Source organism: Madurella fahalii (genome assembly GCF_045866475.1).
Source record: "Madurella fahalii IFM 68171 DNA, scaffold_6, whole genome shotgun sequence".
NCBI classification, from domain to species: domain Eukaryota; kingdom Fungi; phylum Ascomycota; class Sordariomycetes; order Sordariales; genus Madurella; species Madurella fahalii.
This window is the reverse complement of record NW_027263976.1, coordinates 3,927,103-4,191,405: the sequence shown is the minus strand read 5'-3', so window position 1 is coordinate 4,191,405 and position 264,303 is coordinate 3,927,103. Positions and strand designations below refer to the sequence as shown.

The window sequence follows — 264,303 nt, the reverse complement described above, 5'->3', positions numbered from 1 at the left end:
CGACGGCTTCGTGCCGGGCTTCCTGCACCTCCCGCCGGGCTTCACGACCTCCCCGTCGCAGCCCCTCCCGCCGCACCACCACCGCACCGCCGCGATCCTACTCTCGGGCGCCGGCGGCGGCGTCACGGGCCCAAGCTCGATCTACCTGTCGCTGGCGTGCAAGCTGGCGACGCTGGGCAGGGGGATCCCGACGCTGCGGCTGGACTACCGGTTCCCGTCGCGGACGGCGCCGTGCGTGGCGGACGCGCGGGCGGGGATGGGGTACCTGCGGGACATGTACGGGCTGGACCGGTTCGTGCTGGTGGGCTGGTCGTTCGGTGGGGCCGTGGTGTTCACGGCGGCCGGGGAGGACGAGCGCGTGATTGGGTGTGCCACGGTGGCGAGCCAGACGGCCGGCACCGACGGCATCAGAAAGGTTGCGCCCCGGCCGGTCCTGCTGATGCACGGCACCGCCGACCGCACCCTGAGCGATGGGTGCTCCAGGAGGTTGTACGAGATGTACGGGGAGCAAGGGGACAGGAGGTTGGAGTTGTTCGACGGGGACAATCACGCCCTGAGTATGAACGCGGAGAAGGCCGAGGAGATGCTTTGCGAGTTCGTGGCGCGTTGTGCTGGGGTGAGGATTGCGGAGAACGAGAGGGAGAAGGTGGTGGGCGTGGAGTTGATTGATGATGGGGAGAGGCATGAACTGATGGAACGGGGAGGCGATCTAAGGGAACCGGAGAGAGAGGATTGAGACCGCCTGGGAGACATGCTGCGCGTCACTGCATTTACAGGCAATATCGTATTGATTGATTGGCGTCTCTAGTCGCTCAGGGGTTCAAGGGATAACGGATTGTAACATCGGACTGTTTACACGCATTGAGGACTCTGCCTTTGGAGACACAAACATAGCGCAATATCGAAGAGTCAGTGTTATATTTCACATAACCGGCCTTGATCACTTATCGCAATGAGTAGGTAATCAAGTCTCGCAATCCACAAACGCCTCATTGTCAATGGGCTGGCTGGCCCGGCAGGTTGAGGGTGGAAGAAAGCCCACCACTTCCGAGATTTAAGCCGAAGGTGTTGTGGGGATGCGGGGAAATGCGTTAGGGGGGAGGTCAAGCTCCCCTAAGGTTCCACTTCTCTAGAGGCAACGGCGTCAACGCCGTCTCGCGGCCGATCCCGCTCGGAACAGGTCCGGCTACGCTCGGGGCCTACGCGGGTTGTCTGGATCGTCCGGCACTTGTTTTGACGGTTACGATAACTCCCAGAAACCTTGGATCTAGAATATAAAGTAGAGGGGCGCAACCAGGCTCTCCACTCTCCGTCTGGCATCATTAAGGTACCTTCACTGACATCACAATGGCCGCTGCCTCCGAAACAACCGATGTGCTCATCTGCGGCAGCGGCTCCGCCGGCCTCTGCGCAGCCGTGTGGCTCGCTCGCTTCGGTATTGACTACAAAATCGTCGAGCGACGTGACGGGCCACTCAAGATTGGCCAGGCCGATGGCGTGCAGACTCGCACAGTGGAAATTTTCGACAGCTTCGGTATTGCGGAGGACCTACTCAAGGAGGCGTACCATGTCCTGGAGCTCGCATTCTGGTCGCCCGATCCTGATGCAAAAGGCATCAAGAGAGACCGGTATGCTCCTGATAAGGAGACCGAGATCAGCCACCAGCCGCATGTTATCCTTAATCAGGCAAGACTGAACGCGTTAATGATGGGAGAGTTGAAAATGGGGGGAGCGCCGCCCCCTGTAGAGTACGGATGTGAGGTGAAGGGCGTCGAGGTGGATGAGACCAGCGTCACGGATCCCAATGCGTATTGCGTTAGAGTCAAAGCAATAAAGGACGGAGTGGAAAAGACATACCGGGCAAAGTATGTCTTGGTAAGCTTACCCTTTTCCCATTTACACTTCTCGGCAATGCACGCTAACTGAACTCGATGCCCAGGGCTGCGATGGCGCACATAGCGTCATTCGCAAGTCGCTCGGTTACAAAATGGTCGGCGACAGCTCCGACGCCGTCTGGGGTGTCATGGACATCTACCCACGCACCAACTTCCCCGATATCCGGAAGAAGTCCATCATCAACTCGCCTGTGGGCGGCATCCTCATCGTCCCGCGGGAGGGCGACTCTATGGTCCGCTTCTATACCGAGCTACCGGCCGGGACCAAGGTCAGCGACGTGACCCTCGAGAGCCTTCAGAACCACGCACGGTCGGTGTTCAAACCGTACACCATGGACTTTGCCGAAACGGCGTGGTGGTCCGCCTACTCGATCGGTCAGCGCCGCGCGGACTTCTTCCACCGCGACTTCCGCGTCTTCCTGACAGGCGACGCGTGCCACACGCACTCGCCCAAGGCGGGCCAGGGCATGAATGTCAGCCTGCAAGATGGCCACAACATTGGCTGGAAACTGGGCATGATTCTCAGGGGCTTGGCGAGGCCGGGACTGCTTGAGACGTATGTCCTTGAACGGGAGCGGACGGCCACAGAGCTGATCGAGTTTGACCGTTATTTCACAAAACTGTTCAACTCAAAATATCGCGAGGAGCATGGTGTTACCCCCGAGCACTTCGCTGAGCAGTTCGTCAAGGCCGGGAGGTACACGGCCGGGCAGGCCATACAGTACGATGTGTCGCCCATTACGGTCATTGGAGAGCATGACAAGGAGATTACGTCCAACATAACGGTTGGAATGCGATTTCCCACTGCACAGGTCGTGCGATATTCCGACGCTAAAGCCATGCAGTTGGTTAAGGCACTGCCGGCGGACGGGCAATGGTTTGTTGTGGTATTTGCGGGCGACATGTTGCAACCAGATGTTGCTTTGCAGTTGCAAAAGGTTTGGCAGTGATCATTATGGAGATAACAAACTTCAGCTGACAATCCCTCCCAGGTTTCTCAGTCACTCGAGCAGGTGGCCAGGCGATATACGCCGCTTGATGCTTACCCCGATAGTGTCATCGATCGCATATTGGTAATCGCGTCAGACAGGAAGAAGGTGGAACAGGAAGAAATCCCTCAGTTCTTTACCCCCGTAACGGGCCGGTGGAAGATGAAATGTGAGCGGTGCCTATGTCCTTACCCCTGACGGCAAGTTCATGTTGACCATTAATTCTTGGGCATAGGCCTAGCAAAAGTTTATGCCGATGACGAGAGCTATAACTCTGGTCATGGACACGCATACAAAGCCTATGGAATTGACCCTCAGAAAGGAGCATTGGTAGTTGTGCGACCAGATCATTGTAAGTAAGGCCCACGGCTGTTGACCATGAGATGCTGACTCCTCTCGAAAAGATGTGGCCAAGGTTGCTGCATTGGAAGATGTAAACTCCGTTAAGCAGTTATTTGAGGGCTTTCTCATTCCCGTGAGTCAAAATAACGACAGCTGAGGGAGACGTCTGCAGAGGCAACGCTTGGCTTTCTGGGAACTTCGACTACGACAGAAGCGAGGATCTGCGAATACGTGACCGGAGAGGCGTTCCCGTTTAATAGCAGGGAATTCCGAGCGGCATGTTGCTTATAACCAGCACTATACATTGTGGGGTCCCCAATTTACATTAGGGCCGGAGCTGAAATTTGTAATTTCGGAGCCTTCCAGAGGTACCGCGACTTCAAGTTCCCCTCAGATTACTACTTTCACTATTACTAGCAGCGAGTACTAGTACTTGGTACTAGTAGCAGTACGCCTCCTAGTTATAACACAATGCTGTGAACAAGAAGCTCGCTAAGTACCAGTACCAGCAGTAAAAACGTCAGTCAAAATACAGGATAGTAAGTGCCTCAGTTGCTGAACACAGTTTTGCATCTGGAACGGCGGTTTCCCGCGTTACCCCTGCTTGTTTCCACTTCCCTTCTTGCTTTCTACTCATTATCTTCGTGCCCTCTTGGCCATTCGCTTTCGTACGGCAAGGAAGTTTGATATTCAGGGAGAAATTAAACTAGCGTGATGCAGTCTATGTCTCGGAGGTTCGAGTATGATTGGTAGCCAAAATCCCGTCAACAAACTTAGATGAACAACGATCGTGGCTTCGAATCGTGTCCGCTGAAGGCCTCGGTGCCTCCTCTCGCCCACCAACACCGTATACACTAGGCCGCGTAACCTGGCCTCATTGGCCCGTGACGGGCTAGATGCGGTTTTGAAGAGCCACAGAGCTACGGCCGTGTGTCAACACAGGCTCTGACACGGCTGCTGTTCACGCATGACGGCCTAATTTCTCCGCTCAGGCCGCGCATGATGTGTACACAACAGCACTTTCGAGTATCGCTGGAAGGCTCACGCCTGCTTCCCAATCTGTGAACACCACCTTGTGAGGGCAAGTCACGTTCGCGGGAAGATAAGGGCGTACCGATTGGGGCTTGGCGATGGCTGAGTTGGCCCTGTCCGCCCGACCATCTTGCATAAGGCAAACCGCTGCGTCCAGTCGCAACAAACTCGGCCGGTTGGCCGCTAAAAGACGGGGCCCACCACAAGGCTGTCAAGGCAACTCTCAACAAATATACAAATGTGAACCGCATGCGCACCATGAAATGACACCCAGGGCTGGACTCCTGTAAGCACTTATACTCGATCCTATCCTTTGCTCCATTTGATCATTCATCTCGGTGACATGGATTAACCAGAGCTTGAATGAGAAGAACCAACATATTCCAGAACTGAAACAATGTCTTTCTCACGACAGCCATCTTGCCGACAGGCCAAGGCCCGTAAGGGGCCGTGTCCTCATCTCGTGAACGGCAGGCAATGCCACAGCACGAGCTGTAAGCAAAATTCCTACCACGACGCCCACCAGATCTCGTGGTGGAAACAGAATGCGGGAAAAAGCCGATGCCAAAAAGGGCCAAATTGCACACACCTCCAGACACGCACCTGCCTATGGACCCATCCGCCTGAAGAGCAAGCGCAGCTGGCCCTGCTCAAGGAGCTTATGACCTATGGCCTCCGCTACAAGGGGCATCTGAACCTACGGTCCCTGAAGCCCAGCCAAGCCTTCGTCGGTATTACGGACCATCAGGACCTTGCAAGCTTCAACAAAGTGTCCGGGACTGAAATTGCCGTCCCAGGTTCGTCTCTTTCCTGAGCCCGCGAACGTGATAAAGAGAGATGATTGACATGGCGGCCTGTAACAGGCAGCCCACCTCGCTTCACACCTTTGTCACAAACCCTCGATGTAGAGTGTGATGCAACCAACAAGTCTCTCTGTTTCAACTTCCCCCGGTACACGCACCCCTTTGAACCCTTGCTTCGATCCATCGAGATCATGGCACCGAATGTGGACATATTCGAGTCTGCCGAGGTCGTTAGCAACGCGAGCAATCTACGAAAACTCTTCCACATCTTGTCCCACAAGACGATGAGGGCGGAGCGGTACGATATTGAAATGAGGGGGAACACAATGTTGCTGTCGAGGTGGAACGAGGATCCGTCCCTGAACGACAGCCTCGGGCACGGCGCGGGGTTCGAGAGGCAGACATGCCGTTATACGCCTGACGACGACGCCGTTTTGCACCGAAGCATGAGCCATCACCGGGTTGTGTCGTACCGTTTTGCCGGTTTGCGGTGCGTCGTCCAGTCCGAGGTCGACGCTTACTACTGCGACTGCGACCACTCGGATGAAAGTCCCGCTCCGATCCCTATCCCGTCCGGAAAGAAGGGACGCAGCACGTTATCACCGCTTGCGGCCCCTTTCACTCCGGCTTCCTCCCCTCCCACCAGCGCGCCAACCCGAAAGCATTCCGTCTCGGGTTCCCCGCCGAAGAGACCCGAGCTCGCATTTGCAAGCCTCACTCTCGACGACCCCGGAGACAGCCCGACTTTTGCCGCGGCCCAGCTTGACGTCTTGCGGAAGCCCCCAACACCTCCCCCGGATAGCTCATCGCCCGTCGTTGTCCACCGCTGCGGACGCGACGTGCCCTCGACTTGCTTGCTAGAAGTCAAGACACACAAGGCGGGGGGCAATCCCATGTTCACGCCCGAAGCCCAGCTGTACTTTAGCCGTCGGACGAAGCTCTACAATGCCCGGTACTACGACAAGGGGCGGTTTGTTCCCGGACCAGATCTTAAGGTGCAGGATAGGACGGGGGCCTTGAGGGTATGGGAACGGGAGGAGCAGGCGACGCTGAGGAAGCTCGGGGCGCTGCTGCGGTTGGTGAGGGAGAAGGCCAAGGAGATGGCGGGGCGGGGGATCGGGAGAGTGAGCTTGGTGTGTCAGAGTGTGGACGAGGAGGTGAAGGTGGAGTTGTACGAGAGGGGAGGGGGACCGAGTTTAGTGCCGGACGACTTTGGCCGGAGTTCTATTGGTATGATGAGCTGGAGATTGTAGGGGGAAATCAACGAACTGATGTAACTCAAATGATTAACGACTGGATTATGACGTATGAACGCCCATTTCGTTAGATTACTAATTATCAGGCCAAAGCGAGCCGAATCAACCCAAATAATACTACACGAACTTAGCATCCTCAAAAACAACTCCAAAACACCAGCGCTATCCCTACAACCAAACCACCCTTTCCTCCCCGCCTCAATAAGTAACCGTCGCCACCTTCCTCACCCACTTCCCGCCCCCCTCCTCGTCACGGATCACGTTCTCAAAAATCCACTTCCCCACGTCCTCCCGGCTGATGGTATACCCGATGGCCAGGCTCTCCACCACGCCGCGCACGGGGTCCTCCACGCCGACGCGGACCGCGCCCTCCGTCTCGGCGCCGGCGGTGTAGAAGCTGCCCCTGACGATGGTCCACGCCTCGTCCTTCCCGGCCCCCCTCACCAGCGCGTCCTCCAGCGCCTTCTTATCCCGGTGCGCCGCCCCGAGTAAGAGCTTGTACATGGGCACCATCAGCAGCGGCAGGTCCCGGGCGAGTTCGCTGATGCCCGTCGAGCTGACCGCCACGATGCGCGGCCCCGCGGCGGCGGCGAATGTGCTGGTGCTGCTGCTGGTGCCCCTCTCGGCCCGGCAGCGCTGCAGCGCCGTGAGGAGCGCCGCCATGCCGTTCTCGCACACGTGCGGGTCGTCCATGCCCTTGAGCGTGGGCCGCGCGCCGATCGAGAAGACGATGGTGTCGACGAGACGGGCCGGGTCGGCCGGGTGGACGAGGCACCGCGCGAGGACCTCGGCGTCGTGGGCGTTGCCCTGGATGATGTGGAGGTTGGGGGGCTGGGTGTTGTTGGGGAGCTTGGAGGTGAGGTTGGAGGGCGTCCGGCAGAGGGCGATGCAGGTGTGGTTGGCGGAGAGGCTGCGTCGCAGGGCCGAGAGGCCGCACCCGCCGGTTGCGCCGAGGAAGAGGATGGCTTTGGGGGCGGACATGGTGTTCGGTGCAGAGCTGCGTATCACAAAGCGAAATGGTGTTCAAATTGGTGTTAGTCGGATGCTAGTGATGATGGAAGGGCCCTCTGACACGGGCTCCCCTCGGGAGTCAGCCTTTTTAATACTCATCGTGGACGCGTAACTGCGCCGGCCGCAGCATACGGTGGTGACGACACCCGGAGGAACACCTGAAGGAAAAGTCTGCGGCGCTATCCCGAACCGTCTCCCGGCCGGAATGGAGTGTGGCTTTCTGGCGCCGGCCTCGGGTCGCGAGCCGGCCGTCTCCCAAGAGTTCCTCCGGTTCTCCACTGTGGCTTTTTCCGGCGCTTCTCATTGGACGCCATTGTTCCTCCGCAGCCCGAGCTAGCAGCCACCTGCTGCACTTGTACCCTAACCCTGGCTCTACAGTGTAGAAGTCACTGAGTTCATCCGTTCCCCACTGTAAATCGAATCCCATGATGCGCCACGAATCCTCTGCTCTGCTGTGGGAGCGTTTCAGGAGACGTAGGCATTAATCGAAGATGACCGGCTCGGACTCCATTGAATGAAGCAAATCCGAGCGCCTTCTAATAGGGAGACACCTTTGTTGGTATTACGAATTACCACACATAATCATGGAGGGCTGATAGGTAAGGTAAGGTAGGTAAGGTAAGGGAATTAATTAACCTAGCGTAGTATACCGCAGCGTATTTACATGGGGGTGGGTTGCTGATGTACTTTGAGTAAGCCGTTGTACAGTTCAAGGTAAGGTAAAGTATTTGCTTCTCAGTGTCAAGGGTTGTACGACCATTGACCTCGGTATACGGCAAGACTCCTTTCTTGGCGTTCATGTGGTAATTGTCGAGGAGGGGTTGAACACCGCAGCATGAGAGGGCATGTCCATGCACGCTTTGATAGGCGAATTCGGACAGTGATTCTACATCCTCCACAACATAAATGACTCACCGCGGGGATGACGTCTGCATTGTAAATTGAGTCGCCGGGCTACGGACTTCCAACATTGTTCATCTATTTTGCGGCCAGACGATAGCCTCAACACTCCACCCCTCGTTCAACCCCGACGTTCTCTTAACCATCTCTACATCCATTTAGCTCCTTAATAATGGACTTGAGCAAATTTGGCATCCTTCCTGGCACCGCCCGGAAGGATATTGTATCACCATTTACGGTCAACATCCCAGATGCCGAGATCGAGCGGTTGAAGACGCTCATTACCCATTCGAAAGTCCCAAGTGCATGCTACGAGAACGCGCTCCCCGACGGCAGTCGCAAGCTGGGCCTCCGCCGCGCGTGGCTGGTCGAAGCACAACGTGTCTGGGAGACCGAGTTTAACTGGTAACTAGAGCAGTCCGCGCTGCCCAGGTTCCTGGCCGCCTCGCTGACTGTCCCAGGCGATCTCGCGAGGGACAGATCAACGCTCTCCCCAACTTCACAGCCCCCGTTCCCCTCCCCAACACCAGCCATGAAATCAACATCCACTTCCTCGCCCTCTTCTCCTCCAACCCCTCCGCCACCCCCGTCCTCCTCATGCACGGATGGCCCGGCTCCCCGCTCGAGTTCCTCCCGCTTCTCAAACATATTTTGTCAACATACCCAGACCCGTCCTCCCTCCCTTACCACTTGATCGTCCCGTCCCTGCCCGGCTTCGCTTTCTCGGACGCGTTCCCGGGCGATCAGCACTACGGCATGACCGATGTCGCGCACGCGATGGACCACCTCATGACGAGCGCGTTGGGGCTGAAGCAGTACGTCGTCCAGGGCGGGGATATAGGCTCCTACGTGGGGCGGATCATGACGGCCCGGTTCGATGGGTGCAAGGGGGCGTTGCTGAACTTCATCCCGCTGACGCCGCCGGAGGGGGCCGACGTTCTCAAGGACACGAACGAAACGGAGAAGAAGGGACTGCAGAGGACGGAGTGGTTCAGGTCGAATGCGATCGCGTACGCGATGATGCATTCCACGCGGCCGGCGACGGCGGGGCTCGTGTTGGGCTCGAGCCCCCTGGCGCTACTGGCGTGGGTGGCCGAGAAGTTTCTGGACTGGACGGATCCGAGGTCGTTCCTCGAGGACGGGGAGTTGGCCGATGGCGGGAAGTGCTCGAGGCGGCTGATGGACGAGGTTCTGGCCAGCGTCAGCCTGTACTGGCTCACTGGACGGGGCCACACATCTCTCTATGCCTACCGAGAATTGGTCCCGCCACCGGGTGAGTCATTTAAGGTCTTTTTCGGCCCAGAGTACCGCATACAGGAACCCAAGGTGCTGGGAATCTCCTATTTTCCGTTTGAGATTGCCCTTGTGCCGAGGAAGTGGGTTGAGGCGTCGGAGAACCTGGTGTTTTGGAGGGACCACTCGGTGGGCGGCCACTTTGCTGCACTGGAACAGCCGAGAGTATTACTTGAAGATTTGGAGGCCTTCGTGGCTGGGTTTGCTGCACAGAAGTGGTCTTGATGGGCGGTTACCGAAGCTACCACCCCCAATAGGAAAACCTGTTATCTACCATTCACTCCGCAGCGCTACTAGCAATGACGAAATGATTGTCATGACAACGTTTCTTATTCTTTATTCCATATATTACTCTCCAAGCACTGTGATACCATGCATGTTTATATTGCCAGTGACAGGAATGAACGTCAATGGTGGGGGTAATATCATGATAGGGGGAAGCTTGAAGCGCTGTAGTGGCATCTAACTACAACCCTTTAGCTGACTCGACTGTCTCGGACCTGAATACTGGCTGCGATAACGTATCCTTGGAGCTAACCGATGACTCGACTGTGCCGCTTGGATAAAATATTTTAGTTCCGTGTTTGGTTCTTGATGAGAATCATCCCTCGAGTGACTTCTCCCATGAGCCTTTCGAATGGTACTCACTGGTACATCAACGCTAACTTTGCTAATAACACCCCATGTCCAAAAGTTCATAGCTCAACGCCGAAACTTCCAGTCAGACTCTGATTCATGCGTTCCAAGTTACCGGGAGCGGTTTGCGTCGTAACCTCGAACCGGCCGTACGGATACTACTACGTTTACGGGAGGCTGAAATGGCGGTCTACTGAGCCGACCGGTGTACCGCGGATTGTGAATGCGAGGAGAAGGATCACGAGGCTGATAGAAGCATTAGCCCCGTGATGCTGACTGCAGATGGAGGCACAGCCGCCTAGCTGCGTCACTTATGGCCAGAAAACAAGTTGGAAGCTAGATAACTGAGCGCAGCCTGATTGAGGCTAACATCGGCATTGGTAAGTATGGCCAATGAACTGGGTCATCACAAGGTGACGGAATTGGAAGACTGTGCCAAAAACCTTACGTTGGGTTGTTATGCGCATGGATAACTCTCTCCTATTCCTTTCCTGGCAAAATTCCCGGTTAGTCCTAAGCTGAACTGGACTGGGCCCATGCAGGCCCTGCAAAAGACGCGGTCAACGCGCCACGTTCGTATTTAACATCCTTAGTGGAAGCGTAAACAATTGCTGGGCATGAGTTTTACAATCTGCGCTAACCCAGTAAAGCAGAGCCCCTCAAGACCCATGGACACCGTGAGTTGGACCCAGGGACTCTTCAACATGTCGGTGGTTGGATCTTTTCAGCGTGACAGGCCGTACCTATAGAGAGGATTGTTAAGGCCGTAATTGACCCGAAATGACGACGCTGACATGTGAAGCACTCCGCTGTACCACGCGAGGTACAGAGACAAATTTGTCGTGTACAGTTTGTTAAGAACGAGCGTGGGTCTCGCGGCTCAGGTAGGTCGTCCGCGAACTCTAGCTCCACTCAGAGATTGAAGGTGTGTGCATGGATGTTAATCGTTGAGACCTTCCACGTTTTGCCCGAGTCCGTTGTTTCGAAGCTTGAAGCGTCTGCTTCGTTTATTACCACCGTTCTCCCAAACGAGGGATCCGCAGTATTGAGGATGATGGTGGTCGCCAAGTATTCTAACAACTGAAATTAATTTCGTGTCATAGACGTACAGCTGATAGGGACGCCTACGGTGTGCGACCACAGTTCCCTGGCACGCCCAATCCTGGCATTCCACGGCAGTGCCCCAGCCGTCTGCGAAGCCGGATTTTGTGGACAAGACGGACACTATCGTACCGTTCACAGTGACAGTCTGGTCGTACTGTTGTGTAGTGTCGTTGTATTTATCTGAACGGCGGGTAAGTCCCTACTCAATCGAGGATGCAGGCACCCGAGGGAAACTAACAATGCATGGTCATATGAGTGCCCGGCGAAGCTGGCAATTGTCGTCCGTAGAGTTGATACCCTGAACAGCATGTTAGCACTGAACGCCCAGTTCCAGCCTTGGCAGTTCGTCGACCGGCTCACTCTGTAGCGTGCTAGCCCAGATGCACCATTGTCCCATACTGGCACCACAGTTTCTGCGAATATGTCAATACATTCAAACATGCAACCACACTACACTGGACTCTCCACTCACGCTCCTGGATTCGAGAAGGAGACTGCGAGAGCCTGGATAAGATCCTTGCTTGTTGTACCCATTCCCGCCCAAAGTGCCAGTCTATCCTTCTGTGGACTCGGTACAGGGGGAAGCACCAAAGTTGTCATTGATTCTCGAATCCATGCGTCCCCTTTTATCGGACCAGTAGAGAAGTACGGTCCGAAACCAATTTTGTTCTGACAGTCGACCGTGTCTAGGAAGGCCAGAGCGGCCAAGACAATGTAAACGTACATGCTGAGCTGATTTATGAAGCACAACCTAGGCAAGTCGTCGAAGAGCGAGATACGTAGGGCGCTTCTACCCCTTTTTGAACTCGCCACATGTTGTGTTGCTGATACATTATTACCAGGAAATGGGTTAACCCGGCATGGACGGGCGCTGATCAACTGTGGTTTTTAGCCGGTAACTCATTGGAGGAAATTTCAAACCACCCCCGCCGAAGTGCGAGAGAGCACCGAGAATGCAGGGCATGGCGGAAATTCTCCGTCAGAGTAGGGTATATAGAGGTAGGCGGCTCGTGGGGTATAGTAGCGGGATTTTTCCGAGAGGGCGAGGTGTACTGCTAGGTCGCCGGCGTACCCGTATGATTTGTTCCTCGCAGGATTTGTATTGTGTTGCCAACTCCTGGTCAACCTTTCCGGCTGGGCGGTTCAATTTGTGCCTTTTCTTTGGTGGCTTAAAGCAGCCGCGGGTGAGTAGGGTAAGGCTGATTATATACACAAGACGCAGGCTCCCCTCTTCGCGCCGGACAAACGGATCCCAGCAACCACGATGATTCCGGCAACACGGCTCCTGCTCCTGGCACTCTCCATTCCTTGGTTAGCTGTCGGGCAAGATAATCTAGGAGTCGGAAACGGGCATGTTAACCGCAGCATCAAGAACTTTGATGTGCAAATACTACGCGATGCCCAGACACTCGCCTCGCTGAGACCAGCGGACAGCACGTTCGACTTCCTGCCCCTAGATTATCTCTCGCGGAGAGCTCGAAATGGGCAGTATCATTGGGGCGATCTGACTCTCCGCTACCGCGAGCTCAACACGATAGACTGGGTTGATGTCAACTCGGCAACGGCGCGCAAGCCGGTCACGTCATTGCAAACTGATGCTTTGTCGGCTGCGAATTTGGCACCGAGCTTGCCGACATCGTTACCCTTGAACATAACTAGAGAGTGGATCGACGTGGGTGGCGATCTAGGGTTACGATTCACTCTCACCAACAGCGGGAAGGTGGCCGTGGAGATTGGCAGTCTCGGCTTGCCAGCCGTATTCAACAGCATTCTTACCGGTCGAACCGCCGAGCAGATCCAACAGAAATGCTCCCTCGCCGACCCTTACGTCGGGATGCACGGAGGCTATATCCGTGTAGTGCCTGTCCGTGGTGTCGGCGCCGCCCTGGTCGTCACGCCACTCGGCGACACGCCTTTTGAGGCTTGGCGCAACCTTGCAGAGACAAGCTACTCTGACACGGGGTATGGCAGCCAGACATTCGAAGGCTATTACGAATGGCAGGTGTTCAGCAAGGCATGGGCGACGAAAGAGTGGGCTTCTAGTGAGCCTTGGAATCCGCCGACCTCACGAGTGCTACAACCGGGGCAGTCTTTTACGGCCGGCGTCCGGTTCTCATTGGTCAAAGGCGGCGTTCGACATATTGACAAGACTCTCCTAAGCACCGGCACCCCCGTCGTTGTCGGCGTGCCTGGTTACATTGTGCCTCGCGGTTCCGTGGCCCAGCTCTCAATCCGACTTCCTACGAATTTGTCGGTGACCTCGATGAGCGTGAACCCGCCTACAGCGCTGCAAGTGACTGATGCAGCCGACGGTTTATACCAAGTTGTCCCAGACGGCCGTGCATGGGGCCGAGCCAGACTCTCCATAGCATACTCAGACGGGCGGGTGCAGACAATCCACTATTGGGTCACAAAGCCGGCCAACGAGGCGGTAGCAGACCTCGGCCAATTTCTCACGACCAAACAATGGTACAACGACACATCCGACCCCTTCGGCCGAGCCCCTTCCGTCATGAGCTACGACTACGAGAGCCGATCTATCGTTACACAGGACAACCGCGTCTGGATCGCCGGGCTGAGCGATGAAGGCGGCGCTGGTTCCTTCCTCGCCGCGGCCATGAAACAAGCCGTACAACCCCATGCGGACGAGGTAGCCCGGCTCGAGCAATTCGTCGACGGTGTCCTCTGGGGTAAACTTCAGAACAACGACTTCACGGTACGCAAGAGTCTGTTTTTCTACCAGCCATCGTTGGTCCCGGGCTTCAGCTATAATCGTGCATTCGACTGGTACGTCATACGTGAGCTCTTTCCCACCCTTTTCGGTTGTTTTCGGAGCCAAGCGAAAACAAAAGAAAAAAAAAATGAAAAAAAAAAAGACTTTCGAGATAAATCGCTCCCTCGCGAACCCTATCCCAAAACCACCTTTAAGAGAAACGCATGGCTGATATTGTTGGGCAGGAACACTTGGATGTCATGGGACAGATCGCACGCATATGCTACGGACCGCGCCTATAACTATGTCCACGTAGCGGCGGCGTACTGGGCGCTGTATCGAGCGGGCCGCGCGTATCCGGACCTGCTGGCGCGGCGAACGTGGGAGTGGTATCTTGACCAGGCCTATGAGACTGTGATGAAGTGCATGACGGGAAACGTGGGTTATTCACACGAAGGGTTGATGGGCGAGACGGTCTTTGGCGAAATTCTGGCCGATCTCAAGCGCGAGGGGTGTGCTACCCAGGTGACTGCCTTTGAGGCAAGTATGCGCGCGCGAGCGCGGCGTTGGGATGCGGCGGCCGTACCGTTTGGGAGTGAGATGGCGTGGGATTCGACAGGACAGGAGGGAGTCTATTACTGGTCAAGGTAAATCATTCGTCCCCGGAGTCTGAATTCAATTGCTCTTGTTCCGCTTACAAATGTTCCAGATATTTCGGCTACAACGCAACAGCGACCAAAACACTCAATACGGTTCTCGGCTACGACCCAACGGTCCCTCACTGGGGGTGGAACGGAAATGCCCGCCGGTACTGGGATAACGTGTACGGAGGGAAACTCCGGCGCATCGAGCGGCAGATCCACCATTACGGATCTGCTCTAAACGCGCTTGTTCTTCTGTCAGCTTTCCGCAGCGACCCGAGCGACAGCTACCTCCTCCGAGTCGGCTACGGCGGCATGACGGGAGCCCTATCCAACATCAACCAAGAGGGATTCGCCTCGGCATCATTCCACTCGTGGCCGGACACGCTCCGATGGGATGGATACAGCGGCGACTACGGGCCTGGCTTTGTGGGGCTCGCTCTCGGGTCGGGAACCTATCTGGTCGAGGACGTTGAGGCGGATGGGCTGTTAGTCTACGGAGGCAATCTCACCACGACGGGTGGCGTAAGCACGGTCTACACGCAAGACGCTTTCCGCAGGAGGGCATTTGTGGGCCCGTTGGGGTTATTGGTGACTATTGACGCAGGTGTCATTTTGGACTTCACCTACCGTGCGGCCGATAGAGCCGTGTCCCTGACACTGTCGCAGCTGGAAAGAGGCCCCAAAGCAGCGTCATCAGTGGTATGGCTGGAGACAACGGCCGGTACGGGCAAGTTCACCGTCACTACACCGGGGTTGGCGCAGACACGGCTTGGATGGCAGGTTCCTTTAGATACGGTGCCGGTGACTATAGACATCGGGCCGGCTTAGATGATGGATTCTCGTCTTGCATTCGCCCTCCCTATCTGCCTGATGCACAACGGGTTATGGGTCGACGGGGATGATCCAGCGGTTGGCGCGTACAATCACGTGGCCGTATGCATGGGTGTTGGGAGGTGGGGCTAGGGAGAAGAGTTAGATTACTGTATCATTGTGGGCGTGTTTCGGTTTGGTTGTAATTAGGGGATGGCAAAGGTGTAGGAATGGGTATATTCGTTGATCAGGGGTCCCCAAGTGGTACTTGACGCGTAAGACAACAGCAAAAGGATCCATCACAATGCAGAACTTATAAATCTTATCTAAGAGGAACCAGGAATTACATAGACAATTCCCCAATTTACTGGACGATCCAACCTCGTACAATTTCGGCATTAGACAGGGAATCAAAGAGCGTTTAGTTCTTAGACCACACCCGGGCCACAACACTTGTGGTCGGGATCCATGATAATCCGGTTTTCGCAGCCGGCTGCAGACTTGGGCCGTACTCCTCGATCTACCAAGGGGTACTTCCATGTTAACTCGGGAGCGTGGAACGTGGTGGGTTTTGCCTCAGCAGCCGGGCAACTTTTGACGAGTCCTCAGTCCGGAACTGACTTATCAGTTGCGATGAAGCGGGCAGCTGATCACGTCATCCTTGGCGACGGGAATAGCGGGCCTGCCGTGGATGTGACTGGGGATGCATATAGGTAACTGTTGTATAAGTGATGACCGATAGCGGTTCCACGAACGCAGGCGCGCGCGCACACACCCACAGCCCCGGGTGTGACGGAGACGGTTGGCTCGCCAGCCCTGACAAAAGCGGAATAAGCTTGGTCAGGCTGGAAATTGCAAGTCTGGCACGCTTTTGCCAATCAGGACTGCTACCCGAGGAAATTAGCAATTTTGCGCACGGGGATTGTCGTGATAGCGTACGGTACCACGGCCGCGGGTCAAGATGTACACAGCGCATGACTAGGTACGAGGGTGAGATGGCGCAGACCACGCTGGTTTTCCTGGCCAAACTTCCCTGGACTTGTACGACGGCCCATCCCGCCTTGGGCCAAGCTTGACTTTTGGACGGCTCCCACCACCCCATTGTGCCGCAAACACGCAGGCCGCAAACAGTCTTGTCCGGTCTCTTTGGGCACATGTCCCAACCAGAGGAGGAGCCAGAAGCCGGGAGCCGCAGCGCGGCTGGAGTTGATGCCGATGTTTTCCTATAATAATACCGGGAGCGCCTGGAACGGAGCAATTGCAAGGCAATGCACTCACCCAGTAAAAGCTGTCTCAACTGCCGAGCTAGTACATCCCAATCCGGCCTCCCCAAAAAAAACATGTCTGTGCCATTTGCCTGGACCGCCCAAGACGCCGGTATCAAGACATGCATTAGGGACACGTCGCCTCCACTACCGTCTGACGGCGCCGTGCGGCTGACCAAGCCCTGCAGAAGCCGCGACTTCGGGCGCCTGCACATTCATGAGGAAATCCGCGTGGTGGAGCTGGATGCCGGGGGATCCGCGCGTGGCGACGGCGACTCGCTGGCCGCCTCATTGGAGCGCCGTGCGCCGGCGAGAGGCCGAGCCGAGAGGGCCCAGAATAATAAGGGCGAGAGTGAGGCGGGTGAGACTGTGTGCTGTCCGCGAGAGCTCCTTCACCGTGTGCTGGAACAAATGGTCATTATCGTCCCCTGCAAGAACGAGGAAGTCGAGGTCATCAAGCACGTTATTACGGCGATTCCAGCGTCTTGCCTAGTTATCCTGGCCTCTAACTGTGAGCGGAGGGTCCATGACCGATACGTGCAGCAGGTAGAAATGCTCAAGACTTTTGACGGTTCCCCGAGACAGATCCTGGCCGTCCACCAGAAGGACATTGGAGCGGCCGCTGCGTTCAAAGAGGCCGGAATGCCCGAGCTGGTCGACCCGGTCGATGGGACGATCCGCAACGGCAAGGGTGAGGGCATGCTCCTTGGAATTGCCATTGCAGCTGCGTTCTTTCCCGAGCGCCGCTACGTTGGCTTTATCGACGCTGACAACTTTTACCCTAATTCGGTAAACGAGTACTGCAGGGCTTTTGCCGCCGGGCTCGCCTTGTCTCAGCCTCCGGAGCTGGAACATACCATGGTCCGGCTCCGCTGGTCGTCGAAACCAAAGTTCCAGGGCGGCCAGCTCGTCTTTGTCCGCGAGGGCAGATGCTCGAGAATTGTCAATTCATGGCTCAATAAGCTGCTCGTGTCCGTGGGGGCGGAATGCAGCCGCATGGATACGGGCAGGGTGCCGACCAACAAAACCGGGGAAGGGGCCGGCCTGGTGTCGACCGGGAACGCGGGTGAGCATGCCATGACTATGGAGCTGGCGAGCAAGCTGAGGATGGCAGCCGGCTATGCCATCGAGCCGTTTCATTTTACCGACCTCCTGGAGCGGTCGGGACACTGCGTCTCTTCGGGGAAGCAGAACGGCGTGGCTTACGGCACACCCAGCCACAGGGGTAATATCAACGGTGCCAGAAAGACGCCACAGCCCCTCCAGAAACCCGTCCGAGTTCTTCAGATCCGGACGCTCAGCCCGCATTTCCACCGCGCGTCCGATAAAGCCCACATTCGCAGTATGTGGGCAGCCGGGCTCGGTGCTGTTTACCACCACTTGTCCCATCTGTCTCCCGGCGAGGCAACATCGGGCTCGGAGGCCATTAAAACGCTGCGCAAGGAAATGCACTCGTTCGCCGCCGAGCACGGAGGAATCGACCCTAGAACGGGAGAGCTGCCGCGGCCGACCGTCTATCCCGCCCTGGATGGCATCGACATGGAGCGGTTTCGGAGGGTCTTGGGAATGAGTGGGCTGGCGGGATCTCTCAAGTGCTTCGGGTTGGCCAGAAATGGCAATCGCATCCATCCATGATGTCGAACTTTCCACCACCAACATGTTTTGATTTTTGATTTTTGATTTTTTGATATTTTGTTCATCTTTTATTTTCCCTATCGTTTTATGCCTTAACTTCACAGCGTTCTACAGAGAAAGACCGTCGTCGCAAGACACACTTAGCAGGTTACCCCGGGTAGGGAGGACTATTACGGCAGAATTCTCTACTGGAGTCATAGACTAGCGAATGTCATTCACAACTCAATCAATCAACCTTCCTGAATGCCTATTGGGCCTCCAATTTAGCCACAACAGCATTTTGCTACTCGATGCGAAGCCAAGTGCTGAGGCAAAACCCCCCCCCCAAGCGGCCGGTTATGCGACCAGGGGTCGTCCGGGCTCCCTCGTACATCCTCAAATCGCGGGCGCCGCTCTGGGTGCAACACTCGTCTTGTGATAACGTCTATGGCGTTGAGGCAGTGTGATATGACGGTGGAATTGGTCTCTCGGGATGTTGGAGGCTTCGTTCATTGTTCAGGGTGGGGTGCGTTCACCGAGGCAACAAACAAGCACGACTCAGGGCGGCTGTGATTTGCGCGACCAAATCTGTAGATTGCATCTACACCACTAAATAGGTACAGGTACCCCAGGCGGCAGGCAACGCCCTCTTCAACCAGAATTGGCGCCTCTGGTAGCCGCAAACTGATGCACATATCTCAATTCGCCCTGTACGACCCTCAACTCGAACACGGCCGGCGCGCCGCCGAGGCTCCCATCCTTCGCAATCACGCTCACCGAACCGACCGAGGCATCAATAACGTACCTCCTCTCCGTGATACCCTCTCCGCCTTCCGGCGGTAGGCTCAGCCCTTCGACGCAGCTCTCCCCGCCGGCCGTGTACACGCTCCCCTCGAGCCTCGCGCAGGGTCGGCCCCAGGGGACCGCCACCACTCCGGCCCCCGCAGTGCCGTTCCCTCCCGCCCCGGCAGCGCCACCCGCGGTGCCCCCAAGCAGATCGAGGTACGCCGCAGCCACCCCCTCCAGGGACTCGCGCGTGTCCTGCGCGGCCCGGCTGATGGCGCCCCAGTCCTCGCCCTCGACGTGGGCCAGCGCGGCCGTGAAGTTGTCCATCTGCCAGTCCCCCTCCCCCACGTACACCACGTCCATCCTCTGCACCCGCGTCAGACGCGCGTCCGTGGTGCTCATGTTGAAGTGGATCTGCGCCCCCAGCAGCAGCTTCTCCGCCTCGTTCTCGGGCCGCGCGAGGATCAGCTTGGTGAAGCTTGCGCAGGCGTCCTGGTCGATGAGCGTGTGCGAGTGCTGCACGGTGAGCGGGCTGGACAGGAGGCTGCTGGACGAGTTGATGGTCAGGGGCTCGCCGTTTTGCGTGTATTGGAGGTCGGGCGAGGAGAAGATGGGGTCTGAGCGCGTGCCCGCGGCTTGGGATTCGATGAAGATGTCTGTGGCGCTGCGCAACGAGGCCCATTGACACCGGAGGGCCTGCGACCGGGCCGCCGGTGTCAGGAGAAGGGTGGAGAGGAGGGTGAGAAGATGAGGGCGAGGCATGGTAAGTAAGGTAGTACGAGATTGGCAGGTTTAAATGAAGTTTGGCTCGGTCGGTTTGATGTCGAGACTCGACTCCTGTCCAAGGTAACTTCAAGACGACCGCAGTACCAGAAAGGGGCTGGTTCAGGTAATCGGTGATGACTGCGCTAGAAGTGGTCGCACCCGCAGACCTGAGACCCAAACCCCCCATGATGAGCTAGCCGGTCGTAAAAATACCGTGCCGGCGCGAACGCGTTTCCGGGATAACACGTTGCGGTTCATTTGCCGTCATCTCGATTCAGGTACCTGATATTACTCTTGCCCTTCGCACCCCGCCCAGACAGTACCCGAGACACAGTCTCATGCAGTGTCCCTCCCGGAACCGAACGCCACGAGAGGACAAGATTATCCAGGGAATCAGAGCCATCTGATGGCGGTTTAGCCAGATTCCGGCTTTGGTGGGGGGGTAATTACCAACCATGGCCAGGGTTGTAGAGGGTTACGGGCTTCTGAGGTTCTAGAAGCTACCCGACGTGCCTGGTCAAAGCCCACATTTTCCTCTTTAGGAGGATGCACACGGGGGTGGGCGAGAAGTGTCAAGGACGCCGCTGGCCATTCACGATTACGCTGTGCAAACTGGGACACTCCCCTTTTCCCCCTCACCCCACTTGTTCCCCGCTGCAAGCCACCGGCAGTTCGCTGTTCACCCTGCATCCGATTATTAGTATGCCTAGGCGGTAACTGGCCAATCCAGTGCCATCCACTGCCGTCCACTGCCATTGGATTATTGACTGTTGAATGTCGGCCGCTGAAGAGAGCCAACAACACCACAGCCCAATAAGCCGGGCTATCTTAATTAGTCATAGCTGCCATCTCACGACGTAAACCTTTTTTTCTTCTCCTATTTTCCTTCCACCCCTTTTCCTTCCCAGTTGCATGGGACAATCGCTGAGCAGTTGTTGGTTCACCCACGTTATTTCTGGTCCGACGCAAAACGGTGCAACGCCGCAGACAACCCGGCGTGGACGGAGGGTGCTCGAGGCACACAGCCACATCATCGATTGGCGTACATGTCTCGGCCATCTCCTGCGGCCAGAACGGCGACCCAGGCTAGTGCCCTTGTTCCATGTCCGGATTGGAAGGGAAACATAGCTCAAATCTCATATCGGAGGCCTTGATGAAAACCGGGCAGAGACGCAGGGCGACGGGTCGAGTCAAAGCGATCAACCGACCAATTTGCAGATGCCCGCAGGAGGCACCAACGGTATGATTGAATAGGTACAGTACCAGGTTTCTACAGTTGAGGCAGCGCAACCTGTCTGACTACCTACCGTCCCAGTCCCGTCTCGGTGACTCCATCGAGCGGGCCTTGATGGGGAGCCACTGAGCCGGACAAGCCAGTCACAAGATTCATCACTTGGCGTCATCCCCAACTTGCATCGGTCACCTCCGAATGCCTTGCTCGAAAGGTTTCATAGATGGGGACACGGTATCAGAGAGCCCTGGCGCATGGCTCTCAGACATGGTGATGTTTCGACGCCCGCCTAAGGTAAGGAGTAAGGCAACCGAGTAATTAGAAAACAATCATTGTCTCGTTGTAAGTGACGATTGAATAGGATCCACGGGAAAGTAGCGGCCGGATAGGTCTCACAAGATCTCTATTTGTTAATTAGCACAACCACACCTAGGTTAGACCGATGTCGGTGAAGGCGGGTGATGAGTCCTTCACGGCGAGGTAAGGTAGGTAGGCAGGTTATGTGCATTGGGGCCAGGCGATTGGTCGAGCCAGAGTCCGGCACGTCATGGAGAAGCACTTTCAAGGTCAAGGGATAAGTAACAACATCAATCAATGACCAGGCAGTCTACCTGGTGGCTGCGCTGTGTAAGGTACCTTAGGTACCTTTAGGTAGGCAGGCGCCTTGGCTGCTACCTCTGCAATAGCACCGGCTCGTTGGGGCCATACGCAGCCGCCTGGAGCAGAATTACGGCAGGGGAAAACCAAGACTCCAACATGCAAGCCATGATTGTTTATTGGTAATGTTGGTTGGTGACCGGGGAAGACACCCAGGAGTCTGCCACTGACGAGCGCTGTGTGTTCTGCAGATTTCCGAGTGTTAGCTGACCTTTTAGCGGGCCGCTAACCAGCCTGTTCGTCCCGTCTTTAGCGTCTGACCCTACATACTCCGCCCAGCTTCTCGAATTGCGCAATGCGTCCTCCACCAACGTGCAGGGCCAATCAGCGGCCGCTACGGTGGACGACAAGGGGCTCGGCGGCTAATCCCCTACCTTACACGCTTGCAGTCCCCAACTGCTGGGCGCCGCCGCCGCATCTACCTACCCTACTGTACAATACCTGGCCGGCAAGCCCGCGGCAGCGTCCTGCGGACAGCCTCCAAAAGTCAACCATCGGTTGGCACCTGGCAACATTCCCCTAAAAGCCAACAACCCGCACCGCCCCTCCACCGGCATCTGCTGTCATGGAGTCAGGGGGTTTCGAGGCAGACTCGGCCCCGTCCCGACGCCCTGGTTCCAGCATCTGCTGCAGGCACGGCTAGGCGAATGCGGCGCCGCATCCACAGTGCCGTGTAAGTCAAGCCCTGTACTTTGCTCGCCTCCTTTCTCCATCCTCGACCTGTATTCTCTGTGGCATCGACGTCCTCGCCGCTCCAGGAGGCCGTTGGTATGCCTTCTCCTGTTTATACTTATAAAAGGATGATCGCTCTCTGTTGACCACTTGTGCTTCGTCTCAACGCACAACATCGACCGAGCATCCAAATCAACCATCCAGTCGTCAGCAGCTTCTAGGGAGTCTTCCGTACCGCACTGCTACCTCATCACTCACATCTTACCATACCGACATCTAGTCCTCTGAACCAGTTTTCCGCCCTCTTAGCGCCCTAGTTCCATTCCATCATCCAGTGATATCCCGTCCAGCATGTGCAGTTGGGAGCGCACCGTATACGCCTGCCACTGCCGCAGTAAACCGACCAGAGTCCCGTACTCGTGCTCCGTCTACACACGCCACATCTACGGTTCATGCCGCTTCGATAGTGCTCACGACCAGGTCCACGAGGTCATCAGCTACGACTACTGCGAGGACTGCCGGAGATTATACGAATATGTCAACCTATAAGCCCTCATTCCCACCCTTCCTCTGGTCCCAATCACGGCTTAGTGGTTGGGATGCCAGCAGTCGAGGCAAATCCGCGGCATAACCGCAGAGGAGATCTAAGCCCCGGAGCACCATCACCACCTCGAATGGTATGAACATGCTGAGCTCCCCATGCCGCTTTCGGACGCGACTCACTGACTTCGGCTGCTAGAGCACCCGTACCATGATTTCATCATTAGATTTATGCGTTGAGCGCACTGGCATAGACAGCACGACTGGTTTCGGCGATCCATATCTCTTTTACTACGGCATTCCTTGTTTTTCCGATTTCGACTTGCATATACGAATGAGCACAACGGCAATATTAGACAGATAGATTCGGAACCAGCATCACTGCTGCATCAGGGGTTGGGACAAATCAGAGGGTCTGCATTGTGTTTTTCATACTTGTTTTTTCTTGTACTTAGCGTATCTCCCACATTCCACAGTTAGAGATAGTACCAGTAGTAGATACTTTGTTCTATACACCAGGTTCACCACAGCGCACACATCCCATCTCAGCCATCGACTTGCCCGTGCTTACCAACTGGGACATGTACTAGATACGGCGAGGTCCACTATCACCAGTGGGCAGTGCAAATCAAAACCAAAACGCTAGGCGGGCTGGTCCGATCCTGCGGGCCATAATACTTACTGGATCACCAGAGCGATAATATGAAGCTACCCCTAGTCTTCCCTCAGTAGCCGTCGTCCAACCGGCCCCATGTGCATTTCGGCCGTCGTCCAGGAAGTTTCTATTTTGGCGTGGCTTCGCTGACGCCGCCGGGCGGCCGAATGTGCACCAGCCCCCGATCCTCCCGTCGACGCCGCCGGTTGCCACCGATTTCAGATCGCGTTTTCACATCTGACGCAGTAGTCCAACAAGGTTTGCGGCAACACCCCGAAACGTTTTGGGCCCCCAGACCCGCCCCGCCCTGCCTCCATGAACTGGGCGGTGGAGCTGATCTGCTCCACGGCCGCAGAGCCGGGCCGAGGCGTGCTCAGCTCTCGGGTCCTTCGGAGCTCGTTGGTCCAAGTTTGTGTGCATATCGGCCGGTCTCTGAGCTCTGGACCAGTGGCTACCTTTTTTACCCCCTATGTAGGGCCCTGCGCCAACCGGCCTTCGATGACACCCCCAAATTTACTCATCCATGACAAAATCACGCCGACAACGCTAACGGCCGCGTTGGGCTCTGGTTGCAGGTGCACGGAGGCAAATCCCGTGGGGCGGGCCAATCAGCCACGTTTTCGACGAGCCAACGGCTTCTCCAGAAGAGGCCAACCGTGTCGTCGAAACTCCATGCAAAGAAGGGCTGTGCCTCATCCCCGCGTCGGCCCCATTCACCGCAGGATATCAGCCGCAGGACCCGGCCAGTGGGGGCCGAATTACCCTCCGCTGAATCACTCCCCCAATATTAACCCTAAGACACACGTACACCTCGTCTCCTCGAGCACCAGATAACTGGGACAGGCCGACGACCATGGCGTCTGGGATGCACTGTGATCCCGCATGCTTGCTCGTCTGTCTATCAAATAAATCGGACGTAGCCCAACTAGTTGATCCCTGAGCGCAGGGCCGTGATGCGCCCCACTTGAGTCTTCCCGTTCAAGGTGGACGATGGAGAAACCAATTGTAGGCGGCCAAAAAGGTGAGGCAGATAAGTAGCGGCCATGATGCAAACCACGGCATCTGTCGTCAGCGAGCCCGCAGTGATGACAACATCCCCGTACTGCAGTCATAGTCACCCAAAAACCCTTTGCGTTGCCAGACGCGGAATCATCCGGCTCCGCCACCACAAGGCCTGGCTGGACAGTTTCACCAGAGAGAAGCGCGGCTTGGCAGGGCTGAGATGCCCGGCATTTGACAAGGATGATTTGCTTCTAGATCCAATTTTGGTGCCTGGCGGCTTTCGCCGACCAGGGCCAACCGATCCTCCTATGTGGTAGACGAGACAATAGCTACCCTACTGGGCGATCCCTAACCCCGATCGACCTGGGTCGGCCTCTGCTCTGGCCAGTGATGTTCAGGGCATGCAGTGGCACATGGACTGATTCAGACGAAACCCGTCCCAACCCGCAGTCTACACATCATCTTGTTTCTGCTTGCGGGTATCCGCGCCAGAATACTGCGCCCCCCCAGCCCGGGCCGCTTGGATGCGGAATATTGGCATCTCAAGTTCGATTCTAGTCCCCTCCAACCAGCCCCCCAGGGCCCCAGCGCTAGGGCTCATCCAACCAGAAATGATACCGGAGCGGGCCAGGTGAGATATTCTCCGACTCCTGATGACAGGTTACACAAACTCCGTGCTACTCCTTGCTACGTGTACCGTAGTGGGAAGCCGAGTAATCCGAGCGTGGAGCTGTGCCATCTTTCTGCGCTTCGGTGCTTATCTTACGTGTTACCTCACTTTATGGTGCAGACACTTTCAAATGGGGTCGGTTACACTAGCCGTTGTGAAAGACGTCGTCACATCCTTGACCGAGCGGCCGCCCCACGGATCAACGCATGACGCCGCGACGATCCCGTATATAAGTGATCTACGGTTGGGTCGCATGGTCAGGCAACAGCGACTGCATACGATCACACGTATCCAACTATACATTGTACTGAGACTTTGGGGCTTTGCTGGCAGTCCCAAGAAATCCAAACCCCGAGCAGGTGCCTCCCACCACCCTCTCTAGGAGTTGGCACGAGCTGGCGAAGTGCTTTGTCGCAACTCAAAATAGAGATATAATAGAAAAGGAGCCCGGAAATGAAACACTGCGACAACAGTTATTCATCATTATTGCTAAGAATGTCAAGACTCAAGAGAAGAGAAGGAGAAGGTTAAGTAATCTACCGGACCACGATGGCCTAATCTACCAAAGCTATTAGTACTGACTATCCAATGCCGCGTCCGCTGTCTCCCTCCAACTTTGATGAAAGAAGTTCCACAACCCTTAAGATTAAATCCACACTCCAGATCTGCTCTCCTTTTGTTAGACTCCACAACAGCGCTCAACGAGAGCAAAATTTTCTCGCTCCTTACCCCACCTTCCCTTGTCTCTAATGACTCAGTCCTAACCCCCTGAAATACCGCAATATGTGCCATCCAAATCAACCATCCAACAAAGACAACGGGCGTGTAGCTCAGTTGGTAGAGCGTTCGCTTAGCATCCTGTACGGTTCTCTCTGCTCGAGTAGCCCAGGGTTCTGATTAAGGTGTATGCGAAAGGTCCTGGGTTCAATTCCCAGCCCTTCCATTTTGAGGATTCACGGAAAGAGCGCTCTCTCGCTCTCTGGCTCTCTCTCTCTCTCTCTCTCTCTTTTTTGCTGCTTTGGGATTTGAACCAAGCTTACCCAGATACCAAGTTGCACTTGGGTATATGTCGACGACAGACAACTTTGCGTGTAGATATACATTACGATCCAATTTATTATAATCATGCTCGACACGACGTTTGCATGTAGATAAATATATATGAAATATATATATATTTATATCTCCTTACTGAGAAGAATGGTTTCTCGAGTTGACTACGTACTTCGGCGGCGCATGATAAAACTTGGTGGTTCCGCCGGCCAACCTAGCGTCTTCTGCACGCGTACGGCTCGTCTCCCAACCTGCACAACACCGTACGCCTCCCTTTACACGCTGATGGTGACGGCAAACACGCCCTGGCCCGCGCCGACGTATGCGACGTTCTGGTCGGCCTCGGTCCGGCCGAACGCGCACGACGTCGACCCGGTGATGGTGCCGACGGTGGTGGGCCTGCCCACGGCCGGGTCGACCTCGACGAGCGAGTTCCTGCCGTTGGTCGTGACGTAGACCTTGCCGTTGGGGCCGAAGCACAGGTCGTCGCCCATCAGGTTGGTCCACAGCGTCTGCACGGCGCCTGTGGCCTTGGCCGTGGCCGGGTCGACGGCGATCTTGTGGAAGCTGTTGCGGAAGATGTTGGTGTACCACACGACGCCGTCCTTGTACTTGATGCCGTCGATGCCGAACGGGATGCCGCCCGTCGGCGCCATGGTCGGGTCCTGCAGCACCACCGCGTACTCGCCCGTGTTGACATCCATCTTGTACACGTTGCCCTTGCCCGCGTCCGCCACCAGCACGCTGCTGTTGTCAAAGGCGCACAGCCCGTTCAGGTTGCTGGCCTCGGTGATGGTCTTGATCAGCGACGCCCGCGGCGACCCGCCCGAAAAGTCCACCTTGTAGATGCCCTTGCCGCCGATGACGGCGAAGACATCGGGCGCATACTCGCCGATGCCGCTGAGTCCGGACGCGCCCGACACCACGACGGCCGTCGACGACGTCTTGGCGACCGGGTCGATGGAGTACAGGTTGGCGCTATTCATGTTGGTCGCCAGGATCTGGCCATTGGGGCGCACCGCGACGTTCTCGATGGATTGGAGCCGCACCACTTGGGTGGCGCTCTGCCGGGGCGAGATGGTCGCCGCGTTGGCGAGGGTGGCGAGGAGCGGGAGGAAGAAGAACATGGTGGCGGTTTTCTTTTCTTTGCTCTTTTTTATTACTCTTGTTCTTCTCGAAAAGCCGAGTTCAGGAAACGAAAACGAAGAGGACAAACCTCAGCCGTGATCTGCACTGCACAAGATAGAATTCTGTTTCTGGACCTCGAGATTGAAGACGCCGTCCCGAGAAGATATTCCCCCCGCCATGGGCCCTCCCCCATTTCTTCTTTTCCCCCACGATTCTGAGTGTCGTAACATGATGGCGGTATAAATAGGGCTTGGCGTTTTCAATTGGGAGAAATTGGGCGTAGCCGCAGCCTAAATACCGCGCTGGGGGTTGAGTGCTGATTATAGAGTTGTTTCCTGGGGCCAGCAATCTGGCTAATCCGGGGGAAGTCGTCGCCATTGCTCAAAGCGGCAACACCGCTCGGCTCTATCCGAGGAGCCTTGTGCCGGAATCCAGTTATGTAGTCCGATTGTAGCGGGGGAATTGTTTAATCCTCAGCGATATACCCCTGAGCTCTTAGGGGAAGATGGAAAGGAGGGGTTTAGTATTCCACACCCAGTCGGCATCAAGGCGGCATCGAATAGGGGAGACGTAACGTAAAATCGGGCTGGCTGTATGCCCGGCCCCGGGACGGGGATGCCTTATCCGTGACGTAGTCGGTGTAGATCTCGAAGGCCGGACACGGCTGCCCTAACCCAAGGTAGCGAACAATAACGGCGCTTACCCTACCTTAGACAATATTTCTTTGTGGAACTGCCTGGCCGTCGAGTTTGGCGTGTGACATCCCGTCCATCTTCTGAGGACCGCGATTAGCATGATAATACATGGTAGACGTAGGCACGGTCGGGGCCTGGTACACAATGTCGGACTGAACATCCACTGTATTCCCCTCCATCTCAACCCCGTTTGCCAGACCAACACTCCGTGCTCGAGCTTTGGGTGTTCTGCGCGTTGTCGTAAAAAGGAATACTGCTCGGAATATTTTCTTTGCCTCAGCTGCCATAGCCAGTCCTTCCGGAGAGGAGCTGAAATCCCCTCCTGCTCTCTTCTGATTCCACCGCCCCTCCCGGCCTCGGCATCCGCGCTCCCAACCAGAAACCCAGTGCGCCAATCACCGCAACACCTGCGAGCGTATCTATCACAACGCCGGCAATCCACGCTTCGGAACGCGAGGATGACTCGGATTCCTCTGCGGCATTGTCCGCAGAGTCTGTTGCGTCGGGAAGAATGGTGGAATCGCTCGTGGGGCTTGTGGTTGAGGGAGGAATTGTTCGATATATCGTGCTAGTCGACCATGCATTGGCGCAGTTGTGCACAATCTAGCTGTCTGTCGCCGATGGATAAGCTTCGTAGACAGTTATAGTATAGCAATCATGGTCCGGGCTGCTGTGAAAGGCGAATGTTGTGTGAGCCAAAGCCCCTGATATCTCGAATGCCTTGCGCTGTGTGCGGCTCGAAATTGGACTCACCATGTCCATGTACCGCCTCTTCTGTTGGTCGGAGTGCCCCGGGAACAGGCAGTGAGGATATTACAGTTGCCTCCAATGCTGCAGCATCCCCCAAAGGTGCTTGAGAGTGCAAATACCGAATCACTCCCGCAGTTCACGGTCTCAACTAGAAGTCTGAGATCAGGAGGGAAAGTTAACGGAAAGTGGTAACTGGACGCATCAACATACCGGCTCCGTTGGAGTTCATGTAAAGCCCCTGGAAATTCGCCCGGCCATCCGTTGCCGCTGTCTGCGAATAACGCCACGCCCGCAAGGCACTGGAGAGTCCAGAGAAGCCGACCCACGCGGAGGCAGGAGGGGCGAACCTTCGGCAGAAAGTCCATGGTTCCTGTCACGGTTCCGGCTTTTGATGGTCCACCAAGAACAATAATGACGACGGAGAAAATGGAATGGAGGGACAGGCTCCTGGAGTATTGTGGGATAAAGAAGAAATTTAAGCCACAAATAGAGGGGAAAGAGCTGAAGAGTTAGATCTCCGCTTACAATTTTCCGTGGGGTTCTTCTTGGAGAGTGTAAGTCGTTGATGCGCATAGAAGGACTCGGCTATCCCTCGAGGCTTTCCAACCGGAGACTTCCAGTCCAGTCAACTCGGCAGAGTTTTCGACTCAGGAGATGTGGCCAATGACACTTGCAAGTTTGTCATTGGGACACCTTCAATAAGTGGAGTAATTCCGCCATCAGGAACGCGGGATGCTCATTAGCTTCAACGTCCCGAGCCAACGAAGAGTTAAGCCGTCCCCACGGGTGCCCCAGCCCAATGGTGTGCAATGGGCAAAATGTAGCCCAATTGGACAATCTCATCTGAATCTCGCATCCGTGTGACGTGAACCGACCAACCGGTTCGCAGCCTTGGTTGGTGTTCATACGTGAGGGTTACTCTGGGGCTGACAGCCAAGATCGCTGTCCTCGATGCCCTCCACCTGGTGGACGATCGCCATTGGCCTGAACCCGCATCTTTGACCAAAACGAGTCATACAAGCGGTCGTCTGGACATATACAAACACGTGATAAACGCATTGCTCGAATGTGCTGATAGGTACCGTACATATGGGGCGCAGAGTGTGGGCTAGCTAATTACTACGTTAGAAATTCGAGGTAGATAGCATAGTAAGTGTAAATGGCGCCTTTTTCACTGTATTTTCTCCGGTCAACGTTCCGAGGAAAAATGTCAAGCGGCAATACCTGATTTTACGCAGACCTATTGTTGTCGGGGCACACCTGCTGGCACCTGCCGGACTATGGGGAATTAGCCCCTGGCTACATGACGTTCGTAGGGCCAACGGAAATGCATCACGATCCCTCGCAACGGCCCGGCTTGGATCTACACTACTCACAACGGTGCTGTAACCCACACGGATACCTTGCAGCTCTCCAAGAGAGAGAGGGGGCCCAGTAGCTTGTGCAGGCCATGACAATCTGACAGCTTTTGGTCAGCCCCTGCCCTGAGAATCATCGGAACCTTTGCCTCGGGGCCGCGGTTCTGGTGTTTGGGAACTGCTTGGGTTTCTTTTGGGGGCGCTGCCAAGAGTCCACTCTTCAAGCTCCACTACACTAGCGTCCTGTACATGTTGGATGCGACCTCGCAAGCTTGGTGCGTATAAGGTAAGATCCTCGCGTCACCAACAAGGGGTTGAACCCTAGTCGATATCCACAGCGAGTTGCATCCGAACCTGTCAGCTCGGGAAACCGTCCGAGCGCAATGTGTCCCCAGGCCCGGATAGACAACAGGGAAACACGCAGGGGCGTTTGAAAACGCGGACTGTAGTCCATGATTTATCATTGGCCAGTTCCTTTTTCTACCCAATGGCCCGGTCACCCCGCTTTGCGGGCCTCTCTTCTGGGCACCACGCAGGTTAAGCTGCAGCCGGCCACTGCCAGCTTCCGATGCCAGCCCGATTGCAGAAGACGTACACTCCAACACGTGGAGGAGAGATCAATTTGTGGGGAAACAACAGCAAGCTTTGGTGACGATCTTTTCGCGCGCTCCCCTGGCTGCCGAAAGCCCCGATTCCGCAGCTCCCGGCGACGCCCGTCGGCACCCTCCCTCCCCCACCACCGGGCCATACCAAACACGGAAATGAGCACCAGTGTCCACCGGATGAGCTGCCGAGGATTGTCCCACATTCCGTTTGTTTGGGACCCGTCAAGAGCTAGCCCAGGAGGGGAAAGGATGGACGAACATCGAATGATGTATGTGCAGTGGAAATATCGCGTGCGCCACGGATCCATTGCACCCCTTCAGGAGACTTGTAAGAGAGGGTACGTGGGCCGGGGGCGTGTACAGGATTCGGAACAGCGAGAACGTATCCACATGTCGTTGAAGGACAGCTTTACTATGTGTTGACGCCTAAAGAAGATACTGCAAAGTAGATAGCCAAACACGTAGTAACCACCCATTCCGAGGCGCCCGCTTCCCAACAATAGAGCAACTCCAAAGGGATATTTGACTTGACAGTCTGCCTCTCCGACAGATCTTCTCAACGCCTCGTCCGTAAACTCGGATGTAAAAAAGAAAAGCCCCCCATAGCTCCATGCACCGCCGCCACTTGAACAAAGAAAATATGATGGTTGTACACGAGAAACTCAAGCCTGCATTAGAGAACCGACGTCTGGAACGACAATGACGCCTGCTGTGATGGGCCAGGCTTGTGTTGGTGAAAGCCTTGTTCGGGTCCATCTAGGTAAGGCGCGTGGTGCTTGACCGACGAGGTCAGCAGGTGAAGACCCCTGCAGTGGGTGGCTACTCCTTGTTTGACCAAGTTGCTAATGGAACGCTCGCTGCCGTCAAATACGTCGTAGGGAAAAATGATGGATCGTTCGCTGACGAGCTTGCTCTGGTCGAAAGCCCCTTGCTCGAGCAAAAGAACGGCGCAGCGGAGATAACGCGCCTCCATGTGGATGTCGGAGCGGACGTCGGTGCGCTGGATGGCGTATTTGACCAGCTGGAGCGGCGTGTTGCCGCAGTTGTTGAACACGTTGACGCTGGCGGCCTTGGCGCACAGAAACTGCACCGCCGTGACGATACCGAACTCGGCCGCGTAGTGCAAGGCCGTGTTGCCCTCGGTATCGCGCTTCCCCAAGTAACTGTGGACGTCAAAATCCGACTGCTTCGAGGCCACTTCAAACATGCTCTCCAACTTGGCGCCCAGGTCCTTCTCCGAAAGGCCCCTACCCGAGGCAGCCCTGCGGAGCAGCTTCATCAGCGGTGTCCGTCTCACAGCCTGAGCGCTGCTGTCGTTGGGGTCTATGCTGGTGTCGGCTGGGTGAAGCGAGATCAGACTGTCGGATCCGCATGTCGATGTGTCACCGGTGCACGGTGCGTTGGACTCGGAAAACTCGGGAAGGTAGCGCCGGATGAATTCGACCTCGTCGCCAAAGATGCGATGCAGCTTCGGGGCCGTCTTCTCCAGGTTTTGGCGGATGCTGTGCCACAGCCGCTCACCATCGGCTGCCTTGTTCGCGACCAGGAACCGAGCGGCCCCATGACCAACCTCCCTAAAGACATAGTACAGAGTCTCAATGGGGAATTCTTTCTTGGCGACGAGGTGGTGCAGGAAGGTCTGCTTGTCGACATCGCGGTGGCAGAAATCGTACCCCCGAGACCGCAAGCTCCGAACGAGATTAAGGAACGAGACGGGCCGCACGCGCGGGTATTCCGGAGGGTGGTAGACATGGAGAAACGTCTCTCCACGGTGGTTGACCACTTGAACATCATCGGTGTGCCTGATAATCAGCAGCAAAAGCGAGACGCGCGCGCCCCATCGCGCAGCCACGTGAAGCAACGAGTTGCCAAACTTGTCCACCATGTTAGCCTCGTCATCGGTGATGGTAAAGTTGCGGAAATCGGGCCCTTCGACCCTTTGGGCGTCGATGGCTCTCGATAACCGTTCATGGACGCAGCCGGGGGAGGAGCCGACATAGGCAGAGCAGCACATGCGGACCAGGGCGGCGTTCAAGTCCTCGGTCGTGGGGTTGACGTTGGAGTACTTTGGCTTGAACAGACCGGTGGACGGTTTGGTGGTGCCTTTGAACGCCTTCCGCGGCTTCTCCTGGAGATGGGCGAGAAACTCTTCGCGGGTCATCTTGCTGAGCGCCGTGTTGGGGCCGGTGCCATTCAAGTTGATGCCCTTGGACGACGCCGACGAAGAGGACCGCGCCAAGCTGGATATTCCGGACGAGATACTCGAGAGAACTGAGGCCCATGATCTGCGCTTGGCGGACTTGGTGGATGGCGAAGTTGACGATGCTCGTGACGGAGACTTGTCTCTGAGATACGTGTCGGACGTGGCTGACGAGTCGGTGCTGATGCCCGGTGGTGTTGACTCGGGGGAATCGGGCTGCTTGATGGTTCGGGGGGTCTCGGCGAAATACACGGGGTGTGGTTGGTCGATGTGCATAGGGAGGCCGGGCGACTCGTCTGCATAGAAACCGTGTGATCGTGCTACCTCGAGCCGCCGACGGACCTTCCTAATCCTCATCCGCCGTTCCTCCCGGACCGACCTCAAGAAGCGCACACGGATGAGCATGGTGGCCAGATCTCTCGGTCTCCAGTCGTCGATCCTGCGATCGGGAAGGAGGCTCTTCAGATGCTTGTGCGTGTTACGCTGCCTGGACGCCGCCTCAAGTCAGTCAGTGCGACTTTTGCGCACGCACGCGGGGACTGGCAATCGGCGCAATTGCGGGACGGAGATGCGCACCTCGGATCAAACGTTCCGTCCTTCAAGAGTTCCAGAATCCGCACCAGCGGCAGTCGCTCGCTCTGGGTGCAAACATAAAGCCGCAAAAGCTTCTTCTGCTTCTCGGCCGGCCATGGCTTTTCGCGACGCCCTCGGCGGGCAGCCGGGGGCGAGACACGGTTGGTTGTCGCAACTTCCATCATCTCTTTCATTCTCCTTCTCTCTCCCTCTCTCTCTTACTTTTTTTCCCTTTCCCCCCCTTTTTTTTTAAAAAAAAAAAAAAAAAAAATCTTGTTTTTCCCTTCTCGCAATGTTTCGAATCCCCTCACTCACGGCCCAGATTCAGCGACGATCGGCGAACAACAACTTCGGAAGGCGAACTCGCGGTCGTCGACTTGAAAGACCTGGAGAAAAGCATTTGCTATTGCGGTGTCGCTCTGCGGTCATTCACGGGCTCGAATGCGAAGATATCGATTGACAGGACGATGGCGGCTGCGTGACATGGCTGCGAGTGACGATGAGGCTTCGGGAGCGTCCGCCGTTTTAAGATGTCAGCGACCGACCAAACACTGTCGTGTTCGCGGGGGCCATCGCCTTCCCCAATTGGTTCTAGAAGGTGTCGGCGGCCAATCGCTGGGCGCTGGCAACTCGCTAACCCCGGAACCAGTCCCCAGACCCTGGGTCGCAATTTCCACCACCGACCGGAGGCCTTGGATGGTGGACGGCTTGACCAGCTTTGAGCACCCCTCCCCTTCCTCCCCTCTCATTATTATTCCTTTCCCCGCTCGGAGACGCATTGTCACCGTCCGAGCGACTCAGCCATTGGGGCTCTTTCGGGCCAGGGCGAGGAGCAGGGCAATCGGCATCACGGTGGGGGGAAATTGCGGAGAGGGGGGGGGGGGGGGGGAGGGAAAGGGGACAAGACGCAGACCGTGTCTTGTCCCGATTGACAACCCAACTGCCGGGCCCCTCTCCAGAGTGCAGCCTGGAGGAGAGTTCCACGACCAACCCGGCCGAACACGCAAGAGGCAAGATGTGGGCTGGGCAGCGGAGCGGGAAGGATTGATGAGACAGGGCAGGCTTTCGGGAGATGGAGGAGGGAAAAAGTGGGAGGGGGGCCTGGCAGCCGGCTGGCACCTTGCGTCTTGGCTGCCCTGCCCGCCGTCAGGTTACACGGACAGCGAATCAGGCCTAGCGGATTGCATTCCTGCGCCCCACATTGCCCGAGCGCACAGGGCAGCTGGCGGCTGGCATTGGCCAGGCGGGCCAGCCAGGCCACTCGCAAGCCTGAACCAAGCCTGGAACCAAGCCTGAGCCACGCCTGGGCTGCCCCCTCGGCAGCCGCTGCCCTTCTGGTTCAGTCAGTCGCGGCTAGATTACCCGCATCGAGACAAGTGAATTAGCTCTCCCGACCGTCGCTCACTGCCAATTTGCAGTGTAGTCAAAGTTACCCTCATGCAGCGCTCGCCGCACACCAGTCGCCCGTCGCCCGTCGCCCGTCGCTCCACCGCTCCACCGCTCCACCGCTCCACCGCTCCCCAGCGACTCGGTGCCAACGCCGGTGGGATGGAATCACTCCGATCGGTGAGCAGTTCGCGTGTCGCTGCACGAACGGGGCGCTATGGGAATACCCCTGCTGCCCCTATCTGCACTCGGCACCCCTCGGCTTGCGGGCGCCGATAGGGCAAATTTGGAGGGGGGACGTGTCTGACGCAAATATTGGCTGTCAAGATGCAGAACGCGTACCAGGCGTCTGGTTCCGGGTCAGTGGCGTGCATACCGACTGCCATCCGAGAAACAGCGGGCCTCACTGATATTTCTCAGCCTGGTGCCACTCACCTCGACCGACGGCTGGGACGGTTGGGACGGCGAAACAACCGACGCTCTTCTCGCCATCCGTCTACACTGCGTATGGACACCGGATGCTCCTCTCTTCTGACGTCAAGTTACGGTATGAGGATCTGGACATGCAGGAGCCAAGACTGACTAAACTGGGATGTCTTGGATCTCCGGTCGCTCCAAGCTGTTGCTATCCGGCACCACGGGGACGTTTTGGTATTATTAGCACACTCTAGTCAAGTCAGCTGAGACAAACAAGCATCAGCCCATGCGGACTCACAGCTCACGGACCGGAAACTAGCCCCCCTGACTCGTGCTATCAGACGACACACCACCGTAAGCGCTACAGAATTTTTCCCGCCTACAAACGCCAAACACAAAGTGGCTGAGGAACAGAAAATTCAAACATCATGTCCTTGCGATGACCCTGCTGGAACTCGGTCATCCCATCTTGACTCGCCTTGACAGCATCCATTCGGCGCGAGGAAATGCCGCCTGTCTGGCCAGAACAACTCGCAGTGGATATTCTTCTCATGATCATCAGTGGAGTTTCAATGCTGCCCCGGGGCTGCCGGGAAACTGTCGTTCGTATCGGGCGTCACCTCTACTCTGTTAAAATCGCCCTTCACCTGCCGTTGTGATTGTGCCTGTTGTATTGCTTCAAGTTGCTTAACTGACAGAGATCTGTCGTGCCAACGTTCGCTTCATCAATTAGTATTAGTCATTCGCTCTCAAGGTCAACCTCAAGTCTCGTCTCACCCTTTAAACGAACGTTAAATTACAACTAAGCCAAAAACACTTGAACCATCAAGATGCGCTCCATCCGAGTCATCCTCCCCACCGCGCTCCTTGCGGCGTGCTGCGCTCGCGCCATCCAGATCACGTCGCCCGCCAAAGGTGACCTAGTCGACCCGTCCTCAGGCATCACCGTCTCCTGGTCAACCGTCAGCACCGACCCGTCCCGCGCCCATCTCTTCCTCGTCAACATGGCCGCCGGCCACAACCCCTTTAGCAAGGACCTCGGCGAGGTTGACCTCTCCAAGGGCAGCATTGTCGTCTCGGAAAAGGGTGTCCCCGATAACGAGGGATACCAGTTCAACTTCCAGAGCAACGCGGCCGGGAACACGGGCATCTTGGCCCAGTCGGAGCAGTTTGAGGTCAAGAATGGTGCGGATTCCGACGAGGACGGGGAGGATAAGCCGTCGACAACGTTGGCCGTGGATCGCACGACTGGCACTGGTGTCGTGAAGACCTCAACCGCTTCCGCCGTCACCGTTACTACCGATGCTGCCATCATCACCGTCCCGACTACACTCTCAACCGCCGCTTCGTCTGGGCTTGGCAACGCTAGCAACGCTGGCGGAGCCGCAAACGCCCCGTCTAGTCAAACTACAACTGCCAGTACTGGCGGTGCCCCCGGTGGCAACACCGTTCAGGGCGGTGGCGTCCTCGCTCTGGTGGCTGGCTTTTTTGGCTGTCATTGTTTAAGGGGCTCAGTCGTTTCGTCATCCGGGACAAAAAGGGGTAATTAGTTGCATGTGTGATATTTTTTCCCAGCTGTAATGGGGAAAGTACTAGCAGATGGAATGCATATAATGAAAATCTCAAAATTAACAAATATATCTAGCATTGCACTCGTCCCATCGCGCTGACCTGTCATCTCTTACTCCAGCTTTTCCAGCCAAATCCCGTACTTTCCAGAGAGAATAAGCTTACATGTCATGTTTCTTCTCGGACGTGAAAAAGAGCTTCTCGTACCACCCCCGCGCGTGCCAAGCGACCGAAGTCGCTCCCAAAGGGCTGCCGGTACCCCAAGTCGATCAAAACCGGCATTCCCTCCTTGACCATAAGGTAGTCCGGGTTGATCAAGCTGTGTGCCAAGCCCAGCGGATGCAGGTGATCCGTGGCCGATTCGAGGGCGGCGTGGAACTCGACCTTATCGAGCTGCCGAAGCTCGGACGTCGACGTGACGCGTATCTTATCAGACTCCTATCCAAGCGCTGCGACTATCGCTGTGATATGATAGTCGGTTTCCTTCATATCGTCGGGTTAGGGGTAGCTATGATTAGGGAGGGAACCACGACTACAGGCAGAATACAATATGAGATAGGCAGGGATAGGGATGAACTCAGGTGGGTATGAAGCACACCGGGAGTGGGATACAGGTTGGAACAGCTCAGCTTTAGCGCTTCAGAGCCTCATTCACGCTTTGATTTGTTTGTTGGCGCCCGATTACAGAAGTGCCTGTAAGCGCCCAACTTCTCTCTACGTATAATTAATTATTCCAAAGCGTACGGCAAAAGTCATTAATCCGGGACGTTTCCTTGACGGGATGCATCCTCCTATCGCAGAATCGGGTCTGTCCAAGCTGAGGAGATCCGAGAATGACTTTCTGCCTGGGCGGAAAGACCCCAACTTCCAACAAGAAATGTGAGTAATTAGAGTGAGTGGCTCAAAAAAGGCAGATAGGTTCAAGTATGATCGTTAGAACTCTGGACATTCTAGAGAATCTAGTAGTTAGAAGTGCGGGAGTGGTTCCATTGCATAGCGTGCATTTATTCCGGTTCAATGCAAATCGCCACTGAAAAGAAGTAGCTGCCATAGCAAAACTTTCTTCAGGTGACATGCTGTACAACCCAGGGACGTTCCGGCCATTGAGGTAAGGGTCTGCGCCGGGCTTGAGAACAGCGACTCGCACGAGGCTCCACCGTCATGTGATGGCCAACGGCTCTTGAGTCTATTGACAAATCGGGTTGGTAAGGTTACCAACAAGTTATAGTAGGTTACGAGTGTACAGGAGAGTTCAGCTCTACAGATAGGAAAGCGTAGATATAGTGACGAATTAACTTACAAGGAATCCTAAGCTATAAAACCATTGTTCCGAGCGCCCTCTTATACCATTTCAGCTCAGGTGACGCTTATTTCAAGTTCGTCAAACCCTCCACTGCAATATCTGTAACTTCTTATCCAGAGATGAGCGCTGTAATCCGTTCTCTTTAACCGCCAGCTCGGTCGCCGCAGCTTCTCCCTGTCAGCTGATAATTGGCGGGTGAGAAGCTGGGGCGGGAATTCGCAACGAAAATTAAGCAAGACCCGAAAGGCTAATGGCATTTTCGGTGACCCAGGAACCCTCCGCCTCGGAAGGAGAATCTGCGTCGTTCGATCCCGACTCTGATGATGTCGCTTCGGAAATGTTGCCTGGGAGATTGAACTTTCCGCGTGTAGCTTCGAAGCATCACGTTATAACGTCTGCCGCTCAATTCCGTTGCTTTCCACTCCTTCCGGATTTCCTCGTCGATTTCTGACTCCGCACCGCTCCTCTCCAACTAAAACTCGCTGTCTGGTATACTGGCCTACCTCAACGCTATGTAGGCACTATGTAAACTAAGACCCTCGAGCAAGCTTCTGGCGCGGCCACTGTTTCTCATTCTAGCTGGTAACAACTCCTTGACGACGAGTACATGTCAGTTTATTGTGGCGACGAGGATCGCCCTCAAGCTGACGGCAGCAACAGTTTGCGACTTGAGAAATTAGCGAACCACTCCGAGGTGACCTGCCTGCACCGCGATTGAGAGTAGTGAGTAGCCCCTCTTGTTTACAATGTCGCGGCGGTGTACTTTTTCAGAGTCGCTCGAGGAGTTTTTGGACATAAGAATCCAGGCCCAGGGCCGCCGCCCACCAAGGGGCCGACCTCCGGCGTCTGTCGTGTCTGCCCTGACTCTCTCCGAGCCCAGAATCTTGTCAAAAATCGTCTCCTTTCCGAGTTTGACGGCGCATACAAGAGGCGGGGCGTCGATGATGCTACTGTTCTGGTGGTTCGGGTCGACATCCTCAAACTCCAATAGCACATCCACTATTTCGCCCTTTGCTTCCTTGACGGCCCAATGAGCCGCGGGCTTTTCTGTCTGGTAGTGATTCGGATCAGCCGCCAGTCTTCCAGCATTTATAAGCGTTCGAACGGTAGGAGCGCTTCCAGATGCAATCGCCCATCTTAGACATGCCATGCGTTTGTGGTCTGGCCAGTCCCTGATACCATAGCGTTTCCATTTACGTACCATGTCCGCGACGAAGGTCGCATGGCCTTGTTTTCGCGGCATCGTGGCAGGGCTGCCGGCGGTCCTCGTAATCGCTGTTGCCCCGGTAAGGGAAAGAAAGTCGTGCTTTTTCCCGAGGGACGGTACAGCCGTCCTCATAGACTTTTAACACAATACGGACTTCTTCGACGATGGATATTGAGGCCAGGGAAAGGAAAAAGAAAGATAAAAAGACATGAGTATCAAGGGTGTAAGCTGGACAATGGATGGAATATTGTGGTCAGGCGTATCAGACCACGGAACCCTAGGAAGACCCAGGAATAACGTCTATATAATCAGCTATGATGGACCAGCGAAGCGTCCGTTGCGGTTGCCAAACCGCAGATCGAACCCCACATGGGCGTCAGAGTTGCAATTGTACGAAAGGGAGATTGCAACATGAGGAGTTATGGTGCGGATGATCTTCAACTTCCGCAATTGGACACTTTGGCGTTCGTTGGCTGCTCTTCACAGACTGACAATAAGGAGCAGTATTGATCGTATCCTCCCTATGGCCCGTAAGCCTAGTCATAGAAACACCGGACATCATCATCATAACTAAGCCTATACCAGTGAGACCGTAAGTGGCTGAACGAGACATAAGTTCCCCCTGCGTAATCTTCACTCACTTCTTTAGTGCCCAAACACTCAGCATGTCAGTTCCCCGCCCCATTTCATACGATCGAGGAGGTTTTATGTATTCCACCCTTTCAAATGAACCGTGCGCCTCGTCCATCTCCGTTGTCGGCCTGTCCATCTTACCGTCGCCACCTTCAGCCAGAAGATTCCAGTGGACACCTTGGAGGCCCCAAGGCGGCCCAGGTGCCTTCAGATCCTTATACAGGGGGAACTCTAAGCACACGAGAAGTCCCGTTGGCCGGAGGAGCTCTCGCATTCTTTGAGCCCAGTCCTTCCGCGTCTCGGGATGAAGGGCGCACAAGAACTATCTCGGGAGCCATACATCAAAACCCGTATCACTCAGAAAGGGGACTCTACTATCGAGTATAGAATTTTAACTTACGGTATAATCATAAATGAGATCAAAGCCCGCGTTGTCGCAAGTCGCGAAGTACTCGGCCTCCCAGTCTCTCTGGAAGAAGTCGCCGCACACAAAACTCACGGTTCCCGGCGGGCGGGCAGCCAGCCTCGTCTCGCTGTCCCCGTCGGCGAAGTTGTATGCCGACGGCTGAGAGAGCTCAGTCTCGACGTACGCTCTTGCTGTATCGACGGCCTTCTGTGAGACGTCGAGGCCAACGACGTCGAAGCCGTGAAGAGCAAGCATGGGAAGGTCATAGCCCCTTCCGCAACCCTGGAACGTGTCGCAGTGGTGAGCGCGGTGTTTTGGAACCAGAGGGGAGCGCTGGAGGGTGTAGTTAGAACGATAACCTACCGGCACAAGCGCTCTGGGCCGGCGACCGCCCCCAAGCTGGGCAATAATGTCTGGCCGGGAGGAGATGAAGTCGATCAAGGCGGGTGAAGGCTTCCCGCGGTCCCAGATATTGTTCTGGCCCGACTCCCACAGCTCGGACCATCCGGTGCTCTGAGAGTGTCGATCTCTGTCCGTTGTGTCAATAAGAGTCGTGGCACAATATCTGCAACGCGACCAAACGCTGACCGACCTTTGCGCGAAATAGGTTCCTAGGACCCCGGGAGGTTCATTATTCGAAGTCGCCATAGCGCATCAAAGCCGACCCGTATGATGCAAGATACTGCTAGGTTGCATGAATCTGTAGATTTGGAAGAATGGACTCGGGGTCCGAGGGAACAAGGTCGATACGCGGAAGACAACAACGGCCTTGTCATTGGCTCACCGCCCATGGCATTTCGCGGTTACCCCGCCAGACTTTGTTCCTTTCTCAGCTGCATGATAACCCCTTTAAAAAAATCGCCTGTCGCATTACAGCAGCTCGATTGGGGTAAGGTATACATACATCTTACTGTATTGCCGACTCTGGGTTGACGTTCAAGTTGTTTGAACAGGCTGAATTCGGGGCGTTGTGAGGCTCCATTCTCTGGTTAGTTCTGGGTGGCTGCCCCCGACAACGGAGCGCCGCTCGACATAGGGTTCCTATCAAAGTCACACTGTCCCGTCTGCGACCAGTACGGATCAAAATTGTCGCCGACCCAGAGGATACGGGGATAGGTGGCTGCTGAAGGATTTCCAGCAGAATGGGGGTTGCGGGAACTTACGGCAACAGGGCAAGTGTTAAAGACAGAGTACTGTACCTTACTAATTAGCGCTGGCTAGCGAGCGGGGTACTGTAGATACCTCAGGTCGCTTAAGGTACCACCTAATTATTTATGCGCGATTGACGGGTGTCTATAAAAATTAATGGTAATTAGCGTAACAGGAGATCTATCTTGGAAAAAGCAGTTACTCAGGTTCTATGTGCAATGCGATCAACCGACGCTCTCACAATTATTAGATTGAAGAGGACGGTTCTGCGAAAGTAATGCTGTATTAATTAGCTCCACCTCGGCCGCATTGTCTTTGAGCAGAAGGAAGAATAGGGGCAGTGGCGAAGCTGCCGGACAAACATTCTCGTGTCTTCCTGCAATCGGGCTAGGTGGCAGCTCTGCAGGAGAGTGCCTGGGGCCATATTCTCCCAGAGGCGGGGTCTACCCGGACATACCCGACTCGGGCATACCCAGCTCTAATTACCCCCCCGGGCCGGTGTACCCAGCGCAGTGGGACCTGCCACGGACATGCTTGACCGGGGCGTACCTGAGGTGGGTGACCAGTGACCACGGGACTGGGCACTGGACTGGTTAGTTGGCGTGCTAACGCAGTATCGGAAATGGTGGTCCGAGGGTCTTGTTTTGCGCCGAGGTCGCAGTTGATTGTAAGCTTTTCTGATAGGGATACGATCGGTGCTTGTAGACGCTGGATAACTCAAAGCGCCTTCACATGTAAGAGGGGTGGCACGGGGGGCGAACTTTGAATTCCAAGGCAACGACGAGCTAAATAAATTCGAATGATGGGAAAATTCCCTGCAGGAACTTGAGGGTTCAAGTTTAAACTCAGTACCACGGGTCCTCTCTCTCGACAGCAGTGTCTCGGAAAGCGCTAACCTGAGGGAGAGCTTCGAGTGGCCGTAGGACAAGTCCTGACTTCGCATTAGGTCCACCCAGCACAGTACGAAGGGAATCTCTCTGTAGGAATGCCTGCGTGCTCATCAAACCGGCGCTTTGGTCTCGGCTGGCAGCATCACAACGCACCTCATTTCCACACATGTCCTGCCTTATAGCCTCGTGCAATCTCTCCACAAGGGAGAGCTGGCCTCCAAGTTGCTAATAACATAGCACAAACCACGTTAACTTACTAAATATGAGATTAAATAGACAAGCTGCTTTCGTTCATAATAATATTCTCCCAACGCTCGGGTTGTTCCTAATTACCTAGCAGGAGAAACGGGGGTATCTGTCATTACATAGACCGTATGGCCCAGCCCTTGCAATTCCGAAATGCTGGCGACATCACGACACCCAGCCAGACACTATCATGACCTACTTAGGCCATTATTGTGTCTAACTGGGCGTCAGTATGTTACCAGTAGAGGTGCCATTGCCAGCGCTTGGCGATACGGTCAGGGTATAGCAACATCATGACCAAGACCCCCCTGCCCCCGGCTAGGTATTTATATAGCTGGTCACCTCATAGTTCCGCTAGGCAGCGACGCAGCAGCTCAAGTTCCCCCATCGCACAATCAAGGCCCGTTTAAAACCCCCCTTGTACTGTACGCATTAGATGACCAGACAATCCCAATCGCTGTCAGTACTACTCCGATCCTTCCACCCCTCGACTTCGACTAGTAACACCCCTTCCCTCCACAACGCGCCTATTCTGCTCCACTAGCCGCATCATCGCCAAGAGAGACGCCAGCAGCGAGCAAATCCGAGTCATCTCCCGTCTCATCGACGTTCATGACCCATCGCTCCACCATTCGCATGGTCTCCACGAGCTCAGTTTTCCAAAGATCGTCTGACTGGTCATCCTGTTGCGGGACACCGTTTCTTGGGTGGGAGGGGACGTGGTGGAAAGGGATCCACGGCTGGGACCGGTAGTTCTCGTAGTCCCCGGCCGTCTTGAGCGACGCCCTCGCCGCACCAACCTACTCGTTCGGCAACCGGTGAGATCAGCGGGCGTTGGGAGGGCACGGGGACTGTAGGTAAGGGTAATTGATGGGATTATTTTCCGGGCCATGCGTTCCTGCCTGGTCCCGAGGGGTCGTGGGCGCTTGAACGTCTTCACGGCTAGCCGGATTAGACTGCGGGATCGGCGGGGGCGTTTGGAACGGATGCTCTAGGCCCATCTGCGAGAGCCTGTGGAATGGGTCCTCACTTTCTTGGGTTCTAGCTTGGTTGGACGGACGCGAGACGCGGGGACCTACCTGAAAAAGGTTGTCCAGACCGAGCTGCTCGAGTCTCTGAATCGGGTTCTCGTCCACCTGAGTACTGGCGAGTGCCGAGGGCAGCGGGGCTCTAGAAGGGACCCGAAACATGAAAGGGCTCGGAGTTCTGGAAGGCATCCGCACCCGGATAATATTGTCTGGTGTTCTGGAGGAACTCCATGGCTTTGGTTCAGGGGAATGAACAGGGGTTTGAAATGGATTCCGATGTTTGATCGCACCTGGAAGGTATAAGTCAAGTTCACAGTTTTCGAACGGAAGGGCAATGATAATCGATGCCGATACCGAGTGGATTAAGCCCTGGCCTTGGGTGGAGGAGACTGCTGGTTCTTATATAAATACTATGGAAATTATTGGTTCACCGAAGAATCTCATTGTCTTTTATCTAAACCGAAACGGTATCCTCAACGTTGTTGTAAGATTCTGTTACCGCTCTGGGTGCAGGCTTTGAGTGGCGGTAGGTAAAAGGCGAAACGGTTGTAATAATGAGTGATAGAAACTAGGTACCTTACCTTAGATGGCTTTTTTTTTTTTTTTTTTCCCATAACTAACTTCGAGCCAGAAAAAATCACAGAGCAACAACCAGGAAATACCACCGATTTAAATCACAAAATGAGAAAGTCTTACTAGTCAACTGAAACTCGTGAACCATTCCGATTCTACCATAATAGTCTATCGTTCTAGAAAGCCAATGCTGCAGCTCATCCCTTCATGACTTCTAAGCTTGACAGGCCTTTCAAAAGGCCATAGAATACCAACTCCATGCCCTCCCACTCACCCGTGAAGCCCGCGTTGCGCATACTTCCACACATCCACCTCCCCAACCATCAGCCCCAGCAGGTACCTCTCCCAGTATCCCACCAGCGGCTCCTCAGGCAGCATCAGCGCCTGCGGCACCCTCGATAGGCCCTCCCCTTCCACTCGTCCCGTGTACACCCACCTCCACGCATGATCGTCCTCCCCGACAGGGTACAGGACGCCAGCCGGGTACTTGCCCTCTTTCAGGCTCATCTCGCGCCCCGCCAGCCCCCTCACCCTGCCCACAGCCTCCCACTCCTCCCTCTCCAAGAGCGCGCTCCCGCGTTCCAACCTCCACGCGCCCCTCCCTCTCTCGACCCGCTCCCCGCCAAGCAGAGCCCGGCACGTCCACACGCCCGCGTCGTCCAACCCCAGCCCTCCACAAGCCAGCCGCACCCTCACGCACGAGTGGATCCGCTCGTTGGTCCCCACAAGCGGCTCCCCTGTGTCCTCGTTGGTCGTCTCGTCCACTCGCAGCACCAGCCCTGGCCGCCGCACTGTCTTCCCTGCCATGGTGGTCACGACGCTCGTGGGGCCGCGGAGCATGCCAAGCCCCCAGGGACGGGCGCCCGCGCGGAGGAAGTGGGTGGGCGCGACGGAGGGCGGGGGGTGGGTGCACGGGATGACGGCCGGGTCTGGATCGGAGGCGCGAGGTGAGCGGTGGGTGCATTCGGAGGTGTCGCGGCGGGGGTGGTGGGGGTGGTGATAGGGAGGTTGGTAAACGGCAGGGTCAGCCCAGGGAAGGGGCCCGCTTGTGGAGTTGCTGGAGGTTCTGGTGCCATTGTGTTGGCGTTTTCGAGGGTCTCCGTTGTGACTGCGGACGAGCTTGCTTACAGAGCGCGGCAGGAGGGATTTCACCGAGTCGAGGTTTGGGATGGATACCGGGAAGAGGGATGAGGCTCTGCTTTGTGGGGCGAAGGGGAAGGGATGGGCTGCGGAGTAGCGGAGCGTGTCGAGGAAGAGGGAAGCCATGCGCTGGAAGCTGAACTCGACGCCGAGGGCCGAGAGTTGGTCGCACATCCCTAAAGGCATCATGTTTTATCAATATAGGCTTCGATGGGCAAGTCGAATTCGAAGAAACTCACAAGCCAGAGTGATGTCAGCTATCTGCTGGTCGTGCCAGCCCCCGCCGACGTTGCCGTGATTGCCCGGAAACCAGACCTGCTTGAGATGAGTAGTGCTCCCAGGTACGCGTTCCCACAGCGACGGCCGGAAGGCATAGCGTGGCTCGTCGAGGGCGAGCGCCTGGAAGGCGTTCTCTACTTTGTTGGAGATCTGGGTGTTGGTGAATCTCCACGTGCGGTGCTTGTTAGCCGAAGTGGCCTGGAGCTGGGGCCTAAAGGGTGACTTATTGATCGGCCGAACCGCGGACTCCGATCACGGGAGCCGGCGGTATCCCAAGCGTGCCCACTGTATCCCAGACGGCGATGGCCTTGATCTTGATCTCGGTAACGCCATCGTGATAAGTATCTCGAGTATATTTCATCTACAGGGTCATTAGCCAGTAGTAATAGAGATATGACTCAGACTGGAAAGAAGCCTGCCTCCCTCAAGCCATGCTTGTACCGAAGCATGCGGGCGCTTTCCCACTCAATCTTGGCTTGGCCATAGGAGCGGTCGTACTCGGGTAGGCCCGGCAGAAGGTAGTCGCGGGCGTTGCGGGTCGGGTTGCCCATGTTCTCGTAGTCGTCAAAGATGGCATGGAAGCGGTCCAAACCCTCAGGGGTCAGCAGGCCGACCGAAGCAATCATGTCGGCGACTGACCGAGCGGTGAAGGCGCCGCGGGAGAAGCCGACCAGAATGATGGAGTCACCATCAACGTAATTGGCGCAGACAAAGTTGTAGGCCTCGCGGATGTCCTGATCCAGGCCCATCCCAAAGGCGCCGCCGGTAAAGCGGTCGATGGCGTTTGCGGTGCCGACACCGGGGAAGTAGTTGATGACCTGGTGAGTGCCATCGCTACAGGTCCGACACAAGACACGGGATATGCGCGTTACGTTGGACGGAGGTGCACTGAATTGGCGTCAGAAACACAAATGTCAAGCGGACCTGCGCAGGGCGGCAGGGCCGCAGGCTGTGCACGGCACATACGCCTTTGTGCCTAATGAGTCCATCCATGTCCCATCGCAACAGACAATAAGGCGCTTGGGAGGACCAGGCCGGTTTGCGTGGGCACGTTCGAGATCCAGCGGGGACGCCATGGTCAAGCGTTGGGGTGTGCCGTGTGCGAAGTCGAACAGCAGACCTTGTCACCCTGGGAGTTTGCGCCTGAGCGGAGTGTGCTCTGCTAGTAACAAGGACCATAGGGAACGCGTGCGACGGGCACGAACCTGACAGCGAATAGAGTCGTCTAGGGAACGCCCACTGTCTTGTCGGGTGCAGAGTGGTGAGACTGGGACTTCGAGAGAGGCCAACTTTGCAAAGCGCTAGGCGCCGATCGGGCTTAGGCGCCCATGCTCAGCTCTTGGCACTGTTGGCAGGAAGGAGTCTCTACGTACGGCAGGGCAGGGCAGGGTAAGCTCTGTCCTGTACACAGGTAGCAAGCTGGCCTATTGGAGATTGGAGAATTCAAGGGTGCCGTGTGCGCTGTCACTGTGCGCTGGATCGAGGCTGCCTAGAGACAGGCATTTCCGCCTCGCACTCGATAGGTGAGTTTCAAATGCGCCCCGGCCTACTCTTCTCGAGCTCGCGTGCGCCACCTCAGTAAGGTACTTTAGTTCCGGGTGCTGATAGTCCGAGCCGATTTCCGGGCTCGATGCCGAAATGACTTCCACGTGGGAGTCGATGGGGTCGATGCCCGGTGCTTGAAGGAGCGGTCACCGGAAGTGTAACGAGCCGCCCATACGCGGTCTCCAACCAGTCACAGGGGGACATAGCACAAGACGTGCACGGCTTGGCCACTTCCTGTAGAGCCTCGCTCGAGCTCGCTCTGCTTCGATTCTCTTTCTCATTCGTTCCTTCTTACTTTCATTCCTCGATATGCATTTTCCCTTTTGGCAACTTAAACCGGGCTGTTCCAGATTCGAATGACCGCTCGGCGTATGTCTCGGTTGCCGATTTCCCCGACTTCCTTATTCCAACCTATCCACGGAAGCCGCCGCCAGGACATGAGCAAAACGTACATATTATTAGCTGCTCAATTAGCAACTGTACGAGCCGATTCCTTCACTCACAGGACTGGACTCGGACGGGACTCGGACGGGACTTGGACGGGACTCGGACAGGACTCGAACCGGATATTAATCAGTGACCGGAAAGCGTGCTGAGATGCTGCCGGTGTGGGGCTACCTTAGTTAGCCGACAGCAACCCCCCTTTCTTGCTTGGTTTCCCCATTGCTCACCACTTTTGCCTCATTTTTGCGCGTACCCGATTCTTTTGGGCTCGTTATGTTTACCAAATCTGAGCGCGCTACACCATCTCACCACAGCAGCAATGGCACCACCCGGAAAGCTCCCTACCCGCAAGCTGGGCAAGGACGGCCCTGAAATCACGGCGATAGGCTTTGGCTTGATGGGGCTGAGCACGGCCTACGGGTCCGTTGGGTGAGTTCCAAAACTCGTCCAAGACCTATCAAGACCTACCAAGGCCTATCAAGGCCTACCAAGGCCACCAAAGCCGGTGCTCACACGTGATTCGGCAGCCCCGACGAAGAACGGCTGAAAGTGCTTGACCGAGCCTGGGAGTTGGGCTGCACCAATTGGGACACGGCCGACCTGTACGCCGACAGTGAGGACCTGCTTGGCAAGTGGTTCGCGCTGCATCCCGAGCGCCGCGCCGATATCTTCCTGGCAACCAAGTTCGGTCTACGGCCAGGCATCAGGGAGGATGGTACCCGTGGGCTTGTTGTCAATAGCTCGCCCGAGTACTGCCGTCAGCAATGCGAGAACAGCCTCAGGCGCCTCGGTGTTGACAACATCGACCTGTACTACATCCATCGCGTTGATCAAAAGACCCCCATCGAGGAGACCATGGCCGAGCTGGTCAAATTGAAGCAGTGCGTTGCATTATGCAGTGTCCGAGCCGGCCAGCTGCATGACCGAATACTGACGGGGAGAAAGCAGGGAAGGGAAGATCAAGCATATCGGCATCTCAGCATCATCTGCCGACACCGTCCGCCGTGCCTGTGCCGTCCACCACATCGATGCCTACCAAGTTGAGTACAGCCCCTGGGCGCTCGACATTGAAGGCCCCGAGAGCGGCTTTCTCCTGCAGACATGCCGCGAGCTAGGCGTTTCCGTATTTGCGTACTCGCCACTTGGTAGGGGCATCATGACGGGTCAGATCAAGTCACCCGACGATTTCGAACCCGGAGATCTGCGACGGTTATACCCCCGCTTCAGCAAGGAGAATTTTCCCAAGAACCTGGCACTTGTCGACAAGTTCAAAGACTTGGCTGCAAAGAAGGGTTGCACACCGGGCCAGCTGACTATGGCTTGGCTGATGGCGCAGGGCGAGGATATCCTACCCATTCCCGGAACCAAGAATATCAAGTACCTCGAAGAAAACATTGGGACCGTGCGTGTGAGTGTCTCGGCGGAAGAGGACCGAGAAATCAGGAAATGGATTGGCAAGATTGGCTCCGCCGGCGTTCGAGTCCCACCTGGGCTACTGGACGAATTTAATGATACACCAGCACTATAATTAGGGCGTTTAGAAACGCGTCAAAACAGAACTGCAAGCACAACTGCTACCCCCAGTAGTGAGAAACCGTTGTTTTTGAAAGTTCCAAGCTCAGAGCATTGACGTTCGAGGTTTGTCATTGCTCTTGCCTTGCAAAGGACCAAGCACTCTCGGCTCAGCATAAATGCTCGTCACTCCCCCCCTTTTTTCCCTCATGCCGTGCCGAACTCGAGTATTTGTTGCCCGCACAACTCAAACAAATCAGCGTGACAGCTTCTCTCCATCTCCCCAAAAATCTTCAAGTCGTTGCCCAAAATCCAGTCCAACGCACAATAGCACACCCAAAGCACACCCAAAACACACCCAAAGCACACATAAAGCACACATAAAGCGCACATAAAGCGCACACATAGCACACACAAAGCACAAGATGCAATCCACCATGACACACGAGAAGAAGGAGAGCATTCTACATCGTGTGCGGCATGCCATCACCAGCAAGGTGCAATCAAAGTCTGCCAACAAAGTCACAGCCATCGCGGACACATTCCGACTGGACGTCCCCGGCGACAACACCTTCGACTGGGAGGAGTACTACATGATGCTGCGCCTGAATTTCCCCGAGCCCCTTGATGACGACTACAACCCCGCCACATTCCACCGTCCAACACCAACCGAGTGGATCCGCCATGTGAACGTCCCACCCGAGACGCGGGCCTACATGTTGTCGCGGCTTGCTGCCAACAGGACAGCCAAGGCTCTCATGGACACGAAGGACGAACGAAAGCGGAAATGGCCCTACCCCTGAGGCTTGTTGCGGTTCAGACGGGAAGGGGGAAATACCGACAAGGAAGAGGGACATGGGAAGACTCAAGCCTGTACATGATCACGAGGAGGGTGGGGCGTTGGGGCAGTGTACTGTACGATTGTTCTGGGTCGGACTCCAAGGGCTCCAAGGGACGGAGCTGGGCCATGGTCATGTCGGCCAGCGCGGTGCGTTCCTTCATATTCTGTTGTAATCATGTAATCATAATACGGAACACAAAGCGGCGGGGCGTCAACCGTGCCATTTGATCAATCTGGTTAATTCCATATCCAGTGCACTCCCCGATATTTCCGTCCCAGAAAACCCATGGTCTGTTTTCAAATACCGCCAACAATCCACACTCGTAAACAGCATACTCCTTCATCCGGCAGTCCCCGTGTTGCCAACACCATGTCGGTAAACAAACAGAAGTCTGGCTCGGTCAGCTAACGTGTTTCTCTCGCGACAACAGTTAATCGTTGACGCTGCTGCACATAGTGCGTTAATTTTATCGGGCATGAATAATTTCAATAGGGACATCATCGTGTAGGAGAGTAAACGAGGGTAAGGGGGTAAACGAGAGTGGGGGTAAAACGAGTGTAAATGAGTGTGGGAAGGAAACGCGTGCAGAAACTGCCTTGCCTTACCTACTGAGCAGTTCAGAACCCGCCAAAATGCTCGTGACCGGCGTCTTTGGTCATATCTCGGAAGGAGTCGGCATGCTAAACAGCTTTTTATCTTCCATTGATGTATATTGCGCTCTTGTCCCTATCCCCAAGAACACAGTAACCATGCCCGTTTAGCCTGCAGATGCCATTGCGGTAATTGCCATTTATGGAATCGCCGATGCTGAAGAGATTCTAACTAATCCGCGTTTGATGGGTGGTAGCATAGACACCTCGGCGAGCCACGAATGGTGTGTTCTGCTTCCATTCGGCCCGTAGGACATCGGCGTTGTCTCCAAATGTATCGGGCTGCTTACCAGCAATCACCACGATGTTCATGGCGGCGAGGCGGGGAGTCATACGAGCTGTTAGGCTGGACCAGTCGCTTATTGGCCAGCTAGTATCTAGAACGAGGATCCGGCTACTTTTTGATGGTTCTTTCCGGAGCCAAGGAAGTGGACATAGTGCTTGCACCTATTCATATCGTGAGGCTGATGGCAAGTGTGCTGCTTGTCACGAATCTCATAGGTCAAGGTACCTTAGACTCGGCTCACGTCAGCTGCCGGGCATCTCCGGATTTTGCCATCTGCTACTAGCAGTCATCGGCCATCGTATTTGACGAGAGTTTTACCTCCTAAAATATGCGCTTATTCGTGTTCCTAATTAGCTTTTGCCGGCGGGTTCTCCAGCCCACAGCGGTGCAGGTGTTTTCGGAAGCTGGGAACTCGGTATCATGAGTTGACGGGTCATGGTATTGTGATACGAGTATGAAGCAATTCGTATGCTGCGAAAGTAAAGGTATAAAAAGCAAGCGTCAGGCCTCTTTCAAACGAGACCACATGAACATCACAGCCATTTCACAACTCGAAACCAATACAGTCAACCCGCCGTTTTCTCAGACACTCGCAGATATCCGTTTGAATCGGCGTATGACGGATTTTGAACCCAAAATGCAGCGTCGTCTTCTCTCCAACCTCGTTTGGGCGTTTACGTGTCTCTCCTGGGCGGCCGCTTCCGGCCCCTATAGCGGATACGACGTCTCTGTGCTCATCCCTTTTAACGACCAGACCAACCCGACGTGGACGAGGCCGGTTCATGTGACAATGAGAGTCGGCAGCCCTTCTGGAGACAGATTCGAGCCCTGGATTGATACGGGGTCAACCGGCGTGGTTCTACCGGCCGTGGACATCACCGGGTTCAACCAGAACTCGTGCACATTGCTCAATCGTGGTTTTCATTATCTGACAAGCAGCAACATCTTGTATCTGGGATGCTGGATCACCAGGGACTTGTACTTCAACACAGAGACTGATGAGCATCCCGTGGTCCACTCCCAAGTCCCCGTTCTGGCGGTGTACAGGAGGATCGAGTGCGATCCAGGCACCGATGACCCCTACGTGTTCCGCAATGGAGACTGCACCACCAAAATTTCGGATCAGCAGGATCCCACTGGCTTCGGCTTTATCGGTATCGGTTGGGGTCGCATGGATGACGGAAAGCCAGATGGGACATCCGACAAGAACCCATTGATCAACGTGGTCGAAATCCCGGGCAGCCGCACTAGCAGGCTGTACAAGGGTTTCATCATCAAGAAGGAGGGCATCATCGTCGGGCTGACCGAGGGGAACAGGGTCGGCATCGACTTCGCCGACCTGCCGCTGCACAAGAACGACACTTCCGGGGGCGGTTCAGGCAGCGGCACCCCGAACTGGGGCCAGATCCCCGCCTGCATTTGGTTCGGCGCCGACGACCCAGACACCGACCCCTGTCAGGAGGTGTCCGCTCTGCTCGACACCGGTATCGATCAAAGCTATTTCCGGATTCCCACCACGAGCGGGAGTCTGCCGCCGCAGAACGACGGAGCCTCGACCGTTGTGGACGGGACGACCGTCACTGTCAGCTTCAAGCCCAGTTCTCGTGGCTGGCTGACTAGGACGTCCCCTCACGAATCCTTCAAGGTTGGTGTCTTCCCTGGAGGTCAGCACGACGTCACGCCGAGGGAGATGAGAGCTTACCGGAAGGATGGGTATGTGGTGACGACTTTTTTCAACTCGGGCATGCATATCTTCAGGAAATATGAGATCGCCCATGATGCGCAGCTAGGCCGAGTCGGCTTTAAAATGTGGACGTGAATGGCAATCCCAGAGATGCAGCTTGGAAGGTGTGTAAGGTCGGCTTCAAGAAGAAGAGGGCAAGGTTGCTGCAGAGCTGCGAACCGCGGACCGTTGCCGGGAGGATAGCGTGGGTACAGTCCGGAACTCCATAGAAATATGCGTTGTAAGCTAGAGTACCTTACTCATCACCCATTCCATTCTTGCATATCACCTACCTCAATATCTACCTCCGATACCAAAGTGCTCAGATTTGTTCCATTCAACAGCTATACCGACCACGTCCCCATTCACGAGAAGTGCTCGTAATGCAGAGTCGCATATTGACGGGATCGGACGCCCGAGGTCAATGTAGAGGTAGAGTGTCTGACATGGTATTTTACAGTCAAGACCCGGCAGCGACAACCCCCGTTGACATGATCTCGCCTTGCCCGTCTCGCACTCACTCCCTTCCCGAGCAGAAGAACAACCACCCTTTCCTATGCATTACGTTATGAAACAGAAGAAGTAAACAAGAGAGTGGCCGTGGAGCAAACGACAGATGACTCTATAGTAACTCCGCGCGACTCCCGGAACCTGGTAAGCAATTGGTGATCTACTAAGACTTCGACTCATTTCTCCTTGACTCGGGGGGAGAAGGGGGGGAGGGGGGGGGGGGGGGGCGGGGGTCCACCGTTGGGCATATGTGGTTGAAATAAGCCACGGGAGTAACGCTGGAGCTCGGTGCGGCCTGGCCTTCCAAGCTGCCCTCCGGGTTCTGGAAACAGCGCGTAGAGCGACCGGCGGCAGCCGTGACAGCTCTACGCTACACCTCGTTGGACTCACACGGGGCCGCCCCCACCCCCCTGCTTTTCGTCCCTACCCCCTGAAGTCCGCGACTACTTGCAGACCGTTGCTAGAATCGAAATGCTATGCCGCTTCGGGTTTCCGCCCGTAGACAAAGCGGAGCTTCAAGTAGGCATGGGTTCTTCTATCTCGCAGGGCTTTCCGAAACGCGTCGAGGAATGGTCGGTACTCATCCTGTGGCCATTGCAGGACATTGTACCATAACAGCATGGTGAAGCCTAAGCGAAACCGCGTCAGCAGGTCAGGGCACTTTTAGATTATTGAAACAGTTTGCATGGTTTCCGGCGAAACCCTGCGGTGTGGGCATACCGGTATCCTTGAAGGAGCGGTCCGATTTACCCGGGCCATCATGAGGACATGAATCAAGGAAAGCCTTACCCTCAACGTCAGTCTCGAGCGAAAGCAAACTGATGCGCCCGAGCTCGGCGAGCTTCGGATCCCGAGGCCATCCTCCCATCGGAACCTGTACACCCAGTTCAGTCTCAAAACCTGGGCCAATGTGTTATTAGCGAGGGACTTGCCTTAAGGTTTACCACCTTGTAGTCGGTGACCCCCGCCTCCTCTATGCTCCTTCTTTGTAAATCCTCGGCAACTACATTGAATGACTTGCCCATCTTTTCAGCCGCCCCCTTAAACAACCTATTCCATATCGCAATCGTAGGATTGTTTTCAACCGATCCGTCGTCACTGTACAGCGTCGTGTCTACTTCGATCGACTCGATCCAGCCGCCAGGTTTGCAGCATCGGTATGCCTGCCTGAACAGCGCGGCCCAATCTGTGATGCCACCGAGAAGGTATCGCATGTGTATGAAGTCGAAGTTGTTGTCCCGAAAGGTCCAGTCAGTGCCGGCATCCTCGATCTCGAATCTCACGTTGGCCGGTACCCAGGCCGGTTGAATGGGAGAGAGATCCGTACCGATGACTTCGGCTTCGGGGTGCTCACAGCCAAAATCGCTGCGACGTTAATGATAAATAATAGCTGGCAAGGAGGGGGAGGGGAGGGAGCGGGACGTCTTACATGCACCAGATTCCTTGAAGAGAAAGGGCTTGTGTAAGTCTGATGAAGCTGAGATGAGAGCTGTAGGAGATTGTGTGCCGACGCTTACCTGTACCGGTGCCAACATCAAGGACGGTCAGGCCTTCGGCATCTTCCTGAATCGGCGCAAGGAAGAGCTTGTCGTCCAGGAGTTTCGTGAGGTAGTGATGACTGTCCAACACGGTCAGCGAACCGTTGGCCGAGAACGCTGGAAGCCGGTTACTTGCGCGAAATCGAGGGACTCTTGCTGCCGCCCGTCGTTTGGCACGAAGTACTCAGTGGCGTGGCGAGAGCTGTGGAACGTTCTTCCTCTCATGGCCCTATATTCTAGGACGCTAGATGTAATGGATGTGGTCGAACTCAAACTTTATTTTTTTATCAAGAGGCGGGGGTCAGTTTGTGCCATCGAGTCCGTTGCCAGCAAACTGCGCCAGGGACGGCGTGCACCGGGAAACTAACGTGTCATCATCCTCGTCGCTTTCATCTGAATCCTTCATGTGTTCGCGTTAGTTGCCGTGACGGTGTCGATTCGCACGAGGGGTCTACTCTGCTCATACCACGGCCTCAATCATGGACGGCGCCGTGTCCGCCACCGGGACATCAGCAACCTGCCGTTTCGACATGAGTGTGTAATTCGTTTACGATGCTCGATGTGGTTTAGACTGACGACGAAGTCATGGAGGGGTTTGAGAGGAAAAGAAACGAAGCGCTCAGCGTGATACTCGGGGCTGCCTGTTAAACACCAACAAGGAAAAAACAGCAAGGCCAGACTCCACATCAGCTGTCCGTGTTTGTGGCGGCCGAGGAGGCTTGACATGTCACGCTCTAATCGGCGGTGAGACAGCTAAAACCGGATAAGGTCGCAACCAGGCTGGGTGGCGTCTGCGGGCGGCTACATAAAGACAAGACTGCCTTGAGCTACTGCAACGACACCAGACCGGCTTCAGAAACAAAAACCCCTTCCAGGAATCTAGATGGAACCGGCGGTGTGAAGGGAACCAGGCCGGGGCGTGCATCTGCCCTTTCCGTTTCTGTTACAACTGCCCTGTCCTACGGAGAAGAAACTATGCCAACGGCACTTGCCGTCTGCGGGAGGGAATCACCCCGGCGCACGAGTCAGGACCCACCACATGTACAGTACGCTACGTACGGCATGTCTCACCACAGCTTAGTGAGACTCCCCAAGCCCAGTGGCGATCGTGTTCGAATTGTTCGATTATTTTTTTTAACAACAAACCCCAGCAGCAATCATGAAGCCGCGGAACCCCCCGTGTATTCAAACCGGCGCTTCTTGTCCTCCCGTGAGATGTCATACATAGCAAGACATGCAGACGGCGAAATAGGTTAGCATGTGCCAATCCCAAAAATTGTAGTCGTGATCTGCAGGCCGTCCAGACTTGGCGCGTTCAAGATTCTGCGGCCCTACCCGATGCTTAGTATGGATTATGATCAATTACCCCAAAAAACTCTTAACTGAGAGCGGCACTTTACCGAACAGACCAAGACACGGCCAAGGAAAGAAGAGGAACGGAACCCCCTCCCGGGCCGCGATGGGGACTATTTGTCTCAAATTCTAGAAACGAATCCTTAGACAGTAAGTAGCCGTCACGTTGATCCTTTAAAATTTTCCATCCTCTCCCAGCCCACCTCAGCCACCAGCCGTGCGGTCATAGCCCGATTACGAATCCGAAAAACCGTGCGTGACTCAAAAGTGCTAAGGGCTAGATCCACTAGTGCCGTTAGGCCTCCAAAACCGTCTAATCCATTGTTGGAGGTAGCGAGGCTAGAGTTTGTCTCACCTCCTCACAGTCATTGGGATCTTCATAGCAGGTGGCACCCAAACTCTGCAAGATAGCGCAGTGCTCTTCCATGTCGGTCGTGGCCGGCAAAGTTCATGGTGCGGTGCTGCTTCGATTCGGCTGTTGTTGGCTTCAGCACCCACACTCGTCCCGACGCGGGCCAGCCAAGGATCGTTGCTGGCACTTCGTTCATGGGCTTCAGACTATCTGCCGTCTCAACTTGTGCTCTCTTGCAGTGGGATCATTTGACATTGTGGGTATTGTCTAAGGAGGCCATAGCTTGGCTGTTGGTTGTGTTGGGTTTTACCGGGACTAGGTTGCTAGTGGACTGAAGGGAGAATGACAGACGCGCTGAGATTGGGTGTCCAGGACTAGAGCGCCTTCTTATAGGTGGGTGGCAGTCACCCAATGTAACCTCGAAGGTTAGCTACCCAGTGAGACAACAGGCAGCACACGAATAAAGCGGCATTTTGACGACAAAATGTCCCACCTTTCAGAGCTGTGCCGGGACACCAGGCTGCATATAAATACAAGACGGATTCCTGCGACACATCTGAGCAACCAGAGTACTCTCGTACCCTTGTAGCCAATGTCCTACCCTTCTTCGCTAGTGGCTAACAGCCGTTATATTGATGAGTCACTAGGTACTTGGCCGATACATCTTGAGCCAGGCAGTACCGCTTCGAGTATACTTATATGCTCGCTGACCGAGTCGCTACTAGAAAAAGGCACTGCAGTGTCAACCTACGTTGTACGACGCGTGAGCAGGTCGCAGTATATCCAGCGATGAAGAATGTCTGTTGGTTACAATGCCGCAGATACGCAAAATTATGCCAGAATGAGAGGGTGGTATATATAATCATGTTGGACTGCAGGAAGGGGATAGATGGCGGTTACAATAGACCAATTGGGCCTTACAACAACACTAAGTCTCCTTTAACAGCACCTTGTACACCACATCCCTGCATTAGACGGACGCTTGTTGACTATGCAAGCATTATAATACGACTGATCGATATTAACAGCATTGAATCAAGGAAGTCTCGTCTGCCATCGGCCCGTTTTGGATAAAGGGAAATCAGTGAGACATAGGACTATTCGGCGCCAACTGCTTGGATAATTAACCGTAGCAGTCGTAGTACCAATTTTCATATCTAATTAGCATTCATATCTGGGCAGCAAGCTATTTCTAGGTAACTCTTCCCATCAAACCTAACCCATCTGTGTGTCTAGTGCGGAACGGCCAACATGATAAATGGGTATTACCCAAGCGCTGTCCGCCAGCCAAATGTTCGTGCGACTATTGTCACATAAACTTTTTTCAGATTCCACCGCCTAATAACACATACACAAAGCCACCCCTTCAGCTTTTCCCACCGGTGCCCCCGTCGGCCGCTTCTTCAGCCGACTTCCCCAGCAGCTTACGCGCCCGGTCGGCGGCGATATCGCACATGGCCTGTTGTTCCGCCGTGATCCAGTCAGTCAACCGTGTTACCGGAAACAAACGCAACCACGAGGTATACCAGAAAGCAGACGCCATCATCCGAAGGGGTGAAAGGATTATTAGGGAAGGGAAAAAAAAAAAAAAAAAAAAAAAAAAAAGAAAGGTAACTCACCCGTATCCCCTCCCTCTCCTCCTCCCTCAAATCCCCCCTCTCAATCCGCCTCCTCATATCCGCCATGACCTCCCCGCGCCCGCGCCCGTTGACGAACACGACGTAGCGCAAGCCGGGAAACCTGTCCTCGTATTCGCGATTCAGCCGGCCCAGCTCCTCCAGCTCCTCCGCCCCCGCCTCCGCCCCCGTGTCCCCCTGCCGCAAGTGCCTCTGCTCCTCGCGGCTCTGCTCGCTCAGCGCCTCCCGCCGGCGCTCCCCCAGCCTCGGGTGGCTGCCCAGCACGGCGTGCAGCCGGCGCCGGCCCTCCTCGTTGCCCTCGACGGCGGCGGCGATCTCGAGGAGCTGGTCGCGCAGCGTGGCGACCAGGTCGTCGTACGACGCGAACGAGAGGGTGCGCATCGTCGGGAGCGCCAGGGCGTGCAGCTCGGGCGACGGCTCGAAGAGCAGGTCGAGCGTCGCGCGGAGGGCCGTGTCAGATAGTGTGGGCAGGGAGGAGATGGCGGGCAGGAAGGGGGTTGCTGTTGGGTTGAGGGAGGAGGAGGTCGAGGTGGTGGTGATGGTTGCCATGGCGGGCAAAACCGAATTGGGTTGTCTTGATCTGCCAGAATACCAAATTTGCGACGTCTGAAACAAATGGACCGGGTAGAAGTTGAATGACCTGGTTCGGATGGTTGCCTTAGTTGCGGCTTGGTATCTGGGGATTAGATGGGAAGAAGCTCGTGTGGGGTTGACAGCCTGATCATGGTGGGGTTCATGCAGACACCCCGCGCTGTAACTTGGACGACGAAACGCTGGATGACGTCGAGCTCCCGAAACTCTGGGCAACACCAACACATCGGATGAACAGACGGCACAATCGGCGCTGGGAATAGTCTACTATTGAGACGTTTGTGCCATCTGGGATTCCTGTGAATTCCAGCAAACGATAGTATACTCTGGCTGAGATGCTAATTACGCTGCAGAAACTGAGGGAACGGATATGAAGAGGATGTCGACTGGAGCGCCCGCCTGTTCCAACTCGTCACCGGGCCTAGAAATTGCCTTCAATTGAGCACAATGATATTGTGTAGTCCTATATAGATACAATTCACAATCTTTCTCGTTCTCAACAGCACGTTTTGGTTTTCTCGCCGCTACTGATGCACCAACTCGGCTATGCAACGCTCCAGAATCCCAGGACTCGCTTGCAACGAACTACACCTGGTTCCCGCTAGACAACTCCTACAACGCATTAAAGAAAAACAAATGCCACGCAGAAAACATTTTGCGAACCAAAGATGCGGCGGTAAAACAGCAGTTGGCCTCCCATCCCGACGCTGAATCCCGTCAGATGTACCGAGCGTATTAATCCCAAAACTCCTGGCTTGATGTCCTTATCCCAAGCATCCAAAGGCAGAATATCCTCCCGAACGTAAATCGAAAACAGAGGCGCACCTCTCAGCACCTCACATTCCAAGGGATCCCATCCAAATCGTCCATGTAGTCTTCGTAATGGTCACCGGCGTCGGCCTCGGTCGACCCGCTCTCCCCACCACCAAAGATGACGCCAAAGTCGGCATAGACATCCTCCGGCTCGTCGTCGTACCGGCTCTCGTGTTCTGACGAAGGAAATGCCACGTCGTCGTCATCGAGATCCGTCAGATCCTCGAGCGCAATAGCCGGCCGCGTCACCCTGAGCTCCGGCGAGCGCATGGGCCGTAGCCGCGGACTCGGGATCCTCAACACAGTCGACGTCGGCCCCCCTGCTTGAGGGCCTGGCAAGCTCCTCGCCGTCGGTGGCCGGAATCCAGCACCTGGTGGTGGTGGCCACAGCTTTGGCTGCGGAGAGTTAATCCCCGGCGTTACCGCGCCCGACGGCCGACCTGCTGAATCCACGAGGTACCGCCCACCGAAAAACGCACTGCTTCCGTGACTCTGCTGAAACACGGCCGCTTTGGCCGCCAGCTCGGCAGCCTGAGCAATCCCCCGCTCCGCCGCCTCAGCACAAACCCGCAGTCGGAAGCTGTTGATCACCGCTGCCCGACGCAGCCACGTTGATGGGCTTGGTTGTAATGCTGGTGCTGGCGGTGCCTGACCGGCCCCGACGTTGTTGAGTCGGCGCGTGGACATGATCGCGGCGAGCTTTAGGAAGCGCTTGTCACCAGTCGCCACCGCCTCCCTATTCAGGATGTGGGTTGCCGGAAGTGAGAACGGCTCCGATAGGCGCGACGTGACGAGCTGCCGCAGAAGACGTCGCTTCTTACAGCCCGATGACGCAGTATTGGGTCCGTCAACATCCGTATCCGGCCGCCGACGCTTGAGACATGGCCTTTGGTACGCGTGGAGTTGTTGGAGCGGAAATGTTACCACTTGCTGGCCGGACGGGACTACTTTGGTAAAAACCAGGTCCGGATGCGCCGTTACAAGGCAAGTAGGGCGGTCAATCTTGCTATTCGTGGTCGTCGCAATGCGGGCCGACGGTGCTTTGTTGAGCTGCTGGACCTCAAGCTTTGTCGGCTTCGACACTGAGAGGGCAATCTCAGGAGGCTGAGCCTGATTGTGGCCGTCTGCTCTGCTGCCCTTTGAGATGTCGAGAAACCGATCGTTCAGCTCAGGGATCGTTGTTGTGTGGAATAGCGCCGTCTCAAGCTCGACACGCTTGTCCTGCTTGAACCGAACGTCACGGAAATGCCAGGGCCCGTGCTGTTCAAAGGAGTTCTGCTTGCTGGCTTCAAGCTGCAACCCCATTGTGTAAACTCTTGCTCCCCACAGTCCAGCGCTGACCAGACGACTCCTGTGGCTTGGCCGTAACTCCCTTGCTATCGCATGAGCAGCCCTAAGTCGACCGGACCGTCGCGGATTGGCTGTTGAAGGTGCAAGATCATCGATCCAAGTCGCGGCCGGCCAGACAGAAGAATGTCAGGGAAGCTGCTCCAGGAAGGCGAGGCTTCGAGTCGAGACACAAGTCATAAACTACCTCGTCAACGGCCTCCAAGCAGCGGGACACATTCGACCAACCACCAATAGTCCCCACAGGTAAACACTCAAGATCAAAGTCCAACTCGGACAGCCACCTCTGTCAACGCACAGGAATCAGGGACACGGCATCCTCCGGTAACTCTCTTAATAGAAGGCGTAGCGGTATCTGATGAGCCAACAAGTTCCACTTAACCGCTGAGGCGTAGGAAATAGGCTTAGTGCTTCCGGCAAGATACAGGAATGCGCCGTTCACGGGCCGAGTGGACTGTTGCGTGGTGACGGATTGGACGGGGGTGGCGTGCTTGATCGCTCGCTCGCTCGTCTCCGCGGGGGTCCCAGAGAGCCGGGAGCGTGGGAGGGAAAGAGACGACAGAGTGGGATGAAACGGCGTGTGCTCTCTTTATTAGGACGCAGGGATGAAAACAGAGCATCCAGCCAGGCGGTGTCGAGTGGAGAAGACGGAGATCTCGTTCCACGGTGCGGGACCTGGGGGAGATGTGCTCCTCCAGGGCGACTCGCAGGACGCTACTGTAAGAATACCCTAGTCGGAGGCAAGCATGGCATGGGGCTTCCGTGAGTGGAATTTCTGGGGAACCTCGTTGGGGCTGGGACCAAGACGGATCCTCACTGGCCGGGAGCTTTGGTGGTGGGAGACGCTGGGCCCGAGAGAACCACTAGCGTATTCGTGATGTGGTCAGGCTCAAGAAGCCTCCAAGTCCCCCCAAATGCAACTTGGTGCAAAGCTCCCAGGCGTCTGGTCCTGGATGGACGCCCATCGGCTGACAATGGCCTGGAGACGGGGGGCGAAATGCGGAGAGTGCAGGGGTAGGTTGAGTGCCAAGGTTGAGGTGCTGACATTATGGACGCCGGGGTTGGCTGGGCCTGGGAGGATTGGGGCGAGCCGCAAACCAGTAAACGGCCTCTCTCAATTTAGGGCCGGGACACTGTCCGAAGATGCAGAAAAACCGGTGACACGAACCGCCTCCTGACCGCTTGAGCAGCAGACTAAGGGCAGGAACAGGACGAATTGACGCATCTACACGTCTGCCGGTGGTGAAGCAGATTGGCCAGTGCTGGGTCGTCAACCTGCAGCCAGTTGTAGAGTTTCCATGGCGTAATTGGGCGGCAAGTTATTGCTTTTTCTTTTCAATTTTTCTGTGTTTTCTTTTTCACAGGGCAGGGAGCAAGTTGCTGGATGCAGCAGCGCCGTAGAGCGCCCAGGCGAGCCTGATCCCTGTAAGAATGTACATGGACAGTACCCCTCTCGTCTTCATCCAACCCCGGAAATCGGCGCAGTTGGTTTAAACAGCCTAACGTCAGTCCCTGCACCACGGCCTTGCCTGTCTTTCACTCAGTTCCCCACTCATTATACAGGTATACTCGCCGTGTACCTCGTATGTCGTTCGGAGCTAAACTGTTTGACCCTCCTGTCGGCGCATTCCCGCATATTACTCTAGGGCGATGCTCGAATCGTGAAATAATAATAATACGAGTAACAATAAGAATAAACAGGCTTGTTTAAGAAAACTCCCTACAACCCGCGGACGTTCGGTCCCCAGAATATCCCCGGCTGTGCGGTTGCGGGGAAGGAGGCCATTGAGCGACACGCGACCCACAGTCCAACAGCTACACAGTACGTGTAGTGTACACTGCAATACAGCAGACAGCAAGGACTCCAAACCAAGAAGACCCACCCATTGAGGGGGATCGTGTTCTGCCGTGCTTGCATGCATGTCGACCCTTGTTTCCTAAGCTTGCAATCTCGGGCATTGGCACTCAGCAGTCTGGCCAGGTCTTGCGCAGAAATTGTTGAGGCGTGTAAAAGTAAAATAAAACAAATAAAATATATCGCCTGCGGCGTGGCAAGAAATAAAGGGGCCAGTCCGCAGCGCAATTTGCCGTCAATGCCAGGTCATCAGCCCAGCGTTTGCCCATTCAGGCCAAACGTATCACACATAACCCCCCCAAATCAGCCACTGGCTCGACCTCATTTGAGGATTTGGGTCACGAGGCACACCAAAGCGAAGCAGCATACATACACAGTACATGCCTGCCGCCGAACACGGCTAGGACCAGCTGGGTCAAACCACTGAATTGGCAGCAGGTCGGAGGTACGGCCGAGGGGCTCACCGAGGCTCGGAAGAGAATCGGCGACTCCTAGTTCCTGTCAGAAACACAATTCGCACCTCAGTTGCAGAAGCAAAGCGCAGCGGTTCATCGCAATTTCTCAGCACTCGGAACTCGCCGCATTTGCCAACCGACACTGCCCGATTTAACCCGCCTGCGGCCCAACATCTGAATCGGATCAGGTGCAGGGAGCCATCCCGTAAGAACGATTTCCCATTCGCGTCATCTCCCGGCGGTTCATTTACATATCAATGGAGGCATGGATAACCCGAAAGCCCTCGACACGGGCAGTGCCTGGCGGGGGATAAAAGAAAGGGCCGGACACCACAGAAGGACAGAGGGTGGGTCTTAAGAAGTTGGGATCCTCAGTTTGCCGGATAACGTTACAACGGGCATTGCACGGCAGGGTCGACGACGCTAGCCTTGTGTTCTCTTGGCTGTCTGTGTACTGCTTCTCTTTAGCTACGCCCAGGTCCGAATACCTGCGATCGATGCTGCTTGACTTTGGTCTAGGGGTTACCGTTCCATCATCCATGCATTCTTCTTTGAACCAGGTTGGCTTGCGTGGCCGAGGCATTCCGCTGCAACCCTTTTCACGCCTTCCCGTCTGGGAAATCTACCCGCCGCCTTTGGCAGCCTCTGGTACACTGACTGATCCTTTTCAGATGTAAGTTATAATAAGATGACAACGCAGGAAACTTCTCGCTCTTCTTGGGGTAGGGAAATGTCGCAAGAACCCCGAAGTGAACGGACACATCTGTCAGCTACATGACACAAACCTCCACGTTGGCTTTAGTACCTCCACCGCGGCAGGCAGTAACCCCTTGTTACCAATTTTGAGCAACAAAGAGACAATATATTGTCCGGTGGGGCATGAATTCTAGCGGAACACTACCAGTTGTCCTTAGGATCTGCGTGTCCCAAAGGTAAGCGACTCTCAGGTTTTAAATAACCTCGGGCAAACAGCTGCCGAGCAGGCTGGTCGCTTGTGCCTAGAAGCTAAAGAGAGAGCAGCCAATAGCCCCGCGAATCAATGTCGTACCGTCCTACTCTCTGACGCAGTCGACACCGGCTACCGGAAACCCAAAGCTGTGGATCGGATGCGACCAGCCGCACACCGGTCCCGCTGGTGGTTGCAGATGGCATCCCGACTGAACTAAGAAAGGCCCTCGTTGGGACGAGAAAGGAACGCCGTGATGTCGTTTCCTGTGCAGCCAAATGTCACTCGAAACGCTTTTCGTTCGTTTCGTGGCTCTTTTCCACCACTCACACCTCCATACATCAGCCACTCGACTTCACACAGACACCATGGCCCAAGCAACTCCTTTGGTTCGTCTCGACCGCCGTACTACGTAGGCACACTTCCTTTTCGTCCGAACCCGGCGGCCCCTTCCCCAAAGCGGGATACCGAACGAACCCCTCCAAAACAGAGATCCTTTCCGAGCTCCATGGAGGGTGCCAACACCACTAGTGGGGGCAAGCGAGCCGCCCCAATTGATGAAAGGCGTTGTGAGAGGTGTGGTTGCAAATAAATGCACTTTTTTGGTCTCTTTTCGGCTTCGGCTCTCGGCTCATCAGCGGGCGAGTTCGACAGAGCAGAGGAGCACTGGCCAGACATCTCTAGCAGTGATTTAGGTAGAAAAGAACTGGCTGTCTCTTCTCCGGCACAGGACATGCTTCAGCGAAGACGGCTTGCCAACGCCCATGAAGAGTGTACAGTACATGGTGACCCATGTTTCAGCTTTTAACATTAAGCACTTGGCGTGGTGGGGGTCATTGGAAGTGATCTGCCAGCAGGGGAGAGCGCTGGAACGCTGGCGTGATGTGGGGACGTACTGACCCCCGCTTGTGACCCCACTGAATAAACATTTGCGGGGAAGAGAACAAATTTGGCTTGTTTGTGGTGTTTCTGTCTGGAATGTCTGGAAGAGCCTGCTTCGCGAAAGACAGCAGAAAAAAACATACGGCGTACTTGAACATTATGGACTGTTTCTTGAGGGGCGCACTTGTATACTCGGGCCTCCCGTCTCGGCCTCGTGGACGTCGGCCGGTGCCGCCAGAGCGGCGCCAGAGAACCTGCAGAAAGCTTCCCATCAACCATGGGAAACTGAGCGTTAACCGTGGTTAGCATGGCTTCATGTACGCCTATGGACTTATTTTACTGGCTCGCAAAATGCTTCAACAATCTCGAGTGAACTTGACGGACGATGCCTTTTTCTCCGGTTCCGCGCCCGTCGGCTGTCCGGTCCCCCGGTTGTATCATCACGTGGATACCTCGGCAACTATGGACCCCGGCCGCTCTCTCGGCCAGCCGAAAGGTCCATCCCGAATGACGACGACCTCAACCCAGCGTTGCCGTATTCTTCGTCGGCAGGATGAAGTGATCCGGACCGTCAACTTTATACCTTCCTTGTTGTTTGTCAGTTTCCATCCTTCGTTTCTCTTTACTTAGGTTCTTGTTCGCCTCAATCCAAAGTCGTTCATTTCAAGACGTTGTCCCAATAATAGACAGCAACCACGTCCCTCGGCGAGTGCTGAGGCCCCAGAAACGAGTGAACCGGACGGCTTACAAGAGACACACCAAAATTCGCTACATTATTTTCACTGTCTGCTATGAGGATGCCTTCCGAAGACGAACCCCCGCTATCCTTCCAGGAAGCCTTGGATCTGGTCAAGCTGCCTCGGCGGGGTGACGTGCGGCGTTTCATGGCAACGAGGGCCGCATACCTGCCCGGCTCCGACTTCACCAAGGATAAGGAGATGCCCATGGTCCACAGCGCCGCATTCGGTGGCCATGTGTACGCTCAATCCGCCTTGGCGGCGTACCGAGCATGGAGAGAGCTGGAGGATGAAAAGGGGGTGAAGCCGTCAGAGAGGCTCGATCTCCATGTAGGTGTGAACTCTGCCCAACAGCATACAAGGCCGCTCATCATCAACCCCCTATCATTGACCCGCTCTCTGATGTACTCAGAACCCCGCGTTTAACCCTCACCACACTGACAGACCATCCACGGCTACTTCACCCGCCGGGGCATCCCAGAGCGGCCGTTCATCTACGACGTCACGCCCCTGACAGCGTCCCGCACCTTCAGTACCCTCTCGGTTACCGTCTACCAGCCCTCGGAACCGAGCACCAGCCCGGACCCGCTGGGGGCCCGCTTCCCGCTCGCCGACGCCGCCCTCCCGCTGGACCCGCCGGCCTTCACGGCCATGTGCTCGCTCAAGCTCCCGGAGCCCGACAGCGTGGGAGTCTCGACGCAGGAGGACCCGCCGCAGAAGCGCTTCGCCGCCATCCTCGCCCGCCGCGCGCCCCACGAGTGGCCCCCGGCCCCGCCCGTCGACATCGCCGGCGTGGTGGCGCTCGTGGGCGCCGACCAGGCCGGCCGCTTCCCCGCCGTCGAGATGCGCAAGGTCGACATGGCCCCGCACAACGACGGCCGCCCCGTGCACGAGCGCCGCGAGCTGCTGCTGTACCGCCTCCTCAAGCCGCTGCCGCCCGCCGGCGGCGCTGGCGACGGCGCGGACGGGTGGGACGCCAACGCCCACGTGGTGGCGCACGCCTTCGTGGCGGACCGGAACGGCCTGCTCATGGCGGGGAACCACATCGGCTTCGGCTGGTCGCTGCGGCGGGCCGCCAGCCTGAGCTACACGTTCGTGATGCACGTGGGCGCCGAGCAGGCGGTCATAAGGCCCGAGGATAGCTGGTGGGTGCAGGAGGCCTGGTTCCCCCGGACCGGGGCTGGCAGGGGGATTGTGGAGAGCAAGATTTGGAGTCCGCGCGGGTTGCATGTGGCGACTGAGTACCAGGATGGGCTGATCCAGGGGTTGGAGGACGGGGAGAAAGGGGGGTATAGCAGGCTGTAGATGATAGAGTCCATTCTGCGGCCGGTGGTTGCCGCGGTGTCATGTGCCTAGCGCCGAATGTGTAAACTGATCTGTAGTATATACGGAAGAGCAGGTTTATAGATGGATACACCGGATTCGAGATGATACTTAGCACCGGGAGACGTGATTAGGCCGTTCATTATTCTTAACATGCCATGACTGTGTCTCTAGTAATTCACCTTGATTGATGGCTTGGAAGGAGGGATATCTCCTTCCCAGAAACCCTCACCCAAGAAGGTTCACCTTGCGCGAGAACGGGTTGTCTAAGGGTTAGGGTTCAGCTTACTTAGTTTCTGGTTTGATATGCTCACTGGCAGCCATCGACACTGCATCTGTTGATCAGGCAATTTTGCAAAGTCAATGGGAATGTGGAAATAGCGAGCTTTGTTTACCACAACTCTTGAAAACTGCTAATTCCGGTTGTAGGTTCCGACGGCTCATTCCTCAACACAAGAGAATCCACGTGCCAGGTCACATGCCCTGGCGCTATTCCCTAAACAGCAAGCACCTAGCACTGCTCGGCTACTCGTGCTCCAACCGGGCCAAATCAGACCATTTCTCAAATCCGAGAACAAGCTTCACCCTTCCACCACCCGCCCAATTGACCCGCTACCGCCTCGACGAACATGTTTCTGCAGCGCTCTGCCGTCGCCGTCGCGCGCCGCGCCGCGGCCGCTCCGATACTTCGTCGCAGCCTGGCCACCACTGCCGTTCGCCGTAAGTTGGAACTCCCAGGGCAGCCCAAAAAAACCCGAGCGAGCGAAGCTCCGGAATGTCGCGCACGGGGCCGACCCGAGCTTCCGCAGCCACCAATTGACCGCCGGCATAGATAGAAACTGACGCTTTTGGACCTCCAGGCAGTGCCACCCCCGATGCGCCCGCGCCCAAGTACAAGACTCTGAAGGGTATGGACATTTCTGTTTGGATTAGATTGTGGTTGCGTCATGGTCTCGGTGGGACGCCTGACGTCAGGCCATTGGGCTTGGAGCATGAAGCAGCATGAAGCTCGAGCCAAAACAGAGACGGCTGAGAGGGGTTTTTGATTGGACTGTGTGGGATGGATGCAGCAAGATGGCTGACGTCTAGTTCGTGATCAACAGAAGTCAAGACGGAGGACGACCTCTTCGGCCCCGGCGCCCCTCCCGGAACGGTCCCCACCGATCTGGAGCAGGCTACCGGTCTTGAGCGTCTCGAGATTCTCGGCAAGATGGAGGGTGTCGACGTCTTCGACATGCGGCCGCTGGACGCCTCGCGCAAGGGTAAGCAGGACGAGATCCGTGAGAGGTAGAGCGGGGCTGATTATGGAACAGGCACCCTCCAGGAACCCGTCATGGTCCGCTCCGCCGGCGTAGAGCAGTATGCTGGCTGCACCGGCGTTCCTGCCGACTCCCACAACGTCATTTGGCTCAGGGTTGGTGGACCCCCCCCCCCCCCCTCCCTCCCTCTAGTCCCTTGAGTCCGTAGTGACGACGCTGGCTGATGCTGCATTTTCCGCCTAGATGACCCGTGAGCGCCCGGTCGAGCGCTGCCCCGAGTGCGGCAGCGTCTACAAGATGGAGTATGTCGGGCCCCAGGATGACCACCACGACCACGGCCACCACCACGGCTTCGAGGAGCCCAAGACTTTCGCCGACTATGTCAAGCCGGAATACTGGTAAGCGTTGGACCGCAGTGAGACGGGGTGGCATTGAAGCAGGACGCAGTGTCAAGATCACGAGCACGATGACAAGGAGAGCCGCAGGTTACTAGGGAGACGGGCTTGTAGAATATCCAGACAGGCACATGAACTGTATAGAGTTTCCTATGTCTCTGACCGCGGGCGGTTGTGCTGCTTAGTCTGTCCTGTGTAAAGCTATAGGCTGAGTGGGCCATTTCACAAGGGTTTGTTATTGTGCACCCACTATGGCAAAGAAGCACGCCGCTCACTGAGCCAGTTTTGTGGTTGAATCTCCATGGCCGTCCACATTTCAACCGCCCTGTCCTTGCCGGCCTTAGATTAACTTCCCTTCCGTCCATACCATCCGCTGCCATTGAACACCAATGGGCTTTCCAAACGAGGATTTCAGTGAGTAGATATAGACGGCTCCAGGCATAGCCGGCCTTAGCCAGGTCAACCAAGCGCCACATCCGCATGCCCAGGCAAGAAATGGACCTTCGGTGTGGAGTGATACCTCGGATGATGGCACGTGTGCGAGGGCGTTCGAGCCTAGGAGGATAGCAGAAAGGCGGTAGGTCGTCACCCTAACAATGCGGTAACGGCCGATGGTATTCAGACACTCGAGCCCACATGTCTCCTACCTTGACGGCAGACTTGTGTGGGCAGAGGAATCATGGAAGCAGGCCAGGCGGAGAAGAGTAGTGATCTGTGGCGGCGGGAAGACGAGTTTCTCAGCCCTCGTCGTCGCCAAAACTAAGCTTGATCTTCTTTGCTTTTTTCTTCGTCTTAGCTTTTGTGGCGCGCGCCGAGTCGCCCTGGTCCTCGGTCTTAGCTGGGCCTGCACTCCCTCGCTTGCGGCTTTTGTCGCCTTGAGCTTCGGCGTCCTCCTCGTCGGCATCGGCACCAATGACCTTCCCCATCTTGCGCTTCTTCCGCTGGTTGGGGCCGTCGCCAATGCCGGCTAGTTTCTCGCCCGTCGCAGCATCCGTATCTGCTTGCTCGTCTCCGCCAGCTCTGCCGGCCCGTGCTTCTTCAGGCCCTTGCTCTTTTACGCTCCCGTCGGCGTTGATGGTGACGCTCACAGCGTTGCCCTGCTCGTCGACCACCAGGGGCGCATCCTCGGCTTCTGCGCTACCGGAACGGGCTTTGGCGGGCCGTCGCCTCGCGGCAAGGATCGGATCGAGAGCGCTAGAGTCGGCCTCGGAATCGGCTTGGCCGCGCAGGCGAGCGAGGAAGGGCGGCAGGGTGGAGCTGTAGTGCAGGTTTTTGGATGTGATTTTCTGGGACATGTTGGACAGCAGCCGAGGGGCAGGGTGCAGAAGAGGCGGGGCGCAAATAAACACCCCAAGATCGCCAGAGCGGTTGCGCTGTGCTACGACAGTTCCGCGCAGCGGAATCGGGCTTCTCCTCCCTGGTTCTGCCTATCCCACGAGCAGCTGCAAGAGGTATGTAGACATCTGCTGTCGGCGGCGGTCAATAGAAGATGGTTTGGGTTGCATACAATAGCTAGGCGGAGGCATGCACAGCTAGCCAGAGTTGGGAGAGTCAACGATGTTGACGATCGACCCAGAACGAGGTGGAAATTACAGGGCCGCTCATTACTGTACCATAAGAAATTAATTCCGCTTGCACACAGCGAGCGAGTCACGTTACATTGGACGCCAGTACACCACCTTCCTCGCAGTTCCTCCCACGCTTTTCTCCTGTGCGTCATCCACCGCCTCATTCTCTGAGCGTCCAATCTCGTTCGAGCGAAAATCCCGCGGAAGCGATCCCGACCCTAGCAAGACTCACAAGCTCGCGCAGCGGTCGGTCTTGTGTTGAAGCTTTGCCACTATTTCCAGCCCACGATGCAGCCGCGTTTTCCGCCTCTCAGCCTGAACAGCAGGGCAGCTGCTCCAGCGCTCCAACGCTCCAGCGGTCCAGCGCTCCAGCGGCCGAGCTGCTGCAGGACGGCCCTGTCGGAGGCCGTTCCGCCGGCCGCTCGTCCAAATCGGGCCAAAGCTGCAGTCGCAGCCTTACCTTTCGCCCACTTCTCCTGGTTCCCTCAGGCGGTGTTCAAAATCACAAGCGTCCCCATCTCGCTTTGAGCCTCAAGCGGGGACTTCTGCCCTCAAAAAACCCTGGGACCGGACAGCGACGATTGTCCGGAAGCGCTGCCGGCCTGGACGGCGTGGCACTCCCTAGACGAGGAGATCAGCCCGTCAAGTACTTTCGTCGCCGTGGCTTGAACATTCGCTAGAGAAGTAGGGGGTGGTGTGTAACCGGGTCACTTCCGCGGTGACTTAAATCTTCGTGCGACGTTCACGCCGAGGAGGTGAGCGTGGGCACGCGTGGGAAGCCCTTGCTGGCTCCCAGCCCGACGGGTCGTCAGCAAGCCGGGCGAGGGGAGCCCTGCTCGGATCAGCATGGTCGAGCTTGGCGCTGCCGCAATATCAGCAACATGGCAGGCCTGGCGACTGCCGATGATGGGCATCAATCTTGCGGTGTTCTTGCCGGCCAATCTCCCATGAGCTCGGCCTTGACATCTGACCGAACCCAATGCCCACGGCCCGAGCTGAGGAGGCGCAGAGACTGGCAAGCACGTCCAGTCCTTTTCCAGCAGCAACCCCCCCCCCCCCCTCCTTCACCCGCGCGGAACTCTTCCCCGCTGGGCCCCAACGATGCTGTAGCACCCCAAAGCCCGCCCGTTCTCCAAATCTCTGAAGGCGCGCCATGGCGGTGTAGACGAACGGCAGACGACGGTGCCAGGAACTGGCAAGACTATGACTATTGTTCTGGCGGATGTCGAGCCGCGCTCCCCGGCTCCGGCTTCCCAGCTTGCCGGCGCCAGCTTTGCCGCACCGTTACACAAACTCTTGAGACGCACGCTTCACTCTGATGTGAGTTGGCGGTCTCTCTGCTTCCCAATCGCAACGTTGCCCAGTTCTCCCCTGGCCCCCTTCCTGTCTGGTTTCACTCCCGATTGGACCCCCGTCAACCTCACCCTGCAAGAAGGCGCTTGGGGCCCGGTACACGTTTGTGCTGTCTATCATGGTGCCCGGCAGCGGTTAGCGAAGGCCCCGGCCATGGCGTCAGCCTCCCCGGCTCGTCGGTCTTTTATGAGTTGGCACACCGGCTTCTTGACCGAACTATCGACAGACAGGCCGCTCGAGTCTTCGCTACTTATTTTTTTAAGCTCGCCCAAACCCCCACCAGTGTTTGTCCTTATCTTTGTCTACCTTTCTTCAACCTATTCTCATGTCAACGCCTCCTGGAGCACCTTTGCAGCCCGCCGTGACCCGTCACATTCACAACCCGAGGACGGGCCGCGCTGCCTTGAAGCATCATGCCACCCACCTCCGATACTCGGCTTGACTGGGGAGCTTACCGAGAAAAGATCGAGGATCTCTACTGGCGTCAAAGGAAATTGCTTCCAGAAGTGATGAAGACCATGGAAGACGACCACGGCTTTGTAGCAACGTGCGGCTCCCCTCCCCCTTCCTCTCCCCCGCTCCTCGCTTTCGACCCCACTGCCACCCCCCGAGCTAACGCCTTCCGCCGGCAGGAAGAAGATGTACAAGAAGCATCTTAAATCATGGGGGCTTGAGAAGAACATCAAAGCTGTCGAGATGATAGCTATGCTTCATATTGCGGAACAACGCCGCCGTATCAACAAAGAGACACGCTTCATCCGGCGCGGTAGACCCGTGGAACCCGAGAAGCTTCGCCGGTTCGCCAAACGTTACAAGTTACCCGTCGGGGGAGGCCTACGACCATCCGATCAGCAAGGTACGTCTCATTCATCCGCCCCGACACCGGGCTGAGCGACTGACGTTTCATTAGTGGCGACTCCACCCGATATCACGTATACCACCCCCGAGCCAGATCCTCTGAACAGTTCTTTACCGCCGCCAGTGACCCAGCCTTCCGTGGATCCTGAACCGAGGGAGGCAGAAGAGGCAGCCGTGGAGAATCCTCCGGGACCCCACGGCTTCGAGTCGTGTGAAAGCCCGTCAACCAGAAACGTGCCCTGGACATCATCTGTGTCGATGTGTTGGCCCGCTGAGGATACCTGCACCGGTTCCCAGTCACCGCCCCCGCCCCCGCCCCCGCCCCCGCCCCAGCCTGCGGTCCCCGTCATGGATGAGCTCTTCATCTCTCAGGCGTTCTCGAGGCCCGAGATGCCTAGCCTATCGCACAGTCTCCCTCGCAGCACTATAGGCCCCCCGTTCTCTCCATCTCCATGGCCCGTGAACAGCCAAGATATTGGATATCACGGATACCAAGCCAGAACGGACGGCATCCCGCCTTGGATTTTCGTCTCGCAAGCGTCTCATCATGCAGTCCAGCCTATTGATTACGGTCTGGACCACGCCAACCCACCCTTTTCGAACGAGTACAACCCAGGCATGGCCATGTTCAGGATACCCATCGCACTCGGTGCCACGAGCCCGCCCCGTACCATCAACCCCGTCCTCGATGTCTCTAGATCTTCTCTGGACCACACGCAATTGCATGACACCTCTATGGGAGGCAACCTCGACTTGGCCACGGCCCTGTTGGAACAGGGCGCTAACGCCAATTGCGTGGCCCGTGGAGGAATGACTCCCCTTCATTACGCGGCTTCTCGAGGAGATGTCGGGTTTGTCAGGCTTTTGATGAGCTACGGAGCGAACCTCAACGCAGTAACGGACAAAGGCCAGTCTGTTCTTTTATTTGCCGTGGGAGGCACCGACATGGTGCCCTATGCCAACCAGAACCGTGGAGGCAGCGATTCCCACACCGACGATGCCACAATCAGGGTTATCAATGCGCTATATGACTCGCCAGTAGGATGGGCACGCCTCCGGCAAGCCCTTGCCCAGGCCGACAAGGACGGGGTGACGCCGCTGATGTTGGCTGCCAAGAACGGCTTCACGAATACCGTGATCATGTTCTTGCAACGAGGGGCGTTGCCAGACGTGAGAGACCACGCCGGCCACACGGCTCTCAAGTACGCAGCCAGCGGCAACCACCGACACTTGGTTCGCCTGCTACTTGAGGCGGACCCCCGCGTGCAAGCTCACGATGTCTCGCATCTGCTCAAACTGGCCAACAGGAACTTAGCAGGTTGCCCAACCACGAACGCCCTCCACGGAAAGGATAGCTGGTGGGACGTCCCCAACCATTCCAGCTCAGCCCTCGTCGCTGAAGAGATGGTGCGGTTGTGTCGAGAGATGGGCACACTGGACGGCCTACTCCGACTGACCGAGGAAAAGCGCAAGACCGGCGTCCTCGAGCTGCTCATGGCCGCGATGGGCCAGCTTGACATGGCAGAACGGGCATCGCAAGGAGCCAACGGCTCTTGAAGTCCACATTTTGATCGGAAGAACTCCGTTTCTGAGCACCACTCACTCAACAAGCGTTAGCCGACGTGCAGACGTAGATCATGCGAGGCCTTGGGCGGCCTCCGGCGCCCCATCATATCACGAGCCTCTCTAGGGAAGAGATTCAATATTCCACTTCTTTTTTCCTTCTCAGTTTGGTTCTTTGTTAAGAAGCCACGGAAACGCACTCGTCCAGGTAAATACCCCAGACCCTCTTGGCTCCTTCGCAACCGTAGCTGATCCTAGACAATACAGACCGGTTTACGTGCAAGCACCGTTTTTGCAACGACTTGGCTCTGAAATTAAGGATCCGATGGGGAGGACTACCAGCCCAGGGGGTGATGAAAAACAGAAGGTCAACTCGTGCAGCACAGCGCCATACAGGAAGAGCAATTCGCACACGCTGACCTGTATTTGAGCAGTGCAGGGACTGAAGAATAGAGTAATCGCCGTTATTATGGTCTCGTCCAGCCCCATAGGATTGCTCCTACTGAGTTGGGGAAAACGGTCACTGGGAAAAGGGAGTCCTCTGATCAGAGGGGCGCGCTTACTGGGATGGCTCCAGGGGCTGGAACTCGTTGGGGTAGGTACCCATTTTTAATTGCACCAATAAGAAGGACCGTCTCGGCATTGCTCCTGAGACAGGACACACAACTTAGCACTTCTTTTCCACACTCTGGTACAAGCTCAATTGGGGAGGGCTGTCTTCAAATGCAAAGCGGCTTTCCTCTGTTTAGAGAGAGCTCTATCTGCATATGTTGTTTTGACCTTGTCTGGGCTGCAGGAACCTGTGTTTTGAGATGCCCGCCTGGCCTGTCTTGTATATCTGGTCTGTCTCTCTCCCTTGTTTGATGACTATGTGGGTGTAGATGTATATGTCCGTACTATTTCACTACCTGCATTACTGATAGACAAATCAACAGACATAAAAGAAGAGTAGAAAGATAGTAAGGTTTTAAAGAGAGAAAAAGGGAGTGGTGAAGGGTAAAAAAACATACAACACCAGGGATTCGCTGGTCGTCACCGACCCAACTACTAGTCTGGCCCTCACAAGCTTAACTAAGGGAGAGCGGACGGGATCCCGTGCTTTCTTGTGGGTATGGTCGTATGTGGTAGACAGGAGGGAAAATAGCTGTATTTATGGTGCCAGCGTGGCGTTTGTGAGGCGCAACGAGTGAGCAGATATATAAATAAAACCAAAAAAGAAAAAAAAAAATAAAAATAAAAATAAACAAGAATAGGGGCAGGGCGCCGAAGCACAAAGTCAGATCGGGATTCACATGTCCACATCCCAGTTACTACTACTTATTAGAAGACGTATCAAAAGACCTCCGGTGGGCATACATTAAAATTTATCCATTCTATCCGTGGTCAAGCAAACGATTCCGTACCCTCACGGCACCTTCACCGTACCAGCTAATCTACTTTGGCGGTCAAACTGTCAAAAGCACATCGTTTTACGGGGCTATTATACGCCCCCCGTGAGTAAGTTGACAATGAGATTCAGCGCGTCCCGGGTCATCTGGGTCGCCCTAGGCCGATCAAACGTAGCCTCGTCCTCGTCGCAAGGCAGATAGAAGTCCACCCCCGGCGGACAGGGCGCGTCGGGGTCCTCGACGGCCCGCGCGGCGCCGCTGCGCCAGGCCGAGAGCATGCTCGTGCACTCCCACTTTAGCATCCTGTACCGGTCGGTGCGCTCGAGGGCGCGCAGGCGCGCCTTGAAGGCGGGGGTCTGCTCGAGCGCGGCCAGGACCGAGATCTCGTCCTCATGGGCGACCGCAGGCTCGGGCGCCCCGCGCGCCCGGCGCGTCCGGTGCTCCATGAGCGCCAGCCTGACGATCTCGGCGACGCCCCGGTCGAGGTAGCGGAGCCCGCTGGCGACGGCCTGGCGCGCCTGCCCGGCCACCTCCCCGCCGTGCGGGTACCCGTACGGGAGCTCCGGGAAGCACGGGCTCCGCCCCACGCCTCCCAACGAAACGGCCCAGCGCTCGCACGTCCGCCATCCCTCCTCATCGCCCCCCTCATCCCCGTCCTCCCCGGCATGCCACTGCTCCGCCAGCAGCGCGTTCAGCAGCGTCATGTGCGACCGCATGAACTCGGCCAGCGACCGCCCCCGCACGGCGTCCTGGACCGTGTAGCGGCCCTTGAGCGCGTGCCACAGCTTGCACTGGGCGAGGTTCCAGGCGTCGTCGCCGGGCTCGGACAGGGCGGCGACGGTGGCGTCGACCAAGTTGGCGTCCCAGTCCGGGCGGAGGAAGGCCTTGAGCTGGGCGCACGAGGCGAAGGGGACGGCCCGCGGGGCGAGGGTGGAGAAGAACTGCAGGACGCGGTCCGGGTCGCGCGAGATGCGGCGGATCTGCGATGGCGACGGCGCCACCAGCCCGGGCTCCCCGTCCAGCCGCCGCCCGAACGCCTTCCGGACGAGCCTGGACATGGCCCGCCTGCACCCGTCGCAGAGAAAGTTGCCCAGCTCGATGGCCGAGAGCGTGGCGTTGATGTCAAAGAAGACGGTGTCGACCGCCGGGTCGTACGAGCTGGCTTCGGTCTGCTGAGACATGTTTGCGGGCCCCAACTCGTTTTTACCCCGAACTACTAGTACTGATTTTACCTTGATGGAATGATTCCGTGTTAGTGTTGGATTAGCGTTTGACAAGACACCAGATATTTTACCGATTGAACATTCCCATGAGCTTGCTGTGAGTTGTTTATCGGCGCGGACAGTACGATGCTTATATATCTGCGTCGATGAACAACTCGATTGTTTCGGAGGTCGGCTAGTCATTGTTGGATTGTTCACTTCCACTAACGAAAAAAAAAGGGGGTAGTAGGCTCTTTTGTTTTACAACCCCTGAACAAGGGAACCCGGGGTCGCCAACTCCTCCCGGGACAAAGCAGCACCGTCGAGTCGCGAATAGTTCCCATGAGGGGCCCAGGTTGACAGGCCAGAGCCATGAAAGTTGAACCAAAAAAAAAAAGGCTAGTTTGGGGGGGGAAATGCTGCTGAATAGGAGGAAGAGATGTCAGGGAAGTGGGAATGGACGCTTCTTCATCCCAGAAACAGCATGGTTACCGGAGCTGGGTAGCTTGCCGCACGTGGTATTGGAAAGCCAGAGTCAGCGAAAGGGACTCGAATCCTGTGGTGCTAGGGTTGGAAGGGTGGTGTCTTGACCGCCCATGCATAGCTCCTAGCCCGATGTGTTATGGTAAGTGATGCGGTTTACTACGACTCATGGCAATCATCAAGACTTCAAAGCTGCTTTCCTATGCCGCTCATTTGGGTCTTATCTCTAATGTTGTGTCACTACGCACGCCCCTCGGATGCATGCATCATCTTCTCATGTACAAAATGTATGTACAAGCGTCTCGTCCCCTTGCCTCCCCACAAGCGACCCCTTTTGTCAAGGGAGCTTGGGACCGTCACGGAGCCAGACGAAACAAACCCCTCGTCCCATACAGAAGCTCCAGACCTGTCTCATCTCGATAATGTACAAGGAATGGACGGCACATATAGCCATTAAGCTTGGTAACTCCCCAACATGTAATACAATCGAGTCGGGCTCTCCCAATGGTAAAAAGTTTGGCAAGTTGGTATAGAGCGAAGAAAAAGAAAGAAGAAAAAAGACCATTGCCTGGTCATCCCGATGCCACTGCCTCCCACGGTACGCAAGATGGATAAAAAAAAAAAATAAGGAGGTATAGAAGCAGCGCGTATGGTATCGAAACCATACAAGAAGGCAGAAATTAGTTGAGTTTATTCGTACCGCGAGCGCCAGCTATGCAACCCATCGGGGACCTCTCCCAAAGGCGACAAGATCTGCCCGAAAGTCACCCTTTTGCGAGGGTGAGGCGTAGCTTAGAGGAAGAGCAGACCGGCAATGCCAATGATGACGGCAAAGGCACTGGCACCGAGCGTCCGCTCAGCACCACGGACGCCATTGTTGCTGTTGTTGCCACCACCGCCGTCAGTCTGGCCGCAACTCTGGGAGAACTCATTGGGCGAGCAGGCGGGATTGCCATTGCCGCCGGCGTCAGCGCCAGAACTGCCGCCGTTGGATCCGGAACCGCCGCCCGGAACATTTGGGGGAGCGGCGTTACCGCCCGGAATGGCGTGGACACCAGACGAGGTAGACGAGCCGCCAGATGTGCTGTCGCCCCTGTCCATGTCTGTGCCGGTGCCGAGGAGGCTCTTGAGCACGGTCGGCCTGTTGCTGTCGACAACCGTGTCGTTTGTGCCGGCGATGTCGTTGTAGTAGTACGAGACGCCCCTGTTGGTGCCGGGCGGGGTGTTCGTCTTGTAGCATTCAACCGTGACCTCAGCAAACGTGGCGAAGTAGTACCCGTAGTTCTGGATTTCGTCCGAGTTCCAGTCGATCTCGCCGCCGGCCCAGTCGATGGTGCCCTTGGCGTTGGTTGCAAGGCCGCCGGGCCAGATGGAAATCTGGACGCGAGACGGCGTCTGCGGAAACGCCCACTGGTTCGAGGTGGCGTTCCAGGTCTCGGACCTCTTCTTGGTGCGGCCCAACTTGCCGTCGATGAGCCACCTGATCTCGTCGGGCGTCCATTGGATCTCGTACTCGTGGAATTCATTGTACGTGTCAACCACGGTAATGTTGTCAGAATTGTCGTCTTGATACGAGGCAAAAGGTCAGCATCTACGGCGAGACGAACGAGGTTGGGGGGGGAGGGGGAGGGGGATGCTCACAGTTGGGAATACCCTGGAAGTAGTAGTTGGTCTGGGCAGCGTTCAGATCGACGCCGACCCACTCGTAGTCGATTTCATCTTTGACGTCGCTGAACAGGATGAAGGCCGTCACCACACCAGCGCCTCGGGACGTCTTCAGCCTCGCCTTGACATTGCCGTACCACATGTACGTCGTGGTGGCCAGGACGGTGCCGACGGTTCTGGGGGCCATGGTGAGCAACACATTGCCGTCGTAGAGTAGCGGCTCGCCTTGGCCAACCCAGTCAGCTTCGCTGGGGTCGCCCAGGTACTCGCTGATATCCCGATAGCGGTCCAGAGAGTCCATCCTGTACGTCTTGTCCTGGCATACCGGGGCCGGGACGCACGAATCGATCGAGAAGGACATGCGGGGGTCGCAACCACCAAGACAAAACGCGCCCACGCCGCATTGGTTGTACTCTACATGGAGGGGGTCCCGGATGTCAGTGTCTGCCGCTGAAGATAGATGGTTGTGTGGGATATTCGGGGCGACTCACGCGAACAACAGGGAGCCTCCTCGGGACACTTGTTATCCAGAGAGCAGGATGGAGGGTCTTGCGCCAGGACAGTGGTGGCGCCGAGGAGGGCAGCGCCCAAAGGCAGGAGAGGTCGGACCATGATGGTGGAGAGGGTTTGCTTGAGTATGCTAGATGCAGCCCGGGGGATATGGCGCGCAGGGAGAAGGTTCCCGGCGGCGTCGAAGCTGCGGAGAGGGAATCCGGTTTGGTTCGCCTTCCCGGATGCGGCTGCTTGGGCCCTGGCGTTTCGGCGTGCTCGAAACGGAAGACGCGGGCCGACAAGTGCTGGAATGGGGTTCGGCAAAAACGAAGACGTCGGCTCGAAAGCTCCTTTCGTGTTATATAATTAGAGCGATCGTGTTTATCATCCGGAGAGATGCTCCCTTAAAACGAATGGCGGGTCTCCCTCGGCGTGAAAACGAAAGGCACCAATTGGTGAGGACGGAGGGGAATGGGGAGGTAAAAACGAGAGGTCGCTCTCGGCGAGAGTGAGAGTGGGCTCCTTAGCTGTGTGCGAGATGAGGAGAAAAGCTCCAGAGTGAAAGGCGGGACTCGCGACGGCCCAAATCTATTTTAGCTGGGAGCGCACCCTCTCCCGCCGGCCCAGCCTGTCTAGCCTGGCCAGCCTGCCCAGGGGTGGGTGGAGAGACAATTCCAGGGTTGCAGCGAGCGCAGCTTTTTAGCAATCGCTCAAATAACGCTCCCCCTGGCCTTGGTCTCCACCCACCCACTCTCTCCCTCTTCCTGTCATTAGTTGTTTGGTCCTCGTGTTCGTGGGTGCGGTGCAGGTGCCGAGCAAAACGCCAGACCGTTGTGCCCCAGATTTTATACATATACATACGTCCCAGTAGCGTATGCTGACGCGATGGAGCACGCGTTGGACGAGATCGGACCAAAGAAATCTGCCCACTGCGCGCACCACAGTAGTGTGCAGCAGTCCCCTGTTCCGGGCTGTTTGGCTCAATCATGTCTCGGCTTTCCAACTGTCATGAAACCTCACATTCATGGGCCTTTGACAGCTGCAGCACCCAAGTCCCGCCAAGCAAGGAATTCAACATGGCCCCAGATCGAACGTCGGCTTTCCAGCGCCAGCTTGGTTCTGGGCCTTCTTGTCTCTTCCAGAACATGGATGACGACAGCCCCACCAATCGGGCGTGGCACGGCCACTTTCCAGCCCACATTCCCTCTCGTATTCCAAACAATTTGCTGGCATAAATCAGAGAGATACGCCCGACCCTCTCTACTTTACCCTTTTCTCCGCGTTTTTCTGTCCCGTGACTCCTGATGAAAGGCCTCTTTTTTCCTTTCTTTTTTTTTTTCTATTTTTTTTTTTCTTTCCACTCTTTCCACCCCCCCAAACCACCTCCCTCTTTTACAGGCATCTTTCAATCCTCGCCGCCGTGCTGGCCGCTGGTCCGCTTACTGATCCCACCTCGGGTAACGTAGCGTTTGTCGCTAGTCGCACAAGCCAGTTGCAAAGCCCAGCGATCGTAGCACATAGTGTAGATCTCACCCGTCAGTCCGAGGTCCGGATGATGCAAGTAAATCCGCTCCGGCTGCAACCCCCTTGTCGCTGAGCACGCATCTATTAGGACTTGTTACCGTCGGTTGCCGACAAGCTACGTACCGAGATGGAGGTCCGAGAATTAAATATATCCTCTTGATGCTTGCGAATTACACAACAGCTGCTAGATGCTATGCTCATTGCATTTGCCTAGAATTTCCTGTGAAAGCATCTTCGGCTGTGAGAACCATCTCCCTGGATTGTAGTCAAAATAGACCTGGTATCTCAAAGGCCCGGACAGTCATTACTTCGCTTATTCTATCGGACTATCGAGAGTAGAGGTCAACTCTCTTAGCGGTGGTCGGTTCAGCAACAACTAACGCAGATCCTAGTGACTAGCATCCCTACCCGAATCAATACACCTCATCATGCGCCAAGTCATTGCAATGTGCATCGTTCTACATCTTAGAGAGAGAGGAAACCGCGATGTTCTATGCCCGGGAGATAGTACCTTCGGCGAATGTTAACCAGTCTCCACAGCCAGTATCCCACAGTTACTTTAGAAGGCCCCTGCTATCCCTAACTAGGGAAGGGCAAATCCATACCCGGAAAAGAGAACTATACCCGTAGGGCCAAGCCCGGCGGCAATGCTCTCTGGTAGCGATTTCACCCGCCAGTCCAAACCCAGAAGGAAACGACAGTCCCATCATAAACAGGGCAACATCATCTCAGCTCCTAACCAGACACAGACCTTCCCGGAGTCAGCACAGGGTCGGATAAAACGGTGACGCCCAACGTGAACAGAACCAGGTAGAAGTGCAGGTCAATCTCTGTCCGGACGCTTTCCCCCAGCCCATTTGATCGCTGAATAAACCCCATCCGTCGTATTCGAAAGTTCCAAGCAAGAATCATACCAGTAAGGGAAGAAGAAAGAGGAAAAAAAGTATCCGTCCAGGGAAACCAAAGTTAGCGATAAGGACGACTATGAAACCGTAACCAGGCCATGGACCCGCAAAAGAAACGTGCCAGGACGCCGCAATGATCGATGACCATGGATCAATACAATGTTGCTTTTGTTTTCGCGCCAAACGCCTCCCTCAGAAGTGGTCTCACTCATGAGCAAAGGTCTTGTGGCTCGACGCAAATCCTGGCAGGTGAGCGCCGAAGAACTAGCAAGACGGCATCCGATGTCCTCGGTTTGGCTTGCCGTACGGTCTTGATCGATGCTGTGCAAGAGCCCCGGGGTGGAGGCACTTCATGCCGGCAAAGGGATCAACTGGCAAAAAGTGAAAAAAAGAGAAAAGAACGGAACACGGGATGCCTCATACACCAGACAGTCCGAGGCCCGATGGGGAAAGCCTGCGCCACCACTACCGACCCTTCTGTGAGGGGAACAGCTCTAGAGACATACGGTCAGTGTCGATGATCCAACCACAAAGATTAGACGTCAACTCCTAGGAGTTACTTACCAGGAAAATGTTCTTTGGCGTACTGTTCACAGGCTTTCGCTGGCTTGCCGACTTTCTGACCAATCACTTTCCACTTGTTGTTTTCATACTCCTTAATGGCGTTCGCCAAAGCTTGGCTCTGAAGGAAGTAAGTCAGCTCCCGAGCAGCACGAGAAAAACTTGGGGAGGGGGAGTATCAAGTACCTCGTCTTCAGCGAACTCGGCGTAATGCATATCCTGAGGCAAAGTTGTTAGCTCGACGCGGTAAAGGCAAACCCTGGGCTGATGGTCCACTAACCTTGTACCAATGCTTCTTAACACTTCCCTCTGTCCGCGTCGGAAATGTCTGTTTCGGTTAGCCTCACGTCTTCCGCGCCAACTTCAGGCCGCACCCACCTTGGCGATCTCGGCCCAGCTGTTGCCGGCATCACGCATTTGCTTCAACCGAAGCTCCTCAGCCGGCGTCCAGGGGGTATTTGTCCGACTCTTCTTTGCGGGCGGCGGAGCCGGTGCAGTGTTGGCGTCATCGCCGGGGACAACTTGGGCAGAAGCAGCCGACGCTTGAACCGGGGCGGGAGCGGCAGCGGGCGCCGGCACAGATTGCGGCTGGGGTTGCTGAGGATGGTGTGACTGCTGGGGATGATGCTGTGGGTGTTGTGGGTGTTGCGGGTGCTGCGGGTGCTGCGGGTGCTGCGGGTGCTGTGGATGATGAGGCTGTGGTTGTTGTTGCTGCTGTTGCTGCGGTTGTACAACCTGCTGGGGAGCGATGGGAGCAGCCTGGGCAGCTTGGGGGGGTTGCTGTTGTTGTTGTTGCTGCTGCTGCTGCTGCTGTTGCTGCTGAGTGGGAGGGGGGGCTGGAATATGCTGGGGAGCATGTTGAGGGGGGTGTTGCGGCGCGTGCTGAGGGGCGTGCTGAGGGGCATGCTGAGGAGCATGCTGAGGAGCATGCTGGGGTGTATGGGTAGGGCCGTGCTGGGCATGCTGGGAAGCGTGTTGGGGAGTGTGTTGCGGCGCGTGCTGAGGAGCATGGGCCGGCGGATGGGCGCCGGGGGCAGGCCGCTTCCGTCTCGGGGGGGCTTGGGCTGGGGCCGGTGTCTGCTGCTGGGGCGGTGTAGCCTGCGGCTGTTGACCGTGAGCCATGGGCTGCTGGGCCGGCTGGGCAGCATGGTGTTGGGTGTGCTGTGAGTGCTGCTGCTGGTGCGGGTGCTGTGGCTGCGCCGGCTGTGGCGCCTGTGTGGGGTACGCTCGATAATCCACAGGCTGGTCACGCCGGGTCATGTCGGGCTGCTGCTGAGCAGCATACGGGGGCTGACTGTACCAAGCGGCATGGTTAGCAAACGCGCTCGACTGCTGTTGATGCTGTTGCTGCGGCTGCAACGGCTGCTGGTGTTGCAATGATGACATGGACGTTGTCTGCATCGAACGCCATGATTGAACGTCGTTCGCCGTCCGCTGCTTCTTCATCACAGATGCGGCGGAAGACCGCGTCGGGGACGGCCTGGGGCACGAAGCGCCAGGTTGGACCACGGCGGCAGGGCGACCGCGACAGCGGCGGCGACAAAAAAAGACGCGACGTCAGGAGGGGAAAATAAAAAGAGAGGAAAAAAAAAAAAAAAGAAAAAGAAAAAAAGCGGTAGACAAGACGCAAGGCCGACCGAGGGAACGGGACGAAATGGGATTCTTCTGCTTGATGTTTTCCAGCGTCTCCCACGTGCGTGTGTCGGTCGGGTGCTCCGTGGTCTAGTACTTTGCTCCAACTGTTTGCAGAACAAGGCCCAGGAGGGGGAAGTAACTACATGGGGTACAAGAACGGGGGGCGGGGATGGTTTGGGACCTCTGCGTGCGGGTGCCCTTGAGATGGCGGAGGGGGATGGTGTCTCGAGGCCAGCAGCGAGATACCGAAAAGGTACAAGGAGACAAGGTACATACTGGAGGTCATTGGAGTGCCCGGTGGAGTTGGAGTAGAGGTACTCGGGCACAGGCGTAATTGTCCACTGATGCATGGTCTAGAGATGCGCCCAAAAAAAGGCACTGTCAGCGACGCTGCCCTTGACGAGGAAAATTTGGTGTCGAGCAAAGATGCGATGGAAAAAGAGAAACCAGAGGAGCGATAGCTGCGGCATTGTTGCTACCAATGCTGGCATTAGGCCTTGCACCGCGCCGACTAGCCCATCATCGACATTTTCATTTAGCGTGGCGATTGAAGTTTGGTACAGCCACGGACCAGCTTGGCCGCATTTGTGAGCGGTTTTGCTGCTCGCAACAAAGCAGCGCGGCCAGGATGGCTGCGTGTCCGGTGCAGCACGCGTCAAAGTGTCGCAAAAGAAATTTGGCGATTCGAGACTCGAGGCGAGGCCATCGAGACATGGTGATGCAAAGTGGAAGCAGTACTTACGGGCGAGCCAAGTCAAGGCCGGAGCTGCATAAATCCCAAACGATGGATTGAATCTCGGGTTCAGGTTGTTGGAGTTGAGGGAGTACTCGCAAGTGACTAGCAGTGCAAGGACTCGGGACACCGCTCAGGAATGCGGGCAGAAGTACCTTGGACCGGTGGAAATGTCGGGAATGGGGGGCTGGGGGGTGGAGAGAAGGATTCTGTGACCTCAGTGCGCGTGGTGCGAGCTTGGGGTGGATCGGGTTTTGTGGGAAGCGCGAGTTCTCTGGCTGATGAAGCGGGAGTCGGCTGCCGGGAAGAAATGGCTTTTGTGGTCTTGGCTGGAGCCCAAGCCACCTTACCCACCTCGCAGCCGCCAACATCTTACTTCTCGGGCCGTTGGCTGTCCTGCCGGACCGCCGAGTCAACGGGCTGAGGAGTACAGCATGGGGAGAAGCCAATCAGCGAGCGATACGGCCCCCGGGGTCGCGTTTGGCGGCTGACTGTGATGGCGCAGCCTTTTGAGCACGAGTGACTGCGCACTTTGCTTCTGGCGGCGCGGTGACGCTGATGTCGGAGCCGATGCAACAGAGTCGCTGACAGCTTCACTGGCTCAAAAGCGGCGCTAGTAAATAGCGTTTGTGCTTGCCTCTGCAGAGATTGGACGGCAGCAATCACGGATCCTGGCGGGGAGGCGTCATGCGTGCGCGTACCTCTCCAATAGCAATCGGCCTCTTGCAGATGACGGTAATTGTTCTCGGCGCGAATCGTCCAAGATGAACTCAAATACTACTATAATACGGGAAGAAAATCTAGTTTGTCGGGGGATGCTTCCCTGGGCTGGAAAGCAAGGATCATGTACTTTTGATGAAGTAGCATCAAAGTCATCAAGCTATCGGCCAACGTTGGCGTTATCCCAGGATCGGGAAGGAATGAGAGGGTGGGGAGGCTGTCGGGAGCACAGACCACCTCCCCTCCCCGGCAATCAAGGCCCGCTGGCGGCAACTTTTTCTTCACAACGGTTCAGGTTTTTCTCATGCTTCGCCCTCTTTCTCTCTCTTTGTGGAGGACGGGGTCCGACCAAAGTTCCTATCTGCTTTAGAATCCTGATACGGTGTCGCATGCCGATTCTTCTCGCTCTTGCCTCTCCTCGAGTATCATGACGGTGTACATCGTTTCGAAGTACCGATAGAGCGGGGCCTTCGCAGAGGATGTACAGTACCTTATAGTCCCATGTACTGTACCTCGCTAATGTATCTTCCCCGCAGTGAAGCGCTAACGCAGGAAAATGCTGATTTTTGGGTCCCATCACTCTCACACGCAACCCATTCTCGTGACATGCAATCACCATGGATAGCACATTCATGCTTCGGAGCCAGTTAACACTCCACAGGTTGAGTTCGTCTACTGTGCCCATCATGAAGATATGGATTGCAAGTTTGCAACCACGGTGAGGATGAGAATAGTCTGCTTTGTCCCTCCAAGCTCAGGTACCACTCCGGCAGCGCGGCCTGCTGCATGCACCGCCGGTAAATTCTTAGCTGATGCGTGTTGGTGGCAGAGTATATGCGAGGCCCAACAGGCAGGGGACCGAGGCATCAACAGTTAACACTTAGCATACCCTCGGCTTCTGCAGTGGGGTTTACTGCGCTTGGCGGCACAGCTCTGCTTAGGGTTGGTCGCTGGCCATTGCACTGCTGTCACAGAGGGCGCACCGTGATACAGGAATTCATCCATAGCACAACCGATCACGGCAATTGCATGTGATGGACTTGGCTCTGTCTTCACCCCAAGATTCAACACCCAAGTAATGGAGTTACATCTTCCAAAGTGGCCCAGCTTCAAGCTTATAGGTCCTGCTTCTATGTGCCGTTGGTACATGAATGTACAGTACTGTACATTACCTCTGCGCCGCCCCACATTTGGCTGTCAACGAACGTGACGCGCGCTGAGCTCTTGAAGCTGCGTTCGACTGGCTCGGTGACTCGGTTATTCCCGGCGCTCAGCTGCGAAAACCAACACTACACATGCTCCGATAAAAGCCACAGGCCGAAGGTTCCAGTTCGCAGATGTCAGTTAGAAACGATCCTTCTCATTTCCTCCGTGGCCACTATTCAATCGTAGGGACGATAGCGAACATCCTTGGGCCCGGATTTGGATGATGGAGGCAGATCTATCTGCAGCTCGCTCAAAGTGGCCGCGGCGACACCTCGACTCCGGTGCGCGAGACAAGACATCGCCGGATTCGAAAATGCCGCTCCTTAGTCCCCAGCCAAGCCACTACCGGGTGCGTCGGTAGGCCGAGCGCGGGCGTTCGTCCGAAGCAGGACCAGCGTCTGTGTCCAAGATCCGCTCGGACTGGGAATGGGCTCATCCGTCGCATCCAATTTCCATCAGGCTTCTTGCTTAACATCGGCTATCTGGCGACAACCGATTGTGAGCGATCCGGGGGTTTGCTGCCGCCAAATCTTACCAAAAAGATGAGATCCTGGCGGTCACAATCCCGGGCAAGATTGTAATTGCAGGGTTTGTGAGTGCAAAGAAACTCGATCCTCGATCCTCGCTCGATCCTTGATCCTCATCCTCTATTTCCGATCACCGAATTACCGCTCTCCTCGAATGAAGCCAATACACATGCTGCTTCGCGGCTCGACCTCGGCCCATTGAACAAACCGAGTTTGGTGTTTCCTGATCTGCGAGCTCGGATTCAACGACAACACAAACACCAAACAACGGGAGCGAGCCGTCTCGACAAAACCAGGTTTACGACGCCGTTTCCTTGGGCGGTGAACGATCTGCTGAAGAACAAAACAACAAAAGGCAGTTTGCGACTGCCTGGCAGACCCATCTCGACGTAAGGGACCATAGCACAGCGGGCACTTTTACTACAGCGAATGCAGACACAAATGACACGGCTTACATGGATGATAATCGTCCGCTAACAATGAATCTCGCGTGCTCCAGAGGATTTCCGCCAACCCCCCCCCCCCCCCCCCCCCCCAAAAAAAAAAAAAAAAAAAAAAAAAAAATATTGGCTCAGGTGTCAACTAGTGCGAGAGTCTGTTCTTGCGCCCACGATGGGATGATCCCCGGGCCGCAGATGGGATTAAGTGATGGTCACCGCCTAACAACCCGCTGGCGCCGCATCCCAAGACAAACAGGGCCTCGGATGTGCTTGAGAATTTCTTGCTCTCTCCACCGTGTGCTCAAGCCGACCGGAACACGCCAGTAACCGCTTGGGTGCACATCACACAGAAACCTGGCGTGTCCTCTGGAGCAGCTGGCTTTGGCGGGAGGGGAAGGTTGCTGAAACAACCCAAGTTCCAGCTTTGTCAACGTCGGGTTTGAGACGGTCGCGGCTCTGCACATAAGATGGTGTGGTCTGTGTCTGTGTGTCCTGTGGTAGGCTCGCCCGGGTCTTGGGACAGGTGGGACTCGCTTATCGAATCGGAACATGACCCCTGTCCTGGACCTTCCCCGGATCTGAGAATCTGGACCCCTGATCCTTCCCCCCTTCCCATTCTTGGCAACTTCCCGCTTCCACATCTGGGTTTGGATCGGTGATGATGCCATCCGAAAATACGTACAGAAAGTAAAGCAAGACGGAAAGGCAGTCGAGTGCTGTCCTTGCCTTGCCAATAATTCCATGACAAAGTACGTGTAGACACTGTAATGGACTGGAATGTGGGTTTCGGTGCACGGTTGCGCACCAACTGCGTCTACACGCACCTCGGTGAATACTCCACACGAATCTTCCTACCGCACCATGCCATCATCAGATGGAACATTCGTGGCGATCGTGACCTAGTCTAAACAGGAATGAACTGAATCCCATGGTGCGCGCTTTATGCAACGTCGACCAGAACCGCTAATGACGTGTTCATCATCTCGTATCCTGTTCCATTTCTTGTTCCCACCCGTCCCTGCTCACGGACATCCGCTGTCTGAGTTCTTCTAGAAGGCGTCTGAACCATTCCACAGCGGTGAAAGGATGGCCTCTCTTGTACGGTGACAATGGTTGAGACGGGTTTGGTCTGGCCGATCGTGGTGATCTGGCTTTCTTTGACTCCTCGGCATCTGCGGACGGCAAGTGTGGTGACCACAACATGTCCCCATAAACCTATCTGCGGCAAGGACAGGGATGGCCTCTCGCCGGGAGCTGCCTTACCCACTAAACGCATTGTCCTTACGTGCGTGTAAGCCACTGCCGAGATGACATTTTTGGTGGGCATGCTGTTGATGCAACACCAAAGCGGAGGTACATACAACCTCAAGAATCTTACGCGGTGCGTGCGCTCAAGGCCCTGAGGCACCCATTGGGTCAAGATACGACCCACTTCTTGCAGGAATGTTGTCCATTACTGTACGCAACTTGATTGACCACGGGGTCGCGGAAGTCGCGTTGCCCGCATGTAGCTGTTAGAAACGGGGAATAGCGAGGAAGTTTGTTGCAAGGATATGCAACTCGGCAGAGGGCCGCGGCAGTCGGCGACGACGCGAATCATCACTCTCATCAGCCAGTTCGCGGGTAAAGGATCCACAAAATCAGAGAAAGAGGAGCCAGATGGCGCCAACGCGGGCAAACAACACGGTTAGGCAAACGCACTAAGATGGAGGAGAGTCAACAAACTGTCGGGACGTGACGGGTTAGTACGCACCAGATGTTGTTGGTGCGTAGCGGATGTCCAAGCCGCCTAGGTGATCGAGATCGGACGACCAAGACGAAACGAGCAGTCGCCCGGATGTCTGGGCACATCTACATGACGGCCATTGCGAGAGAAGGCGCGTAGAACAAGCAAAGAATAACTCAATCATAAAATTGGCACAGGATCTGCCGCGAATGCGGCCATCGGCGAGGCCGAGTACCCGGCTCGTGGTTTCTCCAACCACCCTTGACAACCGGGAAGAAGAGCCATGTCGGTTTCCTCCCACAGAGAAATGATGAACTGAGAGTACCAGAAACCTGCATGCAGTGGGAGCAAAGCAAACCCCGTTCTCGAAGTCGGTGAGTGTCATGTCGAAGATCACCAGCGCTCAGTCCAGAGATCACAATCATGCTGGCGCGAATTCCTTCCTGCTACGACCCCTGATGCTCCACGGAAAGATCTTCCTCAGTCAAAGCGCGCAAGGGAAGCGCGGAAGTGATCTTGTTCAGATGATGACCCGAAAGCAAGAGGACGATCCTATGACAGTCGTCTAGAAGCCTTCTCCAGAGACGGGGGACGAGGGACGGGTTTTCCGGGAATGGCTGTTCCTCAGCGTCAAACTGGATCAGTCTCCATACCGGCGGCAGACTCGAGAGAGGCTTTTACTTTAGGGAAGCTCCTGTTAGGTTAGGTTTACGAGACGATTGACTCACCCTACATTCCGTAATCAGGGCTGGTTGCATTGCCGAAGTCGCATTCATCGCTAGGCGAATCCCAGTGACTACAAATCCTCACCGTCGGGTTGTGCGTGCCCGAACGTTGGCGCTCTGTGGGGTATCGTTAACCGCCGTGCTGTCGCAGCTTGTGGTCGAGTTGGCGCCACTTCGAGCCATTACGCGCCCTGAGACGGAAGGATTGGAGAGGACCTACACAGAGGGCTAAAAAAAAAAAAAAAAAAAAAAAAAAAAAAAAAAAAAAAAAAATTATTGAATGGGCCAGGCAGTTATTGAAACTGTAGTCCAGCCCGGGGATTCCTCTCCGGATCCGGGGAGACTGTTTTTGGAGCCAGCAAAGGTATCTCGAGACGAAGACGGGAGGAGAAACGGCTGAAGTTTTCCCGCCGTTTCTGATCGCTGTTTGGAGGTTTGCGCGGGAGCCGTCCTGCACCCATGATTCCCGTCTCTGTCGGACCCTTTCCCCAGGCCGTTTGGAGGAATTGATCCTATTCTTGGTGGATCGGACGGGGCAAATCTCCAAACCAAACAGATGCGGCGTCGGTGGAGGTGTAAAGTCCTGGGCTCGAGGTCCCCGGCTTCGCTGCCTCTTCAACAACCAGTTCCGACAATCAGGATTTCCGTTCTCTGGCGGACTGTCCAGCTGCGGGCTAGCGGTCGAAGATAAGGTTTGGTTGCATCAGCCTGGCGGGCCGGACGTCTTGCTCAATTGGAAAATGTTTCGACAATTGTTTGCTGGGCCGGCGACGGTAGGCCGGGGCCCCATCTCGATGGCTGCCCGGCGGGGACAGTGGCGAGATGCCCCATTGTGGTCGTGTTGTGGTCCTGCTGCGGCACAGCACTGCTCAGCGGTTGCGGTTGCGGGGCGGTCTGGCCTGTGTGGGGAGGCCCAATTCGGCAAGGCCTGACACACGGCTGAGATTGCGCCAACGGCTTAGCGAGTTTTAAGGATTCCTCACCCAGGGCCGGAACTGATCGGAGCCCTGCAGCAGGGGCAGCGCTGGCGCATGCTCCCTGCAATAGCAGTCTCGCATTATGGGAACATTTCCCAGATCGCATGCTGTCACTGCCACCACCCCGATCGATCGGAAACTCAGGAATGCGACGGGTCCGCGATGGTCCAGTTTTGGACTTCAACGGCAGCGTCCTGCGCGCGTTCTCTTCGGACTTGGGATGCACGCCCCAGGGAGGCCGTGGTGCGACATGCCCAACTCCTCCGGCTCGTTGCCCTGTTGTGCCCCTGAAGGTGCGCCCCTCTCGCCGTGTGCGTGGCCACTGGAGGAGCTCGTTGAACCGCCGGCCACCCCAGAGCGGCCGTCACTCTCTGCAGCAGAGTGCCAGGTCTCTGGGGCGGGCCGAGAGTTTGTGCAGACGCAGAGGGTCCTGGTGATGCTGTCGGTCTCGACGATTGGGTGGAAACAACACCGCGTTTCGACTGCGGACACTGTCAAACCAAACGAACGGATTGGGAACTCGACAGTGGGCCGCGATGCGCTGTTGCTTGGTGAAGGAATGCAAGCGCGGGGTAGCAGGGCCCCTTGCAAGAGCCTCAGAGGAGGCGCACCAGGATGCTGCAGCCAATGACAGCCGGCCTGCAGGGATCAGGCCAGTTTTGTGACACTCGGAGCGAGAACGACCAGCGACAAGACACCCGTGTCAAACGTCAGACACAGACCTCCTGTCCAAAAAAAAAAAAAAAAAAAAAAAAAAAAAAAGGGTACTTTCGAACTACCCTCATGCGACCCCTCTCCGGTTGCATTCCGCGCCCACGGCCCGCGATGCACCAGACCCGGCAAGCCGTAGTTCGAAGTCGCTCGATAGTCCCCTCTCGTCAGCCCCTCGATCCGGCGAATCCCCTCCAGTCTCTGGCCAACGCCCGATGGGCCCCAAGGCGGCAAACATCTCGCCCGACCCGGCGCACTCCTCGGATATGTTGAACAATCCCATCGCTTGCCCGAATCGGGTTCTGTGCAGCACACCCAGGGACGAACGGCGAGGGGGGACGACAGCGGATGCGCCTCTCCCCGCCGGCCCTCTGGATGCCCATGCCCTGGCCCAACCCAAGTCTGTGGGTTCCGTCTCCAAGTCGGCGCTTCGAGATACCAGACAAAACGTAAACGGGCAGGTGCAGGCTGCGGCTTGCGGACCGCTGATGCAGCGGGTGCAAGACCACCCAAGTGTCTCCACAGCCGTGGGTGTCCCGTTTTGTTTTTCTTCTGCCGCTTCTGGGCTCATGACTTATGCCAGACCCGTCATCTGGAGTTGTGCTGTCTTGGCTGTTGAGATGGTCCTTGGTTCCCGTGGCTCGATACATGCATGTCCGTTTCCCGCAGGTCCAGAACTCCCCTGATGGGACGGGGGTTGCGGGTTTCTGCTCCTCTCCGATTCATAACAACGGCCAAATACGACTGCGCGCGAGTGCGCGCAGATCAGTCCAGCATCATGCTTCTTGGGTTTCCCCAGGTCCGCCTCTCCATTATTTTCCTCGGCAGCGGCCCCAGTGCCTGCTTGCCTGAGTTGACGGGCCACATCCCGAGGACCCATGGCCGTTGACACCCCTGCGCGGTTATCCCCTACGGTGTAACCATCATCCTGGCCACCCTCCCCCCTCCCCCCAAAGCGTCTCCACATAGGTCTGTAACAGGCCTCAGAGCTTGTGGTGTGGCTGCACCCCGGTCAGCCTGCCGGGAATGGGACGAGCCTCCAGCCGGACGTCATGCAACAAATAGTGAGCATTATTATTATTCATTACCTTTCCCCTCTCCCCCACCTTGGGCCTTTTCGCCTCTTCTTCTTTTCTTATCTTCGTTACCCACTAAGGGCTACTTGTGGATATCTCATTCAGCCATCACTACGCTGTTGCGTGTGTGTCCCTTTCTTTTTCTTATTTCTCTTCTCGCAGCTAACATTGTCACTCTTTCGTTTTACCCAACTAGTTTGGCTGCCTACATTCATTTCTGGAGAGAGATAATTTCCATTCTAGGACGGTATAATCTGGTTTATTATACTTCTTCCCTTCGCACAGCCGAACTTTTGTCGATTCGTTTCTTGCGTATTTTGGTTCGTTGTTCGACGACCGGTCACTCGCTTCCCTTCAGCAAACGCTCAGGAGCAGCTCTGCCCCCGCCAGCACCCTTGAAGGGCTGTCAACTCCCGAGTTTCCGATCTCTTGCACGATCAAATACCGAAACGAACAGACTTCGATTCTTGAAGCAGCTAGCTCTGCCCTTTAGTTTTACGCACTACGTAACCTTTTTTGCACAACCTTTCGATTCTTGGGACATACCGCCTGGTAGGACAGCTGGACTGGACAGCAGCACTTTCGTGGCAAGTTGAGCAGTCGGGAAACAGAGACGCCTGGAAACCGGGCCACCATGTCTCCCGCTATGCAGATGACGCCGCAGCCCCTACCATACACGCCCACATCGGACGCCATGGACCGCCACGAATATGGTGTCACGAAGAACAGGAAGGCAACTTCGACTGGAGGAGGGCGGGCATGGAGTGAAGATGAGGTAGGGATATCTATGATCCATCTTTGGCAGATGCAACGGAATGTGAGTATTGACGGTCATGATTTCCAGGAAATCTACCTCCTCCAGACACGTCTTCAGAAAATGCCGTATAAGCATATCGCCGCGCATCTGAAGAAGACCGAGCTTGCATGTCGCCTACATTATCACCAGCTCAGCCACGGTAGCAACCGCCGCAAGCGCACGACTTCCATGTCATCCGGGTCCTCGAACAGCGGGCACTCGCCAATTCTCCAGGCCACGATACCCTCGCCGATTCACGAGCACGGTGACGCGCCGAGTCGGTCTGTCTCACCCCTTGGATCCGCGGGGTCGTATGGCTCGGCAAGTCCCGGTGGCATCCAGCTCCCCAGTATCATGTCAGCAACCGCTTCCACCAACACATCACCACGCCTGCCGACGATCCTGCCCAAGCCGACGTCGATGACTCTTGCTTTGGCCTCGATTGGTGCCTCGGGCTCAACCGGTACCGCTTCTCCAACAGCGTCCCGTGGCTACCCTACGCCTCTTCACGAGTCTCATCCCCATAGCGCGACATTGATGACGTCGGCGGCTCTCCGCGGTTCCATGACACCCACCAATGCCGCGACGTCACACTCGGCGCATGGCCCGGACGGCGGCCCGCACCACCATGGCCCTGGCCCGCTCCGCCTAGACTGCTCTGCGCTCCCGCCACCGCCGTCGTCCGGGGGCTTTCAAGCCCCTCCCGCCCCTAGCCACCCCGTCGACATGGGGCGCCTCACTGCCGTCTACAATGCCCATCGCGCATCCTTTTGGGCCGCGGTCGCCGCCGACTATGGTGCCGGCGCAAATCCACTCGTGCTAGAACAGGCATGGCGGGGAACCGGCACGAGCCCGACCACCAACCTCGGCATCGCAGCGCAGACTCCCATTACTCCCATTGGGAGCCCCGACGACCACGTCTACGGCGTCCAGGGCAAGCCGGACAAGACGAGGATCAGCGCTATCCTGGGGATCGACGCGAACCCGAGGAGCCCGAGGGAGAGGGAGATGGTGAGGCGCATGGAGGAGGAAAAATGCTCGGTCGGGGTCGGCGTCGTTGGCGCTTGACCGTGCTTTGCTGGCGAGCGGTGGCAGTGGCTTCTGACTGGTGCTGAAAAGAAGCGTCTCTCGCTTACGTCTTCTCTTCTCTTCTGACAATCCTTTTGGGGTGTCGATTTTTGCAGCCGGCTTGGCGCGGTATTTGGTTCGGATGGCCGGTGGAACGTGCAGATCCCCGGTGATGGTGGAATGATCAGAGGGGAAGGAGGAGGAGGAGTCAAATTTCCTATCTCTTTGATGTTGTTGATGCTTTTACGTGTTTTGTTGTGTTTCACTTCGAACTTTGTCGTATGCAGCTTGAGCCTTGTTGTTAACCTACCCCTTGTTGCTTTTGGTTGGTTGGTGGGATGGATGGGTGGATGGGTGGATGGATGTATGGATGAATGCATGGACGAATGCATGGATGGATGGATGCGCCGGAATCAGACGATGGATGAGTGACGACACCTACACCCAGCAATGACGAATTGCACGAACACGTTGGAACTCAGATGCGCACTGTTACCCTCTCTTCAATCGCAAAGACAAGTCACTTGGTTTTCCAGCAATGACGGAGAGCTGCAGGGTCCTGCCCACCCGAGTTGCTTTCGCTTTATTCCCGGGAGTTGGGGGGACGAGCCGAGGGTTGGGAAAGACACGGCGCGGACGGGACGAGCTGCTATCGGCGCGGATGTGGTGTACGATAGTTGGTCGAGTAGATAGGCGATGGGGGAAAAGAGGGAAATCGCAGGTCTTGAGATTCGTATGCGTTTCTGCTGTTCTGCTGTTCTGCTGTGACTCGAGATTGTACTGTACAGCCGGTGCTATCCGCAGCTCCTGCATGCCCCCCCAGGGGGGCAGGGCCAAGCTGCCTGTAAAAGACCTGTACTACTAGTACCACCCATTATTACATATCATATAGTCGGGCCGCTGCATTTCGGCTGCATACCACTTCGGGCCTGCTGCTGATCGAGACGGGGTACCTTTCTCTTTGGTCTCGTCAGCTCCGACCCCCCTTTTCTAAGCCAACGCAGAATTCAGATCTTCCTATCTCCGGTTCTAGTCTAGCTTGAGGGTTCCTTCTGCCAGATCAGACTATAAGCTGTGATATATTTGCCAGCAACGGTCCAGGTACCCCGTTGACGCAGATTTAAGAAAGAAAAAAAAAAAAGGAAAAAGATAAAGAGGGACATGAGAACGAGCGGTAGGGCACGGGTGCTTATCTGGAGCACCGAAGGTACAGTACCTTGGCTTATCTACGTTATTGCAGCGATACTCGGCACCGATAAAGTATGCAAGTACTCTTCCCGGTCATCCTGGAAACACAGGGCATGGCCGCAAACAGAAGTCGCATTGAGTGCGGATCGCCGGCAACGAACTGATCTGGACTCGATGGCCCCTGCACTGCACAGTCCTGTAAGCTAAGCTACGTACTGTACAGTACAGTACCTATCAAGTGATGCAGGCTAATTTAGGCCCTGTCAGCCCAGGCGGGATTCGCTCTGACGAGGACCAACCAGCACTCATCAGACCGAGTTCTCTTCTTTTTATCTTCTTTGCTGCCAAGCCCTTGTCCGGTGTCGTCATTTCCTCTAGCACAAGATGCACAGCGGCGCCGCTCGGCTCCTATCCCTCGGGCCCGCCGACTTTAATAGTGCAAATCGGACCCCTTCCCCGTGCCCCGTCTTATCAGGGTCCCCTGCAAGCCAGCGCTTGCGGCATTCCCGATCGCGCCAACCGGCAGCGCTGAACATTGCGGCTTGCAGAAAACCGAACTCGCGAAATCCCCTTGTCCAATCGGCAGGCACCAGTCGAGATGTGATGCTGCCGTAGCGCAGCATGCCATGCCGTGTCGGTCAAATCCGGTCGGCGCACTGGGCTGGCTGGTGGTGTTCGCCAACTGCGTATTGCCGTGTACAGTACATCCATACCTTGAGCGTCTGACCATTCCCACCAACGGCGGGTCGCTGCGGGTCGGCCTCTCCCTTCCATCCCTGCCTCCTACCACGTGTAACGAAGCAGCAGAGAGGGCGCAGAAGAAAGCAAAGCTCACATCCGTTCCTTCTCCCGTCTTCCGCCCCCATACTCTATCCGATCCTCGCTCCGTCCGTAGATGCTACTGTACGTCTGTTGGGAAGGAAGACATGGCGGTGGCAGACCGGCTCTCCGAGGCTGAAGCCGGCACAGCCCGTTTTCGTCCTTTGATCCGATGTCATGTTCCGCGCGGCTCATTCCCGGTCCTACTTCTAACCCCTGCAATTTTGCTCGTCGTCGATTCCCAGGTCGAGTGGGCAGCCGACGACGGGACGGACAGACGTTGCCTTGCAAGGAACCGTATCATCCAGCATTTCCTTCCTTCGCTCGCTCTCTGGTCGGACCTTCCCGTCGACCGGTCGCTGCGCAGACCCGAAGTGGGACTTCCAAGCATTGCGCAAGCGCAAACCTGAGGGCACCTCGAGGGCGCAGATTCTAGCCGACTCCACTGTCGGCAGCCAATCCTCGGCGGGTCAATTCGGGTAACAACGAGCAAGGTTTGGGTTTCGTCAGGACCTGCTCAGGATGACGGACCCAAGCGACTGAAGGCCAGCCCATCCCAGAGCTCGGTTGACTCGCAAAGGACCTGCTAGCGGCTCCTAGTCAGGGCTTCGCGCTCACCCCCCACCCGTCATGTGAAATAGCCGGTGTGATCTCAGACATGACGACCCTGAGTAAATTCCCCCAACGTGCTTCGCTATACCTTTCGCTCATAATACACTTAATCCCCGAAGAGCAGGCGCAAGCTTCCCGGGCACCACCGGCACGTCCCCTGCTTGGCAAATATTCTCTCATCACAGCAAGCTAGCACAGAGACGACGCCAGGAGACGTTTCGTATCAGCGCCCACAGAGTCGAGCAGTAATCCGGATTAACATCCAGCATGGCGCCCCACGCAGACGACCTGCCGGAGTGCCGAAATGGCCGTGAGAACGGCCACAGCGATCGCAACATGCCCAAGGCAGAAGACTACGTTCAGTTCGAGTGCCTCCCGCCTGGAGGCCCTCTCAACCGGTGGTCTCAGTTTATGACGCGAGAGCATGACTTCCCAGGCGCTCAGGTAAGCCGCTTCCCGATTCCTTTTTTTATTTTTGTTTAATTTTTCGAGAGATGGGCCTCTGTGCTTCGCGCCTGCCCGCGGCTCATGCGTCGGAGGCAATTCCGGAGCTTCTTGGTACCGGGGTGTAACCCTACGGGATTGAGTTGTAGATGTAGTGGAGGAATTCCCGGTGATGGTTGGTTTGGATGGAAATGACGGAGCTGACGAGCAAGTTATTCCCGCTATTAGGCTATGCTTTATGGCGCTGGTGTCCCGAACAGGGATATGATGAAGAACGCGCCCCATGTGGGCATTGCTACCGTGTGGTGGGAGGGGAACCCATGCAAGTGAGCGCTACGTGCTCCCTTCTGTTCCTGGATATTTGACGCTGACTGGACCTAGTACGCATTGTGAGTGATGACCTTGGTTCGGTGTAATCCTGGGGGAGCCTGTTGCTGAGACAGCAGGTCTGCAGTGCTTGACCTTGGAAATGTCGTCAAGAAGGCCGTTCAACAGCAGAAAATGCTGGCATGGCAGTACAATACGATTGGCGTCTCGGACGGGATTACGATGGGCGGAGAAGGTCAGTCTGAGCAGGGGCAACCGCTTGATCGATTACTGCTGCTTACACTTGACCAGGGATGAGATACTCGCTCCAGTCGAGAGAAATCATCGCCGACAGCATCGAGACGGTGACTTGTGCGCAACGCCATGACGCCAACATCAGCATACCCGGCTGCGACAAGAACATGCCCGGCGTCGTCATGGCGGCTGCTCGCCACAACCGGCCCTTCCTCATGGTCTATGGCGGCACCATCCGCAAAGGCCACTCGACGCTCCTGGACAAGGCGATCAACATCTCCACGTGCTACGAAGCCGCTGGCGCGTTCACCTATGGCCGGCTACAGGCAAACTGCAAGAACGCCACAGGCGCCGAGGCCACGCCCTCGGATGTCATGGAGGACATTGAACAGCACGCGTGCCCAGGCGCAGGGGCTTGCGGCGGCATGTATACTGCCAATACCATGGCAACCGCAATCGAGGCCATGGGCCTGAGCCTACCAGGCTCCTCGTCGTACCCGGCAACATCTCCCGAGAAGAGACGCGAGTGCGAGCGTGCCGCCGAAGCGATTCGCACATGCATGGAGAAGGACATCCGGCCTCGGGATCTCATGACGCGGGCGGCGTTTGAGAATGCCCTGGTGGTTACAATAGTGCTGGGCGGGAGCACCAACGCAGTGTTGCACTTCCTGGCAATGGCTAACTCTGCCGATGTGCCGCTCACCCTGGACGACATCGATCGGACATCCAACCGCACGCCATTCCTCGCTGACCTGGCGCCTTCGGGCCGCTATTACATGGAGGATCTGTACGAAATTGGCGGGACACCCTCGGTGCTCAAGATGCTCATTGCCAATGGCCTCATTGACGGCTCGATCATGACGGTGACTGGCAAGACCCTCGCAGAAAACGTCAGGGACTGGCCTGCTCTCCCGGCAGGCCAAAAGATTCTCCGTCCGCTGTCGGACCCGATCAAGGAGACGGGTCACATCCGTGTTCTCCACGGCAACCTATCTCCCGGCGGTGCGGTCGCCAAGATCACAGGCAAGGAAGGGCTCTCCTTCACTGGCGCCGCCCGCGTCTTTAACAAGGAGCATGAGCTCAATGACGCCCTCTCCCGCGGCGCCATCCGCGCCGACGAGGGCAACCTGGTGCTGATTGTGCGGTACGAGGGCCCCAAGGGCGGCCCTGGCATGCCGGAGCAGCTGCGCGCCAGTGCCGCGATTATGGGTGCCGGGCTGGCCAACGTGGCCCTCGTTACCGATGGACGATATAGCGGCGCCAGTCACGGATTCATTGTGGGACATGTCGTTCCCGAGGCAGCGGTTGGCGGGCCCATTGGTCTTGTCAAGAACGGGGACGTTATTACCATTGATGCCGTGGCGAACCGGATCGATGTTGTGGGCATCCCGGGAACCGACGGCCTTGAGGGGGTCGAGCGGGAGCTTGAGCGCCGCCGCCGAGAATGGACGCCGCCCAGGATGAAGCCCATGCGCGGTGCCCTGGCAAAATACGCCCGCCTTGTCGGGGATGCGAGCCACGGCGCTGTTACGGACATCGGAGGATCCGCTTGGTAGGCGTAATTCGCCACGGCCCCTAGTGTGGTTTTTATTTTATTTCATTTTTTTTTTATTTTAATTTTTGTTTCTCCCTTTGCCTTTTGCTAGTCTTTCCTATTTTCTCCCGACACAGCTCCGGCGCAAGGCGCTGCCTCTTCGCTCCTCTCCACACTTGAACGTCGGGTCAGGGAACGTAGACTAGGGCGGCCAGACGGTATAAACGGACTGAAACGGGTGCGGCAACGCATAATAGACGGGGATAGACGAGGCAAGGATCGGAAGAGGTGCAGGGCAACGTTTATTTGGTCGGTATTTGCCAGTACATAGACGGGGTTTGGCATGAGTAGGACGTTGGGTGCCGGGCTTTCTGAAGAATACATGCGTCAACACTGGTTTGGTGGATGATGTGGAGGGAATATCTGATCTCATTACTGCGCGCGGTAGTTTCTGATTCTCACGTACAGTGCCATCTCTCGATGCTTGGCAGGCTGTTAGCCAAGTACGGTCACCTTCCACTACACACAGCCATAGCAGCCCATGGGGCAGGCAGTGATCCTTGCGCGTGGCAAACAATAGGAATTCCCCCATGTCCCGAGTCGTAAAGCACGCAACAACTGTCAGCTCCTCGTCCAAAGCCGGTCCTGTAGTGTGAGTCAGATTGCCCAGCGAAGCGCAAAACCCCGGGAGGGGGGGGGGGGGGGGTGGGAATCTATCTCATCTGTCACACCACGTGGCAGGAGAAAGAAAGCCGGGGGCCGGAAATAGAAAACTAAGAAAAAGGGAGCAACCGAACAAGAAACAACAACTGCAGCAGCAGCAGCAGCAGCAGCAGCATTGGAATGATAGTCAAGTCTCTGGAGCGGGACGTGGTGATGCATCTGGAAAGGGGGGACTTTTTGATTGAGTATTCAACCTGTTTTCGCTACACGCCGACTCGGTTTCTCCGGCAAAGCCTTGCCTTCCCAATACCTTATCCTCAGTATCGCACGCCAACCCAACCCACCCCCGCCCCGCCCCACCTCCCGCTTCGCCATTCCTCAGTCTATCAAATTACTATATCGAATGTGTGTGTGATGTGTGGCTGTGATGTATATATGTGCGTGTGTGCGTGCGTGCGTGCGTGCGTGTGTGTTTGTGTGTGTGTCGCAGCAGCAGCAGCAGTAGTTCTGTGTCCCAAGCATCACCAGCGCTCCCCGACCGTTGGCGGGAAGAAGAAAACCACACAAACCCCACGATGAAGAGGGGAAAGAAAAGGGAAGAGGAAACAAAAAATTAACAATAAAACCAACATACAAAAGTGTTAACTCCATATATGTAACAATTCGTTTGGGTTCATGATCCCCATTGCCTCGCGTTCTCCAGACTGAACCAGACAGCCGATCGACAGAGTCACGCGTGGTGTCATTACAAATGGCCGGCTGGCGCTTTACGGGCTGGCCCATCCGCCAGCAACATCGACCCACTCGGCCAAGCAGCTGCCTTCTTTACCCTCGACGTCCACAATGTCCGTGTCGCAGCGGCAGCGACAGCCGACGCCGTTCTCCTTGGGCGGGTCATAATCCTCCCAGTACTTGTCCTCCTCGATGCGCTTGCGCTCGTCGAGCGTCGTCATCTCGAGGTAGGGCTCGCGCGGCAGCTGGCGGGACGGCGCGTTGGCGGGGCAGTGCTGGATGGTCGTGTGGCGGTAGCCAAAGTCGCGGAAGTAGTGGATGTCGCGGGGCGCGAGGAGGGCGCCGGCAGCGAGCGAGTGGATCGGGGCGTCTCCCCACTGTTCGATGGGTCAGTATAGGTGCGGAGAGGCCAAAGAGGCCAAGAAAAGGGGACCGGATGCAACTGAGAACAGACATACCCTCTCCATCCAGAAGCCACCGCTGCGGTCCATCATCTCGAAAAAGTCCTCGTACGCCTTGCTCCGGAAGAAATCGAGGCGGGCAATCTCAAAATTGGACCAGAAATGGCACATGTTGTACTTCTCGCCCTCCATGGCCTCGGGGTCTATCTCGGGCAGGCCGCGGCCGGGTTCGCTGCGCAGAATCTCTTCAGGCAGCGGGGGCTTGTAGTTGGGGTCGTCCTCAGGGAGATCGTGTTGCTTCTCCGGCTGCGGCTCGACAAACATTTCCCACAGGCCCTGCGACGTCAGATTGTTCAGACGCTTGTATGCCGAGGCATAACGGAAGATGTTAGGGACGGTCTCGCGCAATTCCTTGACGGCGATGGTGAAGCCGTATGTCTTGTTGTGCTCGATCATCTTGAGGAACGGATCACTGCGGCCTCGGTCAGCGAAATGGAGCTGCACGGAGAGAGCACCTGCGAGGTTCCAAACATACTAGGTGATGTCACAGAAGTACGAGATCTCAGGCTCCAGACGCCAGTACCACTCGTACTTTGCGAGAAGCGGGTGCTTGTAAAAGAAGCTGTGGCCCGAGTTAGTATGTCGTGCTGCACAACAGCGACGTCAGGGAACCGTACCCGGAGTAGAAGCGGCACATGAAATGGTAGCTCTCCAAGCCGCCGTACATGATAGCGTTGTCTCCCTGCTTATTGATGCCCTCCTTGGCAACCTTGGGGTCGACCCAGTCTGGGTAGCCCCACATGTCTCGTTCAACCTTGCCGAACTCGACAGTGCCCGACGTGTAGTTCTTGACCGTCTCCCGGAAAGTAGCGTTGAACTCGCCATCGTTGAGGAAGACATAGGGGTAGTGGTACCACCGGTTGAAGTGGCGTTCGATGGATTTGATGGACTGGATCACGCCGTCTAACTCCTTGTTTCTCGCGAGAACGACGAAGGCGGCGTTGGCGCGGGGTCTGCTGGTGTCCGGCTCGAGGCAGCCCTCGACAAACACCTTGTCGTGTTTTTCGCTGATTTTTCTGCAGGACGAGTCGTCAGCAACGAATGACGCATCGGCTATCAGAGGATCGGACGGGAACTGACCGTATTGCTGGCGGCGCGCCAGCCGGCATTAGTATTCTCCCCGTCGAGCTGGGGTGCCTGACAAACAGCACCAGGATGAGGATGACAACAATGCACGGGAAGAGAACGACGACTCCCAGGGGCACCGAGATGGTCGAGTTGCCTTTTAGCCTCATCGGCCTCCTGAGGTAGGCGAGGCGCGAGCCTAATGTCCTCGACCGCGCCTTGCCCTTCTCATCTGATAAGGGAAGCTGGGGGGAGCCCCCTGGTACAAACTTCCCAGCCCGGCGGAGGAGATCCATCGTGATGGATTCCAGAGGCGGGAAGCCAGCCGACGGCGGAGTGGCCTAATCGCCCAATGCACGTCTCGTCGGGCGCTCGGGGCGATGTGATGCAGGGACGACAGTATCGATGCAGAACGGAATCATTCGCCGTCCGAATCGCTGCTTGCTGCTGGGGGGGGGGATGACAGGTCTCTTGTGCTCGGACCGAAAAGATTAGAAGGTTTGTACGTCAAAAAAAGGCCGACGTTGATGCGAATGATCGGCCGCGAAACATCGATGCGAGAAGCGAGCGGCAGGGAAAGAAGGATTCCCCTCGGATCGAGGCCCGTGGCTGGGACCTCCTGTTACGCGTCTGGAGCTTGGGACTGGAGACAGCGGAGGCGACGCTGGGGCCAGGTCGAGACGGCCGCTAACGTTATCGAATCGTCCGTCACGTAAGGGGCGAGGCAGGGCGATTCCGACCAGCCGTCATTGGGTGATGGGGTTCGCCGTGGTGTGCAAAGTCTTCAATCGCCGGCGCGGTCCTCTCGCAGAAATCGGAAACGGCTTCGCCTCGAGGAAGAATCTGCAGGAATCTGCCGGGACCCAGCCAGTGCGTCTTTGGTTTGCTGTTCAGGAGAAATTGGGCGGGAAGCGTCTTGGATTGGTACGTATTTGCCCCGCCAAGCCCGGCAGCTGGCAGCAGAAAGGCCCACATCAAATGTCAGCTGCACAGCTCAGGCCTTGGAATCTCGACCCGGATCTTGTTTGCTTCTCCACAAATGCTCGAACACGAGCCCCGGCGGGTCAGCGCAGAGCGCAAACAAGCAGAGAGAAAGGGTTGGCTTGCAGACCGATTGGAGCGATTGCACGCTTCTCCTTCAGCCATTGTCCCCTCACTACAGTTCCACTGAAGTTGCCACCGGATGGAAATCCCAGCTCCGTCCGTTGAGCCACAACGCGCAAACGGGGGCAAAGCGTATGGGAGTCTCAGTTAATCCTATAACAACACTGCCACCTCATTCACCAAAAGGCTTCGCCAAGGCTAATAGATTATCTCGACTCAGTTCCACTTTGACATGAGGCGTGGTGGCAGAGTGGTCTAATGCGCAAGACTAGAAATCTTGTTCCTTCGGGAGCGTCTGTTCGAATCAGGCCCACGTCGAGGTTACTTTTTCTTCCTTTTACTAAATGTTTCTTTATACTCTGGTCATTAAATATGAGTCTCGGGATTCGCACGTGTCGTTTCTCCGGATTGATGGCTGGGATTGATAACGACATAGCGAATGCCTGGTGCCTTATCTCTCTTCTGTCCTTCTGGATGCCCTTGTCCTGTTCTTCTTTTAGTTACGGCGGCAATCGTGGAAGGTGGAGTTCACAGGTTTCGGATGGAAATGGGAGCAACTAGCTTTGTAGAGATGATCCGATAGACGCTAATGACATTTAACTGTGAGGATAATGCTTTACTAGCATGTGAAGCTATCTCATATAGATAACAATGTCCGGAGGCCGGTGTATGAAACTTGATGTAGGTGGGTAGCTACAGCTAGTACCAACCCCGATGCATCCACTGCCCGACAAAACCATGACGTATGCCAGTAGCCATGCTCCGCTGATACACTATTTCTGAAGGTTCACGCCGATATGGGCGGCGAGGTTGTAAACGGCCGGTGGCAGAGTTGACTCGCTAAAGCTCCTAACATGACCCCAGAGACTTGATGAATTGAAGAATGCGTCCCAGACTTGTAGGACTTTCTCTCTCTTTATGTCCTCGATGAATGTTTCAAGACTGCAGCTCTCCGGGACGCCGTACCAGTCGGCCATGCCGGTAAACCTATGATACATGCATCGCTGCAGCGGATCGGTTAGGACTTGATAGGAATTGTGAATACGGCTGACTCGAGTAAACAATAGGTTGACCAGCATGGAAGACACCTTGCTGCGACGGATTCCACACAGCGCCTGGGTATAGGCCTGGAAGATCTCCTCCCGGGACGAGGTTACGGTTACCCCGAGCACTGAGTACGGGGTAGTGTCTTCCTCGACCAAGGGCAGGAGCAGTAATATCACCAAGCTAAGGATCAGAACCCGCGTGGTCCTATTCCCTCGTTGGAATTGCATATTTTGAGCGCCGAAAAAGTTGACCCATGTGCTCCAGAGCGGTTGTTGCACGACCTTTGAGATGTACGTCCAAAACGATTCGGGTTTCAAGGCCAGCATGGCCTTCGCGAACTGCGGGATCTCGACGACGCAATCCATCGGGCTTGGTATTACTCACGTGTGCTGCGTTTGTGGTCCTCGTTTCACGAACCTCCCATACCAGCAGCATAGTTTATCGTTTAGTGTAGGGATGTCTAAGGAGAGAGCCATCCTGTATTAATAGTAAAACACTACCGCTGACACAAGAATAGAATTGTTGCCGCTCACGTTACCGAGGACAATAGGAAAGAGCCCTTTGCCTCCGTCAGCAGCCCCCTTTGTTGGCTTCTAGGACAGGAACAAAGAACTGCCATACCACTCCATTCCCGTTATCTCGTTCATTTACTATTACAACACGGGAATCTAAGTAGCAACTTACATCCGATGAGCTGCACGTATGTCATTTCCAACTTTACTTAGGCATGCTTGGGCGCTAATCGCCCTGTGCTCAACCCGGTAGGCCTGCTAGCACCGCCGTACCGCAATACTCCGCCCACGAAGGCTCTATGGCTTGCCTGTGTGCTGCGTAGGTCCGTTTGACTGCAACAGGCCCAACCAAATCTGGGTGGCTTCTCTAGTTGCAGAAACACGGTTTCTTGTACGGCCGTCTCGGGAATCTAGCAATGAAGCGACAGCCCCCAATGCACCGGTCTTTGCTCCAGGACTTCTTCCAAACTGTCCAGACGCAACACGGATTGACTGAAATTCTTGGGTTCAGCCCCTATTCCGCCCTGCGGCTGGCGATAAATGAGGACGGCCGCATCAAACTCCGTTCTCGAATCTCTCTCATCTTCTACCCAGCAGTCCAGTCAATGTCCTGCGCCAGCCAACGATTAGGATACGGATGAAGATAAGGGTGAGGCTAAGCCTACCCTACCTAGGGCTAGTGCTGCTAGGAACAGTGGTTAGTTGGGATTTCGTTATTTACGATGACAGTGAATGTGAGACTACCCAACGACAGTGTCATCACCCGCCGGCAATCGGGGTGCGTGCATGCCACACCATTCCTATTTGCACTACCCGCCTCGTGTCTAAGCATTGCTTGAAAAAACGGTGTAGATTACCTTCATATCAATATCTGTTAAGTACGTAAGGTTTGGTTTACATGCGCCTCGTGTACCTAGTTTGCTGTTTCGGAGCTCGGTTTACGCCTTATAGTGACGGTGCGTCATTTCCTTCCGTATGGTGAACGAGAAATTACGGAAGGGAAAAAATTGGAGCATAGTAATATCTCTGATCGAATCTTTCTAATCTTCCATATCTTAGTTATGATACCTGTAAAGTAATATATATGAAGGATGCTCTAGAGGTATTAGTGCACTCTTCTCCGTTACAGACTCCGTTTGTGCCGCTATGCAACTAGTAATGACGAGATTAGTCGAGCCCGCTGGTTAGAAAGGCTAGAGATCCTAAGCATGCTCGCTTGCCTGATACTCCGACCGAAAGAACGTATCCCCAACTTCAAACCTTCTATATATGGTGCGTGTGTGACGCTTGACTGTGATTAGTAGTCCCACAGTATCCCGATTGTGTGAGAGATGGACGATACATATCCTCTTTCTTTACTATATTGAGGGTCTGGCGAGATATGTTGTGGTTAACTAGCCATCCGTCAGCAGCGCGACATACATGGATTGAGGTAGCATCATGTCACGATTTTGAGTCTTTAGCCGCCGGATGGTACAAAGCGGCGTAAGCTGCCGTTCATTTGGTTAATCATCCAGTGTAGACAAGATTGGCGCTGCCTGCTCGAATACGAGCTCGGGAGCTTGCCTCATGAGATGGGATAAGTAATCCCCATGTTCACGGCCATGACGACTTACGCTTTCTTCATCTCCCTCCTCCCAAAGTTAACCACGCATCCATCCTTCCATCTACAGCATCTCCAGCCATGCTCCACCCCGTCACTCTCTTCCTCGCAACTCTCACCCCCCCTCCCTACCCTAACCGCCGCATCCCCCGATAGCGACGACCCCAAGCTCGAGCTCGACCTCGGCCTCGACCTCGGTGGCTCCCTGGCCCCCTGGCAGATCACGGGCCTCTCGACGCACTCGCCGTCGGGCTATCCCGCGAACCACCCGTACTCGCGGCTGTCCGTGTCGATCGGCGACCCCAACACCATCACGCTGGGGCCGACGCGCTTCGGCGACGCGGCCTTCCCCGCCACCAACGTCACCTGCACGGTCTGGTGGCTCGCCCACTCGGAGGACCCGCGCGACGGACCGTGGGTCAACACGTGCAGCGAGACGCGGTCGGGGAAGTGGACGGTGGAGATCCGGCGCGCGGCGGACGACGATGACAATGAGGACGACGACAACCACAACAACGACACGGGGTCCTCGGTGACGCGGGACTTTGTGCTGCGGTTCGGGCTGTCCGAGGCCGTAGTGCTGGGCAACGGCGCGGTGGTGAGCCTGCGGTTCCGCGGGGAGGCGGCGTTCGCGGTGGGGAGGGGCCCCGACAAGAACATGGAGGGAGCGTGCGGCGGGAGCGGCGTGTGTAATTGGGGGCTCAAGGACGGCGTGGCGCCCGTGCTGGTAAACCAGACGCTGGTGGAGACGAGGTGCGTGGTCGGCGATTGTAACTTGCGAGGGTTGTAGGTTCGGCGGGTTCTTCACCCCCCGTCGGGTCCGGCATACAATACATAGAAATCAAACTCTTCGAAGGTCTTGACGGCAATTGTTATGGGGAGCTTCTCTTCTCGAACTGATTACCTTGATCTACTGGAGACGGCCCTCTCATTCGGGTTCGGATTAGACCTAGTAGGTAATATCCCGACTCTCTATATGTTGATTAAGTTCTTGTTGTTTGCCGTTTCTTTTCGTTCTTCTTTCAAGATACAGGCTGGTCAGGGAAAATAAAGAGGTGCGTGAGTGGAGGTTTGTCTTCTTATAGTGGATGGAATCATAAGGCTTGCGGATATCAAGTGCGCCCTTCACTGAAGTTGACCCCGCCTCGCGGGAGCTGTCCCCGCCTGGCCAATGACTCAACGATGCTCCAAAGACACTTTTTTAGAGTGAAACATCCGAGGTCCCAAATCTATTCAATTTGCACAATTACCTGACTTTCTGCCTTTTATCTCCTGATCCTACTCTTAACTTGGGGAGGATATTGGATCTGACGGACTACCCTGTTTCCACAGACGGCCCCGAAACGAGAGCACCAGCATGGCCGGCCCGGACGCGTTCAAGCTCGACTTTGTTACCCTCGATGTCTTCACCGACACTCGTTTCTTGGGTAACCCGCTAGCGGTGGTTTTTGTTCCCGCCGCCCTGCGGGAGCGCCTTGATCAGGGGACCAAGCAGCGCATCGCGCGCGAGTTCAACCTCTCCGAGACGGTGTTCCTGCATACGCTGGACAGCGAGCCAACGACAGCTGTGACGACTAGAGAGATTGACATCTTCACTCCAGAGGAAGAGTTGCCTTTCGCCGGCCACCCAACCATTGGCTCAGCGTATCTAGTGCTACATCACCTAGGGTGGAGCCACATCGACGCGCTCCTGACCAAGTCTGGCCCGATCCCCATCCAGGCTCTCCCAGGAAACCGACGAGGCGTCAGGGCTGCGATCCCGCACGCGGTGCATATCCATCAACAGACGCTTGGGGGCATCCTTGAATCAGGAGCTGCGGCGGGTCCTGTCGCCGCTTCCATCAAGAATGGGCTCTCGGAGGACCCGGAAATTCGAGCCGCCGAGCTGGTCGCCCCGGTTGTTAGCATCGTCAGGGGAATGACCTTTGTGCTCGTCCGGCTGCCGAGTCTCGAGCATCTCGCGCGGGCTGCGCCGGTAAAGCGCCTCGACTTTGCCGGGATACCAGCCTTGCTGGATCAAGGCGAGTGGCACAAGAGCTTCGTCAGTCGGTACTACTATGTTCCATTGGCCGAGTCAGTTGCAAGCGATGGAAGCCAGAGCGTTACGATGCAGACGCGCATGGTGGAGCTAAGCTTCGAGGATCCTGCCACAGGCAGTGCGGCGTGCACGCTTGCCAGCTATCTGACCATCAAAGGAAAGGCGGATCGCGGTGCGCACTTTGACATTGCCCAGGGCGTGGAGATGGGTCGGCGGAGCGAGATCACTGTGGACGCGGTCGCCGACGTGGAGGACGGGCAAGAGGTGAAGATCAAGGAGCTCTATCTTGGCGGGACGGCTGTTGTGGTTATGGGTGGGAGTATATCCGTGTTGTAACTCTGGGGCTCAGTGCTGAGCTCTGCATCATGGGCCGAAACCTTGTCCCGTAAGGTATATATATATATATATATATATATATACGTGGTCACAATGGTCTTGCTCCATTGAAGCAACCGGACCTCGCCAAGTTGTTCTATTATAGCGTCAGAGTGTGTCGATTCAACCTTTTAATGAATTGTGTTTGCACAGCTTAACGGACGCGCAGCGAGGTAAAGGGGGATGGCCGACTAAGTCGAGGGATATGAAATGAATGGGGCGATAAGCGGGCTCGGAAAACGATTGGTCGTTTGAGCGATCGAGCAGGCGAGGCTAACGGAACTTGGGTAAAGGTAGTGACGGGGATGGCTCGTGCGCCTTGCCGTGGCCTTGCTTAGGTGCTCTGCTACCAGTGGCTGTCTCAAAAAGTTGAAGGGCTTGGAAGTCGCTTCGAACAAAGAAAAACAAAACGAGGATCAAGTAGGGCATTCCGCAAGACATCCACAATGCTCTGCGCACGTACGTTGTCGTTCTTCATTTGCATCGGATGCAACATGTGCTAACCAATGATGCAGTTTCGGGCGAGGTTCCCGAGGAACCTGTGGTGTCGAGGAAGACCGGTGCGTCGCAACACGCAAACCGCAAACTGCCAGTCGCAACCTGACGTGCGGGCGCAGCTAACTGGGTTCTCTTCTAGGAACCGTGTTCGAGAAGCGGCTGATCCTCAAGTACATCGAAGAGAATGGGAAAGAACCGGGGACGGATGAAGAGCTCGATGCCGAAGACCTGCTCCCCCTCAAGACAAGCCGTGTTGTTCGGCCGCGACCGCCCAATTTTACCTCGCTCCCATCGCTCCTCAAGGCCTTCCAGGATGAGTGGGATGCGCTGGTGCTAGAGGCATACAACACAAGGGAACAACTGGCGCGGACGCGGGAGGAGCTTGCGACTGCCCTGTACCAACACGACGCCGCCGTCCGTGTCATTGCGCGGCTGACCAAGGAGCGTGACGAGGCGCGCGAGGCTCTGTCCAAGGTCACGGTTGCGCCGACGTCTGGTGCCGCTACGAATGGCGACGCCATGGCGGTTGACAATGAGAGCCTTCCCGAGGCGCTGGTGGAGCATGTCCACGAGTTACAGCAGCAGTACGTCGCATTGGGGCTCGGTGTGTCATGGATCAGAACCCACACTAACAACGTGGCAGATTAATGAAAGGGCGCAAGAAGCGGCCCATCCCTCAGGGCTGGGCCAGCACAGACGAAGTGGCCGCTTTCGAGCAAGTAGCCTATACCGACCTGACCGTCTCCCAAGCCTCGTCTCTCGACGTCGAGTCGGGCTACGCGGCCATCGGCGGCTTGGACGGCAAGGCCGACATCTACTCAGTCCAGGCGAACAAGGTGGAGCGGTCGCTCGATATCGGCGAGCCGGTCACATCCACGGTCTGGACCGGCTCCAAGGTCATCCTGGCGACCTCCAAGGGAACGGTCAAGGTATTCGACAGCGGCACCGAGACGGCCTCCTTCCAAGCGCACGCGGGCGCTGTGACGGGGCTCTCGGTGCACCCCGGCGGGCGCATCCTCGCCTCCGTCGGCGTGGATAAGAGCTTTGCATTCTATGATCTCGACTCGCTGGAGCGGGTCTCGCGGGGCTACACGGATGCCGGTAAGTGTCTCGGTTCAGCTCGCAAGCGTCTTCGGCGTTCCCACTGACTTGACTTAGCACTGACTGCGTGTGCGTTCCACCCTGATGGCAACCTCTTCGGCGCCGGCACACAGGGCGGGGACATCAAAATCTTCAAAACCGACAGCGGGGAGCAAGCCGAGAGCTTCTCTCTCGGGACGCCGGTTCAGACGCTTGTGTTCTCAGAGAATGGTTTCTGGTTTGCCGCTGCCGGCAAGGGCCAGTCGACGGTTACCATCTTCGATCTACGCAAGTCGGGCCCGGCCGCGCAGGTCAAGGAGCTGCAAACGGGCGATGCCCAGTCTCTGGCATGGGATTACACGGGCCAGTACCTGGCAACGGCAGGATCGACGGGCGTCACGGTGCAGCTGTACCTGAAGAGCTCCAAGTCGTGGTCTGAACCGCTGAGAACCAGCTTGCCCGCGACCGCCATCCGGTGGGGTGCTGAGGCGAAGTCGCTGGTGACAGTGAGCAAGCAAGGCGTGGTGTCGGTGCTTGGGGCTAAGGCATGACGTGGAGACTGGGGATAACCTTCCGTCTATGTAGCATAGATCTTTCTTCTCGGTGCTCCCCCCTGCTTTTTACGTGGCGCTATTAAGAGAAAAAAGAATAAAATTGTGATACCTGCGGGATACCCAGCACAATAGGCCAGAATTCGGAAAGTTGGCTACAGATGAACAATAAGAGTTTGGGTGCCGTGGCAGGCGGAAACGGGCCAATTCATCAGCTGCACGGTTGCGCTGCTCGACCGTTCCCAAAGGTACACAGCAGTACCTACCTACAGTTCTGGCCGAGTCACCACAGGGAGTTGCCAGCCGGGGGCCGCGGTTTTTTGCCAGCCAAGCGTGCACCTACCAGGTGGCAAAGTGGGGGCGCTTGGCTACATTACTGTTGTGCTGCTGCTGCTGGTGTGAAGCAGCGATTTGCCAGGACGGCAAGCGGCAAATGGAGGCTCTTGGTACCTGCGAAGCGTCGGCCGAGATGACATTCCGATCTTATTCAACTTCACTCGACTCGCCCTTGCACGGCTCATTACACAAGTCGCTCTTTATCCATCACGAGACGTGCTAAATTCGCGCAGCCCTAATTTCTCGCTGTTGCAGCCGGATCACGCCTCTTCTTTTTTCTTTCTCCATTGTAGCGACGGCTTTCCTGGGGTTTGCTTGAGCGAGCAAACAACCCCCACCGGGTCGTGATCACCTGCTGCTCCTCCCGAATCGCAACAAACGCGGCTGCCCGCACTCTCCGACCGAGTCGTCCCTCCCTTCGACTACCCTGCGCACCGACGGCAACAGCGTTTGCAGAGGCGTGCGTTTTCTCGGGGGTCCCTCGATGCAGCGTTAGGGCAAGAGGAGAGGGGAGAGCAGAAAATGGAATACCACCATTCCGAGGCCGAATTTGATGAAGTCGGAGGCGATATCGATCGCGAGCACGAGAACGACTCGGAAGTGTATTCATCGCCCGACGCGTACTCGGATTCTCGTGTTTCGTCGCCTCCCGCAGCATCCGAGCTCGAGGAGGACCCCGACGAGGATATCGACGAGGATATCGACGAGGATATCGACGAGGAGGGCCTCGAATCGGATTACGACGCCCATCTCGAACTGGGTTTTGCCGACGAGTTTGGATTGGAAGACTACGAAATAGAGGACGACGAGCACTACGACGAGGACGAAGACGAACCCGGTTTTGAGTTTGTCTTTGAGGGCGGGGACGAAGAAGAAGGCGACGTTTCCGAGGGTAAGTCCTCTCCCACAGAGCATTAGGCGTCACCATGAGGCTCACTCCCCGCCAAATTCAGGCCGACGCTCCGAAGCACCGTCAGACTTGCTCTTCGTCCGGGGAGACGCAGGTTCTCTCCCGCCCATCGGATCCATATTAGACTTCGACAACTGGCCAGCACCGCGTCCGCACTTCCCATTATCGTCTCGCCACGACTTGACCAGGGAGGAACCCGGGTCGAGACCTTGGGGGAGCCAGCGCCAACATTCTCGTCATCACCCATACCATCTCCCGCCGCCTTCTCGAGAGCGGGTTCGCATGGCTGACATGGCTGACCGTGATGAGCTGGTGGCCATGGAAGTGCGCCCGGCTCGCTCTCGCTCAGCGGGGCGCAACTCTCGAACACCGGGCGGAACATTAGCGCCAGCAGAGGTTATCGACCTGACAGGCGAGCCAGATTCTCCCGAAGAACCTAGAGTCGCCGCACCTTCACGGGCGCGCGTCTTCAACCCACCACAGAATGTCGCTAGAAACCCGCGCCGGCAAATGTCGCTAAACCAACGCACGCCCTCTCTCTCACGTAGCGACGGTAGCCTTCTCGGGAATCACGCCGATGTCATAGATTTGACTCTGGATGACCCCCCGCCCCCGCCCCCCCTGCCGCAAGCGCTTCCACGTCGCGATCGTTCCCGACCGCCAGACCCGCCTCCCAACAGGCCTCGGCCACCGGCACCCATGGAACTTGAGGTCCTGGATGGCAATCTCTTTCACCGTTTCGTCAGTCATATACCTCGCTTCGACATTATGCGCCTTGGGGGTGTCTGGGGGAGCCGGCAACCGGCCGAGGTGGACGTCCAGATTATAGGCCGCGCAGTCGACATGAACAACCCGCTTGCCGAGAACGTGCCGAACCTGAACTACCGGGTCGGCGGCCACAACGGCGGATCCCGCAAGCCGGCACACGTCCCGCCCCCGCCGCCTCGCCCGGGCTTTACGCGCAACACTGGCGGCAGCGCCGACCAGGTGGCTGTGTGCCCGAGCTGCGAAAAGGAATTGCAATACGACCCCGATGGGGAAGATGCGAACGGTCCGCCCGTCAAGAGGGCGAGGACGCGGAAGGACCGTGAGGAGCACCATTTCTGGGCTGTCAAGGAGTGCGGACACGTGAGTAATTTTTTTTGTCTTTTCTATTTTTTTTTTTTTTAATTATTATTACTTTTATCATCGGTTTGTAACTCGTGTGGTGTGCGTCCGACTGACTCTGCCCTAGGTTTATTGCAAGGACTGCTTCGAACATCGCAAGGGTGGCAAGAACTCGTCGGCCAATTTCCGCAAGGGCCCGGAGAATGGTCGGAAGGGTCAGATTCTCTGCGCTGTCGACGACTGCCCGTCCGATGTCAGCAACAAGCCACAATGGGTGGGCCTCTTCCTCTAACTCCAGGGGGAAAATCGGCGGCTGGGTTTAATGGTGGAGCGGCTCCGCAATTCAGTCCTTTGCATATCGCCCGGTAACGTTACGCAGACGTAGCCATGCACGTGTTGCTTTCCGAGACTCAAACATATCATTCTCTCTCAACGACCGGGAAGGAGCACAAGTCTGGAGGGAGAGGAACTTGAAGAGGGCGGTTTATTGTGGTTTTGCTCCTTCTCCTTCGTTCTATTTATTCGTCGGCCACGACATCTCGTGACAAGGACGGCGCAGGATTTAGGGACCTCAAAGGGCGGCATAGCTAGGCGTTTGGTTGGCTGGGCTTTTCACTGGACGGTTAAGAAATGCTTCTGCAATGGGATAGAGGCGTTCCACTTTGGAGTCCCCTTTGTGTAATTGTTATGGATTTTTTTTTTAATTTTTTTTTTTTTTTTTTAATTTTTTTTCTCTTGGGTTGTTTGTAAGCGGGCCGATTTTCTCTTCCGTTCTAGCTCTCACGAGGCAATGGAAGCCGGGTTCCCCGGCACGGTCTTTGGGCATCTCGTCGGCTTTTTGGGACAAGGTTTGCTTTGCGAGCGCAGGATGGAGAAGAAAGGAAGAAGAAGCGGTTACGAATAGCAGCGACTGTGAATAGCGGGACCGCTGCCTTAGCTAACTATGACGGGAACTGCTGAGTTGCATTTGCTTTTCTATGTTGCTTATGTGGTCTTGTTATCCATCAAAACGATCGATCTCCCTCTGGTCTTTCGTCACGGTCGTGTGGCCTGCGTGCCGCTCACTCACTGTCGGGCGGAATCCTTCCGCCGCCTCGAGTGTGTTTCTTTTTTCTTTTCTTTTTTTTCGCTCGGAAGTAAGCCAGCCAGGTCTTTAAACAGCAAGCTTGCATCGACATGGTTCGACATTCTGGGGCCCCGTATATTACGTCCTGTCGGTTTCTCTTGTCTCTCCCGCCGCTTCTCGCTCTGTTCCCCTTTCGATAAACTTCCTCCTACAGATATTGAAAATCTTTTTTTTTCTTTTCCAATTTTAACCGGGCCTTCTGGATCAGGGATGCTGTGCGGGTTCGCCCCGGTATCGCCTCGTTGGATATCACAGGGACGGGGACGGGTGTGGCCTTGCTCTTGTCAATCTTGGGCTTTATCTTCCGCGGCGGGGACCCGTACAGGTAATTCAATTTCTTGTTTCTTCCGTATCTCGGTCTCTTCATCTGAGAGGCCATTATGGGGTGTGGTGAGTCTGTGGACGTGAGAGGGGACGTGGGTTGCCGGGACTCCTAGACTGAGGTGGTTTGCTGTGGCCGCCATCGCTCTTATGGTTGTAGTTTGGAGTCGTCCCCGTCGAGGGGGCTTGAACAGCCTGAATACTGGGGCTATGAGAATGGCCAAAACAAGGAACAATGTCGAGGCTCGTCGCTTTCATGCACTGCCATACCTGTCCTAGTCGTGAAAAGAAACGAGCAGCAAGAAGCCACCAGGTTCATGAAGACTGAGGGATGGTCTGGGACAGATAACAACGGGTTGCTTGGTGGTTATAAGCAAGAGCGCTTCCGCCGAAACCTCGTGTAGAAGCACAGAGTTTAGTTTTGGTAAGAGGATGAATCTCAAGCGCCAACTTTAGTCTTTATCTGTCTTACACACATACACAGCCTTGACATATCAACAACCACAACGCAGATCGCTCCCGCAGGACGCCATCGCTTCATGCAAACAAGCACCAACCGTAGAAGCAAGCAAGCAAGCGTAAGAAAGCATCATACAAAAAAACACACCGTCGCAACTCTCAAGCAAGTATATACCCCCTCCTCCCCCGCCGCTCCCCCATGCCCATCTTGACGTCCCTCTCGCGCAGGTTCGGCAGCGTAATATACTGCTCCGGGTCCTGGGGCAGCAGTTGTTTGAAGATGGGCTGCGACCCGACCGACCGTTTCTGCAGCTTATCCTCCATCAGTTGGTGCAGCCGCTTGGTGGTCAACACCGTGCCCCCTCCAGGCACAACTGTAGCACCTCCTCCGCTGCCACCACCGCCACCACTACCACCACCACCACCAGCAGCGGCAGCACCACTACCACCGTCACCTACAGCCGTCGCCGCCGCGGCAACTCCAGGCGGGGGAGCCGAGGCGTCGCGGGGGGGCACCCAGCTGTCGAGCACCTCGCACATGGCGGCCGTCATGTCGTCGCTGGTGCTCGACTCGAAGCCGCAGGCAGCGAAGAGGTGCTTGGTGTAGACCTCGGTGCCGGGCGGGGGCTGCCAGTTGACGTGGCGGAGGTTGGCGCCGCCGGCGGCGCAGCAGTCGAGGACGAGGAGCACGTCGCAGGCGGCCGAGAGGACGGTGCCGCGGATCGAGTCCCACTTCACGGTTGCTACGGGACGGTAGCGCTCGCTGAGTCCGCGCGGGAAAGAAGAGGGTACGGCATTAGTTTAGTCTATATAAAAGAGAGCGAGAGAGAGAGAGAGAGAGACTGTCTCGGGGGGTTAAAAAAGATGCCACTCACTATTTCTTGAGGAGTTCTTGGTATCTGTCCCGGCGGCCATGTGTGACGCATGCGTCGCCGCTGAGGAGGGCCGCGTAGAGCTCGGCGGCAGCGGCTTGGGACCATTCGGCATTGTCCGGGTGGTCGTGGCTGGGATGAGTTTGTGATGCGTTAGTCTCACATTCGGGGAACCTTATCTAATCCCGCGACCGCTTTTGGACGCTCTGAAGCGAGGTTGCTAGCAAGAAGGGTGACTTGAAGAAGCTGTAGCAGTGCCTACCTGCTAAAGACGAGTTCGTTCTCTTCGTCCAACGCGCCGTGGCCGTGGTAGTAGATGATGAGCAGAGTGTCATCGGCTGCCAAGCGGCAAAACTGCTTGAGCTTGGACTTGAGCGTCTCGGCGGAGCGGTGCATTGGGATCAGGAACTCGTGCACCATGTAGCCGTAGCCCTCGAGCGTGTCGCGCAGCCGCGCAGTCTCCTCTTCGAGGGACACGTAGTCGGACGTCGGCGGGGCCGTGTAGTCTTCTGTCCGCAGGTCGTGAAACGACCAGGTCAGGATCAGGGCGTGGACCTGAGTGTACTGCGTCTTGACAGGGCGGTATTTGCTAGCCATCAGGGGTTAGAGGCGGTCGTTCCCAAACGCGCATTGCGAAATCAGAACCGTCAATTTCCCACCGCATGGAAATCCGACTTACGAGGTCGCTCTCACACTCCGGCCCGGACTCATCCCCTTCCTCCCTGCTGCCCCTGCTGCCATTGCTGCCCCTGCTACTCCATTCCTACACGTATCGTGACTAGCACTCCTGCTGGATGGGACCCTCGGATTCGGCAGCGGGCCCGTGGTGGCAGCGTCCAACCCCAACCCCAACCCCAACCTTGCCATCCCAAACCCCAGCTCATCCGGGTGGGAAGCATGGCCATGCCGCGGCTCGATGACTTGATAGCCCCGCTCGTAACGGTCCCTGCCCTGCCGACTGGGCGACCTCGAGGCCGGCCTCGAACTAGCCAGCGGCCAGCCGGCGCCGGCGAGTGCCACGCGGGGGCTGGACAGGCTGAGACGCTCGTGGTGGTAATAGCCCGGCGGGGAGACTACGGTCCCGTCTAGCCATGGGGCATCCTCGTACTCAAACTCGGGGTCCGACTCGGGCGGCGAATAAGAAGAATAGGCATACCCGCGGCCGAGCGACAGCGACCTGGCACGGGTGTGATGGTGTCGCGGGTAGAATCCGGATGCGGACGCGGAGGCGGACGCGGAGGCGGAGGCGGACGCCGATGCGGATGCCGATGGGGCGTTTGCCCGCCCTAAACACAGGCGCTGCTTGAGGTTTTCGCGCTCGCGGTCCGTAAAGATTGGCTTGTCCCTGTCTCTGTCGCGGTCCGTCCGGAACCTGATGGTGTCTCTATCCCGTTCCCGTTCTCTTTCTCTGTTGCTGTCCCAGTCTCTGTCCCTACGCCTGGTCCGCGACCGGGGGTTGCTCAGTTCCGTGTCGCCACCATAGCCGCTCACGCTGGCGGAAATAGCAGCGCTGCCGAGACCGATGCGCGAGTATCGGTCATCGTCATCGTCGCCGCCGCCGCCGCCGCCGCCGATGTGGACGGTCCTCGTTTCCCACGGCGCCGAGCCGTACTCAAATACTGAGTCAAAGCCCGCTGAGCGGTGGCGGTCAAAGCGGCGGCTCATAGTATATAGAATCCGTAACTTTGCTCACAGGAGCAGCAGCGGGGGAGGGGTATTTTTCCCTCTCTCCTTTTTCTCTTTTTTTTCTTTCTTTTCTTTTCTTTTTTCCCCAAGATTTCAAACTTCCCCCAGATGGCTGAGTTGTGTGTTCTGCTGCTCTGCGGGTGAGGCCTCTCTGGGTTGGGAGTTGAAACGGAAATGCAGGCACGGCCGGGAGGATTGATGACAAGGGGGCTGAAATGTGGGGAACACAGGGCAAACAAGCAAGGTAAATGCGGGTTGGGATGGGATGCGATGAGATGGGATGAGATGGGATGAGATTGGGGATGGATGAGGCTGCAAGGCATTAATTTCTGCAGATCCCGTCTGCCTGGAAGAAAGAAATGACTGTTAGGCTTCTGGCACTGGACAAGCTTGGAGGACTGACCCGGGCCATCACTACCATGGGACGGACGGTATGTACTGTACAGTACAGTACTGTGCTGTACTGCGCCTAGTGAAGAATGGGAATGGACGTGGGGCGGCGGGGGCGGGGCCGGCTGGGACGGGGGAGGAGGGATACACATACTTTCGGGCGGCCGCAATGCAATGCAAGCAGAACGACACAGGGCCATTTCTGCCCAATCGTGCCGTAACCTTGGCACCCAAACCACGCGCCAGGCATGCGCACGCACGAGGCAGATTTCCCCTGACGCCCAATAAAAAAAATAAAAAATAAAAAAAGAAAAAGAAAAAAGAAAAGAAAAGAAAAAAAGAAAAGCGCAGCCAAAGGAGCCACGAAACGTAAGAAACGTAGAACGTAGACTGGTCACACCTTGCACACAAGTCACTAATTACAATGTGTGCACGTGGTGCATGAACTAGGCTATAAGTTAGGTGCCTAGTCAACGCCGTGGCATCGGGCGGTGCCGCCGCGCCCATGAACACAGCATCTGACTTGGCTTGTCATCTTTCATCGTTGCTAATGTGTGTGAGGGTGTGAGGCCTTGAGGCCTGAGGGTTAGAGGCGCGTATATACAAATAACCGTTCCGGGCCGTAGCCGCCGCCTCATGTCGCAGACTTTGCATCTGGTGGCTTCCGGGGCCTCCTGATAGCCAGCCCCAAGTTCAGAGATCTAACAAGTCTACCATGTCAAGCTCAAGGTCGCCGTAATCCGTCTCTTGAGATGCCGCCCGAGCCCACATCGCTGGCGGCCCGCCAACGGCGGCATTGTGCTGGGACATCTCAGTTGTGTTCTCGCCCGGATTGCTCGGATCTGGTGCTTGTGCTTGACGCTTCCTTTCCTCTTCCGCGTGCGTCTTGCGGCTTTCGTCGATGGCCAACAATACGTCCAAGCCACAGCCGCTTGGACCGAAGAACCGGGGCTTTTCGGGGGACACGGGCGGCCATGCCTCGACTGGCGCATCGGCTTCCTGTGGCGCTCCATCGCCTTCCGCGTAAGGGGCGGGTATTGGCCGTGGAGTCTGGAGAGCAGAGCCGTGGTTTGCAGCTGAGAGTCTTTCACCTTTTGGCTCCTGTGCTTCTCCCATGGCAACAACGTCGGGAGCACGGTTTCGTTTCCGAGGTAGGCGGTGTGTCCGGAACGGCATCGCCGCTTGTCGGCAGGTGGGCTGGGATGAAATGCGCGACGATGGTTGCGGCCGACCCTTCGTGCTCGTCATGGCATCCGAAGCGTGCGCAGTCACAGGCGCTGCTGCCAGGGGCGGAGCTGACGGGCGGGATTCTGCCAAACATCTCCAGGCTCTTTCCGGCCGTTGTTGTATAACGGGACCGTTTGCCGAACCTAACGACGTGCTGCCGGTTTTTGCGTGACTCTTGGGAGGGAAAGAAGGCGGCAGCGCACGTGTGCCGTACTGTAAATTTGGAGCCATGTTGTTGCGGCCGTTGTCTCTGAGGGCCCCTCTTCGAGCCGCTGCCGTGTCCTCCAAATCTCGAAGATCTTGAGAGGAAAGAACCAGGTCTTGAGTAGAGATGAAAGGCATCATCATCACCATAGCCGGCCTGACGACTTCGACCGCAGGACGGGGAGGAGGGCCCATCACCGAGTTGGCATTGGCACCCTGCCCAGTCAGTGGCTTCGGTTCGGGCGCGCGCGTGGAAGCAGCTGTGGCCAGCTCGGCCATGGGTTGCTCGTCCTGTAACTCTCGCGCTTCCTGGGATGGGGTCGGCAAGATGTCGTCTATGTGTGACATGACGAAGAGTTGAGTGCTCGTAGGGAGCGACGACATAGAATCATCTTGCGGATTCTGTGGGTGGTTGGCATTCGCTGACTCGGCCGCTATGGTACGCGCAGGCGGTTGACCAAGGTTCGGCCGGAGACACTTTGGTTTCTGCGCCCCAGTGGTAGAGGAGGATACCGCACGTGGTCTGACCTGCTTGGAAGTCAGATCTCTCCCGGCGAGCTTTGAGGCATTGCCCGCAGCTCGCCGGGAGAGATCTGACGCGTGGTTTCTCTCTTGCAGGGGCCTTCGGGCATTAGGATGCTGCGGCGCCGGCGGACCCTTCAAAAGCGGATGTTGTTGGGGAGGAGGGATCGGGGGCCGTGTCTTGGGGAGCCCTGCTCGTCCGGGGTCGGTTATAAGCAGCCGTTTAGCTGAATCCGAACCAATATTCTCACGCCCCCCGACGCTTTGAGCCCGCGTGCCCTCACCACAGAGGCGTGTAGATGGCCGTTTTGCAGCAGCTCCCTTGGCCAAGGTGCCGTAGCTGGTGATCTTAGGAGCCGCTTCCGTAGCTGGGACTGGCGAAGGCGGCTTGGTAGGTCGCTCCCGGAGCAGCATGGCAGAATTCCCTTCCTCGGTGAGATGTTCTGCCGAAGGTATGTGTCCCCTCCGCTCCACCGCTGTCGCTCCTGCGGCTTGATTGCTGCTACCTCCCGGAGCGGCGGCTGAAGGGCCGTCCCGTACCGGCACATTGTCGACTTTTTGCAGGGCCCGTTGGCCGGAGCGCTGTCTCTTGCGCTGAACCAGGTGAGTCGCGCGTTCAATAGACAATCCGTTATTCCCCTCGTCCGGCCCGGCGACGGTAGGAAGGTCGACCTTGACGTCAGCCGCATCTCCATCCCACTCTGGCTCCCTCTCCCGCTCCCTCTCCGGCTCTTCCTCCGGCCCCTCCTCCGGCCCCTCCTCCGGCCCCTCCTCCCGTTCCTTATCCCGACCACGACGGGCTGGTGACGGCGTGAAATCGTCTCGCCGAGACTCCTCGGCAACGGGCCGGAGATTGACAATTGCGCCGGCCGAGTCTCGCTTCTTGCCCAGGCCATTGCCCCTGACGAACCTCGATATCGTATCCTGGCTAGGCCGTACGTCGACGAGCGGCAGTCCCTTGCGCTTTTTTTCCTCGAGCACCTGCTGTTCCTTGGCCTTTTTCTTGTCGCGCAGGATGCGGGCTTTGTTGGCCTGTTTCTCCTTGTCGAGCTCCCGCCGGATGCGCTCCTGCTCCTCGCGCTCGATGCGCCGCTGCTCGGCCTTGGACATGCGCGGTTGGCGATTGGCCTGCCTGTAGAGTTTCTGGGCCTGCTTCGATGTCATCGGAGGCTTGCTCTGCGGTCCGTTTGCCGGGCGCGACATGAGGCCCTGCAGCCCCAGCGGGTTGGGCACCAAGGTGAAGGTGTTTTGCCTCGGCGCCATGACGACATTCTGGGTGATAATGGTTGTGGAGGGTGGCGTGGGTGGCGGCCTCGGTGCGGGTTGCGACGGTCGCTGTCGCTGTCGCTGTCGCTGTCGCTGTCGCGTCGAGTCGGGTCTGGTTTCTATCGTCGGTTACGGGGCGTGTTGGCTGGATGGAGTGCGAGACATGGGGCCGCGCCGCGTTTGGTGGGACAAAGTAGCTCTTAGGGAGGGTGATGGGCTGGGTGGGGGTGGTGGGGTCCTGTCGGGACATTCCATTCGTTACCCGTCAATATTGGATGATGCTGTGGTTTACAAAGCCCCCAGCACCGCTCTCCAACGTGCAGAGAGAGATGATATTTTGCCCGCTCCCCGAAAGTTCAGCACGACATTCTTACAAACCTTTGCCAAGTATACCAATATCATATCAAGAGGCCAGAGCCCGTCAATCACTAGGTCAACGTCGAGGTTTAGCAGTGGCTAGCCAACAGCCGGCGGAGCGGATAAGGTTGCCTAAGGTAAGGTACTGTACTTTAGGTACAGGAATTAGTTGGTTCACATCGTGGCTTGTTTTTACAATTTGTTTACATGTTTTGACGTTTTGCTTCTGCCATGTCGGTTTTACGATATTAAGAGAACATTGTACATACAGTCTACCCGCTCACCTTGAACAGTTCGGTAGACGGATGCCTCCCTAGTCGTCCTTTGCGGTTACCACTCGGGCGAGACCTCTTGCTCTATTTGAGGCGGAACCGGCGAACGTTACGCATGCCGAAGAACTTATGCTCGGCGATTTCGTCTAGTGGTGCCCGCTCCTCGGGCAGCCACCGGAATATCTTTTGATAGAGATCAAAGAGCTGGTTCGCGTCCGTCTCGGTCATTGGGTGGTAGAGATAAAAATCGTCTTGAGGCGCACGGGAAATGGCCCAATCAGGGTAAGAGGGCAGCCGATCCGGATTGCTGACGGCCTGTTCGGCCATGTCGTCCACGTATTCCGGTGTCCTGTGCTTCATCAGGTGTCCTATATAGCGCAGGTTGTCTAGCAAGAAGTTGGCGTCGGCTTCGCCATCTTTTCGGGCTAGTATGTAGAATCCGTACTCGAAGTGGAGGGCGGCCAGCTCCATCCAATCCTCCTTGCCATCGTCGAGGCATACTTCTCCTTCCTCGTTGCACCAGCGCTTGAGTGTCCTGCTATGGCGGCCTGAATTGGGAGTATCGTCGCTGCCGTCGTTGAACATATCTCCGAATCCCTTGGATCTGTAGCCCTTGGGGTGGCGGCAGTGCGTGAACATCTTGCGGAAGCGGCTTTGGATGGCGTTGTCGCGGAGCCCTCCGCTTTCCTCGCTGAACCAGCGCCTAAACGTAGCTCTGTAGGTGCTTGGAACGGGCCCTATAATTGCTTCGATACACAGGATACGCTCGAACCCGCAGCATGTATTCCACCGGCGACTATGCATGGGGGTAAAGGGTAACCAGCCGTGAAATACTTCCCCAATGGCGCAGCCTAAGGCCCAAATGTCGGCCTGAAAACCCAGGGACTGATGTTGCTCGAAGATATCTTCTGGTGCCGCGTACCGAAACGGGATACCCTTGCGCCTGCCAATTGGAGGTTGCGTGACATGGTATGAGCTGTTAAAGTGGATGATGGCGACCTCGGCCAAGCAGATGCCTGAGCCGTATCTAATTCTTTTAGCCTCGACAAGAAAAGGGGGGACTCTAGGCCTAAGTTCCGATTCGGTCCCAGATTCCGCTTTAGCTCCAGATTTCGATTCAGCTCCAGAGTCCCATTCGGATCCAGAGTCCCATTCGGTTACGAGTACCGATCCAGAGTCCGATCCAGATTCCGATCCGGATTCCGATCCGGATTCCGATCCGGATTCCGATCCGGATTCCGATCCGGATTCCGATCCAGACCCCGCTGCCGGCCGGATGCGGATGAGCGTGGGTTTCCCGATAACCTTCTCCAAATCCTCTTCACTCCATTCGTCAACCCCGTCAGCGAGCCGGAAGAGGGCGTGTTCGGTCCGGAAGTCGCCATGACAAAGACCATGCGAGTGCATCACCTCCAACGCCTTGACTAACTGGAAACAAACGTCTTTTAGCAGTTCCGGTATGTGTCCAAAGATGGGGGATATACCGCAGATGGATGGGCCGAGAAGAGGCAGCACGAAGCAGAGATGGCATCCGTTAGGCCCGTCGATCCAGAAGTGCTCGAGGGGTAGCTGAAGGTGATCTGCCGCAAGCACTTGTCGGTCCATGCCACTGAAGAGCTCGAGCGCTTTGAGCTCTGCGCAATCGGCCGTCGATGAGCCAGCCGTCTTAATCTTAACCGCGCGCCACTTGCCGGAAAGCTTGTCATGGCATAGCCAAATCTTCGAGGATCCGCAGTCCGCGAGTTTATTTGACACGCGGAACCGGCCGCCATCGCCGAGGAGATCCCCCAGCATGACGGGGTGGTGACCGCAGGGCCCGTACTCACTGATGATGTCGACCAGGCTGCTTCTGTCAGTTAGGTTTCTGACCTTCACGGATTTCCCTATGGCGTCTATAAATACCTCTTCAACGTCTTCCTCATCCGTTTCCCACCAAGCAGGAAATTTGGCGGCAACAGCCGCATACTCCTCAGAGTAAGAGTCTTCAGACTCAGGTAGAGAAACCGACGCCGTGTATTCCATGCTTGTTGTGTATTATTCACAGTTCCTCGTCGGTTGGTAGAGTCCTTGAGTTTCTGTGCGCTACGACGCTACGACTCTGCGAGCTGCAAATGCAATCGCTGCTCTTGGGGTTCTTTTGTACTGATTGCCCACATCGGGGATGGTTTTTTTTTTTTTTTTTATTCGACTCTCGACCCCTCTTCGGCAGTACAGATTATGAACAATTTGAGGAACAGGGGGTCTGGTCGAGTTTCTTTATGACCTGATTACAAAACAAAGAAGAAAGAATAGGGCCAAGTAATACAAGGCCGTAGCACAATTTGGGGCCAGCCTTGTCATTCCGATCGCAAAGACACACCCACAGATCGCTTGACCATAGGGATATTTGCATTGCTCAATAGAATTCTAAGCGCTTAGGCATTCACAGGGCATGGCGTGGAGATACCCGGCAGGACAAGGAGCGTTCTCAGCTATAACTCGCCAGGAAAGGCATTACTCACTCGAGCCTACTGTAAAAGGCGCCCAGACATGTTCAAGACGCTATCATTGATAGAGACACAATGTATAAAGAATATAATATAAGAAAAAAATAAGAGAAAGGGAACGCGGAGAGAAGAGACACATGATACAGACAGAGAAAAGGAGACAGAGTTGAAACCCCCAGCTACTTCTATCGAGTCAACTTTCTTTAATGGGCATCTTCTTTCCAACTTCTTTGCAAATGGACTGCTGACACGGCCCCGAGAGATTCAACTTGGTTCTGATGCAGACGGCCAGTTGGCCAAAAGCGAATGGCCCTCATGTTTCCCTGTATGCCACCCGACAGATGTAGGGACTTGAGGTGGGAACAGAGAGGGTTCTGTAAGCCATGCACTGCAGGTGAAGTGACAACTGACCTGTTCCCTAAACTGTTCTCCCATAAATCCACCCTCCAAACTATTGTAACGACCACATTCTTCCTGCGCTGGCTGAGTTACGTTCTCTGGCGATTTGGGGTTTTCCGGCTGTTTAACTTAGGATTCCAGAACCGAATAGGTGGCTGCACTCGTGACATTTCTCTTCCATCCAAGCGCCGAAGATGGCACCGTTTAAGTGCGGAATGATTCTGACGGGCCCAGGGAAATGGCTACTCCCCAAGCCAGCCCAGTCCGGCCACAGCCACGGCCAGCAGGACCCAAGTCCGTCCCTGGCCAAACACGTCTTCGACGAAGTTGGTAGCGGTACACGGGACGACCCTACGGTCGCCTGGCTCTTTGATCCAGGCACCCTTCGCAAATCTAGGATCCTTGCCAACTTTAACGATGACACGAAGCGAGAACATGTTGAGATTACCATGGAGGTTGCCAGAAGCTATGGCTTCAACTGTGTCATTATCAGAAAAGAGGCTCATGATGAGCAGTATGAGCCAGTCGGAGAAGACGAAAAAATACAAAAAGGAAGAAAAGGAAGAAAAGGAAGAAAAGGAAGAAAAGGAAGAAAAGGAAGAAAAGGAAGAAAAGGAAGAAAAGAAAAAATAGGAAAAAAAGAAAACAGAGAAACGATCCCAGCCGATATCCACATGACCGTCTTCATGGGACCTAACACTCATAGAGCATGGGTAGGCGGTCACATCTATGTGGTAGCGGCCGAGGAGCCCGACGGCAGGACCGCCATACGGCAGATGGATAATCCGGCCAACCAGCGCTGTATCGTCCTCGAGGGACTGGAGAAGGTGTCCGAAGAATTCTGGTTCGAGCGGAATGCTTGGTTGAAAGGAGATGGACCTTGAGCGGCCCTGTCTAAATGCGCTATCTTTTGGAAGCAGACTGGCAAAACTGGGCATCAGGGAGGTTCCAGCCAGTGACGTGAGATCCTCCCGGAGGACTGTACCACGGAAACAATACTTACCAACACACTGCGACCGTACAGTTTATTCCGGACCATCATCATCACAGCAAAAATATATCCCGGCTCCGAGGCCCAAAAGAGACGACCACTACCGGTATCTCCCCACCCCCCACCCCAACATCCTCTTTCCCATCCGGTTTTATTTTGTTTATAATTTTATTTATTTTATTTTATTTTATTTTGCTCAGCCTTCAGAGCAAACGGAGGACGATTTTGGTTGAACTCGGGAACCTAAGAGCACTTCGAAGCACAAGCGGGGGTTAACCGTAGGCAAGGAGGACGGGAATCTGCTAGGAGTCGAGGAACGCACTGGCATAGGATTGGAATATCAGCAGGCGCCCTCGTGGATGCGGAGGGGTGGTTTGGAGTGAGAAGGGAAGATGAAGGGCCGAGTTTGCTTACAAGTACTAGTAACACTACCGAAAGGTAGGCTCTCGGATTACTGTACGGTAGGAACTGTACAAATTCGGAATCAGAACCTAGCTCAGCGCATCTTTGCATGGTGTCGTCGGGGTGGCTAGGGTCCTACTTGGTGGGCTTAGCCTAGTTTGTTAAATGCCAACAACAACTTTTCGTGCCAGACCTTAAGTTGTCTGTCCGTCCGTGAGCGCATGGGTCCACTCTTTGACCATCACCCGGATCATCGTTAACTAAGAAACAGAAAACGGGGATGCGGTGGAGGAAGAGTAAGAAGAGAGGAGGCTGCCGCGTCGCCCAAGGTCGGCGCAAAAAAGTCCTTATAACCAAAGAAACAGTCCATTTGCTCAGTTCCTCAGATTTGATCAGGGAAAGTGGGTTTATATAAGGCCAGCCTTAGCGTCTCATCATAGTTAGTCTCTTATAGAGCCGTGCATACAAAGATTGTATACAAATATTCCTCAGGGAGCTCTGAATCACACTGGCGATGCAGTTTGAATACCTTAATGACGCACAAAGAGTGAATGGGAGGTAGGCGACGGCAAACCAACCGACTCTACCTACCATGGCCTCATCTCTACTGCAATGCTTCTGATAGCCCTCGGGCTACTCCGGTATCCCGTGGTAGGAGGCAATGGTACGGACAGGTATGGTAGTCATCCAAGCCGCGCAGTCCGGCATCTCCTGGAACTGAACGTGGCGTCTCCGTTCGCGGAAATTCTTTGAGACCTTCGAAATCATATGCTAGTTGGCTGAGCAGCTCTGTAAATGCCAATGTTTGTTCTCATTGACGTTCGAGTTGGGCCAAACTTGGTGACAAGTCGACCTCCCTTCCGTCCCTCCACCCAGTGTAAGTGTTTGGACCCCAGGGCTCTTGCTTATTCCAAACTTGGACTGGTGTATTTTATCGCCATAGAAACACAAAGCGTTATGAATCAAGGCTTGGCCGCTGGGAATCATGGTGCGGCTTAGACAACCCGGGATACGGTACGTCAGACTGGTTGTCTCGCCATCAGCCCCAAGGGCAGGCAATGCACTGCACAGTACGGGGATTCTGAACGACGGATGAAGAGCGGGGATTGGAACGATGCCCGGGAAAGTGGACCCTCAAAAATGTATGCTTGGCAATATGCACGCAAGGGACACGAGTGAGGGGGGATCGAACTGCCCGCACCGGATACTCGACGTTCGGGAGAGGGGAAGCTGGACGTTGTACGGAGAGGGCAGTCATTCTGGGACTAGTTACAACATGTCCGACGTGCCCTGGCCTATCTCAAGAAATTGTTCTAGATAAAAGACCACGTAAGGTAACCAAGGTGCGCAGCGGGAGACTTAGGCGAACTTAGTACCCCAGCAGCCCGCCGTAGAGGTCCGGTCGTGTTTGACTGGCTGTAGTATACGGTATTTGTACAGTACGGCTGGCTTGACGGCGAAATCCGGTCGCTGGCGGGCTCCCTTGGATCGATCCAGTCGGATAGTGGGGGCAAACTAAGGTATGCGTGCAATGGCGGGGCACCAGTAACGGATGTTGGCTGCAAGTCTGGCAAAATTACCTAGGTAGGTACTGCGGCAAGAAAACTGGCCGCTTGATGAAGGTAACATCATTTGCTCCCTAGGGCTGCGTTTCCATCCCGGCCCCACGGGAAACAAACTAAAAGAAAAAAATAAAATAAAAATAAATTAATTCTTCTAAGCGTTTGCTCCCTCTGCCCGTGAGTCGGATGCTACAAACGAAATCCACAAGTCTAAAGACCGGCGTCCACCAGAAGAAGAAAAGGCTAATGATCCTCATCGTAGGCGCCGGAGTCAGCGGCCTCCTTCTCGCCCAATACCTGCGCAAGACCGGAGTGCCTTTTCGAATCTTTGAGCGAGACACCGACTTGGCAAGCCGCGACCTCGGCTGGGGCCTGACACTGCATTGGTCGCTCCCCGCACTACGGTCTCTCCTGCCCGAGCATCTGGTTCTGCGTCTTCCCGAGGCCTATGTTGACAGGGCTGCCGTAGAGGAGGGGAGAGCCTCTACGTTCCCGTTTTTCGACCTCAGCACCGCTGAGCTGAAGGCTTCGACGCCCGCCGCCACGGAATCGCAGAGAATCCGAGTTACCCGTGCTGGATTCAGACGTCTCCTGGCGGCCGGCCTGGATATTCAGGCAGGTAACTATCCTTGTTGGAAACACCCAAGGTTCCTGACCCCCCCGGGGCCGCTGACCGGTCATTTTGCATTCTCCAGTGGGGCAAGGCGGCCAAAAGCTTTGTGACTACCCAGGACGGATCTGTTACGGTCCATTTCGAGGATGGCTCTTCGTACGACGGCAGCCTGGTGGTGGCCTGCGATGGCGCGAGCTCTCGCATACGGGGCTTGCTGTTCCCAGACCTTCCCAAGTACCAGATACCTGTCCGGCTGATGGGCGTCAAAGTCGAATGCACCCCGGATGAGATTGGGCCTCTTCGGAAACTCGACCCCTATTTCCTCCAGGGCACTGCTTCCGAGAACGATTTGTTTGTTTATTTTAGCAGTGAGCCCTCCTCAGCACCCTACTTACCCAAGGTGAATTATCTTGTATCCATCAGCGGGGCTGACTAAGTACCACCACAGTCCTCGACGCCCCCGGCAACACGCCCCAAGGCAACAACGGTACTAGTAATTACACCTGCCAGATGGTCGTCTCGTGGCCCATCCGTGACGGCTTTTTCAACCAGAACTCGCCGACCGTCTTCCCGGACACCGACGAGGGCCGCATCGAGCTGATCAAGAAGTTTGCGAGGACGTGGGCTGAGCCATTCCGGTCGTTAGCTCAGAGCATTCGCACCGACACCAAAGTGAAATGCCTTGAGCTGTCCGACTGGCCGCCCCCCAAGGGCTTGCACACCACCGGCCATGTGGCCTTGGTCGGCGATGCATTGCACCCGATGGCAATGTGTAAGTTTTACCAAAACCCCACTCCCCAGATGGGGCCTTGATCAGGGCCGGGGTGAGCGCATCACTGTTGGAACGACGTGACACTGAGGAGAGGGGTGAAAAAAAAAACCCCACCTTTACAGATCGAGGCGAGGGCGCCAACCACGCTATTGTTGACGTACTCGACTTTGTGGAGCTCGTCATGCCCCGGCTGCTCGCCGAGGGCGCGGACAAGGCTGGCGCGGCGGCGGCGGACCTGCGAGCCGCGCTGGACCGGTACGAGGACCGGGTCGTGGCGCGAACCCGCCCGGCCGTCCTAGCATCGCGGCAGGCGTGCATCGACGCCCATCAGTGGAGCCGGATCAACGAGAAGAGCCCGCTCCTGAGCAGGCGTCTCATGAACCTCGTGTTTGATGAGAGCGACATGACTATGCCAAGCTAGGTTCGGGCCGGGTTGCATGGATGAATTTAAGCTTCTGGCCTGGCATGTGGAGTGAGATGGGGACCGAGTGCCGCGTCGGAGAAGTGGGTGGAGGGAGAATTCAGAGGCAAGAGAAGAGGAAGGGTTTTTTTTTTTTTTTTTTTTTTTTTTTAACCCGTCTTTCCTTCTTTCTTCTTTTCTCTCGCTGTAGAAAAGGCCGAACGTAATAAGAGAAAATCCCCGCTCCAATCCCACAGCATCAACATCACGCCACATTTTGTTGAGCCAAGAATCGTCTAGTACGCTGATTTGTACTTACGAACTATTCAGGCTTCTTGAGAAAATGGCGTTGAATTACATTTTCCCTACGTACTGAGTCACTTGTAAATGAGCCGCAATAATGCCGTATATCTCGTGGTATCAATGGTATATTTATCTCCCTGGTATCCGGTCCCGAGATCAAGCAAGCAACCCCGCCGCTGGTCAATAGCTAAGTGAAACCCCCAAAAAAATCCATACCTTGCGCCACCGTCTTGTCTCGACACAATAAACAAACCGCTCAATAATGACACTGTGGTGGAGCGTGGGCGTCTGTTCCACACGTGGGCGCCTTAGTCGACGTGCACGCTGTACGAGACCGACTTCATAATCGAGTTGTCCGGGTTGGCGTTGAGGATGTTCTCCTCGCTGCCGGTGCTCTGGCCTTGGACCGTGGCGAACGTGCCCTTGCGCTGGCTGGAGATGCTGCTGAGCTTGTAGCCGTCGCCAGATTTCCCAAGCCTGCGCGCCCCGCTCGACGCGCCGTAATGGTTCCCGCTGCCGCCCGCGTACTTGTTCGTGTACTCCCTCGCCTTGCGGAGAAATATGGGGGCCAGAAATGGCAGTGATGACACCATGTTCTGGAGAGGTGGGTTAGAGAGGCGGCGCTGTGGAGTCGGAACGAGGGAACCGGGGGAGGAGCTTACGCCAACGTTAAACTCAATGACGCCCCACAGAATAAGCATGGTGGAGTTTCCATCGCCGTACTGGATCCTGTCGATCTGGAGATAGCGGAACACGGAACATAACGTCGTGAATAGACCGAGGAGGAAGATGACGACCAGACCAATCTTCTTGCCCCGGTTCACCTTGAGTTGGACCAGAGCTGGAATCGGGATGATGGCGACAACAACGTCTGAGACGATGGTCACGATGGCGTAGGCGGTGAAGGAAGGCCCCGGGGCCAGACATGTCCCCGGTACGCTCGGGTTCCACGACCTCTCCACCTGTTGATTGCACAATTGTAAGCGTCCCGTAGAGCCACGCGACCGCAACCTGGGGGCAACACGTTGACTTACCGGACTGCACGCAAAGATCAAAGTGAGGGCGCACCCCAAGTGCCCGGCCACGATGGCAACCATTGCGATCCAAACCACTCTCCGGTACGCGTTATGGCTTGTCCCTTTGAAGAGGCGGAGATAGCTGATGAGCAGCGCAACCTTGAAGAAGCTGATGCCCATCTGGTATATCGGCCGGCCGGCATAGTTGCTGCGCGTATATGGTATGAGATTCGCCTTTGGACGAGACAACACGGGCAGTCCAAGGCCGTATTTCGTCTCTGCATCGGAGGAGGGGTAGAGCCAACGGGTTAGAGCTGCATAGTATCTCCAACGGCGCAGCGGGGGCCATTTAGGGGGGACCAGACATACGGACGATGCAGAGGACCGAGTAGATTAAGGCAAACACCACCGACAAGGTCGCCATCCAATCATCTGCCGCCAGCCCATGATTCTTGTGCCTGATCCAGAGGCGGGCGCCCACAATAGCAATCGAGAAGACCGACAGAACGACGCAGATGGCGATGATGGTCCTATACTCGGACTCGGCGTCCACCTCGGGTGTCGCGTTTTCGACCCAACCCATGGCGGCCTGGTTACAGAATCACGGGCTTGGGCCGAGCCCGGAAAAGAAGGGGGGTGGTTTAGGATTGGGGGTCGACTTTGACCGGGAACAGAGAGAACAAAAAAACAAGAAAATGATAGATAAGAAAGAGAGAACTGCAGTAGTCCAGAATAAGTATTAAGAAAAAGGCTTTCGGGAGATCACCGGTGTGTGTTCAGCATGGAACTCTCGCGCCATTATGTTTCACGTCGAGAAGACGGTGGTCGGCGAGTCTTACTCCTGGGACCGGGACCGCTGTCAACGGCCGGCATCTTCCATCAGGAAGGAAGAAAACTCTTTCCATTCGACGTTCCATGGCATGTTTTTGTAACGCCAGGGATGATATCCGGGTAGCGGTAATAATGATGTGTCAAGGCCGCGGCAAGCCCCCGATCTGGAGTGACGAGACGGCAGCCCAGGCGGGAAAAAGAGGGATCCATGGACCAACTGATCACATCCCTTGCTGCACACCCCGCCAGATCTGCCCTGCGTCTAAAGTGCTGCATTGGTTGATTGCTCCCGGCCTGCGCGATATTGCTGCGGCCTATCAGTCCGCTACTCACCATGCCCGCCCTTCTCTCCCCTCTCCCCCTTGCACGTCGCGGTTCTTGGGATACAGCCCTTGCAAGGGAACCTTGACTCTGCGGGCCATGGCCCGTCGGCATTTTCACAGCGCACATGCACGGAAAGTCTATCCATGCCTCGGCTAGGGGCTACAAGATCGGTACTGATTGGGTAATGCGTGTAAGCGACAATGGGTGTTTGTGCTTGGTGTGTTGAGATGTCTGTGTAATTGTCGCTGTGCCGTCTGCGCCGTAGCGTGCAGCCGGGATCCCTTCCGACAAGGGTGAGCGCGGCTTCTGGGTCTCTGAGAGGTTGTCCGGGCCGCTTGGGGGTGCCAAGGGTGGCCGCAGCGGCCGGGGATTGGGTTGCATGAAAATTCTCGGTCTGTTTCTACTCCAAAGGCCCTGGAAGTGACTAGTATTATGTATGGTTGCAGCCATTTCCCATCAAATCGGTTGCATTGATGCCATCGTGTAAGTTACCCCCCCGGTCTTCGGTCACCATAAGGTAAGGGTACCTTAGTGTTCCATGGAGAGGACCAACAGACGTGCCTCTTGCCTCTCGAACGAGTCGTCTCGTGTCTTTCCTTTCCTCCCCTTTTCCTCCTTAAAAATCGGCTGGATCGTCTTTTCTCTTGTATTGGCCCCGCGTTTCATTCTGTGCCCACCCATTCGGCACTGCAAGCCTGCATCCCAGTGGCGCTCTGCCGTCCCCCCGAGCCCCCGGTTCTCTGACCCGCTCTCTCACTCGCCCGCGCTCTCTCTCCGTCTCCTCTACCGCTGAGTCTTGCTCTTTCCCTTGCCTTACGTTACGCCGTACCGTTGACGCGGGGTCATTGCGCAATTGCCCAACCGGCAGTGGTTGGAAAAAAAAAATGTCGACCTCGGAGAAGGACAGCACAAAGGGTGGCGCTGAAGTCGACGAGTCGTTGGCCGCCACCGGTGCTTCCTCGGGCGACCTGGATGCCGCCTGGAAGTACCTCGAGAACCACCGGGATGTTGACGGCAAATCGCAAATCAACCTGGTGGCTTTGCGCCGCAAGATCGATTTCCGCATTGTGCCATTGATGTTCCTGTGCTACACCCTGCAGTTCCTGGACAAAGTCATTCTCAATGTAAGGAAGAAAGAAAAGGAAGAAAAGAACAAAGGACGAGACAGACACCGAAAACCCCGCCCCCCACCTCGTCCCAGGAATCACACCGACCCCCACCTGCAGCGGCTAACACACTATCTTCCTGCGTCTAGTATGCGGCCGTAATGGGTATCAGAGAGGACTTGGGGATGCTGGAAAATGAATTCTCCAACGTCGCTACGTTCCTCTTTGTCGGCCTGCTGTGCTTCGAGATACCCAACAGTAAGCAAACATGGGCTCTCATGTGACAAGTACGAACAAGGTGCACTAATCAAACACTGATGCTTCAGTCTACTTTCTTCAGGCTGTCCCTGCGGCAAAATGGCTGGGCCTGAACGTCATCCTCTGGGGCACTGCGACTGCTTGCGGTGCTGCCGCGCACAATTATCAGACGCTGCTGGTGTCCCGTGTCTTCCTAGGCATCTTCGAGGCCACCATTGCCCCCTCGCTGATGCTGATCAGCAGCCAGTGGTATACCAAGTCTGAGCAGGCGCCTCGCTTCTCCTTCTGGTACCTCGGTCTTGGCCTGGGCCAGATCGTCGGCGGTCTCGTCTCGTATGGCTTCCAGCACATGGGCCCGGATGCCCGCCTCGCCGGCTGGAGAACTATGTTCCTCACTCTGGGTCTCGTGACGGTCCTGGTCGGCTCGGCTGTCATCCTGTTACTCCCCGACACGCCGATGAAGGCACGCTGGTTATCAGACGGCGAAAAGGTGGCGCTCCTCAAGCACGTCAGCGTCAACAAGACGGGCATCGAGAACCGAGCGTTCCGCGGCGAGGAGATCCTGGAGGCCCTGAAGGATCCGCAGCTCTACCTTCTACTGCTGTCTGTCGTGCTGGTAAGTGCGCCCGGTTGAGCGCGGTGTTTCGAGTTTCCTCCCGTACCCTGCTAAACCTTTTTTCTTCCTCTCTTTCCCCGACATCAGCTGTCCGTCTCGAGTGGCGTCGTAACGACTTATTCGGCCATCCTCATCCGAAACCTTGGCTACAGGCCTAAGGAGGCCGCCTTGATGAATACTCCTTCGGGTGCCGTCAGCATCTTCTTCACCCTGTTTGTCGGCTACGGTATTCGCAAGCAGTCGCATCGTTGGGCTTGGATCATTGCCTGCATTGTCCCTGCGTATGTCTCTCTCCAGAAACTTGAACCGAAAACTCTCATGCCTGACATGACATGTAGCATTATTGGCGGCGCGCTCATGTCCTTCCTCCCGTCCACCAACCGAGGCGGTGTCTTGGCGGGCATATACCTCGTCAACGCCGTCGTTGCCCCTCTCGCCATCTTCTACAATGTGAGTCGTTCCGTGCCCTGCCCCGCATAACCTTTGATGGATTGGCCCCGTCCTAATCAATCCGGCTGCTGTTCAGTGGACTGTGGCCAATGTCGGAGGCGCCACCAAGCGCGCGTTCTCGGCCGCCATCATCAGCGGGGCCTTCTCCCTGGGCAACATCATTGGCCCACAGACCTTCCAGGACCGGGATAAGCCAGAGTACCGCCCTGCCAAGCTCGCGGTTATGGGCACCCAAGCGGGTTGCGCTTTTACCACCTTCCTCTTGTTTCTCTACTACGTCTGGCAGAACAAGAAGCGCAACAACACATCCGATGTCCAGAGCGAGGATGTCGCCCTGTCGCCCGAGACATGGGCTCGCATGACGGACCGGGAGAACAAGCAGTTCCGGTACGCGTACTAAAAGATCTTGGTGCGTCAAAGACGCAGCCCCGGGGGCCGGGTTTTTACATAGTGTAATACGTAGATGGCAACATTTACCGGTCTTTGGGTTTGGATATCCCATGTAAATACTTAAGTCCTGCGTTTATCGTGCATTGTAGCGTGCTACTAGGCCTTTCGCGTCCTACTATTTCTGCTCATGTCCGGGAGAAACCCGAAACATAGAGTTACGTCCAGCGATGGAAAGAGTCTAACGTGTGTACATAGTATAGGGTTGAGGAGGGTGGGGGGGGGGGGCGCGGTTGGGCCCAAAAGTTCCCCGGTCCGACCCTTGGGATCTTGACCAAACCCCCTGTCGCCGGCTTGATGAATCCGGAGACCGCATAGCAGCGTGAGCATTTGGCCCGGTACAAAATTTCGACTAGGGGCCTGCCATGTACTGTATACCCGGTTGGTGCACACACAGATGCAGTACCTACCATACACACGCTGCGCTACGTGTACAGGTTGTCCCGGTCCTGGTCTACACTTGTGGGCCGGTCCCCTCGGAGGATCTACGCTACGGATGCCAAATCGGAGGCCAAGAAAGATCTGCCACGGCGGATCGAGTTAGTGTTTACATGGAATCGTCTAAATCCTACCCACACGCACATGGAGGCAGCAGATGGTGCCAAATTTTTAATTTTTTTTTTTTTTCTTCCTCCTTCTTTCCTCCCCAACGACCGACGTCAATCCTGCCCAAGACCCCGGCGACTGCAACCTCGCAATCTCGGGGGCCCACGGCCTTCGCATTATTCGTAGTTCAGATCGTACGGGGAATCGGCGTTACGATTAGAGTAGGGTGGGGCATATTGCGACGCTGGACGGCTCGATCGCATCCATACCCCAGTCGGACCGAGCATGTTTTGGCCGGGGGTGGGGAAAGGAAGCATAGATTTTCGCTCGCGTCATCTCCCGTCGAATTCAGGCAGTATGTATGAAGCGTCGTAGGCGAGCTGGGCCAAGGCCGGGTGCGTGGAAGGAGGTCTCAGGTCTTTACGCCTTAGCCCTCGCAGCCTCGCTTCGCTGCAGGTGCTGCATTACTAACGAAATCTGTAGTTCGTCCCGACCTCGCCGTGGGCGACTCATGTCGTTGATGGGCGCAACGTGGCTTTCCCCCAACAAGAGGGAGGTGGAGCAGAGATGGTTGCGAACGCGGGTATCTCTGTTCACGTAATTCAGGCGTAGGTAGACAGCTAACGTTACATGCTGATTGGCAGTCTATAAATAGGAGATAGATACTCGTACGGACGATGCATGGAGTCGCGTCTAATTACATGATGCTAATCTTTAGCTAGCGACGCGGTTTAGTAGTGAAGGGGCGGGAAACTTGATCATTGCCCAATATTCTTACTACTCATCCTTTGAGTCTAGGTCCCAAATCATATCTATGTGCCGCTTACGCCGAGTTTGAATACGGTCGAGGCAGCGGTCTGGGTAGTGAGATGGAACACAACTAAGTACCCCTGTAGTAGCGGACCGGCTACATAGTGTTCGTTGAACGTATTGACTCGTTTACCATATGCGCGCCGCTGTAAATTACTCTTGCATACAAATATCCAATTCTATGTAGATATTTAGGGATCTAGTTATTAGCTAAGACCGATTTCTTATAGGCTAGGCCGGTATGCATACCTCCCCAGCATGCCCCTCGTTCTACTGCGTTCGAACTCCAGGCCCGCTGTGTAGTGTGAGTTTCCGTTTGATAATAATGCACCCCCAGCCGTTCCTGGTCGCCTACCTAGTAATCTCAGCATATCCTCGCTTCCAGTCGGCGCTTAGCGATCCATCCGCGTCTATATAACGACGAAGATCGTTAGACGGTGGTCAGGAAAAGATCACATAGAGAACGAAGGAGAGAAAGCAAGAGAGAGTAGGACGAGTGGATGGACTAACAGAGGCACCGGGCTCATCCAGGTTGCTTCACTAGAACCCGTTCTTACGTTGCTTGTTACCCCCCTCGACTTCTAAAGAGGTGCCTGAGTGGGATTAGATTCAAGTTTGCGCCTACGGTTCTCAACGAGATGGTGGAAAGTAGGCAACAGGGAATATGCCAAGTTAGATCGTGTTATATTTTCGTTAGGCATGCTGCTCTCTCTTAATGGCTATCCTAATGGCTAATTTAAAGACTGAAATAATTCCTTCTTAGTTGACAGACCAGAGAGGAAGGGCGACCTATCTCACTTGCCCGCGTGAAAGGCTTAGATAGAATGAGATCTTCGCCTTAGTTGCCGCCTCGCCCGGCCGTGCTTGTCTTGGTGGGTGCTTGGATCGCCCCAGGCTGCACCGGTGACATCACCAGGAAACAACGCTTGGTATATAGGGTAAATGCCTCAGCTGCTAGTCTTGAAGTCATAGAAACGCTAGCTCAAGGGCCCCGGCGCTGATAGGGTGTCACCGGGAGAGAACTGCAGTGGTGAGTATTTCCATGCATAGTACTAGAATCTAGGTTCAACCCCTTATTCCCCAGCCCGGCACAAAGGTCCATTCTGCGTCGGCAGCCCATGCTCGGTAACCACTTCCCACTCATCGCTCCCGACCGTTGTCGGCGCCCAGAATAGCCCCCACGGGTCGACCGCCTTCTTGATCTTTAACAGCCGGGGGTAATGCTCGCCCCAGAAACTCTGCTGCCAGTCCGGCTCCATTATGTCTGCCTCGTTGAAGTAACTCCCGCTCTCGGGCGTCAAGCGCACCAGCTCGTTGATGCGGGCGCGCAGCTTGGCGTGCTCGGAACGGAACTCGGCCGGCGGGAGGACGTCGACGGGCTCCTGCTTGAAGGTGACGCAGTGGATCACCATGTCGCGCATCGCCGGGTTGACCGCCGAGGTCGTGTTGCCGGGGTATCCGGCCACCTCCGCCGAGGGCCCGTACGCGCGCGTCGTCACGCGGTAGCCCATCTCGGCGTTCTCGCGGTTCACCTGCGCCACGGCGTCCAGCCGCGTCGCGTTAGCCCACAGGCCACGGGGCAGGAGCCGTGAGATGAAGAGTCGGTCTGCCGGGGAGCCCGGAAACGACGTCGGAGTTACCCCGATGCCCCTCTGCGCGTAGGGGAGGAAGGCGTGTCTAGGGTTGGGAACTTCGACGCCAATTTCGGCTAGGGAGCTGAATAGAGGGGTGTAAAAGTCTCTCATGTTCTCGGGCGGAAAGCCGGGAAGCGTAATGGTGCCGACAAAGACGTAGGTGTTGTTGCCCAGGGGGTTCACATCGCCAAAGCCAAAGCCACCAGCATCAACAATCTCCTTGGCGAAGCCAAGATATATGCGGTATGCTCTCCAGAACGTATCAGCATCGGCAAGATGTACCGGTGGCGAGGACGGATATCCTCGACCGCTGGGCAGGGTCACCTGGCCGGGCCCGGTCGAGAAGTAGAAGGTCAGACCGCCCACGTTGGTCCGCTCTGGCCACGCCTTGACGATCATCGACGTGACGATGCCGAATGTGCCTTGCGGGAGCAGTTAGCAGCAGGCTTTCTCAAAAAGAAAACGAAAAGATAAAATTCAAAAGCTTCCCGACCTACCTCCACCGCCACCCCTGAGCGCGAAGAAGAGGTCCTGGTTCTGATTCAAGTCTGCTGTGATGAACCTGCCATCGGCCGTGACGACGTTCAAGGACAAGACCTGATCCGCGCCGAGGCCGCGTAGAGACGTCAAGGGCCCATGCCCGCCACCCAGAACCCAGCCACCGCCGTTGCCAACAGTGGGGTCGAGCGATGTCACAACCGTGATGTTCCCAGCGTCTGCCATGGCGTTGTGTGTTTCCCAGGCTTCGATCCCGGCGCTGATCCTGGCTGCTGCCCCGTTATACTCGCCGATGCTGTAGTCGGAGAGGAACTCAATGCCCTTGAGGAAGTGAGTCCATATGCTCAGCGCTCCCCGGCCGGTGGACTTGGCGATGAAGTCGTGACCAGTGTTTCTGAGCAGCATGTCAGTCGCACTCGCAGTGACGAGCTTTTGGACAAGCGTCTCACTTGATGACCAGTCTGAGATTCTGGTTCCGCGCAAAATTGACCGCCGCCTGGATGTCCCTGACCGAAGTTGCATTGACTACGTAGACGGGGAACCCGCCCTGCGTGCAGGTCCTCCCCGCCGTGTCCAGTGACTGTATGCATGTTGCGCCCTCGCCCCACGTTGTCAGGGCGGTGAGCGGGTCATTGAAGAAGAAGCGGGTGGTGGTTGCAGGCCCGACGAGATACGCGCAGGTGTCGTTGTTGTACTCCGGGCGGTCAGGATAGCATGCCGCTCCGACGGGATACGGTTTTAGCAGATTGCCGCCCACGGTGGCGTTGAGCCTCGCCCATTGCTCCTCGCTCGGCCAGGCGGCGTCTTCCGGCTGGACTTTGCATTTGGGCCCTTGGTATGTGGATGGGGCCGACGATAGATTCCCGAATGAGATGGCCGAGAAGTCCCCGATGTCCTCCTCGTTTAGCAGCGTCGATTCATATGGGAAGTTGATGGCCTCGACGCCGAGGACAAACGGGACAAAACTCCGGACCAGAGAGATTCGCATCGCGAACTCCGAGATTTGGGATGTGGTAGGGTAGAGCTAAGGGAGACGCGATCGCACCGAGATAAAAAGTGGCTGCCTCTTGGACGTGTTTTGTACATAACGTGGACGAATGGCACGTATCTTGGGTACCATAAAGACAGGGATGCGTGCAACAACGCACCCGTGCTTCGTGCCAAAATGTACTGGAGTGGCGTTGGCTCGACATGCGAAATACCGATTGGGTGGACCGTGGTATTGAAGGGACTCGGGATATAGTTGAAAGGGCCGTACGGGGTTAGACTCGACGTCAGCGGAAGATGGACGCCGGATTCTGCCGCCACAGCCGCGAAGTGCGAAGGCCGTCGAGCAAAATCGTTACACGGCTCTGTTTAGCCTTATTAATTCGCACTTTTGTCTATGCTAAGAGCTGACCGCAATCCGAGATCAAGTCCGACATGGCTCTTGGACCTGCTCTCAGGGATAGTTTGTACTCTGCAACTACTAAGCCAAAGGGCTGGAACTAAGCTTATGCGACGGATTCTCTCGCCAGGAGCGACTGCATCTTTGCAAGTAACATATCTTGTCGTCTCAACAGAATCCGGGGAACAACGGGTTGGTGGGATCAGCTGTAAATAGCACATGCAAGGGACGGACTTGAAGGTGGTGTTTGCTCAGCGTTATATTGAGAACTAAGGATCTCACGCGGTGTAGGCGTACTACGCAGGCGTACATAGTTCGAGACTACCGGCCGTCTGACGCGTTAGGTTCATTGTTTCCATCAAACAACCTAAACTCCGCGCCAAGGTTCCCAGGATCCCGTTACCAAAATCGGTCCCATCCTGCGGCCCGCCCCGTAGCATCTCCACCGGGGCAAATCCTTCTCGCTAACGTAAAACTCGTATTGCAGACTCTGCTTTCCAACAATGCCTGTCGGGAAGCCACGCACAATTTGCAAAAATCGGGTATGGTGTAGCTGTAGCATCGTTGACTCTCAAGCGCTGGATCCAGCTCCTGAGTGTACTCAGGAGCCCAGGGTTCGCGACCCGTATCCGAGAAGCAGGCCCTCACGGAGCTGCCGCGACGCATCCTTTGGTTCTCAAAGGGGCGCCTCACAAGGGTCGGCTGATGCCTACTGCTCCAGGCTCTCGGGGCTGCATCATGTCTTTCTCTTCTTCACGGTTCCTCCGCCGTGTCCTCCAAAAGATGATGATTATCATGGTATTTTCTCGGATGTCCGGGTACCCACAGCGACCTCATTGGCCGAGGGACACTGCAGGTCTGGCCCCGATCCCATGTTTCACTCCCCACATCAGATGCGGGTCCCGGCGGACAATCCATGGTGTTCGGATAGTTCTCGGTGATCGTTTGCACTCGGAATGCAGGGGACGGCGTTGGTCCTGTGGGGAGCGACGGGTATGTTTTCTTTATTTTCATTTTTTCACCCCCCATTCTTCTGGGTCGAAACAGCATTGTCCCTGTATGTCTCCTGGGAACGCCATGATTCCGCAGCCAGGACCAATGATGCTTCCTGTGCTTCGCTTCTTTTGACGCTTGGTTCCGTTTCACTTGCTCTTCCCTCCTCCCTTTTCCCTTTTCCCCTTCAATGGAGGCTTAGGCTAGAAGCTTTGTTTGAGCCTTCCGTCACGTAAAGCTCAGGTTATCCGACTTAGGATGTACCCGTAGGTTCATGCTGCTTCCACTTTTCGCTCACCGCATCGGCTCCAGAAACGTGCTTTCTTCCTCTCGCTGGCACCCTTAACGACGTTGGATGGCTGTGGGGGAAAGAGTCGTGGACGTCGGTATTTGGATCACAGGGTCGAGCCAAGAAACTCTCGCCAGCTGTAATTACTCCGACCGTCGCTAAGGGGAAGTTAGGTTGAATGGGAAGGATGAAGGATCTGGAGCACGAACCTGCACCCAACAACCCCGCACCCCCGATTGGGAACAGACAACCTAGGTAGATAAGACCAAAAACAAAAACCTTATATACCTGTATAAAAACAAACAACACCCGACAATGCATTAGACAATAATTCAAAGCCGCTCGCTCAGCGTCTCTAAACTCAAAATTTCCTCTGGTCTTAGACTCAGCCCCTCCGGGAGGACCACCCTCCCCCTGGTAATCAGAATCTGGTTCTCAGGTCCATACTCGACGGTGGTATTCGTCCTCGCCAGTTCCCCACCAGTATCCGACTCTTCTCCCGCTGTGGCTTCTAGATCCCCCGATGTCTCGCTCGACGCGGAAGGGTACTCGCCCTTCTTCGTGGCACGCTTCCCCTCAGTAACCTCGTCCATCCTCCTCTTCCAGAACTCCCCCGTCTCCTGAGGCGACCACCAATAATAGGGAAACCTCCTCTGGACATTGTTCACCAGCAGCGCCACGCACAGCATGAGCACGCACCCCAGCAGCAACGGCAGCAGCAGGAACCACCCCAGCTGCGCCACGTCGTCGTCGACGACGGCCATGAGCGCCGTGGCGCCCGCCGGCGGGTGGACCGTCCCCGTCAGCGCCATGAGCGCCGTGGCGGTCGCGCAGGCGAGCGAGGCGCCCACCCACCGGATCGACTCGAAGTGCGGGGACAGCGCGAACAGCTTGCAGAGGCCGACGCCGGTGACGGCCGACACCATCTGGCCGATGATGGCGTTGCGGGGCTGGGCGAGAGGGGACTCGATGGCGTAAAAGTCGAGGACTGCGGCGGCGCCCTGATGAGACACAAGGGAAATAGGAGGTTAGCTGGGGGGCCCTTTTCTTCTTCGGGGGGTGACTACTATTTCGTGGAGGGGGGGGGGGTGGAGGGGAGGGGAGGGGAGGGAGAGATTGTCATACGAAGCTTCCGATGATGGTCGGGACGCCCAGGCTTCTAAACGCGGGCACGTTGACCCCGACGGCGCCGATGACGATCAAGCTGCTGAAGATGCCAATGAAGGCCCAGAAGATCATGGCGACATTGCCCAACGGTGGTGGAAGGTGATGGGTGCGGTACCCGAGAAAGTGAGCGACAGGGTGTGGAAGTCGCGGCAGTATCGACACTGGAAAGAACGGATTAAGAAATTCGTCGATATCAAAGTGCCATCGGGACGGCCCGCGGCCCGAAGTTTTGGGTATCATCATCGCTGAGGCTGAGGCTGAAAGCCTTGGTCTCACCCCAGGATGGGGGATTTACTTGGGAGTCTGCAGGGATATGGACGGGCTTGCGTCAGAGCACGTTTGTCGCAGACGGCCGATGATGGTTTTTCGAGCCGAAGTTGATCCTGGAGGCCGTCCCGGAGGTGAAAAAGAGACACGGGGGGTCCAAGGAAAGGGCTTGTCGGGCGTTGTGGGTCGTTCCTTGGATCGAAATTCCACCGAGGAGGGAAGCCAGCCCTGAGGGGTCTGGTACCTGTAATTCGGGGATATCCATCTTTAATAGCGGCCGGGACCTTCCTTTGAAAGCCGAAAAAAGGACGACGGTGTTTGGCAATACAGAGGCGCGGTGGCACAATGAGCACAGCTCCCAGGATAGCCGGAACCCGTGACTAAAGGGTTCGCTCTCGAACCAACGGCCGGGAGGCTTGTGCCGGGCCCTGTCCCAGATTTACGTCAGATTTGCTAACAGAAACCCAGATTTAGTCTAGCGCATATTTGTTTAAGTGCCCAGGTACTTGGCCCCGATGCCCCTGGCCGTTGGATAGATCCAAAGTCGGCATTTCCGCGGAGCCTTGGTGCCGTGAGACGCTGCTGGAAGATTTCTTCTCGTGTGCATTTGGTGATTGTGTTCCGAAACTTCATGAGCGAGACCGTTCGATGTGGGCTCATGAAATGGGGCAAAGCGCCTGATTGCACGTTTTGGGCCTGCGACCCACATTGATCAGGCATACGTTAGCAGCTGGCGCCGGGGCGGTGGCGGGAAAGAAGCGTTCAGGTAAGCGCCCCGAGGAATCCGGGACGGGGCTTATTAAAGGCCGACGGAAAGAAAAGAACAATAAAAAAACAATAAAAAATAAAACCCCCAAGACAGATCCTCACTGGACCCGAACTTGGATCGTCGGTCGGCGCCGCCTTGCCGTCAATTGTGGAGCTGCACACGCAGCTCATTCTTCGCAGAAGCAACCCATGACACGGCGCCCCATGACCAGCAGCCACCGAAAGCTTGGCCGCGAGGGCGGGTAAGGTGTTTCCAGCAGGAGCCGGTTCATCTCGCTGATTCCGCAAAACAATCCATCGCCAGATGACTTGGCAGGGCTTGGCTTTGTTGGTCAACGCCAAAGATGCTCGCGCAGTCGCCTGGCCGCTGCTGAAGTCATCCGGATGAGATCCGCAAAAGTTTCGTGTGATACGAGCCGCTGATCGATCGGGGACATCGTCAGACGCTCACGTGTTCGACCCGACAGAGTGGAAACTATTGATTTCAAATTTTCCTTCTCCGCGGCCACGAAGACAAAAAATTTCTGCCGGTCTTCCGTGTTTCACCGAAACACTGTCTGTGTTGTTTGCCTAACTACGAATCAAGGGAAACACGTTGTGTGCCCTCAGCAACCACGGACATGGTATTGTCCACACTGTCTAGTGTACCTTCATTTCCCCCCGCCTGCTTCAACAGTCCGACGTCAAACCCTATTCCCCTTGACTGGGTTGGCTTGTGCAACGCATACTACACTAGTTTAGTGTACACTAATAGTACGGACCCCCGCTCTTCAATGAATCAAGTATGGAAATATACTCTACAAGCGCCATAATCCACTTAGCCTCTTCGACAGGCAATCATGGGTGACTGAGCTCGTCCTCGGTCAGGCTAGGTTCTTAGCGGTGTGGCGTACGACATCTGGCGGAAATGGTTGCGCAACTCAGCAGTCAACACGCCGTGAGCCCAATCAATGCGAGGCAGACTGAGGGATGCCGACGTGCCATCAATCAATTCGCTATTAATGTCCCAGAAAAGACAGCCAACGGATAGTCGGCGTAGTCGCTACCGCAAGGCTGTAGCTTTGCGAGCCACAGCAATACTAAGGATACAGCTAACTACTGGGTAAAAGCTATCCAAGAAAGTTGCGTCAGCCCTGGGCCACCCTTCACCTGAGTTCACCGGCCCGGAATGTCTCATCCCGCGATTGCTTCAAAAACGGCAGCAGCGCCGTCCCGCCCGTGCCTGTCAACTCCCCTCCACGCCTCCCTTCAACCTCCGATGAGGTTTTCATCCTCGATGACGCAGTCGCCAGGTTGACGCTCCGCTCCTCGTTCGGCTGCCTTGACGGGATGATGATATACCTAGCCACCATCTGCAGGTGTTTATTCCTGAACTCTGCCAACGCATTTGTCGCCGTCTGAAACGCCTCCTGCAAAGCCAGCAGCTCCTCACTCGCCGCCCCAGCCGCCGCCTCCCCAAGCTCTACCACCCCCTTCCTCATCCCACCGGGGTAACTCTCCGTCACGTGCTGCAAAAACCGCCTGTGCGGCTCGGGCATATACGCCCTCACCTCCTGGTGGAAACTCATCTCCTTCCCCCCAGCTTCGCCGCCGCGGGCGGCTACCTTGTCGGGGCTGCCGTTCCCGTGCGCCGCGTGTTCTACGCCGAGTGCGATATCCAGGAACTGGATGAGGGAGCTCTGCCCGTTGCTTCCCCCGCGCAGCTGGCGCCACTGCCCCTTGCCGTGGCCCTCGTCGTAAAAGACGCCGCAGGGGAGGCCGGCAGAGGCCATGTTCTTGCTCCCGGCCAGGAACGGGCGGATGCGGTGGTAGAAGACGGAAGGGTTGCACTTCTCATCCATGCGGTCGAGGAGGAGGCCCAGCTTGCGAATGCAGGCGGCCAGCTCGGCGAGAGAGCGGGTGATGGTGGCGTAATCGCGGCGTGCGACCGCCTCGAGGGCTTGCAGCATCACCGGGATGATGTACGCACCCTGGGCTTCCATCGCCACCGAGACCATGTAGAACCAGGATTCGTCCTCGGTGCCGGTGAATGTGTGCAGGGCGTGGACCGAGTCGAGGTCGGTCAAGTCGAGAGTTGGGTTGGTGGTCCGGAAGTTCCAGAGGTTGACCGATGCGTAGGTGGCAACAGGAGGGATGCCGAGGTGGCTAGAAACCGAGAGGAGGGGGACGGTTATAGAGGGCGGTAAGATCTGCAGATCCTATTTTAGTTTTCTAAGAGGGTTGTAAGTCATAAGAGCAGCGTACCTCCGCAGCCTTCTCACCACCCCATATGTAGGCGTGAGTGAGAAACCCCAAGATGACGCAGGCTCGTCGCCATTCGGCCTCGGAAGCTAGGTGCTCTGCTGACAGAACAGGTAGTTGGTCAACCCGGGAGCGAAGCGTTCTGTCCTCGAGATAGTCTGAGAGTGACTCGGCCAGAGACTCCCATGGTGAGTAGTACGGGTCTGGAAGTCTATCTAGCGGCACCACCTCAGGAAGGAATCCGTTGGAGGTTACTGCGTATTCTTGTAGCAGAAGATTCAAAAAGTCAACGGTCGCATCGCCCTTTTGTTGAAGGAGTGCTTCGCAGGGCGACATGACGGCTCAGAACCTGAGAGGTGCAGGCGGTATAAAGCAAACCAACGGTAAAGAACAGTAGAGGTAGGGCGTTGAGAGTCCAATACAATGAGCATTCAAAGTGGGAACTTACAAGAAGGGATCCTTACGATAAAATAAGATTGGGCCGGGCAGCGACGGCACTTGGCGCTAAGGTGGCCCATAGGTCAAACGCTCGGCATTCCGCGCCGCGGTGACGTCCGTGACGGCGCTTCCAAGCGCCGGCAAGCGTTTGCTAGCAAAAGGCGACTGGCCATGTCATTTCGGCGTGTGACTATCCCGGATTTCAATAGACGGAAGCACTGGGAGCGTTTGCACAGGGGGTTGGTTCCCGCTCGGAAGCCTTTCAGTGGCGGGATCCCGACATCAGGCGTTTGGAATAGTCACCTGATGAATTCCGTTGGCAAATGGAGTTGTTGGTGGGCGTTTGTCCGCTGAGCTGGCCGGAACGGAAGAGCGGATGGCGGAAGGCGGAAGGCGCGGAAGCGGGAAAGGGTGGGTCCCCGGTGTAAGTCGCGACCCACTCTCTACAGCCTTCAAGGAAAGAGCGGAGGGCTCAAGTACACACTCAGCAGGTACTTAATCATGAATATCTAGTACGAGTTGGCGCAAACTAAACCCGCCACCAAAAAAATTACCAGAGCCCACATTAACATCACAGAGGTATTCAGCCATGGCCCTTGAATACCAATCACTAGTCAAGACCTTGCGAGCAGGTCAGAAGCCCGAGTTTCCGGCCAACGCCGGGTCCATCGAGTATGCGAGACAACTGGACTCGAGCGACCAACTCGGCCCCCTGCGGGACAATTTCAACATCCCCAGCAGGGCCTCGTTGAAAAAGCGAGCCCTCGATGGCAGTCTTCCAGGTTGGTGGATGCCCACGTCTCCGAATGAGAAGCTGAGAATGAATGGTGTGCGACTAACAAGGCTGGCAGGAGAGGCAGCGCCCAATGGCGAAGGCTCACACGCCAGTAACACCACCTCCGCATCGGGCAATGATTCGCCCTCAATCTACTTTGCCGGAAACTCCCTGGGTGCCCAGCCAAAGTGCATCCGGAAGTACCTCGATGCACAGCTCGAGACATGGGCCTCGATCGGGGTCAACGGTCATTTCAGCTCGCTCGGCAACTCGCCGCTGACCAGCTGGCAGGACATGGCCGCCGATTGTGCCGAAAAGTCGCTTGACCTTGTCGGTGCCGTCTCGCCCAGCGAAGTCATCTACATGAACACCTTAACGGTAAACTTGCACTTGATGATGGCCAGCTTCTACCGCCCGACCGAGAAGCGGCACAAGATCATTGCCGAGTGGAAGCCCTTCCCTAGCGACTCGGTATGCCTCTTACACTCCCTTCTACTTTCAGCAAACCCCGGGCTAACACGGGTTTCTTCTCACTCGCAGTACGCCATCGCTTCCCAGATTCAATGGCACGGGCTGGACCCCTCCACCTCCCTCATTCAGGTCCACCCGGACCCAGGGACATCGTACATCCCCACCGCCAAGATCCTCTCCCTCATCGACGAGCACGCCTCCTCCACCGCTCTGCTCCTCCTCCCCGGGATCCAGTACTACTCGGGTCAGCTGTTCGACATTCCCCTCATCACGCGCCACGCCCACGAGCACGGCATCACGGTGGGCTGGGACCTCGCCCACGCCGCCGGCAACGTCGAGCTGGCCCTGCACGAGTGGGGCGTCGACTTTGCCGTGTGGTGCACGTACAAGTACCTCAACGCCGGGCCGGGGGCGATGGCGGGCGCGTTCGTGCACGAGAAGCACCACCGCGGCCCCGACCCCGACGCCCACTCCGACCCCGACGCCGCTTCCGCCTCCGCCCCCGATTCCGCCCGCCGGAAGGGCATGACGGCGTATCGGCACCGCCTCGCGGGCTGGTACGGCGCGGACAAGAGCGTCCGGTTCGACATGGGCCCGGAGTTCCGCCCCGCCGAGGGCGCGCACGGCTTCCAGGTGTCCAACCCGAGCGCCGTGGATCTCGCGGCGCTGAGCGCGGCGCTGAGCGTGTTCGGGAAGACGACGATGCGCGAGCTGAGGTCCAAGGCGCTGGTGCTGACGGCGTATCTAGAGTGGTTGCTGGAGGGCCTGCTGCGGGACGGGGTGGGGAGGAGCGAGGCCCACGAGCCAGCGTTCCGGATTATCACGCCGCGGAACCTGCTCGAGAGGGGATCCCAGTTGAGTCTGCTGCTGAGGCTGGGGTTGCTGGACAAGGTGGGTGAGGCGCTGCGAGAGGGCGGAGTTGTGTGCGATGCGCGGAAGCCTGACGTGATCCGTGTCGCCCCGGTGCCGATGTATTGCAGGTTCGAGGACGTCTGGGGATTCATAGAGGTGTTTAGAAAGGCCATTCAGGACGTCTGATAGAGGGAGGTGGTAGAAGTGGTCTTCGGTTTGCATGGTAGAGGGCAGGAATAGAGATAGAGATAGATAGACAATAGACAGACGGGGATTAGCGGTTGATGAATGAGACAGCTAACTTTTAAAGTCCTAATTACTAGTGCTACTACCGTTACCTCCGTCGGCCTCTCCCAGAACCCCGCCGTCTCCTAATTCATGTGTGCCTGTTACCCACAGCTTTATCAGCTCTGAAGGCCTGCCATTGACAGAAGTTGTAGCCATTGATGCATTGAGCTCCGTGTTGACGTTAATGTTGATTGATGAGTGTGTCTGCAGATCATGGACCGCAAGCCCAGACTCCGAATAGTCCAAATATGAGCTCAAGTCGGAAGCCCCGTCGTCCTTCACGAGATGGTGCCAGGTCCTGTATTGAGTTCCATATGAGGTTTTCGTTGGCACTACTCCAAAACGAATAACTGCCTTTCCAGGTGTCCTGTGTACGCTGGGCTCGCCTTCCTGAGAAGGAGCAGCGACTTCAATGGCAGCGGCGCCGGCGATTATTGGATCTGTCGATCCTGAGCGGGGAGGCAGTTTCCACACAAACAGATGAGAACTGCGATCCCAATTCTGTACAGGAAACACACCGGAAACCTTGATGGAAATCCCCGAGGCGTCTTCCCCCAGCGGAGCAAGCCAGAAGCAGTATTTGCGGAGACGGACAGCACGCCCTGTTTCTATCCCATCGGAGGTTGCAGCTGGAGAGTCGAGGACGGGGGTTCCACTGACGGATCTGATGATATGCGTCTCCTTGACCATTACGTTGGTAACGGTGAACCGCTGCACCTTGCCGTCTAAGATGGCTGGATTTGATTAGCGCCAGATAAATACCCAGTGGCTAGACTGAGCCATGTCCAACGAGCAGAAGAACAACCCACCGTTCTTGGGCGTGCCGTGCAAAGCGCCGTCTCGGTTTATGATGAGACCAAGAGATTGAAAGTAAGTGGAGTGATCGTAATCCAAAAGGAAGTCATAATTGTGCATGGAATATTGCGGGACATTGCCTTCCCTGATAATACGGATGTAGTACCGCGAGTCGGAGTGGACCTGGGCGACCGGGCGGAACACTATCGTAGGGAACGTGCCCGGTATAGGACCTATCTGGCAGTAGAGAATGCCTACCTTCTCACGGTGCCGAGCCGCTGGATCATCGTCGTTGAGGAAAACAGTGCGGAACTCGGCTGCCAGGCCACTACTCGGGAGAAATCCAGCCGGAGCGGGTTGGGGCAGAAGCGAGATATTGCCCGACATGGCAAAGCAACGCGGGGATGGGGCGTAACAGCCCGAGACTATCGTGAGCGGGCCGGTGTCATCCGAACCACAGTACCATGCGAGGATGGATTGGTCGCTGGTGATCTTGGTGATCTCGTTTTGGAGGCGCATGAAGGCCCTGGAACCCTCGCCATACAGTAGCGGCATGTTGACGTCGAAGAGCCCCATGAGGCAGTAGGCTTCGTCTTCCTTCCTGGTCGTCGCCCGCCTCGAGGCCCAGTACATCCGCTTCGCCACGCTCACGTACTGGGGCCTGATCACACCAGCCAGCACGCACTCGTCAACCCGGCTGGCCTGGAACACTGTGGTAATGAGGCTGCTGTCTTGCTTCTCGCCGAGGTAGTCCCAGGTCTTGGAGTAGAACTCGACACGGCTCGGCGCGATGAGCTCTTGAAGGGTCCAGCCGCGAGTGAACCATCGGCTGCCGCCAAGGTCGGCCGGCTTCTCCACGTCGCTCAGGTAGGCGTAGCAGACAGCCGAGTCGCGGTACCAGGCCCACATCGAGTTGATGGCCTCGGAGAGCTCGGCGCTGCTCGACTTGTCGATGCAGCAGGTGTCGATCCAGACGTAGTCGTAGCCCTGGGAGGCGGCAAGGGCGCATGCCCCTTCGATTTTGGCGAAGCATGCCTTCACGCGCGCCTTGCCGAGGTCTGCCATATCACGGAACACGACCTCACGCTTCTCCCACGTGTGCGAGAGGATGGCATATTTTGGGATTGCCCTGTCGAAGAACTCGTCTAATTCAAGGGTGCGCGTGTTGAGCAGTCTCATGGTGCTGGGTGACGGGTGCGTTTCCGAATGTTACCGGAACGTAGGAGGAGCTTGTAGGATTTACGGCGTATGTATGGCCCGACATAAGGGCCTGTCTCGGCACTCTGCGGGGTTTGCGTCTCACGCATCGGGGGAGGGATCCATTTGAGAAATCTTCAATCCACTGGGCTCCTCTAGGCCTGTGAAAATTCCAAGCATCTTCTTTCTTATTTCTCTTGCTGATGACTCTTTGTCTTTTTATCTTCTACTAATATTGTGCTAATTTCCACCATTACTATAGTAAACTCCTTGCTCAAGACGAGGCTAGGTGTTGAATACGTCGCCGAGGACAAGTGAGACGGTTAGAGACTCTAAATCTCATAAACCAAACCGATATCAGGGCCATAGTCCCCGCGGACTAAGGCGTCCCACCCTTCGCTGAACTCTTCCATCCCTTTCCCCCATTTGAGCTGCAGACCAGGGATGGTACCATCGTCTTTGAACTTTGCCCAAGCCGTTCCCTTATCTGCATAATACTTGGCCGTGCCAACAAGTTCAATCGCCCGCTCTCGTAGATTTCCTGCGTGCACCTGCTCAACGCCGCTCGTCGCGTCTTCGATGCGCTCTGCCGTCTTGCTCTGCGCTTGAGCCAGCGGATCGGCCCCGATCACCAATACCTGCAACCGCTCGCACCGGTCCTTCAGCGCCTCAGTCCATCGATCCACTGCATCGCCCCGTGCGCCAAAGTCCATCACCACGATCTTCTGCTGCTGCCCGCCCAGCTTGGCTCCGAGATCAAACGACGCATCCTGCAAGTCCTCGTAGAGCAACACTTCGTCAAACAACCCGGTCCCAGCACTAAACTCCCGTGACCTCGCCGACCCAACGGCGATGACCTTTCCCGGCCGCTTCCCCTCGGGCCTCCCAAACCGCAGCTCGTGTGCAAACGCCAGCCCCGTCTTCCCAGATGGCGCCAACAGCACCATAACCGCGCCCGCAATATCCGCATCCTCCCGAGCCCACCTCATCCCCTTCATTCCGAGCGGATGAACCACCCTCTCCTCCCCCTCCCACGAAAACACAAACCGATTCAGCATAAACCCCGTCTCAAACAGCACGCCCATCAACGCATCCCACCCCAAACCAACCTTGTCCATCCCACCACCACCACCACCCTCCTTCCCACCCGGCACCTGCACGTAGCGCTTGTACACCGAGCTCAACCCCTCCCCGCCGGGGACGACGTCGGTGCGCAGCCAGTGCCCGTCGACCTCGCCGCGCGCCAGCGCCACCGCCTCGGGCCGGGTCCCGATCGGCACGTACCCGGCCAGCCACGTCCCGGCGGCCAGCCCGGGCACGGTGCTCTGCACCACCTCGACACACCCCCAGCCGGAGACCCGGCAGTACGCGGCGAGCGCCGCCTCGTCGTTGAAGGGCGGCGGGAGGGACGAGGAGGAGGAGGAGGAGGAGGAGGCGGGCGACGGCATTGGCCAGACGGACCACCACGCCAGATAGGGGATGCCGCCGCGCCGGGCGTAGGTGAAGTTGTTTGTTGTCAGGGCGACGAGGCGCGTGCGGATCAGGGCCTGGTTGGGGACTGTGAGGTTAGGGGCTGCGGAGGGGGTGGTGAATGGGACGATGAGCTGTTTGGTGAAGTCGGATTTTTGGATGAGCTGGATGGCTGGTGTGGGGTGTGATTGGGCCATTTTTAAGAAGGGGTGATTCGTTGTTTGGCTGGGGAACTGGGTGGATAGTATGTAAGGAACGCTGTTGGTCTTTGGTTGAGGTTGGGCAACTCCAGTCGTCGGTGTTGTGCGGATGCTGCGAATATATCGGCCCAGTGCTGTTGGCTGGACAGATTGACCGGGCTGATCAGTAATCGTCTTGTGTCGAGGCGGATTGATTGATTCCGTAGTCCGACGGATCCTCAATTGGTGATCCACACCACCTGTTCCGTCTCCTCACGCGCACGTGCTATTCTGCCTGCATATACGGAGCATATTGTTAAGTTGGCGACAGACAGGGAGTTGATACGCTGGGTAACAAGACGAGAAGCTGACTGTGTGACTCAGGCCAAGAGACGTTGCCAAGGATGTTAGGAGAACACTACGTAGTCCGTTACTCTGGCAAACAATCATGGATCCCCTGCCAATGGCCAAAAGCAGACAGCCCGGAAGCCACGGAGCTGGCTGATGCAGCCCCCAGATGTCTCGGGTATTCAAGCACACCTTGAATGATAATGCTCACGATTTCGAAGAGAATTCATCGAGAAAATGTAGAATCCCAAAACAACGATACAAACAGCCTTAGCCCTGCCCTCCTGCAACCCCCTTGCATATGTACGAAACCTGACCTCCGTAGTACCAGAAAACTGCAAAAATCGCAAAGCTACATTACTTTTTGCACCAACCTCTTCCAAGGAAAAGAAAGAAAAAAAAAAAAAAAAAAAAGAGAAAAGTGACACCCCAAAATCCACCATCCTGACAAGACTACCGCAAAGATGCCGGAACCAAAGCCCCTGAAAAAACATGGCCTGATAAAACGAGTGTCTAGCCGTTAAGGCTGGCTGTTACCGGTATTGTCCCACCGGACATGGGTTGTAATCGACAGTTGTGTCGTCCACCCCGACTCAGCGCGGGCGGGATCCCGGCCCATCCCGTCCTCCTCAGTCAAGGCGGCCCATCCACCAGGGGGTTGGATGGGGTTGGGGGGTGGGGTTTACGGCGCACGTTAAAAGGGCAGGGCGTGGTGCCTCTCGGCCGAGTCCGCCTCCGACTCCGACTCGGGGAGCCGGCGATACTGCGGACCGGCGGCCGAGGCGGACCACCACGGAGCCTCCCAGGCGCCGCCCACCACCGGGCGCCTGACGACGCGGGGGATGAGCCGGGCCCCCCGCAGGGAGCCGAGGCAGCGCGCGACAACGTCCTGGACCTTGTCGGTCGCCGTGGTCCAGTGGACCATCACCAAAAAGAGCGCGGTGGCGAGGCAGGCCACCCCTGCTGATCCGATCATGTAGCGAGCGGGCGTGAACCGCACCACGAGGATGTCGGGTGCGTTCGAGATGAGTGCCATCAAGGCAAAGGGAAGGAATGTGAGGCCTGTGGTGACCAGGGCATTGGTCTTTTCTCCGTTGCGGTTGTTGTTGAGGGTAAGGAGCTGCCGGGTTGTTTTTTTCTTCGTCAACGCTGTACGATTTACAGCTAATGGAGAAGAAGAGGGAGAAAAAAAGAAGAAGAAAAGACGGCTGGCTTACTCTGTAAGTGAAACTCTTGAACATCTCGGTTTGTTGCCTGAGGGAATCCTCGAGAATTCGGAGGTCGCGGATGTCGCTCTCGATGTTCTTGACCATCGCGCTGGTTCGGGGCTCCCCGTTGCGGCCCGCTGTGGCTGCGTCGTTGTCAAGGTCAAAATAGGGAAGATCGCTCTCCTGGAATCTCTCCCAGGCCGCGATCGTTCCGGCAAGACCCTGCCTCAGCTGCTCCAGAACCTGAATGGTTTGGTGCAACGCCTGTTGAGCTCGTCCCCAGTCGATGTCTCGGGAATTCCTGGCCTGCTCCGATTAGACCCCATTACATTGCGCCGGGGGTACCTAAGGGGGGAAAAGGAGACTAACATAGGGCTTGAGAGCCTTTAGAAGATTCCGTCCGACATTTTGCCACTCGTCCTTGACCTCCTGAACGCACGACTCCATCACCCGCAGGAAATACTCTCTCGCGGTCCAGATCGGGGTGTCGGCGGCATGCCGTCCCCCCGTGAGTGGATCCATGATGATTTCTCCCTGTGCGGGCTGGTAGGACTGAACGTCGTGCTTGCTCTCTCCGCCGTCGTGATACGTGTCGAAAAATCCGTAGGCGGTCCAGTGGCGGTTGTCCACGCCGACGATCATGCAAGAGATTTGCGCCTCGTAGATGCACGTCTCGGACCTCCCGTTGAGCCTGCTCAGGAAGTTGACATTCCTGCCGTTTCTCAGCGGCCGTCTGTCTCCTCCCAGTCGAGCATCCAGGCACGGCTTGGCGCTTTGCCGCCATGCAAAAAAGGGTAAATGGAACGAGAGCTGGAACCCCTGACTTCCGGAGGACTGATTGCATCAATTAGCAAAACTCCGCTGGGCTTGTTGTGGGGAAAACGGGACGTGGCTTACATGGAGTTTCACGTCCATCCCCGCCTGGAAGGTCAGGTGTTTGTAGACGAAATCGCGGAGAAACAACGCTTGGCTTTCTGAGGCGGTAGATACGATGGCTAGCATGCTAGTCGGGTCGGGATTGGTGACATAGCTAGAGGTGGTTAGCGGGGGTTGTGAGTGTCATTGTCCAAGGCTGCTTACACCAGACGTCTTCTGGGTGAGAACTGATCCGTTTTTGGCTCGGTCTCGATCAGTTGGGGTGTGGATTTCTGCCCATCGTGTCAATGATGCTGCGATGCACATTAACACCTCAGAGACAGCCTACCTCTCCGTTTGATAGTGCTTCGTAGAGCTGGTTGCGGTTCAGAAAATGCACCCCGTGCCTCCGTTGGAGCGGGAAAGTTGGTGGTGACCTCTCGTCGAGGATGGCAACCAACTCGGGTGACACTTCCTGTCCGCTGGACAGCGCTTCAAAGTCTGCTGTGGAACAGAACGACGCGATCTCGTCGCAGAGATAGCTCGTTGATGGGCTGCCCACATCTTGCACAAATGCCCGGATGATTTTCTCAGCTTTGCTAATACCGCTATCCTCCTGCATCTCGGCCAGGTGCAAGCAATATGGCTCATCCTCCATGGCGTAGACCGCCGTACGATCGTACTCAAACACTTTCGGCCAGAGGGACGAACTGCCGTTGTCTTTTCGGTCGGCCTTCTTCGAGCGCCCCCCTCTGCGCACTCTTTTGGAGCCGGAGCCCCTGGCATTTTTCGACGTTTTGGTATCTTGGCCATCCTCAGATTCATCCGATGCGACCCGCGACTCTTCCTCATCGAGCCCCAACAATCGACGAAAGCCTGAGACGTGATTTTTCCCCGTGGTGTACGCAACGAACGATATGGCAGGCGAGTCGGGGAGGAGATCCCAGACCACCAGTGGCAGCTCGAGGACTAGCACCGCGGAAAAGCTAGGGTAAATGGCCGAGATCTGGATGTTCTGCGCTCCCTGTGGCGCGCTGAGGAGCCACTCTTTCCACTTCTCAACATCGACGTTCTGGTCTCGCAGCCGACAAGCCACGAGAATGCCGGGGCCTTCTGGAATGGGTTCGGGTTGCGAAGTCGGCGGGTTCAAGAGCAGGAACGGCTCCTCGGGCTGCTTCGGCGCCTGGGCGGCAAGCGGCGACAAAACAATGGTCCTGGGCTTCTTGGAGAGGAAGCAGTAGATAGGCGTTCGTCGGCGCGGTCTCTCGAACAGCGGCTGGCCGGTGTGGCGGTCCACCTGGACGAGCGAGTATGTGTCGTCGGTGAAGTAGACGCTCGGCATCCAAGCCTGCAGCCGGGTGATGAGCCTCCGGTGGAGTTCCACGACTGAAAGCCAATCGGTGGTATGGGCGGCACGGGCGAGCTCCTGGATCAGAGAAGCGGTGAACGAGTGCTTCCCCACTTCGGCCGCGATCGACTCGAACCCGCATGCTGCCAGGGTTTCGACGACTCCCTTCCCGGTGGATGCCTCACCGGCCTGGATGGCATGGCAGCAGTCGTACAGTAATAGGACGTCGCAATCAACTTTGCCGATGACGGAATGTACGATGGATGACTGCACGGTGGGCGAGTCCCGACTCCGGCTGGCTACCATGTCAGCAGGGTTAAAAGGGGAAGGGATTTTCTTTCTTTTCTTTTCATTTTTTCTCTCTTTTTTCGTCTTTCTCTTTGATACATCTTGGTTGCAACAAGGTTCAGGATAGAGAGATCGACTGTGCTTACTTCGCCTGCCACACCGGGCTGCCTCCAGGCTGCTCGTTCGGCCGAGCATGGCCGCCGTAGTACAGGATGAGGAGGTTTCCTTCCCTATCGTAGGCGTCCACCAAGTCGGCGATTTTCCGTGACAGGTCAACCGCGGGGCGCTTCGACGGTATCTTCCAGACCTCGGTGTCGTAATGGTAAAGCCCGCCAAAAACCGATTCCAGCTGTCTGATCTCGGCTTCAACGCCTAGGTCGTCCTTCTCCCAGCTCATCAGCAGCACCTTGACTTTTCTGTACCGCGCGTTGAACCTGTCGGGCCATGCTGCTGAGACTGCGTCCGTCAGATGAGATAGAAGAGAAGAGAAGTCGGGGATGTGGAATGCTGCCGACGACGTGTCGTGGGTCGGCGTCGTTATGGAGGATTCCATGGCCGGGTGAGACAGAACTAATTGCGCAAACAGGGAGCAAATTACCAGTGAACAGATGAGAAGTAGCATAACGGTAACATAGGCTGATAGCTCCAAAAGGAGATGAGGCAACGGAAAGTGGCCAGAGGCCCCAATTATCAGTAGTCGGGCTGGAAATGCATCGGGCGGGTTTCTCCCATCCAATCGCGGCGTTTGGGGTTGTGGAAAATCGGATCTCGAGATGGGCACTCCCCCAGGGCAATCCGACGCCGTGATTCGGCCATGGTGTCCAGAATTAGAAGCCGTAAGGCAGGGCATTCGCGCATTTGGCTCGGTCGGGGCGTGGGTGGGCGGGCTACGTGTCTCGACATGGCAAGGGCCCTTGGGCTGGTGACGCTTTAGACGACCGGCTTTGCCTCGTGTCGCGCTGCGACTGCAGATCCGCAGGCGAAGAGAGGTGCGATGGGTTTTTCGAACAGGTCTGACGAATGGCTTCTGAGCGCAACGATTCCCATTGGGCGGCAAGCGGGGGAAGATGCAGCAATGCGTGGCAAGCCCACGACTCCCAACGCGGGCCTTGGCCCCGCGCTCCAATTGACCACGGCCAGGAATTGGCTGCGCATCGCGAATGCAGCAACTGGAGCTGGGTGTTCCGGCCCTGTGGTTCGCTGCCCCGAAATCTCGAGCGGGGTGTGAGCTGGCACCTTGGCAGCTTCGCCCCGATTGATACCTAACCCAGCACCTCTGTCGCTCTACTCATCGCTTGCGTTGCTCACCTGCAGCCAGGCACAGTGACGGAGTGCCTCGGTCAAGGTTCCCTGGCGGAATCTGGGGGGCCTCCAGCTCCTTGGTTATTTGTTCCAGCTAATCTGGCTTCCTGACGCAGGAGGGCATGCGACCTGTCCAACGGCCATTCGACGGCAGCGTGGGCCACGGCTCCCATGGTATGCTTGTTCCCAATCAACACTACTCTATGACCATGCGCCGTGATTGGGCTGAGTACAGGCCGTCAGAATGGCCGCCTTTAAAAAGGATGGGGTAGGAGGTACCCGCCGCAGAATAGGTTTTGCGTCCTCGATTCTGGCCTAGGGCGCCGGCACTGAGAATCGCAGCATGGCACCAATACCCCCGGGCGCCGGGGGCCCAGCCTCAACGTCACCCCAACCACCAACGGCGCTCCTTCATGACCCTAACCATGTGACCCCGTGTTCTACCTATCACTACCACCATGCAAGTTATCCGGTCAGTGCGGCTCTCCATGTCCATCGCTTCGTCTCCCCCACGCCCCATTTGATGTTGACTCGGGACGGCGCCCCAGCCTCGACGACGAAGAATCCAGCTCTGGGACTGCTGCTCCTCCACCTGTGCTCGGAGCAGAATCCCAGCCCACATTAACCAGTGCCCGCAGTGCCAGGAGCAACGATGCTCCAACTGTAGGGTGTACTGGGTCCCAATTTAACTTTCTTTTCTTTTTACCGACACTTTTTCCCTTTTGCTTGTTTCCTTCGCCCCGCTCGATCAGTCGGTCTTTACTGGAACGGAATCGACGTCCCGTAGTCCAGCCTAGCTCCGCTCCTTGGTAAGTGTTGCTCGGCTTCCTGCCACACAATGCGGCTAACAGACTGGGCCAGGTCGGGGCGTGAAATCCTCGCTCCTCGAAGCATGGAGCTAAGCAGTGATCAGGAACGCGGCGGCTCCGTTGGGAGATGGTCATTGGTTTCGAACCGTTGGGGGCTCTGGGACGGATTGCCAAAGACAGGTCGGCACTCTAACACGCTCCTTTAACCTTAATCCCAGGGCCCCCTTCCCCCCAGACCCCAGCCCTCAGCCCCCAACCGCCGGACGGTCGGGTATTGGGGGAGGGGAGCAGAGTACCTGGATGTGTTGGCTACGACTCGAGGCTTGCGCCTGGCGGTGGGTTTTCACTGCGGGGTCAGTTACGCTGGCTCCGCTTCCGAGCCGCCTGGCAAGTCCCGTCAAGTCTACCACAACTAATCGGTACTTGATCCATTCTTTATCATTCATGGAAGGGCTACAAAGTTACCTAGTAGGGGAAGGGCGGGTTCTCTGTCATGACGCCCCTCCTCCCCGGGACATTTGCCCCGCGGTGAGGGCAATACGGCTTGGGATGACATGGTTGCCATCATGATTGAACGGTTACGTGATGTTGTCAGGTTGGGTGCCTACAAGTTTAGTCTCAAGTGTTCAGACTTGTTAAGCGTGAGGTTCCGCTTGTACCTATTAGCCCGCTTCTGTAGATCCACTTCAACCACCCAATCAAATCATATGGACAAAACTCACGCTTGGTTGGTCTGAGGCCGTTGCGAACAAAATTGGCTGTCATGTCACAGCGAAATAATTACAAAATATTTTGGTAAGGTAGGTGATAATGATGCAGTCTGATAGTTCTTTTACAGCCTTTCTAGTGGTAGTAGTGAAATGGCGCAGAAACACACATCTACACCTACATACTTATCGGGTAGCGGGAATCTATCCATCAAGAGCTAATTATCATTTCACGGCGCTCGGCAGCTCTGACCCCAAAAGCTATTGCAAGAGCCCATATTCTAACTAGGGCCCTCTGCAGCCCGTTTAATCGATCTCCAGACATCGTCGAAGCGTGGGTCACGTCTCCCAAACTTGCACATTGTTATGTGCGTGCCGCCAATCATTGCATGATCCTCATTCGGCAGTCCCATCACCGCGGACATTTTCTGGACGATCTGAGCGTTTCATTAGCACGAACGCTTCCCCGCTAAGACCAGTGCAATAGAGTGGGGGAGTTCAAAGAACGTACCAGTCTTCGGACGCGGTCGACGTGCTCTTCGTAGCAGCTGACAATAGCGTACTTGGAGGCCAGAGGGACGAAATCCTCGAATATCTTAAGCAGGTCGAGCGAGTTGGGCTCCAGCACCCTTACGAACTCGGACGGCGGCTGGCAGCGCACAGTCGATGCGATGTCTGAGAGCAGATACAGCCACTTGGTCTCTTCTGTGCCTCGATGGGGTGTTCCAAAAAATACCTGTGTGGTTTTGCCCATGCACCAGTCAGCAAAGAAAGAAGAGCCGCCTCGCGTTGACAGGGAAGGGGGGAAACGGGGGACGTACGATTCCCTTGGTGGAGTTGTAAATGTCGGAAAGTCTCCGGTCGTCTTTCGCCAGTTTCAATGCCTACAGGGGACAGTCCGGTCAGGAGATAGGCCCTCGATAACACCACGCACGAGGCGGATAACTTGGCGCGTCTTGTCTGCTTAATGATGATCCCTCCCGAGCTGTGTTTCAACGACCACAATCGGCCGACTCACGGCTTTCGGTGATTAATTATCATGCCCAAGGACCTGCGCCCCACGATAAATGGTTTCACCAACATTGTCCGCCCGCTTGTTCCTGAGCAAGCGTATGAGTTTCCTTGCGTTTTCACGAACACTGTGTGCAGACATGTTGCCGACGTTGGTGGCATCGTATCGGAAAGTCATGGTATGACAGTTTGGGAGTTTCTGGGGTAAGAGATCCCTGAGCCACATTGTAGCGGCGCCAGTCGAGGGCATGTGTCTCCAGGGCTTCATGAAGTCACCATCCAGACCCTGGACGGCAACAATTCTTTCCTTGTGTGATAGTTAGTAGAGACCCAAAGGCTGTGTGCGGCCTGAGCCGGGGCTATATTGGGTACCGCAACTCACTCGATCTGTTCCGTCCCATCTGTTGCAGGATTATGCAGGGTACGCAAATCCCCAGCTTCATCTCCCTCAGGTTCCACGGTCCTATCCGTCCCCGACTCCGTAGACTGCGATACCTCAGCTTTTGTAGCCTGTGCTGCCTCAGGTCCCGTAGTCCGTGATGCCTGAGGCTCCGTAGGTTGCGTTGCCTCAGGTTTCGTAACCTTGTTTCCCATTGTGAACAAACAATATCACAGGAAGGGGAATCAGGGTTTCAAGGTGATAACAGTCGGGTTTCGCGCCTCAGTTGTGAGGCTTAGAATGACGAGGAGAACGCATGGATGTGCTTGCATTTTCTTATATCTACATTATCCCGACGCTGATAGAGAAAGAGGAGTTCTACCCAATAGCTCCGGCAAAGCTGTTACTAGCAGATTGGGTACATTTAGGCTTGTCAGTGCCTCTGGTCGATAGCAAATAGCTGCTTTAGATAGTAGACTTGTGTGGCATAGAACGCTTATCAGCGATAGATGACGCGTCAAGTGTCGGATGAGCCAGCCACGTACTCATCAATACAGTTCCATCTGCACTCCGATAGACACGTGCGGTTAGCTAGTGAGTATGCAATATACTTTTCCTTACGGCTATTCGCCACGTTCCGTCAACCAGTGATATATATGTCTGCTCAAAGAGAAGCGCGAGAAACTCGATACGTATGTTAGGCGAACTGAGGCTGACTCTACGCCCCGAGATTACTTCTGAGTTTAAGAATGGCTTGGGCTCCTGTGTGTATGATCTCATTTGAATAGAGTCACGGTTCACCTAGAATACCTAATTTTTCTAAACAGACACCATTCTAGCCAGCCATATCACCACAGTCAAACATCCACAGCCACTCAAAAGCTTCACTTCGCCAGTGTAAACCATACAGAAAGATGCCGGGAGATACTGTGCTCGATGGGCTCTACGACCCTTCCGAAAAGGGACACATTCCAGACCTTGAGTGAGTTGTTTTTGGAATGATCTCCTGCTATTTAGTCCACCCACCAACGGTAACTATAATGTAGACGCACACTAACCTACACGTGTTACGCTTTTCTCTCAGTCTGGTCCTTGTCCACGGCCTCGGTGGGAACGTCATCAACACATGGGTACACCAGCCTTCCGGGGTGGTCTGGCCACGGGATCTGCTACCGACCAGACGCCCGCTGACAAGGGTTCTGGCCTACGGGTACGACGGAGACGTGCACGAGAATGGCTTTGTGGCCCGCATCCGGGACCATGCTCGGACGCTTGTTGCCAGGCTGGTGGACGAACGGGATGGAGTCGACCCTGCGAGACCAATCGTCTTTGTGGCGCACTGCCTGGGCGGGCTTATTGTCAAGCGGGTAAGTGATTTGTGCCTGGTGTCCTCGGTGATAGGGGAGAACTCTGCTGACACTGGCGATGTGGGCCTTGTGTGTTGCCAACAACGAGACGGATGAGTACTTTGCGAATCAGCAAGTCATTTTGCCAATCAATGCGCAACCATACGGAACGTGTGGCTGTCTGGGACACCCCCCACCCTCTGCTTGGCCGAATGCATGGCCGAACCTTAGGAGCCTGGGAATCTCAGAGAACATACGGTGGTTACTAATACGCCCGGTTTCGTCGCTACCACCCGAATGTAGCCCAAGAGGTCTAGAACTAGGCGGTCTCGGCTTCTCTGTACAAGATCACACCAATAACCCACTTAAATTCTATGTAAGTAAATTAGCTAATAGGTCTGCTAAAAGAGAGCAAGGCTCGAAGCAGGTTAAAGCTTTGACCGGGAATATGTGCCTAAGGTACCTATACCTAGTGACAGATATAGTGTACCGATGATGCCCCGTATCCTGGACCAGGGGTTATCAAGTGCTAGATCAGATAAGCGCTGTGGATTGGATAAGGCAGATGGAGCGCAGATCGCATGGTGGGTTCTAGCTTTCTGCTCCGCGCCCGAATAACCTTTAGAGATCCCAGGCACTGCCCCTCCACCACACAATAACACAAGACCCATCACAACAATTATGGCACGCATCCCAAGGCTTTCTGTAGGGCTTCTCTGTGCCGTCTCTAAGTGGCATCCAGTGCGGTAAGTTGCAGACCAACCGCCATGAATAGCTAGCCGTATGCAATAGGTCTGCATACCCCGCCGTGGCTTGCATCAGGAAAGTTACCTACCTACCTTAGGCTTTCCCCTAGACATTATCCATCGCCATAATGTTCGCAACTGCAAGAGCTGCTGCGGCATGTCTTATTTAAGTAATGATGCTCGCTAGTGATAGGTTAGGCGCTCCATGACGTGCATTACTGTCCCTCAACTGTACCTGTCGTCCTACGCTCCGGCAGCCATCCCTCAATATGAGGCTACGCTCTCCGTGCATCCTGCTGATGATAGCCATTTCGCACGCTGTCCTTGAGATACCTGAGCGTTTCCGAGCCAGCAACAATGTCTCATTCGACCATGACCAGTGCATTGCAACCGTCGTCAAACACATCGAGTCCAATCTCACGAGCTACGTACCGATGGAGCTGTTATTCACCCGCGGACCAGATGGCTCGTTCAACTCGGGCCCAACGAACATGACCTTGACAATTCCGGCCTGTGAGATACTATGCGGCAACATGAAGGTCAACTGGTATACAGATCGCGGACCACGGTATGTCTGATTTCTTAGCTGTATTTGTGGCTGGGATAGGTGGTTAACACTCGTTTCTACAGACTTATGACTTGGATTATCCCTATATTATTGCTTCTTTCCAACATCGGTATGGCGTCCCGCAGTTGAACAGGGCCACATTAAGCTTCGCATATCTCTTTTGAATGTCACTTTATCCCTGTTGGTGTACTCATTGCAGACGATCTTTAGAACTATCACCACTGGACAAGAGAAGATTCCACACCTTACTGCAGGCGCTAGGCGATCCGATCGACGTCTTGTGGTCATTCCTGCACAAAATTCACTCGGCAACGCAAATTTACGAGTTCTCCTCCCGGTCCCTTAGCCGGAGGTCCCGAAAAGGGGCCGAATCAGTGCTGAACCAGCCAATCTTTGTCAGGGCTGTCGCTACGGTATTGATGGCTTTTCAAGATGTCTTGGGACCAGGGTTTGCAGACTACAGGCAACTCGAGGACATTATAGACTACCTGGACCCTAGAATTGAGACAATCTTCAGCCTGTGGAAAGAAACCGGTTTGGAGCTTAGCGACGCAAGGACAGATGAGAGGCTGCGTTCATGCCTCGCCATCGTCCTCTATGTCCTCCAGGTTCTCTCGGGATTCATATTCGATATTGGCGGTGGGAGTTCGAATCCGCCAGGGTACGTATTATTTGTCTTATTGTCTTCGCTCGGGGCGTCTCCGGGCTATATCACACCCGGCAGTCAAAGATGTCCCCAACTTCTGCTTCCCCCGCACATTGGTGATGATTACCTAGGTGATTATAGCTGACATTTGCATTCAGGGGCGTCATAGCAGTCGCGCTAACGCTCACTTTCCTAATCCCGATGGTTCTTCTGAGCGCGGTCACCGGAGCGTTCACATCGCGCAGAGGAGCCTTGCGCATCCTCAGAAGGTTTGTCAAGGATGGTCGAGCCGCAGCAGCCGGTACGCGAGCCGAGAAGGTTGTTTTGCCGGCCCAACTCGAGACGATATTGGCAAACAGGGGTCTCCTGCCATCGCACGGAGAACCAAATTGGGACGAGTATCTCAAATCTCTCCACTGGAGCGGCGGAAAAGACACTTACCGACCCTGGAAGATCTGCCACATAGCTCGCGGTGCCGGCCTCGCAGGTTACATCTTGCCGCTCATACAACCTCACCGCCCGAAACCATCCGGCAGGGGACTCGGGCGCTCTAAGCGCTGGCCCTCGGACCTGTTTAACAAAGGGAAGAAAGTATCCAAGAAGGCCCACCAGGAAGAAGCAACACTACCCCTGCCAAGCAGGCACCGTCGAGAGGCGTTCTACGAGTTCCTTGTCGCAACCTGTCCCATCCTTGCCGGTCTCGCTGGTGGCCTCGGCATATTGTTCCTGGCCGGTGAAGGCGGGTATGTCGAATCTGCGTGCATAATTTTGCCCTTTCGTCGCTGACGGACAACGCCATCAGCTGGAGCTGCCGGCACGTTCTTCTCCTTTCCATGCTGAGCAGCTGGCTCCTGAGCACGGCGCTCTCGTCGGGGTCGTACACGCTGATCTGGAAGTCCGATCCGAGGTTGAAACGCTATCACTGGTGGTTCTGTCTTGTCAAGGACGGCTTGATTGGTAGTGCAATCCTGGGTTGGGTGAGCATTACGGCGGCTGGTTTCTTCAATTCTTGGTGAGTCTAATTGGGTGGCTCACGCCGGCTATCGGCTAACGCTCGCTCTTAGTAGTTGCTGGGGTCAAGAGCTATTCCAAGGCGGCAGCGTCGGGGTTGTGCTCAATGTTAATCCACGTTATTTCGAGTACAACACCAACAAGTTCCCAGGGATCGTGAGCGGTATTGTGGGGTTTCAGTTGTTATTTACCCTAGTAGTGCTCCTGGCCAATAGGAAAGGGATAATGGTCTTGCGTTGGTCAGAAACAAAGAGGCAACTGCTTTGGAAAGAAATACCGCCGAGATAGGAGGTTGACTTTCGTCCGGTTGGTTGTAACTGTAAAGCCATTGTATTAATAGAGCTGTTTGTTGATACTTATCTAGCGATTTATGGATCAATAACTTGACATGGGCGAAGCAAAGCAAGGTAGCCTAGGAGAGTTGTAGATGATCTAGAGTTGCAGAAATTGGTGAACCTCGGTCACAGGTGGATCTATGAAAGAGTCAACAGGCCGATTTGGAGGTCACATCACGACTTTCTGGTTGCGGAAAATAGTAGTTTAGCTTTTTGCACTATGACTCATTGAAAAGAATGTTAGATACATTAATTACCATGACCTGAAAAAGGACATGCTGAATTCCAGCCATAGACTCTTCTCCGCAAGTATCCCTGGGCAATTATTCGGCAGGTAATGTTAGCTGATCAGAGACTAGCGAAAAACATGCTCGCCGTGACACTATCTGAATTACGCCAGCTTATTCCCATCAGAACTCCGGTTGTGGAATATCATTATTCAGTAGCCAGCCCACAAGGTCCGTATTGTCGGAACTGAACCGGGCATCTGACATCTGATGTATCCGTAATCAGCCGATGGTTTAGCATGGTAGCCTATTACCAATTTACCATAAAATCCCAATCCTCCACTACTTCGGGCGGCAGGTCCAAAGCTACTTGCTGCGGCCTGTCCTCACCTCGCCTGCTGACGCTGAACCGCCATTTCTTCAAGTATCGGTAGACATCTTTCTGCGGCGTCTTCGGCAGACCTAACCATCAACTTTGCCAGCTCGTCGCCTCGGAGGCCTTGCATGAGCCCTTCAATCTGTGCTGCGACAACAGACATGAACAGGAGGCCCTTGATGTTGGTCTCACCGGCTTCGATGCACCGAACGCACCAGACCTTTGCGTCATTCAGCACTGAAAGCAAGTCCGGTCGTAAAGGCATCGGGCCAAAGCTTTCTTCCTCTTGGATCTGCGTCCTGGGCTCCACCGCCAAAAGCAAAGCAGCCTGCGTGGCAACGGTGCGGTACAATCCGGACCCGCAGAGCGCCAGCCGAGCCAAATCGTCTCGGCCTGATGAAGACCTGCCACGGCCGCCGCGGTGAAAAGCCACGATGGACGACGACGGATAGGCTGCGCACCAGATCTTGAGCGATGTCTCCGTCACAACATTCCTCGAGAACGCGTAGGCCGCCTCCTGCAGTGCCAGGCCGACGAATGGAATATGAAGGGCCGAGAGATAGCGATGCATGAGGAAATCGACAGCGAGGATATCAAAGCGGGAGGACGGTACTCCCTCACTTGAGTTGTATCTCAAGCTCTGGAGGTCCCGACGTAAATCCTTGGACGATGCTCGTAGCTCTGCGTCTAGCCGAAGAGTTTCCTTGTACTCGCTAGCTGAGCCGAGACTGTTCAAAAGTTTGGCAACGGCAAGACGGAGCGGAAACATCTTGCGGAGAACCCTCACGATGGACGTCTGGGTAAACTCACTATCCGGCTTCGCTACAGGGTCGTTTGCTGCAAGCTGCTCGTCGTCAAGATTGCCGGGCGGCTCTGTGTTAAAGTCGTCCAGGGACAGCAGCGGAGGAGCGCCGGAGGTCAAGCTCAACTGCAGAGCTATCTCCAACACTGTATTCCACAACCGTCGGTGCATCTCGGAGATCAAGGCCGTTTTCTTTGGCAAGCACGCCGGATCCCGGTGCAGCCCTATGCTGACCGCTCTTCTGAGCAGGGCGCCGGCAGAGACGCAGACAGATTCCCCGCCGGCGCCGGCTGTTTCTCGCGCTAGCAGGAGCAACAGCTGAGTCTGCAGCGACCGCATCCCCTGCCTCGGCTTGAACTGGGGCTCCAAAAGCCAGGTGTGAGCCTCGTAGACCCATCGGATGGCCGAGCTGCGCAAGGAGAAGCGCTCGTCGTAGGTAGTGGCTCCAATGGCGAGGACCAGCTTCAGCTGGACCAAAAACGACGCGTCGGTATCGGCATCCGAACGCCACAGTGCTTCATAGTCCCTCATAAAAGTCGGAATGTGCTGTATCCGGTAGACAGTCTCGATGGTGCGGAGATAACAGTCAACGAGCTCGTCAGCAAGATCACTTGCGGGCAGTTCGGCCGTGGGCGTACACGGCCACTAAGGGGGGCACGACTTGACAGCCCATGTCAAGGCCTTGCATCTTTGTATTCCAGAGCATGCCTTTGAAACCTCTTCTCGGAGATGCGGCTCGATCATCTCGGAGGCGTCTTGGAACTGAAATATCAGTTAGCTCCTGCTCGCCAGAAGCCGAGGAATGGCCCGTGAGTAAGAGCCCGCCAGCGAAACTACGTGAATCCAGTGGCTCTGGCCGAATAGAAGCGTCTTGTGTGTGATGCTGCAGCCAATGGCTTGGGTCGGACTGGACAAGGAGGTTTGGCGGTGGGTGTAGGAGGTTCCGCCGAGGCGCGAAGTTGTCGCCTCGATGCTGCGTCGATCTAGGGTCGACGCGGGGGAGTGGACCGACCTCTGCGTCGCCACCTCGGGCAGCTGTTCTTCAAGCTGTCTGATATTGTTTTGTGCCGACTCGACATCGCGTGACCAGGAATGGCTTGCGCGGGTCGATGCGCTCGTTGAACCAGCGCCCGCGCGTGAGCTCAGTGGGTGGCTCGGACTCGTCGACGCTATGCCGGCGCAGGAAGCTCTGGAAGAGGGAACTGGCCGCGGGAACGGCAAAGAAGACTGCTTCCAGACCCTCAGACCTGGGATAGGCCGTCGGGATGTGTGTCGAAACAGCCTGGTTGTCTGAGACGAATCCGGGCTCACCGAATTTTCTTTTTCGTTCGTGTTCCTGAGCTGGGGTGAGCTGTGGCTGATTTGTCCTGATCTTTCCCTAATTCTTCCCTGAGCTAGGGTGATCCCATGGCCGCCGCTGCACAGGCTCTGAGGCCCGTTTTTAGTCCCCCCGGTTAAAGTTTCCTTCAATGTCCCCCGCGGTGTCCACGTTTTTGGCATGTGCTGGTACATGTTGTGGGATAGTACGGAGCATCCTAGTCTAAGTCCTAGGATAGTACGTTGTATTCTGGTACTAAAACTGGGATGGTATTTAGTATGCTAGTATACTATAATATACCAGTGCATAATAGAGAGGCGATCGGTCCCAGTTGCAATCAATACTCCAACTGCAAGTAATGGCGGCCAAGGCTTAATTATTACCCTGGTGGTACATGGCGACAACTCGGATTACCACACTAAATCGGCAAATCCGCAGCAGGTTTCTAAATATAATACTACTTCTCGACCACGCATTGCTTTTCCAGCTCAGCTCTTCACCGAGCACATTAGGTACCATCCCAAGACGCCAGACACTTACTGATAATTATCAGGTTATCACTGATAAAGTTAAAAAGATGGGGAAATTCTTCCTACTATATTCACAAAACCTGATAAGCCGGGACCCGTTACTTAAGATTTACACGTTTGTCAGAAAGAAAGGGGTTCTGGTCAAGGGCCAGAACGTGGCAGAAAGGAGGTGTGGCCAGCCGAGCCGAGTTGAGCTCAGGGGAGCTGAACTGACATAGAAATGGCCACTATTTGCCACCTTCGTTGCCACTACACATATCTGCAATAGAGGCTCTCTGTGGCGAAGCTAGAGACAAGCAATACACTCAAACAATTGCAACCCCATCAATTCCATCGAATCCAGAGTGCCGTGTTTCTGATACCTGGTCCATGCAAGCGTCCAACGAGGCCGGACCGAGGGCTCCGCGGCAGGGTGTCCTCCGCGGCACCCATAGCATGCTTACTGACGAGCACTTCGCCAAAGCACTCATGTCAGGCCTCAAAATCGGTTCAAGTACAATATCATATATACTAGTATGCTTTGAGCTAGGATATTATACTAGTGTACTCCGGGCTAGTATAGTATATACTGGTATGTTCCAAGTGCCAGCATATCATGTACTATGCTATATAATGTAGGTACTGTTATGTATTAATTCAAGCCGCTTGCTAATAATAAGCCACCGAGTTTCGCCGGTTTGTGATCCCTGGGTTCCTTCCGAGGCTGGAGAAGTCTCGTGCTTACATGTTGAATGGCACTCAAAGAGACGAGCCAAGCATGTCCACCGATTCGCTACGAGCACTAAGAGTTCCAGTTCCATGCGCATACCAAGTTCTAAGCAGCTCTCTTGAAGAAACGAGAACGAGAGCGAGAAGGTTCCAGCACTTTGGGAGAGCCCGTTTCCAGCTCCGAGTCATTAGGCCTCCACGTGGTCGAGCCTGAAGGGTCCGAATAGCCCGAGGAAAACTGCGTATACCGCTGCGCGAGCTTCCTGATGGTCGGGGCCGAGGGGCCTTGGTGGTGACTGGTGGGGGAGCATAACTCACTCTTGAACTTTTTAAAGTCCCCGGCGGCGCACGGTCGGTTCTTGAACTCGGGCATGCGCAGGATCTCGTCGGCGATGATGCTGAAGACGGAGTTGATGCCGTGCTTGGTCCGCGCCGATGTCTCGATGTAGCAGCGCGCGTTAATGAGGCTTGCCATAGCAAGACCCTGAGAAGGAGAAAGGATTAGTTTTGGGACTGGCCTTGAGAATACGTAGTCTGTATCAAAGTGAGGTGTGTAGGGTAGGTAGCGGATGCAGGTAGTGGCACACACCTCGGTTATAGAAACTGGCTGCTGCGAGCCCTTGCGGAGGTAACTGATGGTCTCGGCGTCGTAACGCAGGTCCTGCTTGCATCCTACCATGAAGATGGGGACATTGGGCATAAAGTGAATTCCCTCGGCATGCCACTAATGCGAGTGGTCGAAGTGTAAGCAGTGGAATCAACGTTCACAAGCGCGAACACACCTTTTCTCCAATGTTTATCAGGCTGTCGGGCGAGTCGATGGTAAAGCATATGATGAGGGCGTGCGCGTCAAGGTATGAAAGGGGCCGAAGGCGATCGTAATCCTCTTGGCCTGCCGTGTCCCACAGTGCGACCTCGACATACCCGTCAACCCCTTGGACCTCGACATCGGCCACGTAGTTCTCAAACACTGTTGGTACATATACCTAGATGTGAGTGGTTAACGGTTAGCAAGACTCTTTGGCAATCCGTGAATTAAGGTACCTAGGTGGGTACTTGCCTCTGGATAGGTCCCTTTGGACGTTGTTCTGTCAATTGGTGCACGCGTTAGCGGGATACCATACCACGAGACTGGGTGTCAGCTCAGGCAAAGTACAAAACGGGGGAGGCTAACATAAGAAGACAGGTCTTGCCACATGCACCATCGCCTATAAAAACAAACTTTCGGCGGAGATCAGCACCTCGACCAAATGTTCTGGCGGTGCGTGTGCCTGATGCCGACTTTTTGGAGCCCGACGGAGACTGGAACTTCCACCGCACCGACAGAAAGCGGCTCATGCGAGATCCGCTCTTTGTCCGTTTGTGGGTCTGGGTGAGTGCCGTCTCGGCTTCCGTTACGGTCCCCGTGGTGGTACTGGGATCTGCTGATCCCGTTTCTGAATCTGGAGTTGACACTTGCACCTTTGGCGGAGTTTGCGTAGGCGCCTGGACCTGGGGTAGCACCAGGCTCGGTGCTGTTGGCGGAGTAGGAGCCTGAATATCCAGTGGAGGGCGGTACGAGGTGTGCTCAAATTGTTGTACGGCTTGCTGGATATACTGCCCTGCCATGCTGGACTCGGGTTCCCCGGGCTGGCCATACATGCTCGGAGCCAGTGTAAGTTGTGACATCTGGTTCGGGTTCCAAGCTTGCCAGCCCTGAGGTGTCATGTACATGTACATGGGTGGCTGGTTGACCATCGACTGTGCAGTAGGCACTGGTGGTATGGCGGAGTTAGCCGGGATGATGTAGCTGGTGAATGGTGCCAATGATGTTGAATCCGTGACGTGACCTGTTGGCGGGGTAGGATCTGTGTCAGAGGGCGGTGTCGTGATCATCACAGTCCCAGCAGTCGAAGTCGACGCCGATGCTGTCGCACCCGGTAGCTCGGGCAAGTCAGGCAAGGAAGGGAGCTCAGCAGATGGTGTTCCTGTCTCGCTCCTGTTGATCCATTCAACCACCTCAATCCGGTTGCTGCCAGGGTGGATGGAATCCAGGTCGTCGCCGTTCCAAGACCGTCGGTCGTCTAGTATGGTCGATGCCGAGGACAAGACCGAGGCTGCCGAATCGATGCACTGATTCAGCCTGGCCAGATTCTTAATGGCGTCGGTCCCGGTGCTTCCGATCATGAGATCCTGGATCGCCTGGATCTTGACCTCGACGTTGATGGCCAGACGACTGATCTCTTTGTGGATAGCCTCCAAGTTGGGCTCGATGCTAGAGGTTGTCTTTTGGATGGATACGGAATTCCATCTAATCGCCTTTATCAGGAATTGAGCTGGCTGGGATTGGAAGCAGGACAACACTCACAGGATGATGGTCTGAAGGCACATCTGCAATGTGTCTTTGTACGCCTGAACCTGTTGGCGGAACAGAGCAATCCGGGTGGCGGCAGACTGGATCCGGATCTCCCGTCGGGCTTCGTCAAGGACCTTGACCGACTTGTTGAGCTCGACGAGCATGGTATCAAACTCGGACAAGGCATTGTGTCCGTCGTTGAGGCACTGGTGCAAATTTTGCCAGTGGGTGCCAATGTGACCTGTCTGTCGTAGAACCTGCTCATCTTCGATGTCCTGAAAGGTCTCTTCCATGGAGTGCAGGACTCTCCGTAGTCCCGAGATGTCGCTGATCAGAGCGTTGATGGAGGTGTTCGCTTCCTTGACGCTGTCCTTGAACTGCTTGAGCCCCATTAAGACTTTGATGGAGACCGAGGTAAAGGCTAAAACGCCCGTCGAGATGCTGAAAGGGTCCATTGCGTCTTCGTTATCCCAGCGTTGTGATGGTGATTGAGGGTGTTGTCTTGGGCCAGAGCCTGATCATGCAGACTTTTGAGGGGAACGAGCCCTTCGCCCCGATTCAGGTCAGCTGCGCCCCAACGTCGGAGCCAATGGCGGGAATGTTCCAAGCCCATGCAGGCTGATTCAGAGCACTTTTCATTCGCAGCAACGGAAGGGAACAGCCTCACAAGGGTAAAGAGTTTGCAAGGAAGTTGATCAACGTCTCAAAGCGGGTAGAGTCTCTCATTAGGGGGTCGAACCGTAATGAAATGGAAAGAGTGTAGTTGGCGTTGTATGTGGCCGCGATTGTGGCCGCCAAAAGCACCAAAAGCACCAAAAGCACCGGAAACACCGGAAACACCGAAGATACCGAAGACACCAAAACACCAAGAGATGCATCACCAAATTGCATATTTGCGTTATATGTGGCCGCCATAAGCACCAAAAACATGTCTCTGCCATTGCGCGCAGCTGAGACGCGGGGAGGCGTGGGCATTTTCATATATGGGACCAGCTCTGGGCCCACTCGGCTAGAATTGAAGCAATTCAGCGTGCGTGGCGCAGCCTGCCGAAACGGTACAGTAATTAGGGTGAGCAAAGGTGAGCAAGCCTAAGCAAGGTATGAAAAAGGAAATTTTATGTGCCCAGATTCGTCTCACAAAACGGGTAGTTCTCGTAGATACAGTCGCGTCCCGAGTCAACACACCTGCTGCACGGCTCTTCCCGGTTGCATCGAACCTTGCGACTCCTGCAGGAATTGCAGGACCTGTATTGTTCTCCGGTGTTAGTGCTGCAGCACAAGCAATAGCACAACCGTGCAGCGGCCCGGCTACGACCGGAGGGGGGCGAGTTGCGGGGACGTACACTGCCGGGCCCATGGCGCCGAGGCTCAAGTCCAACCTGACGCCTTATGACAGTCGTCTGGACACGGGTATTCCCGATCCAAGCAGCCGAGACGAGATGAAGGGCGAAACGGAGGCTGCGCAGTGATATACAGATCGCAAAAAATCTCTCAGGGCGGGAAAAATCAGTGCAAGCTCCGTAAGATCAGAAGAGAAGAAGCAAGAAGAAGCAAGTGCTGTCAGGGTCTGTACGGTAGCTTAAGAACCACCTCGAAACTGGGAAACTGAGCCCGATGGGCCCGACGATCGCCTCCGAGACCAGTTTTATCTCTGCCTCGCAAAATCGCGACTCAAAAGAGCTGGCGCAAGGACACGATATGTGGCAACCGGTCGTCTATTGTCACCGCCACCATGTTCCCACAGCCATATCCAGCCGTCATTTCAGGCTCTAGAGTAGGCCTTCTCTTTCTCGCACAGTATTTTCCAGGGACCCCCCCCCCCCACCATTCATTCGCAAGGTCGGGGTGGTTCTGTTCAAGCCGCGCATCAAGAGAAAGCAGACGCCAGAATCCCTGAGTTGGGACAGGCGCCGGAAGGCGGCACGGCAATCTTCTTATGCTCTCTAGTGTTTGGCAACTCGTTCGGGACCTTTGAAGAGCACTACAACAGTCATCATTCGAGCAGACTCGGTGTTGTTAACGTACCTACCTGCCACCCAGGCCATCCGCCCGGCTGCGGTTGCCTATGTCTCTACTATGATGATGATGGGCCCCCGCACCGAGTACTGGCAAGTCATCTTGGCACAGACCATTATGATGGCAATCGTCATGGGCGTCCTCCAGTTTCCAGCGTTTTGCGGCATTGTCGCAAAACTATAACAGGAAACAGGCGGCCGTAGTGAGTGTACTAGTCGCCTCAAGTTCTTCTATCGGCGGTAGTGTCATCCCATCCCCTTGTCGCTCACGCTTAACGGCTCTTACTCGGTTTCGGGTAGTTAGTGCTAGTCATTAGCTTCTTTATCATGCCATTCTATAACTTGCCTGCGTACCCGTTAAGGCGTGCTTGCTGTCGAGAACAATCACCTCGAAGCTACCCTCGGCGTACAAAGAGACCAGGTTCAACCTGCTCATCGTCTCCCTGTTCTTGATGTTCAGTGTCATGTTCACGCCCCTATTTTTCATACCCGTATTCGCTGTTACCAGGGCAATGGATAGGCAACACTCGGTTGTGGTTACAACGGAGGCAAGCGTAAAAGTGTCGCGACGGCCTCCAGCCGGTACATTACGGTGCGTAACTTAAGCTGTGCGCCTTCCCGGCGAATAACGACGGGCCTATAGAGTGTATTCTGGGGTGATACTTGCTTATCATTTTCATCATGATGGACCACCCCAGAGGAGAGACCAACAACTGCCCCGTCTCCGGACGATTCCGGGCCCGCGGACCTCGACCTCCTAATCCGCCTACCTCCAAGGTGTCGGCCGCGCCGCAACCTGGACCATGGTGGTCGTCCTCCAAAGCGACACGGTACCCGTCTCGCTATACGTCGACGTCACAGCGACGTTTCCGCCTCTCATGGTGGCCTCCATGTGCGTGTATCCCGTCCGGATGATCGTCGCGGGGTACGCCGTCCCAACAGCCTCGATAAACGTCACGCGCGACGTGGTAAACCACTCATACCGCGCCATGCTGATCCATATGCCCCGTATTTCGCTGGAGTGGTAATCGGTCGTGGTGTACACCGAGGTGAGCGTTGTTGTGGCGCTCTGGGCCGGCAGGGTGATCGTGCTCTCTACCCGTAGGGGACTGTTTCCCGAGAGGGTCCAGAACAACTCAGTTGTCGCAGCCCACGTGGAAACTGCGCCGTCGGCTTGGGCCGCTGAGAGATGCGAGATGGCCGTGCCGGTCACAGGGGAGCCGTCTTTCGGGTAGTGCGGCAGCTCGCGGGGCATCAGAAGGGTGACGACCACGGTTGTGGTGATACGCGGCGGTTCCTCGTTGGCGAGCGTAGTCGTGTAGATGGCCGTGTGCTGCGGCAACGGTGATTCGTGCGTCCTTGGGGTGGAGGATTGCGCCGTAGCGGGGGAAGCGAAGTAGGCGACAGCATTGAGGATGAGCGCTACGTGTCGTGGACGCATTTTCGTGACCGTGTCGTTTCGTCCTCGAGTTGCAATCTTGCACTACTGGTGCGGTATAGTAGTTGGATCGACTTTTGTCCCCTTGATCTGGTGTAACTAGTGGATGGAGCAAAGAGCCATGCGGTCACGACCCGGGAACTTGAATGTTTCCGCCTCGCCGGGTAATGTGGCTCCCTGCAATATCTCCTTCCCCACCAGGCCGATTCCTTCGACGTTGGCTGTCAATCCGGCATTGGATGGCCGGGCTCGGGGGGAAAGCCTTGCTATATCCACTTATGATTCTGGTGAGTTATGCTGTGTAGGCCGCGACGAGCTCTTAATTAGGTAAGGTAGTCGTCAGCCTTAACTCCATCCTCATACTGCCCATTGATGCACCAGACCACAAAGGTAGGCCAGTAGTATTAAGTTTTCGAAGAGTATAATAACTCAAGTCGGCATTGCATTAAGATTAATTATCCACTCTACCCTCGCAGCAGAGGTGGAGCAGGAATCCCGGTAATAGAGACGTTGGTCCGAAGAAGACGGTCAAGTACACAGCGGGAAACATTGTGGTGAAAATCATGCTAGAAGTGGTACTACCACACAGGCATTACAGCTCGTAAGCGCTGCAGGACATTCATCTAGGGACAGTGTTGACGTTCCAGTTGTATTGCTGTGACCGGCCGTTGGAAAAGAGTGTAAGGTATCTTTGAACCCACGTAAAATTTGCGGGTAAAGTCCCTATTATCCTGCACCGCTGCGGCCCAGGTGTTCAAGTATTCGTCCGGCTGTGATTCTCAAGCTTTGTTAAGGGCCTATCAATTCAATAGAGTGTGAAGAAGGGATCCAGATTGGCGGGCTTAGCCTCCTAATTCGCAGAAACCCGTGTCACGGTTGGAATGTGGTTAACGCTTTAATTATACTCGGCGGTGTTGAGCTGAATAACTGTCTAACGAAAGTAAATGCGACGGCCACTGAAAATGAACTATACATTGGGCTTGATTCTCTTGTCTGATGTGATTGCTCCCAGAGGCCAAACATCTACCTCATCTTGATTGTAACCGTCATCCCAATCTCCATGTCGGTTACGGAAGACGGTTGATTCTCACAGCCATAACCGGGCTATAGACCTAACGTCTATGAAGGAGAACCACAGATATCATATAGTCACCGGGACCACGATGCCGGCCCTATGAAAATTGCTATGTATAGGTCCTTTGCTGCTTCTAGAGGTGACACGGTCGATATCCATTGAGATTGGATTCGCATGTGCTACACCCTTCTCCCCGTCGTACCGCGTCCCCTCTTTAACGGCCCGCTCCTCGTCTTTAGAGTTCACCCACATCCGATAAAATTTGAAACTGACAGAACTCTAGAACTAGTGAATATACGTATACGACGCAATGAAATGACCTGTGTTGGTGCTCAATCCTTCCCACGCGCATTTTCGAGACGTCGAATATACGCGGCAAGCATAGCCAACTCGGCTCTCTCCTTCTGAACTCTTTTTCCTTTTCTTCTAGGGCATCCATGCCATCTTTGTGCTCTTTCCTTAAAGACTCAAGGAGTTGGTTAGCACTTGGCACCGCCTCCTGCTTCTTTGTTACCTCTCTCTTCCCATCCTGTTGTCTAGAGCGCCTTTTAGACACGGTTGCAAAATCCGCATCGCAGGGCCGGTATTTGCACGTTTTAAGATGTCGCATCAGGTGCTCCTTACGCGGGAATGGTGCCTCTTTCTCTGACCTTGGGCAATCTGGGTGATGACAAGGAAATTTGCTCTATCGTCGCCGTGTTTCTCTTTCTGGTGCCTTTGGAAGGCGAAACGCGTGGTACAGGTCTTGTTGCATATCGGGCACGTCAAACTCAAGTCCCGTAAGGTAGGTGGGCTAGCAGGAGCCGCGTTAGTATTTACATCCAAGCTGAACCTTAAGTGCGAAGAACAAATCGCCACGTCTTACCTATGATTCAGCGCTAGGCGGCCATTCCCATTTGGGGGCGGAGCTGTATGTGTGGACTGCTGCGTTTGATATTGGAGTTTGACCAATGGTGCAGTTGGATTATCATCCGGTTGGAAACTGGCATCGAACCAATTGCCGAATGAATCCATGTGCTTAGGCAAATTGAGAGCTCCTGCATATTGAGCACCATTGCTCCTATCGTCCGCCCCCGCCCATATCAAATTGGCCGGCTTGGAACACGCTTGCAAAGTCGAAGTTGGCGGCGGTGTCATCATTGTAGTCTGACGGCCTCCCATCCAGTATGGTGTCGATATCCTGAGGGTCGAAATCAGTTGCTGAAAAGTCCGGTATTTTTACACTTTGAGCGGCTGAAGGAAGTCAGTAGAGCTGTGTGTTCGAGGATAAGAATTTCCAAAGACTTACCTTCCCAGAATGGGACCCATGGGTCTGGGGGTGATGTTTGATCGGAACTGTTGAGTAGATCGGGGCTGCAAGGGGCATGATATAGAGCACGGCTCTCATCCGCCCGGTTATGCTGGTCATCAAGCGTGTCATGGTGTTGTGCGAACAGGTCGCTGTCCATTCTCGCGATGAAGCTTGCTCAGTGAAAATATGAGCAGGCGTGAATCCGTATGTCGAGATGACAGTGTGCGTGGTGGATCTGCTTTGCTGTGGGATTCTCGTTCTAGTTGTTTTACGATATCGGGAGGTACTGCGTCGGGAGCCGTATGGCTCCCAACTCTAGCAGTTGTACACAACTGGGAGATAGATCGCAGAACCAGGTTGTGCTGGCGGGTGCCGCTGCACCCGCCCAATTTTGAGAAGTCATTGTTGGTTTTGCCATAGACACTGGGATTCGTTTGCTGAGACGGTATTAGAAGTTGCGGAATCCATCTCTTATAGACAAGTCGTTGGGGCTACGCCAAGCCTGGGGTGCAACTGGGTTTTGGGTGCAACTGGGTTTGATGTGCAAGGCGTTTTTGGGGTTCGGGGTGCAGGGAGTTTGGGTTGCAAGGTGTTTGGGATGCAAGGGGTTTGGGGTGCAAGGCGTTTTGGGATGCAAGGGGTGTGGGTGTAACGGAAAAGGCAACTCGACGCAGCTAGATTTTATCTCCTATATTGAAGAATCGGAGGAGGTATTATCGACCGTAGTAGTATTTCGTCGTTATCGACGTAATTGCCATAGCATTATATACTTCGATTCGAGCTATAACGTGTCTTATAAGCGAGCGGTGCACTTTCTTGGCATAACACGACCTTCCAACTTCTCTTACCAATTCTACTACCATTCCGCCATGGATTCCTCCTCAGTCGAATCCAGGATTATTTTAGCCCTCAAAGCTATACAAGATGATCCAAAACTTAGTCTTCGAAAGGCAACTACGATCTATAACGTACCACCAATGACCCTGTCTGCCCGACGCGACGGACGGCCTGCACGACGCGATACCCCAGCTAATTCACGAAAACTTACGGATCTAGAGGAGTATACGATTATTCAGTATATAACTGAGCTCTGTACACGCGCATTCCCTCCTCGGCTTCGTTTTGTGGAAGATATGGCCAACCGACTGCTACGCGAACGTGACGTGCCCCCTGTCGGCAAGCTCTGGGCTCACAACTTTGTCAAACGCCAACCAGAACTCCGGACGCGTTTTACGCGTAGATACTGTCAAAAGGATCATGTGCCAAAGGATCAGGATCACAGGATCTAGTGCAGGAGCCAAACCCATGTACTCTATTGAGCTAAGGAAGACTGGCAGCTAACTGCGCCACTGTACACACGTCATCTTGTACGTGTATCTCGTCTATAAAAGGAGCAAACTCTCCAGCAAAGATAGACGGGACAGAGACAACGAGGACGACAGAACATAGGGACACAATCAACACAATTGAGAAAAAACATACAAAATCCTCAACTGTCATTTCCCAAGATTCAGAGGTGCCGTGTTTCAGACAATTAAGAGTCTCATTCGCTCAACCTCCGATTAGCAAGCCAATAAAGGAAGCACAATCAAAAGCATCCCTGAATCCGATTCAAGATGACAGCCGTCAACAACGACAAGACTGTTTTCCTGACCAGCTCTGACGACTGGGAATCCTGGAACCTGCAGTTCCAAGCCCAGGCCGTTGCCGGGAATACGTAGGCCCAGATTCAAGGCCTGACCCCATTTCTCAACGAGCCTACGGCTCCGGACCCAGCACGTCATAAGCACAAGAACCCTACCCAGTCAGCTATCACGGCCAGAGGCCGTACCGAATCTGTAGTCGAGGACGACCAGACGGTAACCCCGGCTACGGGTTCAACTACGTCAGCAATTGGAATCGGCGATCTTACAGCAGACGGTTTTCGTACCTTCCAGCTCGAATAGTCTATTTACCAAACCGAGCTCAAGAAGTACGAGTAACAAACCGACAAGATCGAGCGGCTAAAGCAGTGGATTCTGAAGATAGTCAGTCTACATTACTAGCTTATGTCAAAAGGGTCAGGAAGCTGGATCCTGGATCTGCAAAACACGAACCCGGATCAGTGTGATCCGGATTAGTGTGACTCGGATAAGTGTGATCCGATCTCTCGGAGACCCGTCAACCCGGGTCTCCGTGGTCCAGGAAGTTGGGAATAAGAAGGAAGTTCACCTCCGTTAGACAAAGAAGAAAACAAGACATCCAAAATTTCCATCCTCAATTTTACATCTGAATTTGCATCCCAAGTTTAACTCCGAACGTTCAGAGGTGCTGTGCATCCGACAGATGCAACTCCCGTCCTCGTTCAAACGGTACCATTTCTGATATTCGGCCCTCCAAGTCCAGTATTCTTCAGCCAATGCCGGCTGCGGTACGGCAGATCCTGAAGACGTCGAGCCCTGCGTAGAGAATCCCGCCGCTCGTCAAGACCTATGACGTGTCCGTTTTTCGGCCGAGTTTTGTTTGTGTGCCTGGGGACCCTGGTTCGCTTTGAACTGGTCTGGCTCGGTGCAGTGAAGCTCGATCTGAAGCTCGTAGCAAAGCTCATAACCTACAGCAGCGTCGCGAAACGGTGGAAAAGTCAACGATCCAAAAGTTGACCATTCTAGAAGTATTGTAATATTTTATAGTTCATGGATAGCAAACTGGGCTGGGACTCCGGCTTTCACTTTTGATGTCGTTAAATCCGTGAACGGGCATTTGCTCGAGACTTGAGATCGATAAGCTGGACGCGACTTACCGCCAGGCCCTTGATCCAATGTTTGTAGGTTCTAGATTCCGTACCGCTGCGGGTTCGGTTGCGCTCCTCGCTGAACCTGTCTCAAGACGGTCCTTGGCCAGTCTTTTTGATACTTCTGAGAATGTCGTGGATCGTCGACTTGCATCACTCCACTCTGTTCTTAGCGTGCCGGCCTCTGCCGAATCTCCCATCAGGACGTTCCCTCTGTCGTTCTCGACGGTACCTGCCCAGATTGGGGATTTTCCCAACTCAGTTGGTTCATGCACATTACGAGCAGGGCCTCTAGAGCACTGTTAGCAGCTTGCGTTAAATGCGAATGAAGCTATGACATCATGCTTCCTACAGCCATACCGGGCGCACCCAACCCACAAGCTCGGTTGCTCACGACGCTTTGGCCTCGGGCACCCAAACGAAACTATAAACGATCATACGCGACAGTTGTAGCCAAAGGCTATCTCCTTTGCATGAGAGGGGAAGAGGGAACGAGGGACGCCACGAGAATCGGAGATCCGGCGCGGCCCGGAAACCTCCGGAGCAGGAACGGTGTACATACGCTCCCTGCTACGGAGAATCGCACTTCTTGTTCCAAAAATGGTCTTGGGTAGTGACCTGATGGATCAGTTTGTGTGAGGATGTCCTGTCAGATAAAACGCAGGTTTAGCATCCTACGACTAACAATCGTGGAGCTCCTCACCTTTTGGGTGTTTGGTGTAGTTGGCAGTTTGCGACATGTCCTGCAAACGACAGCCAACTCGCCCAGCACTTCGGATAGCCCCGCTTTGGGTCCACCTTCCCCGCCCTGCTACGGCCTGGGTGTCAAAGCCTCTTCTCTTCCAAACGAGACTTGCCAAACTTCCCCAGGGCGGTTCTCATCCGTGCTACTGCAGAAAATCGTCATGGCGTGGGAGGACTATGAATGCGGCACCTGCGGTAAGGTCTTCCCCGCCGGCTGGCGAGCTCGGGAAAACCACTGTCGCGCAACTGGCCATCAGCCGCCCTATTTCGAATGCGACAGATGCCCTCGATGGTTTCGGAGCCGTGGGGCTTGCATACAACACATGAACGACAAGAACCACTTCGCTTATGAATGCCACATCTGTGACGACACCTGGGCGACAGAAGGAGATCGAACCGTCCACGAGAACGAAGAGCATTACTACTGCGCAGACTGCGACCGTTTTTTCCGCAGCTACAACGGTATCAAGATGGTTAGTGTCAACTTCTCTTTTCATCGGTAGGTTTGGCCTTTCGGGTAACCCGGCGTAGCATCTCCAGTCGCGCATCCATAGAGGCGAGCAGATGGCCTGCCCCTTCTGCAAGGGATGCTTTGCCACCGCAACCGGAATCGCCCATCACCTTGAGTCGAGCGGGTGCCCCAACGCGCCCCACATCAACCGGGACAGGGTCTACCAGGTCATACGGTCCAAGGACCCTCACGGCGCCATCTCAAAGAAGTTGCTTACATGGCACGGGTCCCACCAGTACGAGGCCACTGGTCGGTCCTGGAATGGATATGCCTATGAATGCTATTTCTGTCACCGCGAGTTCAACCAGTTACAAAGCCTCAACCAGCACCTGAATTCGCCTACTCGTAAGCAACTCGGCTCTTTTACCTGCATTTCACCCTATTAACGAATCGTTCCTAGACCAGCAAGACCTTTATCACTGCCCGAACGGTGCTTGCAGGTTGGACTTCAAGACCTTAGCCAGCGTCATCAACCACCTCGAAAGCGAATCGTGCGGGTTCATGCGCTTCGAGACTGTCCAGAAGAAAATGGGGAACGTACTGGGCAGCGACCGCCTCCTGACGTTCTGACCGCGTGACCATCCGGCGCCGCTCGTTGGCCTATACATGCTACGAGTGCGACCAGAAAAGGCACTTCGCGCGCAACTGTGGAAAATCCAGCGTCCAAGGGACTGGATCGGGAAAAGCCAGGCAAACCGGGCAGGTACTTGGCGAAGTTGATGAGGCTGGGTCCACGAGACAGCCTCCGATGTACAATAATGCGATGGCCAACAGGGCTCGCGTTCGAGGGGAGAGCTTAGTGCGCCCCAGTGGAAGCTCCGTGCCCCTTTCTGTTTCTCTTGGATCGGATTACAAGATGCACTTTAATTGGCGGTGCGAAGCGGGGGCCACGGTTCAACACACGTGCGCAGGGATGATCGTGGAAAAGGCTCGTTATGCCAGGGACAATTCATTACACTTCTCTTCAAAACATCTGAACTCTGGCACCGTGCTCCCGCAGCTCCTGACAGTGGTTGCAGCATCAAGCTGACCTCTTGGAACTTCGTGAAACGAATGAAGTGGAAGATTCAACGAAAACGGCGACTGACAATACTCGAATACATGGATGGACGACCCAGCGAAGAATGCTGGTACGAAACGACGCAGCAATGGTGTATGGGCCCACCAGGGGAGCCACACCAGAGCCATATGCCGCAAGGTGCCCGCTTCTCACACGCCTAGAATAGCAGTAAGAGGCACCGAAGGGGAGCCTCTTTGACGAACAACGACGGGGCTTGTTAAGAATGCGGAGGAAAGAACACTTCGCACGCGACTGTAAGAGCCTTAATGCTAACGGAGCTGGTAGGACAAAACGTAGAAAGCCTGTTCTAGTAAGATTAGTAGAACTTTCAGTGATATAGCACTTTCGCTAATAAAATATATTATAGGTTCGAGATATTAGAAAAAGAAGACAAGGAGTAAAGTAGATATATAGTCGCTTTAGCTTAACAAAATAAGAGAGTAGGGAGGTATCGGTGATGGAGTATATGAGAGGAGATAGGGGCTAGGAGGAGTATCTACGGAGTTGAACACTACCTAATGACAGCATTTGAGCACCTTTCCAGAGTGAGTCGGTTGCATAGCAGCATTGCATCCCTGTCCAGTTGACTCCGTGTCCCCACTTGTGCCCGACACCGTCCTCCATGCATTGGTCGTCCTGCCAATTGTCTATCACATCCTCCAAGTGGGATTTCACCCGTGGTACCAGGTCTACTTGGAAGACCAGATCAACTCAGCCCCACACCATTGACCCTGCGCATCCCGTTTGGCCTGGTACTCAAGCGACTTCCCCTCCGCCCTGAGAATTGCCGCCAGCTCCGACATTTTCTCCACGCCGCTCAGTTTGGACGACCCCACGATCGTCTTGAGCAGATTCGCTGTCGAGACCTGACTTCGGTAGTCCGGAACGAAGGTCTGCTTGCACCAATAGAGCACTGCGACTGAGACGATGAGCTGCCCGCCCAAGATCGCCACGAGCACACCGATGGCTCTGTCCCATTTCACTCCCAGCTTGGTGTTGATGATGACTACTGCCGAGGACTCATTGGATAGCTGCATCGTGGGCAACTCGCCATCAGCACCGACCACGGCCAGAATGGGGAGGCGTGCCGCGAGGTGTGCCACTTCCCGGGGGCCGTAGATATCATCGTCGGAGAAGCCCGGGTCGGTCAGAAGAGTGGTCAACCCGCTGTCGGTAATGTACGGTCGGAAGGAGGTGCTGCGTGTTTCGTCAAAGAAATCTGAATCGGCTTGGAACGCACCGAGCATGAGAAGTATGTTGGAAACGTAGGTCGAGTTCTCCATTGAGAGGCCGTAAAACGAAGGGCGCGTGGCGGGATCTGGTCCGCTGAGGCAGCTTTCGCACTCGATATACGTTAGGCTGTACCGCCCTGGTTGGTTTGACCACTGTTCTTCATCCCCGAGAACTTGGGCTCTATGTTAGGCACCTTGCGAACGAGGAGAAGAGGCGGATCGACATTTGTTTGGGTGTCATGATACTTACACGCGGTGGTGAGACACGTTGAAGGGGAATTTGACATGCTGGCCCAATCTATCTCAGCTGCCCACGCAAATTCCTCGCTGTCTGTCTCATTTCTGTGCCTTTCAAAAATTTGGGCCAAGATCGCACCTATGTTGAGACTTCCAGGTGGAGGGTGATCTGGGTTGGACACAGTGACGTATGATTAGCATGGAAGCTCCGAAATAGGATCACTCCATAGGTTTTGAAAGAAGGTACCATACCAATATCCCCTACCAATGTTTCGCGCGGGCTTTCACCTTGCTCCCAGGTTATCTCATAGATATCCGCTCCATCAATCCGTTTTTGGGTGCAACTTGACGAGCTTCGAAGGATCATGGTCTCGGATGGAGACGATACGTTGCCACGGAATTCACGGAAGGGGTACGAGTACACAACGTGAGACTCATTGAGGACCCGTGTCAAGCCTTCTATCTGCTCAATTCCCTGCCGGGATGAAGGGTCGCTTTCGTTGAAGCCAATGGGACTCATCAGTAGCCCGCGCATCGCGTAATCGTTCATGCGTGCTACATCGTAACGGTTAGCTGGCTATGCTAGGTACTTGAAGCTCGAGGAATGAATTGTCTTGGAAGTACTCACAATGCGTGCTCCCGTATTCGCGGTACTCGGAAGCATCCCCCACAAGATCGTTCACCGGCAGGCTGAACCAGTCCTGTGAGCCCCAGTCCGTCGCCATGGCGGGGTACTCGATGGTGACATCCTCATTTGTGTCGAATGTCAGACCAAGTGTCGCAATGCTCAGCCGGCCGATGACGTTTAACAGCAGGTACAGTGCCGTAATCCATGTTGTGAAGGTCCATCGCCCGTCTCTGGTATGGCGCCACATGAGACGGAGAGAACCGGTGGGCTCTGCCATGGCGAGGATCAAGTCGACCTTTCACACGCGTTGTCAGCTATTACGCATTCTGCAGACCCAAAGAATGAAGAAACATTTTCGTACATCTCGTGGCGAAGCAGGACCCCTCGCCAGCAAGGGCCAGCGAAGCATCCCCCCCAACAGTCCCAACAGAGAGCCCAGAGACAAGCTGACGAGCGACGACAACAGGATGGATAGTGTGTTGAAGCCCCGTCTTTCCCAATTGTCGAGAACCTCCATCCTCTCGAAAACGTAGAGGATAACGGCGAGGATGATGCAGAGCACCATGGAGCTTGCGAAACGCCATGCCACATGCTTCCAGGGAAGATGGAGCCAAGCTCCGGTGCGTCGATGAGGGGCCACTCCCTCGGTGCTGTTAACACTTGCAGTCATGTTGCTGGTGGGAGTCGGGTGGATGAAAGGGGGGCAACTAGAATTGCCAATGCCATGAGAAGGAAGAGCAACACGGCTCCAACTTGGTGGAGCTCAGAACTCGAGGCCTTGTAGTGCCATGGTTTTATCATTTGCCTTGCTGCTTCTTGGTGAGCCCGATGACGCCAGGCGGCGGGCCACCTCAAATGAGTCGCGTGCATTGAAGCCCGGAGCCCTGCATATTGGGCTGAGTTGACATTATTGGGTTGGCCTGACAGTATTGAGCTGAGCTGACCGTATTGAGCTGAGCTGACAGGGGGAGGTGGGTGGGGTGCATAGATTCGCTGGGGGAGGTGAGGGGGGGGGGGGGACGGGGCTAGACATCATTACAGATCTGTGCCAGCACAATCATTGGCTACGACTGGGGAATCCGGTGTGGGGCATTCCCACCCGCCAATCCCATGGAGACTCTCCTGCTGCACTTGGCGTGACGAGCCGGCTAGAGCGCCAAAAAAGGATATCGAAGATTAAACAACGGTGTTGTTACACAGCAGTGGTCGGTTCAGAAAAGTTTTCTCTGGTGGTCCTGCATCGCGCCTTTCCCGCCTTCCCCGCCATCTGCTGGTTCCCTCACAGGGGTCGTTTCTTAACTCCATAACTGGCCTCAGGGTCCTTGGCCGCTCACTTTCTCTGCGAGATCCAAGCCTACTTTATATCGTCGGACCAGCCTAGCTACTTCGACCGCGGGTCCGAATGCGTTGGGGATGTAACTAAAGTCATATCAGTGGAAACCATTCGGTCGCAAGAGGAAAGCAGAGACGATATAGACACTCACCATCCCAAAACCCCTGCGTTCTTGACGCTCAGCCACTTTTTCTTATACCGCGCCTTGATAATACGAATAAGAAACAAATAGGGGCCAACAACTTGCCTCCTTTGCCCCCTGTTCTCCTCCCTGCTCAGTCTGCTCTTCATCCAAGTCTGCTACATCCTCCCCATACCTAGAGAAGACATCATGCTCCATCACACACTCATTGCTCAGAATCACATCCACGGGGAGATTCCTCAACACGTAAAACCTCGTCACAACCTCCTTCTTTTTTCCGGCACCAAAAGCCCAGCGCACATCTTCCACCACGCCATCTGTAAACGCCGTCGACCTATCCGGAAACTCAAGCTGCACCTCTTTCTCCGGGTCTTTATCGATTTGGAACCCGCGCTTTCTGGCGTATGCCTCCAACATGAGCATCACGTGCGACCCAATGTCCGGCAGGGCAGTCGCTTGTTCGCCGTGGAGATATCCGCTGACGTGTGGAGTCTTTACCGTATTACTGTCGATATAGCACACTGATATTCTGACCGTGTTGATAGTGTTTAGCACTGCAGTTTCGACGCGGTGGTTGAGCGCCGTGAGTGTTTTGGCCGCGTTGAGAAATGGCCGGCCAAGAAGAAGGTCGCCAAGAGCATGGCACGCCGGCATGACCATGCGGTCGAGGAGATGAGTTTTGGTTTCGTTGGCAAGTCTCCCCGATATTTGAACCGACCCAGGAGAGAAGACATGTTTGCTGGAGTCGATGAGGATGTTTTGTGCGTTCCTGGATTGGGACAGAGTCCGATAGTCGAGGCGAAAGAGGAAGAAGTGCAGGAGATAGCGGCACCGGAGTCAGGTTTCGGTTCGATGGGGATGTCGTTGGCATTGCCGGGGATAAAGTACCGTTTGTTTCCCAGGGAGTAGTCGACTTTTTGCTGAAGGAGCAGCAGTGGCTTTCGGCGTTGGATAGGCGTATATCTCTATCAACGACATGGTCTTGTCAATGAAGTGGAGATGGTCTCGAATTATTCCCTCGGTATGTTTGGCCTTTTCTTCGGCGCTGTCTAGCCAATCTCTGCCCCGTGAGGAGCATCTTCCTAACCGACTGTAAACCTCTTGGACTCGTCGACTTAACGATGGGTGTCTTGGCGGATACGCGAAGAGGATTCCGGTAGTGATTGGGGTACTCGGGTGTAAGTTGGGCATTGGTAGGAGAGTATCGAACTCTTTGTGTTGCGCAGCTAGCTCTTCATGAAGCCTGTCAGCCTCTACGCGCGCATCATAGATATCAGCAAAGAGATGTGCTAGGACGTAGTGCCGGTCCTTCTGTCGAAGCTGTTCACGAGGCTTGCGGAGCAACTGGAGGAACCGGTCCAGTAGATTCGAACAAAGCTATGGTCTTCAGATTGGTATCGTTTGGGAAGTATGGAGACACAGAATGGAATTAGCTGAATCATCGACGATCTATTAACGGGGAGATGGTCAAAGGATTCTGTGGTTGGCATTGATTCATGTCAGGGGCATGGTACATGTTCAAAAACATACCATCGACTCCAATATTTAATCCACCAAACTTGGCGGCTCTCTTCCGCTCAAGCAGAGCAGACTTGGTCTTGATATCGTCAATCATGGAGCTCCTGAGGCTGAAACGGCTGGTGATGAAGTAGCCCGCGCCATACGTCAGTCTGGGGACTCGTACGAGCCCGCCCAAATCTCTACATCCTGGCCAAGCTGCATTTGAAGCTCCACCCCAACCACCTTGGATTGATACCGTCGCCGGGGCATAGAGTATTCATTCTTCTGTTCTAGGTTCGGAAGGGATTTGATTAAGATTGTGGCCATTGTGAGCAACAGGCGTCGGACAAGCCCAGGGTTGCGTGCCTGCGGGGCACACAAGGCTCCAGGCAGCCAACCGGAAGTCGCGGCTCCGGTGCGAGCTCGGGGTGCCACGAGTCCTCCAAGGCGATGAAACCTGTTGTAAAGAGCCCGAGGGTGATGTGGGTTAGAGGATGGCCAATCGGCGGACGATTTGTGTTGCCAGCAAGTAGGGTCGATCGTACGGCGCTTGAAGGAACGTGTCGTGGAACTGAACCTGGTATGTCAGTCAAGTTGAGCAAAACCCCTCAACCTTCGGTTCAGTCGCATTCCAATACCATGCATGGATTGCCTGATTTCCATAAAATCTGCACAAGCGTCCATCTCCCTGAGTTCCTCACAACGAACCATTAGAGAAATGTATGCTGTAGCCTAATCATGCAAAAAGCAAAGGCCCCCTGAAAAGTACACATTGAAATCCTAGGTTGGATTTCCCGTCCAGTCTCTAACTACATCTAAGTAGCCCACGAGTCTAGACTAGTATTACACAAGATTGCCCCATATGTCAGGACGTAATGCCTGTTTCATCCCCTGACTCAATGCTTCAACGCCATTTCCCTCCTTTTTGTTGGCACACGCCAGACTGATTCATTGATGCCGCTGTGTGTAGATACACAAGCTCAAAGTCACGAATCGGGGTATAGCTACACAATGGTTTGGTTCAATGCATCTCATCAAAGAGACACACTGATGTGGTGTCTCCGTTGGATGGGGAGACACCTGTCGTAGGTGGTATAGAACCACCCACAGCCCCAGTCGCTCCCTCGCAGTCCTCAGAAGAGGCATGGCTCGCATCAAGCGATCCAAGCGGTCTGGATCATACGGGACATTAGAGTCGGCAGCAGCCATGTCCCGCACCAACTGGACGGGGTCGATACCGTGGGAACGGAGGTCAGCCTCGAGTCGAACATCGAATCCTGAAGCACCTCTTTGACCCTCAGTTTGTCGTTGACCGCCTCGAATTTGATGCTGCTCGCGCTGCAGTTGTCCCCGTTGCGGAGGAGCTGATCTCGACCCGCGCGTCTGTCGGGTCTGTCGAAAGACTGGACGTGGGACACCCTGGCCGAGCCACGACGGAAGCGGCCCAAAGTCTCCCTCCTCATCATCGTCGTCGTCGTCGTCATCATCGTCGTCGGGATTGGAGTCGAAGTCGACGCCGAAACGGTCCGCAGGGGGCTGACTTGCCGTCGGCCATGGCGAATCAGGCTCGACCTTGCGCATCTTAGTAGTCGCTTCCAAAATGGCAATCTTGTTCTTAACTTGGCTGCGGGGCTCGTTGTCTTTATCACTACCGCCCAGACTGCTGAGATAAACTTTGGCGGCCTTGTCGAGAAGCGCCGTTGTGGCGACGAGTTGTTGAGCGAGTCGCCGCAGAGAGATCGCATGATGTAGCCGACCCCAAAGGGAGCTGGTACTCAGTTCTGATGTACTCGGTACCAAGCCGCTTGAGCATGTCAGACTCGACGGCAGTTTTGACATCGCGCAGAAGAGTCCAGGCGATTCGGTGGCCGAGAACCCCATGACGAGACAGATCTGCCTGTGGTACTCGGTGTTATCGGTTGGCGCCTTGCCGATGAAAAAAGTGTCCCGACCCCCTTGGACGTCAAAGAAGAGCTCCATGTCGTCCCACTTCTTGTCTTCTGGGATCAATCCCTCTGCTTCCATCGCATTGTACAGATGGCCGGCGTACAGGATGCTTCCGTAGGCGCGGTTGACAGCTACGCCAAGATGATGCAGTCGGGCACGCATGTCAGCCACCCAAAGGCCACAGTAGAGGGCGTGGCGCTTGAGGAAAGCAGTTGTCTTGATGCGAAGGCCGGCGCTACCGAGGACGGCATAGAGGGGATTCGCACCCTCCCGCCAGAACTCGGAGTCTTTCTGCAATTTCTCGAGCGCCTTGTCGGCGTCCTTGTCCCAGCCCGGGACGGACAGCGGGCGCGACGATCGGTGGTACTTGAAATGTTCCCTGATGCTGAGGTCCACAATGTTGTTGACAGCCACCATCTCACGGTATGGACGGTCAATCTCGTCGCCAAGGACTCTGACAACATCGAGATGGAGAGATGTGGCGAGGGCCATCCAGAGAGGCTTCGGATCCTCGTCCGCGGCCTTGGAGCTCATAAGGCGAAGGCCCCGGGTCATCTCATCCACCACCGATGGAGCACTGTCAAACTCCTTGGTGGGTTTCGTGAAGCAGAGTCCTCCAAGACGGTCGAATTCGGGGAACAACTCCATGATGGCGGCTCTGTCGGCCTCAAACTTGCCCTGACTCGAAAGAGTGTCATATCGAACCGTCTTGTCATACCATCCGACCTGTCCGTTGTATCCCGATATGACCGAGTCATCTGAGCTCAGAACCTGAAGAAACCCGTTGAAGAAAATGAAAGCATTGACCATGCAGAAATCCATGGTCTCGTACAGCTGGATGTTAAATGGATATGTACCGTTTCTGCTCCCCGTGGGCGGGAGACCACGCACGGCGCAGATAATCTTGACAAGTTTTTCGATCATGCCCTCGACGTAACCATCTGGTTTGAAGATGTGCGATACTTCCTCTTCGATGCGTCGAGCGAGATCAAGAGCCGTGTTGGTGGCGATGGCAACCGACGAGAGTGAGATTTGGCGATTGGCATAAGATTCCCAGAGAGCCTTGGCCTATTCCCGGATAGCGTTCAGGTCGCGCCCAAGAGCCAGGAATACCAGGAACCTGTCGGCGGCAGTGTTTTGCAACTCGGATTCGCAGTCGATGAGAACGGCCTCCTTGGCCTTGGCATCCGTCTCTACTGCTGACTGCTGTTCCTCTTCTGTTGGCCCTTCGGCGGCAGTCAGATCGATTTCCGGAACGTCGTATGCCTTGAGAACATCAAATAGGTTGGCTGTCAGCACGCCGCAATCGGATTGACCAGAATTAAGTGCTTCGGCAAGTGACTCGGTCTCATCGAGTCCTCCGGCCTTCTTCTTGGCGCCCTGGGCAGACTGCCAAAAGGGCGGTCTGAGGGTGTCGCGAACCTTCTCGAGCACGCCGACGAAAAACTTGTGCTTCTCGTCAGACGTCATGTCCAGCGTGGCCCCGGCCTTCTCGAGAAGGACGACAAATCCCTTGCGGACCTCGATGGCGCGTTCGATGGCCTTGCTGAAAGCGACAGAGATATTGACTGCGACCATGTTCTTGTCCTTCTGTCTCTCGACGATGAACTCGGCAAGTAGCAAGAAGTTCTTGATGGCCAAAACATGTTTGGGGGGCTTGGGAGGGGGAGTGGAACCGGCGGCCTTTCCTTCCGAGTTTTACCCTTGGGGCAGGCTTGAAGAGATCGGGGCGTTAGACGATCGCAACATGTTATCAAGACAGCCAAACATCATGCCTGTGTGGGCGAGCCATGAGGCCACGACGTCCGTGTCATGTTTGTACTGCTGGTACGTGCTCTTGAGGCTGCCGGGCAGCATCTTGCTGAGAGATGAGCAGCAGAGCTGCGTGGGTTGTATGTTGACATCCTCTCAAGAGGCAAATCCAGAGGGACCAAATGAAGGCCGAGCCCACAATACGAAGCATGAAAGGGACATGTCAACCGAATCAATCAAAATCTTCCCTTATTACTAATCCAAGCCCTGCCTCCCCCATCCCCGCAATCGGGAGTCCTCTCTTTCACGATGTCCCCCGCCGTCTTGATGGTGCTCGTGGGTATCCAGTCTGCTCTTGGTGGCGATTTCACTGCGAGACCGAGTTTCTGCCAGCTGACGACTTCGTACAGATATCTGGACGTCTGAGCTGGCAGAGCTGAGCCTATCACTCCAGTGCCGGCGCTTTGCCGCTGGCACTGTTGAGTCTACACTTTCTCGAAGCAGCCATCGTGATCACGATACTCTCTCCTTGCCCGCGGCCACAGCTGTTGAGGAGGTAAAGATCTGCGTCTCACCGCTTTCAGTCGATGGGCAGCGGCAATCGCGGAATGATGTCTCCCACTTGGTATGTGTCATATCCTGCATGTGGCGGCGGAGAGCGTCCGAAATCGCGGGGTGAGTGGATGATCCTTGAGCTTTACCTGTCACTGCTCGGCCAAAGCTTTGTTTGTTTTTTAGGGGGAAAGGGGGGCTGCGGAGGTCCGATGGGCGGTCCCTCTACCCTGTGTATGAGACACACAGTTCCTTGTATCCAATCAGATTTGTCCTCTCGCAGAGGCACCAGCTTGTCATCACAGAATTAGCTGGACCACGTGCAGTTATTCTTCTTGTCAACTGGTGCAGCTCATTTGGCTGGCTGAGAACATTCGTCAATGCAACTATGATCACCGTGATAGCCGAAGCTTACATAGGTGTACACCAGGTTATCCTCACGGAATTCGCTGGGCCTTATCCGGTATTTCTCCTGTCTGTCTGTGCAGATAATGTGGTTTGCCGAGAACATCCGTCAGTGCATCTCCGGCAGTCGTGATGTGGTCCCAGGTGGCCCAGTTTGCCAATAGATGTGGAGTACTGGCGCTGCCGCCACCGATCGGTTGCTGTCTGCTGCAATACCATGCAACACTGGCAATCGGGAGCAATGGCGTCGAACAAGCGCAGCTGAATACCACAAAGGCCATCGGAACTCGCGCAAGCCACAGTCCGTATCGCCCGTTTGAGGGAGGGCACGGCGGCAGTTGCGGATCAACTTGTATTGTAGGTACAATGGCAAGGGACGGACTTACCAAGGTTTTGATTATAAAAGAGCTTTCAAACCCTTCCCTCTTTTCACTTCATCCTCCATCAACATCCTTGATACCCAGAACCCCCCTCTCTCTCCATACGCATATTTCTGTTGTTAGGACTTGACGAACACCAACCAAGATGAGCACTGATATGATTACTTACCTCAATTACATGTCCACCTGGGACTCGGAGAGCGACGAAAACATCGACAAGGTGATTTCAGAGCAACAACTGTTCACCGGTCTGGGCGACTTCGCATCGGACGCCGCTGTCGACTCCGAATTCGACGTGCTCACCGGTTTGGCCACCACCGTGCGCGATGAGACCATTGCCGCCGACGCCATGCAGATCGCAGCCGATGCTGCCGCCGTGGCGTCCATCTGGTCGTTTGGCCTTGGCATGTGCGCGTTCGTAGCGCTCGAGGCTTCTGAGGCCGTCTTGAAGAAGGTGATATCCGGCAAGTCGAAGGAGCTGAACGCCAAGTTGGCCACCATCGACACCGATATCTCGTCCAAGATCAACCCCAACGTCCACCTCTACATCGTCCAGTACAAGGCGAACAACGCGCTGATCGCGTCGAAAGCGCCGAAGGGCATCGACACCAGACGATGCCGCTCGATCCTCATGCAGTTCATGGCCGAAGTGCACAGGGACAATGGAAAGCTCGACGCCGCTGGATTCAAGAAATACGCCGAGTCGGCACGGATTCTCTACAACAGCAAGGAGATCAATGACGTCTATGACGCCTTGGACAAATTGAATCTGAGTGACAAGTCGGAGGCCGATGTCCAGAAATACCTGAATTCCATCAAGGGACTGACCATGGACCGCACCGCCATGACGATCATCCAAAACCTTTCGATTGCCATCATGGCTTACAAGCTGAACATCGCCAACAAGACCATCGCAAAGTGCGCCAAGGCGGCTGGACTCGAGGTTGCAGAGGTGGAGTCGAGCGCTTTCGGTATGATGGATGCGGTGGGCAAGTTTGTCGCCGTCGTCGCCGTCGTCATGTCGGTTGTCGATACCGTGTTGGAGATCATCGACATCGTCGACGTCGTGGAGCAGACCAAGAAGATGTGCGACGAACTCAACGGGTCCATCAAAACCAGTTACAAGGCCTACTTCAACGGCATCAAGACGTCGTCCGCGGCATACAACGCTGCGATCGCTACAAAGACGGGTTAAGGACGAGCTGAGGGTTCGCAGGTTGGCTGACTGTCGAGGTAGTGGCCGGGGATTTCTGGTAGTGGATTTGCACTTCAGTGAGCAGACGTGCAGAATGCCCATCTTCTATTCTTCTGTGCTTACGCGGATTTCGTTGAAACAATAACACGCAACCTTGCTTTCTGTCAATTCGGCCGCAACGGGTTCTAGATTCTTCGCTTTTTGCATGGGACGTCGTCTGTTCTTCTGATTTGACACTACCATGTATGCCTTAGAGGTCAATTCCTTTTCCTTCGGAGACTGGGCGCCTCGAAACTCCGGGGCCTCGCCTCCGGGGGCCGCGTCATGCATGTTCCTCCCACCCTATCCTGGTCAACCCTTCACTGCGTAGAAGAGTAGGTACCTAGACCCCTCTGTAAGGGCAGGCTCCTCGAGGATTGGAGCTTGACTGTAGGCTTCGGGGTGTTGACTGGGGGGGTATCGGGTGCTTCCTTGGCTTGCTTAGGCTCGACTTGCCTGGCTCGATCAGAGCGCCGAGTTACCTCCCCCATCTCCTTCCCTCCCACACCATCCTTTCCGTCCGGTACCCCGCAAACCCGGGAGCTCCGGATCCGTCAGGTCAAGCAGACCCAGATTCTCCCCGGCCTTGGTCAGGGGCACGTCCTCGACACCGCGCGATCACGAGCCCGCACCGACGCCTTGGTGCGCCAACCGCTGAGGCTGCAGTGTCGAGTTGGTCTGCCATTCCACATAGGCATACGACTTGGCTTTCGCCCGGCGGTGAGACCAGGCGAGAATCGGCTCGACCGAGTAGGATGTGGCGATGACGCGGGCGCCCAAGGCGACGGTGAAAAGGAGCCCGAAGAGGCTGAAGGGGGAATAGGTTGTGCTGAGGATCTTCTGCGAGGCGGGAGTCAAGCGAGTTAGTACATCGTAGCGAGCGGACGATGCGGAAATGAGTGGGGGAGGAGTAAAGGGAGATGAGTAGGATAGAAGAGAGTGAAGGGACTTGCTTAATTTTGGCACATAGGGAGGTATCTAGAGCAGCTCACTCTCTTTCCTCTTCCTAATTTGGAACACGGGAACCCCAACAAGGAAGACGAGGCTGGTGGAGCTACGTCCGAGCCTGGTGACGTACAGGTTCGCTAAACCGGGCACTATCGGTAGTGGATATAACACTGATAGTACAGTACATACAGCACGCCATTCAGATATCATCTTCTTTAGGGGGTGAGCTCCCGGGCCTGAAACTATCGTCGCAAGAAATCTCCTTCCCTTCTTACGATACACCTTACTCAATATGTGTTCCCGAGATTGCGGGACTATTTATATATCATGCTGTAATCTACCTGAAGATCTAGGAAGGGATCATTAATCACGCTATAACTGTAAGTTAAACCCCTTTCGGTTTTTATGCACTGATTGAAATTATTTCAGATTAATGAAGATAGATATACTGTCCGTTGGGGGTATCCATCTGGTCTCGTCACCAAGGTACGCTAACGGACTCATCCATGCAAATCAGAGATCCGCCACTGCCAACAGGTTCATCTTTACTAACGAGCTTGGTTGGAAGGACATCAAGACGAACCTGTGGGAAATCTACAAACAATCTACCTCAATGCCGCTATTAGTATCTCGCCTATGCATGAAGCACACGAGAATCTTGGGTAGCAGGAGGATCAAGAATTGTCTCCACCATTTCCAATCGCGATTTTCGAGGCCCGAAATGTAAAAGCCTCGAGAGGGAAAGACGTCGACAGGGATCTTGGTCCGCTCGAGGATCCCGGAAGACACGAGGAAACCGTTAATGACGCCCATATTTCGTGTCCGGACTTGCTCCAGCCTCCAATTCAGGGATTGGAAGCGGAAGCACTGGAGATGACGGAATCTAAGAGTTATAATATTACCGAGGAAGATGAAGTTCGCAGAAGGTTCTCTAAAACGAATCCAATATTCTCGGACGGGTCCGAGAAGTAAATGACCCAAAGTCCCCATCACGGCCATATCGAAGATAATGGCCAAAATGCGGAACGGGCAACAATCACCTAGGAAGAAACCTCGAGCCGGGGAGGTACTAGCTACTGCAACTCGGTCCTATCTGATGCAGGTTAGCGATCGAAAAGCCTTGTGGCACTTTGCAGAGGCGAAATCGGCTTTCCGTAAAATGCGACCTGCTGAACAGCTCATCTTCTACTCCATGTTCATTGCCTGCTAACTTTGGCGGCCGTTTTCCCGCCACCCGGGTCGGGCGGTGGTGATTCTGGTGCGGCGTACACATTCTGAGATGTAATGCGGAAAGGGCCACGCTTTTCGTTTGAACACTGATGTTGTGGTTTTTGCACTACGGAACCGGTCGCGGGGCGCGCCGCGTTCTTCATTGATGCGGCTTTTGTCGTCGCCGGGCGGCCTACTAGAGCCGCGGACGTTAGAGCCAGGAACGGGATCCGGCTAAAAGGGAACTCGAAGTTAGCGTACGCGTTCCCTGACCTTGGATCTTGTATGTGGGTGGAGCCCTGGCGTTTCAGACGGCACGTCGGGAGATCAGCGGCTGTTGGGCCCGGGATGCTCTGTGGGGAGCGAACCGGTAATTGGTGGGAAGACGGGGAGGGCAGAGCCGGGGCTAGGTTCCAGGTTTGTGAGCGAGGTGATCACCATAGCAAGATGCCTGGTTTGGTAGTTCGGAAGGAGAAGTTCTTCAAGATGAAAAGTGCGAAGAGGGGATGCGCCACGTAAATGTGGTTTGTGGGGTTTGTTTTGAGTTCGACTGAGGCCAGCGGAGAAATCCTGAATTAAACTGTTGTTAAACTGGAGGCTAATTACACGTTAAATACCTACGGGACCGCCCGCTCATCGTAAATGGCGCAAGCACATCTGCACAACCATCTTTCGAATCCCTTGGGACACGATGGGCTCGGTCTGGTGGACGACGGCCTTGACGCTCGTATTTGCAGCCGGTGTTGTTGCTGGGCCGCAGCGACGACCACGCCAGTTACCATGGCCGGATCCGGTGCCAGCCGAGTCGGTCGGTCCCCTTGACTGGTCTACGATACGATCGTCGGCCTATGCTTCATCGATGGGTCGAGTGAGTAGCGGGAAACCCCTCTCAAACAATAAGGCGACAGCCGGCAGCAGTGATACGGCCGCGCGACCCTCGGCTGTCGACTGGAGGAATCGATCGGGGGTAAACTACATCACAACTCCACAAGACCAGGGAGGTTGCCAGAGTTGTTGGGCCTTTGCCGTGGCAGCCCTGATCGAATCCATGGTCCGCATCGAGCACGGCGTTTGGAGCAAGCGCAGCGAAGCCGATGTGCACGACGGCGTAGGAGCAGCATGCGAGAGCACCGGGAATGCCGAAGAAACCCTAGCTTACGTTGCCGGGATGGGCTACCAGTTCATCAATGAAACTGACCCCATACGCCCAGGCATCGCAGACTGGCCGTGCGATCCTTATGAGGCGACCTTGCATCCCTATCTCCACTGCGCCGATAGGACGGGCCGGACCACACACATTCCGTTCTACCAGGCTCTGGGGACCATTGACGACCAGAAAAAGTGGCTAGACGAGTACGGGCCCCTGGTTGCGACGTTCATCCTCTACAACGACTACTCCTCGTGGAAACCGGCGAACCCTGGCACGGTCTATCAGCATGACGGTGTGTCAGCGTCAACGGGAAACCATCTCGCGCTCATTGTTGGATACGACGACACCAAGCGAGCGTGGGTCATCAAAAATTCGTGGGGAAAAGGATGGGGAGAGAACGGGTTTATTTACTTTGGGTATCTCTTCCTCGAACCCAGTTGGGACATTTCCCAGGTCTAACATTGGATCGACGGCAGCTACGACGTCGCCAACATTGACATATGGACTAAATACGGCGTGGTAAATGTGAATCCCGATCCCTGGACACGGAAACGGCACCAAAGCGGCAGCATGATGCAGTCAGGGAACGGGGAGACGCACCGCAACTTTGAGTTGCTCGTCGCTGACCCTAACACGGCCAGATTTACCCATGTCTCACGAGATGGTGATTCCATGGAATGGAGTATCGTTTCCGAGGTTCAAGCTGGCAATGCAAAGTTCATTGGCCAGCCAGCAATCGTCGGGACCTCTTTCAACCGGGACTTTCATGCCGTTGGCGCCGATGAAAACGGCGCTCTGCAGCAATGGGTTTACAGCCAATCCGAGAAGAAGTGGTCTAAGGTATCAACGATCCAAGACAGAAATATCGATGGCTTCCCTGGTATGGTACAGGGCGACAGTTCTGAGCTAGTGGTGGTTGTCAAACATTCCGACGGGACACTAAATGAAGTAAGCCTTGATTTTCCTCACAGTTTTTGCCTGGGAAACCGAGGCTGACCGCCAAAGTGGCAACAATCTCCCAATCAGACAACCTGGACTCTGGTAACTCCCCGGATTGCGAGCGGGATCTCGCAGAGCGGTCCGGCGCTGGTGCAGTCCAATGTCGGGCTGGACATGTACGACCCCAAAAGCAGTTCCCGGGGCAACCTGTACACGGTGGCTGTCCGGGCTGACGGCAAGCTGCAAATGTTTTGGCGTGAGGGGCGGTCTAACGCCGCATGGGCCGCGGGCGAGGTGTTTGGCTCGGACATCCCGGCCGACACGCCAGCGGTCATGATCCAGGACTATTTCAACACTGCGAACGAGACCAGTGTTGGGGGATTTCAGCTTGCTGTGGCCGTGAAGGGTAGCGTGCAGCACTGGGAAAGAGTCAACGATGATCTTCACATGAGAGCACCGTCGGGGGATGGCGAGGGCAAGTGGCGGATGGTGGAATCTGCCGGGGACGGGGTCAAGCATGTGTGGAGCTTGGTTCAAGGGAGCTTCAGCCAGAAGATGCACATGATTACAGAAGGGATCGATGGAAGGATTTCGTACTGGGAATGGGATGGGACATGGGCGGTTGTGAAGGAGCTGCCCACGTTGCGTGACGCGTCATCTTGGGCAAGATCGGAGGCCGTCAGCGGCGGGTAATTAGACAGTCAGTGCAATAGAGAGATCTCTAATAGAAAACCAGAGTTAATTCTGAAAGAACATATCGCTTCCTGAGGGGCAGGAAAATGATCAAGCGCGAAGGTAAGGTACCTAAGGTACCTAGGCCGCAATGAAGGAAATGTAGTAGAGAACTGAAGCACCTTCCCGGGTCGTACGGTTGGCCTGGGTGGCCGAATCTTCCCTCGACAGGATACAGACAACCCACCTTCTTTCGTCTCATGTTCAAACGATCACCTCACTCGGCAAACCCGGTGAATCAATAGGGATGCCGCAGCCTCGGGTTGATAATTAATTAGATTGCAGATGGATCTGACAGTGCGAATCCCCAGAGACAGGTTGGCTCGTTCGACCCCACCTTTAGTCTGTTACGCTTCTTCATCTTTCCCTCTTTTATCCTTCTTTCTTTTTCTTCCGGACCTTTTTCGCCTGTTGCCCTGCATACGGTCGATGCGAGAGGCTTACCGTTTCTGGAAAGCCGAGTAAAACACCGCCGAGGGATCGTGAACGCAAAAGCCACTTGCTGCGCTAACGATAGCAAGACAGAAGCCAGGTGGCATCAGCCGACTGTATACATTACACTCATGGTTGGCGAAAAGAGAGGGTACACGCGTTGGAGATATGGGAATGTATTTCCCAATGTGGTATTCTTCTTTACTTTTTAGACGTTAAATGGGGGCAACTGGAAAACTTCACGCTAATTATCACTGGAAAGATTTGCACCACTGCAATTACATCTCGCTCTTCATTTTCTCGCCCGTCCGATATCCCTAGCATATGATACCAGCTTCCTGTAACATACAGGAATTGAGGTCCGAGTACAGCAGGCACTGTACAGAGTACCTAAGAGTGGCTGCAGCATGAGCGGGGCCCGCCGTGACACTTGGGCGCGCTAAGACATAACACAAAAAAGCACCTCAGACAGCGCATTCCGCCGCTCCGTGCTACTTACACTTCCATTTACTGATCCATCGCGTGTATCTCTTGTCGAAAAAAACCACATAGTCCAAGGAACGACGAACGGAGAGAAACAGCCATGCTCTACCTGCCCGGCAAAACCCCCCACAACCTCCCCTTCGACCCCTTCAAAGCCTGCGTGGTCCCGCGGCCCATCGGCTGGATCTCCACCACCTCCTCCCCGGAGTCCGACGAAGACGGCGGCAACAGCGGCAACAGCGACAACAGCAGCGGCGGCGGAAACAAGCGCCAGCCGACGCACAACCTCGCGCCCTTCTCGCAGTTCTGCCCCCTCAACTTCGACCCGCCGCTGCTCCTCTTCTCGGCCAACCAGACGCCGGGGGGCCGGCAGAAGGACACGGTGCGCAACGCCGAGGCGACGGGCAAGTTCGGCTTCAGCCTGGCGACGTACGCGCTGCGGGAGCAGGTCAACGCGACGGCGGAGCCGGTGGCGCCGGGCGTCGACGAGTTCGCCCGCGCCGGCCTCGCCAAGGCCTTCTCCACCCGCCTGCCCGGCGACGGCGCCAACCCGGTGCCCCTCGTCGCCGCCAGCCCCGTCCGCTTCGAGTGCGTCTACCACGCCACCCTCCGCATCCCCGGCCGCCCCGCCGCCCCCATGGCCGCCGTCGACGTCGTCGTCGGCCGGGTCGTCGCCGTCCACATTGCCGACTGGGCTCTGGATGAGCGCGGCCGGGTGGATCTCGCGAGGATCAAGCCGATCGCCAGGTGCGGGTATTACGAGTATGCGGTCGTGGGTGGGGAGGGTACGATTTTTGAGATGGTGATTCCCGGCGACGACGAGGCGACGTTGGCGGGGCTGGAGGGGAGTTCGGAGAGGGTGGCGCGGTGGAGGAAGGGGAATAGTAGGAAGGGAGGGGCGAAGTTGTGAAGGACTGTTTGCTTTTTTTTTTTTTTTTTTTCCCCTCTTTTTTTTTCTCTTCTAGGTGCTGACTATTGCTTGTTTGTCGAGGCTCGTAGTCGGCTTGGACAAATTCCCCAACTCTATATTTTTACTATTTACTAGTATTACTACTAATTACCACCAGCATCATCTTGCCACAATGATATTTAAATGTCGAACCCTCCAGCTAAATCCATAATCCTGTCAGGGTCGATTTGGTCCCTGATGGCCTTGAGCCGAGCGGCATTCTGTGGCCCGTAGAGCTCGTTTGCCGTGGTGCCGGAGATGGCATAGTTAGGGTAGTACGTGAAAGTGTCCCGGTAGATGCCGTCGTCGATGGCTACCTGCTTGAGCGTGTCGATGGCCTGGCGCATGCGGGCGTGCCACCACTCGTCCTCGGCAGGGTTGGCCCAGGCAAAGTAGAGGTTGAGCTTGGGTAGGTAGTCACAGTCAACAGGCGTGTCGGCGGGAGAATGGCATGGATAGATTGGGCTTACAGGAAGGGGAGAGTCGGCATGCGGGAACGCACCCTCGGTAGCGTGTTCACCATATGGCGTGAATGGCTCAATATCAAAACTAAGTGTCGTGCCGCTGTGAAGGGCAGCAATTTTGCCGATTTCCTGTAACCCGCGGTGATAACTGGTTAGCACGGTCCTTCTTTCATCGGATTTGTGGTTCGCGTACATCGGCCTCGTGCTTGACGGCCTCCAAGAAGCGCTCGGACAGTTCCGAGGTGGAAAGAGTTGCGAAGGTACCTCTGGCGTTCAGAACGAGGTAAGCGGGGAAGCTGGCAATGAGCGACGAGAAGGTCTTTGTCCCAACGTTACTGAGAACGTGCGGGATGCCGTCGAACAGGTCAAAACTTGGCGGCTTCTCTGGGCCATCGTAGAAGAAGAGCGCTAGGGCTGAAGTGGCCAGGGGACCGCCCTCAATCGTAGTGATGAGCCCGGCTTTCGGGTCATGGTTATCGTAGAAGAAGTGCTTGGTTGCGTTGAGCACCTCGGGGACCGAGCTTGACGGATACATCCGAAGTCCGCCCTGGACAATATCAGTGTGCTGCTAGTAGTGTAATAGATTTTGTTGGCAGACATACATAGACCTTGGGAGGCTGTGGGTGAGTGTAGAACTCGCCCGAGGTTACGATGCCAAAGCGGTTCATACCCCCCTTGAGAGCGAAAAAGAGGTCCTTGTTATGGGTCTGGGAGGCGGTGGTGATCGTCCCATTCTAAATAACCTTACCGTCAGTGGAGCCAACCGAGGCAACGAAAAGCACACATACCGGAAGGACTACTGTCACACTCTTGAGCGTGTCAGAAGTCAAGCCTATGCAAAATGGAGATTAGAAATGGTACAGCTATCTCAACTTCGTCAGCTAACAGCTCACCATATTGATTTGTTTTCCTAACACTAAGTCAGCAAACCGATTCAGATTGACGCAGGCATAACCCTTGGCTTTAGCGTACCACGAGTAGCCCCCGCCGAGAGTGAATCCGCCCACGCCAGGACCAATAACCCTGCCGCCAACGACATTGACCCCATGAGGCTCCAGATAGTCGAACACATCCTTCCACGCCTGGCAAGGATTCAGTAAGCGCGGAAACCGCAGGGATATCCGGTCGTCTTACCGCGCCAAACCCAATTCTAATCGTCTTCTTGTCATCCGACAGCTGCATGTGGTTCAGGTTGTCGAGCGAGATGTGCACTCCCTTGGTGCTAGAGAAGCCCGGGTTCGACGCGTGTCCGCCCGATTGAATGGCAAACGGAGTGCGTGAGGCGGCCACAACCCGCAGGACCCACGACACATCCTCGGCCGACGCAACCTTGACTACGCAGGCCGGTGTGTCGCTCGACGAGAGGAACCAGTGGCTGATGGCATCCGTGTAACTTACGGTTTGGACTGGGGTTGGGGGTGAGCCTGTGCTATTCCGGCGGTCTTGGGAGGAGCCTTACTAGGGTAGATAACCTTGCTAGCGTCCGAAATGCCGTCGCGGATCTCATTGCAAGTGTCCGTTGCGTTCTTGAGAAATGTGGCATCCACCAGGCCCAAGGCAAGCGCCAGTGTGCTAAGTAATGTTGAAAGACGGGCCATGGCGTCCGGCCGATGCTTCATTTGCCGGCCAAGATCGAATACTGGATTACGGCTACCACGAGGGCCCCGCGTGCAGTGTTCAGTTTAAGTACTTATACTCCATGACGGCCAGGTCCCCCTCTCGATAATTAGAGGAAGATGCTGACAGGAACCAGGAGACCAATAGACGTATGCGCCGCTGTCGATCTTGACATGGTCGAGTGCCTCGACTTGGGGTCGTGCAAGATCTTGCAGATACCAAGATCCCTGGCTCGTGAGGCCCCCTGGGCTAGGGCTGACTCTTGGGGGTTGTCGCTACCCACACCATGGCCGATTCGGTCTGCGAAAACCGGTTTTGTTAGGCAGTCTAAGTCCGGGGAAGGCAACGCGTCGCGCAGGTGATTTCCTTCCGATGACCGTTGCTCGAAGCGCCACCCGAGAGCGCGGGATATCGTCAGGAACAGGCCCAGCGTTGCCGTCCAAGCTGAGCAGAAGCGAGTAAAGATTTGCTATGATCTGCGACTGGGCTTCCGATTTGGGCTTGGGCGTCAACGGCCCCCAGCTCGGCCCTTACGAGCTGTTTTCTCGAATCGAACACGGATACTGGACCGAACTACACGTACACAAAGCGGTAGGAAGCCACGTGGAATAGCCCTTTGCACTTTTGACTTCAAGAATGCCTTGGAATGCAGCGCAGCAGCTCAAGTTAAAAGACGGAAAAAACCTGGATCGACGGAGCTTGGCAGGAACTTTAGGGTCGTATTGATGAGAGCTGGACAGAGGAATAGCGTGATCCTCCCGAGAAGCCAAGACGTGGCCCGAAGTGGGCTGATGGGTGACAGGTCGTGGGTCCACTTGACAATTCAACGTGGTCAAACGGATCAAATCATTCAGCTTTTCTCATTGCTCCGTACACGATCAATCAGAGATACGCTAGTTGTCAATGATAACGGATGCTGAAAACCGGGAGAACCGGGACACCACTTTGTTGCGACGCCCAGGAACTGAACTCCTTTAATTCTTGTCCTACATTGATGTAACAATAAATTGCACCCGGCGTAAACTCGTAAAACTACCGGCCTCGGAATTAATCAAAGTCAATTGTTTCAGGTAACGTACCCTCAGAAGAAGTCCTCCTCCCCAAAACTCCTCTCCCACTCGTCCGAGACATCACTAGGTGGTTGCTCCATCCAAACTTCGTCCCCGGTTTCCTCTTGCATCTCTCCTCTCCCAGAGGGCTCTTCCAAGTTCCGCGGCCGTTGGTGCCCGGCTTGTGCCTCGCGTGCATGCGCATGTAACCCACCCCTCCCATGAACCATCCGCGCCGCGTTGATCGTTGCATCTGCCTCGGGTTCCGGCGATTCAGACAGTCCGTACCACCGCGAACTAGACGAAAAGTTGGAAGAGGTCTCTTCGTCTGTGAAAACAGGAATTGCCACGCCTCGGGTATTGCTTGCCGTTGCTTCCGCCGCATTGTTGAGCGTCGTGGACCCTACCGAACTAGTAGAAGCCGAGTCCGAACCCGAGCACCAAGGGTTAGAGCTTAGAAGGTCGCACTGCTCTTTTGTGTCTAGTAGAGATCGAGGTACTTGGATATCCGTTTGTCTGATCCTAGTTCTGGCCCCGCCCTCAGCGTGGAAGCATTGGGATAGCATTCGCAAACCTGCATGGTTCCTCAGGAGCTGGCAACGGTAACATTGGGCCTGGTTTGGCGACACCCGCTCCTTCAGCTTCCAGTTTACAGCCGGGTTTCTTACCAGGGGATACTCGGTCCCAGCCGTAACGGGGTAAAGTTCTCCCCTCGTGGCATACCAGATAGCGGACTGGATAATGACGTCCAGGACCTCAATCTCCCACTCGCTGCGTGGTGCGTAGATAAACACAAGGCCCTCGGGGACCGGCAACGGTTGCTTTCGGATGATGTTAAAGTAGAACCTGAACCGGTGCTTGTTGTTTGCGCATAGCGGGTGCCGCTCTCCCCATCCCGCCTCGATAACCGTCTTTATATCCTCCGGATGCAATACCACATGCACCGACCCATCAGCAACGTGGACGTGGGCTATCTCGCCTTCCCATTGCTCCACCCGCTCCTCCCACTGTTGACCTGAATCCCCGATGCCGTGGAACAGGGCGGAGACATCGCGCTCTAAAACGGACGGCTTGATTTGTAAGTGCTCCGGGTGCAGTAGCTGGTATGATTGGAACATATTCTCGACCGTGTGAAAGACGGCTGGCGAGCCCTTTTGGTCAAGCTGTCTATTGGGGGCAACACTCTTGACGATAGGCCGCCGCCCATGCCTCACTGGGAGAGAGAAAATGCGGCCTCGGTACGGGACCTCGTCACGCCTGACCCGTGGGGACTTGGTGACGTCCACGTAAGCAAAGAGTGTCAGGGCGACGACGGCGTACCAATCCATAAAGGTGGGCTCTGGGCCCCCGAGGCTGAGCTCCTTGTACTCGCCGTAACTGCTGTTTGTCCAGCGTAGCAATCCGAGAAGAGCATAAGACCAAACCATTTGGTAAACTGTGAAATTATCCATCAGACTCTTTGTCAGAAAGAGGCTGACCGCAAAGACAAGGGGGTGAGCATCATGCCGGATACTGAGGATGACTGGCATAAAAGCTAGCGTACAGAATCCCGAAAGCTCCAACAATAAGCACATATCATGCACGATTTCGGTTGACATAAGTGCGAGCTCCTCGCGAGTGACCGGACTCGGACAGTTAATCGCTTACGTAAGTGTTTTGCTTGCATGGGTGAAGAGGTCGTTTCAAGCAGGTCAGAGAGTTGAAGGGAGTAAACGGGACAGGGTAATTACGATTTAACCTATCCTTACATACCTAAGCTCTATAGAACCATGATGCATTGTTCTGCTTTTTCGTTGATTTTCCTATGTTATGCCGTTTGTGCGTTTCTGCATTCTTTGTCATATTCTTTGTACTCGTGACAATGTTCTAATTTGGAACAGACACGTTTGGCCCCAGAGGTCTGGGCTAATTTGCCAACGGCTGAGGATTCATGGCTTAGATCAATGTAGTCAGTTTCGTTCAATACTCCCCGACAACCCTAAAGATTCATCCCTCTTCTAGAGCGTTGAGTCTGTTGATACCTTACTCATGCCCAATATGGGCTTGATAAAATAACAGGATAGGTACTAGTAGGATTCCCCTAGCCAGCTATAGTTCACATCACCTAAATTAAAAGCTAACTAGGCCACGTGCATGCTGCACTCCCATATAATAGCTCTCGGGAGTCTTTTAGCAAGCCTGCGTAGGCTTGAACAACTAGGCGCTCCCCATCATCATCATCATCATGTGCCTTCATGTTTGTGGCCGTGTAATAGCTGAAGCCTCGACTCAATTCTGAACGACGAACAGGATAAACATCTTTGCTCTTTCATCGCCGGATACTACTACCTGAATGCCTGGCCGTGATATGCCGTCGGACGGACAGGATTCAGGGCCTTATTCATGCTCGTTACACCACAAGAGCCTGTAATCATCTCTAGCGCCACCACCATTAGCATTACATTACATCATGACTACTTAGTGTTGCCAGACTGTCGCCAACATCTATTCTGGCATTCTGGTTGATGTCATAAGATCTATGTGTTTTCCACCTGACTGTGGTTCTCCTTGAGGCTACTCTCGGTGTTGTTCCTGTGAACATCACCATGTGTTGCGCCTTGGTATTGCGACAGGTCTGACTGTCACGGCTCCCAATCTGTAGACCGAGCCGTCATTTCAGTATCAGTAGCATCGGCGGCGGCGGCGATGGCAGCAGCTGCACGTGCTTCCGACAAAGTGCCGTCCCCGGCCTCGCGCTTCTTTGACTTGACCGAGTTTGGCCTGGAGCAGGTGATACAGCAGCCCACGCAGCCCCCAAAACTGCTGAGGAAATGCAAAAGACTAGTAAACACGAACAGGTCAGTTCCTCTGAAGCCGTAGAAGTCATCGAGAAGTTCAACCGCACGACCCACCAAACAACCAGCGTCAGCAGCATGACATTGTTGCGCTCCGACCTCCACACATCCGGGTGGTCGGGGCCGTAAGAGCTCCCTAGGCCATGCCCGGCCAATCCGATGACGCCGACAAGGGAGGTGATGGCCGGTATGAGGTCAGCAAACCCGGCGACACCTGCGGCGCCGGCACCATACCAGCCCAGCAGGGCCACGACGAGGATGAGGGCGTCGATAGCAAGCGCAAACGCCACCTTTCCCCGCACCGTCAGCGAAACTTGCACTCCAGAACACACGGACGACGGCAAAAACAATCCCACTGACCCCCATGATCGGCGTCGAGAGGTCCAACCTTGTGTCCCCCCGACTCTTCGCCAGCTTGTCGATGGTGGAGATGTATGCCGCGACCGCGATCTCGAAGGCCGTGAATACCGTGCGTGAGCCGATGGTCCAGCATCGCGGCCACGGGGGGCTATCTGCGTCATGGGCGTCATAGGGGCCACGGACCAAGCGACGCAAAGCCCCCCGGGAGCGTGGCGGCAAGGAGACGCCCTGTGGAAGAGACGGGCTGTCGCTGGCTTGAGCCATCGCGTTCTCGATTCTGAGGCCGGCCACGGTCCGTGGAGTTGACGCCAGGGCGATGGAACTTACCACTGCAGGGGGGCGCACAATTTCCAACTTCCTGTCTTTGAGCGGAGGGGTAGAGTTGCCAAGTAAAGACGCGCAACGGAAATTGTGGCGGTGCGCGGTAAACCGATGCGACGTTGAGAACCAACGGCTTCGTAATTATCCTACGCAGGAGTGAGATGGGCGCGCTTGGCGATTGGTGCTGAGGGGCATTCCTCGAGCTAGTACTATTTTATCCGGTTCGCACCAGGAGGGAAGTTAGGCTGGTGTTCTCCAAGAGCCGCGGCGCCTGTGAACCCTGTTATTCAGGTACAGCGATACTTACTCACCTCCAGGTGTTGATATCTCTAGAGCATGTGATATCGGTTTAGCAGAGGTAATTAGTACCGTCATTACCAGGCCTTGAAATCATTCGCACATCGAATTACTGTGATGATGAAAGTCTAAGTACGGGCGCAGCGATTTATCATGCGCTACCCTGGAAATGGCCTGCTCGAGCATTGCAGGAGGTGTAGGAGTGCAAGGCAGCTGAGGCAATCCAAACTTTGAGGTGGAGGTGAGAGAGTCTGTCAGGTTGCAGTGGCTTGCCGCTGCAAGAAGCGAAACCATGGGTCGAAGGTTGGTGTTTTTGGAAATTTGATAAGTGACTCCTTGATGCAGGGCCTCGAACTATCTAAGGTACCTTAGTGTAGGGCCTTCGGGAAGGGCCCAGTTCCATTCACGAGAGGTCACTGCGCGACAAGAGGAGGGGAAAGCGATGGCTCGCGGCGGGCGGGGCATTCAATCAATCCAGCCTGGGCCCTGCGATATGCAACTTGGGGTTGGGGTTGCACAAAGAAATCGCAGCACAAATTCACAGTCGGTATGATTACTGATCTCTTGCACATGACAGCGCGCCGCTTACGCGCGACGACGTCAGGATGTCGCTCGTTCTCGACTGTGAATCGACGCGTCGAAGCTATGATCGCGCTTGGCACCACCAAAAGTGCGTTTTGCAGCAGCCACTTCTTGGCTGTGCGGTTGCTGCCTGGCCTGACCCCGACGCTGTAAAACTGTGAACAGCCATTTTGGCCGTGTATATGAGTGTCGGTCCGGGTCGTCCTTTGCCTTGGACTGTCTTTCCTCGAACATCTGCCCAGGACATCAAGCAAATCATTTAAGTGCTCATAAATCGCAGGATCTGAATACCTACCACCTACCTTACTGTATCGCCCGTTTTTTCCCAAGTCATCTACCACCATGAGCCTCAGCAGCCTTAAGATCACCACCTGCCTCTGGTTCGACGGCCAGGCCGAAGAGGCAGCTCAATTCTACACGTCCGTTTTCAAGAATTCAAAGATCCTCCATGTTCAACACTACCTGGAAACCGGCAAGGAGTTCCACGGCCACGAGCCGGGCAGCGTGCTCATCGTCGAGTTCGACCTCGACGGCCACCGCTTCGTCGGGCTCAACGGCGGGCCGCACTTCAAGTTCAGCGAGGCCATCTCCTTCCAAATCGACTGCGCCAACCAGGACGAGGTCGACTACTACTGGAACAAGCTGTCCGAGGGCGGTGACGAGGCTAAACAGCAATGCGGTTGGCTTGGCGACAAGTTCGGCGTGTCATGGCAGATCGTGCCCACGAGATTGAAGGAGATGCTTGCCTCTGAGGATAAGGCTGCCGCGGGGCGCGCGAACGAGGCCATGATGCATATGAAGAAGATCGACATTGCCAAGTTGGAGCAAGTCTTCAGGGGCGATTGAGATGGGGACTTGGTTGGATGGGTATTGTCTTTTACTTGCTTGAGGGAAAAAAAAGCTGGTGATTACCTAGTTGAAAAACATGATGGCTTGTTGAGAAATCCAACTAGGCAATTGATGTTTAACAATTATGATGTTCTTCATCCTTGATTGTTTTCTGAGCTCCTTCAACAGATGGTAAAAGAGTCAGCTTGATACCCTAACAGAATTGCCAACCTCTCCCAACAGTCCGACTGGATTGATATCGTCTTATCGGTCTTTGGCTCTTTGGCTGACATCTGCTGACGGTCACACCCAACAGCCCCGCCAATGCATTAGGATCCGAGAGCCGACCCGAGAGCCGATTGAGGGATGCCCCCGGTCACCGGTATCTTTCACGGAAACAATCCCATAGGTAGAAACATATGTCTGTTTTAAGTAGGTGGTCGGAGCCACCCGACCCTGACCGCACACCCTTCCTCTCTGACCGCGCCTGAACTCCCAACTCCGAGTCTCCAACCAACCTTGCGTTAACTCATCCCGGCTCATTCCGCATCCTCCAATGACTTCCAACCCAACCACGCGTACTTGCCCTTCTCGGCGCCGCTGTAAAAGTGGATATCCAATGCCGGCTCTCGCGAGGCAGGGGGGCTCATCCCGTCGGTAGCCATGACGCCATATTGGCCATATCGCAGCACCTCCTTCCCAGGAATCGGCCCGCTGGTGCCAAAGGTCTGTCGAAACGGGGGCGCCGTTAGCCAACGTGCAGATTTGCAGTATGCGGAATTGCGGTAGGAAAAAGGAAAATGAAAAGGAAAAAATAGAACAGAATGGAACAAAACGGAAAATGGAATCTTATTTACCGAAAATACCCCCCCCTTCCCGACATGGCCGCACTTAAACGTAGCGACATCGACTCCGCACTTGCCCGCCTCGAGGGCAGTCAGCTTGAAGTTGAGCCCGTCCCGGACCGCCGCAAAGGTGCCGCATTGCGACTCGTCGGTCGTCCACTTCCCCTCGCCCGTCAGGCACCCGAGGTCCTCGTGGTTGCCGACTACGTAGAGCGTGCGGATCTGGCCGAGCCCCGAGAAGTCTCTTGCGGCCGTGGCGGGGAGTGTGAGAGTTAGGGCGGTGGCGAGGGTTAGGAGGAGGCCTTTGAGTGTCATGGTGTTGAGTGGATTATGATGTGTAATGTTGATGATGTGTGATGTTGATATGTGTGATGTGTGATGCAGGTAGTTGAAGAATGATTGACTTTAAAATTGTTGTCTTTGTTTTTCACTTGTCTTCGAGCAATGGCTAGTGGTCTGTAATTGCACAGGAAGATTTGTCGAGGGGCAGTGTGACGTCTTTAAGTCCTTTTTTCCATGCCCTCCCTCAAAACCCCCCGAATTGGGCCGAAGAATAGGGAACCTTATGGTTTCTCTCTCTGGCGATGACGAAGGATCGTCCTGCCTCTCGGAGCTTTCCACGCAGGACCCTTGGACCTCACCCCTCCGAATGTACCCCATTTCGTCGTGCGATCCATACTCTGCTAACGGGCGGCTCAAGAAAACTCCTTTCGGGGGGTTCAAAGTCCTGTGTTGGGTAGATGGTGGGTGTCGAAGGCCCGGTTTGGTCTGATGCTGCACCAACCGGTTCCTTGCACACCCCCAGCGCGGCACTTGGCATCCGACCAATCGTCTCCGCACGACGCGCGGCCGGAGGTCCGGTGATGCGCATGCTTGTTTCTACACCCGCACTGGAGAAGGGACTTGGCCTATATTAACCGTGATTAACGCTACTCGTGCGTAAATTACCCACCCCTTACTTGGTGTCTTGTCGTTGGTTGTCAGTTGATGGGCTGCATGAGCGCTGGTTAGCCGCGCTGGGAAGGTGCCTGGATTGTAAGATTGTACGCTTAGGAGGATGGGCCACATCGTCTCCCCCCATCCCCACACGTCAACCCCTAAGTTTTGGTTCAAAATCCCCCGCATCGCATTTGTAAGCCGTTACGTTAGGGCGCTCAATTACGCTTGGGGTTCGTCATTGGCGAACCCAGACCAGCACCGTTACATTCGGCCGCTTGCCACCCGGCAGCCCCATCTCGGCTCCAGATCTGACGTCTGCGTTTGGGGCAGTTGGCCCGGTTCGCGGCGCTGTCACGGCCGGTGTCCGGAAACGGGAACCACAGCAACAGGGTCCGTCTCTGGCCCGATACCGTATACGGCAACATCATGGAGTTGCAAGAGGACTTTTCAATTTGAGAGGGTTTAGGTGAGGACAGAGCCCCGACGGCATGTTTGCCGGAAAGTTTGCCGCATTCCATTCTTCGTGCAAATGTGCATTCAAGCCTACGTACCTAAGGTAGCTTCTGGTGGCGGGGCCGAGGCCCGTTCATGAGATGGGGGGCCCAAAACGGGAAAGCCCAAGACGCCGTCCGGGCCGGAGGTGTGTGCCGGACTTGGAATACAGAGCCACCACCTCCGACTGGGCGTCAAGTCCAACTCCGACACTTCTACTTTGGTGGCGTCCATTCCACTGAAGGCCAAGACAAACACGCATCACTCAAGACCGGGCAACGCTCTCCTCCAGGCTCCCCAAATTATCCGTGGCGGTTCGGCGCGAGAAGAGTCGGACGACATAGTTACTTTAGGTATGTATCCATGCTGGCATTCTTCCTCGTTCACTGACAGTTGCCATTTTCCGCCGTGCCAATCGCGTTTGTCTCGTCTGCAGCGCCCCTTCCACCGAGGTGAATGTTATGTTGAACCCGCCGTTGCCAGGGCATTCTCTTCTGCAGAGCTTGTCCCGCGACTCGCAGAATGCCCCCAGTGGTAGCTCCCCTAAAATCACCGCTACCGACGAGAATGACGGAGGAAGCCAATTGTACCCAGTCTCTCTAGGCAACCGTTTTGGGGCGCCAGCAGAATCCCGAGCTGTTCTGCGTCGTCCACAAGCTCGGCCGGGGTAAATGTGCAACAGTTTGGCTATGCCGTGACACGGACAACGAGAAGTGGGCGGCAGTCAAAATCAACGTCACAACCGCGTCGGCTCGGGGCAACGGGCGGGTGGTCTGCGATTATCTCCGGCTGACATGCTCCCGGGGAACTCGAGCAACACCATATCGCGATACCACTCGGGCCTTTTCTGGTTCGAGCCCGGACGGCGAGCATCTATGCGAGGTCCTTCCGTTCGTTGGTCCGAGCCTCTCGGGCATTACCGAGGTGTATGCTCACTGCGGCTCGCTTCTAAAGGACATATGCCGCCAGCTCATTGACGCCACGTCGTTCCTTCATAGCAAGGGCGTCTGCCACGGCGACTTTTGGCCTGAGAACATCCTATTTCCGAAGTGACAACAACGTAAATTCGTGGTCCGAAAACGCCCTACTAAAAGCGATACGCAAACAGCAGATGACCCAGCAACCGGGCGACCGAATGGATTCTTCAAATTTAGACTTCGGCTGTGGTCGCTGTACGACACAGATTGCCGTCATCAACTCTGGCTCGGCGTATATGGCCCAGGATGCCGGCCAACGCCAACCAAAGGTTTAGGCGCCTAGTCCCCTATGCCGCGCCCGAGGAACTTCAACAATTCCGTCGGATGCCCAACCGATACCTAGTCCCTAGCCTGCACCATTTAGCGCATCGTAACCGGAATGCTCGCTATCGCCTCATCAGACCAGTCATAATGAAACGGTATAAGGCGGTCTGCTCCGCGCGGTTTAGGATGCCTCGGCTCTTTCAGGAGGTCCTCCGGGACCGCTTCTTGCCTATGATAGGAAAGGAGGACAATAGTATTGCCAGCCAGCTCTATGAAGATACCGGGCTTCTCCCTGAATACCAGCCGTCGATTTACGGCAGGAACTGGCCCCATTTGGGTCCGCAGTTCCGCCTTAGGCCCTAGCCGAAACAGGAAGTCAGAAACCTGGTGGACATGTTGATGGCCGTATTCAACTGGGACTACCACCAACGTACGACAGCGCAGGACCTCCTGGGGTATCCGTGGCCCAGTCCCAAGGTTCGCTAGAAGCGTAGGGCCAGAGAGCAATTTGACGATCGCATATTGGCGAGAGGCTCTTCGCAAGATGATGAGGATGACGACAGAAGCCTATTCTTGGGTCAGCTGGTTCAGGACGCCCTTTCGCAGTACGAGAGTATGGTTTTCTGAATTCAATGAAACTGATTGTTCTTACAGACAACGCCCTGTCAGTAGCGTGTTATATGGAATAGATTGAGTGCCATACGGGGTACTGATGCAGTTGTTTCACCTGCTAAAGTGCACCTTCATCACTCCTACCACCTATTATGGAAAGGACAGCTCATCTCTCAGGCCCATTCCAACAAGAGGTGGGAGCGATGACTGAAAATCGTAGCCAATGTAATTTCACCATCACATTGGGGAAGGCAGGTTGCTGTATCAGCGATCTGGTTCGTTTGAGGTGTCGAGACCCTGTAGCAGACATGATTGCTGTCCTCTGCGCAACTTGTCGAGCAGTTAAGGATAGACTGTGATGAGGGGCGTGGGAAGTGGACTAGGCGTGAAGGACAATGACGGACAGGGGATGGCTGGGTATTAAGGTGCACGCTGATCGCCTAAGGATAAGTAAGATATCAATCAGTTGTAACTCGGGGAAGATGTTAAACTTGAAAAAGGACAATATGAGAACCATCGGGAGCAATATCATTGGGAGATTTATATGCGCCCGTCTAAAATTGGTTTTTGTTTGAGGTAAGGGTACCGAATTCGTCTAGTTGTGTATGATGTACGTCGGCCTGAGCTAATCCTCCCGCAACGCACCGCGAAGGTTGGCTCTCCTGTAGACCCAAGACTCCAAACACCAGCAGCATAGAGGGTTGATCTGCTCGTTCTGTGGGTAGTGAGCTGCATCACTAGGCTATCTGAACGCCGGCGGAGTGATGGTGGCGGGTACTTCAGATTCCCGGAAAGCGAGATCGCCTCAAAACATCAAGAGATTATTCCTTTCAATTTCAAGACAGGCTTGCGAGACGGTAGTTACACTTAGCAGTTGCGATGGTTGGAAAAGAAAGGTACTCTGCCGCCCAGTAGATGTCATGTTGGAGCCAACAGGTTGTGACCTGGCTGGGGGAGTGTCCCTGTGGTCTCCAGTCAGTGAAGACAAGCTTAGAACAGTATTTGGAATTGTATCAACCAATGTCTTGGTGTCCAATGCCCGCCATTCTCATTCCAACCCCTGCTGCTGCCGCCGCCACTTCTCCTCCCAGCCAGGAAAGAAGGGGCTCTCATCCAGCGTCCCTACTTCCCAGTCAGCCGGCACAAGCCCGTCTTCCACTTGCTCCGCTGCCCACTCCTCTAGCGCCTTCACCGCCACCTTCTTCACATGCTTCTCCACCTTGTACTCCACCATCTCCCCCTTCCCCTCCGTCAACACCTTATGCAGCAGTGCCGGAACAAACGCCTCATCCCTCAGCTCCTCCAGCCGCGTGAACGTAGCCTTGAAATTGAACGCCACCGCCCCGCTGATAGGCAGCCTCCTCAGCGTCTGCGCGTCGCACCGGAGCCGGATATCCTCGACTCCCAACTCGTCTTCCCGGCCGCCCACAAACCTCCCCCGCCTCCATTCCCGCCCTTCCTCGGCCTCGGCCTCGGGACTCGCAAACAACACCTCCCCATCCTCCAGGCTCCACGAACACCGCATCACCGGCGCGTCGGTGGCCACCTTGGCAAACCACCGGTCCATGCTCATGGCCATGCGCCCGGCGCCCGGCACGTCGGCGTGGATGGACCGCAGCGGGGCGTCGCGGTGCTGGGCGACGTGCCAGCCGACGGAAGAGCAGACGGCGGCGGCGCGGAGGTAGTAGAGGCCGTCGGACTCGCTGCGGAGCATGAGGGCGTAGTCCTCGGGGATGTTGGCGAAGATGGCGCGGAGGGGCGGGGTGATGGCGAGGTTGGTGGTGGTGCCGAGCAGGCGGTTGTGGAAGAGGGCGTTGTCGGAGGCGGAGGCAGAGGAGGCGGAGAGGGAGAAGTGCGCCGGGTAGCGGGCGGCCAGGAACTGCAGGAGCATTTCCGCCAGCTCGCGCACGGCGAGCTCCGCCCCCGCCGATTGGAACAGGATCCGGCTGCCGTGTTGTGCTAGCAGCTGCTGGCGCACGCGCATGGTCGGGACGTAGTTGCGCTCCAGCTCGACCCACCAGTCCGGGGAGTACTTCATTAATGCTGGGGAATGCTAGTTAGTTGGCTGGATTAGGGGAGGGTACGAGAGCAAAGAGGCGCTGACCCATGTGCTGGTGGTAGTTCCAGCGGAACGGTCTGAATGGGCGGAACAGGGCTTTGGAAATGTCCCACATCGGGCTGACAGGCTCGGGGTTCGGGACGCCGCTCAGCAGAGCGTAGTTAGGGAACCGGCCGAGGGCTCGGATTTCCTGTGTTGCGAAGCCGGTAGGTGTGTACTGGTTGTCTTTGCTCAGATCGGGTGTTACGGTTGTTGGTATCGCCTGGGAACTGAGCACCGAGAGCGGGATCTCAGGTTGCAGCGCCCATTTCTCGAACTGAGGAAGCCTGGCGAGGACATGGCGTCTGGAGGGAGGGAACTGGAGCAAATACGGCGGCGTCTGTATCGGAGACCTGAACGAGAGTAGAAACCGCCGCACTAATCCAAGCAGAAGCAGAAAACCCGCTATAGTCCCCAGAAGTAGAGCGGGCAGAAACAGAATCGGGTGGTCGAAGAAAGTATAAAATGCCATCTCGAGGTTCTCTAACTTGGGAACGACGACACACAGACGCGTCGACAAAGATGCCAACCGTAGTAGTTTATTTACACGGTACCTGTCGTCTTGACGGAAAGCTGCCCCTCATCCGGTACGTGGCCGATTATGACCAATGAGGTGCGTACCTGGCCAGGTAGTGGTCATGAGGGGCAGCACCCACAACTCAGCTTCTGGGGCAGGGTTTCCCCTTCAGGGCAAACCCCGGTCAGCTTGCGGTGTCAGAATTTCGCTTGCTTCCTCCGCAGTTGATAAATTTTACTAGGAGTACTGTGATGAGTTCAACCGCCTTTTCTTTCTTTCCCCTCAAATGCTCATCTAGGAAGTGGGAATGGTCTATCCGACCTTACAAAGCTTGGTTCGCATAGAGCTGGAATTGTTTACTTCAGTTATCAGTACAATCTTATAGTAATGACTCCAAGGGAAGCGGGGATCGCTTCGCTCAGCTCCCTATTCCATGCCTTGGTCCTTTCAGATCTCTACGTAAATTAATCGTTATACGAAGGCACTTGGTCGCTCGGAAGGAAAAAACTGTCCTCAATTATCAGCTGTAGTTGTCAGGAGCTCAACAAAGGAGGGTTTTCACAGTCAGGCACAAGCTCAATCTAAACGCAGCAGTTTGAAATAGATGCCCTTTTGCTTGCCCCTTCATGCTCAGTCCCATGGTACAGGACTCCATTGCCGATATTGAGGGGCTACAGCTTTCAATTATTTACTCGGCATCAGGCTTGGACCCTTTTCCGGGGCCTTTGCCCTTGCCGTTCCCCTTGCCCTTGCCCTTCCCGGGACCCTTCCCCTTCCCCTTGCCCTTTCCCTTGCCCTTCCCCGGCGCCTTTCCTTTACCGGGTCCCTTACCCTTGCCTTTTCCCTTTCCCTTGCCTTTACCCTTGCCCTTGCCCTTGCCCTTGCCTTTGCCCTTGGGGGGCTTCTTCTTGTCGTCGTCTTCGTCTTCGTCCTTGTCTTTTTCCTTGTCCTTGCCCTTGTCCTTATCCTTATCGCCGGCGACGGAGTCGATGTCGATGGCAGCGGCAGCAGCGCGCTCAGCGAGAGCCTCAGCCTCGGCGTTGCGGACTTCAATATCGGCACCGGGGGCGTCAGGCAGGGGGACCGCGAGGGCCGCCACGTACGGAACGGCGAGGAGGGCTGTGAGGAAAACCTTGGGAAGCATTTTGACCTGTGATTGCTGGCTCAGGAATGAGAGAGCTTGTTCAAGACGGGCAGTGGATATAGAAGCAAGAGACAGAGACTTGTGCTTGGATCGGTTTCTCCTGGGCTCAAGGAGTCTGGCTCGGTTGCGCTGACGAGAGTGAGTGTGGCTTTATATAAACCGAATCTAGCGTGCGATGCAACACCTCAGTCGTCTGCGTCGTTACGCCATCACGAGTTTCGAGAATGAGATTGCCATGGAACGTTTGGGAGATTACCCTGCCATATCGTGTGATGGCATTGGATGGAGGCCAATTTGGAAGAAATCGATTCCGGGCATGGGGATGAAGGCTAGACCGCCGCTAGTATTCTAGGACATATACAGCTGGGTGTTGTGAGGCGCGCTACGGCCACATGTTGTACGTCAGAACCGGACTTCGCGATATTAGGACAAGAGGAGGGTGCGGGCAACTGAGGTCTAGCAACACCCGGCACTTATGATTACCATTATGGAAGGTACCAAAAGCAGGTAGGTATAAAATATCGTGATATGGCGTAAACTTTAGGCGAGGGGTTTCAGCAACAGGAACACATTACCGATTGGTGGGAGAAATTCTGAGCTGATCAGCGCAGAACACGAAGCATATCTTGCCTCCAGCTGTCTTTCTATTAGCGTACACATGGATTTTTCAAAGTCAACATTGCAATTCTAGGTCTCAAACAGGTCTCCTTTCGTTAGTGTCTGGGAAGGTATTGATCGTAGTTCGCTCATGTGGTTTGGTCCCATGGCCAGTCAACACTAGAACACCCTAACCCTCTTTCCCATTCCTTTAAACTTTTGGGACGAATAGGGGGTGTTCCGGGGGATCAACCGGGCCATCGGGACCCTGTGGGAACCCTTGTATCTAAGGTCCAATGAGAGCTTGCGGGTAAACGACTCCTACAAATGCAAGGTTCGGCAGAATCGAACGCCTAATCGTTCCCGCCCTGTATTTAACACCTGTTTGCCAACTTCGGTCAAGATGTCTCAATATACAATAGCGGTTCGGATGACCATAAAGGCAGACACTTACGCAATCCTCGTGGTGGTGAGGTAGTTTTCGGGGTTCGTTCCGGCCGGAACATAAGCGTACGCGATGGCTACCCGGAACCTAATGACCAATCGTAGGCAGGTTGAGATTACGGCGAGCGAGTGCAGATAATCAAGTGCCGTGCGTTCAGTTGTTTTGCTACATGTTCGTCATATACTATGGGCTCTCCGCAGTGCTGGGCAGGCTCAGCCGCGCACGAGATTATCCTCCGCAATAAGTATTGCTCGCCAAGATGACTGTCTTCTCGTTTCTTTTACTCTGGGTGCGCCTGGACCGGTCTTCTCCAGCTGCCATGTAATTGTCTCCCCGTTGGTATTGTTGACGATGCTGAAATTTACGTAAAACTCGAGCACGCGTAATCCAAGATGATACGGGACGGTTCTGTACGGGGCCTCCCCGCATTCTCTTTTCTTGGCTACGGTCTCCGTGAGCCTCCAAGAGAACTTGGCAAATACCGGAAACGTGCACGTAAGAGCTGAGTAGCCTGATGGAGGAGGACAAGACATTGGCAAACAACGGCAACCGGTTGGTCTGACCACCACCCGGCGAAAAACCGTTCTTGATCTGCCGAACCGCTTGCCGACTCCCAAGGAACGAAACAAACAGAGTTGGTTGAATGATTCAACGGACGCCAGTTCCTGGAAATGCTCTGGATGTTGTCGTGGCTAAAGCCTACACGGACCGGTGTCTCCCTGGCAAAACCGCACGTTTATGCGACAATCGTGGCGGTAAATTCCGTTCCACAGTGGCAAAATGAGAACGTCAATGGATTGATCTCATCTCCATGGGCTCCTGTAATCCTAGCTCTTGCTGGTTACTAATCCAAGTGGATACCTGGCAGCTTCAAAGCACGACAAGGAGCTTTAGCACGCATTTGTAATTCGAAGAACTGACACTGGATCAAGTGAATGACGCGAATTCAGAAACTTCTGACTGTGACTCCACTAGGAGGAGAGTGGGTACTGTAACCATGATTGCTTTTGATCTCAATGCCTAGCACTAGTAGTGAGGAGTACCTTGGTACGTACTGATGACAACCAGCTGAGCACAACGACAACCTCATCTGTGGTGGGGTTACTACTGATAGCGCTGGGCGTAGATCCGGCCAGAGATTGTACCGTAGGAGAGCAGATCAAGGAAATTATTGCCCGTGACCAGCCGCCGGTGGGTGAGCTACTAATTAGTTACTAGAGAGACCTGATAGAGCAAGTTTGAGCGCTCAAGAACAATTCGGTTAATACCTAGGCATCTCCTTTAATCTCCAGACTGCCGCTAGACCTCGGAGCGTTGATCATCAGGTCTACTCATTTCCTTGGGCAATCTCTGCAGCTCAATAGTTTAATTACCCCACCGTTATGATTGTCCAATACTTGAGAATTCCGTCCGGTATCGCTCAGCACAGTTATCGCGAGGTGCCCGTCAAGGTTCTGAGATGAAGCGGGGAGCCAAAGCTGACAGAGACGCGCCACGCGCCACGTGTCACGGCGAATCACAGCGGCCACGCGTGACCTTCGGGCTTTGGAGCAGCCTCATTCTGTTTATTGGCGTTGGATGGAAAGGAAGGCCTGTGCGGCGTGGCCACCAGTGAAGGTTTCACAAAAACACAATTATTCCACACAAAGCCAGGCTTCTTTTCAAGACACCGCGTTCCTTTTCAACAACCCAACCCACCCAAACCTTCTGCCACCACCGTGTCTTGTCGCACATCTCGATCTCTATGCCAATTACCCTGGGAGCTATTCATATGCACAACGTTGCTTATTAACTATGTATGTATTTGCCTTAAGAAATAGCAACACAAGGGTTGGCTAACACGATTGCGATGCAACGCTGGACAGGACGGGTCCACGAAAGGAAGGGTCTCTGAAGACCGAAGTCTTCATCCGGCAACCAAAGTCCAGACCTGTCAAGATTATTGACCCCACATCAGGAAAAGAGCGGGTGGGAGCAGTGCCCGAAACCAACAGTCCTGACGGCAGCTCGCCAAGCTCTCTCGGCGCGGCCATTCAACAAGCAGCCCGCGCAGCCAGTATAGCGGTACCACCTCAAGTTGGCAGCAACAAAACAGTCCATGAAATCGAAGAGAAGAAGAATTTAGAGCCGCAGTCTATCGTAGCTCGAACTGCCTATCCACCCGGGGACGACGGGCTCTCTAAGGGATTCAACGTGTACGCGCCGCCTTTCGTGCCAGAGGACCTAAGGAAGGTCAACAAGGAGGAACCCGGCACCGTCTATGATACGCCCCCGGCGAGTAATATCGACTTTGCAGCATATGCCAGCGTCGAGTTGATCCCCAGCCTTTTGCCCCCGATTCCTAGCCCAGATCATGACCGGGCCGCCTTCCTTGACGCCCCGATCTTAACGCCGGACAACTACGAGCACTTCTTTCGCTTCCACCTAGAGCATGAGTGGCGCTACCAGGAAAAGGAAAATGAGAGTTACTCCCTGTATGGGCATGAGGGCATCGTTGAGTTCCCTCGGTCGCAATTCTTCGATGTCAACGACCGTACAACGGTGACGATCGCAGTACCTGGTCTGCGTGAGGACACGCCATACATCGAACAGGAGGACATTGTCGAACTGCGCCATCTTTGGACTGATGCTGACGGACGACTGCTGAGGGACCAGTTCCCCGCAGGTCCCAGTCTTCCTGGATGCCGCCCTCCCGCGCCATGGACTGATATCCTCTACAGAGCCCGCGTTTCAGCCGTGCTGCGCGCACAAGAGAAGCTTATCCTGCACGTTTCGGGCTTGGGCGCCGTCAACCCCGACATCATCGGGAGTCCCCAACCCTACCAGCCGTTCCCCAAGGTACACCGCCACAGGTTCAACGTGCGGTTCCCTGTTCCCGTACAGAAAAATAGGCACATGGAGGATGTGCTACCTCTGATCCAGGCCTCGCTGCAACAGACCAGCGGCGTGACATATCGGACGCAGAACGTGATGGCTGGCTTTGGAAGTCGCAACACAAAGTCGGCCTACTGGACCCAGTCCATGCTCTTCCCGACCGAGGCAGACTGCGATGTCCAGGCCAACTTGCAGTCAGGCCTCTCGGGGCTGCATTTCTTCGACGACAGGCTCAACCTCGAGCAGCGCATTGCCGTCGAGAACGTCTGCGGCCAAAATTACGGCGTCCTCCCTTACCTGATCAAGGGCCCGCCCGGCACCGGAAAGACCATGACCTTGATCGAGATCGCGCTGCAGCTGGTCAACAACATCCCCAATGTCTCGCACATACTCATGTGCGCGCCATCGGAGCAGGCAGCCGATACGTTGGCCGACCGCCTGCGCCCATCCCTCTCCCCACAGGAGTTGTTCCGCCTGAACCGGCCGTCGCGCGGTTTCGCCGAGGTGCTGGAAAGTCTTCTCCCCTACTGCTACATCAACGGCAACGGCTTCGGCCTGCCACCGCTGGAGCAGCTGATGGCGTACAAGATTGTCGTCACCAGCTGCCGCGATGCCGCCATGCTGATGTACGCCCGCGTCTCCAACCCGGACCTGTACGCGGTGGAGCACGGCCTGCAGAGACGCCTTCACCCTTCAATGCCGGCCCCCTCGCAAGTCCGGCTGCATTGGAGCGCACTGCTGCTGGACGAGGCGGCTCAGGCAATCGAGCCCGAGGTTCTCGCCCCGCTCTGGGTGGTTTCCCCGCCTCCGCAACTGTCCAGCCTCGTCTTCACCCCGCTCGTGGTCATGGCCGGCGACGAGCACCAGCTGAACCCGCGCACGTCGTCTCCCGTGACGATCCTCCAGCGCTCGCTCTTCGCCCGGCTCATCGCCCGGCCCGTCTACGCCAACCACCCCCTCGCGCGGGCGTTTCAAGCCAAAGCCCTGGAGAACGGGCTCAACGCCACGGCCAGCGGCAGTAATAATTACTACAACAACAAGCCATCGGGCACCTCCACCCCGCCGCTGGCCATTACCGAGTCGTCCCCGATGCCGCTGCCCATCCTCCGCCCGGCCTTCACCACGCTGATCCGGAACTACCGCTCGCACCCGGCGATCCTCGCGGTCCCGTCGTCGCTCTTCTACCACGACACGCTGCGCGCGTGCGCGCCGCGCGCCGAGACCCGCCGGCTGGCCGGGTGGCGTGGATGGCGGGGGCGCGGGTGGCCGGTGCTGTTCCACGACAACGGGTCGGCCGACGACCTGGAGCGGGACGGCGGCGGGTGGTTCAACCCGGGCGAGGCCGAGGTGGCGTGCGGGTACGCGGCGGCGCTGGTGGCGTCCGGGCGGGTGCGGCAGGACGAGGTGTGCGTCATGAGCCCGTTCCGCGCGCAGGTGCGCCACGTGCGCACCCTCATGCGCAGCGGCCGCTTCGGCGGTGTCGGCGGCCTCTGGGCCGTCAACGTCGGCCCCACCGAGGCCTACCAGGGCCTCGAGCACGGAGTGGTCATCCTCTGCACTACGCGCTCCCGCCGCGCCTTCGTCGAGCGCGACTGCGAGCTCGGCTGGGGCGTCGTGCGCATGCGGAATAAGATGAACGTTGCGCTGACGAGGGCCAAGTTTGGGCTAATCATTATCGGCCGGAGGGAGTTGCTTGTTGAGGAGGATGACGCGTGGAAGGAGGTGGTGGAGTTTTGTGAGAGGAACGGGCTGGTGGCGGGCGGTGCCGAGGGCGCAGAGAGTGCGCTGGAGAAGAAGGGACACGGTGATGATGGAAGAGAGACGGCATCGACGCCGGTCGAAGGACGAGTTACGCGGCTTGAGGCGATGTTGCTGCAAGAGGAGGCCGCCGGCGCCAAGTGACTTTGTGGAAGGCGGAAGTTTCGGTGCGGATGGATAAGTTGGAATCTATTCGGAAACTAACAAGGCCGGCATTCATAACACGCAGCGTGGGGTTTGCATTTGGGCGCAGATTGCGGATATCTAATGATCTATTACGAAAATGCCCTGGATAAACGGCGCGTGTAAGAACGCCCGTAGAGTAGATTGCTAAGGTATCGTAGCGTATTGATTCGCGTTACCCATCAACACGGAATGCCATTCAACGATAAAGATGGGTTTAATAACCGAATTTGCTGTTGTCAAGTCCGAACACAGCCCAACATCCGAGGAATTGCGGATGTCCCGGCCGGAAGTGGGGTTCAAACACCGGTGGCCCGCCGTCGGGCCCCACGTCAACTAACACAGTCTGGAAATGCTGCGCAGTAAACGGCGTTTCTCTTTGTTCCGTGGAGATCCACTAAGTTTCACGGTCCAAATACGGCGGCTTCGGTCTTTGTATACCGTAATGGCACGGTCTTATTTCCACTGCCTCCAATCCGTCCGGGCCGGATTGGTGGGTCTGATTCTCGCTTCTCTCGGGCCGGGCCTTGAGTTGCGGCCGCAGATCGCTCGAAACAACACGGCCTCGCCCTGAACTTGGTAAATTCTGAGGCCATCGTTCGGTCCTGGTCTTTTAGCCGGTTATAGTTGTGTGAAAGAAACACGCCCGTAACCGGTCGGCGCAACCATCCTCGTGAAACAACAATTGGTAATTAGTCAAGCAACAGAGTAAAAGCACAGAGAAACATGAGAACGGAGAAGAGAATATAAGAATATGCTCCCCATGCGCCAGAACTCATGCCGAACCGCATTCACACTCCCAACCCATTACATTCGTTTCAAGTCATCATGGTCACTCATTCTCGGCGCCGACTTAAACCTTAGTCGCTCATTTGGGGCCGTCTCGTATCCTTCAGACGCGACATCCTCACAATGCAAATATGAAGCTCATTATTACCCTTCTTGGCTTCGCCGCCCTCGTCCTCGCCGTCGACCAGGTTAACAACCGCGTTGAAATCCCCCCGCCTGCCGAAACCGCCCACGATCCATGCGGTGGCATCCGCGGCGTTGCACTCAATGCTATTGCCCAGTTTGTCAAAGCTAATGACCCCTGTGGGGTGCTTCCCTCCGGTGAAGACGCAAGCAAATCCAGCCACGTTGTCGAGAAGAGAACGCCAATCCGCTACAATGGCTTTACCATTACACTCGGCAACAAGATGAAGCCCAGAGAGCTGTCCAAGGTCAAACGGCGAAGGACATGGCAATCCACCGCCGGCAACTTCATTAAGTTCAATGTTGGACTCCTCATGGTCGGTTTGGTTGGCGCGGGTGCCGGTGTTGTAGCAGTTTGAGTGCCAGGGCAGGAAGACAGAAAACAGACTCGACACTTCGAGGGCAGGGATAAGCCCGGCTCGGCTATCAAGCATCTGGATACACAATATTATCCTTGCACCACTCTTTAACCTTTTCTTCCTTGTTATTTTCCGTCAGGGGCTTAACGGCATCCTGTATTTCTTGGGGCAGCGTCTTGAAATCACCGTGGTCAAACAGATACTCGGCAGCACTCAGAATCTGCCCTTGCATCTTTTTGATTCCCTCTCCGTACATGGCAATGAACCACTCCTTGTGAGCAGCCTGATAACTGGTAAGAGTGCTGGGTTTCGGTGGTAGATTGGCGTCATTATCTTCATCCAGGCGTTTCCTACACGATCGTCAAGTCAGTTGGCTAGCTACCCATTGTGCGCCGCAGAGAAGGACCCACAAGACAGTATCAATGGCCCTGATGGATGTCTTTAAGCGCGTCTGTGTCTCTGCGTGTTCCATGTAGCGGCAAGTCATAACTAGGCGGCCCAAGGCACACGCTCCTGCTGTGGCATCATAATTGCGCTCGCCGTCAGTCGCGGCTCCAAATTTGCTATCAATCACCTTCGTATCAGGAGCGAAGACCTGCCAATGTAGTCTTAGTTTGGCTAGCTCGCGGATCAAACCACGGAGGCTTTGGACGTACGCGATACTTCAATTTATTCTCCCGCAAGGGGAAAAGTGTCATCATCTCGTCGTATGTCTGGCTGGTACCAATGCTGTTCAGCAGGCCATCGGCGTATTTGGCTTTAAAGGCTTTGGAGACGGCATCGCAATCCTTGAAATGGTCGTCGTGGAGGTGGTCGAAATAATCGCGGATCCAGCCACCCTCATACACATGCTCACCTACAGCGGCAGCCACGGTTAGTTCAGGCCTCACGATTCCGGACTGTTTTCCGAGGAGAATCTTACTATTCCACGATTCAAGAAGGTTAAGGTCGTTTTCATCCGTTGATTTTTCGACAACCCACTTGTCGGGAAGGCATTGAGTGGCGTCTGTATCACTGCAGCCCTCGATCCCCAGCTTCATGATCGGCACCAAGTTGCCCGCTGCACCCCATTCCTCGATTGTCGATGGCCCAGGATACGACTTGAGCTTGATCCGCCATTTCGAATGCTTCACGGGGTCGGAATTTCCGTCCCGGGGGTCGCACTCCATGTTGTAATAATCAAATCGTGTCTTCTTGGGTTTTTCCTCCTGCCATCTCCATGTCCTCGTATCCGAGACGATGGCATCTGTCGAGTTATCATCCTCATCGTCGTCATCATCTTCACTCTCGGGATCTACTTCGTTTTGCCACCAATCCCATGTAGCGTCGTCCGACTCGGGCACAACGAGACAAGAGCCTGCGGGGGCTTCCCCAAAGGTGAGGCAGAGAGGAGGAAGATCGACGACATCAGGGTCGGAATAGAGCAAATGACTAAAAAAGACGTCCTTTTTTGCCGTCGACCTCCTTCGAGGCCTCCAGGCCAACGACTGCGCCGACTGAGACTTCCAGCGAAGCCCCAAAAGGCTGGTCACTGTTTTCGCAAAACCCCAGCTCGTCATAGCCTACCTCAGCCTCGATCGAAAGTGGAATTTGGACGTAGACATCAGCGCTGATGCCGTCCTCGTCTACATGCCGTCCAAGCGGGTTAAAAACTGTAAAATCATTGTCTGCAAGATAAACAAGAAGAAATAACTTACCAAGAATGTCCAGACTGACTGCAACGGCGAGTTTGCCCCACACCTTTTCCCTTGACTGTGATGCCGCCCTCTGTGAGTTTTGGAGGCTGCACCTCAAAGGTAGGAATCCAGCCATGGATTTCAACCTTGTCATCGGAGAAGATATCCACCTTTGCTATCGAGTCGTCCGTAATACTTGCCGACGCGCCCGCCGTTACCGTAGCGTGACCAGCGATGGAGGTGAGCTCGTATCCCGCTAGGAGCTTCCCGTTGGGGCCAAACGTGAGGATTCCAGGAATCCTCCATCCGGACGGCAGAGGGATGGTTGTCAGCTCGAATTCTTGGCTCGCCCAGTCTTTCCCTGTGAAGTCATAGAATCCGCTCAACTTGGCCTCGAGGTTGAGAGAGGCTCCCAGGTTGTTTGGAGTAGCTGATATCATCAAGTGATCGATACCACCAAATACACTCCCCTCTAATGGCAAACATATTAGCATTTCTTTTGGATTTTCTTGTGTGCCGTGCGGGGAGTCCGGAAGATGACCCCACGAGCAAATAACCCCTGAGACATCGAAGGATACTACAAGCGGAGGTAAACGACACTGGAGACATACCAATGTGCCCGGCAAAAACAAGGCTTCCTCGAGTGCCGCATTCGGCACAGCTCACGGTGAACTTTGTACCGTCCCATGTCCGGTTGAAAAAGGTCCTCGGCCACGACGAAGCGAGGTACAGAGTGAAGACGCCGTCGCCGTTGAAATCGAACGCCCTCTTGGGGAGCCTGCGATTTATCTCACCGAAATCGATCACGTATGAGCGCGTGACCTTTCTCCATGTGGACTTCTCAGCGTGGAGACGAATGGTAAGGTTGTGCGCGTGATAACTCGCTCTGCTAACCACCCCTGCGACAAATATCATGTCAACACCTCCTTATTCAGGAATTGAGCAAGGGTAGCCAAAACAGAGCTCGACACCAAAAGGGATAGTAATAGTCTAGGCTCACTTACACGGGTGCGGGGACCAGTCCTTGCCACACTTGAAGTGGTCCGCAACCATGACGAAGGAGTGCATTGTATTAAAGTTGACCCACTCCCATTCGCGTTTGGCGGCCTGGAAGCTGATGTTGTGACGGAATTGGAGCATCATATCCTCGGTGCAGCTCACTGCTTTGAGTTCCCACGCAAACCGCGCCATGTCGATAATGCGCCTGCCCTGGCCGGTCCAGGTAACAAGGGAAACGACCTTTGAGTGGTTGGTTTCTAGGGATTCGCGTCAAAGATAGGAATGGGATAAAGGAAGCGAAGAGTCATACTCCCGCCGGTGCTCCACAACAGTTGTTCGTAGTCCCCTAGCGTAACGTTGGCGGGTTCGGTAGCATCATCTCTCCTGTGGATTGAAGTATCCCACAAATGACGAGGGACTGGCTCAAGAACAACCTCGTCCCCGGACGCATATACGTCTTGGCTAAGCCAGGTACTAAGAGCAATGAAATGAAATATCTTCATTGTGGTCGGAGCTCAAGCTAATGTGTTGTCCTAAGTCGTGTAGTATGGCTGGCAGGTTAGGTACCGGGCGCTCTCCGTAGATCATCGGAGTTGAGGGGCCTGATTACCCTTCTTATACTGCGTCCCGGACATCAAGAACACGGCCTGCTGCAATTCTCCCTGGAGTGAAGAACCCGATGGGCCCTCCATGCTCTCCCCGGAGACTTCGCTGGTGCCAATAGAGAATGCATATTTGATAAATTGCAATGTGTCTCTGGAATCTTTGAGGGGGCTGCATGGCAACCGCCGCGATTGGGCAAACCTTTCGGTCTATTCTCAGCCTAGACAAAGTGATGTCTGACTGTGAGCTCCAGGGAACTGAGGCTTGTGTTTGCAACACTTTAGCCAAGGTGAGCCGAATATCGCGGATATTATCTGCCAATTGTGACCTCTTCCACACCATGCTTCATGCCATGTAGTAAATTACCCATACTAGCCTCTGATGGAGTTGGGTGGCAGAATGTAGAGATCGATGGTACGATCCTGAAGACTTGCGGCCAGTGCTTCACACCATCATCATTGCCCTAATGTATCTTTCGTACCCGATTCGTCAACCTACTTTCAGCTCGCGGTTTCCGAACCAACCGTAACTTCTTATCAATCTCACCGGTGGAACCATCCATCGCGTCTCTGCTACCGACAGAGGGGTACTGATATTAACAGTCACACTTGGGTCAGCCCTGTAGTTAAACTCGCAGCATCCGGACGTGCATATCGTGTCACTGTAGGTCTAGATTTCACTCCCCGGGTGCACGAGGCTGTCGCTTTGCGAAAGATACAGATAGCCCTGCACTCAGGCTGAAGTCGCGATCCCAGAACCCCGGCATCCACCCTTTCCCCATAATATCCGTCCTTCATATCTTTGGGTTCCAGGCCAACGTCGGTTTCACTTCCCTACCACCATCCGGTCTTAGGCAAGCCCGCATCCACACCCCTTGCGGGACACGTACCAAGTACTCTTGTCTACTACTTAGAAGTGCTTTCACGAACGCGATGAAAGTATCCGGTAGGTGGTTGGGGTAGGCTAATGAATACTTCAACGTGTGTACCCTGAAGCCACGCTCTGAGTACAGGTCCGGGGGATTGCGTACAGAACAGGGTATGGAAACATAATACTAGGAGCGGCGAATTTGGCAACATACTTACCACAGCACCCCCCACACAAACCACCCCATTCTAAGCTATATCACGGCAATTTTAACCGAGGCAAGCAGGGGGACCCACTTGGCTCGGTGTTGCTACTGAACCGCACTCCCTGTTCTCGTATGGTCCGAGAAGGTTCCGGGATATGGGGTCATTGAGATATGTACGATGGCCTACTCAGCCACCTCGAATTATACTAGGACGAGAATCTAATAGACCCCTGTCCTACGTCCTTACGTCGCCTCGCTTGGACGATCTTTCAGAATCCGGCATGCCTCTTACAGTGTGTATCGGAACGAAGGGTGGCGATGACCCAGGCGATTCACATCTCCCTCAACAAGCCTGCCATCTCTCTCTCCTTGGTCCCTCTTCTTGTTCTCCCAGTGCAAGTATGCGCTCTGGATGCACGTCAAGATGAAGGAGATGACAAGCCCACCGAGACTAACGGCATGGCCAAGTGCGTACTTGGGACTAGGCATGGTCAGCACTCACTCCCGAGGTTTCCTGGAGCTGTCTAACATACGCATCACGCTGAAGATAAACGAAGGTCCCAATAAACGCCGAGCAATTGGCAATGGAGATTACAAGACCGACACCAACTGCTCTCACGTAGTGCGGCGCTAGGTTGTTGGAGACCCAACCCTGGAACGCACATCAGCAAGACCGAGTTGTTTTCTCGAGGGAAGGTCACTTACCATGAGCATTGGGGAAGCCTGGAAGACCCCAATCGCAATAAGGAAAGTCCCGGCATATTTGACGGGGTTGTGGTCAGAGACCAACAGCATGATGTAGCCGCATATTCCCACGATTATGCCCACCGCGATGAAACCACCGCGGTTCTTCAACTTGTCCGAGTAGTAAGCCGTAAGTATGACAGTAACGAAGCCCGCCATGTTAGGCGGTGCGGTCAAGAGCTGTGCGATGGTGGAGGTGTAGCGCATCCCGGAGATGATGGAGGGCAGGAAGAGCGAGAAGCTCTGGACAGCGGGCACTCGGGTCAGCACCTCCAGCACAGCAGAACCATGATCGCGGGACGTACGTAGAGAGAAATCAACAGAAAAAACCAGATGGCCGCGCACAGATACATCTGCGGTGCCTTGAGCGCCATCACAACCCAGCCCCAGTCAAACCTCTCGTTGTCGACATCCACCGTCGTCGACCCGCTCGCGTCTTTCTGCATCCTGCGTAGCGCCCAATCCTTCTCCTCAGCCGTCAGGAACGTGGCCCGCGCAGGCGTGTCCGGCATGAAGAAGAAGCAGAGGATGCCAAACACGACCGTGACAGTCCCCTCCACTGCAAAACACCCCACCCGTCAGCAAGTTCTCTTCATTGTGTAGTACGCGTAGTTCCATGCAGAAAAAAAAAAAAAAAAAAAAAAAAAAAAAAAAAAAAAAAAACCCACCGAAGAAAATCCACGGCCACTTCCTGTACCCGCCCGCCTCGACCGTCCCGAGCGCGGACGCGAGTAGGCCGCCAAACGCACCGCTCAGCGGCGCGGCGCAGTAAAACAGCCCGCTGCGGTACAGCATCTCGTGGCGTCGGTAGAACATGGCCAGGTAGATGATGACGCCGCCCAGGATGCCGCCCTCGAACAGGCCCAGCAGCAGGCGGCACACGACGAGGCCGGCGAAGGACCTGGTGAAGCCGGTGAAGGTGCACACGAGGCCCCAGGCGGTGATGAGCGTGGGCAGGTAGACGCCGGCGCGGACGCGCTTGAGGAGCAGGTTGCTGGGCACGTCGACGAGGATGTAGGGGATGTAGAAGACGAGGAGGGCCGTGTTGAAGTCGGTGCCGGTGGCGATGCCCAGGTCCGTGTCCAGGCCGGCGAGCTTGGCGTTGCCGATGTTGCTGCGGTCGATGAAGGAGAAGAGCCTGGGGCGGGGCGCGGGATGCCGGCGTTAGTATCTTAGCTTAAAACCTTTTTTTTTTTTTTTTTTTTTTTGGAGGGGGTGAGGGTTTGTGTTTGAGTTGAGAGCTGTGGGGTTTGATACTTGAACTTGGGCGAGCCGAAGAGGATGATTACTCACCAGATACCGAAGATCCAGGGGAGAATCCGGAGGTCGAATTTGCGGTTTACGCGCTTGTCAAGAGCGAGATCCGAGCTCGATAACTCCATCGATTCGCTGACTGTGCTACCGGGGATGTTCTTTTCGGCATCGGTCGGACCGCCGCCGCCGGCGTGGTTGAGTTTTTCGTCCATTGCTTTCTAGGAACTGTACGCCGTGGCCCGCGAGATAAGATTGTGCATGTCAAGAAGGGCCGAGACAAAACTCACGGTCTCTTATAATATAGGATAAGTAGTCCCATGGCTACAACACTATTAAAAGTGCCGATGAGGGGTAGCATTCCCACCAGGCCGTCTGCACGCGTGAGTAGCTTTGGATCCCGTTTCGATGTCAAAGGCTTGGTCAGCGTAGCATTCAGCGGGGGCTCACAGACTGTCAAAGCAGCGCCGAACTGGTTGGGACCAGTGAGAACCCGGTCCAATCCTCTAAGCCAGGGTGCTGATGTAAGTGACGAGACGGAGGTAACTTTTATATCCAGGTTCGGATACGCTTGGCCATCCCACGCATTACTCACTTGGCGAGCGTCCAATCTCACTGCACATGGCAACCCTTGACTGTTACCTCTCTCGCGCGGTACCGGTCTAGATTCCCCCGAGGATGCGGGTATCCCCAGCTGTTTTCTGTGCGGGGTTTATAGGTAGAGAGCTGTTCATTCCCTACCCTGTAGAGAATAAGCTGCAAAGCTGATACATTGCCCCATTGCTCTCGCTTCCAATCAGTCATGCAGAGTTGAAGTCGGCCCAGCAGGCTTGTCAATGTCCGCCTGCGGTGCTTTGTCGGGGAACTTCCTAAACAGGTCTGCGAGGCGGTCGATCGGTGCAGTCAGTAGGCCCATCACTGTCTCGAAGGGCGGATGCTCGCCGGCGCTGGGGTGGCTGCGAGACGGTGCGAAGCTCTTGGTTCGCTCAAAACTCTTGGCCATGGACTTGGATGCATCGGGGGAGAGCTTTTCCTCAAGAGCCGGCAGATCGTAGTCTTCCTCGTCTTTGATATGCCCCTCGAGCTTGCACCAGAGCTCAGTAATCTTGGGAACGTAGTTGGTGTCTTTGGACTTCATGTTCTGGAACTCCTTTAGGAGTTCTTTGATCTGCTAGCCATCAGTGTCCGAGCTAGCGGCTGGCCAACGAGCGCCACTCGCCTCGTGGTGGTCTTTTCGGTCCGTCTCTGCGATTTGGTGGCCAACAGAGCCCATGTGCCGTTCAAAGGCAGGATATAGCACCAACTCCTCCCCTACCGAGTGACGGGCCAGCTCCCAGGTGAACTGATTGCCATACCGCTGCCGGCGATCCTGGTCACTCGAGTTGACAACTTCATCGTAGCATTCCTCAAGCTCCCGGTGGTCGTTGATGATAGCCGCCGTAATGCTAACAGTAGGCGCTACTCCGAGACTCGGCCGCCGCGTCGAAGCCTCCGTTGCCGTCTGTAGCCGACGGGTGATTTGTGCGGGGGACGGCCGTCTCACCCACTTGCAAACTATCATGCGGACTGACTGCATTGGGTACGGTGACGATGCCAGTGCTTGACAGCAGCTTCAGTACCCAAATCTCTCGGGAACGAGAATAATTACTAGCTCTCTTGCGGCCATCGATACGACCGTTTACGTTCTATTGAGAGATTACTTAGTCGCGGTGCATGGATAGACGCCACGTCTTGGTGACGTCGATGAGATCCAACAACCCCGCTTCATCCCTAACATTGCATGTCAGGTATTGTATAGAATCCGGGCCCCATAGGATTCGCCTGCAGTCACGATACCACATCAGAGAAGTAACAAAGTAATTGTCCCGAAGGCTGGGGGGAGCTAGGAGTAGAGGAATGGTCCAGAGAGCATTCGAAGACTCTAGTTTCTTACCGGAGAAGTTTCGCGAAATAGCAAAACACCCAGACGAAGTTGAAGACGAGATGGCAACTTCATCTCATTACCATAGATACTCGTACCCTCGACTAGCGCTCTACGTTCGCTGCTATCCCCGCTACAAGCAGCCCCCCACTAATTACGATTCATGGCTGCACGGGGCCATCCAAAGTTTGCATCACCTATGCTGCAGCTGACCTCACAATGACGGAACATGGATGAGGTGCTAACCCCAATAACGCGCCATGTGGCGCGGGGTGATTGCCCGGTGAGGGGGATAAATTAGGCCGGACCGCGCTCCTAAGGGAATCTCAGAATCCCTCCTCTCACCCTCCTGAAAACAAGATTGTGATCTGCCATGGACACCTTCATACATTCGTTACTGTCCCCTTCGGTTGGAGTATTGTCAACCCCGGAATATCGCTAACCGGCCGACACCGAACGGCGGCGCTGCTATCTCTTCATCAGGCCTTGTTCCTCGGCACCGACTGACTTTTCGTAGACACCAACCGCACGCCGACCTCACTCGTGGAATCGCTAACCACCCCAGCGGTAAGGCTTTGTGTCGTTGACATAATGCAGGAAGTAACGGCGAACCGGTCCACCCACGGCCGATGGTGAGTTTGTGTGATCTTTCGAGGGGCAACGTGCATCCCAGCAAGTTCTGTTAGAAGGAGGTCTCCGGATCGACATCCTTTACCCCCACGTCTGGTTTCCGGGTTCCGACCCTCGCGAGCATCCCAACAGCGTCCCAATCCCCCTACCCTGACCCCATCAGTACCTCGCATGGCTGCATCCCTTCGCCAACACCAAACCAATCCTCCCCGTACCCTGACACCCGCCTCGCGTCGCGAGTCCTTCAAGAAACCTTGTTATTCCGTACCTATCCTGTGTTCCGCCCAAGGTATGGAACCCTGCGTGGCACAACTCGAACCTACTATTTCCCTGGCCAGGACGAGGTTTAACGCCCCAGAGAAGCCCTCGGACCAAGCTTCGCCGACGCATCACCCACTGTCTCGGCTCGCAATTTCGTCTCATCAGCCGCCTTTTTCTTTTAACCAGTCCCAAGACGAGGGCCGATTCCATTCCGCTTCGTTCCGGAACCCGAGTGCAGGTGGATGGGAAAGGCACAGATCGAGTGATCAGCAGGAGAGAGATGGTTGATGCAGGGCACAGAGGGAATTGTATGTGTGGCAGGGAGAATTCGAAGAGGTTCCTGTATGATGGGAGTGGGATGAGCAGATTCTGATCCGGTGGTGGGAGGGGATGTATAATCATGTACCTAGGTCGCTGCGAGAAGGGCCGTATCTAGAGCGGCAATGGCAAACAATGTTCTGATCCAAGGCTCTCCCAAGTTGATTCCGTGAATCGAGCCAGGCAATTTGCCGAGCAATTGGTTGTGGACCGCTGCAATGTTATCATCACGCGCAGAACGCTTCTGCGAGTTTTTGTCATTGTGTCCCTTGCTTATATTAGCATCAAGCGGATTGGCGATAATATCTCTCCAAAACCACTGCTAGGGCTTGTGCTGGTTTCCCTTCCAAATTAGCGCATCTTTAAACACCGCCACGGGGCCCAGCATGGTGTACTGGTTGAGATTGAACTTGATTTGTTCTATATCACGTCTAAACAGTACCTCCGTAAAGGCAAAAGAGGTGGCGTGGTTGACAGCGGGCTGGTGACAGTAATCGTCGCGGATAGCAACAGATCTGTGGCGCTATCATCTCGGCCGACTACACGCTGATAGTCCTGAACACGCTGAACTCCTCGCCCGTAGCCACCAGCGTCCCCGGTATCTGCGGATGCCAATGGACCTCCTTGGCCAAGTTCTGATAGTGCACAAACAACAGCTGCGGCGGCACGTCCTGCACGCCCGCCGTGTCCCGGCTCTCCTCATCATCCAGCTCGACAGCCAGATCCCACAGCGTGACCGTGTTGTCCCCGGCCGACACGGCGACAATGCTATCGTCGGTCGGGTGCCACTCGACGCTCGTGATCTGTTCCTTGTGGAAATTGAAGCTCGCGATGGGGCTCGGCCGACCGCTGCTGCTGCTCCCGCCGCCGGCTCCGGGCTTCCACTGGCGCAGGTCCCATACCGCCCAGACGCCGGCGTCGTCGCCCGACGCCAGCAGGTGCGTCGTCTGCCGCGACCACGACATGACGTTCACGTCGACGTCGCTGACCTGCATCGTGAGCGCCGGCTTGCGCGCCTTGCTGCGGACGTCCCACACGCGGATGGTGCCGTCGGACGAGGCCGACGCGAAGACGGACGCCTCCGACGGGCTCCACTGGATCTCCTCCACACTGGATGTGTGGCCCTGGAAGGGACGCGTGTCGGTAACAAAGCCGCCGCCGTCGGTGCGCGTTGTTACGTAGATGAGGCCGTCGTTGTCGCCCGTCAGGAGTTTGCCTGCTGGGTGTAGCGGGGACCAGTCGACGCCGTAGCCCTCGGACTTGTGGGCGCGTATGGTGCAGATGGGCTTATTTTGTTGGGGCGTGACGACGGTGCCGGGGGTGTCAAAGGACGTGAGGTGCGGGGTGATATCGTGGATGAAGACGTTTTTCGACTCGGTCATGGTTGCGGTGAGGGTGACGGGAGGTTTGGAGGGGTCTTGGGACGGCGTCTGGTGCGCGCGTATCCGGTTTGTGGTCGAGCTGAGTGGGATACTCCTGTGCTCGAGGATGGGGTCCGTATCTTCGTCGTCCTCTTCGTCATCGCTCGATTCTTCACCATCCCCGCCCTGCATCTTGCTCAGGCCGCTGAACTTCATGACCAGGATGGAGTTGTCGTTGGCCTTTGCGCGGTCCGCCTGCGTGCCGGCCACCGTGTACATGGTCGCAGGGTAGACGGTGCGGTTGTCGCCCAGACCGTCGCGGATGATGTCGAACGAGAGACAGGGCCACGGGGTGCTCAGGTTGTGCAGCATACGGTATGTTGTCGGGTCGGGGGTGAGGGTCTGGCCCGGGTCGAGCTTCGTCCTGCCAACGATGAAGGTGCCCGGCGCGGCGGGATCGACGTCCATTGCCTCCTCGGCTTCCCGTTCGGCGTCCGGCCTGCCGTCGACGCCGGCCTCAATGATCTCGTCCTCGCTTTCGAATTCGTCTTCGAACTCGTCTTCGAACTCGCCCATCTCATTGTTCTTGTCGTCAATGTCCATAGCTTCGGGGCGCCCACCGGCCTTGAGCGGGCCAGCGGCGTTCTCTTCCTCTGCCGTGCGCTTCGCCATCTTCTCGGTCGTCCGCTTCACGTCTGCTTCGTTTCCCGCAGGAATTCGTCTCGTCGCGGGAGGGGTTCGCGGATCTCAAATTTCCGACGCCCAAAATTTTGTGGATGTCCAACTTTTTGGTGGGGCAAGCTCTTATCACCCCGCATCAGTCGCATCAGCGGGTCCAGAAGGCCGTTGCAGGGATCTGAGATCACAAACCTTGGGCCCCGCCGCCCCCGAGAACGTCCCGGATCTGACCACGACCAATTCAAAAGCTTGTTATGACTGCATGGCAAGTGAATATATGGCTCAAGCTACAGAGAGCTCTTTCGGGATCCACACATTGGTTGCTATTCCCGGGGCCTACAACACTTAATCCTTACCGTAGTTGAATCAGAGGAGGACCGCGGCAATGGTGAAATTGTGCAACGGCAATGTTAGTGGCCAAGTCGGACCTTGTATGCTGCCAATGGGTTCAGAGCTCACTTTTTGGTGGTGGTCAGTAGGTGAGCGGATGTTGTGTTGAAGGTCCAGTGGATGTTTGCATTCGGAGACGATGTTCCGAAGGCGAGAACGGCGCTGGCTCCGAAACGCCAAGGATGCAATTTATCCGCCGATCAACATTTGCAGTGGGCGCGCGGGCCATGGTATGATGAGGCTCTGCGGGCCCTGGTGTCTCCTCACACCTCACCAGGCGCGTTCTGGCCTCATCATATTCTGTCGACTACCAATCACGGCATCACGACATCATGGGGGCTCGCCTGCTTGGCGTCTCGGGCTCCATGGCTCGGCCTCGTGGTGTCCTGCTCCTCGTTTGCTTCATCAGCCTGGCAACTCTCTGGTCGTGTCGGCTGCCCAAACTCTGTCTATACAGCGACTGTAATGCTAGTCCCACGTCCGGTCCGCCGAGGCAGCAGAGCATCGACCTCTCCAAGGCCGACTCGCCATTCATCGGCTGGCCGCTAGAACGCGTGTGCAAGGAAAGCACAACATGGACACCCGGGATCGTCTTTGTCTGCGACAACAACTCCGGCGGCATCGGAAATATCCGCAACTACATCCTTACTTGTCTGCGGTACGCCATTGAAGCAGGGGCAACAGGGCTTGTCCTCCCCCAGATTAGGACCCGGTCTGAGAAGGACCTCTCAAACATCATGCTGGAGTACCGCGGCTTTGACTACTTCTTCGACGAGAGCCACTTCCGCCAGAGTCTAGGAGCGTCGTGTCCCCGCATCACCATCTACAACTCAACCAATGACATCCCGCACGCGCCAACACCTTTCAATGCCGAGAAAATCACACCTAATAGCTTGGGCAAACGAGGGGGGTGCGACAAGCGAGAGCTCAACAAGCACACCGATCGCTTCGACAAGCAATTCCAGGCCCACATCCAGAAGACAGCCGAACAGTTCAAGTTGCCGGCACCGAGCCTCGAGCATCCTCGAATTATCCGCTTTAACTGGGGTGTCCAGTGGGATTGGCCCGTTTTCCGTGACGGTCCTGAGTTTGTCGCCACGTATGGTGGCCTGCTCAAGTTCCGGCGGGATATTCTCGACCTGGGACGCAAGGCCACCGTTTATATGCGGCAATTTGCTGCTCAACACGATAAGGCAACCGGTTCTCACTCGTTCGTGGGCATGCACCTCCGGACCGAGAGCGATGCCCTGAGCAGGTGGCCCAAGTACGATGAGCAGAGCAGCTCCTACCTGGAGAGGGCTGCTGCCATGAACTTTAAAGCCGCGTATCTCGCCACGGGCAACAAGACCGAAGCCAGGAAGCTGGAAATGGCGGCGTTGGATCAGCATGGCATTGCCGTCGTAACGAAACATCAGCTGCTAAAGGGCCATGCGCGGGAACTTGCAGCACTGGAGACACTGAGCTGGGACCAACAAGCACTCATCGACTTCATCGTCCTGTTGGAGAGTGATTACTTTCTGGGGGTCAGCCCGAGCTCGTTTAGCATGAATGTTGCGCTGAAGCGCCATATGAAAGCCGAAGGTTTGTACACGAGACCGTGGAAAATTGGAGGAGACGGTGACGGGCGGAGCTGGCTGGTCGGGAAATACGAGCAATACTGGGAGGATTGGCTCTTCATGTTTGATTCGCTGTGGCCATAGTCTAGCGCTGTAACTCTCCATTCACCAAATACTTCCCTTCCACCGCTTTATCAGCAACTCTTCAGCAAAATGGACCCCCCGCATGGGCTATCAGTGCCTTCTTTCCGGTACGATTGGAGCATAGAACCTGAAGCGATTTTCCGGGTCGTACCTTTGCTTTAGCTTCTCCAGTTTATTGAGTCTCCACTGCTCGTACCTGTTTGTTCGGTCAGAAAACGTGGTAGAAGCGTGGTAGATTTCTAGTTCCACTTACCCGTACACCGCCTGTATGCTCTCGTCACCATATGCATAATTCACATACGCCCTCCTCTTTCGATCCCCTGATGCAGCAGCCTCCATTGCTTTGCTCCAATGTTTAGCTTCGGCATCAAGCGTCTCATTGTTGATTGACTCGTAAAAGATAACCGGGCCGCTGACGGCCGAGTTAGCTTCATCTGCCTCATAGCATTGTCCGACCGCCCGGGGAATTTGCGAACTTACAACAATAGGTTTTGATTACGAAGAGCGAAGGCTGTGCTCTCGGCGGGGACCGCCTGCACAGCCTGCACAGAGTATCCCTCGAGTAAGCACTGCGAGCTGGCGAACGCCTCGTTGGACGCCAGCATGTCGCTGAAGACGTCGTACCACTTGCGGACGTTACGGACGTGGTATTTGTCCGTATCGACTGCCCGGACGACGGCGGTACCCTTTGGTGCGCAGATAGGACCGCCGATCGCGAGGCCCATCGCTTCCATCACCCTAGGGTACTCGGTGACGGCAACGTCTGATTTAAGCGGCCCGAGGGCGCAGATCGGCTTCGTGTACTCTTCGGCTTCCTCCAACGGGCCATTGTAAAGGATCAAGACCGTGATAACCGGCTGTGGACGGGATCAGCGCCCTCTCTTCTCACCCCTTTTCAACGCGTCTTCACTCACCTTGTCCGCATCGACCGTCTTATCCATCACCCACAACGACCAAGCCACCACATGCGGCGGCTGCTCCAACATCATCCGATTCGCCAGCTCATAATACTCCTCCAACTTATCCCCACCAAAAACAAACGTCTCAATCACCCAGTCCCTGCGGCCGTCGGGGATGTCGTAGACGCGGTACCGCATCTCGCTCACCACGCCGAAATTATGGCCCGCGCCCCGCAGCGCCCAGAACAAATCCGCCCTCTCCCGCTCCGAGGCCTCCACCACCTCCCCATCCCCCAGCACCACCCTCACGCTCACCAACTGGTCCGCCAGCAGCCCGTACTGGCCCTGCAGGAGGCCGTGGCCGCCGCCGAGCATCGGCCCCGCGACCGACACGCACCCGCACGAGCCGGTGGTGGTCTGCTTGCCGCGCGCCCACAGCTGCTCCGCCACGCGCTGACCGAGCGAGCCGCCGCCGAGGAGGGCCGTGCGGCCGTCGGGGGCCAGCTCGAAGCGGGTGAGGTTGGCCAGGTGGATGAGCAGGCCGCCGTCGAGGCCCGCCAGCCAGGCGTTGGTGCCGTGGCCGCCGGCCGTGGCGAGGAAGGGGAGGGCGTGGGCGTTGGCGAAGCGGATGATCTGGGCGATGTCGGACTCGGCGGCGGGGAGGACGATGGCCGCTGGCCGCGGGGCGTTGAGCAGCGATGTGGACCATCGCTCGCCGAGCAGCGCGGAGAAGCCCGGGGACGACGGGACGAGGATCACGGCGGAGAGGGAGAGGAGCGGGCTGAGGGCGGACACGATGTCCGGCGGGTGGGGTTTCGCGGTCGGATGAGCGGCGAAGAGGGTGATGGCGACGAGGATGGTGAAGAGGTTGAGGAGAGTGAAGGTGAGGGCCTTCGGCCGGGTGACAAGGCGCGTTGGGAAATCCATCTTGGGCGCTGGGACTAGTACCTAGGCTGCCGGGCTGTCGACAGTCACTGGTGCGGAGGCCGGCTCAGGATCTAGGTAAATGCTAGGCACCTAAATTAATCAACACTGATATCCGAGCGGTGAGATCGTAATCTGGCGGTACGCGACGCGTACTCTGTATATGCATCGCGGCGAAATATATGGTCAATAATAAGCGTCATTGTACTCATTGAACCGCCGATCACGGTGGTGGATTACTAGATTAGTGAGACTTTCCGGGTCCCGGTGTGGTGGCTTGAATAGTTCCAACACCACCAGTCGCATGCAGATGCGTATTCGCAGTGCGCGTTGCCGACTTTGCCGTAAGCGTGTTACTGTCGGGGTGGGCGTATAACGTATTCGAGTATACGCTCTCGCCGAGCAACTACCTACTACCTAGGTCCATAATGGTTGAGTTGATTACCTAAGGAAAGCGGCGGCGATAGAAGCACTCGGCGCGTCAAAACAAAAAAAAAAAACCTGTATTCTGCAAAACCCTCAGTATCAAAAAGCTAGCGATAGAAAAGAACGAGAGCAGCACCTAACTACGGGAAGTGAATAACGGAGGAAAAACGAGTGGTCGAGGCCTGATGGGAACCGCATGTAACAAATATTAAACAAAGACCGGGGACGGTACATTGCACCGGCAGGTGACATGACGGCGCCGTCCGTATTAAGGAGTGGTCATGATTCCAAGCCGCTGCAGAAATGAATACATCCCACTAGTCGAGAGGGAGGAGAGGGGGGGGGAGAGGGGGTACTGAAAAACTGAGCCAATGGCGAAACATGTAAGAATCATTGCCCCCCGCACTCCCGTAGATGATAACCACATATTAGCTAGCCAACCCGTAAAGTGCGGCCTGAAAACGACCAAATTCAGAGCCTACCCGGTCAGTGGCTGCCGTGGTCGGTAGAGAATAAACATGATGAGAGGTGGCGGACGCCCAGCCTACCAACTTGGGCAAACATATCACGCCAGCGTTACCTAACACCATGCATGTAACCATACCGATCCGCCCCGCCGCTTGCCAACCCGTCTAGTCTATGAGAGATGCCACGATATAGGCCCCGGCATTTATATCCCTAGAGGACGTGGCGTCATCCTTCTGTTTCGTTGCCCTACCAGTTTCCTTACGGTCCGGGATTCAACACGTTGTCAACTTTAGACGGCATTTTCAATGGCACTGGCAGTACCCCCTCTCAACTTCACCACGCTGGCGCTAGCTGTGGTCGGCTATGTGGTATTCCGCGTCCTCCACCAGATTATCCACTACCGCTTCTTCCATCCCCTGGCGCAGTTTCCCGGCCCGTTTTGGGGGAGCGTGACACGCATATGGATCGCGTACCACGATGCCAGGGGCGCCGAGTCGGAAGCCTGTGATGCGCAATTCAAGAAACATGGCTGCTCGGCCATCCGCGTCACGCCTACCATGATTCTCGTGAATGATGCGAGGAAAGTGCCCCTCCTCTACCACCGCTTCGTCGACAAATCAAGGCACTACATCACAGGGTCTGCCGGCCCGGTCGAGAGCATTTTCAACATGCTGGACCACCACACGCACGCCCAGCACCGCAAGCTTGCCGCCCCGCCCTACAGCTTCACCAACGTCAAGAAGATGGAGCCGCTAATTGACATGCGGGTCCAGTACTGGCTCTCCCGGGTAGACGTCCTCTTCGCGTCGACCAAGACTCCCTTTGACTTCTCTCCCTGGGCCACCTACATGGCCTACGACGTCGTCTCCGAGGTGGGGTTTGGCGAGTGTTTCGGCTTTGTCGAGCAGGGGCGCGACGTCGACGGTCTGATTAGGGGCATGCACGACGGCATGCTGCCGTTCGGCCTCATGGCGCGTCTGCACCCCCTGACCACCTGGCTCAAGAGCACATGGCTCAAGAAGTACTTTGTCATTACGCCCCAGCACAAGGGAGGATTCGGGAATCTGCTCCGGGTCCGCGACAAGCTGGTTGCGAGGCGGCTGAGGGATATTGAGGAAGGGAAAAAGCCCAGGGTGGACCTCCTGCAGACCTTCATCGACGCCCGCGACGATGACGGCAAGCCCCTCGACGTGGAGTACATCAAGGCCGAGATCATGCTCGTCCTCCTCGCGGGCGCCGACACCACGGGCACGACGTTCCAGGCGCTGCTCCAGTTCGTCTTGAGTCACCCGCCCGCCTACCAGAAGCTGCTCGCCGAGATCGACGCCGCCATAGAGGCCAGGAAGCTCTCGCAGCCTGTGCCGCAGTACGAAGAGGTGGTCGAGAACTGCCCGTACTACATAGCGTGCATCCGCGAGACCCTGCGTCTGGTCCCGCCCACGGCGTGCATCCTTCCCCGGCTGGTTTCGAAAGGTGGCATCGAGATCGACGGCAAGTACATCCCCGAAGGTATGGAGGTGGCGGCGAATCCGCATCTGGTACATCGCGACAAGAGTTTCTACGGCGAGGATGCCGGCGAGTTTAGACCTGAAAGGTGGCTGGAGAGCGAGGAACAGACGCGCCGGTATCTCAAATACAGCATGACGTTTGGCTATGGGAGCAGGGTCTGCTTAGGGGTGCATATAGCGCACATGGAGCTATACAAAGCGCCGTTGATGTTTCTCAGGACTTTCAAGGTGACCCCGCGGGATGCTGAGAAACCAGCGAGATATCGGGTTGCTGGGGGGCTGGCGTTCTTTGAGAATTTCTGGCTCACTCTCGAGCGGCGGAGGGACTAATTAATCACATACACTGCAGCAGGTAGGTAAGGGATTTAGGGATTTATCATATCCTATGCGGCTACGTTACATGGTGCAGGCTGCTGGAGGATCTACTAAGTAACGCACATATAATTACACGCGGTATTCTCAAGGTCGAAATGGAAAAATTGTCTACTGTCTATCTCTAGCTAACGTTACATTGATTATTACCATATTATATTCCTCAAGACCACGAAGGCCTCAGTCAAACTCTATCCAGTCTGTGTCCCAATTAGTAGTAACCATGCGGAATAACCGCCTCGCAAACTCTTCCAGAATATGTACGCAAATATTCCCAAACTTGCCAGAACGTCATCCCAATCCCAAAGCAGGCCAACAGGTTTCTCCATCCCAGCCAGCTAGTATCGTCCCTCATCCTCAGCTTTGCGCTTCATGCCAGTGACGCTGCCATTCGACACCGTACGCAACCCACCGTCAGCGACGGGGCCCATCGGCACCAGCCTAGCCATGATCTTGGCGTGCTCCTCCTCGCCCAGCAGGGCCCTGAGCGCGGACGGCTCGAACGCGAGCAGCTCCTCGGCGACGCGCCTCCTCCTCGCGGCCCAAGTATCCCTCGCCTGCTGGCCGAGGCTCCCCCCGCTTGGTCACCTCGAGCGTCTCGGGAACGGCGCACCACTCAATCATCCGCCGCAGGTGCGTCCGCCGCTTCTGCCCCGCCGAGAACCTCGCAGTCGTGCGCGTGGGCGAGGCCAGGAACGCGTTCAGCTGTACACAGTCCGAGCACATCTTGTAGCAGCGGACGGGGTTCAGCATCCAGTCGACCGCCGCCGCCGGCTCCGGGCCGACGTGGCGGTCCACGTAGGTCTCGACGAGGGCGATCACAAGCTGCTGGTAGCGTGGGGTCGCGAGGGGGGTCGAAGTCCAAGTCAGGACCCCGACCAAGTCGCGGAGGAAGGGGAGCCAGAGGAGGTTGAACTCCAGTGCCGGGATGGAGGGCGATTGCGCGGCGATCTTGAGGGAGAGATCCCGCAGACGTTGCCCTAAGAGTGGGTGATGGAGTCCAGGAAAAGCGTGGCAAGGCGGTTGGGGGTGATGACCTTGGCGAGTTGTTGGCCGGTGAGGGCAGCAGGCTTACCGTAGCGGTTCCAGCGCCATTGATTAATTAGTTGATCTCCAGCACATGCGAGGTGACTTACGGTTGCTCGGTACCATTGGGTAGCAGTCGGGCCCTGTGAGTAGCATTAGCCAGAGGGCCTTGTTTCCGACACTGGAATCATACCGAGTTGCCCATATAGCCTTGATAATTCTCATTGCGGTCCTCTGAATCCTCAAATGGGTCGCATTCCGGGATCAGGTTCTCCGAACGAACCAAGCGGCCGTCTAGGTCGACAAGCTTCTTGGTGTGTGTCTCGTTTTTAAAGACCTCCTCAAGATCGTGCCAGTCTGCGGGGTCGCCGGCATCGTGGGATTTGCGCTTGCGGTAACCGTCATAACGATCGTAATCCATCTCAACGGAGCCCATTACCATTCTTTCAAGCACGGCGAGGAAAACATCGAACTCTAGCTCATCGGACAAGTTCTTGAGGCATTGCACGCGGGCAAGATCAGTGGTCTTGAGTGCCCGGGGCGCGATGCTATGTTCGGTATACTCGTGCTCCAACAGGTAGAAGATGTGGCTGGTGCCGCCTTAGGCCTGTTCCCCCCCCTGCCGGCCGTATTCTAACCATCTGCGCAGATGGTGGAGTTCTTGAGTCTCGAACTGGAGCAGAGCAGCCGATGGCCGTTCGAGGTCCGGGGGAATGGCAAGGTTGTAAATCAGGACCCATCGATAACCAGACGTGACGGGCAGCACCTCGTGGTGCACATCCGAATACCAGCACAGCATGGATGGCTGAACCTGGGAGGTCGTGAAGGTTTTGGTCTGGCCTTGATGCTTCACGACCACATCTCCACCCTGGTGCGGAGATGGGAGGCAGATGACAGGGGTACCAAACATGCCTGGGATTTTCTCGGTGCTGTTGGTGTTGCGTAACGAAGGGTGCCAGCACTGCCTGCTCACTTGGCTACTTCGGCGTGGTTTTCAACTAACTCGGTATGGGCCTTGAACATGGCGCCGGTCTCGTGGATGAGCATTTTGTACAGCTCAGCTTGGATGGGCGACGTAACACCCAGGTACGTGGCAGTGTACTGGATGCAGGAGTCGAGGAATTGGGCCCAGGCGCCATTGCGGAACTCGAACTGCGAGGCATCCAACTGCCATGTGTTGCCCACCGAAGTGTCGACAACGGTTTCGCTGCCTCTTCCAAAGGGCGCCTGGCGAGACTGGGCAATCAACTGGCGCGCCTGTTCCTCCCGCAGGGGCGTGCTGATGTCCCCGACGCCGTGCACGACAAGCCCAGGTTGTCGCCGACATTCGACTAGATCCGCGCAAAAGCAGCAAAGGAACCCAAAACCTCAATAGCCTCGAAAGACTCGTCGATGTCGGCCAGGATACACTTTGCGCTCCTCGAGGTTCGCCAATAGCTGATTGGCCCGTCGAGTCCATGTTGACGGCCGGTCGAGAATACCTTATCTGGAAATGCCGTGCATGCGGAGGAGGGTTGTATCGACCTAATTCGTGCCGCAGACGGGCGTCGCGGAAAAGCTTGAGTTGGAGGAACGCGCCGTGTGCAGCGCGTCGACAATGGTGTTCTGTCCCCTGGCCAAAACTGCTTCTGGATTAAGTTAACGTACAGTACAAAACGTCATCCTGCAAGAATTCTGGCTACGGCGCAGAACAGATAATCTCGATAAGGAGACGTTATCCGTCAGAAGGTTTGGCCCCTGCACTACAGGGGCCATTTCATCAATTAATTTACCGCGCTGTTGACCGCCACCAAGCCGCCGAGAACCACTTCAGCTTTACCAATCGGGCCAGAACCTCTGACGGATAACGAAGTCTGTGTAACTATTCGTAACGTTACGTATCAACGCGCCTGAACCAGAACCTTTGCAGCTTGTTGGTGCCCGCTGTGGCTAACTCGGCAATCAACCATCCCACAATCTTGGACAATCGGGTTGTTGCGCGAAGATGCACGATGCGGCCTTGGACCCGGAGTGCTCTTCTTTTGAAGCAGTTGATGGGTCTGAGAGTTCGGATCCCTCAATCAATGTCTCACATCGCCGACCAATTGCAAGCTCAAGGACCTCAAGTGTACAGCGGACAGCTCTGGATATGGTGTTCGATCTGCGGCTCTTGTCTCCGTACGGTTATCGACTCTGCACGTCGGCCGAGCGAGGAGGGTCCATTTTTTTTTTTTTTTTTTTTTTTGGCATTACTTAACCGACGGTCTAGCAATAGCTCCTTGAGGTTTATGTAACGGACAGGTTATCTATCACGGATGTCTGCGCAATAAGGTGCTCGTAAAGGCGTTACCATCCACGCGAGTTGCCTTCCGGCCCGATATCATCGGACCTCCCGCAGAGCGCAGAAGAACCAGTTGCATGGGACGATATTGGCGCGAGTGACCCCTACATTTTTTTTTTCTTTAAGCCGGTTAGGTAGTCCAATCTGCAACAGCACAGGAAGATGTCAAGCTCGCTCCAGGTGGTCTACGGCAGCGATGCCATCGTGAGGCAGCTCTCACGCCTCAACCTCCCTTACATCGCCCTCGTCCCCGGCTCCAGCTTTCGCGGCCTGCACGATAGTCTCGTCAACTTCAACGGCAACCGCAACCCAGAGATCATCCTCTGCCTCCACGAGGAGCATTCAGTTGCCATCGCCCATGGCTTCGCCAAAGTAACCGAGCGCCCCATGGCTGCCGTGGTCCATGATGCTGTCGGCCTAATGCATGCCACAGTGGCCATTTACAATGCTCACTGCGACCGCATGCCTGTCCTCGTCCTTGGCGGCAACGGGCCCCTTGACGCAACACGTCGTCGGCCGTGGATCGATTGGATCCACACGACCGGGGATGAGGGTGCCCTCATCCGTCCCTTTGTGAAGTTCGATGATCAGCCCGCCTCGGTGCAGGCCGCCGTGCAGAGCGTCGTCACGGCCACCGCTGCGGCAGCCCGAATCCCTAGGGGGCCGACGTACGTCTGTCTGGACGTGGCGCTGCAGGAGGACAAGCTCGAAAGTCCGGACGCAGTCCGGTTCCCCTCTACCGAGAGGTACCTGCAGGCGGCAGCAAACCACCCGGGGCCGTCTGATAAAGACGTGGAGAGGATCCTGGATGTTCTGCTCGAAGCCGAGCCGGAGCGCCGCTTATTCCTTTTCGGGCGTGTGAACCGGTCCCGGAGAAGCTGGGACCAGCGGATCGAACTCGCCGAAAGATACGACGCGCGCGTGCTAACTGATCTCAAGGTGGCGGCCGCTTTTCCCACGCACCATCCCTTGCATGCGGCACCGCCAGACCTGTTCCTGAGCCCGCAAGCAATTGACGTGATCAGATCCGCCACCGTTATCGTCTCGTTCGACTGGGTCGATCTGGCCGGCACCCTCCAAACGGTATTCGACGGGCTGGGGGAACCGCCGAGCTCGGTGCGCGTCGTGCACATCACGCTCGACTCCCCGGCCGTCCACGACGGCTGGACGAAGAGCCACTTTGCCCAGCCGCCCGTTGACATCCCCGTCGCCGCCGACGTAGACGAGACCATTTCCGCATTGCTCGCCGCGACCACCCCTCCCTCGACGCCCTCGTCAACCCCCGCACCGACCCCGGCCATCCGCAACCCGCTTGCCCCTCGACAAGCCAGCGACAAGATCCGCATCACCGACCTCGCCAACGCGCTATACTTTGCCATCCCCGCATCGGAGCTCTGCCTCATCCGGGCCCCGCTCTCCTTCCGAGGCGCGGACCTGCGCGCCACGCACCCGCTGTCGTACCTGGGGCAGGACGGCGGGGCGGCGACGGGGTCCGGGCCGGGCAACGCGGTGGGGGCGGCGCTCGCGCTCCAGCACGCACGCGGCCGGCCCCCCGCTGCCGCCGCCGCCGCCGCCGCCGCCGTCGTCCCCGTGGCGGTCCTGGGCGACGGCGACTTCCTGATGGGCGCGTCGGCGCTGTGGACCGCCGCCCACCACGCCGTGCCGCTCCTTGTCGTCGTGGCCAACAACGAGTCGTTCCACAACGACGAGGAACACCAGGCCGCGATTGCCAGGATCAGAGGCCGGCCCGTCGAGAATAAAGGCGTGGGCACCGAGATTAGGGATCCCGCCCCGGATGTGACCGGGCTTGCGGTTTCATTGGGGGCGGTGAAGGTGGCGGATGGGCGCGTGGAGAGGAGGGCGGAGTTGGACCCGGTGCTGAGGAGGGCGGCGGGGGTGGTGAGGGAGGAGGGGAAGGTGGCGGTGGTGGATGTCTTTGTTTGGCCGGAGGAGGAGGCGTAGAGATGTGGGGGTTGTTATTATGGTTAACGACGATGAATGACAAGCCTCTTGAGAGGGGATCAACTGGGTGAATGGAAGAGTATTTTCTTAGTAATTACTTGGTAAATCCGTTTTGAGTAGGGAATCTAGATGCTGGGTATAGAGTGAGGTGTCATCGGCAATCTGAACGAGAGAAGTACCGCATTATCATCGCCCAAAGATCTTCTGCCCAACGAGATGAAAAACGCCAGTTGTCGTGTATTTGTCCTCGGTGTCACCATCATCACCTTGCAGCTGCTTCTGGACGTTCTTCCACACCTCGGCCAGCACTGGCCTGTCTGTAGCACCGCCCAGATTCATCTTGAGCCTTGTTAATCTGCCAGGATCTCTAAAATCTCCATCGCAGGCGGCAACGTACCAAAGAAGGGACAATTGCCCAGCGCTGCAGTACAGTGCCATCACGCTTGACCACGAGTAGCGCAGGCTGTGCCAGCCCGTGTTTGTATCCCCGGAGCCGGTAAATCTGTGAGTCGGAAACGGCCACGTCGAGGAGCCCTCTGCGCTTGAGCTCTGCGACCAGCACGTTCTCCGGGTCGACGATGACAGGGTCGGCGAACGCGGTGGCCGAGCGGACTTTGTCGACGGCCACGGGCGCCTCCTCCGCCGTCACTGCAGCCACTGTACCGCCGCCGGCTTTGATCCCGTCAGAGACAGCTGCGAGTTCCTTAAGATGGGCGATGCAGAACGGACACCAATGCCCGCGGTAATCTTTGGTAATTATTCAGACAGTTAATTCAAAGCAATTTGCAAGGAGGCAGTTGAAGTGGGCTTCGGAGTCGCAGTCATGTTTTGCTTACAGAGGAGGAAGAGGAAGGCAGAGGAGCCGAGGAGGCGGTCAAATTGTTTTACAGGGTCTGATGTAACGGTTGACATTGTTCCAAAGAAGTTGGTGAAGAAGAGTCGTGGTGGTCAAGGATGGGACGAAGGATGCAGGTCTTGGGCCCGTGAACAGGAATCCAACACTGAAAATCGTCTGCTCTATTTATTATGACCGACATTGTTCGCGGAATGCACGCTGTGACTAATCATAAATGGATCTTAGGCGGGCGCGGTGAGATTCTTGCCCGAGCTCCGACACAAACCTTAAACTGGGGGTTATTGTGTTAAGAGGGTGGGGGGGGGGTGTGTGCAACACTCATCATTCACTACCTGTGCTGCGCCGCATTTATTTCGTTCAGTCGGACAGCACTTACAAGTTTGCATTTCTAGTAAGGCCGTTTGTAATTCAGGATTTCGGATGATAATCAGGGTACTGTACTGTACCTTAGCGTGTGGCCCCGGCAAGGGAATTTCAGCTGTAGCTCCTCTCTCTCTCTCTTCCTTTTTTTTTTTTTTTTTTTTTTTTGCCAGCCGCAAAGGGATCTGTGCTGATGGTGGCGCCGACACTTTCAAGACACGTTTATTCAAGACACCAGAATTTTAACCCTGCCATCTGGATCACGCGCTTTCTGCTAGTTCCGTGATAACTCTCACCATGCACGTGTTCTGCGCCATCTGCGGCTCCTCTCACGATTCCGTCGAGATTGGCTCTAGTGAATCCACGGCGCTACAGCGGCAGCGGAGGATTGTGGCCCATAAGCGCGAAGTACGGCGGCGTGGCGATCGCGATCTCGAGAGCGACCAGGATGATGATATGATGATGACGAGCCGATTCTTACAGGAGGACTTGGAGCCCGGTTTAGCGTCTAGAGTATGAGGACACAAGCTACGACCCGAAACTTGTCAGGGACAAGGGACTCCTCTGGCTCGGGAACGCTCGCTGTTCGGGTATTAACCTACAAGCCCTGGGCGACTTAAAGTAAGCTCTACCGGTACTTGAGCCTGAAAAGATCCGCGGCTAAGCAAGCTTCTCAAGAGGATTCATTTCCGGCAGGTCGCTCTCCCTCATCTCTGGCATGAGTCAACGCTGATGATCATGTTCGCCTGATACGTGTGTTCCGCTGTCGCGTGCGAGCTGACGTTGGGTGCTTAACTAAGTTTACTCCTAGGGCATCATCGACCCTGACACGGGCGGCGGTATGCCCGGCCCCAGTCATATCCGTTTCTATACCGGAGTTTTGTTAACTCGTAACGAGCCGATAATCAGATCCAAACCAGTCGCCGGATGGAAACCCACTCTCCTGGTATCAACCATGCTTATCCCCTACTGCTTAGACATGGAGGCCCGGCATTCTGACGCGCATTAGCTACGGTGCTAGTTATCTTCCCGGGCGGATATTTGAGGACTTTCCTTTCCACGAGCCCTGCATCAATATCCTCAGCCAAGTGCTTACTGGCACTAGTGACGAGGCTAATATCGACAAAGAGACACTCTACGACGCCATGTACGACCTTATCGACAGTTATGGCACATGTCTGGACATCGACCACGGCAATGTTACTGGCCGAAGTGGTGACCTGGGCTGGATTTCAGTTCCTGGCAATGAGGTATGGCAAAAAGAGGTTTATCTCGACCTAACGCTGTGAAGGCTGACTCAAGCTGCTCTCTGAATTTTCCGTAACGGACCCGTCTACAACACCTCAACTTACCGAGTTATTCGAGGCGTACCTTGCCGGCTGCGTTTTTGGGCGGCAAGACAACCTCGGAGTTACGCAAATGCCGCGAATTAAAGATCCTTTCTCTTGGCTCCTGTATGAGCTACTTATCTTTGCGAGGGATGCTGGCAAGCCGGCCGAGGTGAACCGTATCTCTCGTTACGTCGCCCCCAGCACCTGTGGCCAAGGGGCTGCCTTGCACAGTCCAAGGGTCGGGTATGGCTACCCGCATCGGCTACAGGACCAATGGGTCGGAATGAGAAATCCCCGTGCGGGTCCTGACTTACGGCAGTCTAGAGTGCCGGAGACTAGCCGGGTGATTTCCCTGGACATTGACGGAAAGATCGGCGAACACATCGACGAGATAGCCATCTGCCAAGGGCTAGATGAAATCGTAGCGTTCATGGTAAGTCGTTCCCCCACCATCTACCGTTTCCGTATTTACACACCAGCGAAAAAGAACAGATCAGACGAACAGAGATCGCAAGCTGGTCATCGAGCATGCACACAGAGGGGAATGGACAAGTCAGCACCCCCCCTAGGGAGAGTCCGTCGTCGGCTTTGTCCTTGGTTCCACGGGCAAGCCTGACGCCCTGGTATGTACCGATGGCGTTGCTCCCCTGCTTCTCGGTCGATTAAATTACTGACTGTAGCGGGATATAGCGGTATAGTGGTTTATCTTCGGCCAGCGTGTTGACGCAACGGCTCGTCGGCCGGAACAGGTTCCGCTAATATCTGAAGATGCAGAGGAGTGGGTGAATGTATGCCTAGGTAAGCGATTTCACTATTCCGTGGCTTTTATATTCCCAAGGCCCACTCGTGGAGGGGAGCCGGTGAGTGTTAGGCGTCGTGCTCCCCGCCCTCTAGTAACAGTTCTCCTACTGCCTTCTTTACCGCCTTTGAAGGCTAGTTCTTCCGTCGTGACGCAATGCGTAGCTAAATATTTACCGTCGGCAGCCAACAGCGTTGATATCAAAGAGCGGAACGTCAAAGGTGTTGAAAGCGGGAAAGGAGGCTACGGGGCAATTCGGATAGACGGCGACCCCACGGTGCCAACGAAACAAGCATCCTAGGGTGCGGTGTTGTGAGGTAATTAGCCTTCAGATCGCTGGTTTCAGGCGGCGGACCAGTTGCAGTTTCGGGGGTGGTTTTACCGGGGTCGGTTATGGCAGCAATCACTATCTGAAGTCCGGTAACCATGATGATATTCCCGCTTTTATTTCAGCGCACGGCGTTGCTGTAGTCGTCACGTTTAAAGTGCTTATGTACTCTCGTGCTGCGCTATCAGCGCGGAGTGTACAACTCCCAATCCCAGTAGTTCTTTCCTCTCAAAGCCCAATCCCCAGTTTGTCTTCCTCGCAAAGCCCAAACTCAAGTTGCATCGACCAAGGGTCCTTGTTCACGGATTGGCGGCTTCCTGGGCGTCTGGGCCAGGGTTGCAGGCCAAAACGTGCGGCATCGCGAGAAGGGCCGGACGCAACGCTTCAGAAAGCGCCAGAGCACGCGGTGCCTCGGGATAATTAAGGCCGTGGTGGGCGAGATAAACGTCTGCCTGAATCCTCGCGAGCGACGCCTCGGCTTCCATCTTCTTCACCTCGGCCTCCATCTTCTTCGCCTCGGCCTCCATCTTCTTCGCCTCGGCCTCCATCTTCTTCGCCTCGGCCTCCATCTTCGCAATGTTCTCGTGGCTAGCGGCTTCCATCTTCCTCGCCTCAGCCTCCATCTTCCTCGCCTCAGCCTCCATCTTCCTCACCTCGGCCTCCATCTTCGCAATGTTCTCGCGGCTAGCGGCCTCAATCTTCGCAATCTTCTATTGGCTGTTAGCCTCCATTCCCGTCATGTTTTTCTCGGCCGTCTGGATTTTATCTTCGTAATTACCTGCTGAAGCTTAAGCTCGGCTCTTCCCGGGCGATTAATGAAAGAAATGAGGACAGGTCGAAGGACATAGGTGAGCAACGCAACGGCGATCACAGCTTGGATGTGCTACATCTCAAAAAGTGACGCGATACGATACGAGATGTAGACCTGGGCTGCGCTGCTAACTCTCGAGAGGAGTCCCGAAACTAGAGTCTGCAGACCCATGATGAGTTGGTCTAGAGGATTATGCTGTCTTTTTGTGAGCCTCGAAGTCGGCGCGACGCGGGTGTACGTACCTGAAGGGAAATATCGCGCGTGGCCGGCAGTGATGCCTGAATGGCAAGGCTGGCTGCTCCATGGTCTATATCAGTTTGGTTCTCCATCGCGGCGGAAAATACGGGCGATGGGACAAGGGATCGGGGACTGCGGTGGAGTTTGCAGATCGCTTAGTTACCTCTAATTCTGACGGATTATCGAAGAATATCGTTGAAGATGCGATGGTCCGTGCGGTCAAGACGGAAGAAGAATTTTGCGTTCCGGTTGTGGATGGGACGGTGAATGAAAACAGTACTTCCCCACTATCCAGTACACGTCACATGAGCTCGTTTGTGCAACGGCGTTCAAAACCCTGACAGTCTGAGGATTTTCCTACCTACCCAAGCCCTGCACAAAAACAATCCCACACATTTACCGCTCTGCCTGCAATTGATTTTGCCGCCTCCACAGAGCGCGCAGGGTAATAATGTTGCTGCGCGAGATACGACGATTGTTCGGCGCGTGGATCGAATGACGTTGAACCCAAACCTCCAGGGAGCTCCACCAGCCGACCCAGCCAAGGTTGCACACTCGAAAACCAGTCTATTCAAGTCGTAAGGGTCTAACTTTGCGTCTACTGCTACCTGATTACTGCGGAGATTGTGTTTTCCCCACCTGCTTGAACCTATCTATCAAGTTTCCGGTCGCTTTCCGATTCCCCATTTAATTAGTGTGTGCTCCTGCTTTTTCAGCTTTCTTTCCGTCATGCCAGTGTGGAAGGAGTGGGAGGATATCAACCATTATCAAGGTGCTCACTCTTTGAAGGCACATCCTCAACATATTTTCTGGATAGGAATTCCGGCGAGTAGGGGTCACTATTATTTGATTGCAACTTACCTAGTATATCGCACCGTTGCAGTTGCCGTTGGGAATGATTACCTAGGTAGATGAAAGACAACAGAGCTCCTAGCCGCTACACTTTCTCCATAAGCCAAGCCTCTGCCTTCATCCACACCCTGCCCGTGCTCTGGCCGTATTCTCTCCCATCACTGGTCCCGAACCCAAGAACGGCCGGATGCACAACGACGCCGATAGACCAGCCGTCGCACTTGTCGTCATCCTCGTAGAGACGGTGAAGGGGATGCGCCCTAACCACTTCCGATTGGGAGGAGAACGGTACATCCCTCAGCTCCGATAACCCCAGCACACGCAGTGTGGTCCGCCGAGACCACATTTTAGTAGAGAGCTCCCCCGCAAACTGTACTACGGAAAGCAGCTCCTCGAACAGGGAGCTGTCCTCCGATAGCGATGGCTTTACCAGGTACCTAGCTGGACTGCCCGCAAACTCCATTGCTGACGAATAGCACGCAGCTTCCCGAGATGGTAGATGGTCTCGGTCAGCTCGTTGCATATTGCTGGTTGCCTCGGACGGCTGCGGGGCCGCGAGAAGGCGGAGCGTCTTGAACCGCCAAGTGTGCGCTTCTTTTTCGTTCACTGGCAGCGAGCATTAACACCTAATCAACTCCGCGCGCAAAAACTTTACGCATGATGGATGGCTTGCCTTGTTTGAGTTCCTCGTACACGTTTTGGAAACTGGCCGCGCGGGTACCTAGGACGAAGAACGGGCTGTTGATGATCTCGGTATAAATGTGGTGCGCAACCAGTCCTTGAACGCACATGGTGGGGGATTTCTTTTTCATGCGCGCCGTTTGAAGGTGCTGAATGACAGCAGGCCGTCCATCACCAGATTCACCATCCCCCAGCGCGCGCAGTCGTACGACCTTGCTCATGGCGCCGACTAGAGACTTGTACTCGTCCAGTGTAAGCTCTTCGACGCTCTCCATGTCCTCGATGGCGTGTTTCTTGGCCCAGTTCTTTATGCGACCATGGAGGTTCTCTAGATCGGCACGGACGGTGCTGTCGTCGCCGGCCGCCCATGAATCGCCATCGATTCTTCCGAGAGCAAGAGTCTGGACTTGCCGGATCTGAGCTTCCTGCTCTTTGATGGTGAGACTCATGCGTTCATGCCGCGATTCGAGGGATGAGATTTTTTGCTGGAGCTGCTGGATCATGTCTTGTCCGGCGCGAATCTCGCTTTGCGCATCCTTGACTTGGTTTCCTGCGTCGGTAGCCCGGCGCTGCGCAATTCGGATTTGCTTTTTCAATTTCTCAATCTTGGTTTCCAACTGGAGGTTCCTGTCGTTTTCTTGTTTAACCCGGCTTTGGGCTTGCTGGACCTGGCTCTCTAGCTGCCATATTAGATCCGCATTTTCATCCACGCCTCCCACCCATCGTAGTGAAGTAAACACCCATTTGACGTATCGCCCCGCCTTTTTCAGAGGAGTCCCTACCACTGGCTGCTCCTGTTCTTCGGGATAAACACCTGATGGAAACGTTAGCTGCGATTGAGCAGCGTAAATCTTGGCTAATATCCTCCTCACCATCGCTCCCATTGTTTGTCATGGTGACCGATCGCGAACTGTATTAAGGGCGTATGAATCTGTAGGCCCCCGACGAGTGAGGATTGCAATGATAGATAGCAAAAGATGAGTTCGCGAGAGCCCTTGGTTCGTTTCCAACCTGAGCGATGCGGGCTGGGAAATAGCGATGGCCTGTCGCGGCAGCTTTGCTTCTTTCAGGCCGATCCCATCTTGCGAGCAGAGTCAGCAGACCCAACACCTGCATTGTATGCCTCACTTGGCTGTCTTGACGCGGAAGTTGAGTGGCCAAAACCAAGGTAGCATGCGTTAGCTTCACATGCCATTGGACGGCTGTGCATGGTGTATAGATGCGTATTGCACTTTGTCTCGCCAGGTGCACAACAAAACTGCAGTGAGGCCCGCCGTATCTGACTGCTGCCTAAGGTAATGATACAGTTGGCTGGGTTTTTCTCCCAAGGACTGCTGTCCCAGACTTCGAATGGGTCCGCAATCGCGACAAACCTGTGCATTGTTCGATTCAAATCGGTACATCTTTCTAGCCCGGTACGTAGTATTTCTTTGCACGATCATGCCGGCCGATGCGCCACCTAATCGTCAGCCCAACGAGAAGGCCGACAGACTGAAGATTATTGTTGGAGTGGATTACGGGACGACATTCACAGGTGAGTTGAGGGTGCAGGCTATAAAATACCCATCGTGCTCGGCGGAGGCTTCGTCTGACAATCACTCTCTCCTAGGGGTCAGTTACGTGGCTTCGGACAAGACCAGCATCGACGATATCGACGTCTTCCGCACTTGGCCTGGCGATGGACGCCCGGTCGAAGGCAACTGGAAGACGCCAACAATCATCGCGTACGGGAGGGAGAATGGGAAAGGAAGCAGAAACCGCTGGGGTTACGAGGTGCGCCGAGGCATGGAGGCGTGCTCGTGGACGAAGCTATTGCTCGACACATCAGCAGAAACAGCCGAGTTCGACGACCCCTCGTTGCGTGACGCTGCCGGGTCTGCCTTCTTCCGGCTGCCGCCTGGAAAGGACGCAAAAGCTGTCTGCCAAGACTTCCTATCCGAGGTCTACCGTTTCGTCGTCAACAACTTGGAGATGCGCATGACGCCCGAGATTTTCAACATGACACCCATGGAGTGCTACCTCACCATACCGGCCATATGGACGGACAAGGCGCGCTCAGCAACACGGGATGCCGCCAAGGCAGCTGGCTTCGGGTCGCGCCCATTCGACACGATTTGCATGATTGCTGAACCGGAGGCAGCGGCCATCGCAGCCCTGAGGAAGGACCTTAGGCCTGGCTCGGTAAATGCCGTCAAGGTGGGATGACTACCACTACCTACCCCGATTGCAGTACGATCTAATCCGTAGATTTCAACTGCCTCAGGCCGGGGACAACATTCTTATCGCAGATTGTGGAGGTGGGACTGTGGTAAGCTCAGTCTCGTCGGCAGATCTAGATGATTCGCAGCGGCTGAAGTCTAGCTACGGCTTAGGACATCACTACCTACACAGTCCGGAAGACATTTCCGGCACTCGAGTTCGATGAAATTTGCGTTGGGACTGGTGCGTTAGGGATTCCATCGAAGAGGTAGAATGCCTCTGGGAGCTAACTTGTTCGTTCCGCCCAAGGTGGGAAATGCGGCTCCACGTACATCGATCGAAACTTCCTTGCGCTGATGAGCAAGCGGTTCGGCAAAAGCTTTGATGATGTCCCGCTGAGGCGTAAAGGTCCGGGAAGCGAGTTCATGGCATCATTCGAGAGGGCGAAGCAGAGCTTTGGAACCGCCGGCTTTGGCACATCCGGCGACGAATCCTTCGAAATCTACCCCATTGACATGCAAGGGTCGCTTAACCCGGACCACTACGACGAGGACGAAGCTGCCGTCATCCTGTCAAAGTGAGCTAGAAGACCCAAAAGAGCACATCTACACTGATTGACGGAGCTTGACTACTGATCATTCTCTGGATATCTCGTCAGACGCGATATGGAAGAAGTGTTTGATCCGGTTGCGAAGGACGTCCTTCGCCTCGTGAGCCAGCAAGTGAAAATTGCCCTCGACAGAAGGGACAAGCGCATCAATGTAAGTCGGGGCCCGCTGCCATACAATGAGAGATCAGAAATCACGCTGACCTCTTCGCTCATACTTAGTTGGTCGTTCTTGCTGGCGGCTTCGGAAATTCCGACTATCTCAAGCGGAAATTAGACGAGTGGTGCGCCACGAATGGTGGGATCACATGCATTCGCCCTGATTTTTGGTAGCCAATTCTTGCCCTCCAGTTTTGTCGTATGCATCGATACGTACGTACTAACGATACCTATTTCAATAGTCAGGCTGCAGTCGTTCGGGGCGCCGCCATCAGGGGACTCGAGAAAACCATTCCGGCCACACTCATCTGCCGGCGACATTACGGGTTTAGCTGGGGACTACCCTTCACCCCTGGACGAGATGATGAAAAGAACGCCTTTTTTAAATGGGGAGTCAAGTACTGCAGAGGCCACATGAATTGGATGATAGCAAAGGTATGCTCGAGTACCTTCCTTGGCTTCCATCCACATGCAGCTGCCTGCTCTAAGTGAACCCCAGGCGCTGACATATCCAACACTAGGGCGTCGAGCTTACCGCCTCGACCTATAAAACTGTCAATGTACAACAGATTTGGTTCCAAGGGCAATCTTATCTCTTAGAACTCGAGCTGTACTCCTGTGCGCTCGACATCCCTGCGGCGCGTTTAGAACATGAAGGTATGTCGGAACAGAGCTGCAGTGGCTGGAAAGCAAACTAACTGACGCTCCCGTAGGAGTGGTGCGAGTTGGAACAATCCATCTGGACGTTACCAATGTTGACATGTCGCGCTTTGCGCAAAGGCAAGGCGATTCTGGCACTGAGTTCGATGTTGCATACCAGGTTGGCGTTAAGTTTAGGTCCGATGAGGGAGTGTTGAAATGCTTTTGCCTATCCGAAGGAAAGCTGATTGGTGATGCCACCATCAGCTTCACAGAAATCGCCGGTTACGGACGATCTCGCCATTGAAGAACGTCGAGCCAAAAACGTTGAGCAAGCAACGCTTGGGCACAGACAGGCCAGGGCAGGACATCTGACGTTGACAACAAGATATGAACCATTCAACGGCACTATATACTTCTCATCACTCGTGAACCGCTCGTGATTTAAGTCAAGAGGCTTAGCTTCCGTGCAGAAGGGTATTAATGACGATTCCGATGCCGAAAGCTGTGGCGATTTGAAAGACAGACGGCTGGGCAGCGCAAGTAATTACGGCTGCCCGAAAAATAGTAAGGAAGTTGTCACCCTCAGAGAGTTACCTACTAGGCTAAAACCTCATACTTGCTTGCTTCATCTTCGGCTCACCATAGCTCATTTTACGCTCACCGTAGTAACTGAATCTTCGGGGCCCGTATACCAAAGCTTATTAACCTCCTTCGTATTCCCTGTCCCACTGTTGATTGCCGATTATCTACCCATAGAATACCACAGTCTACCAAGACCGTATCAACGCGCTGCCGCTCACCCAGTCGCCTGCGTAACCAGATATAATTTATAGCTGCCTAGGATAGTAAATGGATACTACGAATGTCTCACATTCCCCCTCAATCGACTAATTACAGGCATCTTTCTGATCCAGTGGCTCTTTCGCCGTCAATAAGTCATAAATAAACATTTCCAATATTTTACGGCAAGGGGAAGCCACTTGTCTCAAAAACGCCGTTTTAATCTCCCAACCCTCTCGTAGGTGTCTCTGGGTTCCCCTTCAATAGCACCTCGGGGATAGTGTGTTATGCTGAAATCCGCAGTGGTATCAGTTTGCGGCGCAGTCGCTAGCAGCTGTCCGAAGGCCTGGTGGCGCCCGAGTAGTCTTCAATCGGTGTGTGATATAAAGGATGTGGACAGCAGGCAGGTCATCGAGTCTCTTTCACTTTCGCCGCTTACGTCCCAAGATCAGCTCCTCCTCCTCACGAAGCAACTCACGGATGTCCCACCGGCACATCCTCGCCTGTATGCCTTTTCAGTGTATTTCTTTCGTCGGTGAAGTCGACAAGCTTTTCCACCACATGCCGTTTCTATGCTCATGATGAATGCCAATTGCCAAATCTGGGCTAAAGCTTATGCACGATAACTGGGCTACTTATCCATTGGCCGAGCATGGCTCGGGCTCGTGCCCGCCACCATGAAATGGAGCCCAACAAGGCCGCGTCACGCAGCGCGTTTTAATGGAAGACAGACTCCAATTTTACCTGAGCTTGTCGTGTGGAAAGTCACCATCTAGTCTGGCCCTCTTTCTTTAGAATGGCGTTCAATCACTTGAAGCGAGTGATGGGTGAAATATCAAAGTAAGCTCCAAACTTGTAACCACCAGACCATTTCTTCCCTTCCCTCTCCACTACTAAGCATCCCCGAGAGCTCCCGCTCACACTGGCAGGGCGCGCGGAAGGGACGAATTTACCGATTTTGTGCTTGTCTGCGGCGCCGAAAAGTTCCCGGTGCATAAAATCATAGTGTGTAGCCAGTCCAAGGTACTGCACGCGGCCTGCAGCAAGCCATTTAGGGTGAGCAGTCTTCCGAATATGCTTCCCTATCTATTAATTCTGCGGTATGATTATTATGCCGTACAGAATAGTTAAAACCGTTTGTAGGAGGCGACGTCGGGCGAGTATGAACTAGTTGAGCAATCAACAGCTATGGTGCGACGTATGGTAGAATACTTCTACACTGGCGACTACGAAGACTGCAGCAGATCTGAGCAAGCTCCGACCGAGAAGAAGCCTGAGAACAACGGTAGCAGTAGCGAGGAGGATGGACTCACGCCTTTACGCCTTCACGCGAAAATGTTCGCCCTGGCCGACATGTACCAGGTGGACCATCTGCAGAGCTTAGCTGTCTCTAAATACGGCAAGGAGCTAGGATGGGGAGCTAAGATACAGGACATCCTTGATTCGATCCCTGATGTTTACCAACTGACTCCCAGCTCGGTCCGAGCTCTCCGTGACAGAGCAGTGGTGGCCCTCCGTGCAGAATTAGGAAAGCCGACACGGCTCCGCTTTGAAAGGTCCGGAGATCAAGGCGATAAAACTACTGCCGACACTCTTCTGGAAGCTTACGATGAGATCGCTGCCGAGTCGCCCGAGTTTCTGAAGGATCTCTTGAGCTCATATATCCGTGCTCCATTGCTAGGACGCTGTTCCCATTGCGCCGGTGAACAGCCTCAGCCTGCTGAGCCCTTACAGATTAAGTGCTTGACGTGTGGCAAGGGAGGGGCGAGGCTGCTGCAGTGATGGGTATATTATCAAAGGGACGGCAAGAACTGGCTGAGGGCTTCTGGTGGACCGCCAATTCCTGTCGGGTGTTCTGTTCTGTGAGGTAGCGACGTGTTAGATACTAGCATGGGTCAGCGGCGAGGATTAGGGTCACCCCAGCGAGAAGAATGAACTATACTGACCGAGCAATTGACCCGCAAAGTTGCGACGGTGGATGGTTCACGCCAAGGCAAGACTGCAGAATGAAGAGAACCTAGAGGGTTTCCGTGAGGAGAGACTCTTTATATATAATACCTGCTTCCATAGCTTGGCGGCAGGGCCTGGCAGATCAGAAGCGCCGATACGTTATCGATCGGTGTCTGGCTCTCAACATCAGACCGACTCCGCCAGGACCCTGACTGTGGCCTGATAACCGGAGGTGTTTGCTTGGCCTCGCGGTCTTTCGTGAGATTAAGGAGTTCAGAAGAAAGGCCAGCTGTGAGCGGGACTAGGCCAGCTCGCTCGACTAGCACCTAATGGGGTAGCTCGTGCAGAAGCTCTACAACACCCAAAGCCCAACCATCCCAAGCGTCCATAGGCTTTGTTCCTCAAAGACTTCATCGGCCCCGTCCATCCCGGTCCCTGTCCTGCATCCATCCACATCTTCGTTTCGGAGTGGCTCGAGTCGGTCGGATCAGACCGAAAGAATACCACCGGTCGGATAGTTATCTGCATCACTCGGAAAATGACCTCGCCCCGAGACAGCTCACGAGATCGGCGCCAGAGATGGGTTACTGTCGTACTGGAAAACGTAACGTGGTTTATACTAGTGGTTGTCAGCCCGCTTCGCGGGCTGATTATGGTGTTGCTGTTTTTAGCCGATCCTGCCGCCTCACCTTACTTCCTTTCCACTGTCAGATAAAATGCAGGTTTAGCATTCTACGACTAACAATCGTGGAGCTCCCCACCTTTTGGTGTAGTTGGTAGTTTGTGACATCCACAACCACTAACTTACCGACTGCCAAGCCCGTCACAGCCACCGCGCGCCCCCGTTTTACGGCCCTGCAGGCACTGTCAATCAATTCTATAAGTCGAGTTATATATGCAGTATTTTTTTCCGGGCGCTGCTGATGGTTGCGCAGCTCCTGTTCCCTCGCGATTTTATGCCGTACCTCTCAGACAAAGAGGTCCTCGACAGGGAGGGACCGCTGCCCTCGGTTGAAGTCGACGAACCCACTGTTATTACGGACAGGGCCTGCGAGAACCCGGAGTAGGCCCGTAACACTAAAGAGGAGCTTTTCTCCCTAGAGGTCGATACCCAGATATCGACTACTTATTCGACCATCACGAACTCGAACAACCTCCGTAACACCAACAGTCCTTGCGAAGATTTTACGACTGGAGAGGAACAATCTTACGGAGACGTCGAGGAGGAACTCTTAAGGTCGTACAGCACCTGTCAAAGCCGAGAGCCTATTCAGCCCCTATACAGAATGGTATCCCCTAGTAGTAACCCCCCGCCTGACGGGTATACCGTGTAAGAGGTCAAGCAGAGAGTGTCAGTGTTCTCCAAGAATATAAAGCGTATTACGGCTATAATGCAGTTGTCTATAAGTTATCACCTTTCTGCTTATAGGCCTATAAGACTCTAATATATATACAGACCGTCCATGACGTTACGATAAACAACGATTACAACGGCAACCTGTAGGTCCTGAATTGGGATAGGCCGATAAACTGGGAAGCTGCTCTTATATAAATTACTGGTAAAGATCCCGCTATCTCGGAATATACGAACTGTCAATTGAGTACAGGCCCCTTCTTCAACTACATCGTCTCCGATTAATGCGGTAACGGGGCCTATGCAAACTGTTACTACAATTCCGAGGGGAAGTGTTGCAGTTTCCGCTAGACTGAGGAGGATGCTTGTCAGATCGAAAATTGGGATTGCTGTGAGAAAAGGAGAGTGAAAGGATGATTCGCATTGAAGGAGCGGCGTCTGCGCAGCTATCGCTTCTAAGGAGGTGGTAGGTGACAGTGTTGAACTCTGAACGTTCCAAAACTTCCGGCGAAGCCGGTAATTTATAGGCCCCTGACCCTAGCAGTGCCCCGCCTGCACCTGACACCCTCCTGCACCTGACAATGCTATTACTGAGTCCAGTAAAAAAAAGGATAAAACTACGGACCCCGCTCTCAATCTAAAGGGTAAAGGAAAGGAGACCTCGTTCGGCCTGTAAACTCCTAAGAATACTAGTAAAGGCAAGGTTATAGATCCTATAAGCAGTACCAAGTAGGTTCAGAAGTATAGACTAGCTGATAACTCTAGGGATTTATTGGATAGTTCTCCTGTAAAAAAAACAAAGGTTAGTATTATAATATTTTATAAATATTCTCCTGTTAGTTCTCTATCTTCTGTTTTAAGCTATAAATAGCACTTGCTAACAGATAATTATTATAGAAGACCTCTACTACTACGGGAGCTATAGAAGCTCGTTAAGGTGGATTGTATAGCCGTATTGCAGAGTCGTATGCTGTTGCTAAGTATTTATAGAATCGTCTTCGAGAGGTAGATGATGAGATCGAGACTATAATGCAGGAGCTTCTAGATGATAAGCTATAAACGAAGGACTGGCACTAATAGGACCTATTAAATAGTTTTATTTATTATATTATTTGAGTGTCAGGTGCAGGAGGGTGTTAGGTGCAGGCGGGGCACTGCCAGGGTCAGGGGCCTATAAATTACCGGCTTCGCCGGAAGTTTTGGAACGTTCAGAGTTCAACACTGTCACCTACCACCTCCTTAGAAGCGATAGCTGCGCAGACGCCGCTCCTTCAATGCGAATCATCCTTTCACTCTCCTTTTCTCACAGCAATCCCAATTTTCGATCTGACATTGAGATACCTTTAGATTCTTCTTCGTTTTATAAATAAGAGACTCGTAAAGGATATATATCTACCTCCTTTATAATATGAACCTGTAAATAATATATATCAACCTTCTTTATAATATAAGACTACAAGAATTTAAGAACTATTCTATTAGAACTTCCGGATATACAATATTTTTTAATTTATACTGCTCCTCTTACGGATCCTGAAAACAAATAGAGATATTACGAATAGCTATAACTCGAGACATTACTATATAAAGCTATCCATAAGAAAATACAGGCTCTCGAAGATCAACCCTAATATAAGAAAAAGACTGACCTTGTACTTTATTAATAGACATCGCAAAATAGAGCCGGATAGGAAACTGAATCCGTAAAATAATATAAAGAAAGTTATGATAATTTGAAGAAAGTTTAATACAGGGTATTATCTATAACTGGCCCACAAACTCTCCTAAGAGAATTCGGCCCTTAAGAATAGATTAGCCTAACCGTATAATAACTAAACGGGTCCTGTTATACAACCCCTCTTAAGGGTGAAGATTTCGAAGTAAAATAATAGGGATACTAACCTTCAACTCTAATATAGGAGGGGGAATAGAAGTAAAATCTAGGGAAAAGAGAAACTTAGGAGATAAAACGGGAGTATCAGTACCACCCTCTAACGGTTTATTAACCGTATTTAAAGAGAAATACCGCCTACTCTCCCCCGGAAAAGTAGATAAGATTGTAGAGTTGATACCTACAACTATAACTAACCGAGGATATAGAATAGCCTAGTCTGTAAAAAGAGTATACTCAGTAGCTGTAAGAGTTAGGAGCTCCTAAGATAGACTTATTGAATTAACTTCTTTTAGGAGAAATAGGGAGTGAATATGTAAAGGGATTGTTCTGGGAACACGTTGAGGGAGATGGACCACGATGTTTTGATACCGAAAAGACCTGGACCAGCGGGCGATATCTTGGTGAACAGCCTCCTATCAATTACATAGAGACTGATCCTTGCGGATCAGAAGTGCCCTGCGTGAGAGAGTTCCCTCACGGGG

At 55.4% G+C, this 264,303-nt stretch overlaps 88 protein-coding genes and 3 non-coding genes across 91 annotated transcripts in view; 40 read left to right on the top strand and 51 right to left on the bottom strand.

Annotated features, from left to right (window-relative positions):
- The window catches only part of MFIFM68171_11264 (AB hydrolase-1 domain-containing protein), a gene marked incomplete at both ends in the record, with an annotated part of 891 nt that extends 155 nt beyond the window's left edge, over positions 1-736 (top strand). Inside the window, one exon of the mRNA XM_071066683.1 lies at positions 1-736. This exon is cut by the window's left edge and continues 155 nt beyond it. Within this exon, the coding sequence (XP_070922784.1) occupies positions 1-736 (736 nt within the window).
- Positions 737-1,347: 611 nt separating this feature from the next.
- Positions 1,348-3,383, top strand: MFIFM68171_11263 (Phenol 2-monooxygenase; the record flags this gene model as incomplete). Its single annotated transcript, XM_071066682.1, has 5 exons — positions 1,348-1,875; positions 1,940-2,833; positions 2,888-3,053; positions 3,120-3,236; positions 3,289-3,383. 5 exons carry the CDS (start codon positions 1,348-1,350, stop codon positions 3,381-3,383), a joined length of 1,800 nt encoding a protein of 599 aa, XP_070922783.1.
- A 1,272-nt stretch (positions 3,384-4,655) lies between these two features.
- MFIFM68171_11262 (uncharacterized protein) lies at positions 4,656-6,314 on the top strand (the record flags this gene model as incomplete). The annotated part of the gene is made up of 2 exons (XM_071066681.1): positions 4,656-5,055; positions 5,122-6,314. 2 exons carry the CDS (start codon positions 4,656-4,658, stop codon positions 6,312-6,314), a joined length of 1,593 nt encoding a protein of 530 aa, XP_070922782.1.
- A 201-nt stretch (positions 6,315-6,515) lies between these two features.
- On the bottom strand, positions 6,516-7,298 carry MFIFM68171_11261 (Oxidoreductase AflX; the record flags this gene model as incomplete). Its single annotated transcript, XM_071066680.1, has 1 exon — positions 6,516-7,298. The coding sequence occupies one exon, from the start codon at positions 7,296-7,298 to the stop codon at positions 6,516-6,518; it is 783 nt and encodes a 260-aa protein (XP_070922781.1).
- Positions 7,299-8,400: 1,102 nt separating this feature from the next.
- MFIFM68171_11260 (Epoxide hydrolase N-terminal domain-containing protein) lies at positions 8,401-9,746 on the top strand (the record flags this gene model as incomplete). Its single annotated transcript, XM_071066679.1, has 2 exons — positions 8,401-8,633; positions 8,690-9,746. The coding sequence occupies 2 exons, from the start codon at positions 8,401-8,403 to the stop codon at positions 9,744-9,746; spliced, it is 1,290 nt and encodes a 429-aa protein (XP_070922780.1).
- Positions 9,747-12,525: 2,779 nt separating this feature from the next.
- MFIFM68171_11259 (uncharacterized protein) lies at positions 12,526-15,446 on the top strand (the record flags this gene model as incomplete). Its single annotated transcript, XM_071066678.1, has 3 exons — positions 12,526-14,048; positions 14,220-14,621; positions 14,684-15,446. 3 exons carry the CDS (start codon positions 12,526-12,528, stop codon positions 15,444-15,446), a joined length of 2,688 nt encoding a protein of 895 aa, XP_070922779.1.
- Positions 15,447-16,768: 1,322 nt separating this feature from the next.
- On the top strand, positions 16,769-18,328 carry MFIFM68171_11258 (uncharacterized protein; the record flags this gene model as incomplete). Its single annotated transcript, XM_071066677.1, has 1 exon — positions 16,769-18,328. One exon carries the CDS (start codon positions 16,769-16,771, stop codon positions 18,326-18,328), a length of 1,560 nt encoding a protein of 519 aa, XP_070922778.1.
- A 630-nt stretch (positions 18,329-18,958) lies between these two features.
- Positions 18,959-19,855, bottom strand: MFIFM68171_11257 (uncharacterized protein; the record flags this gene model as incomplete). The annotated part of the gene is made up of 1 exon (XM_071066676.1): positions 18,959-19,855. One exon carries the CDS (start codon positions 19,853-19,855, stop codon positions 18,959-18,961), a length of 897 nt encoding a protein of 298 aa, XP_070922777.1.
- A 6,249-nt stretch (positions 19,856-26,104) lies between these two features.
- MFIFM68171_t170 lies at positions 26,105-26,228 on the top strand. The gene is made up of 2 exons: positions 26,105-26,141; positions 26,193-26,228. It is a non-coding gene; the product is annotated as a tRNA-Ala (tRNA).
- Positions 26,229-26,613: 385 nt separating this feature from the next.
- MFIFM68171_11256 (uncharacterized protein) lies at positions 26,614-27,465 on the bottom strand (the record flags this gene model as incomplete). Its single annotated transcript, XM_071066675.1, has 1 exon — positions 26,614-27,465. The coding sequence occupies one exon, from the start codon at positions 27,463-27,465 to the stop codon at positions 26,614-26,616; it is 852 nt and encodes a 283-aa protein (XP_070922776.1).
- Positions 27,466-31,547: 4,082 nt separating this feature from the next.
- MFIFM68171_11255 (uncharacterized protein) lies at positions 31,548-33,841 on the bottom strand (the record flags this gene model as incomplete). The annotated part of the gene is made up of 2 exons (XM_071066674.1): positions 31,548-33,561; positions 33,651-33,841. The coding sequence occupies 2 exons, from the start codon at positions 33,839-33,841 to the stop codon at positions 31,548-31,550; spliced, it is 2,205 nt and encodes a 734-aa protein (XP_070922775.1).
- A 2,439-nt stretch (positions 33,842-36,280) lies between these two features.
- On the top strand, positions 36,281-37,000 carry MFIFM68171_11254 (uncharacterized protein; the record flags this gene model as incomplete). The annotated part of the gene is made up of 1 exon (XM_071066673.1): positions 36,281-37,000. One exon carries the CDS (start codon positions 36,281-36,283, stop codon positions 36,998-37,000), a length of 720 nt encoding a protein of 239 aa, XP_070922774.1.
- A 1,998-nt stretch (positions 37,001-38,998) lies between these two features.
- Positions 38,999-39,661, bottom strand: MFIFM68171_11253 (uncharacterized protein; the record flags this gene model as incomplete). Its single annotated transcript, XM_071066672.1, has 1 exon — positions 38,999-39,661. The coding sequence occupies one exon, from the start codon at positions 39,659-39,661 to the stop codon at positions 38,999-39,001; it is 663 nt and encodes a 220-aa protein (XP_070922773.1).
- A 505-nt stretch (positions 39,662-40,166) lies between these two features.
- On the bottom strand, positions 40,167-41,216 carry MFIFM68171_11252 (uncharacterized protein; the record flags this gene model as incomplete). Its single annotated transcript, XM_071066671.1, has 4 exons — positions 40,167-40,484; positions 40,563-40,850; positions 40,932-41,097; positions 41,161-41,216. 4 exons carry the CDS (start codon positions 41,214-41,216, stop codon positions 40,167-40,169), a joined length of 828 nt encoding a protein of 275 aa, XP_070922772.1.
- A 2,164-nt stretch (positions 41,217-43,380) lies between these two features.
- MFIFM68171_11251 (uncharacterized protein) lies at positions 43,381-46,949 on the bottom strand (the record flags this gene model as incomplete). Its single annotated transcript, XM_071066670.1, has 7 exons — positions 43,381-43,653; positions 43,933-44,023; positions 44,729-45,770; positions 45,834-46,095; positions 46,160-46,234; positions 46,293-46,761; positions 46,840-46,949. The coding sequence occupies 7 exons, from the start codon at positions 46,947-46,949 to the stop codon at positions 43,381-43,383; spliced, it is 2,322 nt and encodes a 773-aa protein (XP_070922771.1).
- A 1,232-nt stretch (positions 46,950-48,181) lies between these two features.
- On the top strand, positions 48,182-49,390 carry MFIFM68171_11250 (uncharacterized protein; the record flags this gene model as incomplete). Its single annotated transcript, XM_071066669.1, has 3 exons — positions 48,182-48,291; positions 48,390-48,743; positions 48,811-49,390. 3 exons carry the CDS (start codon positions 48,182-48,184, stop codon positions 49,388-49,390), a joined length of 1,044 nt encoding a protein of 347 aa, XP_070922770.1.
- Positions 49,391-49,799: 409 nt separating this feature from the next.
- On the top strand, positions 49,800-50,177 carry MFIFM68171_11249 (uncharacterized protein; the record flags this gene model as incomplete). Its single annotated transcript, XM_071066668.1, has 1 exon — positions 49,800-50,177. The coding sequence occupies one exon, from the start codon at positions 49,800-49,802 to the stop codon at positions 50,175-50,177; it is 378 nt and encodes a 125-aa protein (XP_070922769.1).
- A 1,612-nt stretch (positions 50,178-51,789) lies between these two features.
- On the top strand, positions 51,790-52,971 carry MFIFM68171_11248 (Peptidase A1 domain-containing protein; the record flags this gene model as incomplete). The annotated part of the gene is made up of 1 exon (XM_071066667.1): positions 51,790-52,971. One exon carries the CDS (start codon positions 51,790-51,792, stop codon positions 52,969-52,971), a length of 1,182 nt encoding a protein of 393 aa, XP_070922768.1.
- Positions 52,972-53,859: 888 nt separating this feature from the next.
- MFIFM68171_11247 (mRNA 3'-end-processing protein YTH1) lies at positions 53,860-55,455 on the bottom strand (the record flags this gene model as incomplete). Its single annotated transcript, XM_071066666.1, has 8 exons — positions 53,860-54,014; positions 54,175-54,259; positions 54,318-54,750; positions 54,815-54,827; positions 54,903-55,003; positions 55,060-55,125; positions 55,292-55,323; positions 55,390-55,455. 8 exons carry the CDS (start codon positions 55,453-55,455, stop codon positions 53,860-53,862), a joined length of 951 nt encoding a protein of 316 aa, XP_070922767.1.
- A 2,539-nt stretch (positions 55,456-57,994) lies between these two features.
- MFIFM68171_11246 (Oxo-4-hydroxy-4-carboxy-5-ureidoimidazoline decarboxylase domain-containing protein) lies at positions 57,995-58,814 on the bottom strand (the record flags this gene model as incomplete). Its single annotated transcript, XM_071066665.1, has 2 exons — positions 57,995-58,087; positions 58,248-58,814. The coding sequence occupies 2 exons, from the start codon at positions 58,812-58,814 to the stop codon at positions 57,995-57,997; spliced, it is 660 nt and encodes a 219-aa protein (XP_070922766.1).
- An 870-nt stretch (positions 58,815-59,684) lies between these two features.
- On the bottom strand, positions 59,685-60,974 carry MFIFM68171_11245 (uncharacterized protein; the record flags this gene model as incomplete). The annotated part of the gene is made up of 1 exon (XM_071066664.1): positions 59,685-60,974. One exon carries the CDS (start codon positions 60,972-60,974, stop codon positions 59,685-59,687), a length of 1,290 nt encoding a protein of 429 aa, XP_070922765.1.
- Positions 60,975-65,951: 4,977 nt separating this feature from the next.
- MFIFM68171_11244 (palmitoyl-CoA hydrolase) lies at positions 65,952-67,196 on the top strand (the record flags this gene model as incomplete). Its single annotated transcript, XM_071066663.1, has 2 exons — positions 65,952-66,221; positions 66,336-67,196. 2 exons carry the CDS (start codon positions 65,952-65,954, stop codon positions 67,194-67,196), a joined length of 1,131 nt encoding a protein of 376 aa, XP_070922764.1.
- Positions 67,197-67,843: 647 nt separating this feature from the next.
- Positions 67,844-68,875, top strand: COX4 (Cytochrome c oxidase subunit 4; the record flags this gene model as incomplete). Its single annotated transcript, XM_071066662.1, has 5 exons — positions 67,844-67,934; positions 68,075-68,122; positions 68,318-68,476; positions 68,528-68,628; positions 68,717-68,875. The coding sequence occupies 5 exons, from the start codon at positions 67,844-67,846 to the stop codon at positions 68,873-68,875; spliced, it is 558 nt and encodes a 185-aa protein (XP_070922763.1).
- Positions 68,876-69,605: 730 nt separating this feature from the next.
- Positions 69,606-70,163, bottom strand: MFIFM68171_11242 (uncharacterized protein; the record flags this gene model as incomplete). The annotated part of the gene is made up of 1 exon (XM_071066661.1): positions 69,606-70,163. The coding sequence occupies one exon, from the start codon at positions 70,161-70,163 to the stop codon at positions 69,606-69,608; it is 558 nt and encodes a 185-aa protein (XP_070922762.1).
- Positions 70,164-72,202: 2,039 nt separating this feature from the next.
- Positions 72,203-74,204, top strand: MFIFM68171_11241 (Clr5 domain-containing protein; the record flags this gene model as incomplete). Its single annotated transcript, XM_071066660.1, has 3 exons — positions 72,203-72,336; positions 72,422-72,645; positions 72,700-74,204. 3 exons carry the CDS (start codon positions 72,203-72,205, stop codon positions 74,202-74,204), a joined length of 1,863 nt encoding a protein of 620 aa, XP_070922761.1.
- A 1,011-nt stretch (positions 74,205-75,215) lies between these two features.
- Positions 75,216-75,331, bottom strand: MP_IFM68171_r79. Its single transcript, XR_011606026.1, has one exon. It is a non-coding gene; the product is annotated as a 5S ribosomal RNA (ribosomal RNA).
- A 359-nt stretch (positions 75,332-75,690) lies between these two features.
- Positions 75,691-76,779, bottom strand: MFIFM68171_11240 (uncharacterized protein; the record flags this gene model as incomplete). The annotated part of the gene is made up of 1 exon (XM_071066659.1): positions 75,691-76,779. The coding sequence occupies one exon, from the start codon at positions 76,777-76,779 to the stop codon at positions 75,691-75,693; it is 1,089 nt and encodes a 362-aa protein (XP_070922760.1).
- A 1,296-nt stretch (positions 76,780-78,075) lies between these two features.
- On the bottom strand, positions 78,076-79,560 carry UTR2 (putative glycosidase CRH2; the record flags this gene model as incomplete). Its single annotated transcript, XM_071066658.1, has 3 exons — positions 78,076-78,848; positions 78,925-79,362; positions 79,440-79,560. The coding sequence occupies 3 exons, from the start codon at positions 79,558-79,560 to the stop codon at positions 78,076-78,078; spliced, it is 1,332 nt and encodes a 443-aa protein (XP_070922759.1).
- Positions 79,561-82,334: 2,774 nt separating this feature from the next.
- Positions 82,335-84,415, bottom strand: MFIFM68171_11238 (uncharacterized protein; the record flags this gene model as incomplete). Its single annotated transcript, XM_071066657.1, has 6 exons — positions 82,335-82,363; positions 82,434-82,551; positions 82,617-82,649; positions 82,711-82,758; positions 82,809-83,724; positions 84,342-84,415. The coding sequence occupies 6 exons, from the start codon at positions 84,413-84,415 to the stop codon at positions 82,335-82,337; spliced, it is 1,218 nt and encodes a 405-aa protein (XP_070922758.1).
- A 9,125-nt stretch (positions 84,416-93,540) lies between these two features.
- Positions 93,541-94,770, top strand: MFIFM68171_11237 (Myb-like domain-containing protein; the record flags this gene model as incomplete). Its single annotated transcript, XM_071066656.1, has 2 exons — positions 93,541-93,681; positions 93,751-94,770. The coding sequence occupies 2 exons, from the start codon at positions 93,541-93,543 to the stop codon at positions 94,768-94,770; spliced, it is 1,161 nt and encodes a 386-aa protein (XP_070922757.1).
- A 2,886-nt stretch (positions 94,771-97,656) lies between these two features.
- On the top strand, positions 97,657-99,950 carry MFIFM68171_11236 (dihydroxy-acid dehydratase; the record flags this gene model as incomplete). Its single annotated transcript, XM_071066655.1, has 5 exons — positions 97,657-97,833; positions 98,062-98,159; positions 98,215-98,222; positions 98,288-98,395; positions 98,452-99,950. The coding sequence occupies 5 exons, from the start codon at positions 97,657-97,659 to the stop codon at positions 99,948-99,950; spliced, it is 1,890 nt and encodes a 629-aa protein (XP_070922756.1).
- Positions 99,951-101,358: 1,408 nt separating this feature from the next.
- Positions 101,359-103,145, bottom strand: omh4 (O-glycoside alpha-1,2-mannosyltransferase 4; the record flags this gene model as incomplete). Its single annotated transcript, XM_071066654.1, has 5 exons — positions 101,359-101,700; positions 101,782-102,196; positions 102,260-102,346; positions 102,402-102,800; positions 102,865-103,145. 5 exons carry the CDS (start codon positions 103,143-103,145, stop codon positions 101,359-101,361), a joined length of 1,524 nt encoding a protein of 507 aa, XP_070922755.1.
- Positions 103,146-104,189: 1,044 nt separating this feature from the next.
- Positions 104,190-104,271, top strand: MFIFM68171_t171. The gene has a single exon. It is a non-coding gene; the product is annotated as a tRNA-Ser (tRNA).
- Positions 104,272-104,726: 455 nt separating this feature from the next.
- Positions 104,727-105,365, bottom strand: MFIFM68171_11234 (uncharacterized protein; the record flags this gene model as incomplete). The annotated part of the gene is made up of 1 exon (XM_071066653.1): positions 104,727-105,365. The coding sequence occupies one exon, from the start codon at positions 105,363-105,365 to the stop codon at positions 104,727-104,729; it is 639 nt and encodes a 212-aa protein (XP_070922754.1).
- A 1,739-nt stretch (positions 105,366-107,104) lies between these two features.
- Positions 107,105-107,905, top strand: MFIFM68171_11233 (uncharacterized protein; the record flags this gene model as incomplete). Its single annotated transcript, XM_071066652.1, has 1 exon — positions 107,105-107,905. The coding sequence occupies one exon, from the start codon at positions 107,105-107,107 to the stop codon at positions 107,903-107,905; it is 801 nt and encodes a 266-aa protein (XP_070922753.1).
- Positions 107,906-108,472: 567 nt separating this feature from the next.
- MFIFM68171_11232 (Diaminopimelate epimerase-like protein) lies at positions 108,473-109,489 on the top strand (the record flags this gene model as incomplete). Its single annotated transcript, XM_071066651.1, has 1 exon — positions 108,473-109,489. One exon carries the CDS (start codon positions 108,473-108,475, stop codon positions 109,487-109,489), a length of 1,017 nt encoding a protein of 338 aa, XP_070922752.1.
- Positions 109,490-109,974: 485 nt separating this feature from the next.
- Positions 109,975-111,657, top strand: MFIFM68171_11231 (Pre-mRNA-processing factor 19; the record flags this gene model as incomplete). Its single annotated transcript, XM_071066650.1, has 5 exons — positions 109,975-109,987; positions 110,044-110,088; positions 110,166-110,610; positions 110,670-111,127; positions 111,185-111,657. The coding sequence occupies 5 exons, from the start codon at positions 109,975-109,977 to the stop codon at positions 111,655-111,657; spliced, it is 1,434 nt and encodes a 477-aa protein (XP_070922751.1).
- Positions 111,658-112,515: 858 nt separating this feature from the next.
- MFIFM68171_11230 (Cell cycle control protein) lies at positions 112,516-114,302 on the top strand (the record flags this gene model as incomplete). Its single annotated transcript, XM_071066649.1, has 3 exons — positions 112,516-112,885; positions 112,947-114,031; positions 114,138-114,302. 3 exons carry the CDS (start codon positions 112,516-112,518, stop codon positions 114,300-114,302), a joined length of 1,620 nt encoding a protein of 539 aa, XP_070922750.1.
- A 1,773-nt stretch (positions 114,303-116,075) lies between these two features.
- MFIFM68171_11229 (uncharacterized protein) lies at positions 116,076-118,453 on the bottom strand (the record flags this gene model as incomplete). The annotated part of the gene is made up of 4 exons (XM_071066648.1): positions 116,076-116,679; positions 116,792-116,920; positions 117,051-117,377; positions 117,468-118,453. The coding sequence occupies 4 exons, from the start codon at positions 118,451-118,453 to the stop codon at positions 116,076-116,078; spliced, it is 2,046 nt and encodes a 681-aa protein (XP_070922749.1).
- Positions 118,454-119,557: 1,104 nt separating this feature from the next.
- On the bottom strand, positions 119,558-122,080 carry MFIFM68171_11228 (uncharacterized protein; the record flags this gene model as incomplete). The annotated part of the gene is made up of 1 exon (XM_071066647.1): positions 119,558-122,080. One exon carries the CDS (start codon positions 122,078-122,080, stop codon positions 119,558-119,560), a length of 2,523 nt encoding a protein of 840 aa, XP_070922748.1.
- A 716-nt stretch (positions 122,081-122,796) lies between these two features.
- MFIFM68171_11227 (uncharacterized protein) lies at positions 122,797-124,734 on the bottom strand (the record flags this gene model as incomplete). Its single annotated transcript, XM_071066646.1, has 1 exon — positions 122,797-124,734. The coding sequence occupies one exon, from the start codon at positions 124,732-124,734 to the stop codon at positions 122,797-122,799; it is 1,938 nt and encodes a 645-aa protein (XP_070922747.1).
- Positions 124,735-125,812: 1,078 nt separating this feature from the next.
- Positions 125,813-126,481, top strand: MFIFM68171_11226 (uncharacterized protein; the record flags this gene model as incomplete). The annotated part of the gene is made up of 2 exons (XM_071066645.1): positions 125,813-126,111; positions 126,304-126,481. 2 exons carry the CDS (start codon positions 125,813-125,815, stop codon positions 126,479-126,481), a joined length of 477 nt encoding a protein of 158 aa, XP_070922746.1.
- A 2,317-nt stretch (positions 126,482-128,798) lies between these two features.
- On the top strand, positions 128,799-130,358 carry MFIFM68171_11225 (uncharacterized protein; the record flags this gene model as incomplete). Its single annotated transcript, XM_071066644.1, has 4 exons — positions 128,799-129,167; positions 129,248-129,533; positions 129,614-129,937; positions 130,060-130,358. 4 exons carry the CDS (start codon positions 128,799-128,801, stop codon positions 130,356-130,358), a joined length of 1,278 nt encoding a protein of 425 aa, XP_070922745.1.
- Positions 130,359-130,948: 590 nt separating this feature from the next.
- MFIFM68171_11224 (uncharacterized protein) lies at positions 130,949-132,239 on the bottom strand (the record flags this gene model as incomplete). Its single annotated transcript, XM_071066643.1, has 4 exons — positions 130,949-131,236; positions 131,303-131,602; positions 131,675-131,934; positions 132,026-132,239. 4 exons carry the CDS (start codon positions 132,237-132,239, stop codon positions 130,949-130,951), a joined length of 1,062 nt encoding a protein of 353 aa, XP_070922744.1.
- A 1,456-nt stretch (positions 132,240-133,695) lies between these two features.
- Positions 133,696-135,641, top strand: MFIFM68171_11223 (uncharacterized protein; the record flags this gene model as incomplete). Its single annotated transcript, XM_071066642.1, has 6 exons — positions 133,696-133,935; positions 134,067-134,175; positions 134,244-134,791; positions 134,879-135,072; positions 135,130-135,241; positions 135,318-135,641. 6 exons carry the CDS (start codon positions 133,696-133,698, stop codon positions 135,639-135,641), a joined length of 1,527 nt encoding a protein of 508 aa, XP_070922743.1.
- A 2,476-nt stretch (positions 135,642-138,117) lies between these two features.
- Positions 138,118-140,164, bottom strand: MFIFM68171_11222 (uncharacterized protein; the record flags this gene model as incomplete). Its single annotated transcript, XM_071066641.1, has 3 exons — positions 138,118-139,100; positions 139,176-139,570; positions 139,626-140,164. 3 exons carry the CDS (start codon positions 140,162-140,164, stop codon positions 138,118-138,120), a joined length of 1,917 nt encoding a protein of 638 aa, XP_070922742.1.
- Positions 140,165-142,177: 2,013 nt separating this feature from the next.
- Positions 142,178-143,255, bottom strand: MFIFM68171_11221 (uncharacterized protein; the record flags this gene model as incomplete). Its single annotated transcript, XM_071066640.1, has 2 exons — positions 142,178-142,846; positions 142,971-143,255. The coding sequence occupies 2 exons, from the start codon at positions 143,253-143,255 to the stop codon at positions 142,178-142,180; spliced, it is 954 nt and encodes a 317-aa protein (XP_070922741.1).
- Positions 143,256-145,192: 1,937 nt separating this feature from the next.
- Positions 145,193-146,624, bottom strand: MFIFM68171_11220 (uncharacterized protein; the record flags this gene model as incomplete). Its single annotated transcript, XM_071066639.1, has 2 exons — positions 145,193-146,236; positions 146,292-146,624. 2 exons carry the CDS (start codon positions 146,622-146,624, stop codon positions 145,193-145,195), a joined length of 1,377 nt encoding a protein of 458 aa, XP_070922740.1.
- A 691-nt stretch (positions 146,625-147,315) lies between these two features.
- Positions 147,316-149,010, top strand: BNA5_2 (Kynureninase (L-kynurenine hydrolase); the record flags this gene model as incomplete). The annotated part of the gene is made up of 3 exons (XM_071066638.1): positions 147,316-147,508; positions 147,578-147,972; positions 148,042-149,010. 3 exons carry the CDS (start codon positions 147,316-147,318, stop codon positions 149,008-149,010), a joined length of 1,557 nt encoding a protein of 518 aa, XP_070922739.1.
- An 846-nt stretch (positions 149,011-149,856) lies between these two features.
- Positions 149,857-151,086, bottom strand: MFIFM68171_11218 (HET-domain-containing protein; the record flags this gene model as incomplete). Its single annotated transcript, XM_071066637.1, has 1 exon — positions 149,857-151,086. One exon carries the CDS (start codon positions 151,084-151,086, stop codon positions 149,857-149,859), a length of 1,230 nt encoding a protein of 409 aa, XP_070922738.1.
- Positions 151,087-151,436: 350 nt separating this feature from the next.
- MFIFM68171_11217 (uncharacterized protein) lies at positions 151,437-152,771 on the bottom strand (the record flags this gene model as incomplete). The annotated part of the gene is made up of 1 exon (XM_071066636.1): positions 151,437-152,771. One exon carries the CDS (start codon positions 152,769-152,771, stop codon positions 151,437-151,439), a length of 1,335 nt encoding a protein of 444 aa, XP_070922737.1.
- Positions 152,772-153,795: 1,024 nt separating this feature from the next.
- MFIFM68171_11216 (Caspase family p20 domain-containing protein) lies at positions 153,796-157,353 on the bottom strand (the record flags this gene model as incomplete). Its single annotated transcript, XM_071066635.1, has 7 exons — positions 153,796-154,221; positions 154,319-154,615; positions 154,679-155,143; positions 155,207-155,339; positions 155,390-155,457; positions 155,514-156,807; positions 156,947-157,353. The coding sequence occupies 7 exons, from the start codon at positions 157,351-157,353 to the stop codon at positions 153,796-153,798; spliced, it is 3,090 nt and encodes a 1,029-aa protein (XP_070922736.1).
- A 2,546-nt stretch (positions 157,354-159,899) lies between these two features.
- Positions 159,900-161,223, bottom strand: MFIFM68171_11215 (DUF676 domain-containing protein; the record flags this gene model as incomplete). The annotated part of the gene is made up of 5 exons (XM_071066634.1): positions 159,900-160,055; positions 160,130-160,354; positions 160,440-160,502; positions 160,700-160,931; positions 161,012-161,223. 5 exons carry the CDS (start codon positions 161,221-161,223, stop codon positions 159,900-159,902), a joined length of 888 nt encoding a protein of 295 aa, XP_070922735.1.
- Positions 161,224-161,922: 699 nt separating this feature from the next.
- Positions 161,923-162,471, top strand: MFIFM68171_11214 (uncharacterized protein; the record flags this gene model as incomplete). Its single annotated transcript, XM_071066633.1, has 2 exons — positions 161,923-161,990; positions 162,093-162,471. 2 exons carry the CDS (start codon positions 161,923-161,925, stop codon positions 162,469-162,471), a joined length of 447 nt encoding a protein of 148 aa, XP_070922734.1.
- Positions 162,472-163,369: 898 nt separating this feature from the next.
- Positions 163,370-165,621, top strand: MFIFM68171_11213 (uncharacterized protein; the record flags this gene model as incomplete). Its single annotated transcript, XM_071066632.1, has 7 exons — positions 163,370-163,668; positions 163,731-163,777; positions 163,879-164,329; positions 164,473-165,057; positions 165,117-165,326; positions 165,379-165,481; positions 165,541-165,621. The coding sequence occupies 7 exons, from the start codon at positions 163,370-163,372 to the stop codon at positions 165,619-165,621; spliced, it is 1,776 nt and encodes a 591-aa protein (XP_070922733.1).
- Positions 165,622-166,070: 449 nt separating this feature from the next.
- On the bottom strand, positions 166,071-168,779 carry MFIFM68171_11212 (Transcription factor domain-containing protein; the record flags this gene model as incomplete). Its single annotated transcript, XM_071066631.1, has 6 exons — positions 166,071-166,154; positions 166,210-166,291; positions 166,350-167,710; positions 167,783-167,827; positions 167,891-168,312; positions 168,767-168,779. 6 exons carry the CDS (start codon positions 168,777-168,779, stop codon positions 166,071-166,073), a joined length of 2,007 nt encoding a protein of 668 aa, XP_070922732.1.
- Positions 168,780-169,727: 948 nt separating this feature from the next.
- ALDH3A2 (aldehyde dehydrogenase 3, member A2) lies at positions 169,728-172,411 on the bottom strand (the record flags this gene model as incomplete). Its single annotated transcript, XM_071066630.1, has 6 exons — positions 169,728-170,105; positions 170,211-170,345; positions 170,404-170,607; positions 170,682-170,709; positions 170,796-171,911; positions 171,969-172,411. The coding sequence occupies 6 exons, from the start codon at positions 172,409-172,411 to the stop codon at positions 169,728-169,730; spliced, it is 2,304 nt and encodes a 767-aa protein (XP_070922731.1).
- Positions 172,412-174,737: 2,326 nt separating this feature from the next.
- MFIFM68171_11210 (uncharacterized protein) lies at positions 174,738-175,412 on the bottom strand (the record flags this gene model as incomplete). The annotated part of the gene is made up of 1 exon (XM_071066629.1): positions 174,738-175,412. One exon carries the CDS (start codon positions 175,410-175,412, stop codon positions 174,738-174,740), a length of 675 nt encoding a protein of 224 aa, XP_070922730.1.
- A 2,132-nt stretch (positions 175,413-177,544) lies between these two features.
- On the bottom strand, positions 177,545-177,932 carry MFIFM68171_11209 (uncharacterized protein; the record flags this gene model as incomplete). Its single annotated transcript, XM_071066628.1, has 2 exons — positions 177,545-177,717; positions 177,773-177,932. 2 exons carry the CDS (start codon positions 177,930-177,932, stop codon positions 177,545-177,547), a joined length of 333 nt encoding a protein of 110 aa, XP_070922729.1.
- A 3,518-nt stretch (positions 177,933-181,450) lies between these two features.
- Positions 181,451-182,370, top strand: MFIFM68171_11208 (uncharacterized protein; the record flags this gene model as incomplete). Its single annotated transcript, XM_071066627.1, has 3 exons — positions 181,451-181,762; positions 181,821-182,145; positions 182,201-182,370. 3 exons carry the CDS (start codon positions 181,451-181,453, stop codon positions 182,368-182,370), a joined length of 807 nt encoding a protein of 268 aa, XP_070922728.1.
- Positions 182,371-183,549: 1,179 nt separating this feature from the next.
- On the bottom strand, positions 183,550-185,627 carry MFIFM68171_11207 (uncharacterized protein; the record flags this gene model as incomplete). Its single annotated transcript, XM_071066626.1, has 5 exons — positions 183,550-184,229; positions 184,469-184,498; positions 184,582-184,884; positions 184,958-185,252; positions 185,319-185,627. The coding sequence occupies 5 exons, from the start codon at positions 185,625-185,627 to the stop codon at positions 183,550-183,552; spliced, it is 1,617 nt and encodes a 538-aa protein (XP_070922727.1).
- An 856-nt stretch (positions 185,628-186,483) lies between these two features.
- On the bottom strand, positions 186,484-187,092 carry MFIFM68171_11206 (uncharacterized protein; the record flags this gene model as incomplete). The annotated part of the gene is made up of 1 exon (XM_071066625.1): positions 186,484-187,092. One exon carries the CDS (start codon positions 187,090-187,092, stop codon positions 186,484-186,486), a length of 609 nt encoding a protein of 202 aa, XP_070922726.1.
- Positions 187,093-189,086: 1,994 nt separating this feature from the next.
- Positions 189,087-191,736, bottom strand: MFIFM68171_11205 (uncharacterized protein; the record flags this gene model as incomplete). Its single annotated transcript, XM_071066624.1, has 4 exons — positions 189,087-189,296; positions 189,349-190,947; positions 190,993-191,535; positions 191,683-191,736. 4 exons carry the CDS (start codon positions 191,734-191,736, stop codon positions 189,087-189,089), a joined length of 2,406 nt encoding a protein of 801 aa, XP_070922725.1.
- Positions 191,737-193,113: 1,377 nt separating this feature from the next.
- MFIFM68171_11204 (uncharacterized protein) lies at positions 193,114-194,163 on the top strand (the record flags this gene model as incomplete). The annotated part of the gene is made up of 1 exon (XM_071066623.1): positions 193,114-194,163. The coding sequence occupies one exon, from the start codon at positions 193,114-193,116 to the stop codon at positions 194,161-194,163; it is 1,050 nt and encodes a 349-aa protein (XP_070922724.1).
- A 657-nt stretch (positions 194,164-194,820) lies between these two features.
- On the bottom strand, positions 194,821-195,963 carry MFIFM68171_11203 (uncharacterized protein; the record flags this gene model as incomplete). Its single annotated transcript, XM_071066622.1, has 2 exons — positions 194,821-195,042; positions 195,760-195,963. 2 exons carry the CDS (start codon positions 195,961-195,963, stop codon positions 194,821-194,823), a joined length of 426 nt encoding a protein of 141 aa, XP_070922723.1.
- Positions 195,964-197,050: 1,087 nt separating this feature from the next.
- MFIFM68171_11202 (uncharacterized protein) lies at positions 197,051-199,141 on the top strand (the record flags this gene model as incomplete). The annotated part of the gene is made up of 3 exons (XM_071066621.1): positions 197,051-197,925; positions 197,986-198,457; positions 198,515-199,141. 3 exons carry the CDS (start codon positions 197,051-197,053, stop codon positions 199,139-199,141), a joined length of 1,974 nt encoding a protein of 657 aa, XP_070922722.1.
- Positions 199,142-200,195: 1,054 nt separating this feature from the next.
- MFIFM68171_11201 (uncharacterized protein) lies at positions 200,196-201,005 on the top strand (the record flags this gene model as incomplete). The annotated part of the gene is made up of 1 exon (XM_071066620.1): positions 200,196-201,005. One exon carries the CDS (start codon positions 200,196-200,198, stop codon positions 201,003-201,005), a length of 810 nt encoding a protein of 269 aa, XP_070922721.1.
- Positions 201,006-201,184: 179 nt separating this feature from the next.
- Positions 201,185-203,106, bottom strand: MFIFM68171_11200 (uncharacterized protein; the record flags this gene model as incomplete). The annotated part of the gene is made up of 9 exons (XM_071066619.1): positions 201,185-201,448; positions 201,515-201,637; positions 201,702-202,055; positions 202,111-202,242; positions 202,297-202,340; positions 202,402-202,418; positions 202,481-202,590; positions 202,643-202,914; positions 202,968-203,106. The coding sequence occupies 9 exons, from the start codon at positions 203,104-203,106 to the stop codon at positions 201,185-201,187; spliced, it is 1,455 nt and encodes a 484-aa protein (XP_070922720.1).
- Positions 203,107-204,206: 1,100 nt separating this feature from the next.
- MFIFM68171_11199 (uncharacterized protein) lies at positions 204,207-205,703 on the bottom strand (the record flags this gene model as incomplete). The annotated part of the gene is made up of 1 exon (XM_071066618.1): positions 204,207-205,703. The coding sequence occupies one exon, from the start codon at positions 205,701-205,703 to the stop codon at positions 204,207-204,209; it is 1,497 nt and encodes a 498-aa protein (XP_070922719.1).
- Positions 205,704-206,795: 1,092 nt separating this feature from the next.
- MFIFM68171_11198 (uncharacterized protein) lies at positions 206,796-207,632 on the bottom strand (the record flags this gene model as incomplete). The annotated part of the gene is made up of 3 exons (XM_071066617.1): positions 206,796-206,934; positions 207,066-207,298; positions 207,369-207,632. The coding sequence occupies 3 exons, from the start codon at positions 207,630-207,632 to the stop codon at positions 206,796-206,798; spliced, it is 636 nt and encodes a 211-aa protein (XP_070922718.1).
- A 1,278-nt stretch (positions 207,633-208,910) lies between these two features.
- Positions 208,911-209,414, top strand: MFIFM68171_11197 (3-demethylubiquinone-9 3-methyltransferase; the record flags this gene model as incomplete). Its single annotated transcript, XM_071066616.1, has 1 exon — positions 208,911-209,414. The coding sequence occupies one exon, from the start codon at positions 208,911-208,913 to the stop codon at positions 209,412-209,414; it is 504 nt and encodes a 167-aa protein (XP_070922717.1).
- Positions 209,415-209,935: 521 nt separating this feature from the next.
- Positions 209,936-210,556, bottom strand: MFIFM68171_11196 (uncharacterized protein; the record flags this gene model as incomplete). Its single annotated transcript, XM_071066615.1, has 2 exons — positions 209,936-210,124; positions 210,254-210,556. The coding sequence occupies 2 exons, from the start codon at positions 210,554-210,556 to the stop codon at positions 209,936-209,938; spliced, it is 492 nt and encodes a 163-aa protein (XP_070922716.1).
- A 4,017-nt stretch (positions 210,557-214,573) lies between these two features.
- MFIFM68171_11195 (Putative alpha-mannosyltransferase) lies at positions 214,574-216,095 on the bottom strand (the record flags this gene model as incomplete). Its single annotated transcript, XM_071066614.1, has 2 exons — positions 214,574-215,568; positions 215,630-216,095. 2 exons carry the CDS (start codon positions 216,093-216,095, stop codon positions 214,574-214,576), a joined length of 1,461 nt encoding a protein of 486 aa, XP_070922715.1.
- A 733-nt stretch (positions 216,096-216,828) lies between these two features.
- Positions 216,829-217,284, bottom strand: MFIFM68171_11194 (uncharacterized protein; the record flags this gene model as incomplete). Its single annotated transcript, XM_071066613.1, has 1 exon — positions 216,829-217,284. The coding sequence occupies one exon, from the start codon at positions 217,282-217,284 to the stop codon at positions 216,829-216,831; it is 456 nt and encodes a 151-aa protein (XP_070922714.1).
- Positions 217,285-220,120: 2,836 nt separating this feature from the next.
- Positions 220,121-223,102, top strand: MFIFM68171_11193 (Putative helicase MOV-10; the record flags this gene model as incomplete). The annotated part of the gene is made up of 2 exons (XM_071066612.1): positions 220,121-220,126; positions 220,208-223,102. 2 exons carry the CDS (start codon positions 220,121-220,123, stop codon positions 223,100-223,102), a joined length of 2,901 nt encoding a protein of 966 aa, XP_070922713.1.
- A 959-nt stretch (positions 223,103-224,061) lies between these two features.
- MFIFM68171_11192 (uncharacterized protein) lies at positions 224,062-224,472 on the top strand (the record flags this gene model as incomplete). Its single annotated transcript, XM_071066611.1, has 1 exon — positions 224,062-224,472. The coding sequence occupies one exon, from the start codon at positions 224,062-224,064 to the stop codon at positions 224,470-224,472; it is 411 nt and encodes a 136-aa protein (XP_070922712.1).
- Positions 224,473-224,539: 67 nt separating this feature from the next.
- Positions 224,540-227,650, bottom strand: MFIFM68171_11191 (uncharacterized protein; the record flags this gene model as incomplete). Its single annotated transcript, XM_071066610.1, has 9 exons — positions 224,540-224,822; positions 224,883-225,067; positions 225,129-225,328; positions 225,395-225,968; positions 226,039-226,097; positions 226,213-226,620; positions 226,760-227,047; positions 227,153-227,404; positions 227,458-227,650. The coding sequence occupies 9 exons, from the start codon at positions 227,648-227,650 to the stop codon at positions 224,540-224,542; spliced, it is 2,442 nt and encodes an 813-aa protein (XP_070922711.1).
- A 1,460-nt stretch (positions 227,651-229,110) lies between these two features.
- MFIFM68171_11190 (Major facilitator superfamily (MFS) profile domain-containing protein) lies at positions 229,111-231,032 on the bottom strand (the record flags this gene model as incomplete). Its single annotated transcript, XM_071066609.1, has 6 exons — positions 229,111-229,303; positions 229,356-229,474; positions 229,528-229,809; positions 229,872-230,125; positions 230,235-230,704; positions 230,860-231,032. The coding sequence occupies 6 exons, from the start codon at positions 231,030-231,032 to the stop codon at positions 229,111-229,113; spliced, it is 1,491 nt and encodes a 496-aa protein (XP_070922710.1).
- A 581-nt stretch (positions 231,033-231,613) lies between these two features.
- On the bottom strand, positions 231,614-232,393 carry MFIFM68171_11189 (uncharacterized protein; the record flags this gene model as incomplete). The annotated part of the gene is made up of 2 exons (XM_071066608.1): positions 231,614-231,985; positions 232,037-232,393. The coding sequence occupies 2 exons, from the start codon at positions 232,391-232,393 to the stop codon at positions 231,614-231,616; spliced, it is 729 nt and encodes a 242-aa protein (XP_070922709.1).
- Positions 232,394-234,486: 2,093 nt separating this feature from the next.
- Positions 234,487-235,980, bottom strand: rrb1 (Ribosome assembly protein rrb1; the record flags this gene model as incomplete). The annotated part of the gene is made up of 1 exon (XM_071066607.1): positions 234,487-235,980. One exon carries the CDS (start codon positions 235,978-235,980, stop codon positions 234,487-234,489), a length of 1,494 nt encoding a protein of 497 aa, XP_070922708.1.
- A 728-nt stretch (positions 235,981-236,708) lies between these two features.
- Positions 236,709-238,076, top strand: MFIFM68171_11187 (uncharacterized protein; the record flags this gene model as incomplete). Its single annotated transcript, XM_071066606.1, has 1 exon — positions 236,709-238,076. One exon carries the CDS (start codon positions 236,709-236,711, stop codon positions 238,074-238,076), a length of 1,368 nt encoding a protein of 455 aa, XP_070922707.1.
- Positions 238,077-238,166: 90 nt separating this feature from the next.
- Positions 238,167-239,902, bottom strand: MFIFM68171_11186 (uncharacterized protein; the record flags this gene model as incomplete). The annotated part of the gene is made up of 4 exons (XM_071066605.1): positions 238,167-238,272; positions 238,330-238,488; positions 238,557-238,933; positions 238,991-239,902. The coding sequence occupies 4 exons, from the start codon at positions 239,900-239,902 to the stop codon at positions 238,167-238,169; spliced, it is 1,554 nt and encodes a 517-aa protein (XP_070922706.1).
- A 1,196-nt stretch (positions 239,903-241,098) lies between these two features.
- Positions 241,099-242,631, top strand: MFIFM68171_11185 (uncharacterized protein; the record flags this gene model as incomplete). The annotated part of the gene is made up of 1 exon (XM_071066604.1): positions 241,099-242,631. The coding sequence occupies one exon, from the start codon at positions 241,099-241,101 to the stop codon at positions 242,629-242,631; it is 1,533 nt and encodes a 510-aa protein (XP_070922705.1).
- A 380-nt stretch (positions 242,632-243,011) lies between these two features.
- On the bottom strand, positions 243,012-245,158 carry MFIFM68171_11184 (uncharacterized protein; the record flags this gene model as incomplete). Its single annotated transcript, XM_071066603.1, has 7 exons — positions 243,012-243,243; positions 243,287-243,624; positions 243,810-243,842; positions 243,893-244,289; positions 244,338-244,628; positions 244,703-245,030; positions 245,110-245,158. The coding sequence occupies 7 exons, from the start codon at positions 245,156-245,158 to the stop codon at positions 243,012-243,014; spliced, it is 1,668 nt and encodes a 555-aa protein (XP_070922704.1).
- A 1,023-nt stretch (positions 245,159-246,181) lies between these two features.
- MFIFM68171_11183 (uncharacterized protein) lies at positions 246,182-247,981 on the top strand (the record flags this gene model as incomplete). The annotated part of the gene is made up of 1 exon (XM_071066602.1): positions 246,182-247,981. One exon carries the CDS (start codon positions 246,182-246,184, stop codon positions 247,979-247,981), a length of 1,800 nt encoding a protein of 599 aa, XP_070922703.1.
- A 186-nt stretch (positions 247,982-248,167) lies between these two features.
- MFIFM68171_11182 (uncharacterized protein) lies at positions 248,168-248,893 on the bottom strand (the record flags this gene model as incomplete). Its single annotated transcript, XM_071066601.1, has 3 exons — positions 248,168-248,320; positions 248,379-248,728; positions 248,818-248,893. The coding sequence occupies 3 exons, from the start codon at positions 248,891-248,893 to the stop codon at positions 248,168-248,170; spliced, it is 579 nt and encodes a 192-aa protein (XP_070922702.1).
- A 601-nt stretch (positions 248,894-249,494) lies between these two features.
- MFIFM68171_11181 (uncharacterized protein) lies at positions 249,495-251,097 on the top strand (the record flags this gene model as incomplete). Its single annotated transcript, XM_071066600.1, has 7 exons — positions 249,495-249,605; positions 249,703-249,818; positions 250,009-250,036; positions 250,175-250,447; positions 250,500-250,771; positions 250,853-250,961; positions 251,026-251,097. 7 exons carry the CDS (start codon positions 249,495-249,497, stop codon positions 251,095-251,097), a joined length of 981 nt encoding a protein of 326 aa, XP_070922701.1.
- Positions 251,098-251,954: 857 nt separating this feature from the next.
- On the bottom strand, positions 251,955-252,795 carry MFIFM68171_11180 (uncharacterized protein; the record flags this gene model as incomplete). Its single annotated transcript, XM_071066599.1, has 2 exons — positions 251,955-252,365; positions 252,709-252,795. 2 exons carry the CDS (start codon positions 252,793-252,795, stop codon positions 251,955-251,957), a joined length of 498 nt encoding a protein of 165 aa, XP_070922700.1.
- A 1,386-nt stretch (positions 252,796-254,181) lies between these two features.
- MFIFM68171_11179 (uncharacterized protein) lies at positions 254,182-255,130 on the bottom strand (the record flags this gene model as incomplete). Its single annotated transcript, XM_071066598.1, has 2 exons — positions 254,182-255,050; positions 255,109-255,130. 2 exons carry the CDS (start codon positions 255,128-255,130, stop codon positions 254,182-254,184), a joined length of 891 nt encoding a protein of 296 aa, XP_070922699.1.
- A 546-nt stretch (positions 255,131-255,676) lies between these two features.
- Positions 255,677-258,147, top strand: MFIFM68171_11178 (Actin-like ATPase domain-containing protein; the record flags this gene model as incomplete). The annotated part of the gene is made up of 10 exons (XM_071066597.1): positions 255,677-255,770; positions 255,846-256,432; positions 256,500-256,544; positions 256,609-256,678; positions 256,745-257,012; positions 257,094-257,196; positions 257,265-257,371; positions 257,444-257,636; positions 257,723-257,858; positions 257,915-258,147. The coding sequence occupies 10 exons, from the start codon at positions 255,677-255,679 to the stop codon at positions 258,145-258,147; spliced, it is 1,836 nt and encodes a 611-aa protein (XP_070922698.1).
- Positions 258,148-259,811: 1,664 nt separating this feature from the next.
- MFIFM68171_11177 (BTB domain-containing protein) lies at positions 259,812-260,405 on the top strand (the record flags this gene model as incomplete). Its single annotated transcript, XM_071066596.1, has 1 exon — positions 259,812-260,405. One exon carries the CDS (start codon positions 259,812-259,814, stop codon positions 260,403-260,405), a length of 594 nt encoding a protein of 197 aa, XP_070922697.1.
- Between the last annotated feature and the right edge of the window lie 3,898 nt (positions 260,406-264,303).